The sequence below is a fragment of the Corvus kubaryi genome, unplaced genomic scaffold (genome assembly GCF_017639235.1).
Source record: "Corvus kubaryi isolate FWS band 111438036 unplaced genomic scaffold, C.kubaryi_AGA036_p1.0 split3-73, whole genome shotgun sequence".
Taxonomy (NCBI): domain Eukaryota; kingdom Metazoa; phylum Chordata; class Aves; order Passeriformes; family Corvidae; genus Corvus; species Corvus kubaryi.
The window spans coordinates 36,123,782-36,412,139 of record NW_024582091.1 but is presented as its reverse complement, the minus strand read 5'-3'; the positions used below and the strand labels follow the sequence as shown (position 1 = coordinate 36,412,139).

Below are 288,358 nucleotides of genomic sequence, written 5' to 3'. Positions count from 1 at the left end.
GCCGCGGGCATAGACGCGGCGCGGCTAGAGCGGCCGCCGGAAGTCACGGCGGCGGGAGGGAGGGAGGGGAGGAGGGGAGGGAGGGGGCCGCGCTTGCAGGGCTTCCGCTGTCGTCCGCCGCCCCCGGAGGCCCGGGTACAGCCCGGGACGGGCCCGCGGTGCGCGGCTTCTCACGGAATCACGGAGCGGGTCATGTCGGAAGGGACCGCAGTGGGTCATCTGGTCCAACCTCACTGCTCAAGCAGGGTCGTCCCAGAGCGCATGGCACAGGATTGCGTGCAGACGGTTCTTGAGTATCTCCAGTGAGGGAGATTCCACAACCTCTTTGGATAACCTGTTCCAGTGCCTCGTCACCCGCACAGTAAAGAAGTTCTTCCTCATGTTCATCTGGAACTTCCTGTGCATCAGTTGCTGCCATTGTCTCGTGTCCTAAAGCTTGTAAAACTGATAACAGGCTTCAGCTCGACCACGTCACCTCTTTAGCTTGCTACAGCCCCCTTGGTCTCTGGCTTGGCCGCTCCACACGTATTCTGACTAAACCGAGTGGTCAGCGTTGGTCTGACAGAAGCCAGCAGGCATTAGAGCTCACAGCAAGAGCACGCTGCCAGTATTGCTGCTCCATACATGCCTGTTGTACTGCAGCAGGACTCTGGTCACTGCCTCCTGTCTTAAAAATTACTTGAATTTTTTTTTTTTTTTTAATTTAAAGTGACTTTATTTGGTATTGAAGGGATAGTCCACAGCAGTAAACCGTGGGAGTTTGGTGTGTGAGCAGGCTGCTCACTCCAAGTGAAAAAAAGATTTGAGCAAGTGACTGAGAAGTCTCAAATATGCCCAAGTCCCTTGAGTTCTGTGAGGCCCTCAGTACTTTTTTTTTGTGATTCTAGTGTTAAAACAACTAAAGTAAGACTGCTGTTTTGCACTCTTTCGATATGCAGATTGTTTCATCCTTGCAAAGTGAGCACATGGTGCACACTTAGACAAGAGACAGAAGGGGACATGTGGACACTGGGAGTGCCTGGGATGGCACTGGTTCTCTCTGTCCAGGACAGTCATCCAAATTTGGCACTGTCCCGCCTGTCTGTCTGTAGGGAGTAGAGCCCATGATGAACTACCTTTCAGCTACACTTATATTTTCTCTTGGAAAAGCTGTTGTGCTTCACTTGGGAGCCCAGGAATGTGCCTGCAATGTGGCCCATTAAGGACTCACTGCCCAGACTGACAAATGAAATATATGTCAAGTTGACTTCAGATTTATAAAGAACATTGTTCTGTATATGAAAATTATGTATATATATTTATATGGGTGCACTGCAGTGTATTCACTGTATTGACAATTTTCTGAAACTGAGGTTCTGTAATTATGTACTTTGGTTATGTGACGTGGTAGCAGAATAGCTTTAATTAGGATAGAAAGAACAGTATGAAATTTAGATTTTGAATTCTTCAGAGTTGGCATGTTTTCTTCTGCTAGATTCAGTTTAATCTTTGAAATGCGTGACTAGGTTCACTTGTCAAGAATAAGTATTTCAAGTTCTCACTTCAAATCAGCTGCGAGTAGACGGTTTCTCTCTCCTATTCGCAGGCTGGCTGCACACCGGCGTGTGACAGCGCTGCCACCCTGTGGCTTCCTACAGACACGGATCCAAGCGGAACCCACCGCCTTCGGGTGAATACAGGCAAGCGAGGCAAGCTTTTGGAAACCAGGATTCTGAATTTACCATAGTTCAGTAACTATGCACGGTATATCCAGCATTTTTACAGAGTGCCTTAAGGCTGGTTTTGTTCTTTATGGGCTTCAGGCTCTGAGTCATTACAATTACACAGCTAAAGTGGGGTAGAGTGTTGTGATGTCTTCACTCTGACAGTTCTTTCAGGTTCTGGATGGCTGTATCACAACAGATGCTGATTTGTTTTTTTCTGAATAGCTGGTCACATCTGCAAGTTATGAAGAAAATCTTTATAAACCCTGATTTTGCTTGAATTTTGACTAAGCTTTTGTTTTTTCAGCGTAACCTTAAAGGTTTACAGAAATTCAAAACAAAGTGTCTGCAAGCACACATTACCACTGTCTGTCTCCACATGCTTGCTCTTTTCAGGGTAAAACTTTTTCTAGCACATATTCCTCAGAATTGTGCAGTCATTCCTGGATGTTAAGAAAATTATTTTTGCTGATGAAGAGATGAATACTTACCATTTCAAAGTTTTGACTGCTTTGTCAGCCTGAGCTTTTCCTGTTTAGACTAGAATGTTCTGAAGATTGCATCTTTAGATATATATTTGGAAAATGTGCAAATGTAAGCAAGTAGCTACGATCACATTAATGTGGAATGCAAATAAGGTGATTGGGCACCTACCTAATTTGACTTGTAAGTTTATCAGTTGTGCTGCAATTTTATTCTATACCTATATAGTTTACAAAACTGGTTGTCCTGTCCTTGCCTTCTCCCCTTCCTGGTCTCCATTCCTCCATGCAACTCTACATTGGCTGCATGGCTTCCTCTGCTAATATGACTGAGATGCCAAAGATCTGGATCTTCATGAGGTTCTAACTTACCAGGTGGCTGTATGGCATCTGACAGAGAAGGCACAGAGGCCATTTCTGACGCTGTCACTTCCTTACTACATGATTACATTTTTCTATGCCTTTATTTCACAATCCCTTGTTTGGGAAGTAAAGAGGAGATGAAGATGTGGGGAGGGTGTTTCCTGTGCTTGGACATTCTGCAGCATGGAATCGTGGGCTGCTTGGGAGTATCAGTAATAGTGCAGTAAAAACAAGGTAACTGAACTTTAGGACACTGCACATGTTTTTTGTTCAGTAATTACAGCAGTGAGATTGAATGAAGATGCAATTTCGTTGTGTTGTTATTCAGCAGTAACTGCAGGTTTCTGCAAAAGGAAATTTCTCATCAGACTGAAGCAAATGCTTGGTTATCTGGAGTTTTCTGTTTTTACAGGATTAACTTTCAATCAGATAAGATCCTGTGCAAGGTAGACTTCGGGAAGTGTAGGGGGGAGAGAAGAAAGCTGGATGGCCCCCTGAGGCAGCCCACAATGAAGGCTAGCTGGAGAGTTTTATGCAGCTGTGTTGTAAATACTGTGATGTCTGAGTGGAAGACTGCATTGAAGGATTCGTGTTTGAAGAGGAAGTACCTAGGACCAACCAGTGGTTGTGGATCTTCCATGGAAATGACCTTGTGTGAAATGGTCATCAGCTGCAAACATGATACAGCAGGTTAATTATGAGACATCTCTCATGCTGGCAGCCATCAGGGAATGAGCAAGAAGTCTGTCAGGAAAGGAATCCTTTGCTCCAGGGCTTAGTTTATCAGGTGAAACAGTAAACTCATCTGTACCTTCTCACACCTCTCTGATGATGTACAGTATGATATCTCATGCCAACACTGTTAAACAGTTATCTCCCTGCTGTAAGTGGCACTTATACCAGCTCCACAGAATTCAAACATTCTGTTTAATTTTATAATATATATTGTTTTATATGTTTGTTTATAGAAAAGATAAATATAGTTACTACATAGTATGTAAATATTTATGTCACATTTTTATAGTGTGTGTATATATATATTGTATAGTGTGTATATCTATATATTGCATAATATATATTGCTAGGTACACTATTTAATATAAAATAAGCATATTAAGAAAATGGTGGTGAAGTATCCACCATAAAAGTCAAACTATCAGAATGAGCCTTTTCTTTAGTAAACTTTACAATAATTTAATACATATCTGTAGTTTCAGCCTCTGTGACTGACTGGTATTTACAGATTATGCATACTGACTCCTGTTGGCAGTAAGAGAGAAGCATGGTGAAAGTACAAGCAGAAGACTGAGTGTGAGGGAAATGAGGAGAAGAGATTTGTGGGAAGATAACATTGGTTCCTCTGCAGCTTCCCTGCAGTGCTGTATCTGTAGCCAAACTGGGGGTGCTGGCCTCAACTCCTCCTGTCCACCTTGCTTCCTACCCCAGCAGAAGGATGTTAAGCATGTACAGACAGCACCTACTGGCTGTCTGAATTCTTCCCATGGACTTAAGAAGAGGAATATCTCAATTCCACATCTTGGGATGAGGTTAACTTAAATATTAATTGGCAATGGTGAGAAAGAGATACTATGAGGGCATATGTCAAATGTTGGTGTCAAGGAGCTCACAAGTCAGGTAGAAAAGGTACTGCAGAGCTAGGTAGCAAATGAACAGAGGTTTTCAATGTCATAATTTAGGGTATAATATTGTTTAAATCTCATGTTATGTTTGTTCTTGAACTTGGCCTCTTGCTTCTAATGATCTTTAGTCTTCATATATATTAGTTATGAGATACAAATAGCAAACAGGGTCCCTGCTAAGATTTTTTGGCCCATAAAAGAAGAAACCAGCTTGATCTAGAAAACAGGTGAGAAGAGCATGAGACTGAGGTGAGACAAAGGCATCAAGTATCTCAATTGCTGTAGCTTCTAAGGCTTCAGTGACACTGATAAATAAAACAAGACTGAGGCTTCTCTTTCTTTGTGCTTGGGTTTTAGCAGGATCCTTGCTATGCCTTTGGCCTCACTTTTCCCCAGAAAGTATCCAAGCATGGTTTTGGAGTAGCATATGCTAGTGCATATGTTAGTGGGATAAAACTTAGGTATGTGTGGATGTGACCCCAGCCACAGCACTGACGGTCGGAGCCAGAGCATGGTCCATAGCCTGGTTTATCTATTTTAGTAAGTGTACATGTAGATATAGATGTACAGCCTGAGAGGATCACTCCCTACACCTTACTGATTCCTATCTTTGTACTGAGTTCAAAGAGCAAACATCCCTGGTGATTTCAGTGTGCCTAGGAGAACAGCCCACAGGTTTATGCACCAGAAGAGCGGGTGCCCTAAACCTACTCCAAACTTACGTGTGAACCTTCAGCCAGTCATTTGTCATCTCTTTTTCTTCCCATCTGTATAATGATAGCGGCCTCCTGTAGAAAAACATTTGGTCATGAGGGGACAGCCAAATGCTGCAACTCCTGTCTTCTATATACTTTGTGTATTGGCTCTGAGATGCCAAGAGTGTAAAAGTCCCTATGTAAGAAAAAAACCAACATGTTATCAAGCGAGGAAGAACTGTTCCCATTCTGGTCAGCTCGGCCATCAAAAAGCATCACAGGAAACAGGATGCTGAACTGAGAGGCCGTGCTGACACTTCGATTGCTTGTGCCACATGATGGTCTTTGCCTCATCCCTGACAGGGGAGGGAAGTGCTGCTGCAGCAGCCTGGGAAACCATCCAGGGACAGTTATCTGTATGAGCACATCCCTGGGAACGCTCTCTGCCTGTGCCCACTCCTCCTCCCCTGCTGCTGCTGTGCAGGCTTTCACAGATGTTCCGCCCAGAAAAGGCAGCTGCAGCTCTCAACCTCCTGGTTTCCATCTCCCCGGTGGTCTGGCTCCACCCGTCTGTGATGGAGCTGCTGATAGTTCCTCCCTTCCCTAACCCATCCTGCCGCAAGGACTGAGCTGCAGTAATCAGAGGAATTATTCTATGCCTTTTTCTCCCTTTCCTCTTGTCTCCTGGCTGTGTAGCGATACCCTTGATTTCTTTCCCTAGTGTTTCTGATCCTTGTTTCTTAAACAACTTGTAAACAACCAAGAGAAAACTCAAGACTGTAGATAATCCATATTTACAGTTGGATATAGTCTTATAGTTTACATGGCAGCCTGAAGTCTAAATAAGGATTGGGGTTTTTTTCTTTGCTCAAGGAAAAGGAGCGCTTAAAATTTAAAGTGAAGGAAGTATTTGCACTGGTTTTTATTTTCTTGCTTTTGTTATGATCTTTTTTTTCTTGCAAGGAGGTTTTGAGGGTGGTGTAACTGAGCACACGCACGCGCATTGGCTTGAAAACGCATTTCATCTGTTTACAAGTTTCAGTTTAAGGGCAAAACCCTAAGGCAAGAAAATGCGTCATCCCTGCACTGTTGTGACCCTAGGATATGTCCGTGCTGCATTTGGGAAATGGGATGACTGCGTGCGTGGGCCTACTCAAAGTCAGTTTTATACTCGGAGACACCAGTGTCTGAAGTGAACTGAAGAAAAATCAGTTACTTGCAGAACTTTTCTGGGTTTGCAGTCTGCTGGCAACCGTCCTCTCAGAGGTAACACGTGGCTTTTCCCCATCCTTCCCGGAGCACAGCTTTTAAGTCAGACCTATGACATCTTCTCAGGATTGCAGAAATTCCCCAAGCCATAATACATCAGTAACTTTGCAGCACTAGCGACAAAAAAGTGCCATTATTACTGGTTGTGCCACTTCCCATCCATGAAGTATGCTGGGCTGAAGAGCATGAAGCAATCTGTGGTTGAATAGTGAGCACAAGATGGTGGGCCTGCATTTGATAGCACAGCCTTAATATGGGAATGGTCAGTGCTACATGAGCCAGCAACAGACATGAACATTTTGAATCTGGCTGCTGGGAGAAATTCTGTATGGAGGTTTTTCCAGGTGTGTATATATATGGAAATTACAGGATGCTTGGTTGTTTGCTGCTACAAATTTCAATTTAATTGAAATTAAAATTCATGTCAATGTAATTGAAATTTCTTTTGTAATCCTGTCGCTTTTGGGAGACTGTGAGTGCTAATCTGCATTCAGATATCCAGACAAAAATGAAAACATTCTGCAATTTCATCAGATTATACCCTCCACTTGTACACCAGATATCTGTAAGTTTTGTTCTCTTTTAGAAAGTTTATTACCTGCAATTAATTAATGTGTTTTGCATATTCTAATTTTTTTTACTACAAAATACAATGGGAGATAATGACAGCAGGGTTTTGGCACAAATTGTCTTCTAAAAAGTATATGTAGCTTGTTAACAAGGAAGCAAGTTTTTTTCAGGCAGACACAACTGAGGGGTCATAAATACAAATACTTCAAGCAAAACTGTGCTTGTGATCTTATCACTATGTTCAGGATTCAAACCAGCTTCCCTACAGAAGAAACCACACAGATTTTCTGTGTCTTTTATTTTCTGGGGTGAGTTGGGAATTTTGACCTTGGAGGCACTTTGAAGAATAAGCTATCTTGCACATGTTCTCCTTATGCACCTTGAAGTTTGAGGGCACGACCAGCACTGTGGCCTTGCCGCCCCAGTCAGCGCCCAGAGCAGCACGGCGTTTTGCAGGTGTCTGCAATGTGGTTTCTTGCTATGCTGATGCTTCAGGCTGGCAGATTTCCATCCCAGTGAGAGGATAAGATAAGCCTAAAAGGTATTTTCTGTAAGACCTTACAGACTGTGAATGCTTCTGCGAAGCGGTACAATGTCAGCACCAAATCCAGGAGCCTGAGCACTGAGTCAGCACTGCAAATTAAGGGTTTGCTAGTCTCTAGCTGAATTGAAAAATGGTAATGAAGTAGCTGGGTGAAACTGGTTTCTTTACAAAGAAACAAACAAAAAAGAATACTAGTATTAAAATCAAATGGAACTAAACTACTTTTATAGAGTTCTTATCTTAAAACACGTAGGTCCATAAGCAAGTTTTCTATGAACTTGTATGCTGTGACTGAAGCAGCATTTGGAGCTTCATCTACAGCTGACATTCTGCTCTATATGCTCTGCTATCTAATAAAGGCTGAGCTCATATTGAAACCCTTCCTTCTGCTGCAAAATTTATAGACTTTTTCTTTACTCAGCTGCCTGTTTTCACACATGGAAAAAAAAATTAAAAATTATAGTAACTTAGTTGTCTTTGAGACCTCTGTCAAATCTAGCTGAAATCAGGCAATGAATTCAAACAGTACTAGGAGGGAATGTATACAGACACTCACACAGCTGCATCTACGTCCATGTAGATACAGAAAGATAAACCAAGTCAACTTTTTTTCCACATGAAAAAGGGGTATAAGTATATTTTGGTAAATATTAAAATGCATCACTTTGTACAGAAAAGCAAGAAAGCAAACAAAATACTTTCTTTAAAGTCATTGACATCAATATTTAAACCTGTTCCCTCTTTTTCTTAGCACATTTGTGAGTTCCTTTCAAAATCATCAATTGCTTCAGTCAGACTAAACATACATTTTCTGTTTGCAAATATTTTGCAGTAAAATTGCACTCAGCAGCAGGGTAGAATACTTTCATTCATTGTTCTCCTGAAGTGTGCGGTAGAACTCTTAATTCATGTAAGAAACTTGGGCTGTTGAAGCCAGCTGCCATCACTGTCAGGTCTGTGCCCTTACACAAGAGGTCAGTGGACCAGGAGGTCCCAGCCACATAAATGCCTCTGGAAAATATGTTCATTGTGTTCAAAATTGAAATAAAGCCACTACTTGTTTTACAGTCAGAGTAAAGTTGTTATTTACCTTTCTGTGTACTGCTGGTTGCTTTTATTTTTTTATTGTTGCTTTTTTGTTTGTTTGTTTGCTGCTGAACTGTTGCTCAGAGGCAAGGACTGAGGAAGGTGCAGGATGCTTGAGGAATAGTTTAGTCCTCAGGAGGCTTGCAATGTAGACTGCTAGATAAAGTGAACAGCAGTACGAGAAGCAATGGTGTCTACTGCCAGTGTGTACACAGTAAGCATCTTCAACACTTAGTGTTCCTGCAGCTTTTGGCACATGGCTACTGCTGTGTTCCTCATGTTTTATGGGGTACCACTGTATTTCCCCCTTCCCTTTCTTCAATGCTGTATTTCAGGTGGCGATTGAAAACTGCATATGGTTCTTTAGGTGGGAAGATGCTGAGTGCAGTTAGCAAGCATTGCAAGGCAGGGTGGCAAAGAAGCATGTGTTAGAATATTCAAAATTTGACTCAATTTTATGCATATCTCAGATGCATATCAATTTCTGCTTTCTAGAAGGAAATTAGCACCTCGCTATGAATTTTGACCAGGCATTAATTAATATGGATTTAAGTTGAGATTTTGAGTGGTTAAATACAATGGTTAGTTTCAATTCAGTGAGTAAATCTAGAGGTTAAAACGTACGTTTGCTGTATCAGTCATCTGCCCTTAGCTTAAAGCCGGGGACCTCTATTCTGTCTCCCTTTAACAGACCAGCAATTCCCAGTGAATTTACCAGTGCCTGTGGCAAAGAAATCAGCAAATCAGCCTGTTCAGCTGTGGTTACCAGACTCGTTCGTCTCTTCAGCAAAAGCTGTGTCTGTTCAGGGTCTGTGTGTAGCCGCAAAGTCAGTCAAGCCCCGGTGTGTAACTGCGCGTCTCACCTGGCGCAGTCCCGTCCACAGCAGTGAAGTTGCACATGGTTAGGCCAGGCGCAGAGGTCTGTTTTTAATTGTGTGGGATGGAGATAAAGCTGCGCAAAAGTGAAATTAAACAGCTCTCCCTTTCAAAACCATTAGGATGATACAGCAGGCCCTGGCCCTTTTCATAATGAGGGCTGAGATGTTTGCACAGCCCTCGGTTCACAGCGAGCTACTTTAATTAAACCTAACCTAGCCCACGCATGAACCCGACTGGCGAATTTGGGTCGCCTGGAGGACGCGCCACCTCGTCCAGTTATCTCGGGGGAAAGTGGGGGATGAGAATAAACACAATCCAGGCTGCACGGATGCCCGGGGCAGCTCAACACCGGCCTGTGGGGTATATCCGGGGGAAGAAGCCCCCGGGAGGGTCTGTGGCCCCCGCGCTGCCTGTGACCGCGCCCCGGGCCCTGCCGCCGGCCCCCGCAACTAGCGGGGACGGAGGGCTTGGCCTGGGGGACGGCCCTGCAGCCCCTGCTGCCCCTCTCCTGCTTTCGGCAAGAAAGTACCCAGGTATCAAACGGAATCGAGGGATGGTATTGAAAGAGCAAGTGAGGCGGAAATTTAAAGCCCCTCTGCTAATAATAACAGTATAAATAACCGAAGACATCTTGTAAACAGTGCGGTCATAACCCTGAAACATTAAACAGCGCGGTGGGATCTGGCGCATCAGCTGCCGGCGGCCGCTGCCAGTGCAGGGGGAGCGCCCCGCACTCCTGTTTATCTCAGCCTCATCTCCCACGGGCGCGCTGATCGATAGAGAGGAGATGTTTAAGTTAAAAATTCTCGGCGCTGAGGACCGACTGTACTTCATCAATAGATCACTGCTCCTGTCCCCGCGGAGCGGAGCGGCCGGAGCGGCGGGGGCGACTCCCGCAGCGCCCGGGCGCCGGGCTGCGGAGCCGGGCCGGGCTCCCGCGGCGAGCTGCGGAGCCAGTCACCCCCTCCCCCAAGGGTTCGCTCCAGGTCTTTAGCTCCGGGGAAGCAGACCTCCCGTGGCCCGGGGTGGAGAGGCGGGATCCCCGCAGCGCGGCCGCTTCGCGGAGCGGCGGAGGCTCTGTCCTTTCCCCGCCGAGCCCGAGTCTCAAACGAACACTTAACACCGCTCTGTGTTCAGTAGAAAGGAAGGTTTATTCACAGAAATAGAGCAGAATCTGCTTGAAGAAAATATATCTATATATCTTTAAGGTGAATTACTTCATAGAGATGACTGTCAAAGTCAGTTTTTCTAGGCATCTACATATTTCACAGGTCTCAGACAAAAGATACACGCGTGGTAGGTTTTGTTTGATCGCTGTCTTTTCTCTAGTAGCTCTTGAACCAGCAAGGCTGTGGTTGCAGGACACTCGACTGTACACGCATTTAATAAAGTTAAATAGAGTCAGAATCTCTCGGGGTGGATGGAGTCTTTGCTAGGGCACATTTGGTCTCCTCTGCGCCGGGAGAGCGGCTCTCCCCGTGGCTCTGCCCGGGGCCCGGGGCAGCGGCGGAGCCGCGGCGGGTCCCTGCCCGCCCCGCCGCCCGCTCCACGGCCACGCCGGGACGGACGCTGCTGGCCCGGCCGCGGGGCTCAGGATGCTGTCGGGCCGCACAAGCGGTTTGTGTTCACCACTTCTTTCAGGTCACTCTCGGGTTTGCCGGCTACCATAAAAGGCCAAGTCTGTAGCCAGGAAAAGACACGAGTGGGAAGGGGGTTACATATGGAGAAATGCACATTGCAACGCTCATATCACCAGCGGGTCCGGCTCGGGAGCGTCCGGGGGGACTGAGCCCGGCATCCACCACCTGAGTCCACTTCGGGCAGCGCCCAGCGGGGCTCAGGCTCAGTTGCCGCTGCCTTCGGCAAGGACCCTTCTGCCTTTCGCCGGCGGCTGATGCCGCTCCGCCTCACAGCCCCGGCGGGCCCCACCGGGCGACCTCGGGGCGGCGGAGCCCGTCTGATACGCGGCAGAAAGAAGGGAGAAAGCAGCCGCCTGGCTCCGGCACATTCACATCCCTCCGGCACAATCTCCACGGGCACCCCGCCGCAGCCGCGCCTCCCCCCGCGTTTGGTCGTGACCGGCGTGGGGACTCCGACCCGCGGGAGTCGCCTCACGTCCCGCCGCGCTACCCGGGCACAGGAGCTGCTCAGGACCCGGCAGCCCCCGGCCACTCTCCCTGGTCTCCCGCGGCTCGGGGAGCATGTTTTGGTGTGCCTCTGTGCAGAAGAGGAGGGAGGTTATGTCTATATTGGGTGCTGGTTTTGTTTTACTTTTTTCCCCCCCACCCATATTGTTGCTCTGAGGATTTTGTTTTTAATCAAAAATTATCTCCCAGGCCCTTATCAGCTGACACAGCGGGTAATGTACTGTCCCCCAGAGTCCAGAGCTCAAAAGGCAGAGCCTGACCTCAGTGAAACGTCCCCAGCTCCTCTCTGTGATCCATTTATGCGTCAGGGTCTGCACGTGTGGGCAGTGTAAAGGCTGTATGTCTAAAAAGAGCCCAGGCAGATCTTGCTTACTCCCGGTTTACATCATTTGTACATATTTTTAGAGCTGGAAACTGGATATTTCTGGCGGCCGGGTATGGTTGGGAGATTCAGGGCTGCTTAGGAAAACTTTATGTGGTGGGAGCAGAAGGAGGGACACTGCAGAGCCCAGGAAGAGGCATTGTGGAGTGTGCCTGGGGCAGACACCTCCCCTGGGGAGTCTGCACTGGTATTTATTTCTCCTGTGCCAATTTAGAGGGATAGGAGAAATGTCCTGGACCCAGAAGACCTGAGTGGTTGAGCACAGAACCCCAAGAGTCCTGCCTTTGAAAAGCTAGGGCTTGGGGACACTGTTGTGGCAGGAGACATTAGGGTAGAGACACAGGGTAAGAATAAATCCTGGGTCCTTCCTCAAACATACCCTTTTCTACCCAAATTCCTATACCTGCAGGTAGAAAGCTGGCATCAACCCTTTGTGGTTTCTCAATCGTTTCTGGGGCAGTAAAGAGTAAAGCCTGCCCCTGCTTTTTTGTGGCCAGCGTGGCTGCCTGTCTTCTGGAAGGGTTTGCTAGGAACAGCAGAGAGGGCCTAGGAGGCTTGGTGCTCAGGGCACAGGGCAACAGAGTAGCCGGGAGCCTGTCCCCTTGTACAGTACCGCTTTCCACCCCACTGGCACCAGACGCTGTGAGAAGCACAGCAAAGTTTTCTCCCCGCACATGCCCCATGCCAGCTCCTCGCCCACCTCTCCCCAGGCACACGCACAGAGCTCCTGGCCCCGGTGGACTCTGACTTACCAAGTTGACTGGGTGGATGTAGCCGTTCTCATACTTGTCATTGGCCAGGATCTGCCTCAGGTGAGCAATGTAGCTGGAGGCCAACCTCAAGGTGTCCAGTTTGGAAAGTTTGGTGTCTGGGGGCACCCAGGGTAGGGTGGTCTTAAGCCTGGAGAAGGCTTTGCTAAGGACCCTCATCCTTGCCCTCTCCCTGGCGTTGGCAGCGTTTCTCTGTACCTGCTTTCCCTCCTGGCTCACTCCATTTAAAGGGCTCTTCTTGGGGGGAGCCTTTTTCCTCTTGCCCGAGGCCCCTCTCCCCTTCTGAGGGGAGCCATTCTCGCCATTGGATCCCTCCTCGTTGCTCTCGGTGGACGCCCCAAACTCTTTGTTAGTATCCATTTTCAGCCCATCGCACTCCAGCATCTCCACCTCCTGCAGATCTTCCACATCACTGAGGGACCCAGTGGACATGGTCTGGAAGATGCCAAACGACCAGCGGGAAAGGGGGGAGGGGGGGGAAGAAGGGCAGCTCCTCAAATCTATTTCAAGGCAGCGTAGGAGAGAAGGGGCGCCAGTACTTTCCTCCCCTTCCCTCCCCGCCCAGGACTAAGTCACAATACCAGTCCAGAGAGGATCCCCGCCCTCCCGCCCCCCAACCCCGCTTTGCCTGTGTTTGAGGGAGGGAGCGAGATTTTGTGAGAGAGGGAGGGAGAGAGGGAGAGAGAAAGCTGAGGAATTTAGTGAGGACACTAGTAATTTATCTGGGGGATAAGAGAGGCGGATCCAGCCCAGGGGAGGGGCCCTGCCCACTGAGCACACCACATCCCCAATCACAGACCTTTGCACAGGACAGGGAATGAGGTATCCCAGCAAGCCTTTGCCGAGAGCTCGGAACTGGGATTCAAATCTTCACAACTGGACTAAAACAACTCTCTTACTCTCTCTCCCCCTGCTCTGTCTTTCTATCCTCCCCCTTCGTCCTCCTCCTTCTCCTCCTCTTCTCCTTCCCCACTTCCCTTTACAGCCCAGGGTTGCTCTCCCCCTCTCTGCCTCCTAGATGACCCAGGCAGCTGGTGTCACAATTCTTGATGAAAGCCAAAATGGGTCATGAGCAGAGAGAGCAGCAGATCCACCAGCCAAGCCTTCCAGGGAGCTTTGTAATGCGTGCCGTCGAAATGCTGTCCTGTAACCTAATCTGGGGGAGATTTGTGGATGATTATATTTGCGAATGCATCCTGTCCAGCTAGTAGCATATTCCAGGAAGGGAGTGCTCCGCTGCCTGGCCAGCAGTGTGGACCTTGCCGTCACAGCCCAGGGGCTGGAGGCAGGAGGATCTGACTTCTTCCAGCCTTCCGGGGTGACGTCCGACAAGTCCCGGTCCCTTCTCAGTCTTTGAGTCCTCCCAGCTGTGAATGTTGCGGAGGCTTCCTGGTCCACAGGTGTGCCAAGTGGCCAAGATCCCAGCAGTCTGTGAGCCCCACTGAGCCGAGGGAGAATGTTGTTCTGCTGGGGAGAGTCTGTATGGCTGTGGATGGGGCAGCAAGGGTATGCATGAAATGAAGGAAACGGGGTGGGGGCCCGCGCGTTTATTGGATGGTAGAGTTCCCACAGAAGAGAAACTTTTACTTGGTGTGCAGAGCAGATGTCAGTGGTTCTTTCTGCTGTACCCGTGGAGTGTTTTGTCGGCTGATTCATGCATGCTCAAAAGTCAGAGGTTTTGCCTGAATAAAGAGGCAAGATAAGGGATAAGGCCCCTTCTGTGAGAGCGGTGGGACTGAGAGCATTAGGCCAGGCTCTGCAACCACTGAAGCCAAACATTCTCAGTGGTTTTACCACAAGTGGGAATGAGCGAGTTGCTGCATAGTTTGAATGAACTGACTTACGCTGCTGTTACAAACTTATGCACGCGTGTATTCAGTCTCAGCAGAGCAGGCTTTTGAAAGCAGTTAACCTTGTCCTATCACTTCTTCCTCTTCATGTAAAATAGTTCCCTAAATCCACATTTGGAGTCCAAAGAGGCCAGTGAAACAGGAACTTGCTCCCATAGCTCCTTCCCTACTCATGTCTTCCTGAAACCTCACAGGTTGCCCCACAGCCTGGGTTTTGAACACAAGGGTCTAAAGATCTGCATGCAGGGACTGTTCTTACTGCAGGAACAATTTCACTTATTCAGCTGCTTATCTGAGGATTCTCGTAGCTCTGGACAAAAATGTGCAGCCTCAGATATCAGTGGCTTCGTAGTTAATCCAAAGTCACTGGAGCCACAGGAAAAGTCTCTTGCTGACTTGTGTGAGCATCGCATAGGGTTTTCTGCATGCGCTGAAAAACCCAACAAAAACTGTGGAGGGCCAAACTGGTATGTCTGCCGAATGCTATGTACTGTACTGCAGATTAAAGTAGGAGGCAGAGTGTCATTTTTGATAGCCAGCAAGGAACTCTTGCCTATCTCTTGATCCATCTTTCTTCCTTGGCTCATATAAGCTAGAAGAAAAAACAGTAGATCTAAACTTTTAACCACCTCTTTATCATTTGTCTGGAAGATAACACCTTCCCCCTTACAATAGGATAAGTACATTAAGATATCATATCTCCAAGCCCTGGCCTCTGGGCAATTCACTAACTCCTAAATTCGTGTTGTGCTAACTGTGCCCTTGTTTGTGTTTTCTCTGTATATAAACTAAACTAAACAGATTGTCAGCATATCAGTCCTAATTAATGAATTATTTTTTTTCCAATAACATTGCTCTTGCAGATCCAAAATATTAATGATCACCAGTGTTAAGATTTATGAGTCACCTTATTTTCTAGGCCTTATTGTTGTTTGTGCAGGTGGAGATTTAAATGGCTGTATCCATTGCAGAGGTTTATAGTTCAAGTGATTGATGTCACAGTTGAGCTAAAAGACTCTTACTGGAGCAAGGATGACAGAAAACCAAGTTGAAGTTGCTTGTGTCTCTAAGCATGAATGACCAGAGAGGACAAAATCCCATCAAAATTTCAGCATCAGAAATTCCCAGAAGAACAAAACAACTAAACCAGTATATACTTATAGCCTTTCCATCACTTATTTTTAACTTCACTTAATTATTTTCTAAACTTTTGTTGTAAAAAGCAGAAGGAATGATCTGGCTTTTAAAAAATGCCTTTAGTATGCTGCTACATATGCATTCTGAGTATCAAGATATGCATACACGTTTGTGAGCCTTTAGAATTTCCAGACATTTGTAGTTTTTACTTTATATTTTTAAATAGTCAGGGTCATTAAAATTGACCTAATACAGGCCACACTCATTTGAGGAGACACAGGACACATTTTTGTATTCGTTTTGTGGAGATTACTGCATTCATGTGATGTATACTCACGTACATATTATACATACGTGAATATTATATAAGTTCTTTATTGAGTTCTTTATGCATATAAACTATTATACGCTTTTAAAACAACACATTTATCCATTATTCCCTCTCCAAGGCAGGCAGCATGGGCAGACTTAAAAAAAACAACATATCCTCTAATGTCCAGGTAACTCCTACTTTCTTATTTGTTTGTTACATGACTTGAACTTCCGTGTTTCCAAACTTCCTGCTCCTTATGTCTCTCCTGGCAAGCCCAGGGTTTGTACCCCTAATCTGACTCCAGGTTTCAATCCTTTTTTACTCACCTTTTGCCCAGTCGTCCTGACTCTCTGAACAGCACCTGATTTGGAGTAGAGAGTGACAGAGTGGAAATCAACCCAGCCCTGTGGGAAGGGTAAAACTGGGGTGGCTGCAGCCACCCAGATAAGGGTGGGACCACTTGCTTCTCCACTTAGATGACTGGGACTACGGACTGGCCACTGGGTTAATAACTGGCTGGGAAAGACAGATGGAGCTAAAGTCCTTTTGGCCTTTCCAGTTCATTTGCTTCTTCATTCATGTTTTAAAAAGGAAGTTGAAATGCTGGCATGAGGAATATCTGTGAAAATCTGTGGATTTACCCTGTAAATTACTTTCCCCTCTGCATTGCTCTGGTTACGCAGGACCACACATCTCTCTCTTACTCCTAAGTAAGAGACCCACTAAGACAGGCCATTTAGGACATGCCAAGGGTGCTGGGGACAGAGATTCGGGATGCCTGGTCTCAAGGGTGTCAGATGAGGGACACATCACTCACAGGCTCATGCTGGTCTAGGTCATGTTACAAATTTCCCTCTAGAAAAGAAGTTGCACTTTTTATGCCTCCAGCCTTCCCTTCCCTGTGCAGGAATACCATGGTAATTTGAGAACAGCTTTGGAACTTGAGGCCAAGCTTTCTACAAGTATCTCATGGTTTTGCATGGCACAGCTTGGTTTATTTTCTGATGTTCTGTGTCTTTTATCATGGCACTGTATTTTCACTACACACTAAACAGACACCCAGGAAGAAACTCAGATCACCCAGAGCTGAGGAAAATTATTTCCCCAAGCCTAATACAGGTGTTTTCTTGTATTTGGAGAATAACCAAGGAAGTCACCCACAGGCAGACAGCTGATCATGAATTGTGTTCAGGCAGGTTTGAGAATAATCGGTAGGAAAACTACAACTGAATTAGTGTTTTCAAGTTGCAGCTTTAAAAAAAAATCTGGTTGCACTGAGATTTCTCCTGGTTACTCTTGGTCTCGCCTGGAAACCAAGTAAAATGGTAGAAGGACTTTAGAAACATACTTTAGCACACCTTACATTAAATAATGCCAATAATATAATATAAACAAATAACTAACACTAATAGTATTAATAACGTAAGATATTGTAGAGTATGGACTATGCTGGGGAAATTGATCAAAATTGTTTGTAAGAGTGGAGTAGCTCTTTGGAAGGGTCTGAAACCCTTCCACATCTCATTTCCAGTGCTGTGTGTATGTTTCTGGTCACAGTTTTAGTTTGAAAGGTAAAAGACATTGTGAAAAATAACATAAAACAATACACAAGGAAAAAAAGTAATATTGTTGCCAAGAGAGTAAAAGAGCTGTCCTGGAGGACTGGCCCAAGGGGCACATATTTGTATGTGATATTAGCATCACTGTCCCTTCCCAGGAAATCCCAATCTCTTACTTTGGAGCCCTGAAAAATCAGAGCTGCTTGAGAAACTCTTTTCTGGCATAGTTTATTGTGGGGGGAAAAACCCCAACCCAACCGTATTTCTTTCTATTTTCATTTTAAACTATCTGAAGGTTTTGTGGATACCTAGAATGGCAAAATTTCAGTATTATTGATTAGAAAATTTTAAAGGGAATAAACTGTAGTTTCAAGAAAATTTATGTAGAAAATTATGCAGGAGCCATAATTCCATTTCATGTGATGCTTTAAACCTTGAAATATCACAAACCCATGGAAACCCTGGGAAGTGAAGTTCGAGAAAAATTTCTTTAGTGGATATTGAAAAAGATACTTTCTGAAACTCAAAATACTTAATTCCAGGTTTAATATTTTAATCTTTTTTGTCACATTGATGACAAAATCTGTGGCAAATGTAAGTAGAGCTTTTGTTTACCACAAGGAGTACCTGTACATGTAATAACTGGGTGACTTTTACCTCCCAGACTTATGCCACCTGGTACCTTTTCCTTGAGTGGTTCCACAAAAATCAGCAGGGCTGCTCACAGGGTAAACCAGCCTGTAAGAACAAGAATAGCAAAAACTGCCTCTGTAGAAGAAAAGTCACGTTTAAATATCCTAGTGCTTAAGAGAGATACTGACAACAAGGCCAGTGTCTTAATTAGGAATTAAGACAGGTCTTAATCATCGATTCCAGAAACAAGAAGCATGTAAGATATAGAAGTTATTGAAGGAGAAACAAGACAGTTAATCCTTGACATGGGAGCTCAGTCCAAGCTTTCAATGAACTATTCACAGGTGTGCTAGTGAATCTCCTTTGGCAGGATGTTTGTAGGAAGCAAACCTAGGAGAAATTAGCTCAGTTAGTAATAGCATGGGGCTAATCCCATGGGTTTGATCCCTGTATGGGCCATTCACTGAAGAGTTGGACTCAGTGATCCTCGTGGGTCCCTTCCAACTCAGAAAATTCTGTGAAACCTAAGTGGCTGTGTCATGTTTGTTTTGTTTATTCCTATACAAATTTATTCCTGTATTGTTTATTCCTCACAGACAGTGAGGAGAGGTATCCTCCTCCATCTCTACTGCAGAGACCATTACTATGCATTGCTTCCAGAATGCATCTCTGAAATATTTTTACATCATAAACTGCAGACTATTTTGTGAAGTGGTCAAAAGAGAAATATGCAAAAACCCCAATATATTTTATGCAAAATAGTCATTGAAGAATTAAAATGCAGGCATAACTGTTTTGTTTTGAATATCTCTTTCTGTGATGCTTCTTTATTGGCTAATCCTTTGGATTTTTGTGAATTTAAGACATGATAAAATTTTTCGATAAGAAATAAGTTCTCTTTGCCTTTCAGTAATTAGCACATCGGATAAAGTTTTGGAAAATAAAAGATCTTTTTTTCAGAGGGAAGTTTGGAAAAGAAGAACACTTTGTAGGGGAGTGGCAGGAAGAATGTCAGCTATTCTGGTGAGATTTTATTACTCACATTGTTTATGGCATGATGTGTGTATGTGTAGACACAGATTTTCTAAAATTCCTGTTCACTTGAAGTGCTCACAGTTTCTGAAAGTCGGGTTCCCACAGCATCCATCATTAAACACAGTAGGTTGGGCTATGTTCTCTGTTCCCATCCAAGTGAAACATCACATTCTGGAACCTGCTCTTTGTGGGCTGCTTCACTCTATGAGAGATTGAATTGGCCACAATTTGTGCTGCTGGACTCCCTTGAGTTCCATTTGTCACAGGGGCTTTGCATTTTACCATAGGTGGCCACACTAAGCCTTTAAAAACACATGCTGAACTGCAGTGACATAGCTGCAAAAATATTTTGGCTAAAAATACTGATATAACAAAGCAGCAAACTGGTGATATTCAGCTATCCACATGTGTGATCGTACATAGGGGTTCAACAAACTCAGTAGTCAGCTGAAGAGCGTATGTGTGGTGGACGAGGTCTGAAATGGGAATGTTAGCTGGCAAGACAAAGGAGAAAGCAGATTACACATCCTACTCAAGTGACATGGAAAGACCACAGTCAGTGTGCATTTCTTTTGACTCTGATAGGCCTTATACATGCCTCACAAACTGTGACTCTCGGAGCTCCTGGAACATCCCCAAAGTGGGGTCATGGCACTTTGCCACAGTGCAGTCCTCTGATTTTATGGTGCATATCGTAGTTCATAATACATACAGAAAATGGTGTTGTTTTAGAAAGTGGTATTGCAAAAGCACATAATAAAAGTCCATTTAAGTAATTTGGAGGGGAAAAAAATAGTTTTTGAAATGAACCAGGGGATAGCATACAAAGAGGACCATAAACGTGTGTTTCAGTGGAGTCCCACAAGGCTGAGAAAGGCCCAAAGCACTGAAAGTACAGAAGCAAGGGAGGAAAAAGCCTCAAGTACAGACTGTGAAGGTAGGCTGGCTCTCTTTCTCCTCCCTGCTTTTCTTTTTTTCTTTTGTGTGTACAGATCTGGGGTGATGCTCAAACTTCCTAGTATGCAGTTCTTAACTGGGGGTGTGACTAACTGAGAAGGAAAGCTGGTTAAAGGGAAACAGAGAGATGAGTCATCAGACCTTCTGTTAGCCAGGTCCAGCACACTTGTGCAGTTCAGTAAGGGGAAATACAAAACAATGTCTAAGAGCTTCTCTGAGTCTATCGAAAGCAGAAAAGGCAAGTTTTTTTAAAACTGCCAGGAAGTTAAGGCATCTGTTCCAAGTGATTCAAGCAGCCCTGGCTTTTTTAGAAAGAATGGAATGGGACTCAGATATGTATCTGCTAATGTTTTAAAGTCAGATGAGATGATGGTTGAGGCTAGTGTGGAGAGGTATTTTATCCAGAACCTCCCAATTTTTAACAGTAAGGAAGGATTTTGATGCCTTATTTCAATCTCCATATCATTTCAGCTTGTTCCAACCTGAACAATAGACATCCGTTTGCCAAACTTTGAACCAAAATAAGGCAGGTCTCTCTTTCTCATGCAGGCCTTTTGGATTACATAGCAAATTTACCAGAGATCATACACAGTTCCATTTAACAAATACCAAAATTTGTTGGCAGAAGTATCTTTATGTGTATTCTGTGAGGCCTGAACAAAGATGTCCTTGTGATCACTATGAGATTGATTGACTGAAATTTCCACCGAGTGGAAAAGATATGTAACATCGCACACACAAGTTTTCTCTTAACACTGTGAATGAATTCCTCAAAAAGGTTTTCCATGTATGCAAAACCCTCACTGGGGAACTGCTCAGCCAGGTTGAGCATAGGGCCTTTAAGGGGAGTCACAATGCAAACTTCCACAGGGTGCCAATGCACACTGGATGTCTGGGGCCAGCTTGGGCTCTCCCAGGTGGGAGCTGTGTTCTGTCCTGAAGAAATAGTAATGCCAGGGAAAGCCTCTGTGCCTGGTGCAGCACCCATAGCAATACAACACATCATCTTTCTATTTCTCTTCCTCCCATGCCCTAACTCACTGAAGTCTCTCATCTCTCGTTGGTAGTGTGTAGCCAGCACCCTTTTTGAGATGCAAGCCCAGGATTGTTCCTGCATTTCTAAGTGTTGGTGGAATTAGTCTTATAGCTAATGGCTCAGTGACGTGTAACACAACATTGCTTCTACAATTTATGATCCAAATTAACCAAGTGCAAACTTGGGCTAATTTAAAAGAGACAAACTCTTCTTTAAGACTCTAGCCAGAGACCTGGCATATGTGCATTGATTTTCTCCTATGTTACAGGCTTTCTAAGTGGCCACAAAAGTAGGATCCTTTCTACTCCAATCTCTCAGTGGTAAAAAAGGGATGAGAACACTTCCCTGCCCTACAGAAACATTATGAGTGGCTTAGGCACTATGGTAATGGATACAGAGGGTAGCTAAGATAAATAACCTGATAGATGCAAGAAAATGATTGATGTTAGAATACTACAAATATGTTGAAAGCCTAAAATATCTTTGTGATGTCTCCTCATTTCTTGAAATGCCAATTAACATTTTTCACTCAGATACCTGATGTTTACATTGGCACATTTTTATGCTCACATGTCTTACAAAATGGATACTTGTCTGACTTTGATTTTAGATGAAAGCACTCATCTCTCAACCTCATAGTAATTCTGAAAGATAGAAAAGTTGCCTTCATAGGAAGAAAAACAATGGATTTTGATCCTGCTAGTGATGAGTGACAAGCCAAAAGTTTAATAAACAGACCAGGAGTACCATCATTGGTAACACTATAGCACAAGTAGCAAATCACCATTGACTAAATTACTCCAAAGTCCCCCAGCTCTCTGTGAAGAAAAATAAAGTGTTACTTTGGTTTCCTGTAATCCTTCCCCAGTAAAAACACAGGATTCCCTTAGGAGAGTTAAAATCCATTACTGGGCTTCTTTATGCCTTTTTGTAACTAATTGTCTCTTCCATGAAGGGTCTCACTTCCTTGAACCATGAGCTAATGCAGACTCTCAGGGTACAGTGAGGCTGTAGAGAACTCAGCTTTTATGTTCATCTTCTTTCTGAGTCATTTATTTTAGTTTCCCCATTCCACCTCACAGCTTTCTAGGACTTTCCTGGTACCACCTGTGCAGCAGCCGTGTTGTGTGCAGGATAATGTGCTCTGAAGCATCTCTTCACAGGGCTGTGGGAAGCAGCCAGGCAGGCATGGCACCCGAAGCAGAGCACTTTGTACCACAAGCAGAATGAAGCTGGATTTGTTAGAAGGAGAAGTAGAGCTTCCTTTGCTTCCCTGATAGCTGAGCATACACTCAGCTCATCAGAGCAAGCAAACTGTTTCTTCTCCCCCAAGGTACTGCTTTTTTCCTACAACCATCTATCATGACTACTTTTGTTTCTCATCATTTTTTGCCACCCTCCCCCTTTTCAGACTGCTTGTCTCACAGCAAATTTATAAATTTTGTGGCTTATTCTCTCCAGGTTTGTTTCTCAGCAACTTAAAAAACTCATCTAACTAAAGTTGCTAAAGAAACTTCTCAAATAATATTCTCCAGTTTCCACAGCTGGATGGTCAAAGCACACATTCATAACTCCATAAACTACATCTGAGCTGAGTTTGAGCTCCTCAGTATACAAAAATGAATGCAAATTTTTATGAATAGGTAAATGTATATATGAGCACAACTGTAGAGGCTGGGCCCTGCAATACATCAGGAGGCCCTTTGATACGAATCTTACTTGAACATGTGGCTTGTAATGATACAAGTGACATGATGCGCAAGCAACTATAACAATAGTCAAGTGATTTCTTTATTGATCTGTCCCTTTCAATTCTGAACCATTGTTATTACAGGAAAGTTGTAAAATACATATCTTGCTACTTGATTTTTTTTGTTTTCTTTTGAAGAAATGGACGAGGAAAGCTAAACAGCTCCAGAATATACAACCCTATACAAGGTGTCGGAGAGGGGGGAGGGTGGCTCAGTGATGAATGACCAGTCGTTCAATTGTTTTCTTTCTTGCAGAAATCAGAGACAGAGTACAGTTTATCTTACCCTGACTTTTAGCAAGACAGATTGCCAGGCAAAACCCCTGGGTTGAAGTCATCCAGCCACCAAGTAGGGTAAAGAGACCATTGCTGTTACCTTTACAAGACTGACCCCCACCTTCAGTGCCTTTTAAATGTCTATGGTGTTTCTTTCTGAGGTTCTAATATGAACTTTAGCTATTTTCACACCATTTTTTATGCTGAACATGATCTGGAATGGTTTATTTGGGGCCCAAATCCTCCACTGTTATACAGGTTTAGACTAACTCATCTGTGTGCATTCCTTGCAAATGACAGTCCCTGGTGCAGAATTCCCCAACACACTGTGTTTAATTCCCCCCCATACTTTATTTCAGATGCCACTTGTTTAGCTCTAGTTTGAATGTTTCAGGCCTGCACTACTACACTGACATCAGTCAAACCTCTCTTTCACCTCATGGGTGTGAACGGGGAGGAGAACTGTTTGCTGAGAGGTGAAAATCCCTAAGTAATGGCAAGCTAACTCCAAGACAGGCTGTCATTGTCCCAGATTGTTTCCTGCACTTCCCTTTAGTTGTGTTTTTCTTACCCACTCCATTCCAGTAATTTGGAACAATACTTCTGGATGTGGCATCCTGAATTTATTTCACCTACATCTGAGAGGCAGCATAGATCTTAAGTGGCCTTAATCATGTCCTGAAGGTGCATATTTCTGTGACCACTATAAAATGAATCAGTAGCTTAAGTCAGCTGAAAAGAAACTGTGCCAATGTGCGCTTGATCTAACAGTTTCCTAAAATTCAGAGGTTCACAAAAGGCAGGACAGACAGAAAGAGTTAAAAGGGAAAGATGGTTACACTTGCAGTATCTGTTTCTTGCAAGCGACCGTAACATGTTTATACAGCTCTCAGCCAGGCTAGCGGATAATTAAAGGGAAGGACTGACACTAGACACTACTCCACCTTATACACTATGGTGTGGGGAAAGTCACACAAGTGGGATCATAAGAAAACAGCAGCAAATTCTCTTCTCTCTTTTTGACAAGCTCCATCTCTTCCATTTTGCAGTTAGAAGGATGCCTGACTTAATCCACCTTGGTGGGAGGGTGTTAAAATATACTGATAAATTTACCGTCCAAGTTGATCTTTCAGCATTACGATCAAGTATTTTATAAATTCTGACCACAGCAGGACAAACACCTTTGCTATGGTCCAGTTCAGCAGCATATACCCTCATCAGCATAAATCCATCCAATTATCTGCCTATTCCTACAGCTATAGGTTATACTTTGATCTCAGATGTGTCTTTCAGTGAGATCAAGTACAGATCTGAGTCCTTGTCCAAGCTCACATAACCAGATTCTGGGTGGGGAGAGAAGTCTTGGCAACAATGTGATTTCGGTGCATGTTTGTGATCAGGGGAGTAATTACCTGTTCTCTGGCCATGTGAGGGGTCAAAGAAGACCATCCTCCCTCTGGACTGCCCAGACCACTTGGCCAATTTGTCAAGAATCCCATAGGATAAATATCTGTCTCCAGAGACCTTTATAGTGACAAATCCAAATAAATCAGAGTCACTTTTACTGAGCACTTCAGCAGACAGCTCAGATTTAATGAATCAGCTTTCAGACCCCCAAGGAAGATTTTCTTTCCCAAGCCGAACAAATATTCGACAAAATTTGCTTTCAGGATAAAATTCTATCAATCCATTTAGCAATATTTTGTGATTGTAGTTGGCAATACCACTAACAGTGTTTTAAAAAGCATTGGGAATGCAGCAAAGAGCTCTCAGGATCAGCTGTAAGATCAGGGTGTCCTGTGCAGAGAAAAGGAGGCTGCGATGGATCAGATGATTTTCTTCATCACTGATTGAGGGTGGACTTTGCATTCCTTTACTGGTTCCCTTCTGCAGTCTTGGCTGGAATTCCCCACCAACATGAGAGAAAAAAAAAAAAAACAAGGAAAAAAGAAATCAACCTTAACCCCCCACATCACCAAAGTCATCACCCAGACAAAACCTTGCAGGTTAGTTGTTGTGGGTCATTCAAACAGTTTTAAGGTTTAACATCTTGATCCCCTCTAAAAACTTCCATCTCTATTTCCTTCCCCCCTTTGGGATCCATCCAGATGCCTGCTCAAATGCTTGCTGGCGCCAGAGGAAATTCTCTGTAACGGATACCCTGCGATGTAAAACCAATATTTTGTTTCCAGGGTCATCCCTTTCACACTCTCACAGATCCTCTTGCTTCACCAACCTGCCTCTTGGTCAAGCCAAAACATGAATCCAAAGGGTGGGATTTCGAAGCAGTTTAATAGGCTTGGTGATTGCTAACCCACACATTTCCTCAGCTTCCTCCTCCTGTTGTGGTAGCCTTTCTGATAATTTATGTCAGGTTAACAGTCTGCTGGGCAGATACCTCTGCTCACAGTTCAGCAGAGAAGGAGAAAGAGAGTAATTTAACCTGACCCAAAGTGCTCATGATGACCAGAATGGCAACACCTCTTCAGATAGGCTTGTACGTATTACAAAGACCTAATAAGAAGCATCTTTCAGTTTTAGGATGTAAGTGAGTGCATCAGGATCCAGTGCCAGGTAAAACAGTTAAACAAAAAACATTTTTCAGTGTCATTCATACACAAACAAAAAACCAGAAACATTTCATTTGTAATGGTTCCCCATCTCCTGTTTAGGGGATCAGGCTGGCTATAAGAAGTGGATCAGTGTTTGGAATTTGGTCGGGAACTTCTTGATTTGACACTATCCCATTCTACTTGTGGTTTTTATTTGTGCTTTCTGGATTTTTACATGATAATTAGCAAATTGATTTATATTAATGTGTTTCAATATAATGAGCCTCGTTAATAGTCATATGGGATACGTGAGAAGGAGTTTTTCAGAAAGGACCAAAAAAAGCACTTTTAAAGTGACATTTCAGGTCCTCATTTCCTCATTTAGTCTTATAATAAATAATATGGTCAATACCTCCAGGATGACAATTGAAGAAAACATTTAAAGTTATTTAGTTATATAAAATAGATAATCCTACTTTTTATGTAATTTTAATGAAGAAAACGTACAATGATACAATAACAAGGATGAATTTCAGGCCCTATAATTGGATTGAAAATGAATATTATTTAAAAAACTTTGCCTTTTTAATTTTTTCTCATTAAAGAAACAAGCAGAATAGATGACTTTTTTCCTAACTTCCATCTTTTAAATAGAACATAATATACAGAGAATGTCAGGAAACAAATATTCTTTTGCCCATGACTGAAAAGAAGAGAACACATAAAATAAACTTTTGCAAAATGGCTGCATATAAGAATTCGCCATGGAGTGAGCAATTTATTACACTAAAAATTTGTCATCCAGAATCCTGTGGAATATGCCAGAATGATTGTTCATTCCTTAAAAGAAGTATCTTCCATTTCTATATAATGCATAAAGTGCAGAAGAACAAGAGTAAAAATGTGGTTTTTTAATGATTATGATAATGACTGATCTTGTTCCAATTTGAGTCAATGACAAAACTCCATGGAATTGAGCTGAATATATGTGTGTAGGTAAGATGTTGTTTACTGTGCTTTTGCTTTTTCTGAGAGCAAAATGTAAATGAAATATATTCCTTGCACAAATTAGATTATCCCAAGTCATCTGCTGACTCCTACTTAAAACAGAGTACGGGGATCTCTCGACGTTCTCCAGGAGCTGCAAACCTGAGTATCTATGCAGTCTTAAAGACACTCTTGCCACTGTGTGAATTGGCTGCTGCATCAAAAAAGGAATGAACACAGTCATGGAACAAGAGTTCATGAGATTTTGCTCGTGTGTATAAATGAATGTAACATTAATAAGTTCTCCCAGCCCTCTTTCAGCTGCAGTTAGAATTTTTTTTAAAAGCATCACATATCTTTGTGCAGAGTCTTGCCTAATTTTAGTACAGCCATGAACGGGGAGAGAGTAAATTGTTCCTCCATGTGCCACATTTGAACTGAGCAGAGGGAGCACAAACTGCATGACTGATTCCGCAGCAACTGAGTGGGCACAGGCCAAAAAAAAGAGGGAGAAGTAAAAACAACCTTAAGTTATGTTCTACCAACATCAGCCAGGTAACACATGTGGTAGAAATGGACAGAGATTATGCCAGTAGAGGAAATTATCCTTACAAGAGAGGAAACAGGAACAGAGAAAGCACTCTGCTAGTTTTGATTTTCCTGAACCACTTATTTGGAATGTAAAACTACCGGTTTACATGTCTTTAAGCTGAGACTCGACCAGTCTCTTGTAAGATGAAAAAGAACTATGTGCCTAGAGTGCTCTCATTTTTGTTAACAAAACCTTTGGAAGACAAACAATCTGACAAACTCTACCCAATTTCTTCAGTGGCACAAATCACTTGTCAGCTTGTGTAATGCCTTAGCAGCAGAGATGGAGCTGCATGAAAAAAAACAACTCCCTCTGGAACAGGAGGTAGGGAAGAGTGCTGGAAATGCTACAGAGTAATGTTATTAGGAAGTGTGAAGGAGGAGAAGGGAGTTGTTTACAATAAACTGACCTAATGATTCCTAAGTCATTGGCTGTAAAATTCATCTGTCCTCAGGTAAAAGGTGCAAGGCAAAATGGATCAATATAGTTACCCCCTTCCTTCTCTGGCCCATCCTCGTGGGTGATAGAGCATAACAGTGTTGGTTTTGACATTATTAGGTTATCCTGAAAATAAATCACTTCTGAAAAGGTGAATAATTGGACAGAGCTTAGTGCTGACAAGCTGAAGGTTGGAGGCTGGGGGGAGGGCGGTGGTGAGGGGGAGAGGGAAGGCGGGCTGTGGTGTTGCAAAGGCAAACTCATTACAGGAAGCCACCAGCATGTTAGGAGCTGTAAGTCTCATTCTGGTTTGCACTTTGGCAAATGAGTGCAGTTTCTGGTCTGATAAATATCATATTGTATTTATGGTTTCTGAAACTATTTTTGATCCAGCAGAGAAATGAGACATACCTTTTCATGTAATTGAAACTCTGAGAGGTATACCCCTGTCCAGTAAAATTAAAAGGTAGTAAATTTTGTCCCTATAAAAGGAAATTCCCACTTTTCCCAACATCTAGCTAATCTGTAGAGTTCACTGCCGTAAGTGGTCATCAAGATAATATATTGTGGCTGGCCTCTAAAAGAGCTAGATAAGCTTATGACCATCCACAACATCTGTAACTATGCAAGTGAAGATCATGATAATGGCAGTCCAACCTCATATTTTACAGCATAAAATAAACCCCCTTGGGGACGCAGAAAAGACTGGATAATTGACTATTTATCCAATAGGTTGTTCTAATCCTTATTCTGACACCTAAGAGGCAGAGCAACATTAGGCAGAGGGTACCAGATTATTTGCTTGCATCTACTCCCACCAAAGATTGCAGCAGTATTTCGAGTGTTTGCTGTGAACTTGGACTTCGTGTAGAAGTCTCTGAAAGTTTGGTGCTGATAGTGGGCTGTAATTCGTCATTGAGATGAAAATTAATGAGGTCAATCTACCATTCCTGGAAAGTTTTCTGAATGTGAGTGCTGTGGTTCTGGAACAATGTTGGCATTTAAGGAATATAGGTTCACATCCTAATGCCCAAACATTTGCAATGTGATCATGAGTATATCATGCATAGCTGCATTACACATTAGCTTACTCACTCCAGATGAGTGATTTTCTTTCATTCAATTTTTTTCTGTCTCATCTGTTCCATATTAGGCTGTCTAGATGAGGACTCTTAGATCAATTTTATGCAGTATCTGACACAAAGATACAGTTTGCATCCTGAATGGGGTTTGCTGAGGCAAAACCATCTGTTCCAAACAATGGATTTAATTTTGATCTTTACAAAACTTTCAGAGGTACACCTGTTTGTGGCACCTATCTATTAAACGTCGTCATTGCTTGAGGAATATACTCTCTTTTGGGATTGAAATAATGAAAAAGATCCTGAAAATGCAGTTCCAAGTAGCATACAATTTCATATTCTTCTTCCTTCTTCTTATCTCCTAGCAGGTACTTAAGGACTTTCAGAAATCTGTCTTCCAAGAACTTCCCTTCCCAAACTTCCCTTCCCAAACATCCCTGTAAATGTCACAGTTCCTTGCAGTGCCTGCTGGTGGTGTGGAGATAGGAACACAAGGGGCACAATAACAAGTTGTCAGGGAGCTGGGTGAAATTTTCCATGTCTTCTCCCAGACTTTTTAATATTTTTGAGAAACTCCTTTTCATTCAGAAAATGCTTTATGAGAAATTTATGACAGGAAGACACCAACACATGAAATGGGCCACAAGTCACCAGCTTTTAGGGTTCCACAAAAGTCCAAAATCAGCCCTGCTCTGAGGGAAGCCTTATAAAGCAGTGCATTTTGCAATCCCAGACATGGTTCTTCTACAGGCCAAACCCTGCAGTTGCAGACCCACTTGAAGAGATTCTCACCACCCTCTTCGCCTTTGCTGCTTCTTCCTGTCCTCCTCCCCATGGTGCTGGAGTTCATGGTCTGCTCTGCTGTGATGAGTCAACTGTTTGGCTGGCTATGCTCCCAAGCACACTTGTCATAGTGCCTGCTTTCAAAACAGATAACTATTTTTTACCTTTTTCTTTTAAAACCAGACCATTCCCCAGGTCTGGTTTGGAGTTCAGCCATCAAATTGTCACATCCAAGAGGAGGTAACTCCTATCAAGCAAGGAAGGAATCTCTTAACACTTCTCTGCTTTTAAAGTATTTGTGCCCTGGAAAAACACTCTGTTGTTAGATAAGAGGCAACCCAGAAAAGTCCATGAAAAGAGGAGGGATCTTTCAGGCCACACTGCTGTTCTAATAAAGCTATTCAAATTCATTATCACTACATGATACAATCAGTCCTATATAGTTATCAGGTTCTGGGGCTGTTTTCTTTTTCTGCCACTGACAAATAGGCCAAAGTAAACCAGGTCACTGATAAGACAGACCCCTGGGAAGATGTTCTGCCATGCTTGATGCATGGATAGGGCTTTTTGTTCATCACTCACATGATTTTGTCTTGCAGCATCTGTTTATTTTCCTTCTCCTTTCATTGCCAAAGTTTGAAAGCAGCCTGAAATAGAATAGGATTTATGCTACAATCTGCAAACCCTGAACTCTTTATTTAGGAGAGTCAAAGACTATAAGGCAGAGAAAGGCCTTTGGTATCCCCTTGTCTGACCCCTGCTACAACTGAGGCCATTAGCTTTCTCTGACTTAATTCTTGTTTGGTCTATCTACTGGAAAAACATCCAGTCCTGATTTAGGAATTGTGAGTGGTGGAGAGAATTCATCACAACTCTCCACGAACTGTTCTTATGGTCAATTACCCCATCTGTTAAAAAATTTCCATCGTACTTCACTTTAGATTTGCTGAGCTTCAATTCCCAGATGTTGGCTCTTGTCCTTGCTGTGCCTCTAACCCTAGATTTCTACCCAGAGTGAGCTCAGAGAATGGGATGGTAATTAGGCACATACATATACATCACTTAGAGACATTTTCAGTCATTATTGCCTCCTGAGCAGAAATGAGGTCTGAACAGAGTCACAAGGTTTTCTGAGAAACAGATTAAAATTTGTTATCACTCTAAATATTTACATTTGTGGCATTTGAATTACAGGCATATGATTTTCCAGTACCTGTGGAAATGTAACTCCCACTAGACACTTTTTAAGGATGACTGGGTACATTTTAAAAGAGAAATGACCTGTTATCCAGAATTGCAGAGGATCCACTTTTGCCATTGCTGTCAGCTGAATGACATCAACGCATTTTATTTGCAAAGCAAATTCAGCACATATAAGAGGCCAAAGTAAATTCAGATATCATAGTTGTGATGCTACAAACTTATGAATTAGAGCTGATAAATGGACTTGACATCTGTTTCTGAAAGGTGCTGTCATGTTATTACAAGATGTTTCTATTATGTGATGACCCCTTCCCTTCCCTGAGGATGCTGACAAATGCTGTCCAGACCAAGATGGCAGAGCTAGATTGGAATGATAAGGCACAGCCAAGGCCCTACAATTTGCCTTTCAAATTGTTCTTTCTACCAGTATTATGTAACTTTACCCTTTCTAGGGGAACATCCATGGAACCACATTTACTTCAGATGATGCCTTCTGATCTGGTTACATGTAGCATTTTCGTGAGAGCCGTCAGGGACCAGTTGCCTTGCACTGGGCTCTAGACTCTACGGGACCTGTGGTGCAGGGTGGAGAGGATGTTTCCTAACAAATGTGGGAGTAGGCATTTGGACCGCTTTAACTCTGTGCATAATTGTCCCCAGGCAGGAAGAGCTGCTTTCTGCTTTGCTCTCTTGTGTTGCTTAGTTCTGCAAGCTCATAAGGCAGGGACAGATTGTGATTTCGATTGGGGACATTTTCCCCAATGTATTATGCCACCAACCAGTGAAGAACTGCCAAAGGCATGAGAAAATGCCTTGTGCCATGTGTCCACGCCCACACAGAGGAAGGAGAGTCCTTGGCCTAGGAGGGAGCTGTGGTGGGTTGATGCCAGCTGGGAGTTTTCCTTTGCGGGTGATGACTCTCGGTAGCTGTTTAAAATTAGCCCACACAGGGGGCAGTAAGGGGAGAACCTGGCCCACAGGTGGAGTCATGCTGACACTTCCATGAGGTCGAACTGGCTGCACCAGAGCCAATTCATCAGCACAGATGAGCAGACAGGCTGGTGAAAAGAACTGAATCCACATCTAAGTGAGGACAGCAGTAAACGTCTGTTGTCACTTTTGGTACTCAAGTATGCTCCCCCCACTCTAACTGCTATCACAGTTTTTTTTCTTTCAATGCTATTTGGCAACTGTTTGATACTGTGGAAGGAGAGCATTTTAATAACAAGCAAATTGAAATTTAATTAATTTGCAAGGGAACCTTCTAGTTGTTCCAATAAATGATGCTAGATTGTTCATTGAGAGAAGATCTCAATGCCATATATGTGATGAGTATGTAGGGACAACTTATCTTTTGAAGCTGCAGTTGGTTGATTTGTGGGTTTTTTTGTCCATAGTAGAAATTAATACTACATATGAATGAACAAGAATAATAATTATGCTCTGCAGTTAGAAGTTCTAGTGTTTTTTGTTTATTTAATAATTTTCTGGAAAAGCTCACAGACATTGGCTCTCATTGTCCAAATACTTCATTTAGATTCCACTTTATAGCTGTCCTGAAATGTAACTGGTCATCTGGCCGAAACCAGAAGGCAGCCAATTAAATTCACAGGAAAACATTAATCTGAGCTGAAGAATTCATAGCACATGTGTGCAATCATTCCTCCTTTTACGTATGCTTTCTGTTCTTCCTCTGCTCCTGCTCCCCCAGCTCCCACCCCCCCGCTTCTTATTTCACCGGTCAAACGAGAACGTGCCAACTCTAACAGCACTGTCCGAGGGAAAGGAAAATTAACACCAGTTTTGCTTTTATGTGTTCAGGACTCAGTCCAACAGGGCCACTAGAGTGAATGTTGAGTTTTTCTCCTGCTTTTACCAAGCCTGGGACCTGGCCCAAGCATTGTGTTGCCAGCATGTATCAGCACACAGGGTGTGAGGACAGAGAACGCAGGAGCCAGGACGTGGGTGGCAATGAACAAGCCGCGGGCTGGAAGGGAAGAATGAGATGGAGAGGGAGGGCTTGCAGGAACTGAGGAGGAGGAATGGGGAAGTTGGGCATGCTGAGAGCAGGAACAGAGGTCTGGGATTACCAGGACATGCTCTCCCTGGGCCTGGGAGCTGAGCCTGGTCTCCTAACTTCTCTCCTGTCAGTAAACATCTGTGAACAACTGCTGGAGATGTAGGTTTATTGTCTCCTTCTCCTTTCTGTGTCATTTTGCAGGAAGTCACACAGCTCTACTGTGCACTTCAGCAGGGGAGAGGTATGCTGTGGCTGCAGGGAGTTCATGCTCTTCCAGCAAGCCAAGCTGGGGTCACCTTGATTGCACCTCCATCTCAGGACAAAAAGGGAGGTGAGGTTTTTCCAAGGAAAGGATTGCATCACAAAACAAACAGTTAAGCATTTACCATCTGGGAAATAAGGGAAAGGATGGTACTTGTACTCTCTCACTGGATGATAGTTTTGTTGCACGAGAGGGAGATAATCTCCAGAACTACTTTCATAGGTGTGGTGGAAGGTGGTAAATGGGTGGTAAAGAAAGTGGAAGAAGACTGGGGTTAAGGTGCCTAGTTAAACTGGCTAAAATTATTCTATTTATTGTCTATGCCACAATGCTTCTAAACAATGCTGAGTCCTGGGTTTCCAAAATCGAGAATCTAGCAGTTAAATAGATAATTGTGTATTCCCTTGTTAGCTGGAGTGCCTCACATGGTTCCTAGCCTGGACTTTTACAGGCACACAGGTGTTATCAAGAGACATGATTTGAGCTTAAGAGGCATTGTAAAAATGCTCCACACACTGGAGAATCAGATCCTGGCTGTTGTGGGGCCTCCGTTCTCTGGGCATTCAGATTCTCCTGTTTAACTGTGAAGAGTTACACTGCTTACAGGTAAAGAGTTTCACAGTAAGGCATTGCAGTTTGTCTCACGTAAGAAGTGATCTGTACATGCATGGAAATCTGTCTCACTGTAATAAAGTGCACAGATATATAGATACATATATATGTATATGCCTCATACATTATTCATGAACACTGGATGAGAGATAGTAGAAAAGCTATACTATCCTATACCATCCATAAGGATCTATGTGAATAAGGAACTCTGCCATAATAAAACCACATTACATTTAGCACTTTTTAACACTCCAAACCACTACACACTCTCATTGACGGACAAAAGGAAATAAGGTTGAATGGGGAAATATGTTATCTTCTCAACACCAGAGGGAGCCCACCTGGGATATAATCCACTTACTGGCATAGGGAGTGTGTTCTTTCCTGAATATATGCTCCAAATACGTTTTTTGTCTCTGTCTTGCATTCGTGCACACACACACAAGAACACCGAGGTTATATCCATTCACAACAGATCCATGCCACTTACATGCATGTGTATATGTGTGTGTATAACCAAGATGCGCGATGTAGTGTGCTGTATGCTTTTTGTTTTGATTTGGTTATTTAATTCATAATTCAGTTGAGATCTGAGATACAAATGCTAAGTAGTTTTTTGGCTTGATGTCATACAAAGTTTTAACACAATGCTTTTGCTCATGGCCTCTGGCCAATGTGTATGCCTTGCACGTCATTTGTGGATGCTCTCAGGAAAGAATGTGCAGAATTGCATTTATTTTTTGGCATTATGTGTTGCATGAAAGCTACTTTAATGCTTATTCTAGGCCAGCTATTCAAAAAAATGTAATACTACTTGAATTTTATAAACAAGAGTTTAAACAGGGCTGGTTTATGTTATTGTTACTTACATTTTACAATGAAGAGGCAAACATATGGATCATCAGAAGTCAAACTCGTCTTTTGCTTCCTAACGAATGTGTAAGTTACAGGTATGATGAAAACTTTTCTTACTGTTGTGCCCAATTGTTTCTGACAGAAAGCACACAAATTGCAAACAGATTGCCACTCTCATTTAGCTAGAAGTTTTGGTGCTGGTTTCAAAGGAAGCAGGAGGAAATGGAAATGTGAAGGATATGTGTTCATAGGACAAGATCTACCTGGACTGTAAGAAAGTATTAGGCAGGCATGGACATAATTTTCACTCTATAGACGTGAAATGCGTGTCAGTAAAAACTTTCTGACTGGTGCTCTCTGCAGTATTCCACGAAAAAAAAATGGGCTTAGCCATTGTTCTTTCTACACACAAAATTCAATGTTACAGCAGTTCCAAAGGGAGATGGCTGGAGAGGTAAATGCCTTGGCTGCCTGGTTTGTTAAACAAAGTGTGTCCATGGTCAACACCAGAAAACTAGTGTTTAGGAGCTGAGATGTGCACCTCAGTCTGGACATACTTTCTCCATTTCAGAAGCATTTCCCAAACTCCATCTCAGCTGCTGACCTGTTCCTGCAGTCCTAGGTCCTGTCACAACTGGTGGCATCATGACTGCAATAATTTTGGAGAAATATCTCAGCAGATGCTAGAAACAGGAAGTTACCAGGTGAAACGTGCATATTCATTGATTTGTTCCTCACAGCTTTATCCTGGCAATCTCTTGTCTAGAATGAAGGAAAAAAATAATTGCTGAGGATCTTTGGGTTTAAGGCCTACGATGCCCCTCTACTCACAACCCAAAGTGAGCAGCACCTTCTCATCTTCAGGTTTTGGCTTGCTCAGAGGAACACTGCTGTAAAATATAACAGAGGCTGCTCTAATTTACAGCTGTCTGCACTCTTCTTAGCAACCAACAGGCAGGACTGCTAGCTTTCCCATATGTTTTTCTTCCTCCTTGCAGTCCAGCCCTTGGAAGAAACAAAGGCTTGAAGGAAAGAAAGGGAATGGCTTGGAGTGATCCTATTCAGAGTCATTTTGTTCCCCCTCAAGCCAGCCAAGAGCTCAAAGCAGAAAGGAAGGCTAATAACAGTACCAACTTGGTCTGGTGACGTTGGAGTGATAAATACCTGCAAAATTGCAGTAAATGCTGAGAGTTGAGAAATATTGTGAGGGATGTATGAAATGAGGAGTCCTTTGAACACAGGGAGTGATGGAAACACAGGAGGCTGTGGACCATTTGTTTGGAGAGGAACAGATCATGTACTAAATTATCTACTAGACATAAACTCTAGCAACAGTTGTAAAATGCCAGCTTTTAAATTGATTTTGTAGTGATTTTCAAGTGTGAGTATAATTAGTTCTGTAAGAAGAGAAAATGATATAAGGAAACATTGTGCTGAAGTACAGCCTTCAGTGACTGGGGCTGGATACCTCTGCTAACTCAAGATTATTGGTTTAGAAACAAATACTTCTTTAGATTTTCCTCTGAACAGGTGAAAAAAATCAGCTAGAAATGATTGGAATATTTTTTGTGTAGTGTGAAAAGGACAAAGAACTCATTTTTTTCACATTAAAACATCCCTGACTTCAGGAACTTTAGTCGTGATTACTTCAGGTGAAGTTTATTTTATTATAGTTGAATGTGAAGATTGCTGAAAGAAATCTCATGGGAATGCTCATTACTGTCTGATCATCTAAGTACTTTTAATCCAAGCAGTTTGGAGTCAAATGAACAGCTAAACATTTATGTGCTTCTTCTGAATTTCCAAGTTGAGTATGCCTGACATTTTGTAGAATATTATTACATTGATTTTTTTTTTTTTGATGTTTAATGGTTTTACAGTTTCCCAGCTTCCTGTACTCCAGACTTCTTTTCTAAGCAGCTATTGCTGCTCTCTCTCTACCTCCACACAGAATTCTAGGAGCAAATGGCTTAAAATCTCTCTAACAAATGCAAAGCCAAACACTGTAATTGATTTCAAGAAAAGGAGAGAATTCCATCAGGAGATCCTCATCAGTGATTGGTTTTAAGGACCATGTTGAACAAGCAAGTGTCTGGAATGAAACAGATGTAAATTAACCTGTACTTAGGCAAGGGAGCATTGCAGATGATCTCCGGAGAACCCTTTGATTCTTGAAATATATTTTACCATTCTAAAATATAAATAGAGAGTAAAATTGTAAGATTTTTTTAAAGTATCATAATTTCTAGGGTTTGGTGGCATAGCTAAAAATCTGTTTGGAGACACGTCACGCTGCTATATTGAATGCGTTTTTTGATTTTTTGGAATAACTGCTGAAAAGAATTTTTCACTTGATGTTTTTATATAATGATGCTGTTGACACCTCCATTAAGTCCTCTGGCACTTTTCCAAAGAAAAAGAACCTTTTCAATTTCCAAAGAACCTTTGGTAATCAAGCACAAAACAGCAGAGGTCTTCCTCTCACTCAGGCTTTGCTGGTGCTTACCAGGTGCTTGCACAATGAACAGAGTTACAACACAGTCTGAGAAGGTCTGAAAGCCTCTCAATTCTGGATACAGAAGCTGTGCTAAAACACAGCTTCAGAGCTTTATATATGCCAGAACAGCAAATGAACAGCCTTCAGCATTTTTTGCGTGAGGTTCAAGTCATATCAAATCAGAGGGGGCCATCAAGAGAGGATGCACTGGCTATTAGCAAAAGGGAGTTAACAAGTGATGAAGTCAGGAATGTGCTGATGTCTTTAAGCTGAACGAGGGGGATAAAGTGTGGGAAGTCACAGCTTTCTAGAGACAAAGCCACTGTTGGGTTAATTAATTGGGGTGGGATGTCTGCACACTGAGGGGAGGAAAGGAGCTTCATTTGGTACACGTCTAAGTTTTGAGCAGCAGTTAAAAAAGACTGGAGCTAGGGGAAGGACAGAAGTGTTTGGTACAGCTCAAACTGGCAGGAAGCCAAAAAAACTTGTCAGATATTTGTGAAAATAGGTTGCAGCTGCTAGGGCTAGGAGTGCTTCACGGTATAAGCAGCACTCTGGGACTTAGCGAGAGCCCACACTGTCCCCACAATTTCTGACAAAGCTTGTCTGCCACAGGTCAGGTTTCATAAGTGAGGACTGGGTTTGATAAAATGAAATGCCACACAGCAGGCTTGCACAGTGTGACATCTCCTTCTGGCCTGACAGTGCCAGGTGAAGAACTCTGAGATTTCTTTTGAAGACAAACCGTATGTGCCTCCTCCTCTGTGCTTGCAGAATATGTATCTTCTCCCTGACATTTAACTCTACAGCAACATCCAAGCAAGCAGTTTCCCATTTATGGCAAATCAAGAGTTGATGTCACTGCAAGCAATGTGCCATGATACCAGGAAGGAGTAGAGATGACTGCTTTGTTTGAACAAGAAGTAGTGGCCATTCAACTTAAGAAATTTTAAAAGGCTTGGTGCTTGTTTTTCTTCCAGTGCCATACTCTTTCTCATTCCTCCTCTTCCCTTGTTCCTTTGTAAACTTTACACGGATTAACTTTATCTCAGAGCTTAATTTTCCTGCTAAGTTTGGGGGAGGAAAAGATAGTATTTCCAAAACTAATTTCTCTGACTGCCTAAATACATATTTAAAAACTTACCTGTCCGCAGGATTGATTTGATTAACCATCCTAAATATATTAGATACTCTCTACCTCCAGAAAGAATATTCTTATGTTTTGGGGAAAAGGATAATTTTGGGAGACAAGACAAAAAGTCACCAATATTTGGAGGTGTTTTTTTGTGTTCATCTTGCATAATAATATCTGTTAGGCAAAAGATTTACAAATGGCATGACTTTGACTTTTAACAATTTAATATAGTAATACTTATAACTTTTAATGTCCCCCTTTTTTTTTTTTTAATTTTTAGGTGCATTAAGATGAAAATATTATTTTGTGGAAGTTTCAGTGTGTTGTCCTGGACTCAGGTAAGCACCACTATAGCACAGGTTTTATCCTTCCTCCTCTCAAAAATGCCTGTTCATTTTTAAGAGGAAAAAGGAGAAGAAAGGAAGAGTGATAGTTTGCTATTGTTGTTTTGCCCTCATCTTAGTCCACAATATTAACATAAAGCAGTGTCGTGCTTATATAAATACTGGTATCTATACGCAACTTTCATAGATTGTGCAAGGCTGGAGTCGGCAAATGTTTATCATGAATGGCTATGTCCATCCTAAGGGTTTCCATCATCCTGTGAAATTAGAACAAAGTGTGCTGAAGGTAAAGGAAAGGATCCTGTTTTAAAATACAAAATGAGAACAAAATAAATCAAAGGGACAGTTGCATTTTACTGTTTTTCAGTGCTCACATATTGCAACTATTTATTAACATTTTATAATATCCTAAATATAAGTCAGGAACTTTACAGGCTGTGGAAATGAGTCCTTGTACTTGTGCCTCAGCTGGAATGTATCACAATACCTGATTCACACCAGCTGAAGGTCCCCAGTTTTGGATGAGGCTCAGATGTTTCACCTCACCCCTCTGTTTGGCCCTGAGAGCTACTTTGTACATTTATAAACTTATCTAAATGTGACTAATGACATTTCCACATGCCCATCAATGAGTGTTTTCCTTCTCTCTTTCAAACCTGCTTAAAGTGGAAGAGACAAAAGTCCGGGAGAAGGGCTGCCTGCCTTTTTTATCTAGCCTGCCAAGGGGCACAGACAGGAGAATGTAGATGGAGCTTCTCCTCCCACTTTCAGGACAGAAAATCAAAGCAGATCTAGATGGAGAAGCAGAAGAAGGTGAAAAAACTTCTTTTCCTTTCCTCCTTTCTTTATTCCTCTTCCCTTTTTTAAACATCTAGTCTCCTTGAACTGAAGAACTGATGTTTTTATCTCCATTTTTTTCTCCACTCCATCATGCAAAGAGTTATTCCAAAATCACTTGGCAGCTGTAAGACAAGCTATTTCCTAACCCTCAAAATAACTTTTGTTTTGAATAGTTCCCAACTCCTTAAAAATGCATCCACATGTATGCATATTTTGCATGGGAAAGAAAACTTACAGAAGTAAATTTCATGGTTAATGACTATTAAAATCCTGCTACAATCATTATTAAATTTGGGCTCATTCTGTGTGGAAAGCCGTATGTATTAATCAGTATGTATTTGTGATGTAAACTGTGCAAACACTAAGGAAAGAAGCAATCCTAACCCCAAATTTCTACCATCTAGACAGAAAGGGTGAGTCTGTTAGACCCCCAGGTTCAAAATAGGGAAGGGAATATTTTTCCTTGCTACAGTCTGAAAAGGCCTTTTAAATACTTTTTGGCTACCAGCCACATAAACAGAAACACCAAGGCTGGCATACACAATACAAAATAAAACCTTGGGGGTGCAATTTGCCCAGTTTTGTTTGACAGCCTCATTTCACTAACCAGCTGAGGGTCAGTGTATGTTGTTGAACACTTCTATTACCTTTCATCTGCTCATAGGCTGCTTGAGCACAGACTTGCCAGGGGCTTTCTTCCTAGCACTGGTCCGTAGTAAGTTCAGTAACTTCCTTTACACTGTGGTTGTAACCAATCCTTGCCACTCTCATAAAAACAGAGACAACTTTGGTATTCACCTCTGAAAATTCACTAGAGGGATTACAGCAGGAGAAATGATACCAGTAAAATAGACCTTGGAAAACAAAAGACGTCCATACTTGGTGAAAACCAGGCAGTAGCAAATAAGGCTGGCCTTTTTTTGCATCTTGACATAGCATTTCTTTTTTTTCCCAAAGCATGAAAAAGTATGGATAATTCTACCAACATTTCCATAGTAGAAAGTGTCTCTCCTCTTCAGGGCATTAAGTGGAGAGATTTCTTGCTGGACAATGAATGATGCAATGATAAAAAATATTTGGAAATTGCTTATTTCTCAACAGTTATCTTTTTCTTCTTAAACTAACTCTTCCTGCCTAAAGAGACCTTGGGGATTCCCAGCCTTCCTTCCCCTTTGAAATGGAGCTGTGAAAAGCTGTTGTTTCTCTCCTTCCCCTGGGTTTCTTAATGTCTAAGTCCTATCACCCTCTTCCCCTTCGTGAAAACTGAAGAATTTGAAAAACTCCACACTACTCAAGGGAAGAGAGAGGCTTCCACGTGTGTCAGGGTCCTCTTCACAAACATATTAAAAAAATTACCTTTATTGCTGATTTCAGCAGATCTCCAGCCTACAGAGTGTTTGTTTCTAACTAGCTCTTCCCAATTCACTAATAAATAAAATGTACTCCTGTAATGCAAATGCTACTGAGTCAATAAGGCCAGTTCAAAGTACAAAGCAATAGACAGTAGAGGTAACTAAGAAAACACAAGGCCAGGAAAAGGAGTAAAGTGATCAGCAAGTATTTGACTGCGATGCATCACTAGACTGGAAAAGTTAAACTATTTGACCTCTGGAGGACTTTTCCAACGTGAATTTATCCCATGACCCTAAAAATATTCAGTTTTCTCATCCTGCAAGATTGCCCCCAAAATAAAATGCCCATTTAATGTCTTCTTTTTCCTGTAGTTCTCAGAAGTCAGCACCTCTGCTTGCTCTCTTCTTGTCTTTCCAGCGCTGAAAATACAGCAGTAAAACCATTCCCCTCTCTGCACATAACTTGGGCAAGGACTGGATGCTTAAGGAAGATAACAGATTTGATGAAGAAATTCAGAAACACAAAACTGACAAATGAAATAAACAAGTTTATCGTATTTCCTGTATGAAAGCATAAAGAGGAAAGTTTCAAAGGAAACAACTTTCAAGTGACAGAACATGTAAGAACATGTGATTTAAACGAGTTTACGAAGTAAGATTTAAATACAGGCTTTTAAGTTGGCTGGATGATCTCTACTCAGTTCTTTAAAGATTCTGAACTGTTTTGTTCAATGACAGAAATGATTTAACTTTATTAATAACTTTATTATGTTAGTTAAACAAACTGAAACATAATGAAATAGATAAAAAGAAGAAAAAGAAAACCTCAACAACTTAAATCCATCAACACCCAGCAAAGAAGCCCCAAATTATCACTCAATCTGGGTCATTAAAACTAACATCAAAATAAATTAGGAATTAAGCAATACAGCTATCAAATTAAGACCGGGCCTATTATCAGTCTCCCTTCTTTGAACTGTCTTTTGGTTATGATGATTTTGTCTCCTGGAACTGCATCAAGCAGTGGGATTACACAACAGACACCAGGAGAGCAGTCTTGACAAGCCAATTGTGGTAACTTGTCTTTCGCAGAAGCTGTCTTTTCAGAGCTCCATGGACTACTAACACAAACCACAAAACTGGTCTATTTCAGTACTTCTTAACTTGTGAAATCTATCTTACAGAGAGAGGACATGAGAAGATGAGGCATGAGAAGATGAGGCATGAGAAGACAACAGCACGCTGTGAGGGACAGGCTGACCTTTCCCTGTCTTGTGACTGTTTAGGATTATTTCAAATGGGAAGATGTTTTGGCAGATGTTGGGAGGATGTCATAGGTCCTTTCCAGTGCTGGCTATGTAAAGGCAGATGGGATCTGCCCTTGCTGTTCTCCAGCTGGAATCACCATTCTCCTGCTGGTAGGCAGGCTTCTTTCAGGAGTTCTGGTGGCTCATCCTGTGTGAGCACTTGCCATGAAATGGGCTAAATAAGCAATCACACAGATGTGAAACTGCCCATCTTATTTTGGCTGTCCTAAGTAGTTATGGGTGAGGAGAGGGCCCTGGACTGTTTGCCATCCCTTGTGTAGGACTGAGCACTGGTAGCAGTGGGGGGATGGCCAGGATTTGGGACTAGGCTGGAACTGTCATCTCTGTACAGAACAGCTGAAGCTGTTCTGAGGCTGAAGGAGGAGTGTCTGCAGTATTATCAGTTGTGATGGGGAATTTGACTGACCCTCATACAGACCTGTTGCAATTCCAAAACAAAAATTTAAGTATTTCAAAAGACTGGGAGATTTCCCAGCTAGAGATAAATCAACAGCTAAAAAGAAATCCAGAAGACAAAACAAAAAGGAAGGAAAAGTATGCAGTTCATGAACTCTAGCTTTCACAGCCATTGAAATTCTCTTAGAATATATCTTGGATCTCTGTTCAAAAAAAAAAGACAGTGCTGGCAAATTCTTTCTACTAGTGGATCTACCATGAGCTACGAAATCTTCGGCAGATGTGGGCACAGTCTCTTTAGTGACACCTTGAACTTCTTTTTCCCAGGAGGCCCATGGGGAGATTGAGTGACAACAGAACTCCTGACTCTGGGTCTCCTTGGTCTCTCCCTAGTCTCTTGCAAACAGCTCTCAGTGTCCTTGGTCATATCTGCCTCCAGACCTACGAACAGTGTGCAAGCTATGCAGCTTTCTCTAGTTGGCTTCAAATGTGGTTTCCTTGGTTATTGCCTATTTTGGGAAAATTTCTTCTAAACCAAAACTTTGGAAGATGTTCTGTTTTTATATTAGAGCATATATGTCTGGGATCTTCTCCTCCAAACAGCAGAATGTCGACACTGAACACCCGCATTCCTGTAGGAGCCAAGATGGTTTTATCTGAGTGACAAGGTCCAGGGATGATGGTATGTTGCCAGGTTATGTAAGGTCCAGTTCACATATCCAATTAAAAAGAGGGCTTTTGTCAACAACTGACCACTCAATGTTCATTTATCAGTGAAGATAAAAACTAACGAACCAGAGAGCTGACAATCATCTTTTCATTTGGAAGGCACATTGCACTGGACAGCCATTCTTCTGGAATCTCTCTCAGTACAGAAATGCTACTCTAAAATCTCTAAGATGAATGCAGTTAAGCGGTAAATTTATATCACCCTGGTGTATCATTCCTCTCAACATGTGTAATGTTCATTTCCTCTCCTGGAACCTTGATGTGCAGCAGCAGGTTACACAGCCCTGGCTTCTGTGAACCCATTGGCTTCACTTAGGATACATGTCTTCATTTTCAACAATGTTGTCATGTTTCTTCCTAATCCAGGCCACTGTGTCTGCTTATTAACTAATAGGAGGTATTTCCTTAGGACAGTTCTTGTCTTCATTAGTATGTTTGCTGGTTTATCTCAGACCTGCCAAAATAAAGAATGCATAATAAATTTCAGAATAAAAGCCCTGGACTTTTTAAAACTTCATTTTTTAATGAAAAAGTAATATCTAAGTTTTTGACCTTGTCCGTTCCCTCTTGGAGGCACAGTATGAGCATGCCAAGAACTGGAACAAAAACAGTCATTAACTAATTAAGACTTAGTAACTACAGTCCGTGAATGAACTCAGAATAGACACCTCTTGTGTCTATCTTCCCCTCCAGGTGCTACACTTCTGTTCTGAGCCCAAAAACTGAATGGGTCAGGGCAAAATTTAGCCCTCAGCAATCTCCATAAAGGGGCACGTGCTAAGACCCATGTGAGTAACATGACAGATGGCATTTAATCTTTCAAATGCTCAAGCTATTACAGACACATCATGTCATAAAAAAGCACTGATAAAATAAACTAAAAACCATCAATGGGAAAACACAGTAACTGGGACATAGAGGGTTTTAAGGAGAAATTTTTTAAAAAAGCTGTGGCAGTTCAGTCCTGTAGTCCTTTTCTAAAAGGCACTCATAGCCAACGGAAATGTCACCTGATGGAGGACTGTACACTCCCGTCTGACATCAGCAGTGTTCTTGATATTTATAGTCCTGTAAATTATGGATACGCAGCCATTTATCTATCCTGGAGTAGATTCCAACCTGGCGTGAGCTCCCTGGGATTGCAGCTGGGTAGACTTGGCCCTTTTTCTCTTATACAGATCTTACTCCAGAAAAGCACTTAACTCTTAGGGCGAGAATAATCTGATTATTTGTGCTGGAACCTTCATGTTTGAATTTAGGCATGTATTAGACTTAAAGGGACCTCAGCAGGGATATGATTGTTCAGCTCACTTTTATTGATGAATAAAAATACATTTTTTCCTAATTACATCTGAAACTTTCAGCTTTGTATGCAACCCCTTTCCTTCTGCTTTATACTGATACTAGCATGTAAGGGCAGCTAGATGTCTCACTAGAACAAACTCTGAAAAACTTTTCCTTTCCCAACAAAGGTCAGCTAGAATCTCTTTGTTACTAGCTGTATTTTTCCCCCAATTCACATCTTCAAGCTTCAGAACACATTAAAAAAAGTCACAGAGAGACCCTCTTGAACAGGATCACGAATAAGTAGAACTGCTCCACATGCATGTAGCTTGTTCTGAAAAAATACACATAGGGAAAAATCACCTATTATTATTTGCATTGTTTGATTGTTTCAGTCCATTTTGTACAGCATTTACCACAAGAAAGAGAAAATCTCTCGGAACAGAGAGCAGTCACTATTTTAAGTGAAGCTGTGTGCGCTCATGATTTTTTCTCAGAATATCTTCACTGAAAAAGGACCAGCATTTTCCATCTTTCTATTTACTAAAATCGATATTGCATCAGGTTTTAGCAGTGGGTGCAATTATGTTACTTCTTTACAAGCCAGCCAGCATGATCCTTATTGACCTTAAGACATAAATATGTGGGCATTAAACAACCTAACAGCCTTGAGAAGTGGTTTCACCCCCAGAGAGTCACACTCTAGGATGGATAATGAATAAAGAGCTTATCAGAATCTTTGTAACATATTAGAAACATTCTCCAGATTACCTATAAAATTCATTAGAGACTAGTGACCTGCACTGAAGCCTGATAAGACAGAAGCTCAGGAAAGAGTTGAGAAAAACATGATCCATCAGAGTCATGGAAATCAAGGGTTTGGAGTAGAAGCATATAAGTCTAAGTATATAGATAGGGAACACTGCTGTTTGGAAAAGATAATGAAAGGGCAAAAAAAAGGAACAGAAAAAAGTCTTAGTTCTTAATTCTGCAAATATCCAAAGTGAGAGCTTCAGCACTGAATTGTATAGTTTGTAGGCCATATCTTTGTTGATAAGTAAAAGAGGGTCAGGAATCCAAACATTATGTACAGACTTGTGTCTGCCCTGCCCAGGGCTCGCACAGAACATGACAATTCTGTGGATCCCCTATGGCACTAAAATACAAATGTCCTTTTGTACATGCTTTTTCATTTCAGGCATCCAAAATACTGTAATGGACACCTAACTGGTGCTTTAGAGCATGAAAGGGAGGGTGGGCATGGTACAACCTGAGGTGTTTGGGAGCGGTCCCTGGAGTGAAGAGCTGACAAAACGTACCAGCCTACAGCCTAGGAGAAAGATCTCGGGGGCAGTTTAAAACCTAAATGAGGGAATGAGAAAGCAATTAGTCAGTATGTCTGATCAAAGGCCTGTCTTGGCCTTGTGTCCAGCTGTTGCTAGTTCATAATATGGTCATTCTTTCAGAGACCTCTCATATTTGAGTGGCCTGCAATAAACTATTAGTTTAGATCTCTAACTAAGAAAGAAGCCAAGTGGGGTTTTGTTTCTGTAGCGTAACTTTGCCACCACAGAAGGGGAACATTTGCATTCATCAGCCATCATATACATGAGTGGGACTGCCCTGGGATCAATGGGAATACAGCATTTTTGCACAGATTAGGTGTGGACCTAAATGTTAGGCAGATGGTCAAGGCAGATGGCAAGACTGCCCTCTTAAAGTAAAGAAAGAGAGGGGTTTCATAGGTCTTGGGCTGGCCCTCTTTAAAGAAATTCAGTACCTCTCTGTGATGTCAATGGAAGGTGAAAAATTCATTAGCGTTGGTTATAGAAGTGTATGTCTGGAAGCAGATGGAAATGCCAAGAAAGAAAGCTTGCAATTGTAAAATGAATGAAAATTAGAAGCTGCAAAGAGATCATTAAAAGCACAAAATGGTACTGTTTATATGTAACTGTAAAATAAACATAAAAGTGCCTAATTAATAAGATTTAAAATTATAAACTGCAAAACAAAGAATAATTTTTCTGCTTCGCATTTAAGTAAGAAGAAAATCCATCTTGGAATCATTAGTGGTGCTTAGAGTTCCTGTATTTCATAGTGAATTTTCAGCTATGATGATTAGATGGCATTGCCTCATGTGCTTTGAGGCCTCTGAGCCTGAAAAATACATTTGACTTACAAATTAATCTTTGTCACTGTAAGAATAATTTTGATTATCATTAATGAAAGCTGTTCTTATTACAAGCTACCTCTAGAAATGGGCTTTTGATAACAATACCAAACTTCACAATACAGGTAGCGAAAATAGATGCTTGGCACCATTAAGAAGAAATAAAATTAAACAGAACTGAGATCCAAAAGCAATTTTAAAACCAAGTGGGATCATGATTTTGGAAAACTGAAACTACAAGAACCCCTGAGCTGACCAAAACTTTAATTACAGCCAGTTTCCCCTGCTTTTTACTATGTTTCTACCAGTGGTGCTGACTAAACATAGAGGGGCAGTGGCTTTCCTCTGAAATTCCTGTCCTTCAGCAGTGTTGCTAATGTCAGTCCAAATGACAAAATTTTATTTCTGTTTCCCACTTTCCTTGCAGAGACTGAGTGAGCCTTTCAGGTATTAATGAATTTCTTAATCTCTAGAGTTAATTTCTTTTCTGCTCTAAGTAGAACTTCTTCCACAGAAAGTATCATTTTTGAGAAGCAGGAAATAGGAGGGGGTCATTACCAGCATATGCAGCATATAAGAGTACCCTGCAGGCACTGTGACATCAGGAGAATTCAGGCTGGTGTAAGTGAGGCTCTAACTGCATGTACACCAAACCAAAACAAGCCAGAACTACCACAGAAACCTCAGTCCTGAATTGTCCTGTCCCTGCTGCTTGATTAAAAAAATAATAATTTTTTTTAGCTTTCTGTTGCGTCTGTGGAACAAAAGGTGGAGATGTTCTTGGGGCATGAAAAAGTAGAACAGGACTTTCTGTTTTATTTTCAGCTGCGACCTCAGCTAATGTTGGCTCAAAATGTTTAAGTGAATATAAAATAAAGGCCTTGGTTTTAGCCTGCTCTGTTAGAAGCCAAATTCGTATCTGCCTGAGTATATGGAAGTTCAAAACATTCACTTGAGGCAGCTTTACCCTGTTTTTTTCATCCTTCCCTGTCACAAATACACTCACTAAATGAAAAGGCACACTTTTGCTGCCAGTTTTCACAGTTATGATTCAATTTTCACACAGCTTCCAGTGGAAATCCAGGACCCATTTCCAAAGACATGAAGTAAACAATGTTTGCCTCAGTGTGTTGCAAACCTAAGTGGTTAATGCATTTAAGCAATGACTTTGGGATCTGAATTAATTCTCACCTTCTCCACAAACAAATATCTGTAATACAGCACAGGCACTGCCACTAAGTGGAGGGAAGCGTTGGTGAGTTCTGTGATGCCATGGCATTCTTTTAAGGGAAAAATAGGAAATTAATAGGAATTCTTGACAAGCAACATGACAACTATTTCAGTGCTATTTCATTTATTTTATAGAATCATAGAATCATAGAATGTTAGGGGTTGTGAGGGACCTTAAAGACCATCTAGTCCCAACCCCCCTATCATGGGCAGGGACACTAGACCACTAGACCAATTTGCTCAAGGCTTTTTCCAGCCTGGCTTTGAACACTGCCAGGGTTGGGGCATCCACAACTTCCCTGGGCAACCTGCTCCAGTGTCTCACGACCCTCACATAAAGAACTTCATCCTAATACCTAACCTAAATTTCCCCTCCTTCAATTTGTACCTGTTACTCCTTGCCCTATTGCTACAGGTCCTGACGAGGAGTCCCTCTCCGGCTTCCCTGTAGGACCCTTCAGATACTGGAAGGTTGCTGTTAGGTTTCCAGGCAGCCTTTTCTTCTTCAGGCTGAACAGCCCACACTTTCTCAGCCTATCTTTGTAGAAGAGGTGCTCCAGTCCTTTTACCAACTTTGTGTCCCTCCTCTGGACTAACTTAAACAGTTCTATGACCTTCTTATGCTGGGGACATCAGAACTGTATGCAGTACACCAGGTATATCAGCTTGAGGTTTATCAGAGAGAAATTTATCAGCTTCTGAGAGAAATCAGGGATATTTATCACCTTAAGAAAAGCTAAATTTGGCTAAATTTGTATCTCTAAACTAAATTCAGGCTGAGACATCAGGAAAGATACTGGCTCATTGATTTTATATTCCTTACGGTGCTCAGGTTTTCGTTTGCAAAATATGGTTTTCTGATGTTGAAAGAAACAAAGTGCATAATTTTCAGTTCGTAATTGTCTGATTCTTGTTTTGGCATAAACAACACTAAGAAAAAGTATTATATAAAACAGTATTATATACAATAAAAATATACTGGCCAAGCCACATGTGGCTTTCTTACAATGAAGTTCCTTATGTGAATCCCTATCTGCTAACAGAAATGGGAGGAATCTTCTGACTAGAAGAAAGACAGAACTTATTCCTGGTGTTCTTAAATTATTCCTATGAGCAGATGAAATGTGACCTTTAACATGTTTTAATTATCAGGATATTGATACTGCAGTTTTTGAATCTGCTTTGCGTCCAAAGTCCTGAAAGAGCCTGAATCCTGCTAAAATTTCACGGCATGCAGATAGCAAACAGCCAGGACCCAGCCCCTGGGTTCAATCTCTATAGCAGGTTATCCCACACACAGCTGCACCGACGCAGCAGTAAGAGTTCCAAATCCTAATCCAAATGACATTTCTGGATATTTTATGGGCATTAACTAATTTGATCCTCACATTTCTTTCATTGTTTTCAAATTTAAATAATTACCATTGCGCTCATTTCACTCTTAAAATCTGTGTTCTGGAAACTGTGTTTTTTGAGCTCTTGTAGAGTTTTTTAAGTCTTTCAAAAAACTGCCAGAACCGTAAACCTTACTTCCCCCATGCCACAGCTGTGTACCGTGACTTCATGGCAATCCAGCCTGTTTCCAGGCCTAGAGCGTAACGCTGACATATATTTTACAAGAAGTTAAACCCTCTTTCCCCAGTACCTCTGCCATTCATTCCAGATGACAGACAGATGCAAAACAGCTTCAAACTTGTTTTATTCTCAGTCATTGGAGCACACTTCTCAGGATTTGCACAGATGATCTGTCTTGGGTTAAGAACATCTGAGGCCCAAACCCACTGCAGTAGCCAAGGACATGCTTTTGGCCATTGCTGAAGACTACTGAGTACTTTTCAGAACACCTTTTTACACCAGGTGCTGTAGACCCTCCAGCTGGCTACAAGAGAACTGCTGCATTACCCAGAGTAGTACAGGTGCTGTACAGTAACCACTCCAGGTGAGGTCCCTGAAGAGTATGTTCAGCTCCAATGGCATGATCTATTTAGAGACTTAAAAGATGCAGCTGTGCATCTTGCAGTTCTAGAACTAGTACGAGTAAGCCCTAGGGCATCTCTGTATTGACTGCATGGGGAGGAGAGATCCTTAACTTTTTTCTTTTAGTAAGTATAAAGCAAATTATAAACAGTAAAGGGATATTGAGGTAGTTTCATAAGTAAGAAATTAAGTAGACTCAAGGGTAGAGCAAGATGAGTCACTGAGTCCTGATACAAATGTCCATCACTCCCTGCAATCTGCTGCCCCTGCAGCACAGCTGCTTGATCTAGCCCATCACAAACATATGCCTAACACTGAGAAACAGTGAAGTTTGCATATCGTTTCGGTGCTTGTTGCAGAAGTTGCAAGATAATGATTTAAGACAATAACTGATATTTGTGGTCTCTAAAAGGCCATTTCCTAGCCTCTGTCCCTTGAAGGGCATGACCATACCTGAGTCTAATGTCATGCATGCCCTGTTGTGTGAGAACACACTGGTGAACTCAGTTCAAAATTCAGATAATAAGTGTCATTCTTTTTTGAAAAATTTACCTCTATTTTGGTCTAGAGATTTTTTAGTAACCTGTTTTTTGGGGCAATAGCAAGCATAAGATTGGTAGCAGAGGTTTGACTGAGGTCCCAGCCACTTGTAAAGTTTTCTGGCGGTTCTTTCCAATATGCCATGAACTATCCTTTTTTCTGTCACATATACTCAGCCACATTTACATTTGGGTACAGCACAGGCCAGTATACTAACATAAGTAATTTCAAATTAAGTCTCTCAGTCTTTTCTGGCTCTATAGTATAAGTTCCAACGCAAAATGTACAGAACACCCACGTAACCCATGGCTTTTAGATCTCAAAGTAAATGTTTTCACATAATCATGGATTGCATCCAAGCAAATGTCTGTAAGATGACATTTCTGGAAGCTTTTGCATCTTTACATTATATTTAGTTTACACAATATACTGTACAACTGGAAAAAGTGGCCATATGAGCCAGACCAACATTTGACCTCTTGCAGAGTGCCTTTGAGAACAGGCTATTTCTCTACCCTCCTCTACGCTAACACCTTTTACATCAGACAATTTCCAAATCAGGAATTTCTTTGAAGTTTCTGGTCTTTCTTCCATAGTTTACTTTTCAAAACATCACAAGGCTAGTGGAATTCATGTATTCATACGCTGGGGGCCCCCATGCAACCCAGTCTGGATCTGAGTTACCCTCTCTTCTTTACATCCACCTTCTTTTCCTCTCTCTGTGAAGCACTCCTGTTTCAGTCTGAGTCACAGAGAGTCCTCAGAGTTTCTGGGTGGAGTTGAAATTTGGTTCTCCTGTCCCTACCATCATGCAGCCTTTGTCCTTGAGGCACCATCCACCCTGTTTCTCAACAGAGCTCAGCATGGCCTTCATGCTGGAGCACCTTTGGTGTGAAGGGAGAGGTGATGCTTGTCCCTGTAAAGGCCCACAAATCTACACAAAATTGATCTAAAAACATTTAGGGGAAGGTAACCAAGACATTTCTACTGGAAATGTACCAAAGGACAAACTCCAGTGCCTTCTATCATCTGGCTTTCTAATACTATACATGCTGTTTCCAGGGCTTCTGTGAAAATAGTGAGTGAGCTGTGCTCTCTGTGGGAATGGCTGCAAGGAGGGCATAACAGGGGAAAATAATTTCCTTTGGAAATTTGCTTTCGAGTATCCCACGGAGCCTGATCCAAAACCCACTGCAGGCATTGGCAGGCCGGCCAGAGAGACTTTAATACTCTTTGTATCAGGCTTCAGCCTATTCACACATCAGCAAAATTTTTTTTTTCATGTTGCTAGTTTTACAGAAAATGCTGTGGTGCCATCTGGGAACAAGAAGAGGGAATGTTTTCATTTCGTGAGCATAGGTGAGTGGATTTTTTTTGTTTGTTCATTTTAAAATGCTGTGAAATCCAAAGATGCAATAAGGACCATTTTTCTCTGGGCACAGATGACTGAAAACACAGCTTAAGTTTTTAACTTTTATCTTTTGTTTTTAATTTTTCCTGTATTTCTCAAATACATCATTTAGTGAGAATAATCAAAGAGATGGGGCAGAGATCTCTGTCATTTTCAGTTTGGGCTGTTTTCAGTGCAGTACTCCCTGGCTTGCACAAAACAAAATGTCTTTCTGATGGGAAATGTGACTTCTTTTGGTCAAAGGGAGGAGAAACATAAAAAATGGATGAGACAGCAAATAGCAGATATGAGAAGGTGAGTGACAAACAAAGAAGTTAGCTTTCTAAGGAATAAACAGACTATAGTGCTTCTCAGAAGAAGATTGTGAGGGCAGCATGCAAAACATGACCTTTTTTTTACTTGGTTTCTATATCAGATATTCATGCAGGTCACATTTCTTTCTTCATGCTTGCAAACTGATTCTTCTTGAAATGAATGTTACCTTCCTGTGTCAGTCATTATTTTGTCCTCTGTCTTTTCATTGCCAGACTCAGCTGCTCCCTACACAGTAGCTTGTGGGACAAGGTCCCAGGTAGCAAGGTGTCAGTTGTTCCAGGAATGGCTCAGAGAAGGAAGATTTGTGCTATGAAGTGTGTTCTTCAATGTCCCATAAAGATAAGGCCAGGCATCATCCTCCTCCTCAGAAACAGCACAATACAATTTATTTTCTCAACCCACTCAACTATTTCCATGAAAGATGAATTTTTGTGAGTATATGAGGATGCTGCTTGTTCAGTATTTAGTCGTTACAGTTGATCAAGAGGTTCAGCAGCTAAGGGCATCAGCAGAGACACACCCACATGCATCCCCAGAGGTGTTTAAGGCCAGTCTGGGCAAAGCTTTGAGCAACCTGGTCTGGTGGAAGGTGTCCCTGTCCATGCCAGGAGGGTTGGAACTGGATAATCTTTAAGGTCCCTTCCAACCCAAACCATTCTATGATAGTATGATACGCAGAAAAGCAATATGTGGTGTGATGTTGTAAACGTTTTTCTTAGAAAAACTGGCAAAAAATGGACTTTGTTGCCTCCAGCTAGAGACCTAGTACAGCTTACATCAAATAACTTCACCCTAGCAAGAAGGGTAGATTAAGGCAATAATTATGCTGTGTTTCTTCTTCAGTAAACATGCAAATTTAAAAATTGTACAAAATTTTTAGATACCCAAACCCAGAAACTCTTTCAAAGAGAGCACCACTAAGCAATGTCTTAGTCAGGACAGGGCTTATAAGGAGATGGAGTATTTATAAACTGCCCTATATACTGATAAGGCTGTATGATTTTAGGCACAACTACTCTTTGCTACATCACAGGTACCAGAGTGGGGGATGTGGAGCTTCTCATCAAATCATTTTGTGTAATTGTACATTTAACTTTAAAACAGGCTTATGTTAAAGTAATGTGTGTCTTTAAAAACTTCAGGAGTGGGTTCTTTATGGGAAACTCAGAATTTAAAAAAATGTTTGGAGTAAAGTCAAAATATTATGAGCAGTGCTCTGCACTAATGACACATATCAGCAGTATTTGTAACCAGAAGAACAATGTGATAAATTTTAATCGCTAGGGACCAGGCTTTGTGGGAAGTGCCTAACACACAGACATCCTTTATAGGTTTCCAGCTATGACCTATGTCTGAAAGACATTTTAATGATAACTACGGAAAGTAGATGGATTGTCTTCCCAGAGTGTTGAAGGTCCTGTTTGTTGTCATCCGCAGCTTCTATAAAGACCAGAGATTTTCAAAGGTACTCTTCTGTCCTGCTATCAGCACGCAATACCACAAGGATGGGACTATCTAAGATAAAACATGCCAGAGACATGTAGTCCTCAGGATTTCCTGTGGGAGTCTGACCAAAAGAAGGCAATATTAATAAATGTAAATTCTGGAACATTATTATCACCAGAGCTGTGTCATGTAGTTTACCCTTGAATTCTTATAACCCCTCTAGTTTTCTCAGGCAGTTCAAGTATTTAACTGCAACTGGTCAGAGTGTTAGACCTCCCCACTGGGACAATTGTTTTCAATTACATTAAAGGCTCAAAGTCTTTGATAGACATGCCAAAGCAAGGAGTTTAGCTTGCTGAATGTTTTAACTCTTTGAACTAATGTGGGATCTGGGAGTCCCCATACTCCTGAACCTTGAAAATGCTTAAAAAATAGATGCAATCTGGAAGAAGATTGGTGCCAAAAATCTGTAATAGTCCTCCCTTTGAGGATGCTGTTGCCTCTTTTTATATTCATTTTCTTGGAAGTGGTAGTTAGAGGGAGAATAACAAACAAATAGCTTTTCTTGAGGAGGATGAATTACACCAGCGAAGTCCCAGTCAACCAAAACCTTCTCTAAAAATCTAAAGTGATTTCACCTATTTTTTAAATTTTCAGAACTATTCTTTGTTCCTGTGCTCCTCATTGGGGCATTTCTTAGCAGAGAAGTGAAGATACTAGTGCTTAGTGGCTAGCTTCTTGCTCCAAGAAGGAAAAAAAACCAAAGCAAGGAGCAAAGCAAAAAATGCTTAAAATATGCTGATCTTGTGGGATTTTTTTGTAAAATCCTAGTGCACAATTCAGCATAAATTATAATACCATTTTTCTTACAGGACCCCCAGAACACCTTCTTTTCAAGTTTTACTTTTCAGAAATTTCTCTCAATCATGCAGATTACAGAACACTTTGGGCATCTCTGCCTCTATAGATTAACACTCAGGTTTGTCTTAGTTATTTTGGAAACTCAGGCAAACATTAGCTCTGTTACAGTCCTGCCTTGTATACTGAGTTCTTATTAACATATGGGCAGTGGCAGTATTTTGACCTCGAGTGCTTCAGGGTGGTTTCCACTGATTACCACTGTCTCCACTTCCCTTCCAATGCAGAACAAATCAGGAAAGGCAAGAAACAAAAGGTAGTCCACATCAAGTCACGCTACCTCAGTGGAACAGTAGCTTCTGAATAGGAAACATGGCTTAAAAGACAGCTGTGAGTGGGTGGATCACACTCTAATATCATATCTCAGCTTTGTTGAGAATATCTTTCTCCATAACTTTCTAGAAAAGAGCTGATTAAATCTCTGCACAAGTATGTTTGCAACAGACTTTGTCCTACTCGTTACAAATAGAAAGCCAGATCCTTCCTTTCAGGCAGTGTGATATTTTTGCTGTTCAAATCAGAATATGCTGTTCTTTTTGATGAAAAGAGCTGTGGAAAGCAACTAAAAGCTTAGCTCTAAATAAATACAATACACATCAATGCTTTCAGAAATGAGCTTTCATGATTTTTGCTTTGACAAAGATCCTATGAACTCTACAAAACATAAACAATACCTCATAATGAAAGCCTGTTTTTTCAAAGTTGACATCACATCTGACTCAAAGTGTGACTTTTTGATTGGGATTAAATTCAGTTTATTTAAAGGTTTTAGAATAACTCCTTAGTTATCTAGAACACAAGATAAACATAACAAACATAACATTTATCTCATGAATAAAAATGCTGATAAATATAACTTAGATAGTTAAGAAATATCTTTCTTTCTTTCTTAAATTCTTTGTGTTTTACATTTGGGAGCATTTTGTGTATGGAATTTTCACTATTATGCATGTTAGGATGATCAGATCTCACTTGTTTATATGGGGTTTTGCACAGAGAGGGAAAAATATTGTAGAAGAATATAATCACACCCATATGTCTAAAAAAGCATCAAGTTCTGACCTATACATGAGGAACATTTTGGCATTGACTAGCTTTCAGAATAGCTCAAGAAGGTTCATTTTAGATTCCTTAGAGCAACGCTGGAGTCTTGTGAAAATACCACCTCTCTTTAGGTACCCTGATGGTTAAAAATGTGCAAATCACCAAACAGCAATCCTTGGTTAGAGCTCAGTCCAGCCAGTAGCTCTGGCTATCTTATTAGAGTCCTGCTTACATTCACACCTGGATTTACCCTGCGTTAGGAGAAGCGTTGTGGTGGGCAAAAAGGACCCTTCATAGCCCACATGTTGAGCAAATGAGAGAATCTTTGTAGAATGAGGAGCAAAAGCAACCACCTCCAGGACTAGGAATGTATTTCTGGATTTGTTCAAGGTTTCTTAATCTGTGCTATGGAATCCTAGCTCTGTCAAAATACAAAAATCAAGGTACAATCTGAGATGATAAGACTCAGAAAATTTGCTCCCTGAATTGAGATAATATGAACACTGCACTCAAAAATTAATCACTTCCAGGTGTGGTGTGACTTGGAGGTAAATATTTCCAAATTACATAACTAGCATACCCCAGGAATCCTCACATCTCACCTCATCTAATTAGTCAATTGCTACGTTGATCAACTATCAAATGTGTTTGCTGTAATCTCTGAGTTACTAATAACATCCTTAGCATAAAGCAAGAATGATATGAGGTCAATGCTTTATAGCCCTACATGAAATGTTTACTTCCCTGTTAGTCTGGACAAATAAAAGTTGTTAAATCCCAGGCTGCCTCAAAGAACCATTCTAATAGTTCCTTCCAGGAAAGAGTCTAACTGGACTTAAATTGTCTAGTGAATCCTCAGAAGAGATCTAAATTCTAAGTGTATTCTAATGACTGCTTATTTTCTACTTGGTAAATTGGTAGCCAAGAGAAAGAAGGGAAGAAATTTTAAGGAATGTAAGCAGCATATTGAGACCAACACATTGAATTAATGATAATCTCCAGCAGCCAAATCTGAGGTTAAGTTCCCCTGGTTTTGAGAACATCACCAGCCTGTGAGTAAACTCTGGCTAATTTAGCACCCAACTCTTATGCTCATGATTCAGATCTAAGTTGATTTTTATCCATGCCAAAATATACTGGTTGTTTTTTCTTTCTATAAATACTAAAAATTGGGTTAAAAGAGTCTATACTTCTAGGGTATTTAAAAAAGATTATAATTCAGATAAGACTAGTTATGGCAACCCATAGGTCTTTAGATTTCTCCTCTTTGCTGTACATACTGAAGTATGGAACCAGACAATGAGGGGTTAAATAGTAGTGGTGCAGATGCAGCTGGGCTATGTTACACTAAAAGGACCAGCTAATGGGCATAAAGGAGGATTAGAAAAAGGAAATAGATGAAACTGCATTGAGTGCTGGCAGGGAGAGTCTGGATTTTTGTTTAGGGGCAGGGACTCTTGTTTAGGCTTTTGTATGAACATCAGATAATAAAGGGAGTTTGCATTTGTTTGTTGACTGCTCTCTGTGCTCATTTTTTTTCAAATATTTTTAAATTCCAGAAGTCTATAAGAGCTAGAGTTGTGAAGGTTATTGACAAATGAATACTGAAGTGTTTAAATATGAAGATGCATCTTTATATGTAGGGTTTCCTGGGTCATAGGGGTTAGTTTGATGGAGTATTATAGTAGCCTGGGGTTGACATATCCTTCACCAGAAAAATGGTGGAGAAAGAAAATGGAAGATATCAAGAGTAGAATTATGCTCCCTGTAGGAGGTTCAAGCTCTTCCTCTTTCTTCTGTGTGCTTTCTTGCACTACTGAGAACCTGGCAGGGTTTTAACAGCATATAGGTAACCATCTACCCTCTCAGATGCCTATCTGCGCCCTGAACTTTCAGGGGGGAAACTCAGAGGGCAGCTGAATTAAAGAATCCCTGGGTCACCTTCTCCTTTTCCATGTGAAGGAAGAAGCTTGATGGGAACATGTATCTTTGTCAGTGTACAGAATTGCATAATCACAGAATTGTCTGATTTGGAAGGGACCCAGAAGGATCATTTGGTCCAACTCTTGAGTGAATTCAGTTTTTGTTTGTATGGGGGGAGAAACAGGAGAAAGCTAATATTTGGATATATAAACATTATTTCAGGACTCTGCTCATCCAAAGTGTACCTATAATCACTCTTATAAGTATTAACTGGTTTGAAGAAACCCAGAGCTGTTGAAGCATATCAGTACTACAGTATAATGGAGATGCTCTTAACCTATTTTGATCCAGGCTAGCTCGGGCCTGTTGGGGCCCTCCCCCCTGCCATGTGGTCCTGAGAGAGGGGCCCTGGGGGGGAGACACGGGGTTTTCCTGCCCCTGGTCAGCCTTGTTCCCCATTGGTTGTTTTGTGTTTCCCTGCATGGGCAAGGACCCTTGGGTCCCCTGATTGAGCAGTTCCTTGGCAGAGCTCCGGCCATGCGGCTGGAGAAATAAACATCTCTCTGAAACATCTAGCAAGAATTGGTCCATATCTATTTCTTTCCATGGGCCTCATTGATTGATATGCGTGTTGCAGTATCCACACTGTAACACAGGCCCTGCTAGCTGCTCACAAGGGGACTAGTCACAGCTTCTGTGTATGTGCTTCTACTCAGCTTGGCTTTACAGCTCATTTGTTTTTTGTGGATATAACTAGACTTGGTGGCTGGAGGAAGCTAGACTTGCTGTCCATCTAAAAGTGGTAACAGTGGTACCTAGTTATGGTGTTCTTGCCCATCCTGCTATCCCTCAGCTTTAAAGTAATGCTGTGTTGCTGGCTTTTTTTTTTTTTTTCCAAAAATAGTCATGTATCAGAGTTTTACCATCACGAAATATTTGCAGGTGTTTCAATGTCCTTGAAAAACAAACAAAAACCCTCAAAAACAAACAAACAAAGAAACCGCACCAAACTCGCAAACTCCAAGTGAAGTTTTTTCTCTCGGCCTATGTCTTTCATCACAGAGAGGAGTAATTTCTCCATTCTTGTTGAGGTTAATTATCACCTTCAGACCAGGATTCATAATGCCTTATCTCCTAGGGAGTTTCTGACTGTGCATGTGCAGGTAGATAATAGGTGTGCAAAGCCAGTCCTTGGGAATGGATCCCACAAGGACTTGAACTTTGTGCACCACCACCATCCCCTCCAGGGTGGCTGGGAGTGCTCTCCAACATAATGGCTTTCCAGTAATACCCAAGGTGAGAGAAAAGGGGTAACATCTGGGTCAGACCCCTGCAAATGGCCAGGGACAGACAACAGACCAGACTTGTGTCTGTAGGAATGGTCCCTGACACAGATACGGCCACACAACTGGAGGACACAGACTACAGAGTCCTCATGCCCTTTGTCTGTATAGGTCTGGTATTGGGGCAAGCAAGTTCAGTGTAAATGAGGCTGACTTGCCTTAGCCTCTCCCTTGCAGCAGAAACAGCATCTGCCATTGCACTATGCTTTAAAATTCTGGATTTATAGATGCTGTCTTTGGCAAGGTCCCTGAGATTGAAGGGACTGAGACAGACCAAGCATCTGCAGACACTACCTGCTTGTGGCAAGCTAACACAAAGAGTTACAGCTGACTAATGTCCAGGACTCATGTGCATTGGCTTATTGCACGTTTTTGTGAGAGGTGAGAGTAATGAGTCTATGCTTTAAATCCATCTGGAGTTTATATCCAAATTCCCTCTTACTCTGATAACTCAGTATTTATTACAGTCTTAACAGACCTCCTGTTCTGTGGCTTCTTCCTGAAAGATCATGAGTCTACATAATGTTGCTGTCAGGGGGATGTTCTCCTCCTCTACCTCTGTTACTCTCAGCCCTTTCCTAGCTCACTCTTTGGGACTGCACTTATCGTTTTCCCATAGGACAGCATTTAATTGCTCCTTGATTGACCTTTTGCCTTGTCCCAACAACTTTGCCCCTGAGGTCATTTTACCAATTCATTATTCTTGGTGGTGGAGAAAAAACGTCCTTCTTAATGTCTAAGTTTCTCTCCCTATTATTGCAGAGTTAATCACAGGAGAATGATTTAGAGTTATTTATCACCACCTTTTAAATACTGGGTAGCAAAGTGTTCCCTGAAAATAATGGCTTGAGAATCCCTTCACTACTTTCTGCTTAGAAACTCTATCTTTCATATCCAGAAATAGGTTGAACATGATTTTTGAACAGAGACTTGAATATTGTGCTGGATCATTCACACTTTCCATCATCCCTATTTGCACCGTTTGCTGTAAAAGCAACAGGGTAGTAGAACCAATTCTAATCTGTGATCTTTGCATAAAAAATAATTGTGCTTTGCGGGACAACACATTTTAAAAGGTTCAGAAAACCTGCTAATCAATCACACAGAGGACTAATGCTTATAAGCACTCTGCTGAAATCAGGTGATGCTGATAAACATACTCTAAGAATGTTTATTAACAAGCCATTAAGGAAAAAAATAGTCCTGGCTATGGAAATCATTTAATCATTTCCACATGAGTTATTCTCCATAAAGCCAGAGTCACCTATCTTCCCTTTTCATACACTCCGATCCTGTCCCCTAGCTTTGGGGTTTGGGGGGGAATTACACTGGTTTGCTGTTCCAGTGGTCCACTAATCCTTCAATGAGACATTCATAAAAGAAGCATGGAACATTAAGTGTGGTCAGAGCAAACTACCGGCAATGTTTATGAATTTTATGTGCAGTCTGTTTTGTCCAGCGCTAATGTTCATTTGTCTGGTGGGTTGGCATCAGGTCTTTCATTTGAGGGAGTTTCTTCTAACTTGGCTCATTTGTGCAGCTTTCCTTTTACAAATAGTCACTTGTCGGAAGTTTCAAGGCAGTATTTGTAAAAGATCTTCAAAATAATGACAAATGGTTAAAATGAGCATTAAAAAATAAATAAATTCAGTAACTATTTATCAAGATTACAAACTAGAAGTGCATTTCCTCCAGCTAATATGTGGAACACTTCACCCTGGCATAGATAAATCATGAATCAGCCAAGGGGTTAGTTAGGGCTTCCAGTTTCTATTAGGTCATCTTACTAAAGTCTGGATTTCTGAAGAAGTAAGGGTTCAGGGGTTATTTCTTTTTTAAGTTTTAATAATTAACTCTGGGGATGCATAAAGCAGCAGGAAAAAGTGTATTTTAACTTGTATCCCAGCAAAACAGAATCTGAAACTGTTCTTACAGACTATTTTCTCTCTTATGTTGAGAAAAATAGAAGACCCAGAAAAAGAAAGGAAGAAGCATTTCTCTCAAGTGCAGGGCTACAATCTGTAAGAAAAAGCCTTTCCTGTGAGCAAGTGAAGGGGGTGGAGATTTGCACTAAAATAAACAACAAAGTCGGGTCTTGTGTTGGATGTACTGACAAGGTTGCAGTTTAAAATGTTTCATCCCGAGTATCCAGTGTCTCCCTGAAGGACGTGCAGTAGGAGGAAGTGTGAGGTTAAGAATTCAGGGAGATTGGATAGATAGTCGAAAGACTTGGGTAGACAATCTGAAATTCATTACGAGAGTGTATCCAGGGGGTCACCACAAACGTCCTATAAACATCAGTGAACTTTTCTGCAATCCAGAGCTCCAGGAGCAAGTGTGGTGAGCCATGAGATAGCTCCTCCTGTGCACATATATACCCAGGGGGACAAAGAAGGAGATAATGATAGGTGCTCTCTGAAGGGATTAGAAATATAGGTTTCTAATCTATTTTTAAATGTCTCCAAACTGACCAGCAAATATGATCTTTCCAAATGTTGAGCGCATTCTTTAAATTATGCCTCTACTTGGTCAGCCTCATGAATACCCCTCAAGATGAATAATCAACACTGAAATGTCTACACATTTCCTGGTAATCCAGCAGAAATGCACATCTATGCACACTGATACCCTTTTAATGATTAGGAGTGAGGGAAAACACATGAATTCAAAGAAATAGAAAACCTGGAGTGAAAGAAGGGTCATAGTAAAAAGTCAAAGCGAAATGATTTTGCACTTCAGTAAATGCTTTGATTACCGTGTCCTATCCTATTCAGAAGGATTTGCAGAGTGTCTCAGTGAAAAATGAATTAAGTGCCTTAAGATCTTACAGTGAGGCTACCCAGTGGTATAAGCAGACATCCTCTCAAGTAACAGAGTTTATGTGCAAATCCTGGATTGAGCATATGTGACATCTTTGATTCTGAACACCTGCCTCAGCTTCCTTTCAAAGAGTTTTGGGTGGTTCAACTTTCTCTGGCCATTTTTTGTAACATTTTTCATTTGCATAAGCATGCTTCAAGTTTAAAAAACCAGTTATGACTCAGTGTTGTAGTGGCAAAGGAAATATAAATGGAAGAAATATATATTAAAAATGTTCTGTAGTCCACGTTGCACATAAGCCTCAAACCACTGAGCTTTAACCTTGAAGAACTTTGCATAAAATTAATTCTGCCAAGTGCAGTGGGACAACTTAATCTCTGAATATGGTGTAAAATGTTTAGCACGTGTGTAAGTGATTGTGGGGTTTGGGTCTAATATCAGAAACCTTTTCTGCACCAACAAACCTGAAAAACTGTAATGGAAAATAAGTTCACATTGCATTTCCTCAGGTCTGAATTGCATGCCACTTTGATTGTTCCTCTTGCAATAGTCTGCCAATTTGTTGTAATCTTGTACAGACTTTTCATCTGAAAGTTCGGTTTTGCAAGTACAAGATGTGGGAGCTAAGATGATATATTGAAGCATATAAGTAATCAGGAAAAAATGCAGTTCAGCCCATGTATTCTTTGGAAATATGTATAAATATTTACAAATTATGGCGTTAAATCCAGCTCATTTTGTAAATGAAGGGATATTCTGCTTTTTTATGGGAAACATCAAAATCCAGGAAGCATGGGAGAATAAGACATAAAGTCTTTTCCAAGGGACATTCATAAACTCTCATAAAATCAAACATCATGCAGACTGCAACCTTTCTCCTATTTTCATTGTGTGCACGCCTACGCATCCGTGCATTTGTGGAAGCAACTTTCATACAAGAACTTTTTTTTCTTTTTTGCATGTACCAATTACTTTGTAAACAACTTAAAGAGATTGGTGAGGGACTGCTCTGTAAAAATGATAGCACATCTGCAGCACAGGCAGTTAAAGTCAACAATTAATTAATTGTTAAGGGCTCTGTTCATCCAAACGTTTGGCTCTGTATTTACTGGATGATTCATGGCTTGTGATCCCTAGTTTCCAGAGAACTCAGCCTGATCCTCCACTTCAACCCTTCCCCTGCTCCCCGTTTCACCCTTCCCTGCCCACACCCAACTGCAGAGAGGCACAAACACGTTCCTTACAGAGTAACAGCACTTTATGGCAAGCAGCTCACCCAGAACTCCACCCACCAAGTGTGTTCAGCAACCACAGGCACTGCTCTGCTGAAGCCTATGAGACAGAGAGCCCTCCTTGCCTGGTGTCAGTAATTCACTGATAGACGGGTATTTACAAAACAAGGCATCCACAGAAGCACATGCAGTCATCTTTTGTGTAGCTGGTTTTTGGTAGGTCACACTTTAATCCCTCAGTGTAATGCATTGTCTGCCGATTGTAGCAAACAGATTTTATATCAGCCTGAATGAAGTTGTGCAGTGCTGTGGTCAAGAGAGTCTCTGGCAGTCTGGGGGGCACTTTATGTCCCAGCTTGGTTCTGAGCCTCCAGATAAGAGATGTCATAGTGATTTGCTTGAGTTACCTCCCAGGGAAAGATCTACTATCTTCTAGTGTATGTAGGACAAACAGAGAGCATTATGTTTATGGTGAACCAAATACATAATAGTCAGGGTCCAAAATCTGTAGTTCCTAGGTAAATTCTTAGGGGAAGATGTTCCTTAAGTAAGGAGTGCCAAAAAATTGCAGTAAGAATAGATAAAACATTATTTGTTCATTAATATTTTTATTATTACTAACTTGCAAAGCTCCCCTGGAGTATAACAGCAGAACATTAAACATGTCTAGCAAAATAACAAGTACCTATCACTGAATAATCAAAATTGTCACTGAAGAAACAAAATGTAAAACCATAAACAAGCCTTGAACAAACAAGAAATAATCAATGCATGATGATAAAGGGAACCAAAACATCTGGCATCTTTACCAGAAAGCATCTACAGATGTGTTCTGATGTATGATAAGAAGAAATAACATTTCAGAGTCACAGGCCCTCAGTGAGGCTCCTGCCTTCCAGTGTGGTTAAGTCACAGGGAGGTGTAGCCAGTTTTGCTCCCGCTGTGGGTCTCAACAGACCTCCTGGTGAATTGTTCAGATTTCTGAGAGCTATTTCTGGTGTGTGGGACAGAATCTGATCCAATTTCACAAATGAAGTGACAAAAGGAAAGCTGTGCTGTTTGCTGCTTCCTTGAGGCACTCCCTTCGTTCTCAGATCCAGGCTGCTTCTAAAAGCAGCCATATGACAGAGCCCAAACTTCACCTGAGTAATCCAGTTTAGACATCACTGATGGGCAGGGACTCATTGTTTTGGTATATCTTTTAATCTTGAATTCCTGAAAGGGACAGGGAGTCTAGTGAAAAGACAGATTAGTACTATTTTGTACTTTCTTACCCTTTCTTCAGATATAGTCTTTCAGGCTCATCTTGCAATGTACAGCTGGTTTACAGATAACCTGAACATCCCCAGGTAATGGCCAGCTGCCGTTAATCCAGGCATTTTACTGGAAGATTCCGTAACTTAGCAATAGTCACTTCATAAGGCATGACCTAAATTCATAATCTAATTGCTTCAGAATCAGATAACAGGTTGGTAGGTGAGAATTCACTGCAATTATATTAAAAAAAAACTCAGGAAAAAAAAAAAGGTAAGACATCTTGTTTAATTCATGAGACACTGCTAGAGCTGACTGTGGTTGTTCTACCTTTTCCACTGTATCTGCACAGTTTTCCTTATGGCAGGACACACAAGAAGTCACTTTAAAATAAAAAAATACCTGGCTGACTGCTGAAAAGATCATTTGTCAAGAGAAGAATGCTGTGGCGGGAAACTCTGACCTCTAAACCTGCAACAACAACAAAAGCCAGTGTTTTAAAAAGTTATTTTGAAGCCTAAATAAACCTTGACAGACTCCCCTTAAACTTCTTTTACAGTGATTAATTTCCAGCTAGGGAAATATTGACTCTAAGAGAAAATGAAAATATTTCCATCTTCTTTCTAACACTGCATTATAAGATCATTTGACCTACTAGATAGAGTGGAAAATCACTATCTGTCTTAATGTTATTAGATGGATCAGGTTTCACATCTCTCTCCCTCTGTTTTCCTTTGGTTCCCCTGTATCAGCATGTTGTCTTCCCATCTCCATCCCCTTCAGTCTGGCTTCAGGAGGCAGAGCCCTTGGTGCTTATGGGCAGGGTGGCTGCCTTTTTTGTGGGATGATTGTAAACATACAGGGGGCAGTCAAAGGCTCATGGAAGGCCATGAGGAAAAAACCCACCTTGCCCAAAATATTAAATGTACATGGTTACTCACTTTTGTTCTGATTATATTTCCTCTCCCTGTGTGGAGGAGTTGTCCTTTTCAAGAATCAGAGCCATTTGTTACATCACCCACACACCCTCCCCATTTCCACACAGACACAGAACTCCTCTTATGGGTTTGGCTAGATGCTGTAAATGCCATAGGAATCTTCCAGAGGGCTTTTGATCATAATGCCTATGCATGTATGTATACTGCAGCCTCAAATTTATTAGAAGGGTAAATAAGTTGTAGTAACAAGCTCCAAAAAAATTCCTTTTTAACTGCCACTGATACCTTTAGATGTGACATGCACCCAAAGAATTGCATGGCAATACTGCCTCCATCCTATTCAGCTGGGCTCTAAAGTGCATTTGCTGTCCTCTAAAAAAGTGAGGGCAGAGGGAGCAGGGTGCACCAGCTGGAGAGCGATAGGAGTTGTGGCAGAAAATCTCCATTGTTTGTTGTATGTCCCACTGAAAGTTTTCTTCATGAGTGAACTTACACTATATTTCCTACAGTGGCTAAAGTCACTGCTCCAAAAACTTTGGCAGCCTTTGTGCATATCCTATTACTTGCTTGGCTTCAGGGACAGCAGGACATAGAACACCTTCTAGAAGAAAAAAAAAAATGTTTGATCCTAGTTGTTTCTAACAGAATTAGCCAATTCAAACAAGATGAATAATAATAATAATAAAAAAAATCTAGCTCAGATCTCTGTGTCAAAAGAGACATAGAGGAAACATCAGTCAACCCCATGGAATATCCTTCAAAGTGTCCTTGGAAGGATATGAGTTGCCCGTAGTTCATTACTTTAGGAAAAGTGGCTGTAAACTACTGTGTGCCACGGCCCTGAGGATTTGCCTTGCCATGCTTCCTTCCTGCAGCAAACTTCTGATGGAAAGAATTATTTGGTTTTGTATGAATCAGGAGAAAAACTGAACTTAGAGATCTTGTTGAGGTAGAAGATTGTAGTGCTCAGTAGAAAGTACTTGCATAATACATTCACCCCCTCCACAGCACCCAAAATTAGCACCCAATTGAATTCATGTGTAGGTAAGTTCAAAGAAAAATAAATATTCTTCTGGTAGAGAATCCTTACACAGGGTGAGGTGCTGAGTCCTTTTCACAGCAAGGCTTCTCGATGCTCACTTCTTCACGGATTCAGGTCATTAAGATAGGTCCTAATTTATGAGATCTTTCCTTTGCAGGACTTTTTTATTGGGCTCCAATGTAACAGCCTGTTCCTAGGCACTCTCACCCAAAATAAGTGATTAAATTGCATGATTCTGGCTCTTTTAAAATATTTTCCTGTGATTTTCTGTGGATTATAATGGCACATTTGCTGTATTTCTGTCATGACTTAAAATGCTTAGCCAAAGGAACAATCTTTGCAATCTGAAGTATTTGAATTTAAAGTTGCAACTATCAGCCAAAAGGTGAACAGCCAAAGCCTGCATTACTGAGAACTTCTTGGTCCATTGATTGCAGTGCTCCTGTGCCAATTTACAGACAATAGTCCATAGGTGCCAAATCAGTTAAGGAAAAGCTGAATGAAATTAAAAGTTTACACGTTCCTGACATATAAATATACTTTAAAAATCAGCCAACAGCTTCTGATGATTTGGCTGTACTCTGCATAAGGATATGTACATGAAGAGTTAATGCACTTGTCAAGACTGAGTAAATATTTGTTTATAATTGCACATAGGCCCCAAGCCAAGTATTTTTTAGGTCCATTAGCCAGACTAAGTCTACAGCAGAAATGTTGAGTAGGACCGTGCTTCTTGTCTTATCCCTCCACTTCCACAGTGCTCATTTCCCTCACTTTGAGGTTCCCCAAAGGTTGTTTCAGGAGAAGATTCTCTTCTCTTCTCTTGAATTCTTATAAGTTTCAGGTGGCAGCTGCCATCATTTTCCTTTGAAGACAGAAGTAGTCAAGCCCCAAAGAAAGCACTGTTAGTGCTAGAATCTGGCCTGACCTCCGTAAGTGGCAGTAGACAAAATCTCTTCTGCCACCAGCTGTCACTCCACCAGCTTTCAGTATTTGAAGCCTTGCATGAATGTGAACTTCTAATACCTTTCATGAACCAGACACTGCAAGAGCCTTTCAGATCTCATCTTGACTCACTTTAAATATTTCCCATTCACTTTTACAAGAATAAATATGGGTTCTTTTCTTAGTGAGTTTTCCTCTTTTCTCTGGAAGGGACCAGAGACTTCTACAGGAGATTGGGCTAGCACCTACTGCTCTGCAATGGATTGTCCCAGTACACCTCATGTTTGCCCTAACATGGATTAGCTAGGGGCAGAAATGTTTTACCCAGAACCAATTACCACAGAGTCATCTGTTTTCTGGGGTAGGGTTTCCCCGTAAGATGTAAAACTCCCTGGCAATACTGTGCCTTAGTGCTTCTTTCAAGATGAGACAGAGATGAATAAGGGCAGGGAGGTCTTGCCAAATTGTACAGGCAATCTGAAAGGAAAAGGAGTTTCATTTGTGATAAGGAAATTAGGGCATGTCTGCTACAACTTAGCACTCTGCCTAGTTAGAGAGGGGAGCAAGGACTGGTTAAACCAGAAGGAAAAATGAGTATGAGGAAATACTCAGAGCCGGATGCTGAGCTGGCAGAAACCAGCAGAGGTTCACTGGAAGAAACTGGTTGATTTATATCAAGCTTGGATGCACAATTAGGATGGAGTTTTCAGAGCTGAGATTTACTATTGAAAACTGTCAGTTTTGTGGGGGCAGGGGGAAGAAGGCCTGCCAAATAATTCGCCGAAGAAGATGGGATAACTTGTGCTCTGAGCAGAGCCAAACTACGCACATGTTCAGCAGTTTCAGATGAGCCACATTCTGGAGCTCTACATCTCCCACTTGCAAACATCAAAATGCAGAAATGATGCTTTTCATTATATTTCCACCTCAAAATCTGAGTTTTTTGTAAAAAAGGGAATTACCTGATAGAACCACTCAGAAAGACAGATATTCTTGTTTGGCAGCGGGATGCTTCTGCTTCTGGCCCCAGTGTGAGACCCAGACCATTTCTTTAGTGAAGATGTCACACTCCTTCATAAGCCTGTGTGTTCATATATTGTTAACACAACTGTATAGCTGCAGTAAGCACCTGATGGAGAAAAGTAATAGACATCTCTCATGTGTGTGCATTGCCATTATGTGAATATTGAAATAATCTTTTATTTTTATTCATCTTTTGTTGGGAGTAGTAGTAAGTATTTTTGATTTGATAGAAAAGGAGCTCCTATAGCTGGAGACAAAAGATTGTCTTCAGCAGTACTGAAGGTGTATTTCGAAGGCAGACACAGAAGACTCCAAGCTACACGCAGGCCAGGATTCACTGTCCTGTCTTAAAAACTTGCTGCCTTCTTTCCCTTTTCTCTCCATATCTTCCTTCATTCTTCTTCTGTCTTTACATCTTTTCCACTTCCTGTTCTTCACAGCCAGCTGGCCTTCCTCGGCCACCTTAGTTTCCTGTACGTAGAACTGTCACACTAAAAAAGGTGTGATTTCCCTTAAGGTACCCAAAACCCATACTCCAATGTTTGCTGCCTACAGAACATATTCTTTCCAAGAGCAGAGTGTAGTTTCAATTCCTTTCCTCTTTCATAGGCAGCTTGGGTTTCAGAGAGAAACTATTGCACCTTCAAATCTGCACCTGTAGAAGATGGTATCAGAATTCCTTTTGCCAGCCGGTTTATCACAAACCCCTTACAAGCACATGTGCATTCTGTGTGCTGTGTTTTTTGGAAAACTTCTCTATGTTTTGTTGTATTTTTACTCCTATTGGCACTAGCGCAGGGATTATACAGTGCAGCCAAAGGCTCCAAACAGAAATACAGAAATAAGGGCGCTTTTTTTCAGTAGACATTGCGTAGATAAAAATCAAAATGCAAAATACTGTAACTCTTCATCTGCTCAATAACAAGAGGAATATCATGAAGAAGTAACAAAGCAAATAAGTTTTTCATAAATTATAATAATTGCCCTTCTTTTCTGATCACTCCTGTTGGGATATGTAAGCATTCTGGCATGAGTGAGAGTGAAAAAGGATTTAATGAAGAAAACCTCAAGCTGCTAAAAGTGATGCTGGATATGTAGCAGGAAAGGTGAGGAACAGTGCAGCCAACTTCATATGCCTCTGGTGCTACTAAAGTTGCTTAAAGAGACTGTGTTGGCAATAATCATCATCATCATCATCATCATCATCATCATCTTATTTTCTCCCATTTCCTTATAGTGTAAAATGAGACCTAGTAGTGGTGGAAGGGTTGAATTCCCAACAGTGACATCATGTACTATCAAGGGCCCATTTCCATTCTGGAGCTGAGGATATCCATTGGCACAGCAACAGGTCCTCCCAGGCAGGACAGCAAGAGGCCTGAACGACAAGACAAAACAGAAGGAGAAAGTGTAGCATTGTGGTGCTCCTTGACAACTTGCTCTGCTTAGGAAAGGAGGATGCTTGCCAAGGGGAAAGACAAAGGGAGGCTGAGTAGAGAAGAGGAAGATGAGATTCTCTTTCTCCCACTAGTAGAGATAGAGCAGGGGAAAGTAGAAGGGGCATACGTAGAAGAGGAAGAATAAAAAAGATAGGGAATATCACAGAGGAGGCATAAAGTAAAGAGTGGGGCAGATTTTTAAAAAAGGGAAACTGTGACCCTGGAAGTCAACCAGGCTTAAGACCATTACCCTGACTGCTCTCTTCTGCCCATGGGCATGAGCCCACAGTCATCAGCACTTTCTTCTCCTCTGAAGCAGGTCCTCTGGCAAGGCCTCTATTTACTACCTTCTAAAACCATAAGGAACCTGAACTATGTCATTTCTACTTGCTAATTTAACCACACTAAGTTCACAGAAAGCATTTTGTAAGAGGGACATGACCTAGCTTGTTAGCACCACATGTTGTAAGATACAGAAAAAGATCTTTCATACTTCAGAAGTCTTGTTTCTCAATTGCTGGTCTCTTACTTTTTAACTCCTTTGCCGTTTTGAATGGATTTCAAAACAAATCAACAGACACATAGAGTCTTTGGTTATTTTTGGCCAGAGTTGGATAAATGAATAGTCCAGAAAGTTTCTGACATCGTGCCAAATGTCTATGTGCCTAAAGTTTAAGAGTCATGTTTTCCAGGAAACCTTGAAGTTTGCCGAGATTTATGCTTTTGATATTGTCATCCATTACTGTATTCAAAGGAGTTGTCTGCATAAAGGTTGATAGAGGGCAGTCAAACCTTTTGCACTGAACAAATTATATCATTAGGTGTCTGCCTGTGGGTCAACTTGTTCTCAAGCCCCAAAAACTAAACACAGCTGAGTTCTAAATCCCCTGACAAATGAAGGCTGTGAGCAAGGATCATGAATAACATATGGCAAATGGAATTTCCAAACACCACGCTGCCATACAATATACACCTGATAAATGGTTGTCTACAGTGATGCTGTTGAAAAAGGCACTTGATGCAAGCCTCATGCATGGCAGAGAAACATTAACAGGATTCTGCAAGATATTTCAAAGCTGGCAGGGTGCTCATAGGAATGTGTTGTCTGGTCCTCCCTTCCCCGAGCAAGGACAACATCCTTGTTTTCTTGTACATGAGAACAAAGAGCAGTAGTAATTTGACTTGTCATGACTGAAGTCTGTGGGGCAAGAAGTGTTCAAATAAGAACAAAGACAGAATTATGATGGGGAGAAGAAAGAAAAAGAGAAGATCAAGAAAAGGACAGCAAAATATTACTCAAGATTAACTTTTAGGTGCATTTGTAGCCACAACATCTAGAAGATTGCATGGCATTGTCCTAGATGAACGGCAAACAATTTTGTCCAACTAAATAAAAATGTGAACATGAGAACCACTTTCCCCGATCTTGTAAAATACAACCAACTTTGGGGCAGACCTGAATTTAGACAGCACATAAAACCACTGGCTTTGTAAATGAAGTGTGGGATGCTGCATCTAGACACCCCCTGGCCAGCATCACAGCCCCAAAATCAAAATGTGACCCAAGAATTTGGCCAGGACCCCAGAGCAGTGCACAGAAAGTGATAAGGTAGTCTACTGACCACAGGCAGGCAGTTAAAATGGGGAGCTTGTTACATTTCTAGTTGTTTTGGGATTTTTTAGGGGGAGGGGGGGAATTTGGTTTGGAGTTTGTTTCTTTGATTTTGTTTTGGTATTAATTCCTGGAGTTGTTTGCAAAACAGGTATCCTTTGAAAATTTGTCTTTTTATATTTATATATATATGCATATGCAAAAATAGATGTGTTTGTTACTGCTGGCTAGCCTCTTGAGGTGCTACTTACCCTTAATGAAGTTTAGAAAATAATAGTAATAATAATAGTATAAATGTTTCAAATGTGTTATTTTCAGAAAAGGTGTAAAAAAATTATTAATTTTTCATTGAATTAGACTGATTTGTTTTTAGCTAAAAAAAGAAATAGCAGGATAATTGGGATGTTCCATTTTCAAGTGTTCTCTGCACTTTCTTTGGAGTTTCATTTCAAACATGAAAAAACTATAATAATTAGAAAGTGATTAAATAGTGCCAGGGACTGAAAGTGGTGGGTAAATGCATTCAAATTATTTTTTTTTTAGATGCAAATAATTTTCAGTTTTTCATTATAGTGATAAAATCAGAAAACCTGAATTCATTTTGCATTGACTCTAAATTATCTTTTTTTTTGTTTAAATCTGTCTATGTCTCTTGACAGAAATCTCTCACCTTATTAATAGCACAGGGAAATACATGGATTTATTTCTAAGCTTCATCCAGTTTTTTTCACATAAACATTTGCATAAGTACAAATGAGAAAGTCGCATAAGCCAAAAGTGTTAGGGAAGGGGAAGAGAATAGCTTTTCGTTTAGCCATAATTGCCACCAAGAAAGCAGGGAAAGGCCATGCACCCATGGATCACCCGTGTCAGTTACAACTGGACACTTAACTGATGTTAATGGGTTAAACCAGCGGTCATGTAGCAAGAGTCACTGTGAGACCAAAGTTACCACTATTCTGGCTGTTAGGTGTCAAGTTCAACTCTCACAGATTGCCCAGTGTGGTCTCAGAGCCAAATTTTCAGATGTTCATCCATGCACAGAATAATGCACATGTCACTCAGGGCCTGTGCTTGCTCAGACAACACCTCCATTAAGACTTCAGAAGAGAGATTTTCCTGCCTAGAGGTCATGTGGAGTCTGTAGGCAGACTGATGTGTAGTTCAGGGCATGGCTAAGTGCTGCACCATTCACAAAAGGCGATGTGTTAAGGTAACAGTTGAAGAATCACTAATTCATGAATCTAAGTCTGATAATTATTTTTATTGCCACTGCTAACTTTTACAGTTTGAACTAAAATGTATGGATGTGCAAGTCAGAATTGCTTGGGGAAATCATACACTAGTCTACATTACGTAGGAAGTCAGATTAGATGATTGTAACACTTCCTTCATGACAGAAAAATTCATGACACTATTAGATGTTTTGTTAAATTGGAGTCTAAGCGATAAGCAAAATTAATAGATTTCTGTATTTCCTTGGGTGGTCTGTCAACAACATGGGAATATTTGTGTTTCTCTGCTCTGATCTGCTTGTACATGCAATATATATGTGTGTGTATGGATCTATTGCTGATAAATAAATAATCTGATTCTCAGGCTGATTGCTTAAAAGCCCCATAGAAGATTGAAGAAATATGCTTTACACACTAATTTTGTGCATAAAGTAACTCTTAATCAAATTAGCCATTCTAGAGAACAAAACAGACCCTTGCATTTCAGCGGGACCGTCCCCATGAGTAAACCTTTGCAAGATTGGTCTCTAGATGTTGCTTAGAGTTGCAAAGAAGCTTAAGTGCTGAACATGTCTTCTGTGCATGTTTCCTTTTAGCCTGTTTCTGGCTCTATACCATCATGATTTTGTCGCAGGAAACATCTATGCTAAACATCACTGTCAATTCCAAGACAAGAGACACATTCAAAAGCACATGGAAGCTTTTTTTGTTACCATAAGTTGCCCGCAGAGGGTCCATTCATTCTGTTTGCTTGTTCCACTGTGTAATAGCTCAACTCAAGTATCAACAAGATAAGCTTTTAAAAGCAGAATATTCCCAGCTGTTGCGGTCAGGCAGCAGCAGCAGGTTCCTATCTGAGGACAGCAGAACAATCCAGTGCACTCGCAGCGATGGCAGTGTCGAGGGGAAGCATGTGTTCTCTGTACACAGTAGCGAAGGGTCCAATAGACAGCAATTAGCACCAGCAGAATGAAGATGAACGGTCATATACATAACCTTAATAAAAATGTCACAGAAGAGAAATCTCACACCATATGGATCCATGCTGAACTTTTTTTTTCCTTTTTTTTTTTTTTTAGGAGCAAGACAGCTCCATTTCTTTATGGTCTTTTGCATTAGTTTTTCTCCCTAATTTTTTGCAGCCGTGTTCCTCCCTAAGCATTATGCAGATGCCAATTCATCCAATAACAAAGAAAAATTATATTTTCACTTCTGTATTTTTAAATACACACTCAGTCTCAGATCTTCATCAAAAGTATCTTCCACTCAACCTTATCAACCTGAGTAGGTTACTTGAATGTCATTAGATCCCATTTCCACTCACATTTGAAAAGAAAGTTGCAAGGTTTTATTCCTGCCAAATTATTGTAGCTTGACAGTGTGTATTGCTTGTTCTCAGGTCTTCTACTTGTGTTTTGGACATAGAAAAGACTATAAGTTTTATCATTATAAAGATTACTGTTACAAATAATATTTTGTAAATAATTTTGGCAAAAAGCGTTTTGAGGTATGAAGCTGCCTTAATGCCATCTTGGACGTGTCATTTCCATTTTCCACCTTGAGATTAAAACCAAAAACCAGGAGAAAAAGTGATTTAGGGATGCTGAAGTAGGAAGAAAATATTTTCCAAGAAGGTCGTGTTAGAGTTTTGTGCTTATTCTTTTCAAGTCATGTCTTTGTATTTCCCTGATCAAAAGAGCATTTTTGATGCTTTAAAAACTCAGTTTGAGGTCTGACAGCAATGTTTTGATGCTTTATACCTTTTCTCTACACCCAGTAATAAGACTCCTGCCTTTAGTATGTAGCTGTGAATTTTGTTGATTATGTTAACAGAAGATAGGGCTGGATGTGGCCTCCTGAGGTCTTCTAACCATCCCCTTGCCAATGCGTGGGATTGACTATTCATAGCTGGAGATGTTTGTCTGAAGGCCTTCTGTGAAGAAGATTCCACTGTCTCCATCTTTCTTCTCCAGGCAAAAAAAGCTGACTGGTATCCTATTTCTAAAACTAGAAGATTATTAAAATACTAAGGGTTATCAATCTCCCATTTTGAAAGTGAGCCTCATCTCTTTTTGTTATGTCTACATGGAAATCAGGTTAAGTCTTTCCTCTCTGTGACATCCCCTTGCATGCTTGCAGATGTCTCCCTCTGTTTTCACTAGATTAAGCAAATTCCTTTCATGCCACATCCTCTGCATCCACAGTAGTGTCTTCGAGGCTTCTGATTATCTGATTTGCTCACCTCTAGATTCTCTCTTTATTTGATTTGTAGTCTTCTTGAAGTATGATGCCCAGAATTATGGGCTTCAGCTGAAACTGACTGCTGAGGTGCGATAGGAGGGTAATTTTACATCTTGCAGATTTCATTTCTGCAGGAACATCCCATCTTTTTTCAATAGGCAAGAACAAACTTGCAGTCTCCTAGCTCCATTGGTTCTCCAAGGAAAAGATTGACATGACAATAGAATGACAGATCATGACTTGAAAACATGCAAAAAGACAGAATTTGTGGAAAATGTCACCATTGTACACAGGTTTCAGTCCTTCCAATACTTAAGTTATATGAACTCTTTTACCAGTGGGAGCGTTCCCATGGAAATGAATGACCACGCTCATGTGTAAAAAATTTGGTTGCATGATAGTGATTGAAGGATTGGGACCAAGATATTACAGAGAAAACACAATGGGAAACTCCAAATGGGAGTCTGGATTTCTCTTGCCTCTTGTGCCACTGCTTTTCTGTTAATCCACTGTAGTATTTCTAAGGACAGGGTGGCCCTTCTCCAGTCCCTGGGAGGTTTCTTGCAGGAAAGAAAATCTAGCAAATCTTTACTTAGAGAATGAAAACATTATTATCTCAAGGAACAAAGCAAAACTCAGAAATACCCACAGGACTACAAGTGTAGAAAAATGCTAGTATGAAATCTCATCTTCCCCCTAGTGCCCCTAGTTTAGCCTTAGTGATGACAGCAATCCACTTACAGCACACACTAAGACATGTCTATCTTCATTTAACTGTGCTCACTTGTGGTCACACTGCCATATAACTCTCTATGCAGATGGGAAACGGATGCATGCTTACAAAAAATGTCTTTAACAATTTTAAATGGAGTGAGTAATGAATCAGTTCAGGCTCAAAATCCATAGAAGTTTCTCTCCCTTCTCCAACTCCTTACTACACATTCCCCCTATGATCTGAACATTAACTCTTGGGGACTATTGACTTGACATGATTCAGAGGTGGCTGGTTTGCATCAATATTTCTAAAATCCCTCTTATTATCTTGCATATGTCAAAGTGTGATAAGAAGGAAGAAGAATGAAGCTATTTATAATTCAGAATGACTGATACCAAAAGGTATTTAAAATCAGATCACAATATGTCAGAATTTACTTTTAAATAAGCTTAAACAAAAGACACAGTTTGAAAATAATTAGTAAATCTGACAAAATTAACTTTGACCTTACAATCTTATAAATACCAGCACAGCTTTTTTTCCAGTGTCAGTATGCGTGTGTGTCTGCATGTGTATTTTCAGCAGTGCAGTAATTTCACAGCAAAGAGCCATACTGAGACTTAGCCCTCAGGCAAGAATTATGCTTCCCTGCTCAGGAGCTCCCCTTGGGGGAATGTGCTATTTCACTGTTCCCTTATGCTGGAATTCCATCTGTACAGACAAGTCAGATTAGTGCTTCATTATTTTCATTATTTCTTATAAGCAGACATCTTCTTCCAGCCCAGCCTTTCAGTCATCTCCACTGCTCAGCTCACAGGGGAGGGTCTATTTAGGTTTTTTCTTAATTTCTCTTAGTCTTCCTCAAAAGAACCCCAAAACAACCAGGTGAAAATGTAAATTCTCTACCTTCCACCCAGCCTGAGAATGGAGATTGTAAAGACACAAAAAATGTGCTGGTGAGCTTGTCACTGTGCTAAGCCAGGAGAGAATTCCCTTTTACCCTGAATTTACCAGTCCAGCCATCAGGACCCCAATGCCAGCTGGTGCCTATATTTTCTTCTCCTTGTCCAGACTATCTGCAGACTTCCCTGAACTGTTTGCCTGTCCTCCCTCTAGAAGGAGACAGTCCTTTCTGTAAACTGAGAAGACCTAGAAGCCCGTTCTTTATCTTGGCTGACCTTCATAGTTTTTTCTTATTGAGTTAATTCCTTGTCCAGCCACCAGCAAAATCCAATATCTTCCTGGAATTTTAGGGGTCTCAGTTATTTGGGATCTGGACTACTGGATTATGCATGTTTTTGCTTTCTGTGGTTCTATGCAGCTGTTTGTGTGTTACTGGGTCATTTCTAGGCCCAAGGACTGGGTTTGTACACCTGACAGCTTGTTTTAGTCCCATCTTCCATCTGCGTGCCAGCTGCACAAAGATGTGTGGTGACAAGCCAGAGGGTCACCAAAGTGAACTCCTGAGTGGAGGAGATGGAGCCCAGATCCCTGCCCCTAAAGTGGCACATTTCAGCACCCAGGGCCATAGGTGAAATTCTACATGGTCTGTGGAGCATCATGGCTTCACTGGGGGTAAATAGTGCTTGACCAATCTGGTGGCCTTCTATGATGGAGTGACTGCAAGAGTCGATAAGGGAAGACAACTGGTGTTATTTACCTGGACTTCTGTAAGGCCTTTGACATGGTCACACACAACAACCATAGCTCCAAATTGGACAGACATGGATCTGAAGGATGAACTATTCTGTGGGTAAGAAATTGTCTAGATGGATGCAGCCAATGGCTCTGTTTCCAGATGGAGGCTGGTGGTGTTGCTCAGGGCTCTGCCTTGGAACTGGTGCTCTTTAATATCATTACCAATGACACAGACAGTGAGACTGAGTGGACCCTCAGCAAGTTTGCAGGTGATACAAAGCTGAGCAGTGCAGCTGATGTAATAGAAGAATGGGATGCCATCCAGGGGAACCTGGACAACCTTGAGAAGTGGGCCCATGAGAACCTCATGAAGTTCAACAAATCCAAGTGCAAGGTGCTGCACTTAGGTCAGGGCAATTCCAGATGTGGGCTCAGAATGGGAAAAGGAACCATTGAGAGAAGCCCTGTAGAGAAGGACTTGGGAGTTCTAGTGGATGAAAAAATGGACAGGGAGGTTTCCTTAACCTCAGATGCTAGGAAGAAATTCTTGGCTATGAAGGCGGTAAGGCACTGAAGCAGGTTGTCCAGAGAAGTTGTGGATGCCCCATTCCTTCAAAGCCACATTGGACAAGGTCCTGAGCAACCTGATCTAGTGGATGGCATCCCTATCCATGGCAGGGGGATTGGAACTAGGTGATCTTTAAGGTCCCTTCCAAGCCAAACTGTTCTATGATTCTGTGATTATAATCCCCTTATGTTCTTTCAGCCAGAGCTAAAAGACATGACATTCTTTCAGTATTTTTTTTCTGAGGTAACACAAACTTAAAATAACTTTTTCCTTTACAGAGGAATCTGCAACCCATCTTTCTAGACTCTTATATATATATTCCCTCTTTCCACACTGGAGGATACCAAGCATCTGCCCATTGAACTGTCTGCCAACTGCCCACAGACGTCTTTTTCAGCATCCTCCTAATATTTTGAAGTGTATTCCTTTATTGTTAACCCTTCCTGGAGATGCTAGTGAGATTACAGAAGATGTCTGGACATAATTTGTCCAATCCTGGCAAGCAAAATTTAAAGGATCCCACTTCAGTAGTCTGAGAACTGAGTTTTTGAATACAGCATGCAATTCGTGCAATCCATAAGAATGAATTGCCAATTTTGATTTGCAATTGCTCAAAAACCTACCCTTTTATAAATTTTTCTTTAGTCCTGCTGGCAGTTGAATTCCTGATCTCTTTAGATAGAAAGTAGGCTTCTATGCAAGTTTAGAAAAATTCAATGTACAGACTGTCTTTTAAAAAATTATTAATCAAATTAAAGATTGACCTATTAATTTAAAATGAATTATACTTTGCTTTCAGTCCAAAACTACATTTGCACATGTAGTGACAGTCACTTACTAATACTTTTGTTGAAAGTGCTATCCCTCCTGGCTCTATTTATTTTTAGAAGACACCTCCAGAGTATGGGCTTTCATTTAAAAGCAAAAAAAGTCACCCTTTATGGCACTAAAAATGATTTTGAGAATGTAAACCAAAGTCTGATGGGTTGCCTGCCATAGCCTGGAGACAACATAGAACTACAGCTGTGCTGTATGAATCACTTCATTCATCTCCATCTTTGCTTTGACTTGCTCATTGTTATTTATTTACAAACTATGGGCCAGACTCTCTCCTGTGCCAGAGCTCCACTCAGTGCAGTTTGGAGATGGGTCATAAGGAAGTCTTTACAACTCTCTCCAGTTTTGTGAGTGCTCGCTCCTGGTCTGCACCATTTCTCCTGTTTGCCAGGCAGTCCTATGTTACATCTCAAGTGAGGCCCTTAATGGTGCATTAACTTCAATGAGACTTACAGATATGCCAAATCCGTGGCACATGCTTAGGCTCCTGGCTTACACAGTTGTAAATAAAAGTGACCTGACTTTGTAAAGATCTTTACAGGTAAGTTTTCTGAAACTTCACAGTGCTTGATGTGGTAAAATTTAGGCCATTTATGATGAAGCTACTTAATCCAAATAAACATACAGAATTATATGCAGCCATCAGTGATGGAAAATAAGTCCCAACTCAATTTTTTCAATGCCTGGTGCAATTGATCTGGAGGCTTTCAGGAAGTTCTGTATAATACAAAAATCACGTGGAAAGAGGAGACTTTGGAAGGTCCTTCCCAAGTGAAAAGGTTAAAAATAATGGCAAGACAGATGGGAAACCATTTTTGCTTCCCTCTCACTTGGCATGAAGTACCACTGCCCAGACTTTTCCCATACATCTGTGAGATGTTTGAAGAAGAGCCTGGAAAGCTGCTGCTGCATTCTGAGCTCATCCCACCCACTTCAGGCACTCCAGAGAGGTGTCTGGTCACCATAGCCTCTCTCTGTAATTGGAGGAGAAACTTATCTCCAGAGGGTGTCTGGGCACTTGATATCATCACCTACTTTAAAGAGAGATGAAAACAACTTGGATCCTAGCATATGGATTACTGTGAAGTGTCTAAGGTTAAGTGAACGGGCTTTCTAACTATTTATCTTCACGTATGAATAGTCTTATGGAAAGATAATGATGAATTTCCCTCTATGCATTCCTTTGTGAATTAACTTGGACATTTATTGACTTGATTGTTTATTGTCCCACAAATACTAAATTATTCTTGCAACACTCCTGTTCAGTGACAGGATCTAATGGACAGATAGGGAACCGAGGCCCCAGGAGTGGAAACATAAGTCTCCATGCATCTTCAGGGCCTAGTGTGAAATTAATGAGTCCCAATCTTTCTTCCTCTTTTTTTCCTTTTTCCTTTCTGTCACACCAGAGCTCCCTCTGACTGAAATTGCTCAGTGCACCTGTAGCTATACCTGCAGTATCTCCTCAAGCATCTCTGTGCTAGAGACTGGGGCAGAAACCATTCACTACCAGCAACTGTGTGTGAAACTCAGACGTACAGTCATATACAGCTCAAGTAAAGCAAGGGACTGCTTGCTGGGTAATGGAACCTGCATAGAGATCCCCATGTACTCACATATGGATGTGTACCCACCCATGCACTTGCTGACCAGTCTCATTTACTCAGAGAGTCTTGCTAAAACACTACCATGTATTCAGCAACCTGCTAGAAGGTACAAGCACAGGGTACCCTAGCTGGAGTTTCCTGGACCACTGTACTGCTAGCATTTTCTACTTTATGACTACTTGACACAGGAACAGTTTTAGAAGTCTTTTTATAAAGTTCAATTAGGGAAGTACTCCTGCTTCAGATTTCAAAACTTCTGAAATGACACACTGAGGCCAATGCAGTTTGATGTGTAACTGCTTTTGGAGACTTCCTTCACTGTGTGTATTTAAGCTGTTTGTGTTAACAGAGGGACAGACAGAACTTGTTTTTATTTTCCTTGTGGACTACTATTGGCAGAAGATGAGACAGGTGCTTTGCCAGTGGGATCTAAGGCATTAGGATAGTAAAACTCAGTTTGCTTAGGTTCTACTTTGCCTGCTGAACTATTCTGCTCTTCTCTGCTGCTTCCCTCCTTCCAGGCACTCTTCTTTCTCCTGCACTGCTTGCATCCACCATTCAGTTTTATTCTGCACATCTGCCCAATCCAGAACTCTCAGACCTTCCTAATCTCTTCCCAGTTTCTTTGCCTAAGTAGTCCCTGTGCATTGTGTCCACCCCTGACTCCCCTCCCCCCCATCCCAAAACAATTTTCTGTTCATTGAATCTCATACTACCCTTCCAAGATCCTTGTCCAGTCTTCCTGTGACAGTGAGAGGGACTGAGTTCCACCCTACAAATATGGATCCCACCTGCAGCTCAGATCATACCAGTCATGGAGCAGCATTGCTGGGCAAGGTCCTGATATTACTGGGTAACGTGAAGGGATCCCCTGGCCTGTATCAGACCATTTTTCTGTGAAGAGGTCATAGAATCATGGAAACATAGAATCACTTAGGTTGGAAAAGACCCCCAAGATCATTAAGTCCTGCCTTCAACCAGACCTAATTAGTGAGAATGGATTTCTGAGGAAATTTTAGCTGCTAAAATCAAACTCTATATTCAGTACGCTTAGTCTGATTTTTCAAGGCAGTAGAATCTTGTTAGAAAATGATTCACACCTGATCAGCATAAAGGACCCCTTCCCTACCAAATCTGAAGTGCCTCCTGGAAAGCATGGGGGCATTTGGAGAAGTAATTCACTAAGAAAAATGCATTCAGTCCTAGGATGAAACTGGAAGCCATGTGAGGAAATGTCCATAAATTGTCTTGGAACTTCACATTAGATCAGTAATGCAGAACTTATGTTCAGGTGCTTCACCTTATTTTAGCCATGTCACCCAGATGCCCATTTCTGTGGCCAAAGAAGAGGAGTGGACTCCTCCAGAGAGTCATTAATTCCAGCTCAGGCAAGCAAACAAGCTAAATCCCTCAGCCCAGCACAGGCCGTCCTGCCTTACCTCCCACAGAAGCCTGAGCCAGGTACATTTGTTTTTGTGGTAACACTTAGAAACTTCAGTAAAGAGAAATGAATGTGAAAGTGTTTCTCAGGCTTACTCTTCCTGAAGGAAGCAACTGCATCTAGCAGAGCTCCTGCCACAGGAGGCGTGTCAGTCTCTACCAGCACTGTGCCTCCGTTTGTGCAAGGCACACATGGCTGCGTGATCTTGCAGGTATCATTAATATTTTTGAAGAACTGTTTCCTAAGCTGGGAGAGAAACACATTTGTTGCCTGGGGTGGCTCCTAGACTGTAAATCATATGGTAAGCCCACGTAAATGCCTTATAGAGCTTTTAATGAACTGTATCCCATAGGTGAAAGCCAACAGCAATATTAGAAATGGTGTTTATTTTATAGCCTAGAAACTGCATTTTAAATGGTAGTCTAGGTTTATATGACAGTTCTATTAAATATAAAATAGACCCATTACAAAGAAAGTCCTTTACATCTGCTTTTATCTGTGTCTAAATGGCATGCCCAGCTCTGCAATTCCTCAAATGAGACATTTTTAGAACTTTATTTATGTTACAGCCATAACAAACTAGCAACTAGAAAACTATAATGGGCACAAACGGCTAATAAAAATGAGATTGTTGAAAAATACTTCTTAATAGCAATTTACAAAGGGTCCTGATAAAACAGAACTGAGGCTGCGTTTCCCTGGAAATTTGCCACCGCTGTAATCACAGCCATTTGGCATCAGGTACTCCCCTTCTTCCATCTTCTGTGACCATTTCCCTCTGAGAATGCTGAAAGCCAGGTACCCTGAGGTTATTCCCCCGCCCTGCCATTTGTCAGTTGGTGCCTATGGATCCAGAGATACCCTCGGGGAGCTCCCTTTTCTCCCCTCCCACCGTGCACCGGCTCACCTGGAGGAGGAGACATCGTACGGGCTTTGTCACTTGCTCAGTGGGGAGCAGGGCAGCAAGGCATGATCTGTCCCAGGTGCGCAGAGAGTGCCCTGTTTCCTCCTGAAACCTGCAGCACTTCTCTGATGAACTGAGCTGTTTATACAAGCTGGCTAAGATGAGCAGGTCAAACTTTTTGTTTACAGACTGAAAACTATTTTGCCCGGAGCTCACTAACAGCTCCCCAGGCAAAAGATTGGGAGTTGAACTCACTTCTTCTGCAGGGCAAGTTTTGTGGGATTTTGACAATATCCATGTGGCCATTTGTGTGATGTTAGGAGGAAACTTCCTACCACCCAAGGAAAAGAGGTCTTCTTCCAGATGTGCACTTGTCTGCAGCAGACCTTCTCATTAGGCAAGGGAGGCAAGGGCAAGACAGAATGTTCAAGTAAAGGTCAAAGTCCTTGGTCCGATCTAATTGCAGGTAGTGATGAATATCCTTGAATACAAATTGATGTCTTAACCAGTTTGGCTTTGTATCTACGTAAGGAGGAAAAGTTCCTCCTAATGAGATTTTATAACACACAGAAAAGAAGAAAATTTAGAAAAAATTCAAAAGGTTTTGAATCATCAGGGGCTGAAAACACTGCATTAGAAAGAGAATGGTGATATTGAGGTAAAAAAATTACATCATAACTTCACTTAAGACATACACTGGAAATTGGGTGTTCATGACATCTACCTCAGGCTTACAGAGCGAGAGGTTGTTCAAACTCCATGCAAAATAAGATTTAAAACAATGTGGGGAGCCACTTACCCAGTCTCTTCAGCCTTCCTACCAGAAGCACTAGAAATAACACCCATGTACCAGGAATCTCAACCCAGCTCCCCCTTGACCGGACTCACATCTTTCTTCAGTCTTGCACTCTTAACTCATCCATCATGCTTGCTCCTAGTTTACTTTGCAATGAAGGCTGTACATTATGTCCTTACAAATTCTTTTTTTACCCCAAAGAGATGCAGCAGAATAGCCTGAACTATCTGAGACTAGTGTTATGTGCAAAATAGAGCATACAGAGGTACAAAAGGAGCTTTGAAAATACACGTACAGGTAGGCATGCAATATACACACAGGTTCAGGTATAAATGTAAGTGATAGATATTTGGTACACTGTGAGGCTGTATCATTGCTGGAATTTACAAAAGCTCAATTTATTACAGCTCTGTGGCTGTCAACATGCAGAGTTAGCCTTCACATAGACCACCTTTGGCTTTTGCAGTGAAAATGAAGAATCTGACCAAAGACTAAACAAAGAGAGAAAAATAGCTATTAAACTCCAAACAAAATTATGGCAGCAAAAGTGGCAGGAACTGCAGAGGCAGCATCTGTTTAAGGCTGGGCTAGACACAGTGTGAGGTTAAGCCTCAACTGTGGGTAGCAGGGATTCCACTCCAAGTGCAGATAAACATTTCTTCTTTTCTTGTTGTTTTTGTTGTTTTGTTTTGTTTTATTCTGAGAGAACCAAGGAAATTAGGACACATATTTCCCCTAAAAATTCCTAGCTAACGTGAGCACTAGTGTAGTTGCACAGTCTGTTAACTGAACCAGTAACATAGACCCCAGTTTATTTGAACTGATTCTAAGAGAATTAGCAAAATAGAAAGAGTAAGCAAAATTTTTATTGCTTTATTCTCAGGGGTAGCCAATAAGAATACTTCTGTGAGCGAGATAAGTAAGATCTGACCCAAAGAAATACATTTGGCAAATTCATGAAAACCGGAAAGTCAGTAGTAGCTATTGAGAAATCATAGTCATATTTTTAAGTTGTCCTGCTGGGGATTGCCTTTAACCACATCTCCCCTCCCCTTTCTGTCTCCCCCTTCTCCCAGACTTTTGTCCCAAGTACTTAATTGTGAGTAAAATATTTGTACTGGGAAGACATCAAAGGCACCGATTTTCGAAATTCAATTTTATATAACGCAAGACCCCTGAACTTCAGAAAAAGTTCATTTCATCAACTATCACTAATCATCAGTGAACCTGGTGCTCTACCAACTAAAACACAATACTATGAATAATGGATTTTCCCCACATCTGAAGTGTAAGAGTAATTACAAATATGAATACATGCAATGATCATGCTTTGCATGATTCTATTTTCTGCTTTGGCAAAAAAGTGAAGAAATGAACTGATACCTTTGCTTTAGAAAACGGGTAGCCTGCAAAGTCAAAAACTGTAAAGGAAATACTCAATGAAAGTTTGGGGTTTTGGGTTCTTTTGTGCATCTGTTCTAGCTGTTATTTTTTTGAATCTTCCTCCTCCACTGCTCTTCATCTTCAAAGCCTCACTCAAATTATGACATTAAAAGGTGCCAGGTCCCTGCTAGCAGAGAAGAAAGGCCATTCTCTTCTATTTCTCTGGCAAAAAGGGTGCTAACACTTTAGGGAATGAGCCCATGGTATTATTAGAATATTTTCACCTTTACTTGAAGCAGTGTGATTAGAAGATGGGAGGTTGACCCTGAGCTGGGTACTGCTGCATTCCTGCTGCCTTCAGCGATGCAGAACAGACACTTGGTGACGGGGAAACAAGATGCATTTGGAAACATCCACCCCTGTCTGAGAAGGGCTTTTCTCCTCCTTTTCCAGCAGAAGAAACACTTCTTCAGATTCCATGGGTACATACAAAGCATGAGCTTTCACTAGCTCATATAATTGCATTTAGGACAAAAGTAGCCAGATCCAGCATCTCAAAATCGTTAGAATGGGAACCAAAAAAAGCAATTTAAAATTAATAGCACCATACACATTAATTAGTGAAAGGACCATTGTACAAGACTTCTGAAAAAGGAACAGTAGTTACTTAAAATAAAAATTTAATTAGGTTTTGGTGTCATATTTTCTATGTGTAAAGATTAATTTCTTTCTTGGATGACAGAAATAAGAAAAATCAGTAGTGCAAGAAGGAAAATAAGTCAGTACTGCAGAAAAGAACATATTGCTCTGTTCTTATCTCTGACAAGCTGGTTTTCAAAATAAATCCAAACAAAAACTGCTTCCAGAGAGGCAAAGGCATAATTCACAGTAAAACCAAAGGAAAATTCATGTATCTCCTGGAGAGATACCCCATGCTCATCAGGAATAAATGGAAAAATTAGGTACTTGGCATGCTGTGTGAGAATGGCAAACTTCTCTCTGCAAGAATTGGAATTTTATTGGTAATCAGTTGCATTTATTCTGTCATATACTGTTGTGGATCTCTCTATTTCCATGTATATCAGTGTTTTAACATTAATATCAGCCAGAACACATCTCCTGAGAATGTGTAGCTACATGAAGAAAATTACACTCTTCATTCTTTTCCCAAGTCAGAATTTTGTTTATATTGCTTTCCTGATCAGCTCTGAAGTGGGTGCTTGGTTATTTTCTACAAATTCAGATATCTATGTTATAGCATTCCAGTTCAAAGCAAGAGACTGGAGTAAGAGATTTTTGGTTAACATTTGTTTCTTTTGTTTTGTGATGTTTTTCCATTCTGAAAGTATTCATGTGGAATGTACATCAATATTTTCAGTGTTTTCCAGTTTCTGGACCCCTGAAATTTCTCTCATAGAAATATGGATACTTGCATAGAGAGCTTAAGCTGTTCTGTTTCACTATAGACTTGGTTTTCATAGCTGCAGTAACCTTCTTCCCTACAATTCTTCAAGAATTTTCTAATTTCATATTAAAACTCAGTCTTACACTGGTAATAAAAAAATCTCAAAAGATTCAGATTGCATTTATTTAAGCTTGAATATATACCAGAACCTTTTGCGTCTAAAGTTCTTGAGGAAAAAATAGGTTGTCTCTTATTAATTGGCTAAAAAACAGTGAGGGAAATTGAATCAGTCTTTTTTTTCTTTACTAAAAAATGCAGAAAAAAATATTTCTGTGTCACTTGAAGATCACGAAAGGTTGCAGAGACTGGGTTATCCTACCCTGCACTTCAGAATGGCTTCCAGTCATCTTATTTTTAGAAACTAGAACTAGAATAAGAAGAATATTTTCATGCATATGCAGCAATTTAGACAAAATCTTCTCACAAATTCAAACTTTTAGAAAAGAGTTAAACATGTAGATCTTAGGTTGACCATTAAAAGCATTAGGGATTAATTCAAGACATTATCAGACCACATTACCAAAAAAAGCAAATGAGCAGATTGGGATGATTTTTATTCTAAACTCTTTAGGAGGATACAAGTCTTAACCAGTGCAAGTGATACAGAATGAAGATGGTCTCTAAGTTCTTCCTTCTTCTGAAACTGCGCTTGTATTGAATATGTATAGACGTATATTTTGTTTATAATATGTACCAACTTCTCTCCTTGGAGATCATGGCTTATTTAAGATAAGGAAAAAGTCATTAGGGGAGATAAAAAATGCAGCCTAGAAAGAGCAAATCCCTTCACCCACATTTTTGCAGTTGAAATTAGGTTTCATGTCTTCTGATTTTTCTAACTCCATTCTAATGACTGGGTGCACTGGTCACAGTGAGGCACCATAACGTGATGCAATCACAAAAACTGTCCTGTGAGCTTGGTCCTGCTGTGCACTTCAGGGGTGCGTCTTTAGGGCTGCATGGTTAAATCCTAAACCCAACCTTTTTGAAAGATCTGGCTTTTTCACACAAGCACAAATAAGATTTCTCAGAGGTGTCTGGTAGCAGTTGTCCTTTCCTGGATGCCCAAATGATGTTCTTTCAAATTCCAGCTTAAGTTTTCTGCTGGCTTAGCTGAAAGCCATAAAGTAGGATTGTTTGGCTGACTATGATTTGAGGGCCAACGGTGTACTTGTTGGCTCTTGCTTCCACACTCTTTACCTCTGTCAAACCTCTCACAACTATTTGCTTTTATGCAATCCAGCCATATGCTACATGGCCATCCATGCAGGGCAACTGTGTCACCGGCTGAGGATCACAGCCTGACTGACTTCATGGGCATTGTCAGATTGTCAGCATCTCTTGCTTCTCACCATTTCGCTTTTTCACTAATGGTTAAAAAAACCACAAATGTAAAAACAAAAAAAGGTCTTGGTGACCAGCTGGGTAGCTGGGGAAGATAATAAAGACATGAACTCTTACCTCTCCTCCCAAAAGATGCAAACTAAACCACCCATTGATCTGGGAGGAACTCATTAGAAAGCCAAAACCAAGTGCAACAAATCATGTAAAACATCTGCGAGTGACTTCAGCCATAATACATGATGGGAGGGTTTTCTGTGTCCCAGATAGCCCCGAGTTCAACTTTCACCAAAAGCCAAGCATTGCTCCTCGGTGAGAACCACCACCGCTGCTTGAGTAACTTGAGGCATCAGGGGTTCAGGACTCACGAGCTGAGGTGTTGTTCTCTGCTTGTGCAAAAAGATCTTGCTATCCTCTGTGTCACTGAGGAATATTCTCTCAAGTGGTGCCCTTCCCCAGGAGTATTTTTGAGTTTCAGAAAATAATGTCGAAACTAAGATGGCTGGGTACAGAGAAAGATTATATTCCAATAATCACTTCAAAGAGAATGGGGGGGGGGGGGCGCAAGGCATGTTCCTAATTTCTATACAAAAACAAAGGAAGTAATTTCTTTCAAGGTTTTTTATTTGTTTTTTCAAATTGCACAGTGCTCAACTTTTAAAATAATAATCATTCTTGACAGACATTTAATAATTGTTAGTGATCTATAGCTTTATTATAAAGTACTCATCTAATGATGTATTTCCTTTACCCTAAGGGCCAAGTACAAAGCAGGGAAATTATCTTGGTGATACTTTTAATAACTTCCTGTGGGATTGCAAACTCTGGCTGAAGCTGTCTCTGCAAAAGAGTTAATCATGTAATTTCACAGATTAGACAACACAGGGTTACTAATGAGAAACTTCAGTTCAGTGATAAACTCTTTTTTTTTTCCAAGAATATTTTGAGAGGCCTGTAACCTTTGGCTGACACCCAACAAGGCTATTAGTTTAACCATGGGATGCACTACCAAATGTACAAGAGTCAGCAGAACTTTTCCTTCTGAAAATTGCTCGTAACTTTCTGCAAAGAAGCCTTTGAAAACCCAGAAAGAATAGACGGAAGGGAAAAATCAGGCAACAAGGGGGCTGACTTATTGGCTTCCGATAACTGGCATGGCTTCAGCTTCCAGTTTCTTTTCAACAATGTCCGCTCACTATAGCAACCCCAGATCCCATTTAAATGTCATGCTGCCCTCTGTTCTATAAACATGTATCATCCATCACTAAATATTTAGATCTGAATTGTTGGAGCTGAGTTCTGTGCCAGGGGTAAGGGGATTAATTCCTTTCAAGGCCCTCACATGATGGATTTTTCACTGAAGTAAACATCCGAGAAGAGCTCACACTACGGCCATAAAATATATAAATAAAGTTTAAAGTTTAATTAAGTCAACATTATTTAAAGTGGTTGTCATATTTTATGGTGAACTCTCTGTGTTTATTTTGTATGACTCCTCATAAATAGTCTCTCCCTTTCAGACAAAAGGCACGGCTGGGTTAAAGTTAAGGGTCCCATGCATGGTACGGGAAGGAGGATCTACTGGGCTGGGGGGATCCAAAACGCTCCCTATCGGGTCCTCTGCTATCTCGTGTCTTCCTAATGAGCTGAGATGTTGTGCAGACACAGGAAAAGCATGGTGGAGTTTACAACAGACGTGACACAGGGAAGTCTTTTGAGTGGCTATCTGGGCTTGGCGGAGGGAGAGTCTCGACCAGCCCAGTCCAAGGGCTGCTGGTGTTGGGCAGGCAGGCATCAGGGAAGGAAATGGGGCTAGGATGGGGCAGGTCAAGAGGGGCAATCCCCCTCACCTCCACCAGCAAGGGGATTGTACCATGTGCTGGGAGAAAGCTGGCATTGCTCCCCTCCCTAAAAAAGTCTGTCAACCCAACAAGGTATATGTTCAAGAGAAAAATTATGTTATGTTATTATGTGGCCTAATACTTTGGAACAGAAAAAGTAATTTTAAAGGTGAAAGAAAACACATGGAAAAATTCATCGAAGTGGTGGTTAATTGATGCTGTCCTGTAGGGAGGTCTTGTAATGCCCTGATAAGGATTCCTAGATAATTAGCTAAGCACCCAGTGAGAAAGGATGAACCAATTACTAGAGCTCCAGGTCAAACCTGAGGAAAACTTGCATTTAACTTCTGCATTTCCTCAACTGCCATGGGCTGCTCCTGCCCACAGTCTCTGCTTCTGCTGTACATCTCTATGTCAGCCATGCCTTACATCCCAGTTAAGGGGCTCTTGTTATCAGAACAAACACAAAACTGTTGTGAGATGCTCATGTTCTTGAGGGATGTATGCTGTAAGTCTGAGACCTCTTTTTTTCTCTTCTTCTCAGGATTTTCTCTATCTGTGAAAGGGACTGTGTCTGTGTCTGAAAGAGGACTACAAACATTGCCAGGACAGCAGACTTCGAAGACAGAACTAGTAGCAGAGGCATTAGCTGTGACAGGAGTTTGTAGCTGTTTTTCTATGAGACTGAGAATAAGGCATTTGGTATTTCTGATTCTTACTAATAAAACTGGAATAACAGTATTTTATCTTGTTTAACCTGCATCAACTATAAAGTTTCTGTGGCGGGGCTTGTCTTTTGCACTGTGTATGCAGTGCTCCCACCAAAATGTCCAGTCTGGAAACAGTCACCTATAGCTGCTATTATGCTGCAAACACTGAAGCAGGAGAAGAGTCTATTCCCCTTTTTGATTTCAGTTATTTCTCTCTGAACAGTTTTTTTTTTTTTGTGAACATGTGAGAAGAGCCAGAAAAAAATGTAGGTGAATGTTATTCCTGTCCCTATGTATGCTCACTCATCTGGTACCTATTTATAAGGTGCATGTGTATGTATATCTGCATATGTACATGCACACACACACTTTATTAATTCTCAAATACCCATGTTTTACCTATGAACATGGACATGTTCACTCAAACTCAGAAGCACAGGTCATGCAATGTTTGTGAGGGGGAATGCAAGGCATACTTTGTCCAGACAGAACACATGCAGAAACACAGACTAGACTGAACTGAATTTACCAGACAGTAAATTCTCTTTCTAGCAAATGATGCCACATGATGAAAGATCCCTCTTCTTTCATCCTGTATCAGTACTCATTATGTTGCCCCAAAATCTTTAGCATTAGGTAACACAATCATGCTGAAGGTAGTAGAAATTTAATGAGGTCTTAATCTGCATGACAGGTTAAAAGCTATGAGAATTTCTAAGGCTCTATGTGGTATCAATGGAGTGCAAACTAATATTATTTGATAAGATAGGAAGAGGCCCAGCTGAAGGGAAAGCATTTCCCTACAAGCTTTGGACTTTGGTTAGAAGTGAGATTGTTAAAACTGAAGAAATGCAGAAAGGAAGAGACAGAGAGAGAGAGAGAGAAAGAAAGAAAGAAAGAGAGAAAGAACAAAAGAAAGAGAGAAAAAGAGAGAAAGAGAAAGAAAGAAAGAAAGGAAATTCAAAGTACAAAAAAGTGTTTTCATCATTCCAGAGCAAGAAGTATAGAGAGGGAAAAATGTTTAATTTGAACTTCATTTACAAGCAGTAAGGATTTGTTTAAAAACTGTTAAGGAGTGGTAACTAAAAAGGTTAATAATGGCTAAAAGTCGCTATTGCTACTTTTAATGTCATGGAGGGAAATTCAGCCTGTGCAAAGAACTAGCACTAAATTTGTTCATCTTCTAAGTCCTGTCCCCTGTGTTTGGCAGGCAGTAAAAGCAGCTCACAGGGCCTGAGACTTCCTTTCTGAGCTGCCAGAACTGGGAAATGGGAGGCATATTTGATTGCACCAGCAGTTGTCACACAAAAAAAGTGTTGCAATATGCAATGATATTCATATCTTGTAACGTCTGCTACACTTCCCTTGAGGAGGTTCCCATCTGTGGGAGCATGAAATCACCGCCCTGGGGCTCACATACTGGAAAAGTCCTACAGAAAGGACTAACCCGGACTGGCATGCAGGCGTTGTTTTAACCTCACTCCCTGACGTCAGGATGGATTTAGATCCTAACATACTGGCTGCACTCCTGACAAGTTGCGTTTTAATACATCACTCTGCCTTCCAAAGGTCAGCCAGATAAGCCATCCATAAAATGCACTATTAGCGTTAAATTCCTCTCTTCCCAACTTGTCCCCCCACCTATGGTGTTAGCTGCTTTGGCAAATAGCACAGCAAAGGCATGGTGTCTCTCCTGCCGTTGGTCTTACACTTATGAACGTAAAACGTCTGTCACTTGTTTTGTATCCCCAAGCACCTAGAAAGCTGAGAGCGCAGTGAAGTATTCATTTCATTTCTGAAATACTAGAGGTGGGAAGCAAATATATTTCTATTGATATAGACAAATATATACATTTTCAAAATAAAACAAAAATCAAGTACTATTTTGCTAGTATTTTTAAGGGGGTGAGGGGAATTTACAGGAAAACAAACATTTCATCTCATGACCATTTCTGATGAGTCAGAAGTTTTCTGACTTCTCCTTTTGTGGCAGATATTAGATATGCCAATGCCTTGTTCAATTAAGGACAAGTATCTGTTAAGAGAAGAATCCCCTGGAAGCGAGGAAGAGTTCAGGCAGTTGTTCTTAATAACAGGAGCACAGAGATATGAGATGGGGAAGTGGTGATTAGGCAGACTCTTTGTCCAATTAATATTGATTTTATAAAGCTGTGTGAAATAGCTCCAGTGAGGAAGACTGATGACAACTTGTTCTGGTCAAAGGATTCATCATGGACTGGAAGAGAAGGGAGTATGTCTGGGAGAGCTTATATATGGACATTAGCTCTCAATTTGGCATAAGTGCTTGTTGGCTGTGCTGTGGATATAAGCTTTCTCTTTTTCCTTGACCACAAATGTGCTCATTGTAAAACAGGCTATATATATTTGTGCAGAAATGTTTATTTTTGACAAATCAACAGTTTTTGACAGCAAAATAAAACAAAAATGCATTTTTACTGGTGAATTCTTGGGCAGCCCTCACAGTCAATGCTCCGAGAATTGCCTATACATGCCAAATCATTCCCACAAGCACAAATATGCTGTTCCAGCTACTTGATGGAATTTATATGTGTATATCAAGGGGCAAAATTTGGCTCTTGGTCTAAAACACGTGGAACACTTTTTAAAGAGAAAGTCATTTAGCAGTGATGTAAGTCTTTCAGTTCCCCTGTTTTGTCTATGCAATATTCCAGTTTTATAAAATGGGATGAATATATGAAATGTATTTATATTTGGCTTTTATAGCAATAAGCTACTGTCTAATGAGCCAGTTGAGAACATCTCAGTTAGTTGATGTTTACCAAAAATGTTATCCCTCAATTGTAATCCTTTAATTCCAGTAAAAATTATTGTCATTCTCTGTACTCAGATTTTTTTCCGATTTCACTGCTTTCACGCTGAGGGAATTCCAGTGATTTCAGCAAAGCTACCCTGGCATACAACTCATGCAGTGAAGTAGTAAACTAGACTCTGGAAGGAATCCTAGTCCACTGAACTCATTCAGAATTTTGTCATTGATTTACAAGGAACAACATTTCCTATAAAATAAGAACACCTCTTTGTGTAGATGTAAAATAATAATGTCAGATATGCACTGTGTAACTAGTGCTTTATTTTTCTCTATATAGAAGCAACAGAAAACTTTTAATCTTGATTTTTATTTTAATTCTCACCAGTAAGTGTACTTTGGGCTACAAATATATCTGGAAAAATCATCCAAAAAGGTGTTAACAAGATAGTCTGAGCATAAGTCTTATACAAGGCATGCTGAAGTCAAAGCTTTGTGTAGCTGACCTGGATATTTCTTCAAGAGGAGTGTGAAAATAAACAGTGACATGAAGTGTTTGAGTTTTACTTGTTTTTTGGCAAACAACCTGGCCCTGATCCACCTCTCACTTAATTGTATAAGTGCTATAAACGATAAAGTCAGATCTCATCATCTGGAAATAATAGAAGAATGAAAATATACTGTGGAAATTGTAAAGAATTCTTGACCATGAGAAGGCAAACTTGTAGTTTATCAGTTTCTGGTAGGGACTGGCCTTCTCCAAGGTAGTGTGAGTAGATCCTCTGGTATACTTTGAACCTATCTTTTTTTTTACTGTCTGTGACCAGACCCACATGCAGGGAGTAAGAGCAGAGAAGAGCTCATGGAGTGATTAAGAGCTCATTGAACAACCTTAGCAAAGGGCCCACTGGGAATCCTACCTTAGGAGACCAGAAGAGCTTGGCATAGGTCAGAAACACAGTGAAACCTAAGGGAGGACAAGGTTACTTTCCACAAATACACTAAGAAGGAAGAGAAGGAGAAATATTAGGAAGAGGAGAAGTTTACACAGAGGAAAATTTTGTCACACGCAGAAATAGTTATAAACAGTCCAGGAATTAATTTAGGCTTCAAAGAGGAAGGTGGCTTCTGGGTCAGGTTTACATTAAGGCAGCAGATAAAATGGGAAGGTTCAAGGTGAAGCTGGTAAGTGTGTGTGCTGACTGTAGAAGATGGGGCTTGTGAGAATGAAGAGTCACTCTGTCATACAGGGCAAACCTTTTAGTCTCAAGTTTCCTCTCTAAATCAGGAGTAGTTCTCCTGTTTCAAAAAGCTGGTAATAAGGAAGCGTTATCATCTCCTCCCTATGAAAAATCACTTTAGTGACTTTGCTCTGATATCTGTGTTGCCTCAGAAAACCTATCTGCCACCAGAGAGGTGAGGGATTCCTAAGGAAACAGGTATGTCCCACCCACATACATGCTCCACTCCTCTCTGTATCTGGGATGCCTCATTTAAAAAGTGTTGACAGCTGCAGTAGGGATTTTACAAGAGATTGCCATTCATATTCCACAAGGACCAAAAGAGCCACATGGGAATATTTAATATAAACAGTAATAGTTTCCCACATCTTTGTTTAGAGAATAGCCTGAGGATTTCTAAACTTTAGAATCATATTTATTCCAGAAGAATGGTTTCACTTATAGCTGTATAAATCTTTCCTTAACTTAAATGTAAAGGAAAGACTGTTGCTTTTGTCTGAATATTTAAATACAATATTACAATATGTAATCATACTGCCATACTACTGCCACGTAGTACAGGTAACTATCACCTCGTATAGTTTTACTTTACAGTGCAAGAACTGACCTGCAGGGACATTATCTGTCTACAATTACAGTGTGAGTCCTGCCAGACTTTCAGGAAACACAGGGGGGTTGTTTAATTTTCTTAATAAAACAAATAATTGGAAAATATTTCCCTGAGATTTCAGTATTGGACTTGCAAAGAAATCTAGGGCTGAAAAATGAAAATCCTGCTTCTAGCTGGGCAGGGCTCCTAATCCTATGATCAGGCTGTGGAGCTTAGTGCTCTGTAAAGCCCAGCCTTGCTTTAAGTGCCTAAGGAGCTGTTAAATACTGAGGTCTCTGGAGTATCTGCTCTGAAGCGTCCAAAAAGCCGTTTCTCTTAGCCTGCCTTTGGAATATTTTAAATGCATTTTTGGCCTACTTAGCACTTTTAAACATTCCTAACTTCCTTAATAAAGCCTACTGCTATATCATTCTTGTCATTACTAGCCACAATCTGATATAGCACATGCAACCTCTCTTGGAATTAGCAAATGTAGGGGAGGGGAGCAAAAGCTATCTTTTGGTTATGAGATAGCAGTACAGTATTGCTGGCTTCCAGCACTCATATGTCAGGCTCACAAATAGCTATGAGACTGGAGTACCTTTATTTCCTTCTGTTTGCCTGCTGATTTCTGAGATTTAATTAGTTGTATGTATCAGCTCTTCTCCACAGCCATGTGGGCTAGAGTGCACCAGAAATTATAAGTTACTGGATAACACAGTGCTGTGTATTACGTATTCTTGAATCATTTCCCTACACTCACATATTTGTATTTTGACTTTCTATTTTCATATCTATACCCTCTGAGTAAGTTTAAAAGTGCTGATGCTCTTTCCTAGCACATTGGTTGAACATTTGTGTCCTATCGTGTTCCCGGAAACAAAAAGGATGGATGGAAAACAGAGGTCATAAACTGCTGCAAAAAGCGGTGCCTGTCCTTTCACACTATTCTGCTTCAGAAAATAACTGATACCTGAGTTAACACTTGGAAATTTTGCTAAAATTTGCAGCCCATGAATTCTGAACAGTGTATGAAGCCATGGAAAATTTCAAGCAAAATTAATACATCATAACCCTAACAGCTGTATGGGCCTGGCAGGTTTTTTTAACACATAGTGTTCCGCACATTCATTTATCACTGTTTCAAGAAATGATTGGTGACATAGATTGTGCTACAACAAATTTTTCCAGAGTGGCAAGTGGGAATGGTATCATGCAGTTTAAGGGAGAAATATAGAAGCAGAAGAGCCAGACACTCTTCTGTTTGTAGCTCATGAGACCATTACAAAAATAGAGGCATCACTTGTTTGAAGTGAGAGAGAAGGTTCTTTGGTATGCTTGCTGACTGCTGGGTTTTCTTTCCGGGAGTTAATAGAAATATACTGCTCTGGGCTCAATTCTTTGATGTCAGGAGGAAGGGAACAGAGGCATTAAGACATAAAGAACCTCTTCCACTCTAGAGAACCTAGAACTACTTTCTTCCTTTCTGCACAAATGATATGCTATGTTCTCTTCAGATAGACACACGAAGGGAAAGCAGCTTAGGACAGTAGGCGTCTTCCCTCACCAGTGCAGTCATTAAAGACAATTAAATATAAGTAGGTTACCTCTACTTAATGTTAAACAGTAGTTCATTCTTTGCAAACAAAGCCTCAGTTTTTGTAAAAAGGATGTTTTATATGAAGAGGATCAGAAATTTTTTTCTTGAGCTTTCATACAAAGGATGCATTGATCTGATTTATCCATTTCCTGGAATACATGAAAGACAGAATAATGCAGCTTTGTGGTATTTTCTAAGAGCTAGGAAAAAACCCCCCAAAACAACAAGTAATCTAAGTCTATTCAGTTAGATGTTTAGATTCATTACATAATGTTGGAGTTTGGAGAAAAGAGTTAACTTCCAATCCATTAATATTTACTTTTTCAGTAATCAAGTGTATTATTGATGCCAAAAGCAAAAAGCCAAAATATAAGGAAACATTCACTGAAGGGGCTACTTTTTAAGACTTTGTCAGTATTGGAAACAACTGGTGTTAAACTTTTATTTGTGAAGTGATTCACAGCAAATATATTCTCTTGTTCTACTTGTTTCATCATCTGAAATTGTGATTTAACCGCAGTTTGCAGTGGGTAAAGTATCTATGTATTTGAGACTACTTTTTCTTGATCATGTGCTTGACAAAAGTTTTCATAACTGAGCTTAGCTACTTTGATTGATTTTATGTTTCCCTTTTGCAGCCTCTACCCTTATTCTGCTCTCTGGACTCTTTTCTTCCAAGCACACCAATATTTATGGCATGCCCTAAAGTACAGTGCCCCTTAAAAACATATTCATAAAAGTTAGTACAATCCTAAAGTACAACAAGTTCAAAAGAAAAACAATCTGGAAATGAGCTTTAAGATGAATACTTTAGAGTCGTTATCTGAGGTACACTGGCAGTCTCTAATGAGACATTTGTAATTTAATTGTGTCATGGAGAAACTATAAATTCCCCCAGAGCCCACATCCAAGTTGTTTTTATAATGAAGATAAAGTGACGCACATACCAAAAATCTTTTAAATACACTATAACTTCTTCCAAAAAGATAAAGAGGGCCTATATCCTATTTATGTCACTACACTCAATTGCATAACAGAGCTTACAACAAGTAGGATAGAGGGCAAGAGTCAGTCTGTAATGATTTAATACTCTATGATTCTTTACATTTCTCTTTTAATCACATAATAATTTGGGGGAGTTCATATCAATATGGGAAAGAAGAAAAACAACAGCATTGCAAATGGTCTTTCTAAAGAATCTTTATGACAGATTATATTGTGTTTGATACTTTCTTCAGGGAAAAAAATGTTCTAATACTGCATGACTAAGCCACTCCTACATCAGATTTCTGTGGCTTTGGATAGACAGTTGTAAAGATTGTTATGCCTCAATTAATACCAAAGTGCTGCCTACTCACTCCAAGTTCCTAAATAAATTAGGGCAAGCTCAACTTTCAGATATGGAAATAGCTTGTGCAATTCACCCGTTTGATCACAACAATGAGCCCTCTGGGTCCCTCAGCTGGAATGGTGTATTTCCTTCTCTTGCAGATTTAAGCAATTTTTTTTTTTTTGTGCCATGGTTTTGTCTATTAAATTGTGCAGGAGATAATCTCCAAAGTTCCAACTTGTTGGGACAACTTTCTCAAGCATTGAAAATGATACGAAATGGAAGCAGCTTCTAAAATCAAACTTAAAATTTAACTGATATCTAAGCATTCAAGTTTTAGGCAAAGTAGGAAATAAAACGCAGGAGTGGGAGATAGAGGATGATGAAGAATATTTTGTGTTCTAATTCTCCAACAAGTATTGCAAAATACCAAATTCTACAAGAACCTGCTTTTGACTGTTCACCTCATTTCTCACACTCAGGGCAGATACTTGAGAACTGTGATCTAAATACAGGACAGGGAGTGATTGTTCTTGTATTTCTATTCTGTCTTCAAAATAAACTGTCTCTGCTTTTTAGGAAAAGATATCTCACAGTGAGGTAGCTTTTCAAAAGCCAGTCTGAAATTTGTCATGAGGTCTGTAATGTCAGCCCAAGAATCTGAGGCTGCCACCCTCGCAGATGCTGTCCACAGTGCAAGGTCTCAGATGAAAGATATCAAACTCCTCTCCAAAAGCAACTCCAATATATATATATTTTTGGGACCATTTTAAATTTTTTTTCGCTCCCAATAGATGAATCTTCTAATATACTTTCTGCCATCTGAAGCTGAGTATTTTCATCAATAAAGAGCAATAATAACCAAACAATCAGAAAAATAAACTCCATCTACAATAATTTTTTATTAAAAATAGGTTTAGCAAGATCCCTTCCAAACTCCATAAACAAACAGTATGATAATATGATTTCTCATTAATCTATTTAATTTTCTATTTCAGAGAGTACATACAGAGTGCAGTAAAACTGTACTGAAACCTGAAACAAGAGAAAATGAAAACATTATGTATAGAATCACAGAAACATAGAATCATTTAGGTTGGAAAAGACCTTTAAGATCATCAAGCCCATCTGTTTACACAGCACTGCCAAGCCCATCACTAAACCATGTCCCGAACTGCCACATCTGCAAGTCTCTTAAATACCTTTGAGGTTGGTGACTCAACCACTTCCCTGGGCAGCCTGTTCCAATGCTTTCAGTGAAGGAATTTTTCATTGTATCTGATCTAAACCTTCCTTGGTGCAACTTGAGGCCGTTTCTTCTTGTCCTGTAGATCATTATTTGGGAGAACAGACCTGAGGTCACCCCAAGGCACCCCCACATCACTACTACCTCCTGTCCAGCAATTGTAGAGAACAATATGATCTTCCCAGAGCCTCCTTTATCTAAGCTAAACACTCCAGCCGCCTCAGCCACTCCTTGTAAGACTTGTGCTCCAGACCCTTCCCCAGCTCTGTTGCCTTTCTCTGGACACCCTCCAGCACCTCCGTGTCTTGTAGTGAGGGGCTCAGAACTGGGCACAGCACTCGAGGTGTGGCCTCATCAGTGCCGAGTACAGGGGGACCGTCCCTGCCCTGGTCCTGCTGGCCACACTCTTCTGATACAGGCCAAGATGGCACTAGCCTTCTTGGCCACCTGGGCACACCAATGGCTCATGTTCAGCCACGTGTTGACCAACACCCCCAGGTCCCTTTCTGCCAAGCAGCTTCCTGACCACTCCGTCCCAGACTGTAGCGTTGCAATAGGTTGTTGTGATCCTCTAGGGATACATGAAAACTGGTCAGGAAAGATTGCAACAATTTGACTGTTTTGATGTGATTCTTCAATGCCTTGTGGAGTCATTTACAGGCCTGTATAAGGAATATGGAAGCTGGGGAATGCAATCATAACTGTATTTCATATTAACTTTTAGTGAAAATAGAAGAATATGCATTCTAGTCAGTGCAGTGTATTAGGCCTCAAATTGCAAAGAGCTAAATGAAATTTTAACACCTTAATTTTACAGGAAGTTAGGCTAGACAATGCAATTGCTTCTTCAGGCTTTAAAAACGTAGGATCTGTAGAGTAAATGTCTGCACTGAGTTCAAATGAATGGAGACAAGTTCTACTGCAGCTGGAATGGATAGGAATTTGCAGGAAATACAGTCCGGTATACACCAGAAAAGGAATGGGTTGTTTCAAATAAAAGTTTGTGTGACTTGTTGCTAATTCCAAAGAAAGAGGTTACAGCTTGCAGATGAGGCACAGGCTGCAAACTATTCAGGATGACTTTCATTGCTCAGAGGGTATAATTAAAAGTATGAAGCAAACTGCCAAAATCTACAATAGAAGTGAATAGTGTACACCAGGTTAAAAGGGATCTGGAGTCATTTCTGGAAGAAGAGACAGTGCACAGCTGTTAGTTTGAGTTTTTAAGGGTGAAAATGATCAGTTACTGTATGAATTGATTGGTATTTCCTGGCCATGTTCTGTTAGAATTAAAAGTCTTCTCTTGGAGCTTCATGTGTCATTGTTTGTTTCTGGCAGCTGCATCCATCCAGGAGCAAATGTCTTCCATTGACTGGATGCATATATTGATGAGTAAAATTTCTGTAGTTATCAGAAAAAATACCTTGGTGCAAAAGAATTTTCCTGATTTTTCTAGGACATAATTCAGATCAGGTGAGAAAAGGATGCGTACTAACTCCACCACTGGAAGTCTTGCCTCCCCTCTAACTGCCATGACAGTGCCTATTTCTGGGGGCATGGATCTAACCAATTGCATACACATGTACATGCAAATAATATCCAAATGATTGCATGCACCTTTTAAGTCCCACTGGCTCTACAGTCTCTGTAGTGTAATGTACCTCACGAAAACCAGAACAGGAGACAAATAGACAGGGCTGCAGAAAATCTCATCATTGGATACTGCAACTGTACATGAGTCCCATCTCAGTAATTCATCCAGCCAAACTTAAAAACACTGTCATCTGAAATAGATAGAGGGGGGCATAGGTAAAACCGAAGGGCTTTAGAAAATCTGAGGCTTACAAACTTGAATGTTGTAATCCTCCCAATAGTACAGTGTCACTCAGATGGTTCATCATCTGTAAGAGAGGGGATTACCACTTCTGTGACAATTATGAAATCATCAGAACAACAGATGTGACTTCAAAAAGTGTATTTCCATACTGCTGGCACAGAAGAAGACATGCTCTCAAGGAGGAGGTACTAGGGTGAAAAGAGCTTGCAAGCATTTGGATTTATTGGAATAATTCTTGGAGCCCTCTGTATTAACTGAAACACTGAGGGCTAAGAAGCCCTGCCTGCTCCTTAGCATACCCTGAGCTCCCATTTATCTGGAGCTGCAAATAACTGCTGCACCTCTTGAGCAAGGCTTTCTTCAGGAGACATGAGCAGCAGGCATGGGGGAATTTGTAAGCCTGGATTACACCCACTCTTTCCACTCTCTTTAACCAGGAGCAGCAACCCACTTTCACAGTACCAAACCAGGGTGGCCAAGTGTGAAAGCTGAAGTTTTTCTGAATACTGAACAAGTTACCTGGGACACAACTGCAGTGCAACATGAAATCTGCTCACACCAGAGCAGCAGCAGCCCCAAGAAGGTCTTAGGCTTCTGTTCTCACTGGCACTGTCTATCCAGTGCAAAGAGGCAACAACTACTTCTGGTGTAGTCCCAAATTTACAGGGCCTTGGGAAAAAAAAGTATCATGCAGAAACAGCTTCTGTGGATAATCCTGGTACCATGCAGCCACTCTATTTTATACCTCTTTACTCAGAGGGGTTTATAAAACTTAAGTCATATTAGTATCCTACCTATATATGGAAAAGGCCCATGAATAACCAATTTTGCTCCTAGGCTTTTTTTTCAGTCTAATTGAGTCACCCTCTTCAGATGTAGAAACAGCAGAAATAGAAACAGAAATTCTCACTGGAATAGACCCAGGGAAGTTGCCTCCACTCCCTCACAGGTTTTCCTAGGCTCTCCATAAATACAGCAGGAGATTGTCCATACCTCAAAGGGGTTTTAATCTAAATATTATCAGATTTAACAGAGGTACAAATGTTTCAAAATTTTCCAGCTTCATATACCACATGGATTACTAGTGGTGCAGGTCTTCTTGGAGTAACTTGAACTGCACTTGAACTGCACAGGAACTCCTAAGGGGCTGGGTCATGTGTAAAACCATTGAACACTCTTGGGGATTGATTTTAAAGGACTTTATGATTTGTGCAAAGTGCTTCTGTCTCTATTTTCTGTCTACCAGCTCTTCAAATATACTATTACTGACTGCAAGAAGGCATCTCAGAGGGGTAAACAACACAAATTACAAATTGTGTTGTCCATTATCAGCTGGGTAGACAGACTCATGACTGTTACTGCTGAGCCTAACACTGGCTTTTAGTGATCACAGTTGGCTTGAACCAACAAGCCTTCCCATTCTTGTCCTATTTCCAGAATAACACTTGTAAACATGACACCAAACTGTGTACGGATTTCCCTTTTTTTTCATTTGTCATTCCTCATGCCCAGAGGTTTAGTTAATTGTCTTTTGTCTGACTAATTTATCTGACTCATTATGAGACAGATGAAATCTAGATTTCCCTGGAAACATATGGCAAACTAACCACTAGCTTGAATAGAGCTGGGAACAGTTTCCCATTACTGGGATTTTGTGGATTTTTTGTTTGTATATATATTATTTGTGTTCAATATTTCCTGTTCATGGTATATCTATGGAACATTTTCTATTAAGAAAATAATACCTTGGTATGAATCTTTTAATAAGCTTTGGTACTTACTTTAAGCTCCTGTTCCTTGTTTTGGGAAAAGTGTTCAATGTAAAACATGCAGGTTTCTCTTCTGCACTGAATTTACCAAATCAAAAAATGACAACAACAACAACAACAACAACAAGAGAAAACTTGTAGAAGAGACACTAAACTACTGCAAAGAGATCGAATGTTTCTCTGGTCTTGCTTCCATTTCAGCTCTAAGCACTCTGGCAAATCTTGCATCTTAAACATTTGGCCCACTGCCTTGGCTGAAGAGATGTTTTTGAGTGTTAGGCCTCCATGTAAGAAAAGATGTTTGTGTCAACACCAGGTGTCTTTGGTTGTTCATTGATCTCACAAAGAAGAGATCCTACCAAGTCCTCTAATACTTTAGAAACCTTTGCAGTGAGAGATTTTTCCAGATGTGGTTAAAGCTCCTAAATTGTCACAGGGAACATCAGTACTATTTTATGGAGCTGGTATTATGTCATGGTAAAACTTTACTTACAAAGATTAAATTAATCTTCATTTGAAGTGCTTGATTTTGATACTCCAATAACCAAGATTGTTAAGTGGTTTTTGTTTTGTTTTGTTTTTAAATCTTCCTTGGTTACTTTGTCCCATAGTACAGAGAAATTGAATAATTCTGAAGAAACAGTCTGGGACAACAGTCCAACTTGACAGGGCATCGAGATTGAAAGATCTACAGGAATACTCTTATTCTGAAAGGCTGATGCCACTCCTCTTTCAATTCACAGCAGTTATTTAGTTGTCCATTTTAACCATAGTCAGGGCATCTATATTCCTACATGGGGTTTCCTGGTCTAGAAACCAAGTACAAAAGAACGTGTTTCTCTCAGGAGATGTCTGATCTGAAGGTAGACTGCACACATGCATTAAATCTGAGGCTTTCAAAGTACACCAGATTTTGTGCCTGAGTATAAATGATCTGTATAGATCAAGTGCAATTAAACTGATACTGCCGAGGGTGGTTGGAGTCACTGGGAGGACTGGTACAGCCAATTTGGTCTTTCACGGCCAAGGAGGCCTGGGCTCTGAAGCACGAAGCACTTAGGTAGGAGGGAGCACAGATCTCATTCCCCTGGCCTGAGAAATGCCCAGGAATCCTGAACAAGTCCAACATTCACTACTATTTTTCCTAGGCAACACCTCCGAGTGAATTTTCATGGTGGCCTTGCTGCAGTGCTCAGAGTCTCCTTGCTGGGCTGATGTTTCTGGGGACCTGTGAGGCTGTGCCTCATCTCCTAAACTGCATCTGAGTGAGTGCAGTTCACAGATTTCTGATCCTGTGAGACAATGTCTGCTGAAGCTCATGGTCACTCCCCAGTTGCTTCTCTGGAGTGGAGATTAGGCTTGTTGTCTTCAGCATGGGAGCTTGTCTATTTGTCAAGAGCCCAGGAGGTGCTGCGGGAGAAAAAGAGTGGAGCTAATGTATGCTGCTCGTTTTCTGTATTTCTTCCACATGATTGCTGGCAGATGTGACCCGTGACAAATCCTTGAAATATGGCTGTGCAGACAGAGATGGGACAGATCCAAGGGTAAAAAGCCTGTGCTTGGGAGATGCTGTGCTGTGACAGATTGCATGAGTTCAGATGTATCTCTCTCCCGTCTCATGTTTGCCATTGCTTATTTAGAGGAAAGCAGAACTACCAAAGAGGACGGCTGGGCAGGATTCATTTCCTTACTCCCAAAACCTATGGAGAGGCGAAACACATGCTACTCCAAACACTAAAGCTCTCCTAACAATATGGATCATTTGAGACTGAGGAGTGGAGCTGAAATGACAGAGATAGTTTGTGCCAGAAGTGCATTTTTCGTGAATGCTGAAATCCTGACATTCCTGGCTAGCCCAGTATAAATATGGCCACCCAAGTGCTGTGCCATTACTTGAGTTCATCTGTGGAATAGCTGTTATGTGGTTTCTTTGGCAGTCCAGTGATTCCTTGAACTGAAAGAAAACCGTGGCCTCATTCTCTGTGACTGCTGTGTGGGGGCCAGCATTATGAAAATACCCAAACACGCCATGACCCTATGAGAGCACATGGGCCTGAACATCCCTGTCAGTGTGCGGCAATATCAGTGCTTGAAGATTTCCTGCCCTGGAGCTGGCCTCTGTTCTCCCTGCCTGCAGGGCTATAGCAAGACCTGACCTGGGAACTGATTTCCCTGTCCCTCCTCTTAAAACACAAACAATTTCTCACAAGTGTAACGAGAGGAAAAGGCTGCACTTTTATATTAAGCTTGCACTTGGCTGGGTGTGTTTATGCTTTGTTTCTGAAGACTGGACTGGGCACATTAGTAACTAGGGCAGGACAAAGTTCAGTTTGTATGATGCCAAGAGGGCTGTGGGGGAAGATGACCTGGAGGTTGATACTGAGGCTCCTCCCTGGGAATTTTATTTTTTTTAATATTTGCTGTTTGTTGTAATCTCGTCCCTCCCAAGGGAAATAATTTGCTCCATTCAAGACATTTCATAAGACCCAAAGAGAAGTTCTTGCTATGCTGAGAGACAACAGAGAGGAGTAAACACAATATCCCATAACAGTAAAGTAAACGTCATAAATTTCCGTTCAGATCCAAGGTAGGATTTTTTCAAGAGAAAGAGGAAGCCTCCTCTCTATTAAACTCTGGCAAAAGAAAATGCCAACACCCTTCTTTGAACTGTAAAGAAAAAATCAGCAGAAATACAGTGGAGGCTGTGTACTGAGAACCTGAGAACTCACAGGCTCCAGACCTCCTTCAGGTGCTTGCCTAAGCTTTTCACACTGCTCAAGAGTATTTTAGTCTCTTTAGCCATGATATAGGAGTCAAATATCAGCCCACACTGTTTTTATGGTTAATGGATTGCACTGCTGCACTGTCAAACCTCAGGGGTTTATTAAACCTAAGGCAGTGTGGGAACAGGGGAGTGAAGGGAGTTTCACTGTCTCAGCCTCGTGAAAAGGCAGAATTTCAAGATTATCAAAAGTATTTAGAAATGTAACCTTCATTTATTTAGGGCCAAGTTCATTAACCTGAAAGGATCGCTATGTCCTTGACACTAAGCCACTATAGGGATAAAAAAAAAAAAAAAATTAACAGTAGTTTGGGTGTCAGGACTGCAGCATGACATTCAGAGGCACAAATCACTCTTTGCGATTAGGGCTGACACTTCTGAGCTGCTTGGGCACAAATTAAGTCTGTTACTCAGCCAGCACGTAGTTGGGGTGGAGAACAGATGACACCTCACGTTAAAGCCTCCACAGGCAAGATGGGATGCTAGCCAAGGCTTCTGTCCATTCTCACGACTTCCCTGGCTGGAGGAGGGCCAGCCTTTCTAACCTTGGACTACCTTCTTCAGTCCAATCACACGGCACTTTCTGTTTGTTTAATGCTGTGCAGCAGCCTTGAGACAGTGGGGATGTTGCCAGGGAGAGCAGGGGCAGCTCAGGGCCTACTTTGTGGTTCTCCAGCACCAAAAATTCACTACTCAGGGGTCCTTCAAACATTGCTCTCCAAGTGGGCCATGTTGTCCAATGCCAGGGTGTCAGGACTCAACTGCAGGTTGCTTTTGGAGCTCTGAGACTCCTGCTTGCCACCTAGTCATCAGCAAAGTCTGGCCTAATCTGACCACCGCAGTGATGTTCTCACCTCTGAGATCCCAGTCAGTGTAGAAAATGCTTTTGTCCCAAAAAGAAATGAACACAAGCATGTAAAAAAATATCACATCTATGCAAGGAGGCATACATGTATGTAATGATATGTATAAAATTTCCCTTTGAGAGCTGTTTTGGGGATGGAAAAGTTTGCAGGCCCTGCAAAGGAGCAGTGCCGTCAGGCAAGAGGAAAATAGGAAAGTACGGCAGCTGCAAATCCTCATACAACATCTCACTTAAAATGTCATGTGTGCTACTTGGTTTAAATTGTCACCCCTCCAGCAACCACAAACAATGCAGAAACAGCAGATGTGTTTTCTATTTAGAATTAAACAGTTTATTTCAACCACTGTCATTGTTACAGAGGGAAAATAAATAAATATCCATGTTAATGTAAACTTCAAAAGGTACTTTCTGGCATGAATGGCTATTCTGAATCAAGATTTCACTGAGAAAACTAGGATTTGACCATAGATTTATATTGAATTTTTTTTTTTTTTTTATTTTTCTAATAGGGATGCTGGCAGCTCAGCACGCAGTAAAACTCAGACTGGTCAAAAAGATGTTTTGGCCAGATATAGCATCCAATAAGTCATGTCATTTGGACTTAGTGGTCCAGAAAATTTAAGTAAACATCATAAATGTCTTTTGTTATTAAACTTTCCATTGAAACATTTTGTTTAACTCTTTCTTAATGGAGAGTAAAGATGACATTTGGAGCATATATTTACCTACATGATAATCCTAGAGTCACCTAATTGAAATTTAAATATTGGCCATATTCTCAACCTAGTCAAGAACTCAGCAATTAAAATGATAGCTGGTGTGAGCATGTTTTCCAGAGAAGTTAAACTAATGATGAATTTGACCTTTAGAGGTCAAGGTCAATGTAGCATACAACTCTTAGTTTTATAGGTCTATCACTTTGTACTTTGTAGGGGCAAGAAGCATCTGAAGCAAGAGTGACCATATGAATATTATTAGATCCTTTTTTATTTTTAAGAGGAGACACTCTTTGTAAGGGCTGTTGTTGAGTAACGTGGTTGGGATAGGCCTTAGGAAAATACAGTCATTTTGTACAACAAGCAAAGGTACAGTTTCATTTAGTCAAAATGCCCTCTTACTTCGATGCTTACATTTAAGATACAAAAACAAAGCAGAACTCTGTCTAGTTGTGAATATATTTTGTCTAAAGGAAGCTTGATTTTTTTCCACAGCCCAAGGAAGGTTCCAAACCTGAGTATCAGTGTGTTCCTCTGTGTGTGACATGGCCTTCACCAATACCTTTCTTGTGTTTGATTTGCAGCCAATATTTTAAGACCTCACCAGCCAGCTTGTTTCCAGATTTTATATTTTCACAAAGAGTTTTTTGTCTTTAGGCAATCAAAACCATGAACTGGAACCAGTGGAGTGTTGCAAGAGGATTCTCTCCTCACGTCTCAGAGCAATTGCCCTTAAAATTGAGATTAAATTGCATCTCTTGATTACTTTAATATAATAGTCAATAGAATTTCTGTGTGTGAGAGACAAGACTTTGCCTTCTCATCTGCCTCTTTTAGCTATCCTGAGGAGAGGTAACATGCAAGTAGGCAAGGGCAGAGCGGGTTTCAAGGAAGCATGGTTCTGATGTCATCACTGGTACATGTTCACTGAAGTAAATCTGCAAAAATGAGTGAAATCCTTTGGTATCAAAGCATCAAGGCTTGACTGTGCTTTGGGCATCTCTGTTAGTGATTTTCTGTCAGCCCAGCCAGTCTGCCTGTCTTGAGTCCTTTTCTGGTTTATGTGACCTGAATATAGATCAGAAGGACTTTTCTGAATGTGATATTGCACCTAAACAGTTCTTCTGAAGGAAAAGATCTGGATCAAGATTCCTGAATAATCCATAGGCAGACAATCTCAATGTACGATAACAGTATCTACAGGCGGAATTACACAGAAATAGGTAATGTTTAGTTTCTTGCCTGCATTTGTGCCAAGCTAATTTTCAAGTGTAAATGATCACTAAGAGGTTACATATTTACCCAGGGCAGGAAATGCACTCCTTTATTATAAGACTGAATTGCACAATTGAAGAAACATGTAATGCAAATGGAATGGACAGAAATCTGTTACTAAGTGGAACTGAGGAACTTAATTAAGTGCATCATTGAACAACTAAGGTCTTTAGTTCTTAATATCAGCTTAACTGTTCACGCTCGTGAGCATCCATAAAGTCTTCTAGGAGTTGGACTGTATGTTTGCATATATATCCTGCTTGTCTCTGTGTTAATATTAGTCTGCCTTCCAGCATTTGGTTGGCTAAAGTTTGAGCGAAGGTTGGTGGGGAAAATTGCAGCCAAAGAGGCAATGTATTTTTTATATGCTTCTGCACAATTTAAAATTGATTTGCAGCAACCTAGAAACTTGAGCAGATAAATCTGAAGCCAGTATAATTTTCTTATTGTTATCTTTCCTTTTCATTAAGCCTTATTTGAAATAATTTTAGGCCATCACTCTTCAGGGATCTTGAGGTCAGACCAAGGAACCTTCCAAAGCAATATGAAGTTCATACTGAAACAATGCTATCAGACAGAAAAGCCAAATGCTAATGTTATCTACATGTCAGAGAGTATGGATAAGTTCTTACAGCATTTCTTTGGCAAAAAGGGTTTGCTTCCTTACTACGGAAGTCATGCTATTGCTATTGGTCTCAACAGAAAAAAAACCCAGATTCTGACTCAACTATTTCTGTTTCATAAAATGAAAAAAGCCTTTTAAGAGCTAGAGAATAAGTAAATGCAAATATCTGATTTCGTTCTTTTCCTTTTTGTGAGCTGCCTAGGAAAACAAATGATTTGCTGAGGCTATTCTATTTTCTTAGCTTGTTTGCTACATTGAATTACACAATTATTTATGCCTCTTCTGGAGATGCTGTGGCATATTTAACTGTGCAATAACATTTCTTCTAACAGAGATCATGCCAAAGTTTGGCTGTCTTGATTCAACGAATAACTCTGAGACTCCTGTTTCCAAGATCGACACAATTAAATATGTAGTGTAGTTGATTATTTCATGATATCAAATAAAACATCTAATATTACCTTTACATCCTTTTCTCAGTGAACATGGATGGTGGCAAACTTATTCAGCAGAAAAAGAATTATGACCATAAAATTGGCCAAACAATCACAAATTTATTCTTTTTTTTTTTTTTTAAGTGTGTAGCAAAGCAAAATAATTGGTAGTAAGTCTGTAGCTTCAGGTAGTACTCTCTCTGTCTCAACACAGGGCACTTGCATCTATGCAGGTCAATCATAGTTTTTTGAAATCATGCCAAATAGATAAAGATATCTGTGCAACCTTTAGGGATAAGACTAATTAATTCAATGTAATCTTTTTTTTTAAATTTTATTTTAATAATTTTATCACTATTTTAAGACAGATAGAAGTATTAGGATTACCCAAATGCCTTCTCCAAGGTGGTTTTCTTTGTGATGAGTGACTGTCTTAAAATAAGGGCAAGAACTGCTTCACCTCTGCAGTGTTATTTCTCAGGAATCAGAGGATGAAACCTTTGCTTTCCACCTGGGAAGGCAGGCTCTTCAGCCTCAAACCAATACTGAAATAACTGCTTAAAATTCTGGTTTCTTCTGAACTCTGAATCCTTACTCATCTTGCAGCCTCATTCCCAGTATCAGCCTTCTGTATCTTCCTTTTAGGGACTACGAGCATCCCTCCCTGGCAGGGCTGACAACAGCCATTGCACTCCTCACTTGCTTCTCATATCCACAGGAACTCTGCTCAAGGATAGAAATTTCCCTTACATTGAAATGAGTGCCCAGACAAGCCAGAGAGAGTGGAGCCCTATGCACCTCCTGGGAGTGAGGCAGGATAGCAGGTGTTCGGAAATAACGGTCACAACTTATAATGTACTGAATATCTACTCCCTCCTCAAGAAAAGAAATAGAGAACATAATTTGGTTCTGATTTCCTTTACAGACAATTTTAAGTAAATTAATCCATATATCTTAAGATATCTTTTTCCTCAGCTGATGATGGGAAACAAAAGTTTCTTGACCATTTCTGTCTAACCACATGACCTTACTACAGTAAAATTACTGGGTTTGCAATGGAGGAAAATGTTCTTTGTGAGAAAAGAGAAGATGAAGCTGGAGGAGATGAAAGTAGGAACAAGGAGGAAAGAATGAAAAGACTTCAAAAACTAACATTTAAAAAGTGTTCAGTGTAGGAGGTGAAAACAAAGGATGATGTATATTATGATATTACTTGTCACCCTATAAATTATGTATGGTTATAAAATGGTTTTGTTATCAAATGATCAAATTAATTAAATTCTAGTGAGACACAATAATACTACTGGAATGGTTGTGTTCTGTGACTTTGGCAGCTCAGGGTCATTAAGAACCCCAAGGCAACACCTATATTTTCCCTAGAGGGCAAACTCTATTTTGGCTGCTTAAATTGAAAATAAAAGAATTGTCGTCAAGACTGAACTATCACGTCTTTCAGAATGCCTTTCAAAATATGCTTGAATGTCTTTCAAAATATGGATGGAAAGGGAAGGAAGCTCTAGGTGTGAAAAGTACAAAAAGGAGCTGCGTCTGATCTCGTTCAAGAAAGAAAAGAGTTGCCCTCTCTGCCCGCCTTCTTGGTGGCTGCTGTGGGTGACTGGGGGTTTGTTTGACATTAACGGCTCATAGTTTGCCATGGGGGCTGCTCATTGATTTGTTACTCCCAAGCTTTTTAATGTTATATATATATATATATGTATATATATATATATATATATATACACATATATATACATATGTAAGTACTGCAGCAGGAGACTTCTGTTTATGCAGCTTACTCTATGGTCTGACTATGCTTTTGTTTCTCAGCATCTGGCAAGCCACTGTCACTCCAGGAAACATTAGCAACACCCACAACACCCACACCAGCCATGACAGATTAGGCACGGTGTTAGGATGGTGTTCATTGCATCTCGTTTGTCGGGAAAGTTGGCTTCAAATTGGGCTTAGAAATACATGCAACTAACGAGCATGACAGTGCAATGAAGCATTTAGTCTGGCTGGCCTGACTGGAAATTTTCCTTAATGCAATGAATATTTTGGGTTTTGTGCCATTTTCACCTGTTCCATTCAGGGTATGACCATGTCACTTACTGTGTTTTTGATTGGCATTGTGCAACAGACCCTGGGGTCTCAGTTATCTCTGAACCAAGTCAAAGTAGGCATCTTTGCAGTGACTTCTCTTGGACATTGTTCTGGTCTGAAAAATACTTTTCTTGTTTTTAACATAAAGATGCTTTCATTGGAGCTAGTAAAATCTTGGAAGAGTGAAAAAAGTGTTAATTCCCAACTTGATTACCTCTTCAGCTTTAAGGTGGAGCACTCTATCTGCCTGTTCAGTGTCCTGTGTTCAGAGCTTACTGGAACCTGTACAGTTTTTTAAAAGCTCAGGGAAAAATACTGTTTCATTTGCAAAGTAGACCACTGAGGGACACAAAAATTATAAGATGAACTTCTAACTTTAACTGAACTTGGAATACTGATCTCCCACACCTCTATTAATTTCCATATGTTATTTTTCATTTCACCATTTCTTTATATACATAATGTTGAACACTAAGTAGAATCATTAATTAAAAACTAATGAAACCAATTACATTTTGTACTTTACACACAGTTATTTGTGCAAGAATGACTTGTTATTTCTTTGAGCATATGAAATACAAATAATTTTTCCATCTGGGTAAAACAGTCAGGGACAAGAGATCCTTGAATTGGCTTGTAAAATGAAAAGGAAGGGGAGAGAAGCCAGAGGAAGTAGTCCGGTATTATTTAGTCACAGAGGCAGCAGCCATCCCACAGGAAGCATCTCTAGCCAAAAGGGAGAGGGGTGGTCCCCCTTCCAGTGCTCTGACCCTTGCAGTGCTGCAGAGCTGTCTGCAAGGTGTTGGAGCCAAGGAATATGCTGCTCAGGAAATCCTGAGACAATGGAGCAAAGCAGCGAACCGCAAACTGTGACTGCATTTTGCACAGGGTAGCAAAATCCTGCAGGCTTGGTGCTGTCTTTGAGGGGACTGACACAATGCAGGTGGGCAGTAAGCAAAGAGCTTTCAAAAGCCTGATGGCAGCCAGCACTGAAAACTTCACTGCTTCTTCAGTTCATCAGGATTTCTTCACTGCAGCTTCCTTTTGATTCACTCAGATACCATATGCCAATCAAACAAAGAATTTCCGCTTATCGATTACTAACACAGACGATGTTAGACACAACAGTGAGCCAGATACACGTCTGCTTCCAACTAAACTAGACCATGGGCTTTGCCCCACACTTAGAAGGAGGAGGATTCTTCAGTAATGTAACAGGGCCAAACTGACTCTGTGTTTGGTTTTTAAAAAGAAAGCAAAATTATGCAGATGTAGAATTTTGTGAGACCAGATGGATTGTATCTGGAAGTGTTTATCATTTTTAATATTTTGAAACCAGATGTTGATGCACAGACATTGCTGGTTGCAGCCATAGGAAGCTGTGTTAGAAGGACACTCTCTAACCTTTGTTAAGAAATTACAATGTTTTGATCCAGTTAAGATCAACTATTAGTACAGAATTGGACAACCACTGCTGTAAACTGTTAAAAAAATAGGAAACAGATGCTCAATAGAAAGAAAGCTATCAGCCAGAGCATTCCTGATCTTTTTATAAAACATAAACTTAAATACTTTATGTGCGCTTTAATGAACTGCTATAAAACAACTTTAGTAGTCAAAACATTTCACAAGATTACACAAATGCAATTTGTCATTTTTTAATATTTCCACAGAAGTGGTGTCCCTGGGAAAAAGGGCACAGAGGTGGCACATGCCAGGTGATAAATGTAAAATGTTTCTGTGACTAGAGCTCTACGCAGATCTGATACTCATAAGACTGATGGCATTTTGATTGTAGGAAAGCAGCAGCTTTTATCACTCAAATAGACTGGGTCTGTGTCTGCGGGGGAAGGAGCAGCCATATCTACATTATGTGGCAACATCTACAAATGTTAACAAGTATATGTTAATTGATCATATTTGCAGGAAGGATGACTGCAGCAGTACTCAGAAACCATGAATGGAGTAGAGATTTTTCTGTGGAAGCCCACTCTGCTGCTACATTGAAGCATTGACTCTGCTTTTCAGATTTTTTTCGCTGATCACAAAACTCAGTGATCTGGTCCTGCCCCGTTTTCCTAGTTGAGAATGGTAATGAGTGGCAGGCCTATGCTAGTGCAATGCCTGCTGCCCTCCTCAGAGCTGTGACTTCTGCATCAGAGAAAGAATTGAGCTGGATGAAGACCCTGGAGTAAGAAAATTGTCTGAGTTCCCCAGGTCTTCCTTTCTTTCTCTAAAACGGGGATAATAATGCTGTTTATCTCCTGCCTCTTTTTAAATGTAATATAAACCAATAATGATAATTACTGTCTAGTTGTTTTGAAATTTAGTCTAGTCAGAATCCTTTTCTTCAAACCACTTTATGCAGATTGACTTGATACTTTGAGCAACGTGAACAGCTGGGTCCTACCTTCACGGGAAAAACACAAGCAAGTTAAAAATGGAAAAACATCTTGAAGGTTTTTCTTAATGTGTTCTGGAAACCAAGTCAGAAGGATCCTTCCTTACAGCAGGGCTCCTTTGCAAAACATTTCTGGAGAGGCATTCAAATTTCTGCCTCTCTTGCCCGTGTACTTGCACAGCTCTTGTACTGGAGCGAAGCAGCGAATCACAATCTGTGCCTCATTTGCACTGGGTAGCAATCCTGCAGACTCGGTGCTGTCTTTGAGAGGACTGACAGTGTTCTCATCATGCTCTTGCAGACTGGGGAACAGCTGCAAGCAGGCAATGGAATGGACAAGGCAATCTGATCTACATAGTGCTCCTAGGTTTCCCTCATCATCTAAATGGCTCAAGGAGAAAGGTAAACTCAAGTCATAGACATGACTGCACAAAGTATAAAGTGCTTTGAGATAGGTTTAGATTAAATACCCATAGAAGGAAGTTCAGAATAAGATTATTTGTTCTCTTTCTTGGCACATAGGCTGGACTCAGTTACCGTAGTCCTTGGTAATTTGTACCTTAGGTAACTAGTCCTAAGGTAACTTGAGCCCTCCATCCCACAGCATAATCATGGAAGGGACTGACCATCCATGTACCACATACTTCATGGAGGGGCTCTCAGAACTGCTCTCTTGTTGTGGATTGTCCCAGTTGATTCACATTTTAAAAATGCAGTTTCTCAAACACAGCAGCAGTAGTTTGTTAAAAACATCAGACTCAATTGCTGCCCAACAAAAATAACACTCTCCAAGCTCTCCTCCCCATTTAGTGTAGTCTCCAGTGTTTATCAAATGAATTTAGCACAACCACAAACTGGATTTTTTTTCCCTTTGTCTTTTTCCCAGATTAGATGTGATTTGCACATGGGGCAAAGGGAAGGGATACCTCCTTTGCGTATATTTTAGCAACCAAATAGTTTAGTCTTTTGTTCACAAACAAGCTGCTGCTTCTCTTCTCCCTGTCCTTGCTTTTGGAGGCTATCCCAGATCTCAGCTCATGCTAACCAGAGCTATATTACATCTGGCACTGTCCCTGTGATTGCTCAGACAGCTGAAACAAGTTAGATTGCATTGTTTCCTACGACTTCCCTTTGCATATCAGTTGCCATTTCTCCACCTCTGCTGGAGCACTTTTCCATCTATGTTCTCTCCTTCTGTTCTGTTCAAACTGCCAGAAGTTTTCACAGTTTCTTCATTTCCACTGTGAAGAACGGAGAGGACCAAACACCCAAAAGCAGATGCTAAGGAAAATGTAGTATAGGCTTTTGACCATAGCAATGCAGATTACAACAAATGCTGCATTTTGGCCTGTCCTTGTTCAATAAGGGGACTTCTCTTTCCTGAGGGAGGACAATTTGAGATGCTTTTCAATCACTTTTATTTAGTTTACAATTTTGGACACCTCCCAGGTCATGTAAACCCCAGGTCATGTAAAACAGCAGTGATGTTAGCAGGAAGATTTTGGCAGGTGATATTTGTAAGGGGAAGCTCCGTGAGACTGTTACATATACAAAGTCCTCATTCTCTTGAGTGTGCTGATGTGAACCTGTATCCATGTAAATCCAGCCTGGATAAGCCACCAGAATTCTCTGTCCTCCCTGAGACCTGGGACTGAATCAGACATGGATTAATTTCCATGATAAGACGCAGTCACTAATTCATATTTCCCTTGTGCCATTATTTACAGCTTGCTCCTTCCCAGCTATGTGTGGCTGCTGGTCAGAGACTTGGCCTTTTCCCAGGTGAGCTTTGTAGCAGGTGCTGCCATGGTTCAAGTTATTGTTTCGCTGCGACAATGCCATTGTCTAAAAACCATTTCATCACTCTGAATCACACCTCTGGATTATCCTTCACACCACATGAAGGATGTTGTTTTTCCCTAGCCACCCCATGAGCTGTGGGTTGGATTTTATATTTTCTAATTGCAATTGTGCATTGTTACAAAAGAAAGAAGGCATTGCACTTGACGTAGCATGGGTAATGTGGAAGATGTATACATTTTTTATAAAGTACAGATACAGTCTCGCCATTAATTTCTGGTCCAGCTTTGGATTACTATTGTTTATTTGTTAAGTGCCAACTATGTGCTCAGAGCTGTGGAAGACTCAAAATGAAGACAATCCCAGCCCTTAAAAACTTGGATCTAAAATTCTCCAAAAGTCAAAAGAGGGTTTAGATCAGGTGTTCCAGTTCAGGCTCATCCTCATTATGAAGTGGTGCTGAAAAAATCCAGATGCTTAATAAAGAATTGCTGCATTTTCTTGTAAAAATGTAACATTTATTGTAAATGACTAATTTTTCTAATGAATATTTTGGAAGTGACGTTCACATAGAGAAACTATAAACTGCAATAAATTGCATAGGGGTTGCCTGATGTTTCTGGAGATTAAAGAGAATGGAAACTCTTGGCCAAGATGATGAAAAACTTTCAGACAAGCCAGGGAGTGAGTGCCGACATAGTGTAATCTTAGGCATCCATTAAGGACTTGAGGCTATATTATCTGTGTAAGTGCTGGACAGACATGGACTGAGGTACCAGAGGCTGTTGTAGCAAATAAATGTTAAGGCTGTGAGAACAGCAAAACTCATATGTTGATATGCACTGGGAAACTAAGTGCATATCTCTTTTTCTTGCCTTCCTCCCTGGGGGAAAAAGTAGTCTATGAGCAGAGTGACCTACCTTTTCTTAGAGTGGGGAGGTGGAGTACAGAGGAAGGTCAGGAAGGAAGGGGTTAACTTTCTGGTGGGTATGGCTGGGTTAGCGCTCTTTGCCCAAAGCACATCAGTCCTTGTATTGCATTGTTCTGGTATGAGATGAAATACTAAGCCATAGAAAAGTGGCACAAAATGTGTTTATGTGTGTGCGTGTGTAACTTTTACCTTCCCCTAAACCTGCACCTCTGTTCCTGTGGGACTGTGGGCCTTAAACACCTTGCATTTAACATGGAAAACACTCACAGTAGTTGACAGGAGGTACACATTTTTCACATGTGCAACCTGCTTTAACTAGAAGCAAAGCCCTGGGTATTCTAGCCTCAAACAATCTATATTCCTCATTACTACTCACATGACAAATAAATCCAGCTGACACGTGGGACATGATCTAAAGCCTAGGGAAAGTTCCCATTAATTATCAGGCCTTTTGGATCAAACTATCACCAGCTAAAGAAATACTTAAATTTTTAAAAATAATTATTAGTAAAAAAAAATCACTTTTTTATTTTGCATGTCAGGGAAGAAAGCAAACACCTGTTCTTCATAATTTTATTCCACGTTTGGGTGAACATTTTGTTCAGATTATTTTTCCTCCTGTATTCCCTTCTCATCTCTCCAAACCAGTCACCTCTGATGTTGCATTAACATAACTTAACTCTGTGTGGAAAAATTCCATTCCATTGCAGATGTCTCTAGCCTGAAGCAGGGTGAGTGACACACCTGTGTGCTAGACCTACTGCGTTGTTTAGCACGATAATGAATGAGTGGATGTGATTTGTTCAAGGAATGTGTACAATCACAGGCAAATACTGTAAACCATTCAAAAGCCTTTCCACCGGGATAGATCCTCCTGTCTTTACTCAGACAATATTCCCACCACTTTCCTGTCTAAACACAACCTTATTTGCAGTTCAGGTTTATCGTAGGCAGTCGGAAGGGAGAGGGAAAGGGGAGAGGCCTTTGCTAGTGCTTGTGCGATGAGAAGCTGGTTTAAGGTGGAGATAAAGAGTGGAATGACCCCTGGTGCTTTTGCTGGGAATTACTGGCCTTCAGTTTTGCACGGAGCTGGACTTCCAGCGGCGTCCCACAGGCGGTCCGGTGCGCTGGAGCAGCGACAGGCACGGCAGCTGGACGCGTTTTCCCAGCTCTGTCTCCCAAGCTTTCGTTTTCTTCAGTGGGGATGGTATTTGTAATAGCTAAACATAAAGGTGCATGAATTTCTTCTGATTTCAAGCACATATCAGTGTCTTTTTTTGGAGCGTGAAATTACGCTCTTGCTTCCTTTAAATGCATTCTCCTTCGGGAAGGTGGATCAGGTTCACCGAGAGGGTGGGCAGGCAGAGGCGCACGCAATTTACTTATTCCTGCCTACCCTGCTGCTAATGATGGTGCCAGGTATGGCCTGTGACAGCCCGCTCAGTTTTCAGCTCCCTGCACTTCTGTGTGCCTCCCGAGCTCCTGCTGCATCCGCGCTTGTCTCTCTGTGCCATCTCCGCCTCGGTGTGCTCCTCCAGCACCACTCCGACGTCGCGGCCCGGAGCGTGACCTCCTACTGCTGTTTGCTGTTTGCGGACAGCTCTCCAAACCCGCCCTGAAACCAGAACATGAGTGAACCAGCCCCGGGCCCCCAGGCACCTCATCCCGCGCTGCTTTCCCCGCAGCATCCCTAGGCGAGGCGGGTGCAGAGCGCTCCATGAGCAGGAGCCCTGCGTCGGGAGATGGCAGTGTCTCCCCGCCGACGAACAGCCGGCAGCACAAACCACAACCACAGCGTTTGTGCAGCTCCTTAGATAAGATGGCTCTGAAGGAGAAACTTGATAGATGGAGGCTGGGGAGCAGCAATGGAACCAGCCTGTGGCATCAGCTAAGTCGTGGTGAGCATCTCTCCCGCTTCTCCAGCCGTCAGACTGCCTGCCCACCCTGCTGCCACTCCCTGCTCCTCACACTTTGGGGTCTGGACCTACACAGGCCACAAAAAAGGCTGAAATTACTCCTTCTGAGGTTTGTGCTGGTGACACAGAGGAATGAAAAACTGTCTCAAAGCAGCACTATCTGTTTGGGATCAACCTATACGAAAAAAATAGGGGAAATAGACTGCAAACATTCATAGGCTTCACTATTCCAGGCAGGAACAATTACATCTCTGTTCACCTGTCACCCATGGTGGTTCACCCCTGCTACCAGGGGCTGAGTGACAGGAGAAATAACTCATGTTTTTCTGGGGGGGGTTCAGTGTGAAGCAGAAAGCGAGGGTGACATTATCCATCTCAGCACCAGCCCATGGCTGAAGAAGACAACTGCTTTCAAGCATCACAGAGGTTCAGGAACTCATACCCCAATTATGTTAAGCTCAACTCCAATGGCTGCTGCAAAAAATGGCTACATGGATCTCAAGCCCTGATCTGTACCAACCCCCAGCCCTGTCCCAGGTCCACTCTGTGCTTTTTCCATCCCAGTTTCATCCCCATAGCTCTTTGTGCACCTCATTCAATTTGGCAGTAAGGAGGGGCCACACTTCCCAAACTCTTCTCCATTAGCTGGTCCCATGTCACATCTCCTCCCCTGCACACCCCCAAGTCCCAGAAACTCACAGGGTGAAAGTGGGTGGGTGCCTGGGACCCTCTAGTTTGTCTTTTCTTGAAGAACAATAACAACAGGTTTTTGCAAAGGTTTTCCTTCCTTCCTGAAATTATGTTTCAAAAGCAAGAAATTAATCTCTGGATTTGTCTTCTTTAATCAGTTCCTTTACTCCACTTAGACATCTCTGGACTCTTAGTTCAGCTGGTCAGAGCATGGTGCTGATAATGCCAAAGTTGTAGGTTTGATCCTTGTATGGGCCATTCACTGAAGAGCTGGACTCAGTGATCCTTCTGGGTCCCTTCCAACTCAGAATATTCTGTGATTCCACAGATAGTACAAGTCACCTTTGAGAAACAGAACTGGCATTTTCCTGACCAGTATCAGTAATGTGTCTATCTGAGGCTACTAGTCTGCCCAGAAAGTGAACAGCTGCATTAGTCTGTGCTTTCACTATTATTTGTTTTATGTCTAAGCTGGCAAAGCATTTTGCAAAATTCTGTGCTTGAGCATCATGATATTAAGGACAATTCTCCTTCCACAATGGAAAGTTGTAATCTGTTTTCCATCTGTGTCAGTGTGTTTGTGTCATAGACTGCACAGTGGTGAGGCCAGACGATCTAGGGGCTTATAAAACATTCATCCAAAACTTGTATGGATGTCTTACATTGAGAAAGTTGCTCAAAAAATCCTACAAGTACAAATTTCATTCACTGTTTCAGAACACCTTGGTGTCTGCTACTACCAGTAATTTTCAGTCAGCTTCCAAAATAAAATGGGAAATGGAAAAGCATGGCAGAAATTGTGAATTTTGTAAAGTAACCCCAGAAGGATTGCCATTGAGACACTGCAGCTCACATCAGTTTGCTGTTCTTTCCACCATTTTTCCAAAATGCTGAGTAGTAGAGAAGACCTCAAGAAGCCACTATAGCTAGAAAACTTTGGAGAAGGGAGGCAGTCGGTAGTATCCTATTTTTCAGGAAACACCTGAATGGCCTCCCATCTCTCCTCAGCCCAACAGATGCTCTTAATCAATCGAACTGAAGTTTGCTGAAAGATGTACTGGCACTGGCAAAGTCTTTTGGAGACCATCAACTGCTGTAAATAATGCTATGAAAATGCCTATTTAAATGGTGGAGGTCCAAGGAATTCGAGGGTACCAGATACCTATGAGATTATCCCACCAGCTCCATTTCACTTGTTTCTTCTAGAAAGAATCAATACAGAGAAAATTTGTGACCCAAACAGGTGTATAGAAAAAGACAGGGCTACAGCTTGCTTAAGGTTGCTGGCAGTCTGTTTTGCACAAAGTCTCTCTGCAGGAAGAGCATGGGAATGCTGGCTCTTTTTATTAAGCCAGGGAGAGTGCAGGGACATTTTGCAGATAGCTGAATTACCCACTCTCAATATGCTATGACCTCAGTAGAAAGGAAACTCATTCATGGAAAATACTGTGTTTTAATCTTGGCTTCTTTGAAAATCCGGTCCTGGCTCCAGGGAGCTTATGGAATGTCTCCTGGCATTGTCTCTATGGCCAACTCATTGCCTTGTTAAGCACAGGGTGGTAAAGTTGCAGAGATCCCAATCTGTCCATTTATCTCTGCCTGTTCTAATGCTGAGAGCTGGAAAAGCCACACACACTGCACTGCAAACCCTTTGGCCCACACTCCTGCCATCTCTGAAGGCTCTCCTCTGTAGGCAACAATAGGTCTTGTCTGGTTTGCTGATAAATTATGCAGTTTGTCTGAGACATAAATTTGGCTTGCAGTGGAAGCATTTGCCTGGCCGAGAGGCGTACTGTATCAACAAATGTACTTATTGGATTGTCTGCCATCACTGAAGTCATCGTCTTGCAGCCGAGGCCAAATGTTACAGTGCATGTCTTCCCTCATCTCTCAAACAAATCACAAGACTGCTTATACAACTCTGAGAAACTTTCACTGCAGACAGCATGCTATGGAGCTGACACTTGGGTAATGTTACACACGTGTAATCTCAGTTTATTGGATGACCATCAGCTGTAGAGATAGCAATTCCAGGAGGTTTTCTCGAGTAACTCTTAGACACTTGCTACCTCTCAGTTAAGGGGTCAAGCAGCATAATCTTCTTTTCAAATGGCCTCCAAAACATCATTGCCACATCCTAGGGTGATGTCTGAGTAGTCCTAAAGGTGGACTAATCCTGAGACAAAATGGATCTTTACTCCCTTGTCATGGTGTAACCCCAGCCAGCAACCAAGCCCCACACAACCACACACTCATTCCCCCACCAGCTGGATTGGAGAGAGAATCAGAAGGGTAAAAGCTGGAGAACCCGTGGGTTGAAATAAAGACAGGTTAATAGGGAAAGCAAAAGCTGTGCACGCAAGCAAAACAAAACAAGGCACTAATCCCCTGTTTCCCATGGGCAGGCAGGTGTTCAGCCATCTCCAGGAGAGCAGGGCCCCATCACGTGCAATGGTTACTTGGGAAGAAAAACGCCATCACTCCAAATGTCCCCTCCTTCCTCCTTCTTCCCCCCACTTTAATCCTGAGCATGATATCATATGGTCCGGAATATCCCTTTGGTCAGTTTGGGTCACCTGTCCCGGCTGTGTCTACTCCCAATTTCCCATAAACCCCCAGCCTCCTTGCCAGTGTGGCAGTACAAAAGGAGAAAGAAAAGGCCTTGGCTCTGAGTGAGCCCTGCTCAGCAATAACGAAAACATCTTTGTTATCAGCCCTGTGTTCAGCACAAATCCAAAACACAGCCCCATACCAGCCACTGTGAAAAAAATTAACTACCTCAGCCAAAACCAGAGCATCTCTTGACAACTAAACTTGCCGAATCATTATGAAAAGGTTATTCTTTGACATCCCTCAAACTCAGACTGCAAGGACTATCATGAGATAGCTGAAAATGTGTCTGAATACCTGGACCCAATGTTCTCTGTTGACTGGAAGCAGCTAGCGCACTCATCAATAGAATGAAATGTTTAACGTTGGTTTTAAAAGAAAAACAATAATCCTGAAATAATGCAAATGCTTGATTATAATGAAGATAATTTTAAATGCAAAATAGTTACAAAGCAGACTAGGAAGTGCATTAGGAACTAGTCTGAAAATAAATTGTAAAAATGTGGTATGAACAGAGATACTCCATCTGCAAATGGCAAGAAAGGGTGAAATATCTAAACGTTTATTTCATCTATCCCAGGCATCTTTGCTGAATGTGCAGCTATGCACTACAGAATATTCAAGATAATTAATCTCATGAAAGGTGGGAGTAGGAAGAAGGGACCAGGAAAAATACACTGTCATTGCCAAGTACAATTACCCTTTTCTGACATGCCACTTGATATAGTAGACAGGCTAGATCTCCTGGACAGTTGATCTAATCAGATCTGATAAGGACAATTGCAGGGGAGATAGGATTATCTGAAGAAATGATTGCAAGCAGGCAAGTGGAGAGTAACCTTTCCCACAGCTACGACTTTGGAGCTCCTGACGGTGCTCCAAGCATCTGCTTACATCTGTAGAAAATGAGACAGTCATCTTTTCTTTGGTCAGCCTTTTTACATGGAAGAAACCGAACATAAATGACTGCATATGGCTTTTCTAAACCAGGCATTATTGTTACATAGTACTAAGCTGCTGTGAAAGGGGAAGTAGCTATCAGCCATGGAATTGTAAGCTGGACCATGAGAAAAGCTGTGCACTGAGGGGTCATCTATGCACTGAAAACCACTGAGGAACTCTGGAGTAAATACAAAGGTGGAGAAACTTGAAAGAAACATATCAGCCAGGATTACACTACAGAGTCTTCTGTGTTATTCACTTTGCTGCTTTCAACAAAGAAAATATCAACACATTTGTTTTGTACTTTATTGTTCTAATAAATCCAACACTGTGACAAGAGTTCTGGCTTCTTCTATTCCTTTTGTTATCCTGAAATCCACAATGATAAAAACTCTGAAAACATCACCTCTCCAGATGACAAAACATTGTGGAGACAGATTGTCAGTTTACTGCTGTGGCAGTCAAGAAAGACTTCCAGTTACAAGGCTAGGAGTATAAAGTGATGATTATTTATAACAATATTTTTCTTGTAATACATCCCAATATTGAAATCCATGGTTACCAGAGATAAAGAGTTTCACCCTCTTTTAATTCAGAATTATGCCAAAACAATGTCATCCACTTCTTTGCGCGCCTCATCTTAAAACCGTTTAAAAGGAGCTACTGTTCCAGAGCCCAGTGGCTGCTTTCTATGCCAGATGTTTTGTTCTGTGGTGCTATTGTATTACCACAGAGATCACTGCTATTGCATCACTGCAGAGATCACTACCACAAAGTCATCATAGCAGAGACAAGATTCCTTTACTAACCCCAGTTAGGTTAGTTTGAAGGTTGAGTGCCAAGTGTCTGTAGATTTGCATACTTGAATGAAGGACCTGCTGGCTCTGAGATCTACAGGTGCAAGAAAAGATATTTAAGCTCACAACTACCACTGGAATTACAAGGAAGATTGAAATTCAGTAAAGAAAGCCAGTTCCTTGAAGAAAGCAAGGAACCACATGTTCTCCAGATGTTTTCTAGCATAAAACCACGGAGTAGAGTCTGATTGTCGTTCAATGGGGGTGGGGACAAGAGATAGCTACCAATTAATTATATGTTCTACCCACCTCTAAGAAAGTGGTTGAAATACTAGATAGAAATTCAGTATCTCCCTCAGCTTATATGTAAAGGGTGTTATTTCCTCTTAAAATCCAGATCCTTTTCATTATAAACTTACACCAATCTCTGCACATGGAACAGAATGGAAAATTTTAACAAGGATTAAAGAAGTCTTATGGGGGCCTGGCCAGAGACGAATAGATACTGGATTTATCAACAGGTAAGGGCAAAGGGTTTAGATTAATTTCAGCTGTGTGATTCATATCCTGCCATGATGTGTCAACAAAAATCGCTTAGTGCCTCAGTTACCTGCATGTTAGAACAAAGTAACAGCATCTTTCCACTCAATAGGGAAGAAGGAAATTGTGCCTGTCTCCCCAAAAACTCTCACCTAGGCTTGCTCTGTGGTAGAACATTACAGCTCTTGATGGGGGGTAGTGGGACAAGTAGCATGAATGCAATTTGCCTGAGAAGCAGAAGGGGGATGGTAGCAGCAGTACCCACCTGCCGCTGTGTTTCCTCTGCTCCATCCTCCCTGCCACATGCCTGGGCTATGGCTCTTTCCCTACATGTGCCCCACTGCAGCAGTTGCCAGCAGCAAAGGGGGAGGCCGCTGCAATACAGGATTTATGGTGAATTTGCACTTACTGTTGCATGGCATTGAAGCACACAGAGTCCACAGCATTTTGTGAGGAGATTGTTGGGTGATGAATAGGCTGAGAAAGGCCAGGCAAACAGTGTTATTGTAACACTACATAAATATGTTTTTTTTCGCTTAACATTAAAACACCTGATTTCCTTTAGCATTGTAAACATGTCACTTTATTAGGTCTGGGAGAGCTGATGAATTTAAAGTCATTTTTAGCAAACAAGTGGCAGCCTTTCTGCTTTCTGGATGGAGGTGAAGGAAAGAAATGTTTATCGTGAAAACATATGAAGCAACAAAAGGGACAGGAGAAAGCTGTTGCCTGCACTGAAGTTTCTTGTAGAGAAGAGCCACCCAGGTGGTATTAGTGGAAAACTGTTAGAAAACAGAGGAAAGACAGAACATAATCTCCTTGAAACAGCTGGCACAGTCTCGATGTTTTGTAGCTAATAAATTTAGCTTTCAGGAGGAAGTTCAAATAAGCTGCATTTACTAGTTTTAAGAATGAAAATGAATACATTAATTATGTACAATATTACCGTCTGCTAAATGCAACAATTTTGGCCAGGGCTTGGAAATTTCTTTGCAGACACAAAGTTTAACCCAAGACTTTTCAACCATAAAATTACTGCCTTGTAAAAGGGCAGATAAATGTCTAAGCAAGTGCCTCATTACTGTCAGAGCAATGATTTGTTGTTTCATTTTACTGTTGTGTTTTCCTGGTTATTAGAGGGAAGGTTGAGTCAGCCTTTCCATTATAAGTAAGCTTTCTTTAAGGAACTGCAGTTCAACCAGAGAAGAAAACTCACTGTACACATTTAGGTAAAGAGGAAAAATAAAAACACTGGCAAGTGCTTGGATACCCTTTGGGGTGAGCAGTTCTTGACCTCTTGAGGCCCCAAATTAGCTGTTTCTTTTCCTCTGTGAATAGATACCTACCAGTTAGGACACCTGCTTCACTGAGAACCAACTTGGTTTAAGGAGGATATAAAAACAACTTGGAGAGAATCAGCAAAGCACTGGGAGCTGCACCCCTTGCTCCCTGGGGGCTGCACCCAGAGGTGATGCTGCCTGGGTCATTGCCCTCTCTCGACTGGAATGGTGGCAGGCAAGGTTGTGGTGGCAAGGTGAGGGGCCAGGTGAGTGGGGTGAGTGGCCCCCTTGAGAAGGGACCCGTGCAGAATTGGCTCTTTCCCCTTTCAACTGGTCATGGGGGTCAGGTGGCTACACTGCATCTCTTTTGGCCACCAGGGAGTTCCATGTTGAATATGACTATGTTCCTCATCAAGACTACTCAGAGCTTGTAATAAATTCCTCATTTTAGCTCCCAGTGAGTAACTGGAGAAGCTGGGCTTTGCTAATTACCCTACCTCCATCAGCTGCCATGATCAGCGGCCCGTGGTGATTATTGAGGATAGGACTTTCATAAATCAGTATGTATATGCCATTGGACTGGAGCAGCCCTCCACATTTGGCTCCATTATTCTCCCTCCCCCATTTTTTTCCTCGTTATTTTGTTTTGTTTTTAAACATGAGTGATCATGAGGCACAGATCTCATTAAGGGTTTCTGGTTTGCACGAGCTGCAGAAGTATAACACATTCTCCAGTCATGGCTTGTACCATAAAACCAAATCAAACTAAAAGCTTTCTGTGTGAGAAGGATAGCATTTGAGGCTGATGCATCCTTATAAAAATAACGTTATAGGCTGCTCATGGGATACAGGCAGAGGTCTCCCCTGGCACCAGAGCTCCCCAGCACAGAGCAGTCCCTAAGAGAATGGCTGGGTGGGAGTCTGGCTGCCAGCCACAGCTACCCCAACACCACTCCCAAAAAACACCTGCAAAGAAGTCCTACTGCTAAGTGCCAAGAGTTTGCTCCACTACCCAGGATGTTCACAATACTAGACATGATCGTCTTATGCTTATTTTTTTTCTTTTCTTCTTCCCTTCCCTTATCTTTCCCTCACTTTTTTTTTCTTTTCTTTCTTTTTTTCTGATCTTGGAAACATTACTCTTCCCAATTGGACAAAATTAGAACCTTTTCAAGTCAGAAAGCTCAAAATCAAGACCCTAATCCAGACAAGTTGAAAGCAAAGAACAGGGGCTTGATATGTCAGCTGAGAGCCACAGTCACCAGACTCCTGCAGTGGCTCAGACTGTTCTTCTGGCTGATGTGGTGAGCCCCTGATCTCAATTTCTGAGACTTTCTGGTGTTTTCTTCTTTTCTATCTTTACTTCCCAACCAGAAAAAAATTCTTAGTGTTTTTAACTTAAAGTAAATTCTTACTTTATCTAAGTAAGATATTCAGTTATTTGAAAATCAGGCCTTGAAATTTGTAGAGAAACTAACGTGGAAAAACAAACTGTTGTGATGTTTTGACTTTCTCAGCATTCCTGCTACTGCCTGGGCTTTTGGAAAATGCAAAAAATTCTCCCAAATTTATAAACATTTCCAAAATGTTTCAGAATCCATTATATGTTTGAAAAAAAAAAGAAGATTAATCAAACAAGTCAACCCTAAAGTGCATTTTTCTCAAGGAGTCTTAGAGGTAACGGATAATGACAAAGAAGTAATTTTGCACCCAAATGAGGAAGAGTCCACCCATAAATGCTCTCAGTATATTTTTGCTTTAGTTCATCACTGTGAACATCATGTGCAGGGCACAATGACAGCCATTTAGAACCGTGAGTTTCCAGCAATGAGAAATGAAGGTAATGTTGTGCTATCACCCATTTTTTGCCTACCTCACTCTTCTGAAACCATACTGAATGGCTCTTCTCTGGAGTCACATGCAAACCCATTTGGGAGTCACACTGTAAAATTACTGTCTGCTATGGGTCTCTCTGCTCAGTAGATGGGATTTCTTTGTATTTTGTCCACTTGATTTTTGATAGATCTTCCTTTTGTTCTGAAAACTCAGAAGGGGGCAGATGTACCTACAGAACAGCTGTGTTTGTAAGAGACATGCTTTAATCTAACCCCTCAGAAAGAAGTCCACTACTTACAAGCTGCTTCTTGTGGCTGAATCACTGTGGCTGCATCACTGTGGCTGCCAAGGCTCTGCCACTTGCCATGTAGCTCCCAAGATCAAAATGTCACATCTAAGTGTGCTGACAATTCTGTGATCCCACTTTGGCCTCTGCTAGCAGACTGTAGAGGGACTGCTTCCTTCAAACGAAATTCAGTTCCTCACTAAAAAAAATGAGCTACTGCTCCCGAAACCATTTAGAGTTTCATGAGGGTGATCTTCAACTGGGAAGGCTACTCGCCCCTCAGTAGCCCAGTCTGTCTCCTGAACAACCCATGACCATAAAGGTATTAGCAAAGCATTAGTGAGTGAACTGGCACAGGGATTTAAATGCATACACTGTGTGTCTACATCATCAAATTGGTTAGTTGTGTATTTTGTCTCAAGGAGACTGCAACAGAGCTGCTAATTGTCTGTCAGGCTGCATCTGGAGCAAGACACCTGGTGTTCTTGGCAAGGAAGCCTTGGTGCAGAGCAGGGGGAGGTTCTCTCTACAGGCTGCACCCCGCACACAATCCACAGGTGAGCCAGTCTCTGCCAGACTCCATACATGGGCTCAGGACTACTCCAGGCATGAACAACAAGGGCAGCATGGATGTCAGAATCCCAGCTCACACTCAGATCTTGTAAGAGACACTGTGTCTTTCAACCACAAACCAAACAACTTACAACATTGTATAGTGCAGAAAATGACACTTCCAAGTGTATTTATTGAGAAACAGTAAAGATGTACATAATTTTACAAGCTTTAAATTTTAATTTACATTTTTCTTAAATTAGGTAGGCCCTAATAAACTATTATCTGCTAATACATGACAGAGACCCTTGGCTTCAAATCTCCAAAATGCTGATATTTCTGGGATTTTGGCTTATGTCACTTCAGCTCCTCTTCAGAGATACTAAATAGCATATTCATTTACAGCCTATGCCTGGTGTCAATCCTATAAAGCAGAGATGACTTTTGAACTGAAACCCTGGGTCTGGATACAACTTCACCAGTAAAACCTAGTCTTCCTATCGTGGGTCAAGTCTGTATTCTCCATGAACTCTGCAGTTCTGATGGGATGCAAGATTTCATCTGGCCCAAGATGAAGTGTGCTTGTAAAGAGGACTTTCATTTGGCCTCATCTCCCTTGTCAATGCTTACACTGGAACACACTCTGCATCTGCTTCAGACGCAAGCACTGCTGCTCACACTGGATTCTAATGGAAACAGATCTGGGAGCTTACTGCTACCTATATCTTTGTGCCCAATCTCCACAGGCATCTAAAACAAGCATATATTTTAGGTTTTTTCTGCCCTCTTTTACTGAACTGCGCAGAGTTATGTCTAAGATACTATCCCGTGACTGAAATCACACAATATTTGTATTTTGCAAGCTGAGCACTCATGAATGTTCAGGTTCTGTACTGAGAACAGCTAGAGTATCAGCAAAAGGCATTTTATTCCCTATTTCATTTCTCCAAAATACTTGCAAATGTGACCTTGTGCTCAATCTTGGTTGTTGAGGAGAGGCTGAAGGGAAGGTAGTTTCTGATTAATATGCTTCTGAATTAAAATGCATTCAATGTCAAAGTGACCAACCTTGAGTTTAATCTTCTTAGGCCCATCTGGAACAGTCTGGCGTGACTGTCTCTTGCCTTGGTTATTTTCTCCTCTGTATTGTTCATGCAGGAAAATATACCAGACTAATTTCTCTCTAAAAGGCAGGCATTTACTACACACTTTTATTTAAAGATATACAGCAATTTTTGCTTAGCAAGAGAGTATTCATGCTCTGAAATTTTATTTTAGAGTTTTAGTATTGCAAAGGCTTTTGAGCTGCATCCTTGAATTTTCTTTGGATGCATGTTTTTGTGGATTACTTGTTTTAACAATTAACTTCCACTATGGTAGCACACAGAACCTTGTCGTGCTCTGTAAAACTTCCCTCCTTTTGCCTCCACCTCCTCTCTAGAAGTCCATATATTAATTGAGCCATATCTGCCACAGAAAGCTAAGCACAACTCCAATGAAGGCACTTCAAACCTTTAGTAAGAACCAACAGTTGTTGCTGGGCTACTTTTTGTTCTTACATCGGATTAGGAAAAGAACACTGAAAAGCTGAACAAATAACTTGAGAAATAATATTGCTTCATGCATTTAAATAACACTATGACATGTCAAAAAGAAAAAAAAAAAGAAGAGAAAAAAAATCTGGTTAACCATACAAATTTTTTGTTTTACCATGTCTTTTACATTGAGATTTTTATGCCATGCTGGAACTTGAGAAGGGCTTCAAAGTTCTTTCCCATTCCAGTAGAAGCACTTTTTTTCCCACCTGAAAAACTACAAAAAGCTGTACTACAACTTTTTATGACATATATTTCCAGGTACTGAAAATATAAAGAAGGTATGCATAATTTTTACTTTTTGGACACACAAATCTGTCACCCAAATATCTATCTAGTCTACAGTGATTTCATGTGTGGCAAGTCTCATGTGATGGCTTTAAACTGCCCAGTGATAAAAATTATTGTTAGTTTGTTGTGTGGTGACTTGTATATCCAATTCCAACACAGCAAAGAAATCCATTTTTATGAATTTATAGAGGAGTTTCACCTTGGACTTGTAGTGGCTCCAGGCTTTCACCTACCAAGTAACTTTATTAAAACCTCAGCAAAGTTTAAATGAACAAAGTTACTGCCTGGTAACTATGACATATGATGGCTTCAGAGCACAGAGAGGGAAGATTTTCACCTCAGTGCTGACTACTGTGCTTGTGCAGACATTCTGGAGTTTGCCTTTAACATCTCTTGCAAACACCTCTTCACACAATCAGTGCACACGCAACCTCACATGTCTCCACATACAGTGTTAAAAATTGAAAAAGTAGTTTCCATCTTTTGCCATGAGAGACAAACCACTTGCTGTTGTTTCAGAGTGCTCAAGCTGCACATGGAGCATTAAGGGCTCTGTGTGCAATATGGATCTTGCTCATTTTCCATAGCTGAAAGGTAGCATGTTCAAATCTTGCAAGATAATTATTGCTGTATGGACCATAACTTTTAATAGAAATTATGAAAGTTTAGGTGATATATTTCTCAGTGTTTCTTCATGAAAATCACCTCCTTATCCTCTCCATAGATGCCTGACTTGCTAGTGTTGTCCCTGTGTAATATTGTTGAGCAATCAAAAATGGATGAGAAAAATCATGCTGACCCAGACCAAAATATACAAAAACGTGGAACAGAATGGAAAATCTACCGAAATGTTGTTTTCTTTGCCAAAGTGGACTATTCTCCTGAAACAGCCAATGCTATCAAGCCAGCAATTTCAACAGCCTCTGTTGATCCTGAATATGCTAAATGTAGCATCATTTCCACATCTGACTGATGACAGCTTCTTTAGCAATCTTTAATTCCTAATGAACTTGTGTTTTATTCCCCATCTGGGATTAACTCCACATTTTCACCTTCTAGTAATGCCACCTGAAGACTTTGTCTGCTGGGTGGGACTCTGTTCTTTTATACACAGCAGATGCACTCACTGTATGGCTTTCAGTGGACTCAGTAATTAATGAATATGGCTCTTAGTTCTCTTGTTGGAGAATCAAGAAATGATGCTGAAGGTGTTAAACACTATTGTTTCTTTTACCTTTCAAGGTAGCGGTCCCCAGTATCAACCTCCCAATACATTCTTAACTTTTCTCAAAAAATCAGTGGAATTAATCAGAATCCAAATAAAAACACAAACTTTCCTTTATTATTTTTTCTTACTGCAACAAATACTTAAATTCTTTGGTGCAGCCCTGTTCTTTGATTTCTTTGAATTTCAAATTTGGTCATGTCAAAAATTATCACAAAGGTTTTTTTGTTTATCTACATAGTTTTTAACCAAAATTACATTATAACACACAAACACAGTCTTCTCCTTAAGGCACAACACATCATTATGCACATTCTGTTTGCCAAACTTATAAAAGAGACAATATTATATAACCCTTTCCCTCCCCTGCCCCCCCCCCCCCACAAAAAGAAAGAAAAATTGCATCCACTTCCAAAATCAGCTGCTAATAAAGTCACAGTAAATTATTTTCATCAATAATTTACACAAATTACAGGTCTAGACAGGATTGTCATTATACAGTCTGAGTGCATTCCAATTCAGATTTTCTGGGTTAGGTAGGCTAAAGTCTGGTTCAAACCTCAGTGCTGAGAATATATCCCATTTTGAGGAATGTTGTTGAACACCACCTTGTTGGCTGGAAAATGTGTTTTGGTGCTTTGCCAGTTCGAGTCCTTTGTTCACTCCTGTCAGGGCTCACTTGGTGTGTACCAGCAACCTCCACAGTTTAAATTCATTTAAAAACGTTGCATATATAAGACCATAGAGCTTCCTTACGTAGCACTAATGTTTTAACTTCATTCAGCAATCTGAATTCTTCAATTTGGAATTTTTAATTCCAAATATTTCTTCCCTTCTTAAGACAATTCATATGTGTAAAGCCAGAGGCATTGAATCACACATAAAAATTCAGTGTACTTGAAATATATATATATAAAAAAAAAAGGATTGCCAGCTTTAGAACACAGTTACAAATACTCTAGTTCCAGTGCTTGATGCAGAGCCAAGAGGTCCGAATGACTGGATATCCTCCAGAAAGGCATGTTGTGCTGTGTTTGTTAGAGGAGGGAAAAGGTCAGGAAAGATGAACACCGTGACACAGGGCGGTATATGACACACGAGGATAGTTAGAGATTACCAGCACCTATTTTACACCACCGTGCTTCTGGATTGATTTTTGCTATTAAAGTACTGACAAAAATCAGACCAAAATAGATCTGAGCTTAGTAGCTCAACTGAAGTTAAAATAATTAGATGATAGCCTTTCTTAATAGCTTCTTTGGAAAATGCCTGTTACTTAGGAAGAGCTACTTGCTTATTTTTAGCATGCAAGCCCATACAAAGGAGCAATAGGAAATCCTTTGCTGCTCCACTTATTTGACTGCAAAACACTGAATATCATTTAAAGGGCTATAACATTTCCATGAAAAGACACTTCTCACTCAACACTTCTAAACAGAGTTGAACTACATTTTTTCTCCATCCAGGGGGAAAAAGAAATCTCCTTGGATAAGTAAATAACACATTTCTAGTTTAGGAATAGATAATTTGTGTTGCAGAAAGCATCAGTGTCTGTGAGAGATGCAGGTATATGCACTATTCACCTTCAATAATTCATCAGAATAGAAAAAACTTCACACTTCCATGTTGTGTTTAGATACTTGTAATGTGCTATATTCATCTATCTCTCTGAATTCTACATCTATCCATGCAACATAGCCAATGTTAAGGAAAAAGCATGCCAAACCAGAAAGCACACAATCCAACCACCATTGTTTAGCAAAAATTATAAAGGACCCATCACCAGTACTGTACCTATATTAAGGAACCATTTGGAATGAGCATTTTGGTTATTTTCATTTTGTTTCCACTCCAACTAGAATGCTAAGAGAGTGCTTTGTTTTGCTACTCCTAGAACAACAACGTTTACATAACTTGTCCTGTGCAGACACTGTGAAGCAAAAAAATTCAATTTCTGCACACTTCCAGGGGTTTTACTGGGAAGTATGGCACAAATTACTAATTTGATCTCTGAACATTAAAAAACCTTTCAGCTGAAATTAGACTTGAATTATCATAATGAAGAAACTAGGAAACAGTTCTTTTTTGGAAACACAGATTTGGTGCACAATCTCTATGTTGTGTTCTTTTTCCTTTAGCAAATATGCCTTTCCTGAAGAAAATTATATTTTTATCATAATTGCTCCAGTAAACTATGGATCTTCATCTAGCTTTGCAAAAAAATTTGCACAGTCCTTTGGATGTTTTCCACATTCTCTGTAACACGTCTCTTGAAGCATCCTCAATTTCACCATTTAAAGAAAAACACCACCCAACCATCATATCATAGCCCTTTCTATCTCTTCCGTTTAACTTTTAATTTACTTGAAGTTTGTCGGACATTTTTGCTAAATTATTTTTCCATCTGTTTTAAAAATAATTTTGTGCTTTTTTTTTTTTCCCAAGTGAAGTGAAGCAAATGCTAGAATCCAAATGGTTCATTTTACTCTAAGTATTGATCTCATCATGCTCTTGTTGTCTTGCATCTGTGGACTGAAATTATTTGTCATTTTGTGCAACACTGACAGAAATGCAAACAAAAAAGCTTGCATTAGTAGCTATGTATCACACCAACATTTCAGAAGACAGGTTACCTTTTTTGCTGCCTGTTCTTCTTCTACACCATCCCCAATTACAACATATACTACTTTTCTGCCAAACCTTTGCATTATTCGTTCAAAGCAACTTTCTTTTCCTGGAAGATAAATGAGATAAGAGTTCAGAGTGAAGTTACCTGATTAGCTGCATGTTCCTCATCTCGGCCATCTCCAATCACAACATAAGTTATGTTAGTGCCAAATCTGGACACTATACGCTCAAAACAGCTCTCTTTGCCTGAAAAACAACGCACTATTTATTCAAGCTATCAAGTGAGTTATGGTGAAGCCTTACAAAGGATTTTTGCAGTGGTAAGACATTACTACTACTACTTTTAAAAAGTTCCCAGCCTTGAGATTTAGCGCCAAATCTGGTAAGAAGCAATAGATTCCCTTAGTGACACTAAGATGTTTCAGGTAAAACTAGATCTCTTAATCATTGCAGGAAAGCCACTGAGATAAAGGAATTTGCAGCACTGCAAAAACGAATAGGTTAGTGAATGAATAATTGAATTTAAATATTTCCTTATGATTGTAATCATATTCTTATAAGGAAAGTAGAAATTTTAATTCTAATGTATCTGCAACAACGAGTGATGTAGAAATGAAAAAAATTAATTAAATGATGACTGAGGTAACAGTTTTTCCTGACACTGCTAAAATATGCACTGCTTTTTCCCTTGTGAAAATAATTTAGGAAACATATTGCAGTGCTTTTGTCAATGAAGTGACACATTCCATGCTAAAAATGTTGTCATAAGTATAGAAATGAAACATTCCTGAGTTGATGATTGGTAAAATCTGCAAACTTATCAGTCATTGTATTGTCACTTTTCACAGGAGTGGCAGCTTCTCTTGGTTTAGAGTTTTGGGTGCAACTTCCAGAAATACATTTCCATACATTTCCAAACCATAACACACGAAATGCACACAGTTATGAACAGAGTGGGGAAGTGCCCTTTTGTTATGCAGCACCACAGGTTCTGTTAGTAACACTTGTCATTCTCATCACTGACATACTATGCCTTGGGAAAAGGTTTGTGAAGCTGTGGCCTGGATTGCATAGAGATGAAGGTCAGAGCAGAGGCTAATTAAACAGAAATTCTGCTCAGGTTTGAATCACAAAACACTTTTCTTTATTCTGTTCTGCAAGTTTTTATTTTCTACACCATACTGGTGAGTTTCTGAGGCTTTCAATCAGCATCTTTATTCCTTTAGTCACCATCAAAAATAAGGTGAATTTGGAATTCTTTGACATAAACACTTCTGAACACATGCAATGCCTAAATCTTATAACTAAAACTGCTAAGTGTCAGGGAAGTGTTTTGGAATCCATCCATTACTGGCAAAAAAAAAAAAAAAAGTAATGCAGTGTAGTCAGAATGGATGAAAGAATAATTTTCTTACCTATTTTGGTTGCACTGTAAATATTTTCAATAGGAAAAGCTCCTCCTAAACTGTATAGCAGAACTTTTGCAAGTGCTGGGATAAGCTGGGTTGTTGTTACCAACACATTTACACAATTACTCCTGAAATGAGAGAAACAGTTTAAGTTTAAATAGTTTTAAAACAGTACCCAAATGCTGATGAGGTGAACCAGCTGTGGACAGCATATTAAGGATTCCTCAACATTTACTTTCACTCACACAGTGAGCTGCTCAGCATCATCACTTACAGAAAATGTACATAAAACCTCTGGCAAAAACCTTTAAAAATATGTAGGTCTGATTTGTAGGAAATATTCCACCCTGGTTTATACAAACTAGGTCTTTGAAGATGGGTCTACGAAAATACAGACATTTAAGACCACTAACTACCTCCGAAACACGGCATCTGAATCCTTTGAAAGCATAATTTTCATGCTGGTCATTAATTGTCAGTAGCTACTGGCCAAATAAAAGAGTTAAGAGAATATGAAGACATAATTTGTTTCTCTTTTATCTAGGGGAAATAGACAGCCAGTACACATTTCTCTACAATGGCATCACTTTCTTCATGTTTCAGGAGTAAGAATATTTCTGAAAAGAGGGATGTCAATAAGCTAGCGTCGAATGGTGAGGATGAAAAGTTGAATGGAGAAGGTGTGCAGGCCGGAGAACTCGGAGCTGAGCTACCTTAGGCGCTGACAGGCTGGAACATGAGCATGAGCATGACCATGATGTGAACATGGAGTTGAGAGCAAACAGTTGTGACTTTTCCTTCTGGAAGAGACCCTAGGCTACGTTTTCAGCTTAATATATCCTGATTTCCTGACAGTAACATAACAGTAATATTTAGCTGACTCACAGGTAGCTTCTGAGTTGTACAGTTGTACAGTTCTTTGAAGATATTACAAAAGACTATCATTTAACAGTCCTGAGTGAATGATATCAGTTTTCCAGACTCATCCACCAATGCTCAACGGGCCTTCATTGCTAAAAGTCTCTTTGGTGACTAACAATTCAGAAAGAAATGCAGAGCTAAACACAACAGTTTACACAAATTTGTTACTTTTTTTTTTCCTGAAGTGCTTCACACACTGTTAAATAAACAATAATTAGGAGATAAGCATATTGCAAAAGTTGTTATGTTGAAATTAAGGTTTTCATGTCTTTCCAAGCTTGTTCTTTTCACTTGACACTGGGTCTTTTCCCAGACATGTTCAGAAAGCAAGATGACTTAATGTTGTTCTTTTTTGTGGTTTAAAACCAGGATTTTTTAGAATTACTGGTAATATATATGTTACATGGCTGACTAAGTAGCAGCATCATTCACAGTTTTGTTGTTTCTAAGGAACAATACATTTTATGTCTCAATATTGGGAACCCAGACTTTTAACTTCGTTGAAAGAGATTTTTGCTCTTCTGAAAGATTAAGATATATATACTAAGATATACTGGTTTGCTTGGAAGGACAGAAGCAAAATGTCCTTTTGTTCTGCTATCTATACAGTATTTAGGTAGCACTGTGAATAGGCAGAAACATTGAAGGACAGAACAGAGAGCTGTGGAGTTCAGAGAATGCTGTCCACAAGACAAGAAATTAGAGGCTGTCTCAGAATTCTACAATACCCCTTCAATGTACACACATCTGAGAAGACATTTCATACTATCTTTACTAAATGCTGGAATCACTGAAAACAAAACCACTTTCCACTTTTCCTGTGTCCTATTCAAAAGTCATATTAGACCTGTTCTGTTCTTTAAAGGCACTAATTTATTGTAACCTAAAATGTAAAAAAATATCCAATACATGGCCAAAGCTAGAAACTTTTTTTTACAGCAGACTCAGATACATACCTTGTGCTGATAATTGATAATGATTTAAGTGCATTTGTTAGCCAGGAGTCTGTCAGAGCTTCAATCTCTGCTCTTAATTGCAACCATGCATCTCTTTTAGCAGGACCCAGGAGTCCTTTTATGTAAAAAAAGTGAGAAAAATACAATTAAATTCTGTATCAGATGGAATGTGATAGAGTTTATAGTCATTGTTTCTATTTTAAATTCCACTACAACTTGAAAAAATATCGAAGAGAAAATCTATTGTCTTCAGCGCTCAGTATATCTTTGGTTTTATTTGTACTTCACTATATCAAGCAACGACAGGTATTATTTAAGACTAATTAGAATTTTTTACATATTCAGGCTGCTTTACTGCATTTCAAAGTATACCTTTCAGAAACACATATTTTTTAAACCAGCTCCTCCCAAATATGTTGCTCTCAAATTATCAGAGGCAGTGACAGGGAGATCCATGCCATTAGGATCACAGGTGAAGATGGTCACGAAAGAAGATACTTTAGAATAAACTGGCCTTTGCAGTACCTGCTTATGTTTCAAACTGACCTCCTTATGACTCTGTACATAGGTGTGAGCCTTAGGTTACACATACAGAAATATATTTGCTGATGGCTTGCTCTTCATGTCCTGTTGTTGGTTCCTTTTATAGCATTTGCAGCCTTGAAACAGCTGCACATCTTATGTTCTCATATCTCAGTTAGTCCTTAAAAGTTAGCCCTCAAAATCTCTTTTTGGGTATAAATTGACAGATATTTAAAAATACCCAGCCTATTAAATGTTGAGACATGAATTTGTTGGAACCAAGGTATTTTAAATGCAGATTTGGTCCTGGAAGAGAAGGGAAATAGGCTTCCTGACCTTTAGTATCCCTCTTCTCTTTCACACCCTATCTCCCAACAAATGATGATGACTGTCTTCAAAAAGCAGAAGTGAAGTAACTAAAAATATATGGATTAATCTTGCCTTCTGATGCCTTCTAGCAGATATTTTGAAATAAACAGACACATTATGTGCTAAGAAGATTATTTAAAAGGCTAAGAAGTGGAGGATAAATGAAGAAACTTGCCCCACTAAGGATGGCTTCTATTTCAGATGCAGGATGAGTGGGAGACAATAAAAACCTTAATCCAGTGCACCACATATCTGCACTCTGCCTTTGCAATGCTTTGTTCCTCTAGTGTGTTTCCCTATGCTGTGCTCTCGGACCTGTGCTCTTACCAGTGCTAAGGGTTTTGTGAAATGCAGCAGCTTTAGAATCTTAGATGCATTAGGAGATACAAGAAAACCCAGTAAGCTTTTGGTTAATACTGTTTCAAAAATTAAAAAAGTATATAAAATTTATATAAATACATAAAAATTCTATTCACAACACCAGTGAAGGGCAAGGCAGGGCAAGTGAAAGTCAGCCCTCTACTACCACCCTTTGGTCCTATTGCTTCATCCTGTGGTAAGGAAAGACTGAACTATTAACAGTGAAAATACGTGACTGTAGCAATTATTGAAGACTTCTAAGTATTCCCTGTCCTCACAGTCTATTGTTGGGGGGGTCAGTTGACACATTCACCTCCTCAGAAGAGGGCTGGCTGTCTCTGCAAGTCACACAGGACTTTCCAGAACAGATTCTTTCAGCTCTGCTGCTTGATTACCTACAACCTACTGGTGCAGACATGAGTGAGCCCATGAATTAAAACAGTACCAGCAAAGCTCTTGTCCCAATGAGATTTGGACTTTTTGGAGACAAAACTGTGTAAGTTACAGAGCCAACAAAAGAGGCTGTTGGGATAGCAGTGATAGAATTTTCTTGCATCCACTGATGAAAACAGACTAGCAGGTATGGAGCAGAGAGTTTAGGAGACAGTGTTGTTACCAACCAGATCATTAAAATGTAGGATGGAAATGCCCATCCACAACCAATTTGTGCTATGGAAACTATACAATATCTTTCCCAGAGCAACAGCAGATCTGAAGTAGAATGAGTGGTTCAACCACTCAGTAAGGTAAGAATAGCTGGGTCTGAAGGAGGAAAATGGGCTCTGTGGAAGCTAAATGGAAGCTTGCTTGGTGCTCCCAATTGTGTTTCTCCAGCACAACAGTGTGTGGCCTTGCCATTACAGTCACCAGCTTTCAATAGCTCATGGTCCAGTCACATCACTCTCCATTCCCTCTGTGGCTTCCCAGGCTCCTTCCCTGGGTGGGAGCTCATCACCATGCAGCTTAGACTGACCAGCATTTGAAGTTGTTTTTGACAACTGAACTCACCTCCTATGTTGTTCTTGTAAGTATTATACAACTCTTTTACTCTTCTGTAACGGAATGCCAGCTTCCTCATCCAGTCAACCCCTCCTCTTACACCTGTTGGCAGACAAAGGTTTGCACTACTTGCAGCTGCATGGAAGCCATCAGTTGCAAAACTGTAGGTACTGCAAACACCCAAAATACAGTAAAAATAAATACAATGTATTCCTGTAAATTCTCAAATTATTTAATCTTAAAAAAAAAAAAAAAAAGAAAAAATGCTGTATCTTACCTTAGGTCTTGTCCATTATCATCAGAAGAAACATCATCTATATGAACTTGATCGCATTCCTGTTAGAAAGAAAAGAAAGCAAACCCAAATGACAAATTTATCTTGTAAGAGAGTGCAATTGCCATTCCTGGAAGCATCCAAAAGGCGTGTGGATGTAGCAGTTGGGGATATGGTTTAGTGGTGAGCACGGTGGGCTGGGCTAATGGTTGGACTAGGTGATGTTAGGGGTCTTTTCCAACCCGAATTATTGATTCTGTGCTCACCACAGGCTTAGTACAGAAGAAGAAATGACCGGTGCAGGCCACTGACTGCACCAGAAGATGGCAGCCTGTGTACACCCACAGCTTTCTATCGCCATCAACCTTCAACTCCTACACAGTCGAAATTACTAGTTAAAATAGACCTTTAGAAAATCAAAATGCAATTTTGGTGTGATTTTTGGAGGAAATTATTTTAATTGTAAAGCCTCAAAAATTGCAGGTCTCATTTAGAGTCTCCCTTGTATACCAATATAAACCTTATATTCCCACTCCCTAAAAGCAATTGATGGTGAACCTCAACAGGCATAAAACTTATGTTAAGTGGTTTGGACACTTATCAGGTTCTTCTAATAAATTATGTGAGTGCCTTTGGCTAGAAAATCACATATCATCAGCAGTCCTACAGAACTTAATTATTTCCTGGCTTTGGAAGGGATGGAAGAAACTCAAGGGAACAGAGGTACACAGGAAAAATGAATTCCCCTCCAAGATGGTTTTGTAATGAGACAGCTATCAAATATCGTTATCTGCACAGTGGTTACAGCACAAAGATAAGAAATTGTGGGGAAAGCAAAAGTAAATATATAAGCAAGCCATCATGCATCATATAACTATTTTCTGTAGTTGCTTGAACTAACACCTTAATCCAAAGACACACCTGAATTCAGTGTCTACTTCAGTCAGCACTTAATTCAGGCCCTCTGTGATATGCAGGAGCATGCAGTTCTAAGTTTCCAATCTTTCTCTTATAACAGTGCTAAATTGTACAGATAAAGAATAAATCTGAGCAGAAGAGTGATTTCCAAATGTGTAAGCCACAAGTTCCTAGAGCGTGAATTTGGGGAATTGTTATTTTATCTTTCTGCTGTATTTGCTTTGCAATGAAAAAAAAACTTAACAGACTTTTACTCACATAAAGTAAGTTGTTAAAAACAAGGCAATTTTGTATTAAAAAACCCCATACAATTTAATTTTCAAATACATAATTTTGTTGCACCATACAAGCAATGATAATTTAAAATATTGGGTCAAAGCTAAAATAATGAGTTGCCAAGCTCTGCTCATGTGGTTTAATCCATTAAGACAGGATAATAGGGCTGTGTTCAAGGGACAGAAATGAAGCATTTTCCCCCTCACTAGAGAAATAAAATTTTTTAGTTCTGTCTGAGGAGATTATCTTGAGCTGTAGAATATTTTAATGAAGCTACTTTTGGATGTAAATAGCAGATGAAGAGAGAAAGTAAAGGGGGAGGGGCAGCTAATATAAAATATTAATTTCTTTATCCCTATTTGTTATTTACACTCCAGAAAAAACGCAACTATGCTTCACCCAGTGTAGGACAGGAACTCAAAAATCAGACAAAAAGCCCTTCTGGGAAAAATTCTGACTCTATATTTTGCAATATCTGGGCAATATGTGGCTTCCTAATCACCTTCACAGATTTCCCTGGAACTGGTAGAAGTGTTAAGTTTAAAAATTCAGTAGTCATTCCTGTGGATTCGAAGGTGTACTAATTAAATGGAGGGCACACAAAAGCCTTGATGGATAAGGAGTGTCTGCTGCTGTTTGGGTTTTGTTAAGCCTTTCAGCTACATTGTTCCAGCCTTGAAAATTCTAGGTAACTGTTCTGCTGATAATTTCATTATTAAGTTAAATGTGAGTGGGTGGCAAAGGCTCAGCTGTTTACTTTTATTTTTTTTGTCTCACAGTTGGTTCATTGTGATTCTGTGATTGACTCCAGGAAAAGGATGAGGGGACCAGGCAGTTTTCTGATTACTCACCCCCTTGTCCCTGCAAGAAGGTTGTTAATATAGGAGTTATTACACATGTTATATAGGAGATCAAACCCAGCAGCACTCTCCAGCTTCCTCATTTTCCCCCTTCCTGTTCTCCTCTGGATCTATGGGTCACCTCCTCTCTACATGCTGGCAATACGTATTTGCTGACCAACAAACAAGCTCATGTGCCCATCACTTCTTGTTTTCTTTCACTTTGTTTTCTTGTTTACTTATCTATTTTAACTAAAACGTTTACCTTTTGCAAATTCACTTACGTGGCATGGAAAAAACTTGCCATAAAAAAAGAAAAAACCCCAGTTTGAGCGGATTTGAGATAGTTCTCTACTTTTCTCAAAAGAAACAGGAAACTGATGGCACAACACTACGTCTGAGTTTGCTTTTAAATGACACCAAACAAATATGGGAAAGAAGGAAAGAGAGCAAGCTCTGTGTCACTTTAAATATTAAGGTAAAATACTCTCCACATCAGCTATAGTACTGGTTAAGCTCAAGACACAGTGACTCACTGTCAGTGCAATGTCAAAACTAAGAAACATAAAAATACATTTCCTATTAGAGCAAATACAGGAAAGGAGTCTAGGTGTAATATCTAGCTTTTGTTTGAAGCTATACTAATTTAAATTACATCTGAGTGCAGTCAATTCTTTGCAGCAATTTTTAGAGCCTGAAAATTTGAGAGTACAGAATCAACAAATCATCCATAAAACTTATTATCCTGGAATGGACACTGATGTCATTATTCAGTAAAAACACTGCCTTATCATGCTGAACACAAAACTGTTATTAATGAGGAGATATTCAGCACTTGTGCTTTCTTAGGCTTTACAGCAAACCTTTTTTTAATATATATGCTTCGGTCTCTGTTAAAACTAGTTTTACCTGCATCCCAAATTCTGAGACTTAAATCCTATTTTTTATCTCTCATTTCTATTTATAATGAGAAAAAATAAAACACAAAATCTCCTTTAAAATATGGAGGGATAATGATAAAAATAGAAATATAATTCAGTTTGTTTGAAATGGATGCTTTTTTTTTCTTCATTGACCTGAGAGTGGAGTGGAATAATGGAGTTGGAAGATTCATGTCTGAATTACTACTTGCAATTTGCAGAAATTGTTTTTTTTTGGTGTGCCTAATAGGTCTTACCAACATTTCTAAATGCTGTCTTAAAATTAATACTGAGAAATGAAGAAAAACTTAATTTTATTCTTTACCTGGTTGAAAACAGAATGCCTTAGTTTGGCTATTATTACAAAGCTGAGTCCCATCTCTAAGTGTTTAGGCACATGAACTTTCTAGAGCACCAGACTCCTATTTTTGTGGCAAAACACCAACCACCCTCCCAAGTGATACTTCTCAAGCTAACTAAAATTCATACCCTGAGAATGCAACAGCTGGAGAGCAGCCTAGCCTGAAGTGCAGCTTGGCTGATTAGAACATGGGTTACTGGGTCAGCAGGGAATGTCTTAGCAGATCGGAATTTCTGCATCAGCAGCCATTGCAGTGAGACAGATTTGCATAGAGGAAGGAAAACTTTATTTTTGTGTGTGATAACTTCTGTAACTTGGTTATTATTATGAGAACCTGCTATGTGGTGTTTGTAACCAAGAGAGACAGGAAAAAAGAAGGTTTAGAGGATGTAGTGACTGGAGTAAATATTACAGGAATACAGGTTCCTTAGTACACTGCAGTTGTCACATCCAGAGCCATGAGGTTTCCTGTGGGCTGAAGATGAAAGCAAAACAGAAGGTATGGGACCTGAGGGCTGACCATTAAAACAGTGACATGATGAAAGGATAAGCAATCTATCTGCCTAGTGAATAAAGGCCTATCTCACTTCCTCCAGGGAGAATTGAAGTTCTCGTGTCTTGATGGTCATGATCATTGGCAGCTCAGCACTCATTTCTGCTCCCCTGGGGGAGGACAGAGAGAGAAAAACAGAGAAAGAGACACGGGGAGGAGAGGAGAAATGAGGAAGAGACCCCAAGTCAGACTCGGGGAATTCTCAGAATTCATTATACATTCATCATGCAGATGAACTGTAATATTCAGTAATAGTCACGTGCTCTGCAAACAGATTTAAACAGACAGGTTTACTCATCAGCATATGAAAGGGTGTCACTACATACTTTGGCACTTTATCTTATTTGCTAAGAAGATAGAAAATTCCTGGTCTTCTTGCACATGCTGGAATGTATGCACACAACTCATTTCAGTATGTGAACTTCGGAATTTTGGTAATTTTGTAAGAGAGTTGGTTTTGAGACCAAGATGAATTCTGGGCCATAAAATACTTAGCTTCTTATAGAAATTGTGATGACTAAATACATATATTAATTGCTTTTAATTGAATCAAACTGATTGATTTCCGAGACTCTCTAAGACCCCTAAGTAGTATTTTTTGATTTATCTAAACCTGGGAACGGTTCAGGCTCTGGAATGAGCTGGTGTATGAGTTTTCGGACAAGGTATTAAAACCATCCTATGAAGATTAGCCAAAATATAATGATCCACCTATGACAGCTGAACTTGTGATCTACAGAGGAAATAAAAAATGAGAGAAAGGAATGAAGTTTCAATGGCCATAAGCAAGAGTGAAGAGGTACGGAAAGAGGGCAAAGCTCCATTTTGCTGAACTCTTCCACATGAACTCACTACAACACTGAAGAACAGATTCCACAGAATGGCTTAAAGTTCATTCATGCCACATAAAATCTGAACATGCAGGGGCAAAGGTCTGCTAAAAAAAAATTAAGAAATGCTTTGAAAAATTTATTTGGAATCTCTCCCCAGTACAGGGTACCACAAGGAGACATTCACTGAATGTACTTGTCAAGAGATGACTCACTAGGACTGCAATAAAACACACACTGGGACAGGTGTGTCCAGGGCTTTACTTTCTTAGGTTTCTGCTGCTGCAAGGAGGAAGTGCAGTTCAGGTGTGGGGTGAAGTAGATTCCAGTTTCCTGACTTTAAAAGAGCTAAGAATATCTCTGGAGGTCTGCAAGGGATGACAAAGACAACTGCAGACTGGTACCTTCTGCTTTTCTTACTGCCTACTTGATGAAGGAACAAAAGAAAAAATCAACATCCCAGTGGATGGAAAAATTTCACTTATCTTTATTTTTTCTATTCACTCACCAGAGACCTTTCTCTGGGATTCTAAACAAAACCTCAAAGTCTTCCAGCTCCCATTCATGGCAAGTATCTATCCATGGAGGGAAGTCGGGGATCTACTCTGAATAGGAAAGCAACTGTTTTAGACCAGAAGAAGGTCTGAAAAACCCCTGTGTTAATTTAAAAACTGCTTTTGAGTCCATCTCTTGACACACATGGTTGTAGGCTGTCACCATCCATGTTAAGAGATCCAGACTCTCAGAGTGAATTAAAAGCCTGTGAAGCCCAGCTGACCAGCCTGCTTCCCAGACCACTGTCCCTGAGAGAGTCCATGCCTGTGCTTCTGACAGGTGAGCTGCCCACAGAGGGCACTCCCTAGGAAGAGGTCTCTCCCTTTTCTGACCAATTTCCAAATTATACTCCCTGGGTATATTGTGACAATACATGTGGTTGCCTGGTTGCCTTGGGAAGAGACATTCACCGACCAGAACATCTATCACAGTTCCAGCTCTATGAAGCTGCATTCTTTCAGGTAAATGAAGAATATTCTTCATTTGAACAAGTAACAGGGGCCTGTGGCCAAAAGGCTACTCAGGTATCTCAAGAGAACAGTCTCTTCTGGTCAGTTGAGGGCACCCACTGAAGGTGAATGAATATAGAGAACTTCAAGTGAAGAATGTGAAGCATGTATGTTCCTGTTGTGGAGATGACAGCAGACAGCTTTATATAGGTGGAAACCAAAAAGATGGCTACAGGACAAAGAACAGAATAGGTAGTTTGCAGTTCTCTCTCTCACTGAGTTTCACGGAAGGACTCTGGTGCCACAGGAAGTCAGTGCCACCTGGCTAACCTCTCTCTGATTAAAGCATGACTAACCCAAAGACCACATAGGCAGAAAATATCACACACAATAAACACTAATGCACAGCAAAGCCACTAAGTTAAAAACCAGGAATACCAGTGCTAACATTCCTTTGATTCTTACCTCTAAATCATTAAAAAATAAATGTGTGTCAGCAAGATTAAAAATCATTTCTTCCATTCGCAGTCCAAGGGTCACTGCCATGGGTGGATCCTTAAAAAACAAAAAACAAGGTTAACTAATTACATACCTCTAAGTTATATTAGAATTACTTTTAAAATTGCTGTATACAGGGGTTTTGAAACATTAACACTGTAAGAAATTTCTCTGAAATCCTTTCAGTATTAAGCTATTTTAATATAATGCTTATTAAGAAGACACTGCTGAACTTCTGTTTGTGAGAAAATTCAGGGAGCTGTGGATGTTGAAAAATCAAATATTTTGAAAGTCAAGCAATTTGCAACCTGTCTGAACTGGCAGGAAAAAAACAGGTGGCCATAAATATATATATATATGTATATATACATATATAAACATAAACAAGTATAGAGAAGATTGGAAACAGGGAAGGCACTTTTAATAAAAGATGTATATAGGAACATACACTCCTGTGGAAAGCTTATGTAAGTTGTCTTTTGCTACAGATCATCCCTTCATTGCTGATGAAACACAGGAATACTGTCCCTGGATAAGAGTCATTCAAAATGCTGCATTTGTTCATAGGTCATCTTTCACACTATCAAATTGCTCCACCTCAGCAAGACACCACAAATCTACCGATCTGCAACAACACTGTCTGAGAGCATTAAGTGTACAGAAAGGCAAGGTAATTAATTTAACTTCTCTAAGTTTGCTAGGAGAGAGGTAAAGCAGATTTGTGTTGCCTTACATTTAGTTTAAAATAATGGTCCCTGATGCTTTGCTGACACCTGGTACCTGGTTTGATTATTGCCATAATTATCTGCCTGATCTTGAGGGGTTCTAACGTTTTAATGCTTAACGTACTGCAGTGGACTTTCAATACACATGCGATCTTCTTCTCATCAAAATATGGAAAAAATATATATTTCATCATTTAAACTCTGACACCAGCAAGTTTTCAGAAATCCCTTCTTAAATACCTTGAGATTTAAAGTCTAAAAGTTTACCAGCATGTAGCAACAAAATCTTACAAAAACTCAAATGATCATTTGTTAGCATTAGGATCAAAGGCTTCCCAACCAGGATCAGGCAGTCACTACTCCAGGGCTTTGCAATGACAGAATAAAAGACGGCTTCTGCACTCAAGCACTTAATAACTAATGGTAAAATCTGAAACACTAACATTTTGACTCTTGCTCATGAAAAAGTCATACTTGAAGGGGAGAATAGTGTTCAAGAAGTTGTAATGATCCAAAGTTAGACCCAATTCTCTGGCCGTGAAAAGAAATATTTTTATGTTGACCCTTGAACTGGTCTAGGCTACCTTTCAGAAGCAAAAAAAAAATGCAGTGCCCAGGCAAAGAACTTCATCCATTCTGTCTTCTGTAGTAATGTTCACTGGATTTGAAAGTCACATGGCTGAAGGCAGCACCAAGTGCAAAGGTCAGTTTTCCGGGAGGGTGATTAAGGAGCACCATTAACAGATTAGCAAAACTCATGTTAGGCACTTAGAACACAAATCACAAAAATACCCTTGACTCAGGAGATTCCTCATCAAGCCATAATGCTTTTATCAAAACACCATCATATATAAACATGTGTTTGTCTCTTCTTTCTTTTGCATTTCTTTTCTGTGCACAGTAAAATTTATAAAAAATTGTAAGTTTTTTCACCGTAGATATGATATAACAGAGAGTATTTGTAATATGCTTTTTTACCTCAATCCTATGAACACTAAGGCATGTGCATAATTTTATGCACAGGTGGTAACTCATTATTATTTAAGTCATTCACTGGAGTTCTTCCAAAACTGGAATCTCTGACTTTTAATTCTCAGCCTCTTTTTACCCCTTCCTGGGTAGAAGCAGACTTGAATGTGGAAGTTTCCTATAATGTTTTCTGTTATAATCCAGTTCATTTTTACAGAAACTACGAACTATGAATGACAATTTTCTGCCTTGCCTAGTATAGTTGAAAGATGTAAATGTGAAAAAGCTCTTATGATTTTCTTATTAGTAGTAGTTTTGTAACCAATTATGCCTGATTATTACTATTAAAATTATATTTCCTATATTCCTGCTTTGGCAAAGTCATGAGAAGGATATTGCTAGGTACTGTATGTAAAATAAAATAAAGCAAAGCAAAGCAAAGCAAAGGGAATTAATTCCAACTTAGTATAAAATCAGTATGGGATCTCCCCATAACTTCTGCTAGGGAGAGTTGCTGGAATTGAATTCTCAAGATATTAACTTCCCTTCTTCCCTTAATAAATTGGCCAAAACTTTGCACTGCAACTGTTTAACAAGAATTAAATATCATGTTCCATCCAGCTCTTGCCATGTTAAGTTCTTTCCTTCACATACAAAAATAGTCAAGAAAGCAGATTTGTCAGGGTCTTGTGACTTTATAGTGTTTGCACAATATGGAGGAACATGACAATTATCATTTCAATGTCTTTCAGCCTGAAGCAGAAGTTACAGATTCAAGCGGCACAAAGAACTGAGTGTTGAAAAGAAAGCAAGAAACTTGCAGTTGATACAGATTTTAGCATAGCAAATTGAAAAACTTAGTAAGAGGTAGACTGAACTTCTGGAAAAATTGTATTTTGTGCTACTCTGCATAAGCGCACACAATAGAGTAAAAAATTATTTAAAAAAGAATCTGGACGTTTTCCCCAGATAATTCACAGAACAAAGAACAACTCTTTGGCCCACAGAGGTATGATGTTAGCCAGATATCATTAGTGTGCAGAAGAATCAAGACCAGCTACAACACTTCTGTACACCTAAATACAAATTACTTTAGTTATGTTAGGATGAAGGCACTAAACTGGAGCCAGACTGTCTGTCTGTGGACTTCTGTACCAGACTGGTCCATCCATCGGAATGCCTCCTGGCAGACTAGATAAAAATATCCTGGGAGGACCAATACTTCAATGTTTTGATCAAGAGAGATCAACTGGAATAAAGCCCCAAAAGCTCAGTGTCCATTAGTGGGAGAAATCTATTTAATACTCTCTTGGTATGTCAGGTTTCAGCACATGTTCGAAATCATTTCATTTCTTGGGAAAAAACTGCAAACACCAAAGTGACTTTAACAAAACCTCAGAAAACAAAGAGATGAATAGACTGTCAGGTAGATTCATTGTGACAGGAATTTGCATGCATGAAGCCTTAAAAATAAGCAAGAAAACAAGCAAAAATTTAAGAAGTGATTTTCAACGGGTGGCTGTCCTGAACAGACTTAAAACAAAACTGACCTCAGGAAAAAGTGGAAATGCTCAAATTAAATACCAATATTTTAACCTGAAGACACTTCCCTAAATTACGTATGTGGGATTCTCAGACTTAAGTTCAGCACTCACGCTCTCAAAGGGGACACTGTCCCAGGAGAGATTCATGTGGGTGGCAATGGAGGAAGAGAACACATCTCTTCTTAATAACCGTAGCTGGTGGCTGATGAAGGAAAACTCACGTACTCCATAGGGAGTCTCTGTTCCACGCTCTCTAGAAGGCAGTAGGAAAATCAACTCAGAGGTCTCAGACAAGGAGGGAGTGAATGGAGAGGACAACTGGAGGTGATGAGAGATACACTATTAACACAGGCGGACAAGAGAATATTTCTGCGTGAATTTGGGAATGTCATCATGGATGTTAATGGTGACAAAGTTTTTCTGTTTAATGACCAGACAAGCAGACAGCGAGCAGTAAAAAGCTTCTGAGCCCTTTCCAAAGAAGTGCACAAGGTTAATGAGGCTTCCCTGACAACTTTCTGTCATTCTCAGTGCTATAAAAAATGGCAAAATATGATCATCAAGTGTGGATTTGTTTTGATTTTTCCACTTGGAAATCAAATTCTCCCTCTTCTAAGCTCACAGAGGAATTGTATTCTTTTTTTAAACAGTTGCACTGTGAGTCACAGCATTTATCTGGGAATCCTTGCCCTCTGGATTGACCTGGGAGAAATGAATGAAATATAAATGCTTGGAGCTAGAGAAAACTCCAGCTTAATCATCCTTTAACCAGCAAGAATAACTGGAATGCAATGGAATAAAGAATACACACTGTTCACAGGGAATAAGAATGTATCTCATAAACTTTTAAGAGATGATGACATCTGCTAACATGTGTCCTGTCACATCAACAAATGGTCTCTTAAGAGCTCAGCATTGTAGAAAACCGTATCTGTCAACTGGTGCTCAGCTGCAAAAACTGTCATCATCCACACAAGTCACAGTATCACAGCTCCAATGCCAATGTTCGCGATTGGCTACTGCCGTAAGTAATTAAAAATAGAAGTGTACTGGTTTTATGAAGTACAAAGCAGATGAGTAAATGAGCTGAAAAATGAGAGGTGATCTTACTGCTGGGAGGCAGCACGGCTTCCCTGAGACAGTTGTACTGTAGTTTTTATTCTCTTTCATTGTTAGCCCAATAAAATAACCAATACACCAAAAGCCAGAGGGAAACAGTCACAGGTAGAAAACAGCAAGGCATGGAATATTCTTCTGTGAAAGCTTTGTATTTTAAATGTAGAAGTGATACTCTGGCCAACCTCTGGCCAAATCTCTCCCAGTTCAGTCGGGCTTAAAGCTATACTCTACTGGTGCCCAGATAAGCAGCAGCAATTTGCCCCCTTTTTAAATGAGATACTTACAGCTGCGTCCTTCAGCAAAACACTAATTTTAACATGGTTATTATAAAATTTTGACATCAAATAATTATCATACCATGAAAAGTGCTGAACAAGTATATACCAAATAGAGTGTCCATTCTCAACTTCATAAATCCTCAGGCATAACTCAGAAATCTGCTCTTCGCTTGACAAATACACAACCTGAAACTTGCCTACTGGATCCCGGCCTGCCAAATAATCTCTGCCAATGAAAGCCCTAATTGCCTAAGGAGATGCTGGTTTGACTTTCCTTTTTCTCTTCTACTCCAACCACTTGTTAAACTGTAGAAATCTTTTGCAAGTGTTTATTTCTGGATACAACAGCAGCTCTCAAGTGCTCCTGCAGTCACATGTGGATCCCTATGCCAGGCTATGGATCTATATATGCTATATATATGGAGCTATATATGCTGCACCTCCTCTCACGGCATCCCTGTGCAGCCTGAACTACAGCAGAATAGAGAGATTAAAAGACTAATTTATGATTTTTTTTTCACCTCGTACTGAAATAAACAGCAAAAAGAGCTGGTGAAAATGAGGAATGAAAGTTTGCATGTCAATGAGTAGATGGGAATATCCTTGCCTGTCTGTATATTCCCACTAGCTCTGATCTCAGCATCTCACTCTTTCTAAGTATGAAATGAGGACACTTGGTATAAGAAGTTGCCTTCCCTTAAAGCAATGTTTGCATTAAAAACACACTATTCTCACTTAGAAAATTTAAATACGCGAGAAGGGAAAAATTCTGCTTGTCCTGAAAGGGTTTTTTTTGGTGTGAATTCTTTTCTTTGTGAGTTACCTGATTATGTTATACAAAATGAGCTCATGAAATATATATGGAAGAACATGCTGTGCACAGCTGAGCATCTTGTGACATTAGACGCCTTTACTTTTCAAAATCAGGTAGCCAATCACCACAGATAAATAATTTAGTATTGCCACTCTTTTACACCAGCCTGTTTCCTTTTCCATTGTTAGGCAACAATTTTATATCACCTTTCCAGGATAAACAGCTCTCTCAATAATTTTGAAAGACCTATGTGCTAACAAGACTTCTGCTGACAACCTCACAATTCTTGGAGTATTTACTCTCATAGCAACCCAATTCTGGTAAAAATCCAATCTTCAGTCTGGATTAAGACCTTCTATACAGATGGAAATCATACACAGAAAAGATAAGGATCATATGTACTGAACATGTCATGTATCAGAGACTGAGTGAAGTCTATCTGTGGGACATTTCTCTTCTCCCATTTCTAACCTCTTAGGCACTTAGGCTCAGACATATCCCACCTTAAATTTAGACAACACTGCAATTACATGCAAAAGATAAAATTCTATGTAAATATGGCAATGGCAGCCACTGCAACAAGGAAAAAGTCTACTATTTTTATTCTACAGGGTCTGGAAATGAACACCTTTCCCTACTTGTGTGAATGCCGCCTATCAGTACCAAAAAAATAAAAACAAAAAAAAACCCCAAGAAAAACCTAACCAACCAACCAAACAAAACCCCCCCCAAAAACCCCAACCCCCCCCAAAACAAAACAAAACAAAAAAAGAACAAAAAAAGGATTTTACTTTCAGAATTCCACAACTCCGCATCTTTTGCACCATAGATATCCATGACATTAGTTTGCTGATGTTGATCTCAGCAGTGTAACTACATTAATTTCACTAAACCTTGAGATACTTTTGGTTTATATAAGACTTTATCTGCTGTCAGTACTACTGTTTGTTAATATGCCATTACTAATATACCAAGAGGAATTAAATTTCTGTTGCTGTTTACAAGACATTTTTCAAAGTTATCCACAGATGTTTTGTGAGCTACAAATGAGCTCTGATTTTTAAAACTATGTGTTACAGTTGGTTTAGGAAACATCCTAAGGGCACAAACAAAAAAGGATGAAAGGAATGACTTTATCACTGTGACAATTCAGCAAGTCCTGTGGTTGTCTGTGGGCTCAAAGTGATGCAAAAGTTTGTGTGCAGTTAGGTTTCTCCCTTGTTTTGATAACTATTAGTTGGAAAGGGTTCTGGCAAAGTCACTGTTGTTGCAATGTCTGAAAAACAGCAGAAGAGGATTTTTTGACAGAGAACTGAAATGTGCACAGATCTGGCACTGTGAAGCTGCAAAGCAAAGAAGGCTTTACAAGACATGAGTAACTATCCTTATCTTAGCATTCCAGAAATTCAGATTTGCACTTGGCCTGTGACTTTTCCCATTAACTTTCTTTATTAGTAGCCACAAAAGGTTGATCACATGGAAGACTGGCCGTTTCTGGTTGTAATCCACAGGTTCTGGCTTCGGACATTTCTAACCCACTGGTAGGGGAGGGGGTTGTGAAAAGCATTTCTGTGATGTATTGTTTCTCGCATCCTTTTCTCAAGCATCTGATTCTGGCTGGAATAATGATGCTGAAAACATGCTAAACAAGCCCCTTATCTGACACAGTATGGACATGACTATGTTCTTAAAAAGAAATACCCTTGCATTAATTTCACTTGAATAGAACAAACAGCACAGAGAAAAGTATATATGTACATACTAACATCTCCCTTGTCCATTTTCCTCCTTCCACATATTTGCTTTGATTTTTTGTTTTATCCAGGCCTTAACTCTACCTCTCCCATCAGTCTGCTCCTGTTGTTACACACCAGACCCTTCTCACCTTGTCCAAGCAGCCATTCCCCAGACTCCCAATACCAGCCTGGCAGGCTCCCAGAGTTCCTGCTCCTGCTCCTCCAGTCTGCCACTGCCTCTCTTTGCCTCCCTCACTCTTCTTCCTGCTCTCCCACTCATTGCTCTGTGACCTGAACTCCTTTTGGACTCACCGGAGGGGAGAGGATGCTTAAAACTACTTGGGAGAGGGTTTCACTCCCCAGCATTACTCAGCCCAGAGCCAGCCAAGGGAATCAAAAATTCAGTGAAAAAGGTGGGGAGTCAAAGAACAACATCTGCAGCTGGCATTGAAATAAGTCAGACTCTTACTCATCCTATTCATAAATTTCCCGGTAAATTCACCCACCAGCCCAGTTTCTTATTTCTTCCTTTACTCTTCCAGATACTGTCAGTTATTTCCATTTGTGCACTTCATCTATTATCTCCCTGCAATGTCTCTTCCAACTCACGTCAGGAACCTCATCCTTGTTCCTCTATAAATTCTCCTCTCATTTGCAGCATCTGCTTCAGCCCTGCCTCATCTACTGTGCTTAGGGTCTGTGTCTCATTTCTCTCCTTGACTTCTTCATATTAACCCTCTGAAAATGGGGTTTACTGTACACTTTAACTTCACCCAAGCCATAAAGAAAACAGAGGTGAAAAACTTGTACATAGTCAGGCCAGATAGCTGTGGTGAATTGACACAAAATTCACAGCTCACATACCTTGCCATACTTCTGTGCATACGATCCTGTAAGCAGCGAATGAAAAACTATGATTGTTTCATCCAAATCCCAAACAAATACACGCTGAAAACAGAATTGGGGAAAATATTATTGAACAAATAACATCACAGTCCCACCACCACACCACCCAGGGAGGTTAAAAGTAAACTGAGTCTTAAAAGGTTAGCCAAGTACTTATTAACTGAGCAGGTTTTTTCTGAAATCATCAATAAGAGTGTATCATGCACCGTTAAAAGTCAAAAGGCAGTAACTTTTTAACTCTTCAATGATTTCTTACTTGTTCTCTAAAAAGCTTTTCACAAAAGCTCTGTAACGCAGATTTCAGAAACATGATGGGGGTCAGACATAATTGTTAAGGATAAACTACTTTCAGATGCTTCTCTGTGAGTCTTATTGATTCAAGATTCTTCTTTATTTCTACTGATTAACTAAAATCTAGAATTCAGATAATACTGTAGGATGAAACAGATTATTTTAATTCAGTTTCATACATTCGATTTCACTCATTTTCATTTTCACTGGTAAATAATAAACTGGACTGTTCAGTGACGGCAGAGCAGTGGGGCACGCCAGGGCTGCTGGCTCGCCGCGTTGCTCTGGTGGCAGCAGGGGACACACGGCACTGGCAGGCAGCACAGCACGTCCCTGGTGCCAGAGCTGGAGGGTCACACACACGCACAGGCACTCTGCTTCCTCCTCCTGCTCCTGCCGCCGCAAGGCGCTGCACGGCTGACATGGGAGCGACACCACTATAACTACTGTGTTGCTAAGAGGTCACCTGTGCTTGAAATTGTCATCCCATAGGTTAGGCAGATGTATTTCTTCGCTAAGGGACTGATCTTGCACATACTTAAGCACAGCCACAACTTCACAGAGGTAAGCTGCCTCATTTATATCCACTGATATAACATACAAGCACAAGCACAAATAGGTGCCTAAATATTCAAAAGGCTATGGCCAGAGGATCCTGCATATTTACACTGCATCCATAAATACATGCAATTAAGCTGAGCGATCTACTTGAGGTTTCCTATTCAAAAAACTACAAGAAAATGTGACAATTTTGAATACAGATTTGTGGTTCTATTGCATGAGAAACTGTCAGGCACATAATCTAAGAGCTAAAAAACACAAGACTGAATTTCTACCTTTCTGCCTAATTTTGTCATGCAGAACAGTAAAGTCTCATTGTACATCTATATTAAAACAGCTACTACTCTCTGTTACATTCAGTTAGTGACACTGAGTCCATGATGTCTTCTAAAGTGCTTTAAGCTATTTTCACAGCTGCAGCATTCAGAATTTACACTTCCTTAGAAGAAACCTCCACGTTGATGTTCATCAATTACCGCAGACATACCTCCAAGTCACTGTCCGGAGGGGGTGATGGATTGTTCTTCCGCCCTCTACCCCGAGACTTTGACCCAGAACTCCTACATGTTCTCTCATCAAGATCTTTGATTGGCGTGGAGGGGCTCTGCACTGTGTCAAACTCCCCTGTAAAGTCAATCATTCATGTCAAAATTAGTGCTGGATTTCTAAATAATTAACTTTTTTTTCTCAAAGTTCAACACATCTGTATGCAAACTCGATGGCAAGAGACATGTACAAAACTTGTATAAAAAGAATGATAATGTGGCTTGTCTTATCTAGATGGAATCAGCAGATGCCATGTGCACTTTTGACTTTACCAACGAAACACTATAAACCTTACCAGAGTAAGTGAAAGATTCAAATGACACATATGCATGTGCATATACACAAAAACACACAAGCCCAGGCAAAATATCCGTATCTCCAAGGAAGATATATTTTAGAGGTCATGCTAATGGTTTCTCAAAACACGAAGTGCTGTTTAATTAAAGTAGTTAATTTCCCATGTTTTCAGTTCAGCTAGACTTATTTCCAAGGCCTGCTTTACGTTTACCAGAACACACTTTGGCACTCGTCCATGCCCCAGAACATCTAGGCAGCTCCCAGCTTCATCTCCTCCACCCATGCCACCTGCACTTTAGCAAAGTTCACTTTTTTTCTTCACCTTACCTCAGCCCATAAATTGCCAGAGGAAAGCCTTAATATTAAACGCAATATTCCAGTTAGTACCTAAAAGAGGATGAAGTTGTATTTACTGTGTTCTGATCATCTTTCTCCAAGTGTGAAGATTGTGGGCTGTCACAGAGATGTGCCGGAAGGGTCTTTGATCTGGTATGGCATAGCTGGTCTTAGCCACACTCCAGCCTATCCCTGACTTAGCCATTTAACTTGTTTTCCCTCTGGTCATATCAAAGGGCTTTAGAGGTGACCATAAACCAGTAGCTGTGTACTTCCGTGACTGAGAGAAGTAAGTATCTCCTGGGGGGATGGTGTGGAACTTCTCTTTACAAATTACTTTAATGCAACAGCTCAATATATGGAAAATATAACTTTCTTCACAACACAGTGCCCTTTCAAAACTTCTAGCAGCAAATGCAGTTTGGCTAGGTTCCCAAGTGCTAAATGACAAAAAACGCTCCTTCATCATTTATCCTGTTAATAATGATTAGATTTTTCTCCACTAAAGGAGGAAAGGGTACAGCTTTGATCTGACATCTACTACAGATTTTGATTCAAGGGAGTCCTTGAGCTGCCTGTAATTGAGCATTTCTGGGCCACTGGTAATATTTGTTAAAAGTGCTTATGATGGCACATCTACAGAATAAATTAACATTTGGTACAAACGTTTCCCAAAAGTCATCTGTGATGCATCTGATTTTGAGCTGAAATCTGACTTTTTTTTCCATTTTTATTAAAAAGCATCACTGAGTGTCCAGCAGATGAAGGAGTTCAATTTTTCTGCTCTGTTCTGAATTTGCAAGACCACATCTGGAAAAATGCGTAGTTTTGGGTCCCCAAGTAGAAGGGAGATATTGTCAAACTGGAGTCAGTCCAGGTGAGGGTCACCATGACAGTTAAGGGGACTGAGCATGTAGTAAAAGAGGTTAAGTGACTTTTCACAGAGGTATGCAGAGAAAGGACAAGCCACACAGACAGAAATCCCTACAGAATGGAGAGAGAGAGAGTTCTTGTTGACTAATCATTTCTATTCCCAGCATGGTGTTGATCTCAGCAAGGTCACTGCAAGCAGTGAAGCAATCAATAAGGATCACATTATCTTAGCTCCTTCCTCATAAGAACAGGAAAATGTACTTTGGTAATGTGTAACTGTACAAGAAGCATCCAAATCAGAACCCTTGTGCAGCAAAAACATACAACGGCTTTCAAAGAAGTTCTGAGTGGGCAAGAGTTCTGTACAAAAACACAGTCTCCTAGATTTTTCTGACTGAGTGGAAAAAAATGTCCCAAACCAAACCCCCAGAAACAAAAAGGCAAAAACTAAGTAAGTGAAGATGAATGCTTACATTCTTACCATAAAAGTCTTCTTATTTATAGCATTTTAACACATTACAACAAAATCAAAACTCATTTCTGCAATAATATACTAAAACATCTGCTCTCAATGACTGTGTTTATTCTAATCTACCAAAAATAAAATTAAAAAAAAAAAAAACCTGGTCTAAATCTGCTCTGAAAGTACCCAACAACTTGAAGTAAATAACTCAGATTTTCATTTAGCATTAGCCATGACCTGGTGCTCCAGTCTTCTGCTTGGGTCAATGCTGTTCACAATTGCATAATTATCTATTAATCAGTACTGTAACTAATCACTGTTCCTTGTAAAATCTAGATATTTAAAGCCAACTTTATTTCATTACGTTAATCTCTAAATCCGAATGAGCAGCTGTCTCTTGCTTGAAAGCAAGGTATGCATCTATTTTAGAACTGCAGAAGTCCGTAGTGCTTGTTTTTTTAAACAACTGTAGGCCTAATTGCTTGATTTGCTTTTTACTAACAACAGTCTAAAGGAGAAACTACACTTTTCTTATCCTCTGTTTGCTTTAGAAATGAGGTGAATGCTGATTAAATGAAAATTGATTAAAAATTCAGCCCTGTAACATAAAAGGATGTGAGAAATTCTAGTACCAAAGAGTATTGAAAACATTAACATCATGAAGAACTCCTACTGCAGCCCATATTAGACAGAAATTTTTATTACAATGTTTGAATTTTTTTAGCTTGTTCAATATTCAACACATGCCTAATAAATATACCTCATAGCCTTATCCCACCGGGACCATGAGCAGCACCAGTGATCCAAGAAAACAGTAAGAAAATGTTAAAACCAGAATATGGAATGACAGCTTTATCACAGATGTTCTTACACATACTCATACATTTGTCCAATATGAAAACTTTCACGCTGTGGAGACCTTGCTGCAGCTCCAGTTAGAGGACAGGGAATTACAGCACCATGTTACAAAGGGAATTACAGCACTCTGTTACAAATGGAGGTGGTCTTTCATATCCAGGACATTGTTTCCCACCTCTAGTTCGATGATGTGAACATCCTCTCCTCCTTGTTAAAACACAGTTCTACGACTTAAGCAGGAGAAAAGAGTTTATGCAGTCTGAATATAAACCTAATGCCATCTCCCAGAGAAGCTACAAAGGGTGACCTCTTTGTGGGTACCAAATTAAACTTTGCTGCATCCCAGTAACGGAATGGGAGCTAATATCCTATGGCAATTCACCTCCCCTAACCCTGGATATATGATAGCAAGGTGCCTTCACATGAAGTTTTATCCAGGCCCATATCCTCTGCTAGAGTTTTATTTGCCCTAAATTAAATGTACTCATGTATTCAACAAATACACTCAAGTGTACTTTTCTCCTGAGACCTCATCTCCCAGTCCATCTGAGTTATCCCTATTTGAGATGAAGTGCTCTAGGAGATACCTTTTTGTCTCAGAAATACTCTGTGGTAACAAGTGCATTTTGAAAAATCTTAATATAAGGCAGGCACAATGCAAGCTCAGAAGAGAAGTCCCTGGTTTAAGGAACTGAGCATTACACAGATGTGGAATGGACGAATTTTTGAGCCCCTTCATAATTTCCTTATGGATTGACTTTTGTTACACATTCTTACCAGAGAAGCCAGAAGACATCTTCAACATTACAAACCTGCTTTTTTTCCTGACTTCTAGTGTGTTATTGTTTGCCGTGACTAGCAGAAAGAGTAAAGTCTATTTCAGTTTTCATCTCATTTTTTTCATACAGTCAATAAATAAAACTGTAGCTGGTATTAGCTCTTGATGTGATGGGGCTTTATTATGAAAATGAGAAATCCTATATATATGAGGAGTACTAGAGGCTTTGATTACATATTTGAATTAAGAGCTAGTGGAGATGGTAGAAGAATGAAGTGCCTTGTTGTGCTTAGTCTTAAGGTTTTGTTGGAGTAAGTCTTGTAAGAACTTGTTTGACAGCAAGTGAACACAGTGAGTGCTAAAGATCTGCAGTATGATCTATGATATCTGAAATGATCTCCAAGACACTGCCCCTCACCAGTGGAAATTTATTTTTACAGTGACACAGAAGGGCACAGGCATGTCACGTATTCACAAAGTGGGTGTTTCACTCTCAGCAGAGGGTCGCATGATCACTGCAACACTTCACAGAAATAAGGAGCAGATGAGGGCGGATTTGTTAAGTTCAGATGCACAACCTACTTAACAAGAGAACAAGTTCATATGCTTAAACAATCCACAACCAAGAAAAATCTTTACCGTTCCACAGATGTGAAGCCTTCAATACTTTCTCTACCTGTTCAAACTACTTAAGATTCCTTTTCTTTTGCCAGTTCTATTCAATACTAATGGTACTTGTAATACATGATACATTTACACAGCATTTCTAGGAAACACAGATACCTAGGGGAGAGACAACATGGAAACTGTCTGATTTTCTCAAATAAGAATATGAAGGAATAACAAAGCAGCAAGGAAAAGTACACAGGACATACACAGTTATCAAAACATAACTTGTAACTTGAGTACACTCCATACTCTTCTAAAAATTCTTTATGTATGATTCGTGTCTGTTATAGATATCCTCCACCTGATGAAATTTCACCTGATTTCACATTACCTGTAGGTTCTTCTTCCTAAATTTACATTCTGAGACTACTGAATAATGTTACACTTTTCATCAAAAATCAAAGCAATATGTATCTCCCCATCGCCATTCCATATCATATCCATATCCATATCCATACCACATCATACCCCACCCCAAACACACACAACACAGCACACTGTTACACTTTAAAAATCAGCCTGAGGAAAACATTTATGTAGGAAAAATTTCAACCAATTTAATTAAAATTCCAGTGTTTTTTAGCAAATTTAAGCAGTTTATATTATGTATGAGTCCTTGCTTATACTTTTCTACACAGTTACTTTTCCTTTGTACAAATTCATTACAATAATACCTTAGTCTTTCTACTGTATTTTTCAGTAAGATGGTGCAGTTGTTAGGAAGATTTATGCAATAAGCTAATTTTGTGACTAAAGCATAAATTCCTCCCCTATTCAGAGCCTAATCCAAAAGCCAGTTTGTTAGTCTTTTAAGAAATGCTCACGGTCTGCGGGCAAGGCAGACACTGCCCATGCTGGCTGAGTGAAGCCAGTGCCCCTGAAAGAGACTGCTCTAAGGGTGCTAAAGAAAAGTGAAGAACTGCCACTACCCTCCAGAGGGGTCCTAGGAATACAAGTAACAGGCTGCTGTGCTGTGGTGGCTGTGCACAAGAGGGCAGGGCTGGGCAGGCAAAGGGAGCCTCCTCATGTGTCTTAATAATGCTCTTGCAAATTCGACTACTTCAACACAATTTTTTTTTTTGGTGCTAATAACCAATTTGTCTATTCTTGGTTACTTAAATTAGTGAATTAGCAAGCATGGCTTGTACATATTGGAATAAAGCCCATGTGCTCTTGCTAGCATGGCTGGGGTATAATGAAATTAAAAATGCTATTTTGTTTTAAATTCTTTACAGCAATACTTCAGAATTCGTAGGTGGAAACAGGAATGCTCCACTGCCAGTGATACTGACAACCATCTCAGTCTGCAAAAAGCTTTATTTAATTAGCAAATAAACTGGACAGGTTTCCTAACTAAACAGTAAAAAAGCTTATTTTGGGTGGTTTACATGATAAAATTTTCTGAAAGGCACGAGATTAAAATATCAATATTCAAACAAGCCATTCAATCAATGCAAGTTGGATATGGAAATCCTGTCTTTATACAAGTAGAGAATAAAGTACAAAAATTGTTTTCACCTGAATGTAGATCTGTACCTGGTTGACTAGTCAAGCCAGGGAGAGAGTCCTGTAACTGGTAGGTTGATGATGATGAAGTGCCATCAGCCGTGTTGTTTGAGGTCATATATGCACCATATGTTGATGCTGAGTAATACTGTGCATACTGATTTTGGCCAAAAGCTGTGTATGATGGATAATCCTGAAACAGCAGATGCAGCAGAGCACTCAATTAAACACAGTAATGAGTGAATTTTTTCCCATTAAATATTTCTACATATACAATCATACAATTTTTACCAGTGTTTTGAAGTCTTGGTTTAGCTTTTTTTTTACTTTAATAATACTCAGTGTTTTTTATTTTAAAGATATTTACTAAAAGACTACAGGGAAGCTGCTGAATTATTTAAGTGCTAAAATATGTAACTAGGGTTCCAGTAGGATTTTGATCATTTTCCACAGAAAATAGCATTGAACCACAGTGAGTCTCATTCAACATAACAGATCTAAATTAAAAAAACATGCTATCACTGGAGCTATAGAAGTCCTTTTGTAACTGGCAAATAGATATGGTAATATTCATACCTGTTGTGAACTACTGAAGCTTGTAGAATTTGAAACAGAATTGTTTGAATAAATAGTGGATGATGGTGTAAAACTAGAACCTAAAATTAAAAAATACAATTAACTGTGAGAACTTGTTTGTGAATCAAAATAAAATTCTAATTAGAATATTCCATTTTAAGATCAGACAAATCAGAAAAAAACCCCAACTTTTATTTTCTGTTAGAAGTATGAAATAGTGTAATGAAACTTTAAAAGAAATGAAATGCTACTTCCATGCATACAGGCATACATTCCTCTTCACACCATGCAAGGAAGAGATCAGCAGTAAGTCATCTCACCAATTTAGATAACATTTTTCAGTCTATTGCAGTCTCACCCCTCCTCAAGTACTGTTTTTCTCTTTTGCCTTCATTTCTAACACTTTAGTGTTACATTTGAGAAACAAAAACCTTTTCAAAAGACTGCATCTGTGTGTTTTCAATCAATCTGTAATGAGGCATGTCCTTGTTTGCAACATAAATCGGATGATTCATATTGCAGTTTGTAATATGCAGAAGATTAAACATTGTATAAGAAGCCTAAAAATTATCCAAATACAACAGGTTATGGATGACCAGAGGGTAATAAATGAATTATTAACAAATGGTAAATGAAAGAATAAATATCAATTAAGGAGAAGTTCTAAAAAATTATGTTGATCCAAAGAGAAAGAAGTATCAAATTATGTCATACTCAGAAACATGAAAACAAGGAAAAGAGACTTGTATATGTTAGTAAAGACAATGAATGCTTCCACTCCTGCCATGTGATTTCACTCCACTACAAAATCCAAAGGAAGGTGCAAATAGGGACTGCATTCCATGACCAGATCTAAAATAACAGATGATCAAGATGAATACACATAAGCTTATCAGTACTGGAAAGAAATACTTAGCTTTGAATTTTAGAGGTGGCTACTCACCTGGCATCTGGTAAGAGTAGGGTGTTTGGCCTGGCTGTGGGGTGGAAAACCCTGGGCTGTAACTGAGGCACCCGCTCTGCAGGGGAGATTGGGTCTGTGAGAGCCCACTTTCTGTCTTGATGCCTGGCAACACTACACCCAAATCTGTATAAGAAATTAATTTTCAACTGATTCTTTAAAATATTTTGTTACAGTTGGGAAAACAAAAGAGAAAGCAAAAAAAAAAAAAAACATTCCAGTCAGCATTGCTTTTAGTTCTACATAAAGTGAAGTAATAAGTGGTCAAATACCGTAAGTGGGTAAGCTGTAGGGCTGTCCTGTCTGTGAGTAGGCTGTATAGACCGCTGGTTGTTGCATTCCTGAATACTGGGTTTGTCCGGCATAGGCAGACATTGTTTGAGCTGCTGGTGTAGAAAGAATGTGTGGATAGGGCCTAAATATCAGGAAAAATAGCATTACTGTGGCAACAAATACTTTGTATGTTGATTCAAGCAATAAAGTAAAGAAAAAGGTTTAAAGATGTCCAAAGGCAGTTCATTATTCTGCCAACTGCTCCTCTTCTGGGATTTGTTCCATCCCCCACTGAAATAAGCTGAAAAACACTCTGTCCCACATTCCCCAAGGCACAGTGAATATCTTATGCTGTCCCACCATTATTTAATTCTTAATCTACTGTGTCCACTTTTAGGTGGGCTGTGCCACTGCTGCGTGTCTCTATACGATCTCTTTCAGCCGAGATCAGCCATTAGAAAAGCCTCCATGCTTTTTTAATCCAGTGGAGGGAAACTTGGATTACAAGGATAAAGGAAACACAGAGGTGAATGTTGAAGCTAGTACATTATGTCATCTGTATAGGTTCTGCTTCAACAGACATGCAGCCTCTAGCTTCAATGGGAGATGGATCCTACCCATTGAGAGCAGCACAAAAAAATACAACAGTACTTTGGTAACCAGATGGGCTTTAAATGTTCGGAAAATATGGGCTAGGGAAATAGAATGGAAATAAAAATGGTCTTTTATTTATGAATACTGAGGTTTTATAGAGAGATTGAATAAAATCAAATTTAAAATTTTTGCCCTCCAGAGTTGCAAAAATATACAAAGAAACATTTTTCTTGGATTGTTTTGTAAGTCAAATAAGACTTTATGGACCAAGAGTTGAATAAACACATTCTGCAGAATTACGCTAAATGAAACCTGGCCATTAAAAGCCATGACAAAATTTCAGGTTCTAATTTTTTTTAAATTTTTTTTCTTTCTAATTAATTCAGTACAGTTGGCAGCATTTACTATCAGAAAAGGATTACTCATTAATTTAGATGCCAAAAAATTGTAAGAGTAGATTAAAAATTCTATTAAACCTTGTAATGTATTTGGCCAAAAGTATCTAATTTAGTTTGCCAAAACCTGGTTTAAGTGGAAAGAGAGCTCTTACTTCAAGCGCCTACTTTCTGTATTAATAAATTTTGGCTACCATTATATGAATGCAAATTTGCTAAAAAAACTTGAAAGAGCGTAATTGGCTCTTGAATCTTTAGATTTAATATTTTCTCTGTATCAAAGTCACACCAATAGCTGTATCAAATACACAGAAACAAGCAGGTGGCATACTGGAATCAAGAACTCTTGTGCACAACACTGATCATAGGACAAACAAATTGATAGGCTGCCAACTGCAGCAGTTTCATACAACACCTTTGGTGTTCCTTCCTAAAGTTCCCACTCCTGGATTCATGTGATTGCCCAAGAGTCAGTCCCCCCCCCTGCCTCCCCCCCCCCAAAAAAAAAAAAGAAATGTGAAGAAGTTTTCTATTCCTAACAAAAACCGTTGGCTTAAAAATAATAAGATTAAAAGCTAATCCAATTTATTTGATTTTTAAACCTTATGATATTGGAGAGGGACAAGGAAAGGGTGGTTCACGATTGTGGAATGTTTGGAAGCATTTGGCAATGCTGGCTGTGGAAGGGTCAGGGGCAGGGTTACCCCCCAGTATGCAACTTGTGCATGCAATTGTGATTTCTATATATAAACTGACTTCTTCGAAATATATCTGTATGTATTCCCTGCGTATGCTGTTAACATTCTGATGTCTGAGAACACAATAGTCTGATTATTTTACTTCTGTTGTGTGCTGATATTCAAGGGTATTTCTTGTGCAGCAATATTGCACAAAGCAGGATCTTACTCTGCAGACACATGATGAAAAAAAGTTGGAGAGAGAGTCAGTACCAGAGTCAGTACTGCGGCTTAAGAATTTTCCTTTTTCTCTGTTTCTCCTGCTGAACACTTGTTTGCAACATACCACAAAACTGCCCACAGCCAAGGTCTATAAAAGACTAGAAGAGGTGCAGACACTAACTTGGAGGGATATATCTGTGGAGAGTACTGGTGCGCTGATCTGGGACTGTAGCCACTACTTGTTATTACTGCAAAACAGAAAACAAGAGTACAGCAGTTAGAAACACCATGAGACCTACACAGCCAAACAGTGTGAACTACTGCAGCAACACTAACAGAGAAGCCTACTGAAATGGACAACTTTTCAAGGAAGCAGATGTCACCTGAACTGCAACATCTTAATACAAAAATTTAAAATTTTAAAAACTCCCAAATCATTCATGGTTGTGCAGAACTCTTTAGTTAGCATGGGTGTGTCATGCTTTCTCAACATGACTAACACATTTTTGAGTATACTGTAGAGGCATGTGTTTCATGCATCAGCTGTGATCCACACACTGTCGATCTTTCAAATTTGCAAGTTGTTTTAAAAGGGGTAGTTAAAAAGAATCTTGTGATTTAACATACGGTATTTCATGGAATTGAAATAACATACACATACCTTTATAGTCTCACATTAACAAGTTCAATTTTAATACTGGATTGCAAAAACATGTTTTATATGGTTGTGACTAAATTTAGTTAGCTTAGGTGATGGAAGATACTGGATTGAGCACTAGAAAGCAACTACCATTCTTTATAAACAGGCCAATTAGCACATATCCCCTAACAACAGCATTTTTATTTTATAGGATGCATAAACAGTCCTGTTCAGTAGCCATCCAAATTGTGTATATCTATACTATTCACAGCTGCATTCTTCCAAGAAAGCTAACAGAACAATAGTCATAACCCATTAAAATTTCATCCAGAAGCAGTGCTCACACTGGATTAATTCCAAGTGTTTGGAAGTTTCCCTTTCCTTTAGCCATCTGTCTTGACTAAGACAGATGTATTCCAAATATATGTACTCTAAAGTGTTGAACCAATCCCTTCAGAGCAAATCCATACTGGGCAAACATACAGAGTGTCTTTATTAGGCCATCTGCTGTTCATTCACTTTTCAAAAGATTAAAGTAGTACACAATGAAGCACTGGAATTTCTTTAGTCTAATCAATCATAGTTGTACTTCAAAGTGTACCCTCTTCCTGAGTTATTCGTAATGGTAGTAGAAATGAACATTCAGGATTTTATAAGTGACAAATAGGTTTAGGTTCCTAACTATTTTATGAAACATGATATATTTCTACATCCAGCCCTAATTAACGTCTCTCAGATCTATTGCTTTGAACATATGCAGAACTTCATATTTTTAAAGCTAGTTTAAATGCATTTAGAATGTGTAGGACTTAAAAGGAAAATACAGTAGAGGAAAAACAATTAACTTCTTTTTAAAATGTGCAGTTAAGTATGGCTTGAAAGTAAAGAAGAATTGGATAACAACTTTTAAAACATGTGCCATTAGATTTAATAAAAGAGTTGCTGTTTGAAAAGATATTGAGGGTTTGCCTATGATGGAAATCTGCTAAATTTCATTTTGTGTGGATATTGTTTTTGAGGGTTTTTTTGAGAATGCCTTTCTGTGGTTTGAGCTCAACCCACAGAGCAATCTGGTATGTGTGCAGGCAGCTATTCCCAGAGTCAGACAAACCTATAGCTGTTTCTATCAGCATAACTGGTCCATAGAACTCTAAAGAATGCTCTTGGTTATTTAAGGCTCGGTGAGTAATTAGTCTTCCCTGTTGTAGCTCTGTGACCTTTCTAAAGACAAGCAATAGCAGCAGAGTGACCTTGGTGGTTCTCAGGGAAAGGAACTTTTGTCATCCATTATCGGCTTATTGGATCATTTTTGCCATACTGCTTCACTTTTTGTCTGATCATTTGCTGGATGAGAGCTCACTTAATTAATCAGTTTGGTTAAAGCACGTTTACCATGCCACCCCACCTTATGGAAACTACAAAAAAACTAATTCCTATTCATTTAAATTACTTTAAATTATCAAAATTCATTTTAAATCAAAATAACTTATCAAAACCTAATAATTTTCAGCAAAAACTCTCCTGACTGCTTTATTATTCTTTCCGCATATACCTTATTTTTAAAATTCAGACAAGAAAATACAATGTTTTTGGAATGTGTCTGGTTTTAAATTTCCTTGCTTTTTTCCCCAATTTTCCCTGATGATACTATCAGTTGTAAGGAAGAGAAAGAGGAAAGACTAAAAAATCTGTTCTTTTCACTGTTTCTCTGTAGCTTGTCCCTGCAATTTGTGCACTACATTGTAGACTGTGAGATGTTTGAGAAACACAGGGTGTAAGGCCTACCATAAGAGTATGACCACACCTGTATCTCATAGATGAGACTGCTCATTCTAGGGGTTATAGAGCTTTAACAGCTTTGGCTGCTGGATAGCCTCCTAACTTCTCCCTTCTCTGAGGACTGTTGGCAGTGAGGGAGATGGTGGAGACAGGTTGCTATGGGTTTTATAACTGCAGCACTTTATATACCCATTTCAATGAATGGGGCTAAATGCTCTTTTGTGTTGCTTACGTTAAAAAAAATCAAATTTGTTTATTCTCAAAAAAACTCAAATATTCCTAAGGCTTCTCTACTTGAATTTACCAGAGGAATGCCCTTCAGGGCAGGTATAAGACCCTTGATCTCTTCAGTCCCCATTAACATTGTTTCAGAGAAGGGACAAGCCGACAGCGAGCTCTTCCCAGTTACTCTCCTAGTTCAACTGGCCAAGGTGGTTGTGGAGGGTTTAAATGACCATTAACTGTTTTAATAGCATGTGTTGGGTTCAGTATACTAATATGGGCTGGAGTTTTGTAATTTTTCATTACACATCTGGAAAATTCTGTGCAAAAAGGTTAGGTTAAAAGGACCTCATTTAAGTAACATCAAAATCTCTATGCACAAGGGAACCAAATGTAGGTTAAGCAGCAGTGACATTCCCTAACGTCACCTTTATAGCCTTCAGAAATTGTTTTCTTTATCTATAAACTGTATTCTATATCCTGTGTGTAATAAATACTAAGTAAAAACAATGAGAACATGAAATACCTCTCGCACTACTCCATTCAAATGATAAAATAGTTCTCAAATTAATCCACTATTGTAAGCAATATATACACAGTATTACAGCACATCAGCTGCAACAAATTCACAGTGGATAAAAATCTCAGTTCAGGGCTGCGCACCTCTTCCAATCCTGTGAATGCCCACCCCAGTGGGAGTGCGCTGCAGAATCACAGAGCTGCAAACTGAGTACACCGATACTAATTACCAACTATTCTTCTTTAAAGAAAAAGGAGGAGGAAGGGGGGTGCAAACATGACTCCTCACCCGGCTAACCCATGCCCAGAGGCACAGGGTCTCCCAGGGGCAGCTCTGCAGCACAGGGGAACCGGAGCCCTGAGCATGAGCTATAACACATGGGCTGCAGCCCTGAACAGGATCCTGCCTGATCGCAGCAGCCAGGGAACTGCCACTCTAAATTCAAGAGATCTACGTGCTTTATCTTTTCAGGTTTTCAATCAACAGTTCACAGAATCACAGTTTTCTGTGAAGTCTAATCTGTCTCTCCTGCCCTATATCTCACACAATCTGTTTGACCATCACTTACAGATGGTCATTAGGGACAAAGATGACTACTTTACACCCCACAGGGCTTGTTGAGCCTTCTGCTCAGCTCCAGGACAGGTCATGTGTTTTGACTGCCCTTAGAGCATGGAAATCAATTTTAATGGGTAGAGTGTTTGAAGGAGAGGATTTCTGCATTGCAGTCTCTCAAATGTGTCTCAGCACCAGGAATTATCTTTTCATCCATGTCTCATTTCATAAAATAAAGGGAAGTGCTGGCATCATGACGTTGTCCTAGTTGGGAGTAACACACATATGTACCTCATTTTCAGGAAAACACAGACTGTTCAGTGTTGGGCTTTGTTATGCATTTTTTCAGTTGCAGGTGGCTCATTTGAAATGACATCTGTCTACTGCTGAGCATTTACTGTCTTTGGCAACCCACTAAACTTCCCAGCTAACCAATTAGGTTAAAAATCTCAGAGAAGTCCCACTTTTGTTGAGTTTTTACTGCGCTTTAGTACTTCTCCCACAAAACTAGACTTAACCAAATTGCCTGATTTGGGAGTACGAGTAAAAGGCAAACGTGGAAGTAATGTATTCAATCTTTAAGAAAGGCTGAGTGCTTTATCAGGGCAGCTCTGCGTCTCGCTCTGGTGATGAAGACTGCACATCACCCAGACAGGCAGACTATTGATTTCCCGCTGAGAATGACTGTACTCATTTAATGCTTGAGTTTCTGCACTAAACTGAGAATCAGGTTCATATTTCTTTTGAGCATGCAGGTGGCTAACAGGCAAAAAAGGATTATGCAAGGCTCAAATTCCTGCTTTTTCTTTCTTTTTTTTTTTTTTGAGGCACCAACTTTCCAAATATCCAAAGTGTAGAGATCTCAAGACTTCTTTTGAAGTCAGTGGAAGCTGACGGGTGAGTGGCACCTGGGGAAATCAAGCTGTTACTTATTTATCTAAACCTGAGCTGAAGGCTGCAGTTCCCGGCGCTCCAATGTTGCTTCAGCCATAGAGTACAACTCAGTTGCCTTAAATACATTGCAGAAGTGGATAAAATTTGACCAAAAATCAAAAAATAATATATAGATTTGGATATTTTATGATTTGCAACCGTTACTAATAAAATTTTAGCATTGAGTAAAAACAGAGTGAAAAAGAAAAGCTAAATTTTAGCCCAGACTATTTAACTTTTTATGGAATTTTTTAGCCTTTAAGTTGATGGGGTTCCTTTCAGTATAATTATAATGAGGACAATGTTTTCATTTTTTCTAATCAGAAATAGCAAATGCTTGCTTTAAATCTCACAAAATACCTTTCCTTCAGGCATTAAATTAGTTATAAATACTCTTCTGAATAATCAGCTCTTGGGTTTAACTGATGGCTAAAAGACAATTGCAAAAAACATATACCTGATTAAAAAAAAAAATTGCACAGAAACATTGTGATTTCCAAAATATTTTAAATAGGGCTTGACTACCTAAGTCTACCAAAGTAGTAGGAGCATTGGTGTGGAGTGGTGATTCATGGCTTTGGTGACATTTCTGTCAGGTCGTTACTGAACTGATATTTCCAGATCCAAAACTTATTCTCCCTCCTCTCCTTGTTAATATTATTATTAGCAGGATTCAACTTAATGATTAGAAGGCAGATTATCTGTGTTTTTCCACAGTTCATCACATTTCAATAATTTATAGGGATCTACTTAAACCACTGTTTGTTTGAATTTTTTAAGAAATAATTGAAGCCTACAATTATTTAAAGTAAAACTACTTTCTTGGAAAGAAAGTAGCTCATCGCAGTGGAAAGAAAGTAACGTGGCAATCTGGTCAGTGTTTAACACACTGCTAACAGGAGCAAAAGGATTAGCACTGAGGTATAACCCTTAAGATCTAAAACTGTTCAAATTAGAATTGCTGTTACAAATAAAATCCCCTTATTTTTTCTGATATCATATGACACTAACACTGAGAAAAAGATCTACAGTACCATAATAACAGTATTATTTTGAGACTTTTGCATACAGCAGTGGTCTTAGGCATCATTAAATCTTCTTTAAGATCACACCTCATGTAAATTGCTGAGTTGCATTTACAAAAATGAAAAAGCTATTATTATTTCTATTATTATTATTATTAGGTATAAAATACTATAATATTTTATAGTAGCTTTTTAAAGATGGCTTCCATGCAAATATTCATTAGTGAAGGTTATTAAAAGTTGCACTAATGTGAATCTAACAAAATGTCATCTTATTATGGCTTTACCTGACCCAGTAAAAGTGTCAAGCGATCCATCTCCAGTTGTTGTTGTTGTTTCACTGTTGTTCATGGGTTCTGTTTTGACTGCAAGAAGAGACACTACATAGAAGAATAAGTAGATATGAGATTTTACTTCTAGATTTGTACTGGAGTCCTCATGCCAGCCTCACTAGTGGTAGTCCAGCTCGAACAAGCACACGTGCAACAGCTTCAACCTTCACTCTAGCACCATACTGAGACAATCGGCAGGAATCTGACAGGAATGCGCATTTATCTGCACATCTGTGCATTCACCTAGCTATTGGTTTTAGCAACTGGACGATCTTCTGGGGAGATTTCAACTTAAATCTAATGGATTCTAGCAATTCCCTAAGAGTAGCACAGAGGAAGGAAATGCTAGCTGTCAAGGGATGTAGCACATAACAAAAATACTTTTTCCTGACAAGTAAAACAATTATAATATGGTTTCATGCTCATACAGAACCAAATTACTTTCACAGTGCCAGCATGTTGCCTTTCCCTTTCCCCTTTTACAGAGTCTGTGGGGGCCTTTTTGAGCTAGGTCATAGCAAGCAATTTTCCATAAATGAAGAGAGAAGTTTGAAAGAAAAAAAAGCCAAAGAACTAGAGTAGGTCAGAAATAACAGCCATGACAAATCAGCTTCTTACTCAGAGGTTACAAAACAGTTTGATCTACTCCGAACTCATATTATTTCTTAGGGATTATCATGCAGTCTTACCGTCCAAGCTGTAGCTGAAAGCACAAAAAGCACCACAGAGGCAATAAATATTTTATAGTTTAATTTGTTACCTGGACAGAACATTTGGCATGGGCTTTTGTAATGGAATTTGGGAACCACCCGTCCAATTGATGTGGTCAGAAACAGCAGTAGAGAATACCCTGCAGCTCCTATTAGCTGTCTGACTGGCAAATGTGGAAGCCTCAATATATTAACACAATTTCTTCATGAAGGTCAGTAAAGGCTGGGCATGGACATTCATCACATGCTTATGGATATCACAGGAGTGGTCAGTGTCCATGGGCACAGAGTGAATAGGCAATGACGACCTGCACACGCAGCTACCACAGTTGCATGCCAGGTATCCAAATTCTGAGGGCACAGCCCGGGATTTGTGAAGAAGCCTTTGCTGTGACAGCCAGCCTGGCAGAGCCCCCCAGCAGGTCTAACATATGCCAAGGAAAAGTGTTCTCTGCCAGCTGGTTACTTGATGCCTCTGAGGGGCATCAGCTAAGCTGACCAAAGCTCTCATCTGTCAACATCACTGCATCCACGTTTGACTTCACTGGCAGCAGTATGGGAAAGGGGGGAATTTCATGTTCTGAGCTGGCAAGGTATCTAAAAACTGTGGCTCAGATTCAAGTCACCTAAATCAAACATATAAAAGGTGCCTACTAATCTCCCTTTATGTTTATCTGAGACAGAGAGGTACTTCCAAAGGTCGATTCAGTCCGAGTACGGCCTGAGCTGCCTTCAAGTTCACCGTCCCTCATACAGTCTGCAGAGGAAAAGGCAGTGCATGAGCTAAATAAAGTTCATGGGGAAAATGTCCAGAACAACACCTACAGACGCATTCTGCTATTCATCCCTGTGTCTGTGAGCGCAGTGAGCTGTTCATTGGGAATTGCACAGCTACCAGTAAAGCTGCCTCTGATGAGCCCCGTGTGAGTTACCTCTCCTACAAAATCACATCCCATTTCCGGTCACACTGCCTAATGTGTGCCTTCCTTACTTCAGGAAGCCACATGGGATGCTGCTGATATCTACAACTGTACAAGTGACCTGTGCTGAATTCAGAGGGACACCTGTTTAGATCAAGCAGGAGAAATTGGGATGCATTTGCCTCTGTGACTTGTAGAGTTCCCTGCAGCATTACCAGTGCACCAGTGCCAACCAAACCAAGTAGCACCTTCTGGTTTCAGTTATACAGTTGTATCTTTCCATTTACTGGCTGAGATTAAAAAATTTTTGAATGTGTGTCTTTTGAATGTAAACTTCTTTTCATCATTGTTTCTCTTTCATAAAACTACCATGCCAAATAGTCTCCCTGTAAGCAGCAGGATATTAATTCAGTATGGAATCGTTAAGAAAGAATTTTAGCCACATTTTTTCAAGCTTTTGTGCACTCCTTCTCATTTTGCTGGCTATTATATTTCCATAAAAAAAGAAAAAAAAAGCTGTGACAAAAATTACCCAAAATGAAAAAAAGTAATTCGTAAGAGTAATCAGTCATTGCCATTTCTATAATTATTTGAGAAGGATGTGATTTTATTTTCATCAGATCAATAGAACACATATCAAGAACAAGTTCAAGGGTCGTTTGTCACAAAATGATGGCCTTCACTAAACCTCTCAGTCATGAGGAACATATAAAGTATCTAAATTAATTTATTTGCTGATTACTACATATGGATGCCTCTATGTACTCCTGCAAAGTCTGGGCTTCTACCTACATGAAAAAAAGTACTTTTTTATCTCTTTCTGTTTAAGAAAGTATTTCACTATTGTCCATAGCAAGATACAAATATTCAGTATTGCATCCAGGATGATGGTATGTGCTTAACTGTTATATTGAACAAAAACTTCAGTCATGAATTGAAATGTTTACTTTAGAATTGTATCTAGTTCTGGTTAATGCCAGCTGCAGTGCACTGCCATCAGCACAAATAGACACCATCTTTTTTCTTTCCCTGGAAAGCAAAGAATCAAAACCAAAAGGAACTCTCCTGTACTTAACTTGAGGAAAAACATTATATTGGCACTGAGTTTTGTTGAAAAATACATATAGAAAGTGTTTTTAAATGTGCTTGATTTTAAACAGTTCTACTTTTTTGCATTCAGATTTTACTACAGTAAGGAATTCCTCAGGGTCCTTCCTCAGTGTAGCTAGAGATTTTGACTATTACCTATTTTTCTTTAGGTTGTATGTCATTGAACAAAGAAGGGAAAAAGCACAAAGCTACCTTAGGAGAAAAAATTCTAACATTGGTTCAAGAGAACTACTGTTCTGTTTACATATCGAAAGAGTGAAAATAAAATCAAATGCAATCTCTAACTGGAAATACATTTGAGTTGCAGCCGGGATAGGGTGAGCAGCTGTGTGCTGCTTAGTTGCCAGATGGGCTTAGACCATAGCAACACACAAACAAAGTAGAGCTACCAACATCATCAGGTGCTGGAGCACATGATGTGCAAGGAGACACAAAAAACTGGGCTTGTTCTGTCCTAGGAAAAGGAGGCTGAGGGGACACCTAATTGCTGCCTGCAGCTATCTAATGGGAAGGTGCAAAGAAGACAAAGAACAAAGGCACACTCATCTCAAAAGGTGCCCTGGGAAACAACAGGTGGGAACAGATACAGGCTGCACTAAGGGAAAAATCCAATTAGATGTAGGAGGAAAAGTCAGTGCTGCCTTGAGCGACATGATCTAACAGCAAAGTTGGCTCTGCTCTGAGCAGTGCTTGGCCCAAATGACCTCCAGGGATCTCGTCCAAACTTCATTATTTTAAGGCTAACTCAGAATACAGCTCCCAGCAAGCAACAGCTTCTACAAAATACCTTCTTTACTTGATGAAAGGATGTAGCAGACCAAAATGACTGCTACTCTGCTGCCCTGTTTTGTTCTTTTTTTCTCTAAAGCATCCCTCTATGTTAAGGACTGAAAATGAATGCAGAGTTTTAGGGGCAAGCAGTGCTAATATCATGCATGAAGGAGGACAAGCAAGTGCAACAGATGTTATAGCAAACAAATCTGATTTTAAAAGCTCATGTAAAACAATAAACCACACAGCTTGTCACAGAGTTTTCCTGGGAATATATTCAACTAGAAGCACAATTCTAAACATTCTACTGCCTATGGAAAATCAGACTTAATTCAAGTAACACACTGTATTTCCTCACTACTAATAATGAGGACTTAAATTGTTACCTTCCATATTTACCTCAACATGCTGAACAGTTAAACGAGGTGACAGACTAAGTTATCTCAGTCCTTCCTTAAATTCTTGTAACTGAGCACGAGCATTCACATGGAACGAGTTATTCTAGTGCAAATGATCTTTTGTGCTCAAGTTTTGGGTTTTTTGTAAATTTTCTTTGCATATGTGTTTTACAAATGGCAAGCTAATTCTGAGGCATTTTTTAAAAAGGCAAGCTTTTGAAATCTTCCTAACTTTAGTCCAAACCTGCACAACTTAAGCACCCATATAACGACTTGTAGAGAAACATGGTTGTGCATGTTTACACTTATGATTAATCCCATAAGGGTTACACTTATGATTAATCTGTAACAATGTCACATATAGAGTTATTATTGATCCTTACAACTTATGAAAATTCATAATACATGTCAGAAAACCCAAAAATGAAAACAACAGCTTGGAAAATTTGACCAAAATTTTGTAAAGTGGCAAGTTACATGTGGCAGCAAATCAGACATAAGCTTTGATTAATAGTGAAAGTCATAGTAGGAGTAAGAACAATACTGACATCCTTGACTTGTGCTCAAGTAATCAAGAAATGCTCTGCTTAAAAATAAAAGAAAAGCAAATGGGCATTCTGTGAAAATTCCATTGGTCTGATTTCCACCAATGCTGACTACTGGCAATTCCCAGCAATGCTGAACACCATGAGACAATCCCAGCCACTCAAAGCATGTAGACAGCTAAGCTAATTATAAGCGAGTTAAATTCTCCTTGCTCATCAAATGACTTTCAAAGCATTGTAAGATAACTACTTGTTGCAACTTCCTAACAGTTTTCTGGCTGTGGGAAAAGCCTTTGAGAGAGGATAGGGAAAAAAGGCGCAGGGGTCGGGGGGAACCCCATGAGAACATTCAAACTGCATAACAGAAGACCAGAGCAAACACAGAGAACGTCACACAGCAGTCATGGAGACACACCACACGCATGCACTGTACCAGGGTCTCTCATACTTGTTGCAGAGGAGGGAGTACTGCAACTCAGCAACCAGTCTGCAGTATTTAACACAGTCATGTTGTCTCCTGAGAACAGGAATGGTACAACAGTTCATTCTCCCAATGTCTGTTCAGCGTAAATGAACAGTCTTCATTTATCAAAATCGGTGTTTCAACACTTTAGGTCGAGTCTTTTAACGGAACTGTATTGTTTTTATGGGTATTATTTTAACTGGTTTATTTATGCACATTGTATAATATAGAGGCACCTATTGAAGAACAGTTACTACTGCTCTTCAATAGCATGCTTGAAGTTTTCTCTTTGTGGAGTAAGGATTCTATTTAAAAATAGGGTTCAGCCCTTCTTTGTGAGCTCAGTTACCCTCACAGGCACATCTAATTTTTATTGACATTGATAGACTTTTATTTAAACAGAGTAAGTGATTAAATGCTCTACCTTGTGGCCAGAAAGAACAAAGAAAAAAAATTTTCTTAGTGCCAACTGCTAAAATAGACAGCAATGTATAAACTCTAAAAAAGAAACTCTAATTTGACTCATATCCACGGTGTCACTCTCATGGACTGCACCTCAGAATGTGGCACCCTGTCTCCCACTGCTCCAATTCAGCTACGGCTGAACAGATTTTCTGAAAGCATTGGAATATCTGTGTTGTAGCTGCATGGCAGTGCTGTCCCTGCAGTATCACCTACAGCAGTAATGACCAGCTACTGCTGAGGGAAATCCAAAGATCCCTTTATTATGAACTTTCGTTGCCTCCCAAGAAATGGAACTGATCAGCAAAAAAAAGTTACATAAGTGTAATTTTGATGTACTTCTCTTGACAGTGATTTTAATTTAACCTAAATGCATGTAGCTCAGGGTGTAAGTGTAAATCACTACTCATCAAGGAAGTATGACACAGAAAATTCAATTTATTTCATAAGCTACCAACAGGCATGAGAAAACATTTAACACTGTGTTGAAAGCAACCATTCAAAAATTTTCCTTATTTCATCTATGAACCTTGTTTCAGTTCTGCCTCTTATTTCAGTTGGTGCAAATCAAAGAAGTGATGTAGGAATTAGAAATTTACACTTGTATGACTGCCAATGTTTCATAATTCCTGCTGGATTTATAAATGGGTATATGGTAATTCTGGAAATTATGGTAAAAATGCATATGACTAAAAACTAGCCAAACTTTCTACGTGCCAGCTGTGTCTTATACTTACCTCCTGTTCCATTTGTTGTGACTGATGTGCTACTGAGATTAGATTTATCCAGTTTGGAACTACCTGGTGCATCACTACTTCCAACAAGATTATGAGGACTTGCTAGATCCTGCATTTCCATAGACCTGTTAAAAACCAAGGTGACAGTATTAATGCATTGTGATACTATCGAAAATAAACTGCTTTTTCTGTAATAATTTTTTTTTTTTGTTTTAATATGGAGAGTGTGAAAGGCAGCCAGATTAACAAATAAGTACAGGTTCCTTTGACATCTTTGTTTTTCACCAAACCTAGGAAAGTAGGTAACAGCAACAGTGCCACTATTTTTCACTTCTCGTTTAGGTATTATGAAGTGACACAGGCTTATGAAACTGCCACTGAAACACACTACAGAAACTCTGCATGAGGTAGCGTACATATGTGGGTGGACAGATGGAGAGATAAATGAACAAATTCAGGTATACAGGTATTTCTTAGAAGAAAATACAGAAATTAGGTGAAAAGTCAGGCGTTACATAGAAAGCCGAAACAGGAACTTCTGCCTCTCATTATCTGTATTCCAACCACCAGCAGTCACTGCATCCACACTAAATCACAGGAACAGACCATACGAGTGAACAAACAGAACTTTCATGTACATCTGGAATATTCTTTACTCCTAAAAATGTGTATATTCTTCTTGGATCACTTGATATTTATTTTCTTCTGCATAATTTCTGGGAAGCTTGCAAAATGTCAAGCGGATTTAGACTGCAATGAATTCCAGCATCACAGTTACACTGCGGGCCTGTAGATGTCTTTCATGCAGTGACAACAGATCTGCCTTTCTCAGACAAAGACAGAGCAGACAAGGAGCATTTCTTAGACCGGTAATTGCAATCCAATTTGCAGTGCGTGCTCGCCTATTCCTTGCTTCATTTATATATTAATGACACAGGAATTTTTTTTCCCCAGAGAAACAATTTTGCTGTATATAAGCAAAGTTGCCAGCCCATCTGTAACAGGAGAACGATTTACCATATGTATAGTCCAAAGGCCAACAGAAAGATAGTCTTACAGGGCTGTAAAAGCCCCATTAGATTGTAGAAGGCTGAGATGGTGAGGAAAGAGATGAACAGTTGGAATGGTTCAGTTAAGACGACAGCTCCCAGGTATTCATATTATGACCAGGAAAATCAATGACAAATTGTTAAGGTGACACCCAACATCTTAAGTATTTATTTCAAGTTTCACTTTGAAACTGCCTATCTTCTGTGCTCCACACATCCTCCTCTGTGGAAAAGCAAACAAACAAAACTACATTACCTTTCCATCAAATATGGGTCTGCTGTCTGAATCTGGTTTTTTTTCCCCTCCAGAAAATGAAATTATCTGGCATTTTGTGCTCCTAATTCTGCTGGTCTCCTGGATGCTTTATTCCCTCACATAACATTCATTTAACCCAAGATACAGATTCAGACCTTTCATGTCTTGAATATATACAAGGAAATGTAGAAGATACTACATCTCAACTGAGGAAATTAATGAAGGCCTTACCCGAAGCCACAGGAAGCAAAGAATATCATTTACTCAAGTAAATACCTGAGTCAACCATGAGATGCACTGCTAAGTCACTGGAAGAGCCTCCCCAGCAGCACTCTGGATGAGCAGGAAAAACCTGATGTTGCTGGAGGCCATGCATCAGCAGGTAAGAATTTTACAGCCATATTCAAGGAAATGCAAAGGCATAAATTGCGACTTGAACTGTGTTGAACAAAATTTCTTCATCTAATTGTATATACATTTCTGCACATCTGTCAGCAGCGCGTTATATTTATTGTCTACTGGAAATATGATCAGTGTTAGATGAAATGAACTCAAGTTGTTTACAAGTCTGCCAGGTTTTGTTTAGCAGTTTCTGTCCAAGGATAGCAGCTAAAGGTTAAAAAAAGTCTATGAGTTTCCATCTTGTATGTATTTAAGGGAGCAGAAGAATGCTACACAAAATAAACAATGCGTGTTTCATTGCATACACAGCGTAATGCTCCCCACGTGTTCACTTGGCAGTTTTAAATATCATGATTTCCTGTTGAAGTATGATGAGCACACAGATGCCTAATGGGCAGTTCCAGGTTAGAAAGTTTACACGTGTTCTTTTTTCCCTTGGTTAGCATGAAAGTTGCAATAATTTCTTTTCAGACAAGCATATATCATTCCCAAAGATGCAAATTTCATAAGCAAAATCACTGGCTCACCTACCTAGTGTATTTAAGAAGTGTCCATTTTAAACACTTTTCACAGTCAAATGAATCAGGTTTTCTTAATCAAATCAGATTTTTTTAATCAGAAAATGAGGTCCACTAAGTCTCATTTTCTTGGCAAAGAATATAAACAATCAAATGTTGTAAAAGGAATATTCTTTGTTTCAAACTAGCATGAAACATTCTGTGCAGAGAAGTATTTTTATCGCCCTAATTTATTTTGTATAACAAACGGCATCTCAGTTCACAGACATGGCAAGTTAATTAACTAAAATTATTTTAAAAGTAGTGCATTCACAAATAGATAGCTTTTCTGCACAAGTAAAAAACATCTTGCACTTATTGGTAGTCTATTAAGAATAAAAAGGATATCCAAACCAATAAAAAGTTTCACAAAACCATGTGCATGCATTGTGTTATCCTGGGTGCTCCATCCTGTGTGAACAAGTACAGGGATTACTTTTACATATCCCTGTGTGATTTATTTACAGAAGTGCGCGTTACATTCCGTGTGACACATATTATTCAATTAACTTTTCTGGATGCATTTAGTTTACCTCTAGCCTAAAAAAATCTCAGGAAGATGCTACAGGCTTACTAAAATCTTATCTTTCAGTGAATGGAGGATTCAAGAAAAATGCTTAGTAAAATGGATGAAATAATTCCAACATCTTGAATTCATTTCGTCAAACTAAATGTTTATCAGAGTCCTGCTTTCACTGACTTAATCAGAAGCAGGTTCAGGTTCAGTATGTGCTTTCCTCCACTAAAAAAATTTTAAAAGAAATCTCTGAAGGAGTAATTAATACTTCTACGTTCACGCAGCTATTTATTAAAAACTGCTTTCTAGTAAATGCGGTGCGTTCCAATTTAGATGGAATAAAGTTTATTGTTAAAGGTGCTTAAAAAACTACACTGTACAATTTTATTTTACATATTTTGTTTCTCTGCCAGGCACATAACTGAGCTTTAGTTTTCCCCCTCCTGTGACGTCTCAGACTGCTTTTTAGAATAATTAAGTAAAATTCTACATTGTATAAAAAGATACATTTTGACAGAAAATTGATTGCTTGGTAAGAAGATGTTTTAATTATATCTTGATTGTTTGAAGAAGGTTTGCGTTATTCCCAGCTTCTGAGCAAAAACCTGAAACCTGGCAAGCCAGATTTGTCCTTTATTCTGCTTTGGTTGTGCTTAAAGTCTTTGAAAGTTGGTATTTGCATGTGCTTAGTGGATCATTTCAGAGGCTTACTAGAAAACTCTCTAAAATATCCCATTTCACAGAACAGTCTCCCAGATCTCAGTGGGCTTTAACTCCAACCTGTGGACAGCCCTACCCAACTGAGGACGGTTTGAATCAAAAATATATCTGTGTGGGAATTCTGAGCCTTCCCCATTAGAGCATATCCTGTTGCCTGGCTTGGAGTTATATCTTTTCAAGGGTTAGCCTATGCTCAGAAGTGGATTAAGGAACAGCATCCAAAGAGGCAAATTCCACCCTCTTCTGTCCCATCTTTACAAGTGTGGATGAACAGAACTTGTGCCCTACCCCAGACCACCAGAGTGCACAGCCCAACACCATAACCCAACCTTGCACAGGAAGGTGTAACTAGGACTAATGATTGCCCCACTTGACAACTGCATCTCTGTACTTCTGTATAGCTTTCACTTGTGTTGTTTTAAAGGTAAAAAGCTTAAGCCTTGCTTCTATGATTGTGTTTTTAAAATTCCTCTTCTATTTTCCCCCTTCGTTACAATCACATATCCATTTGTCCACTGCATTTTTTCAGCAGAGATAAAATTTATTTTCAAAAAATCTGGGTTGTTATAACTCTGTTATCCATCTGAATTTCCAGTTTAACTATTATGAAGGTGGCCTAAGAGCTGGGTCCTTCCACAGCTTGTAACTAGCTTGATTATTTACTAATTCTACAAGTAGAACATATTTACATAATTTTCTTGAAAGACATGATGTTTTAAAATGTAACCTTTTTGCTACATAATCCAGTTCAAACTTTTTTACCAACAAGACCAAAAGTATGAAATAATTTATCAAAGATTTATAAAGGAATAAATATTCTAACATGAAAACAAAGTACTTCAAATGCCAGCCTAACTGGACATTTTACAAATACCAATTCTGTGCAGAATTTGAAGCAAATCCAAATTACAGCAGAACTGAAAGAAGGACTAGATGGAGGCTACTTAAAATTGAATAATTTAATTTAGTTTATAAATAATCATAACAAAAATTTTTGAAGTATTTTAAAGTATTTGATAGGAAATTTGCCACATACGTTTCTTTAGCAGAATCTCACTAAACTTCATTGTGGCAAAAATGTACATTATTATTTTTATTGCTGCTGTTATTATTATTACTTCTATTATTATTATTGTTGTTAGGTTAGTTTCCCCCTGCTTTTCTTGTATCCCTCCCATCATAACCCCAGTTCTTAAACAGTCCATACTTTCTCACAGAAACCTGGGGTCTTGTCCAGTTAAATAGCAGCTACCTTGTTCTGAAATGAAACAAACATGGAATTTCTCTTTGTTTAAAATCAACTTCTAGTGCAATAGGAAAGTTGGATAAGAGAACTGTTCAAACTCAGCTAACTCTGCTTCCTACTTGTATCAGCTCAGCTCTCAGACCTACTGCACTGTTTTGAAGACAAGTGGAGTAATTTCTTTTTCCATTTCCCACATAAATTTTTTTAGGCAGATCTTTCAGCCATGTCCTGAACAGGACTAGTGAGCTCACCTCTCTTTCATACACAGTCTGAACTAGCTTACACAAGCCTTTATTCTGATGAAAACAATCAAAATGGATGCGCAAACACAAATGTCATTTGTTCGATCTACATAAAATCTGCGACAAAGTTTAAAACAATCAATAATTTAGAGAACACCATATTTATAAAGGGCTTTCTTCTGTTTTGGATTTTTGTCTTGTTTGTTTTTTTTAAAACTGCATTTATACATTACATTCATAATTAAGCCAGATGTTTTTCATGTTTACTCTTGCGTGCAAGGACTGTAAATAATGCAATTAAAAAGAAGTTACACCAACCCTTTCAAAGACTACAGTGGGCACTAAGAAAGGTGAAGAGAGAGGGATTCTGGATGATGAACAAGTTTCCAAGGAATATACAGTTGTATACAAATACAGGTACACCAACACACAGATACATCCAGTCTTATAATAATTCTTTGGTCCTCAATATACACATGGACATGTGTCTAAATGTATGCACAAGAGAAAACTTCCCAACACCTTTCCACGGAAGATCTCTGACATAGTACAACACAACACAGAGCTGAAGAAAATTCCTCAAAGGAGTAACATTTCCAGTCATTTCACCAACCCCAAAATACAAGCTAGTATTTTCTTTTCCAGGTGCTTTTACACTGTATTTGACAGCCTTTGTAATTTTTTATTTTGTCACTGTAAAAGGTAAGGAAGGAAGTGCAAAACCAATGAGGTAAGTTTGTTCCATTGAGATGACTACCTCTCTTGTTTTCCCTGGCTCATCAAGCCCACCTATAGATCTTCTTAAGCTTTGTAGACGGCCAAAAAACAGAACTTTTGCTATTCTAGGCACAATATCGCAAAAGCTGCCCCTCCAACACACAATTTCTGGGAGCTTGCCAGAGTTAAAAACAAATAATAGTACTGGACACTAGCAAGACCTCCTTCCCACTCTCCTTGAGGCCTCCTTTCTTAACTTGTAAAGCGATACAGTGCTAAGAAACAGTAAAATAATGTCATGTTATATTGATAAAACCAGCAAATGCTCCTCAGAGTTTTATTTTATTACTTTTTATTTTTTAACAGTAGAGAAAACAAGTGCTAAACTTTTTGCAACCGTTTGGGGATAGGAAGTAGATTACAGCTGTATAATTTCTGTTTCTTGTGTGTTTGCAAGTACAGTGTCAGCATTCATATCAAAAAAGTAGTGGAAAGAGGCAAAAGCAAAGTCACATTGGTATTCCAAAAATAAAAATACTTCCGTCAATCTACAACCAAAGTCCGACAGAGGGTATCGAAGAGAGGCAACCTTAGTGAAACAAATAATTAGAACATCCAAGTTTTTCTACCATGTTAAGGAATACCACATAGGTAATAAAAGTATCACAAGGTAGAACTTTGCAAAACTGTAAGTATAAAGTAAGGACTGTAGTAGACTCTCTATGGACTATTTAATACAATGGATATGGAATATCACCATGCAGCTTCCCAGCACATGAGTTCAAGCTCACAGGGAAAGAACCCATACCCAGATATTGCAATAACTGCACCATGGAGAGGGTCCTTCTAGTACAAAGGAACAATCATTTGAGGAAAATTCAAAAGTGCCTGATTTTGTTTAACAGCTTTTTCGATCCCAAATAAACTGCTTGTCTTACAGAGGATGGGACTCCTTAGATAATTCTTCGGGGCATAAAGGGGCACAGGTTGTGGTTGCTTCTCAGTTTTTCTTTCCTGCCTATTGTCCTCTTGACTATTCAAGCTCTAATACCAGGAGAAAAAACCCTCCTGCAGACAGAGCTGTCTGACAGGCAGACAGTGTTAGTGCCTGGGATGCACTTGAGGCAGAGGGCTCAGCCGAGAACGTGGGCAAGCAGGTTTGGTGACAAAGGCCGTCACTGTAGCTTGCCCCCTCACACCATTCACAGCTAGAAAAAAGGACATCTATTTTAACAGTGCTGCAACTTCTTCCTCTCCCCCCATGCCCATTTCCCCAGTTAAGCTTTTGCTATCACCCTCCCTTTTTTGACCCTGTGTCACCTTGAGCTTCTCTGTGCTTCCTGACAATTAGGTGTAGATATTTTTTGTCTTTATTAAATCTATGCTTCTCTCTTTTCTCACTGCATGAACAACTGCCAAAGGCTGAAGCTTTTGTTAATCTAGTATATGGCTACTGCTATAATAATAAGATATTATTTTTTTACTGAAAGGGATATATGTATTTGTTCTTTGTGACTCAGATGAGAAGATATGAATAAATACTGTGAAAGATAATTGCTTACAAATTCAAGTTTATTTTTGCCAGAAAGAAAAACTGGTGTTCTTGTGCCTGGAAGTGAAAAGTTTAGGTTTGCTCTCATGATGATTAAACACACCAATGAGTTTAGACAGGCTAGATTGTTGTGCTATATAATTGCTGAAAACTATTCTTTGCTTAAAGGTCAGTAACTGCATGGTTTTCCTTCTTTCTGATTGACTGACACATTTTATTTCAGTTTAATGTCATTTCATGTGGTTTCCAGAAAACCACAGAAAACAGTCTATTGTAGTGCAGTTCAGTCAGCCACAAATCCACATTACATTAATTTATCACTGCTTTCACTTTTATTGGGAATGAATGTCATTTCCCTGTCACAATTAAAAGACAATGTAAAATTAATTTGGATTTCCACACTTTTGGATAAAACATAGAATAATATCTAGGAGCCATTTCTGGATTTTCCTGTTGGACATGTAGCTGACTTGTCCAAAGCCAACAAGGATTAAAATAAATAAATAAAAATCAAGACAAATCAGTGGAACATACTAAGTTATTTGCCCCAGCATAAACTTCCAGGCCACCCTCTCTATTCTAAGGAGGTTGTTCAATTACAAAACACAGATTCAGAGTAGGGAAATAAGCAGGCTGACACTGAAAAGGTAAGTAATGGGAGGCACTTTTTGTCCATATGCTTCTCTTCCACCTTTTCTCTCCACTCTGAAGTTTAAGATTGGTTTGAGTTGATGAAGGCAAATGATAGTTTTATATGGGAAACTGTTACACTGTGATATAATAAACTGATGCACACACAAAAAGCAAAGCTGTGCAGAGCAATACCTTTCGGCCAGCTGGATCCCAGCCTTTGATCTCTTTTCTGGACTATGTGACAGCCACAGTTTTGATGGGATGCAATTTTAGCTCGTGGTTTACACTCCAGTCACTGGAGGAAGTATCTGGAAAGAAGTAATGTGGTGTCTGAATAGATAATTCCCATCTTCTTGTGGAAAAAGGCAGCTGGTTGGAGAAAACCAGTCCAGGAGCCAGAGAGACAGCATCTAAACTATAAGTGTCAAGGACCAGGGACTGAAGGAATGGCAGACAGAAGGGCTGGGTGGTCAATTCTCTTACTACATATACAGGCTGAGGCTGGCCCATCCCAAGCCTGGACATGTGAACAGAAAACACATAAAGGTACACAGGCACCTGCTACTTAAAAAAAAGAAAAAAAAAAATACTAAAGTGGGTTTTGAAGTCCTTATGTGAGTATTTAAATAAACCAAAAATGAATATGACACCACTGTTCCATGGGGAGCTTGTCAAGTATCCAAATTACATGAAATATAAACTACCAGTTTACAGATACATAAGATCTAAATGCAAGTCTTTGGACCACAGGGCCGCATTTTCAAAGAGTAGTTCACCCAACAGCTTCTGATCACTTCCAGATGTGACGGGCACTTGCAAATGATGTGGTTCTGACAACATGATGTGCTGTGTCATAAACAAATAACAAACACTTCTGTGGAGATGGTTGGAATGCAAACAGCAAGCCTGTGGCCTTCCCCCCACTTCTGCCACCACTTCTGCAGAACAACTGCTCAGAGTCACATCTGAAAAATCTGCTGGAAATTTCAGCATCCCTTCTACATCTGTGACAGATGATCTGGCCGGACCTAAGGTAACAAACCCAGTGACTGAAGAATCTCACAGTCTTTGGTGGTTTTGAGTTTGATTTGAGCAACAAAACCTGTTTCTCATATATAGAGAGGAATGTGGAGATGACCAGCTCTGCCAATTACTAGCCTGTTGCTAATATATCCATTGTAAAACACAGCCTTCAAAATGACACTGCTTACTGCAGTGAAATTATTATGAATTTAAATATAATAATGTCAACTCTATTCATGTCAGGCAATATTTAAGCAAATCTAAAATTGGGAAATCAGGGATGAAGGGCTGGGAATTTTGCTGTTGGCTTCAGCGTAGCCTGGACTGCATGATGTAAGTGTGAGCTCATATTTTCATTAAAAAAAGAGCAAGGGGAAGGTTGTGTCTGACTCACCCTAAATTGAGATGTCTGTTGTATTTCAAACTAGTTATTGTAACATGGGTCTTCTTCAGCAGGAAATGTCCAAAGGGAAAGAAGCTCTTTCAGGTGTGCTGTATTAAGAGTGACCATACCTCATTTCAATGTAATTTCTTTAGTCACCAGTACAGGGGCGTTGCAAGAACTTCATCAGCTTCCAGAAAGGACGAGTTATGATGACAGACTAAGCAGAATACAGGAGTTGCCAAAAGCTTGTATTTTCATTCTCTATTCATATTTTAATGCAAACATTCTGAATCTTCTCTTGGTAAATATAAAATGCAGAGAGTTACTGGCAAGCAGTCCTAACGTGGGAAACATTAACACATCTCACTTTTAACAGTGAAGTTCCCCTTGTAAGTTAAACCCGATCTGAATCTTGGCTCCCAAGACAAATATTCTGTAGTTTACCTCATGTGGAGCACATTATGTTTGGCTCCAAAAGAGTTTGTGTCAAAAGCAATTATTTCTGTTCTCTAATCGCAGTCCCAACAATGAGTTTGGTTTAGAATATAAAACAAATATATGCAACTTGCTGACTGCCTGATGCCTTAACTGCTTCAGCATCTGATCACTGCTGTAAGGTATAGCTGAGCACATCCATTCTGGATGGCAAGGTACACTAGGTGTGTTGCACAAATCCCTTGTCATTTTGCCCAGGGTGACCTTATTGCCTGGAAGAATCTGAAAGAACTTTCCATAACTAATTACACTCAAAACAAATTCTGGTATTCTGAGCAAGAAAAGGATGATGCTCTGATAAATGCACCAATGCTGGCTGTTCTTTACAATTGATATAAAATGACTACACTTCATTTTGCTTTACTGTTTGATTTCCCCAAGTTATTTTATAATTTGAAACTTAAAGCATACACACACCTTTTTCATCTGGGGTGAAGTAGGTGACTTTTCTAAGACTTAATAAATACGTGTCGCTGAGAGCTCTGGGGCACAGTTCCCCTTCCCTGAATTATCCCCTGGGGCCACAAGAAGGGGCAGGTAGCAGCTGCAAATCTGTAACACCTCCAGTTCCAGCTCAGCCTGCATGCAGATAACCCAGCCACCAGGCCAGGGCATGCCTGCCTGCCTGGCCAGAGTCATAGGAGTGGGGTGCCAGCAGAGCCACCGCTCCCGCCCTCACTGCCTCAGCACACACAGAGCAGCCCTGGGAACCAGCCTGTCTGCTGGTAACCCTCATTTATATCTCCCTCTGATTAAAACACGGTTTACACCAAATGATTGGATCCCAACAAGACTTCTGACATAACGCTTAGCCTTTTAAAATCATTAAATATCCACTTCTGTCCAAGTACTGAGAGAAAAACAAGGTGGCAGGAAACAAGCCCTGCAGTGCTGTTGGTTTTTAAGTCCACCCACGTCCACGGTGCAGATGTAAGACCGCAACTTTACTGCATTTAGCACAGGTTCCCCACTGGTTCCCCAAGAACCTGGTTTGCGAGACAGGGCAGGGTGCGAGGTGTTCATAACAATATGATTGCTTTTTATGATACAATTATTCTTGTTTCTCAGCAAATGCTAAAGTATTGCTGTTGGGAAACATGGTATAATAATGAAATGCTAAGAGGGATGAATGTTCTTCTCTGGTACTATTTTGAGAAAGTCATGAAAAGCACTACATCTTTGAGAGCACAGGGGTTTATTTTCTATTTAATTTAATCTACATAATTAGAAGGAAAATAAGACATAAGCCTGAAATAACATAGGAATAAAGCATGATCTTATGTCTAGTCACCTGCCAATTACTTCTACACTGAAAAGCAAATAAAATCCCAAAACCCTTAAAAATTAAAGTGACAGAGATTTAGTTGTAAATTGAAACAGAACTTAAATGGAATTCATCAAACAGGATGTTCTCCCTCTCTGCCCTCTTCTGCACTTGCGCCATACAATAAATAATTCTGTTAAAAAGTTGATCTGTGGAATTGCTTTATTTATTTGGGCACTGCATATGCCTTTCTCCATAGCTCTGCCAAACATACCTTCCCACAGACTTGCTGCTTCAGTCCTGGGCCTCTCTTAAATGGCAGACACAAATCCCCTATGAATTAGATTGAGACCATCTTGCTAATTTTCACATTTAACCAAATCCAGATTTGAACTTATATTTTCAAAGGTGGATGGCTAGTGGAAGGCAAGTATATTTCATGCTTCAAGGGGAGGTAAAGTTACTTCTGCTCTACAAGTGACATTAAGAAATTCCCAGAGAAATTTGACAATAATATGAACTCAGATCACAGTAAATTACATCACTTGGAAGCTAAACTGGAGAACTAAGTCCAGAATTGCCAACAAAACTCAAGACACACATTAGAATATATGGAAAGCTTTGCAATGACTAACAGAAAGGAGCCTGCACAGGCATCTTGTGAGACTCATAAAGAACCTTATCAGTTTGGGTTTTTTAATAAAAGTATTCAAAAGGAGAAGATAGAACAGACAGACCATCTGCAATGTAACCACATAAAAGACCCCTGGGCAAATCCAAACCCATTAGCAGAAGTGCTTGACAAATCTGCCAAAGAGCCAGATGCTGCTTATGGAGCAGCCTCTTTCCCTCCTTGTCATATGGATCCTTTGACTTCTGTTCCCAGAGGAGAACAACACTGACTGCTGCTCAGACTAAGCTGCGTGTGGAGGGAGCTCAGGTACAGAACTGCTCTCTGATAAGGCTGTCTTAACATAAGGAGGGGAGGCAAAGCCTAAAATATTACAACAGGTTTAACACACATTTGTGTAATGTGTGGAAGATGCAGATGTTAGAAAAAAAGAAAGCAAACTTGCAATTACCTTATTTGCATGTGGTCTCTTTATCCGGATTTTTTTTTGTTCATTCTTGTCCTTAGCTGAGATAGAGTTAATTTCTTCTCAGTAGCTGTTGCAGTGCTGTTTTGGATTCAGCATGAGAATGTTTTGGTTTTGGTAAGTCGTGTTTATCCCAAGTCAGGGACTTTTTCCTTTTACATCTCATGCTCTGCCAGTGAGGAGGTATGCAAAAAAGGCTGGGAGGGACCATAACGGGGACAAGTGACCTGAATGGGCCAAAGGGATATTCCACACCATAGAATATCATGCCCAGTGTATAAACTGGAGGAGTTATCTGGAAGTGGGAATTATCTGAGTTCTGGGAAAGGGTCTGGCATTAGTCAGCAGACAGTGAGGAACTCTACTCTGCATCACTTTTTTGTAGTGTTTAGGGTTTGGGGTTTTTTTTATTATCATTTATTATTATTATTTACTGTGATTACATATTCTACTTTTTTCAATTATTAAATTGTTTTATCTCAAGCTACAAGCTTTACTTTTGATTCTTGTCACCATTCCACTGGGGTGGGTGTGTGGGGGATGAGGTGAGAGAGAGGTTGCATGGTGCTTGGTTGCTAGCTGGGCATAAACCATGACAATTCTATTTTTATTTCCTACTTATTTTTTCTCTAATGACTGATGAAGGCCTCGCAGGAAGGCAAAGAGGTGAATTGTGATATGTTAAATATGAGCACAGCATACTAACTGCATGGTGTTAGTTAAATGCTTACTGAGTACATAAGACTGACTGATGGCATTTAAAACATGAAACATCTAGCCAAGAAATTACACTTAAAAATATTTGAGGAAAAATGTGATTCATATAAAAATCAACCTGCACCAATCGCTGAACAAGTGATTTGGATCTCAACAGCCATTTTCTTTTCATTGTCTACATTCTTCTCAGAATTTTTCCAGTGCAAAGTAGGTGGAATCAAATATTTTTACTATTCAGGCTCACCAATGGTAAAATATATTTAGAGTATACAAGAGGTCAAAGAAGCTGGAACAGAGTCTGAATTAGTTCTCCTGTGTACTGCTGTAATGTGATATGACAGAGAAGAAAATAGACCACAGGAGAAAGAAACAGAGCTCCTTCTCCTTGTGATTACTTGTGCTGCACATGTAAGAAGAACAAACACTGTCATTTTATGGCTCAAAATCCAGCTAAATTTTAGGATAAGACTTTAAAACACTACTGGATTAAGCAAAAACATTTGCAGGCGTAATCTTAGGTTATCTTCTTTCACTCAAAACCAGTATTTATCCTATCGAAGATATTCCCGAAGATTCAACAATTATAAAATTTTGATGGATATATTAATTAATACAGAAATCCTGCTCTCTTTAACAAACTCAAAAATCACAAGGCACTTTGATCTCCAAAATCTCCAAATTACTTCCACTAACACTTCTGTTAAAATCTTGGTTATCAATTTTTTTTTCCTATGTGGTGATATAAATTATAAAAAAAAAATGTCTCAAAACTTGGGTTTTGTTGTTTTCATTTACTCCAAAGTCTGACCCACCATTGACTCAGGTTAATGGAAGTCTTATCACTGACATGATCTGGCTTGGGATCACAGGGATAAATTATTATTAATATCATAGAAAGTATGTTATGCCCAGTATTAACCAAAAACCCGAGGAATTTTTAACAGACATGAAATATAAAAAATACATTACTTTTGTTATTATAAGCCACAGGGATCCGTTAATATAAACTATTAAAATACTTCCCTGTGATGTCATCAGTTACCATCTATTTGCACTCTAAATAGATTATTGTAATTTCTGTAAACACATCATATATATTTTTAGAACTCCTTGGGGGCTTCATCCGGAGCCAACAAAAACTGATGGGCAGACAGTGACCAGCTTCAATAGGCCTTGGGTAATCAGTAGACTGAGTTTCTAAAGTTAAGGAATGAGCACTCAGAAGGCTGAGAGGTAACCACACAGACTATTCCAAAAATAGGAGAGACTTGTGTTGCCTGAAAACTACATGCCTGAAAATAAAATTTTCACACAGCAAAGCAACTACTCCTGGTAGGAACTGTAGTGCAATTGTCGTGGTTCCTGTATGCCATTCAGCCACACGTATGTGAAGAGTGATCTCCCCAACCATGTTACTTTGATTGATTCCAACTGCCTAAGTGGCATGCAGACTAAATGAGTGCACCAAAACTTTAATAAGTAACAGATTTGTATAAAACATCCTCTGCAAGCTAAGCCTGTGTGTCCCAGAATGTAGTCTTTGTGAGAAATCTTATTCCACAATGTAGTTATTTTAAAATTGGAAAATTGTCGTATGATTTTTGCCAGTCACTGTCTTGACTGAGAAGTCTGGGCTTGATCCTGCCAAACATTTCTCTTAGGTGAAGTGTTTATAATTGTAGTGGCCTCATTGACAGGAATTCTATACTCTGGCATATACCATCCCCTTCCAGTCCCCAAAATTACTTGTGGCAATATTTCAATTTAATTATTCTGTCTTTTCACAGAAAATTTGTTTTGCTGCGTCTGTTCTTCCTTATAGTTTACCCCAAGCTCAAGAAATACCAAAAGCTAGTAAAAAAGACATTTTTCCTGGCTAAAGAATAATCTTATTTTTGCAGGTGTTCCCTGCTGGAATTGACCGGTTTTGCAGAAACACTGTATCTATAAAATTGAAAGAAATGCTTTCATTGCCTTGGTTCATATTGTGTATCTAGCTGGTCTTACAATAAATCAGCAGAGCAACAGGTGATTGCTGGTGGAGTCTGCATGTTTGCTCAGGAGCAGAGGGACACAGTAAGCTGTCAATTGAAAGAAGCTCAAATAAATGGCATTTCAGAAGTGCCTACCTTACATGTCCACTTCAGGATGAGATGAATCTCACCATCAAAGTCTAAATCAGAGCCCTCTCAGTAACTCATTTCCTCAAATGAAGCCCATTTATTACATCATTATGATCTACAGACTATTCACTATGGAATACAATGGAGCTACACTTCCACTGACTCAGAAAAGCATTATCCTCTGGCCAAGATAAGCTACATATGGTTCACAAGGCAACAAACCCTCACTTTCTAAAAAAATTCTAAGATATGTATGAGAAGAAAATTAGGGAGCCTAATGCATTTAAACAATACATATGAAAGCTAGGTAGACTGGTTTGCTCATTTTTACTGCACAACCAGTGCTATTTATTTTTTCTATTATAACTGCTGAAACTTTAATCACAATTTCCATATCTATTACTGGATTTTCTTGCTCAGCAGCTCAATTGCAAGCTCCTCTTAACTATGTAGCAATAACACTGTTCATCTCTTGTACTGCAAATGAATGGGAAGATACTGTTGGTCCCACTCTACCAGGAACTGGTACACAGAGGGTCAACGGTTTTCAGAATCATGGGAAAAGCATGAAATCCTCATCACAGAATCTTTCAGATGCCTGTAAAGCTTGGATTCGGGCTGAGGAGTCTACAGGGTTAGATCTGGTAAACATGGGCCAGCCAATGCCTGACTGAAAGAACGAACAATCACTGCAATCATTCTGAGACAACTGTTCAGGTCTTGTTGAGGGAATTAGTAGGTGAAAGAAATCTCAGGTGTATTTTAGTTGAAACTGCTGAGAATGAAGTTCTGGTGATCTGGTTGTCAGGAATAGGATGCAGAAGATACATGTCACTTTTCTTTTTTTAAGTGTATGAATGGTCATGGAAACACTGTTTGGTAATGCACACATGCAGCATTAACATAGTTCAGATACAGTAAACATAGTGAGCTTTGCATCCACAACAGTGTGCCCAAACTGCAGAGGAAACAAACTGGTCAAGTGAACTGAATGAGAAAAGTGTGGTAGCTCTCACTGACATTCAGTACCATCTATTTGTTCGTGAATGCATTAATGACAATAATGTCTCTGGACATGTATGTGCACTCATATCCTTACCAATGAAAAATCATGCATGGGTATCAAAGTGAGACCACTGAGAAAATGTGAAAGCCTATTTCTCATGCAAAAGCTTTAAGAGAGAGACTTTTAAGATGAAACAGAAACATGAATTCGTATCTTTTAACTCTTACTATGTGATGCACATAGAAGCATGGATGTTGAAGAACAGGACAGCAATCATCTGATTAACAGCTGCAATCTATGCTAATAACCTCACTGAAACCCATATTAAATTGAAATATTAGAGACCTTTTTTAAACACATAAAAAAAATCCCTGTGCTCTTTTTTGGATAACTGCTTTATCTGGCAACTGGGCCTGTGTGTATGATTCAATATTTACCAGTGATCATCACTGGTGAATTTGTAGTTTGGTAACACATGGGGACGAACCTTATCTAGCTGGTGTTAGTCCAGTAACTATAGTGCCTCTGATTGTCACTGTTCTTACAGCATCTGATAAAGTTTTAAATGTGAGGATTTGCTTAAGACTGGCTTCATTTCCTTTTCCTTTGCTTATAGAATTTTTTTAAAAAGTCTGTAAAGGAAAAGCCAGGAAGAATGGGTATTACTGGAAATATTTGATCCACAGGTTTGTAGTAAAAATCCTGCAATAAAATGGAGGGCTTCTTGCTCTACAGGGCTTAGTTTTAACTCACTAATACAAAGATGCATTGCCCTTCTGCAAATACACAAGTAATGTATTTTTGACACCACTATGTATTTTCCTAAGTTGATTTGTCAGCTAACTTTTATCCCAAACTTACAAAAATACTCAAAAATCTTCAAGTTTTCTCTTTCTTCCTATAGATATCTTCATCACAATATAAATATCATAGTTTAAAGAGGGAAAGTATGTGAACTATTCCTCTGTCCTCCTTTACCTTTCCAGGAAAAAAAGAAACTGTATTTAAACGGTCAGAAAAATCTCTTCTTTCTTCTACAGAGTCTCCATCCTCTCCAGATGGTAAAATACCATGATTTTTTTTCCTATAATCAGTGAACTTTGAGGAAGCAGTAGAAGATCCTGCTGAATATCCATTTGCAGTAACATCCTCTCCCTCCTTTCTTTTCTCTCCTCGCTGTCTCATTTTATAGCCCAGAAAAACCAATACTTGCTCTCATTTCTCAGTTACTGACATGACTTTGGTGTTACAGTGGAATCTCTGGCAGGTCTGGTGGTATGGAAAGGAGGATTTGGGGGTAGCAGAGATGCATTCATGAAGCAGACTACTGTCTCAAAGAAAGATGCTGTTCGAGGAGGTGTGGCCAAATAGAACATGCTGTTGCTGAGTGTGAGCAGGAATTTAAGACTTTGTATTTATCATTTTATCAGACTTCAGAATCACATATTCTATCATTTCCTCAGGTCACATGGTATGAGGCTTTAAGTGTAGCTTACAGGTTTTAGGGCAACAATGCTTCCTTATTAGAATCAAAATGGCTTTTTTAATTATCTAAGTAAAAAGGAATGTCATTGATAACTGCAAACGAGTTAACTTTCAAGGACTGCTCTAGACTTCAGCAATTCTTGTATGACATTATATTTCATGTAGCAGCTGTTCAGCACACTCAGGATTGATACCATTTTAAAGTTACCCATCACATAAGAAAATTAAGAGCAATGCATATTTGTAGGCTCTGAACACAGGAACTTCTCTCCCTAGCCTTGCTAGTGAACTTGATACAGGGCCAGCATGTCAGAGTTGTCCATCATGATACTCCTGCCTGCTCCAGACTTGTGGTAGAACGGTTGGCAGGTCCCGAGTATTCACTGCCTCTGTGTCACACACCAATATCCCCAGAAAGCATTTTGCGTGACTGGACGACTAACCAGGGTTAGTTTGCAGGGTGAGTTTGATTTTTACTACATAACTATGAAGAAAGAATGCCATAATAGTGATACAGCCATAATAACACCACTATAAGGTATAATGTCACCACTTAGGTGAAGTATTCACAACCCCTTCATAGGGATTTGATAAAAATAACTCCCATGAAACTCTGACAGAATTTGTAAGACAAAGCTGTTTGTGAATCAAAATGCCCGTCAGTGACACTGAAGAGTCATATGTTTCCTTTTGTCTTTACAACTCGCCTATCCACCATAACTTCAATTCTTAACTACACTTCCCTCTCCCTCTGTGCACTTTACCTGTTTGTTAAGAAAACAGCCACTTTCTATAAATAAATGCTGGCGAGATTGATTTTTACTGCATGTATAACTGGTTACTTCTGAAAAGCATTTTTTGATATGCTGTATGGGTTAGTACATCCCTTAAAAAAATTTAGTAGTCACATCTGCAGTATGAATGTTTCTTTCTAAAAGACAAACCCAGGCCAAGCAAGACAAAGAATCTGCTGATACACACATGTCACTCCAAGAATTCTCCTGACAAAGTTCCCACACCCAATTTAATTACTTCCCTACTGTAAAAACACTTTCCATCTGCATTTATTGTAATAGTTTCAAATCCAAAACTAACAGACTATAAAGCTAGCTAAATAAATGAATGATATTGGCCTTAGGTCCCAAGCCAGGAGCTATTCTGTAAGGCTGTGTGTCTCTTCATTTTTATGCTGATGTTTCATTTTATGTGCAGTGTTTTCACTTAAGCCTTGTTTAGAGAAGAATTACCTTGCTCCAGGCTCTAGAGCGTGATGCGCCACACAGAGCCCTCTAGTGATGCTCCAGCCCGAGGTCTGTCAGAGATTCCCCTCCAAGACCAAACTTACATTGTGACCAAAAAATCCCACTTCAGGCTGTATATGCAGCAGAGCACATGCTCAGGCTAGGAACACTAATTTCAACTCTATCTGATATATCCTCAAACTGAGGCTGCAGAGCTCAAAATGAAAAGTGTTTCTGTTTGAAAATGCACTTTAAAACTACCAGATTTAGCCTTCTGACTGACTATTTGTAACATGGGTTCTCTTGCACATTTGGGAGAAAAAAGTATCTTATTTCTCAGACTTATTATGAAGATTTTAACTACACCTTGTAAGAAGTTTCCTGATGTGCAGAGATAGTAACAGTACGTTGCACTCTGAGTCCCCAGGTTTGTTGCAGTTTGTTTTCATCACACTTTGATGAAATTACATCAGACTGGAATTCATAGTTTTTCAGGGCTTGAGACACAATAGTCTTGTTTGGGCAATCAGGACCCTTAAAACTTCGCACTTATATATGAGCGTTATGCTAAGCTGGGATTCTCGGTGTCAAAATACTCAGAAAAAACTTGACCTTTGTAATAAATTTTAGTCCAAAACAGCAGCACAGCAGATATGTTTTGTCATTTAGAAGGTACAAGTACTGAAGGGCAAAACGTGTTTCCACTGAAGTCCTGGTCAAAACTGCTGCTTACTACACTGAAAGCATATTTGGACTTTTAACTATCTCTTCCCTTTTCAGTTCTTACCAAACTAAATGAAAAGCCATATTAATAACAGCCATGAGCTAATCAAAGAAATTCAGATGGTGCACAGTGCAGCTCAAGACACAGATACTATAATGGCCTTGGATATTTCAGGTGACCCCCAGAGGATCCTGCTGCAATAATTACGGAACATAGTTAAGACATAGTTAAGGATGGGTTTGGGAGGAAACCCTGAATTATTTAACTTTTTTGAGTTTTAGTGACAATGTTAATGAAACGTCAGGTTTTTTTTCGTCTTTCCCCTCACAATGAAAGTTTCTGAGTTTTTATGACACTGAAATAGTCTTCTATACGGAAGCAAGACAAAGACAAAAAGCACTCACTAAAAATTGAAGAAAACTATCCACCGGTTTACTAATCACCAGGAAGATGCACATGTAAAACAACTACTACTTCACTTGCTCAAAATTATCCATACACATACATACATGCAAGAAGCATGTAAGTTAAACCCATTTCCTTTTTCCCATGTATGTGAAATTAGAAATGACTAGGCCGGAAAGAAATGTATGGCTTCTTCCCAGCTTATGAACACAGCATGTTTTTCACATGTGAAAACAAAAGAAGTTTTGGCAAAGACAAATTTTCCCAAATAAAAAATCAATTTTCCACTCTGGAAATGAACCATATTTTCAATAAACTTCAGGACTGAGGTACGCAGAAAAGGAATAACTGAAGAAAGTGACATTTGATCACACAGATTTCCCTACACTATTTAATAGTTGGGTTTTTTTCTTGATTGAAGGTGACTGTTCAGTGTTAGGGCATCATCTAAACTCAACAACCCAGACGCTAGGCTGCATCTTTGACTGGGAAAAGGAAAAAACCGCTTTTAGAGTAAAAACCATTAAAACTGATCCAACCACTCGTTCTTTGCAAAAGGGGCTCTGATGCTACAAGTCCGCAGCACAGCTCAGCCTCGCGCTCCGCCACCGCAGCGCAGTCAGTTGGCGTCGGCCCTCCAGTACTGTACCTGGGATTCTGCAGCTCTGAACCATCGGACTCTGGACACGGCTTCTTCACCTGCAAAAGCAAAGCAGTGCTGGTTACTCTCACTCGAAACACAACTTCCTTGCTCTCCGTTCATGCACTTACAGCAGAACTTAAAGCGGATCCTGCTCTGCTCACCATGATCTCTATAAAATACTTCCCGCACTTTACAGCAGCAGTTTGCAGTACTAAACAGTGTGTTTCATTATTATCCCATGAACAGCTGCCAACTGCACTTCCCCAGGCTCCATTAGTATGTAAAGCGTTCTGCTAAAATAGCTTGGGGAGTAGTCTTAACTAGGAACAAAGAAACCAAAGAACCAGGTTCCCCTCTTTGAAACGAGAAAGCCATACTGTTCTCAGCTTGGCCAAGAAATGTTTTCCCAACTGATACTGCTTCTGTTTCCTGCTAAAGCTCACAATAATAAACACCAGGTTCTGGGGCAAAGCGCACTGTTAGTTAAATAATTCATATGGTATTTTTCATTTTGTGAATCTGCTAACTGTATGTTAACTATATTTTCCTATTGCATCAATGAACACACACGCTGTTTTCACTCATATTTACAATATATAAGTACATAAAAGGAATTTCAGCTTCCAGCTTGATCTCCACAACACACTGCTGTAGGCTGATTGGAGGTGATAAAATCCATCATTGCCAAATAGAAAACTGCTCTCTTGCAGAGTAGGTATCTCCTTGGGATCTTCATGATTTCCAGTAAAAATTTAATTTTACCTTCTGGTAATCTAAATTACTTGTGTTTTCAGCAGCGGAAAAAATATTTTGCTCAGTAGCTTGCTAATGCAGAATCCAGAAACCTCCTCTGTGGGCGGTTTCAAAGTTCCAGTTTTAAAGCCACCTAGAAGTATCACTCACTGGGACTCACTTGGTGTGAGAGATACAATACAAAAAACATTCCCTTTAAAACCATGCAAGTTTCAGGATACCTTGCATCAAGAAACACTTCTATACTTTTTTGCTACTATAAAAGTATTTAAGAGAAAGAAAATGTGACTGTGAGTCACTTCTACTGAAGTTACTGACAAATGACAAAACACTCACCCACTCCAACAGAAAAAAGGATTAAACGAATGCTAAATATTTTCCCTAAATCCCTCAGCTGAATGCCATGCAGCAGCAGTCATAGAGGAGCCACTGGCAGAGCATGAGACACAGTCAGCGCTCACATAAACCCAAACTTGACAGGCACTATTTCATAAACATTCAGGTGCAAACATCATTGCTATAGTTTTATGTTAACCCCACTGTTATTAAAGTAGTGAAGATCTGAAATACAATAAAATACTTCAGATACATAAACAGACGACCACCTACAATGAAAAAATGCCTTCAATGTGCGTTATACACAAACATGGGAAATATTTATTCAGGTTGCTATACTGAGTGTCTCCTGATTGTCAATATCATAGGGAACTGTTCAAAAAATATATTTAAAATCATTTAAAGTCACTGAAATTACAACAGCCTCTCCTTGACAGGAAGTGTGTACTTCCAGGATCAGATTGTCTCAACTGAATTAGAGGGTTTGACCAGAAAAATAATATTTTCATTTTGAATATAAAATATAATTTAAAATTATTGAAAACATAATGTATTTAGAACTATAACATAAAATAACCTAACATAATTAAAATTAATTAAAAAAATAAGTATATTCCTAGTAGCTATTTAAACATAAATCCTAGTAGAGCTTCTTTTTCCATATCCCTTTACCATACACTCACTTCCAGCATACTTTTGCTATCTACTTGCTCTCAAATTTACTGGCATTTACTTATTCCTTTCCCATTTCTTTGCTGTTTTGTGGTTGCCACCAGTAGCACTGTCTGTCACATTTGCACTGGGGCTCAGACCTCACTCCCCAGGTCAGGACAGTTCAACCACTGACTTTAATCGGCTGCTGAAGAGTCTGACAGTCACCCAGAAATCCCAACACCCAGGATTTGCAAAGTGATTGCATGTCGGGTGGTGGGCAACTACCACAGAAGTCCAAAGAGAGTACAAACATATATTAACATTATCTGAGCACTTTTAACATACAGAATATATTAAGACCCCTGGTTTTCCTGGGCAGGGATGAGAGATGCAGTAATTGGGTACTCACAGATGAGTTGTCCTACCACAGCTCACACTACTACTGCATTTTGCTTTGACTAACATTACAAAGCAATTGAAAGATTATGCTTTATCTGCTTGGTAAACAGTAAAAAAAAAAAGAACCTAAAAACCAACAACAAAAAACTCAACTGATAAAGTTTGGTAAAAGTGGAAAGGTCACAGCAAAAAAGCCACTGACCAAATGTATCAAAACGACTCACCTGTGTGATGCAATAAACTTGGGGAGAAAAAAAGTGGGCATTTTTTTATTTAAGAATATTGCAATGAAAGTAAAATACTTCAAAAAGTGAGAATGTCTCAGGTTTGCAGCTTGGCAAATAGATGATGCAGTTCATCTATGATCACTACCTGAAGAAATGTGCAGAACCACAGAGTACAGATTTGGCTTTTCCTCTGAGACTAAATGTAAACTTCATTGCATATCTTTAGGGTCCCTCTTTGAGAGAAAAGATTTAATAAATAAAAATGTTATTTCTTAAAGGAGGAACAGGCATGGGATTTTCTTTCAAGTGGCCATATGGAATGAACACCATTTCTCTTCAAGGCTACTCAAGTAGCAAAACAGATTCTGTTATTCATAAAATTATGCCACCCTTGAAGGTGAACAGAAAATCACTGTGAAAACTTCTGATCAAAGACTAAATATTGTTTCCTTTGTCTTCAGCTACACTGTTTTACCTCTTAATCTGCCTTGCTGACTGTTTTCAAAATAATTAACTTTCACTAACACCACATTTATTTACATTCTCATGTGTAAATGCGATAAAAAGAACCTTTTTCTTTACTCCTGCTGTTTTCCTTCCCCCCCTCTCTGTTTACACAGGTTTTCTCACCATTTTAGTTAAATGAATGTTGAGAGTCATTCACAAGAGTAAGTTTCAGTTTGAATTTTGTCAAGCTGCACTGAACTCTCCTGCTCTGGTTGCCTGCTACAAAATTTTTGAAGAGTTTAAGCTAAAAAATCCTTAAATACAAATATTTGTGAGAACAGACTGTTGTGTTCATGTTTTAAAAGTCACGTCATTATGCTGCCCATTGGCTTCAGCTCCTGAAAGTTGGAGGCAAAATCCCAAAACTGAAAGGGGAGGGGCAGAGTTTGAGGTGTACAGATACCCAGGAATTATAATTTCTGTGAGATTTTGCCCACATTTATTTTAGTTTGTAAGATTCTAAAAGCCCTATTGTCACACTGTTAGTGAAGTCCTACAGTGTGGGCCCTGAATTTCTGAAGATCCTTTCTGCATTGAATAGTCTCCATCTCAAAGATGCTGGTGCTGAACGAGCCTTGGAATTACTTCTGAGTGCCAGGAGAACCCCATGCCATGAGGAAATTTGACATTATCAAAACTGTCCCTCTTTGCTTTGTACTGTGCAGTACCCTGGGTACACGGTACCCAGGCAGTACCCTGAAAGAAAAAAATCCTGTAGACTCAAATTAAGGTAGGAAAAAATGGAAAAAAAAAGAACAGGGAGAGGGAACAGAAATCAGGGGACAAAAGAAGAATGAGCTCTTGATGGTGGCAAAACTAAAGGAGAGAAGAAGCCAAGGGAAAAAAAATGTGACAGATGTAGGGACAGGGTGTGGACAGCAGAAGAATATGGGGACTGGTTGAAGTGGGACACCACAGTTTGCTCTCCTCTCTTCTAGATTTGGGACTAACAACACAAACACAGGCCTAAGCACTTGTCAGAGACCTGCGAAACTCATTACAAAAGTCATTAGTGACCAGTCTGCCCAGAGCAATAGACTAGTTCTGCCTCTGCAGCTGTATGAAGAACTAATTAATGATCCAAGCTGGGAAAATACACTTTCAACTTAGAAGACTGTGTATAAATGTTACACTTATGCAGAAAAATGAAGGTCTCACTTGGCTTAAACTGGGGAAAAAATAATCAATGTTTTATACAATATCTACCTTCACCTCTGACTTGGTTCAACAGATTTCAAATATGAACACTGTTAAAAGTGCCTGATTCTATGAAGGGACTGTGAAAAAGAGATGCGTTTATTAGACACCAAAGAACTGCAATAAATATTTGATATGATTTTTATATGATAAATATTTATATGATGAAGGATTTTTTATTAAGTATGGGCTTTGGCTGCTTCATGTTTAACAAAGATAGACTGAGGAACATTTAAAGAAAAATCTAACTATGCATTCACTGAAAAAAAAAGACACCCCCTGGAAAGCCTAGTATGTCAGGTAATAAGATCTGCACCATAATGCATAGGAGGCTGAATTTCCACAGGCCATATTAATTCTGGCATTTCCTTGCTTCTGATGTTTTTCTTTGCAACATTAACATCTTTTAACATGATTTTATTGGACCCCATTACACTAAATGTTAAACCATGAAATGGTCCTGCTCTATGAGGTGTTCTGACACACACACACTGGAGGTATTAAACTTGTAATGCAACACAGGTGAGAAATCCCTTCTAACACCTACAGCTGAAAAATCTTGCCACATCAGCACTAAATTATTCTGGCAATGAATCTGCTGCGTTCCCTCATATACTGCATCAATCATGGCCTTGAGGATCCCTCCTAAATCAGTAGGTGTGCAACAGCGCTGAGCAGAGCCTGCAATGCTTTGGGCCTGGAGGAAGCAGCTAGGCATGGGGGAGCTGTGGAGGCTCTAACACCAAGGAGACAAGAATGAAGAAAGGAAAGTACTTTTTGCAGACCCAAGGACATCTAAAAGCACATCTTTGTGCTTACTCAGCCTGTGTGATTGCTCTGGAGTATAGGCAGAAGAAGTGCACTTCTACTGCCTGGATGAGTCCCCTCAGCAAATTACTCTGGAAAAAGTTGACCCACCTCTACTTGCTGTCCAGGTAAGGGACTATGTCTGTAGAGCAACTCCACGAGAGGATGGCACAGGCAGGGGAACAATTTGATGGAAATATATGAGAAGAATACAACTCAGGGTATTTGTAGCACTGTGATGAGAATAAATAAAGAATAGTTCTCCTCAAATGTTTCTTAGATGCTGACTTTGACAGTGTTTATATGGAGTTTTATAACCACCTTGACAACAAAAACCTTATCAGAGACTGTCTTTACAATGCCTTTGTGTACATAATTTGCCAAAGATTTCCTTTGCTGCCATGACATCACTGCTATCACAAAACTAATAATGTCATTTGCTTGACCAACCAAAGCAGGGCAAGGGCTTGCTCACAGATACAGTGCTGAGATTTAGCCACAAATTGTAGCCATGCAGAAAATATATATGCTTTTGATTTAATTAAAAAAACCCCACAATGAAAGAACAAATATTATTGAGAATGAAGCAGTTTTTTGACGACTAAATTCAAATAATACTCCAGCTACACATGTCCTGTGAAGACAAAATCTCAGTGACACTTGTGCAAAATCAAAAAAATGCTGAGTAGACCTAGAGAAACATATGAAAAGAATTCTAAATAATCCCAAATTCTGAACTGATTTTTTCACAGTAATTCACTATTCTGCCACACTTCCATAAATCTCATAAGGATTTCACTTACTTAAACCTAGTGATAATAATAAAATTATATAAAGTTTTTTATTAAAATGCAATATTAAATGAAATTAAAATGTATATGAAAAAGTAAGGCTACATACTTATGCACAATCAAATTTTAATTACATTTCTGATGGAGTTAAAAACCCATACACTGATGCTACTGTTGAGTGAAAGAGCTTGAAGCAATAGAAAATTGATTTTTTCCCCTATTTTTCACAATGCAAAGACTGTACATAGCTGTATTTTAACTGAATCACATCCCGAAGTAAATTTGTCATATTTCAGCGGGTCTGAAAACAAGAGTTCTGATTGCAGTGGAAGAATGAGGAAAAATACGCTACATTAATTAATTTAAAGTTCACTATTAAAGGAGTTTTTTGGTTGTTGGTTTGTTTTTTCTTAATGCAAGTCTGTATGAGCTAGTCCTCTAGTGGAAACATTTCTGCTCATCACCTAAACTGGGTTTAGCTAATCAATGGTCTCTTCTATTCTCATAGTCATGAGATCAGTATGCCATCAGCTAAAATTGACAACTCTAATCACAACAAGATTGAGGTTTGAATATGCAAATTCTTTTTTTATGAAAGTAAAGTGCAAATTATTTAAAAGTTTTGAGTATGAAAGCACACTGCTGATGCTGACCTTTGCATTTTATGTAGCGCAGTAGAGGAGACTTCACATTCAAAGACATCAGATATGTTTCCGTGTCTCTAGGGTGTGAGAGCCAGGGATGGGAACAAGGAAAGTCACTGCTGTTCCACCACCACTTCTCTTTTCCCATCCTAAGATGGATTTGTTCTCAATGAAATGTATCATTGCTACCCTCCTGCCTTTGCCTCCTCTTTCCAGAGCAGTACAGTAGTAACTCTGGTCTGCATGACTATGTATACAAGTTAGGCATGCATACTAAGATGTATGCCTAACTTGCAAGGAAAACTAATCCAGAAGGAATATATTTAGTATTAAATACCTACAGTTCAGGAATCTAAATAGGTCTAGGCTTGTCATGTAAGGCTACCTTTACATCCAACAGAAAGATACAGATGTATTTCAGCTGACTTAGAGTAGTTATCTATTTCAGACAGAGAGGAATGACACCAAATTAATTGTGACTAAAGGTTTCAACTCTCCACTTACCTGATGAAATGCAGGTAGTTGGGAAACACTGAGGAATTGGAATGGTGCTGCCAAAGAGAGAGACACACAACCTGTGTGTCTCATTACATCCTCCATGAAATCCTCTTTGCCAGAAACACTGATTGTAACAGTGGAGAGAGATAGCTCCCATGAAGTTTCATGTTTCAGAGCCTCAGCTCCTTTGAACCAGTCACCGATCCTAATAATTTTAAGAAGGAGCTATGCCTTACAAAGCATACAATAGTCTTAAATGCTTCCACTTTTTGGGACAATCTTCATGACTCTCACAACGTTTTGGATTTTCTGTACAAACTGCTGCCAAGAACAGTGTGGACGAACGAGACACCAGTCCACGGACAGCCCAAAAAGCTGCAAAGAAGCACTCCATTTCCTTTTGATCTTATTTCACCAGACTGGAGTGATGAGCAGTGACACACTAGAGCTCTTGCTGGAGAGCACATTACATACACATTGAAGTTAATGGGAATTTAATCAATTCAGGTAAATGCCTTTTTCATACTTCCAGTGAGACTATAATGACAGTTTCTTTTGGGCACACTGCACAGTCTTACCATTGGCATAAGCCTTTGTAAAACATAAATCATAAAGCTTTATCCAGTATGAAACTGTGTTTCTACTGAGAAGTTTTAGAGAATGAAGGTGTCATTAAGGTGACATGAATTGATAAAATCTGAGAGAACTTTAATGCCTCAATTTTCTTATTCATATTCTATCGTTGGGGACTAAACATTCCTTCCTTGGTAATTTCTTGTTAGTGGAAGGGTTTCCTATGTGTTCGTTTTTGCAACATGACTAATGGGTTCACACAGTTCAGACCTCTAAGCGTCTTTAAAATCTTTTATACCTGCAAACATTTTTAAAACACATTTTGAATTGCCTTTGGCACAAGCACACTAAAAATATCAGAGGGTGTAACAGCCAAGTCATAATTTAAGTGATTGGAACCTGTAAAGTACTAACTTCTACATTTTGGAAAGCATTTATGCATGCACTGTGGGAAAAATTGGCATCCTTTTTTTCTTTTTGTTTGTTTGTGTACAATGAAAGAAGGAAATATGCCTTCCCTTAACTGGTGGGTCAGGCAGGGCAAATGCCACACTACAATGGCACTTTTTGTTTCAGCCTGGGTTACCTAATAGCTCAGAGCTCACAGAACACTTTTTTCCTGCAGTTGGGAGGATGGGCCTGGCTCCCTTTGAAAAAAGAAAGAAGAAAAGAGAAGAGAAGAGGGAAGGCATTACCTCCCCATTTATAAGTTCCAAAGGCCAAAGGTTTGGAAACTCTACCAGCCTGGAGCTCATTTATCAACAAATTCAGATTCAGGAAAAAATACTAAAGTACTAACTCTGATTTTCTCTCATTCTCGTTTCCTTTTCTTTCTCTCACATTATTTTCCTAGCTCGCTCCCTCCTCCCCACCCCTACCACCTCTTAAAAGATGCCACACCAACCTAAACACAAACCTTCGGCCTTTTTTTGCCTTTTCAAGTCAGCAGTATATCTCAGTCAAGCTGACTCCGCAAGTATACCCTTGGTGTCTTCCTGTTGTCTTCCTGGTACCTCCAAACTGGAAATCAGCTAGAAGATACCATTCTTAATCCAGACATGGAAAAATGCTTACTGTTTTTACTCCAGTTATATCCCCATGATCTCTTCCAGTTTTGTTGCAGTCACACCATTTTTTTTTTTTGTGTTTGCTTTTTAAATATCAGCATTCCCAGATACCATTGATCTCTTTTCAGGAAAAAACATACTGAAATGCAGGAAAACAGCTATGCTGTGCAATGCTTTCTAGATTTCATCTTGTGATTCCTCAATTTCACAGAAATATTGTAAACAAACTAGGTGTATCAAAACTGCTTTGGAGATTTCATTCAATATTCAAAGGAATATCAAGTCATCTCCTGTTATATGCATAAAATTCAGAGCCTCCTCAGAAAACCTGAACTTATTTTCTTTCCTCCTGCTTTTCAAAACCAGCCAGGGCCAACAAATGCAAAGAAAAAAAGGATAAACTTTGAAGCTGAAATTTAAAGCAATGAAAGTCAGGAAGTTCAAAAGTTAATGTTCCTATGGCTGTGTTAACTTGGCCATGTTGCAAATAGAGCATGCAAATACTTCAAGCTATTTTATTAAAGGCCTGTAGTACCGTGCCATAAAGCTGTTTTCTTTTCATGTGGAAACCAACTTGTATGGGGAACAGTACAGTGTATTTCTACTGCTAATGCTGACTTCTCCACTGCAAGTCAAGTATCCCCGCCTCAAGGCACTTCTCTGTTCTGACATTGCTGGTGTCTCACTGGAATCCAACTTTCCCTAAGTTCACCCAAGAGCTTACATACTGACCACTGCAGGAACAAAGGACAACTTCTCTCCTGACTTATTTGCCTCATCAGAAAATAATCTGTCTTTCCCCTTGAGACCAAAGAACATTTGTCACAACTTTTCCATCCCTCACTTAGATGAAATTTAAACAAATGGCCTTGTCGATCATCTCCTCCTTTCTGCTCTTTGCTATCCTGGTTTTTACCAAAGAGTATATTGATACCCCAGTGCAGTAAAAAACATGATCTCACATCTATCAAATACTCATCCTCACCACAGATTATGAAATACATACATGTAAAATACCCTGATTTAGCAAAGAATTTATTTTACTCCCCTTGTACTTTTCTGCTTGTCTTCTGTGTTTTTAGTATACATATTGCCATATGCTAAGGTTAAAAGAGATCAGCCCCCAGAAAATCTGCCTTATTCTTGGTCAAAAATGTTATGTCTCTTAGCTCCACTGAGAGCTCACCCACCAATGCTGGGTCAGTGTTAAGTAAGCAATGTCTGAAAAACCATCAGTTTCATTATCCTCTCAGTCTTGAAGAAGCATACTCATCATCTGCATTCTTCATGCCAGAATTAAGGGACTTTAAAGACAAGGACTGTGGTTTTCAGCTATATTCAAAAAGCTCAGGAAAAGAAAAACAGCTCTAATGTGTTCACAGTACCCTCACTTGATGTGGGTAGTTTTTGCACAAACTCTGTACTAATTAGTTTTCAAGCACTAAAGTCTTCATAGAAGTACAACCTGTTTAACAATGAATGAATACCTGACTCGGGTCACAGTCTGACAGAATGGGATGGAAAAGTTTGGGTACACTGAAAGCATTGTATATGGATTCAGCTACATGACAACTTGATTTATTGGCAATCCAAGGAAAGTTCCTAGGCTGAGGTTTGAATTACTCCAGACAACGTGGTAAGCTCTTCCTACAGGCTCTTCCAAGTTTAGCTACTTGTTCACTGCTGCCAATTTTGCTCACATACTTTTTGGCCAACTTTTCTTCACTGTTGGTCTTACCCAAGCTGTAAGAGCCAGATGTAATGGTAGGAGACCAGTTATTACCTTCAGTGTCTGCCAAGATAATGCATTCTGTGTGACCTGTCCATCACACATATGTCATAAAGAGTAAGAGGTAACATTCTACATTTCCTTCAGAAAAGGAGAAGAACTACTTCAGCTTTTAAGTATGCTTAGTGTGCAGCTAGTAAGAAGGACTCAATTCACTTCCGTGTTTTTTGGATCCTTCTTCATCTCTCAGGAGAGACAACCATATTCAATTGACAAAGTTGTAAGTGACACAGAGTACCAGAAAGATGAGACAATATAACTGAGCATTATTCACAGAAAATTAAGAGCATCTGAGTTCTTTATTACCTAAATGTTGGTGGTTTTTATCAGAAAAAATACCCGTCATTCACTGTGCTCCTTCACAACCCTGAAAGGCAGGAGTGCGTGTACGCTGAATACATGTGTGGAGACCTGGGAATGCAAACAGGCTCTTTGTGACCAACTGCAATGACTGTGGAGTGTGATCCAGTTCCTCCAAGTTCTGCATGGGCTTCCGCAAGAGTAACAGGAACAGCTGCCTGAGCTGATACTGTATTGGCTCCTCCAGCAAAAGGCATTCTCTGAGCCGAGCGGTTGTCAAGCCTGGGACAAGCCCACAAAGATTTAAGCTTAGTCCTAAATTGGATCATGGTGGCCTGTTACTGTCAATGAAACAATTCAGAATAATGAAGGTAAGTCTCAATATGCCTTTGTAGGACAGGAGGCTCAATTAATGCCAAGAAGCAACAGGTGGACAGAGAAATAAGACAGGTTGGAGGGAGGATGAACAAGGTAATATGAGCAGGTAATATGAACACGATTTTAGCCCAGCACCTGCCTACCTATTAACAGCTGGCAGAGTTCTGTAGGCATTGTGGAAGATAGGAATTACGTTAAAACAGTGCTAAAATAAAATAAAACTAAAAAGAACCAGGCACAAAGCCCCAACAATAAAAACTGTTCTGCTCTTCTGTGGTAGCTTTTCTCCTGGTAGTAGATCAAAGGTATTCAGCTATAAATATCTGACTTTAACACAGATAGTATTTATGAATCTGATCATGAACAAACAAATTGGTCTTTGAAAACAGCCCAAGATGAAGTCATTAACTAATTGTACAACACTAGTATGTTTTGCACAAGCGCTGAGGCCATTCCAATCAAAACCACCTGCTTAAAGCATATGCAAATTATTATGCTACAAATAATTTAAAAAGTGTATTCAAAACTGGGAAAAAAGTGGAAGGAGAAGGTAATAAACAAGTGCACATCATACTCTACTTAGAAAATTACCGAGTAAATCGCCTGTATATTTACAGTGAACAGCTGTGCTTTTTCCTAGCTTCATACATTTCTGTTTTCCCACATTACTGAAGCTAATTTGTTTAGGATTTTAGCAACAATTTCTAGCAGCTGTTGTAACATTAATAAACTACTTCAGATAACTAAGAACTTCAGCAACCTATTTCTCTCATAGTAAGGATGCAAAAAGTTATTTGTAGTTCAAACTACTTGATGGTGAAAATGAAATGATCAGTGTTTTGTGGCCCAGATGTTATCCAACTGGTGAAAAAATAATTTGTTAGAGGTAAGATAAAAGGACACACAATGCTGCAGTGTAAAATCTCACAAACACTGGGTATAAAGTAAAGACCTATTCACATGCATTTGGATCATCAGGGAGCCAAATTTACTTTGTTTCGGGTTACTTTAATTTTCAGTACCTTTGGAATGTATCAGTAAAAGTCAAGAAAATGCTGCTAAGAAATGAGTCTTTTTTTTCTGGGTTTTTTTGGTGGTTTTTTTGTTTGTTCTTTTGGTATTTTTTTAAGGGTATAAGAAAAAGAATAACAATTTAGCAAAGGCAAATGGATAAAATACTTTCTAATAAATACATAGGAAAATACACTACACATAATGTGTGCTATAGTTACTATATGCTAGTAAGCACCACAGAAGCAATATCCTGTGTGGTGAGACTACTTTTCATAGATTTAGATTTGATTATTCGAATATTAATGAACATTTACAACACAACATTCGTTAAAAACCCTATTAATATGGTAGGGTTAAAACATCATTCAGGGAAATTAATCATAAAAGAATAAATGATTAATTGTATCTGTACACAGGAATACAGCATACATTTGGTTGTATACTAGTAACAACAGCCACAATTAGAAAGTACGTAATTTTGGTTTTGTCACTTGTGTTATGCTGTAGTTCTTAGCACTACTCAGAATAGCTATATTTATAGCATAAAGTGTGTAAATAAATCCCAAACTATCAGCTAATAATATACTTTTCGTTATTAGCCAAGGGGGACAACATCAGAGGCAATATAGCTCTTAAAACACTGCCGCAAGAAGGAACCACTTGACAGATCATATTTCAGCTCACATGTAGGCCAATTTTGTCTCTTTTTTCAGGTTTGAAAATTTGACTGGCAATATCTCACTATGGATCTTTAGTATATCCAAAGAGATTTTCATTTTGTAGTATTAATACTGCTATATTAAAATGCATAATTTTAAAATATTTGAAAGTATGTTTTAATTTTAAAGTTGTTTTATAAACAAAATAGTTGAACTAGCTTTCCAGAAGCAATTAATTAACTTTGTCAGGGTTTTTTTTCCAAATTCATACCATTTTGTTTATATTTGCTGTCTTCCAGTAAATTCTTTAACCAGCAGACAGTTACTTGGAATAAGGAATTCTTCCAATTTATTTTGGATGGTTTTATATACCCATCTCAAGTAATAAAGAAAAAAAACCTCTTTAGTTTAGGGAAATATAATAACCAAGATTCCCTAAACTCTCAAAGCATTCAAAACAAAAATAAAGAGACTTCTTAATAGTGACGGATGAATTTCATGTACCCAGGGCAGTGTCCAGGAGTTGCAATAAAGTGTATTTGCAACGCATCTGCAGCCATTTCTCCCACAAGAGTCTGCACATTCTCCCCTAGTCCAGACAAGTGAGCAAGTGTCCTTCGTCTCCAGCTCAACATGCCAAATCTCCTGCATCTTTCGACCCTCCTCCCTTCTCTTCTGTCTCCCCAGCCCGACCCTGGAATGTTTTGGCCACGAGGTTAAGAAAGATTCCCCCATTTATCACAACCTGCCAAGCACAACAGGGTCACAGTCCCAGCCCCGGCGCTATCACTTAGCTAATCCAGCCTCGGCACAGGCATGAAACTTCAAAGATATTTTGCCACGGGCAAAAATTAGTCCTTATTTGCTTTAAAATCCAAGTATCAATCAAGTTAAACTGCGCTTCAGTGGAGCTAACATTTTGAATGTTCAGAGCAACATGGACATTTGGTTCTTAGCTGTGACTCTAATTGAATGCAGAGCTCACCTTGAATAGGATTACAAATACTTCAAGTACATCAAAATTCTCATCATGAGACAATTCATTTTATCCATGAGAAAGCCCTTGATAAAAAGAACTGTTCAATAGTTGATGTAAACACACAAAAGCACCTTTTGGTGCATGTGTGCAAATAAATACAGACAATACACACAGAATCTCTGTTTATGTTAAATCACTTCAGATTATTTTAGGCTCCAAAGGTTTTACTATGAGTTATAGAAGATGAGCAGCCGAACTTACATGATTGTAGAGGTCTGTTAATGACTTTTAAATATCCCTGAAATTAATGTGAAGAACAATTACAGATTCACTATAAGAATGAGCAAAGGACTTTTCTTCAATATCTAGGAAGCAAATCATAAATTGTACCTAGGTAAAATCATATGGAAATTTTACTGTCCTGGGTGTCTGCCTACCACTTTTTGTTCAACCCAATGAAAGCAATACGATAATTATGTTTTTTAAATCAATCCAGGTTCTTCTTCAATGTCTATTTTTAACTTCATCCTTATGGGCTAAAATGGGATCCATATTAAAATCATATTTTTAAAAAAAACTTCACCTTTTCTTCAGGTATTTATTTATAATTGAATACTGTTTAATTATGTATTAATTCAGAGTAATGACTGAATATTGCAAAGAGAAATAAACCACATAGATAATATCTTTCCTGTAAAGCTATTGCTGAAATAGATATCATTTATTTTTTTCCAGCAATATGATTGAAAATATTTTTAAGAAAATAAAATATAAAAAGGAAATAAGTAGCATATTAGCTACAGCATTAAATTCTGCAAACTGCTCACGTGCCTTTTGTACATAAATTTAATACAGCCATGCTCTCCTTTCATTTAAAAATACTGAAACATGTTAAATTTTAATCCCTTGTGAATAACATTTACTAAATAAGTTTTACAATTCAAAGCTTAAAACTGAATAAAGTGCTTAAAGTGCTAATTATTTCCTCTATTCTCCCAAAGTAAATGTAAATTCAATAAAATTTATGTATAGCTATTTGCAAAGAAAACAACAGAAAACAAAATATAAAAATGATAGGTAAGCATGTGAACGAGACAGTATGTAGAGTGTTTTTTCATCTGCTTCTTCTATTTAACAGTAAGTTCAGACATTTTCTCCGACCATTTTAGAAAATAGCCTTGACTTCTAATTCCTGTGGCAGATGAATTAGCTTCCCTGTATGGCTACTCTAACATGCATATGTATGTGCAAGCATGAGCACACAAATGTACAAACATACAGATATTTTCTAAAGCCAAATTCAAGTTACTTTGCTTGATATTATCCACATTCACACAAGATTGCTGCTATTTGATTTGCTGTACCATTTAATAAGGTATACTAAGTACTTTTATAAATCTCAAATTATTTTGGAAAAATGCTTCGGTAAGAACTATTTTTTAATTTAGGAATTTAAAATATTAATTGGTTTACATACCCTTTTCAAATTTACATTTGATTTACTTAAGAAGAAATTGTAACAGCACAAAAGGTACTAAGACAGTCAAAACCTGTTTAGCTGAAATGTATTTCAGAAAATAGTGAACAGACCAAGAAAAGAAACATGTAACTGGATCCTGCTGCTTGCTGCTTACCAGATCACAGGCACAAAATCAAAGAACTTACTGGCTGCAAGAATTTATCATACCTTTCTTCCAAAGAGGTTCCCTACCTATTACAGATCCCTATGGCTGTAAATGCTTGCTTACAGCTGGACCAAATCCCCTTGCTCTTTCTTTCCTGGGACTTTGCTTGCTGCTCTAGGTTAATAAAACAGCACTCCCAGAGTGAACCCCTCCTGAGTTTCCCTGAATGAAACAGACTTTTAAGGAGCAGTAATCCCCATGCCAGCTCCCACCGCAGCCTTTGCACTGCTGCTCTTGCTGCTGCGCGGACCCCACGGCAGGGAACAGCATTTGACTACAACAGCAGTACATGCACATGAGTTCCCTGAAAAAAGCTTTAATCACAATTTATTCTCAAAAAAATGGTCTGTTCAATTGCAAAGTGCATGAAAAAAAATAGATAATGTTACAGAGACAGAGCGGACTTTGGAGAAGGTAGGACCGATGCTTTAGCGTATTTACACTTCAGCATTATTTGTTCCAAATGTATGTCTAATCAACTTAGAAATTAACTAAATGGATTTGAATGAAGTATTAGGAAAAATATTATTCTATTGTATCCACAGTTTTTGCAGTTTAGGGCTAATTAATTTGAACTCAACTTATGTCTAGACACCTGTCTCAGCATACTGGCCCTTAAGTGTCTCTTATAAATATGTTATTGAATAACACACCAAGAAACTGCTCACAGATTTGACAAAATGTGACATTTGCAGCATGTTATAGAACCACACACTTTATTTCTTATAGTACTTAACAAGTAAGCTCCTGTGTTAAAAAAATGCTGCTCCTGAAAGAACCTGATGAATCCAGTCCTGTCTAAACTCCTGTACTCTAGAGCCACCATGAACAAATACCTTGTTCCAAAACCAGTTTGAAACTGCTACTACAGAAACTAAAATCAAATCTCCTTTTCAGAACAGAATCTGAATGGGAATTAATACCCATTTATATTTTCCATTTTACCACTAAAAATCACTTGCATCAATATCACAAATTAAAATCCATCATAACCTTACCTCAGTAGTCTCTGAAGAACAGAAACCAATTCCCCAGATATGCAAAGTCAGTTTCCAGGACAAAAAAAAAAGAAGAGAATATCTGTTACGTTTCACACTAATTAACTTCCCCTGTAGAGCAGCTAAGGTGTTCAGGCAGACTTTCAGGACCAAAAAGCTTTTGCATCAGTCAGCTAGGACTTTTTAAACTCAGGAATACTGAAGACACTTTGTTCTTCCTTGAACTGTCATGCCGAGCCGAGCACAGTCCGGTTACTTAAGTTAACTAGGAGGAGATCTGGATAGTAAACAAGCTTGGCTCTGTCCAATGGCTTTCCACACCCTCCTGTTTATAGTAAGATGACTTGCATTCAGAGGTCACCCCATCAACAGCTCCTGTCTTTCAGTGGGTATCTAATGTGCTGCATTTATCCCAAGGCTCTTTTAATGAAACCACCTTCCTGGTCCCTGCTCGCCTGCTGTCGCTATGACACATCTGCTCCTTTTTGTGCAAAGCCCTATTAAGTGTTAAAATATACAGAAAATATACCTGGGCATATATTCTGCAAGTAATTCAGGTATTTATACGTGCTTACCTTGACTGAATATTAGCAACAGAAAGTCTTTTTAAAGATCAAAGAATTTTGCCAGCAACATTCATCTTGTGAATAAAAGAAATTCAAGAGGAAGGAAGATGGATGTCATTGTTTGATCTGGATTTAAAACTTCTACAAATACTCCCCAGAAGGATAATGCATGTGCCTGTGCCAGATAATATTTACTTGAATATGTTAACATGCTGGAAACAAGAGATGAGGAGTGTCCTCAAGCTCTGCTGTAAAATGATACAGAGCCAAGAAAAACAAGGGTCAAGTGCCAGGACCCCAGTGAAAACACTAAGTCCGTTCTGGGCTGAAAGAATACATGGAATTTATGGTTCTTACAAAACACAGTACATCTGCAGCAGTGTAGAGCCTCCTAGCTCTCATTTTTTAGGCATACAAGTGCTACTGGTTACAAGAGGTTTGTGATCCAACTGGCAATTGTTGTTTTCTACATACAGCACTGCAAACCAAAAGAATAAAGCTCCAGAAAGTTGCTTATCACAACAGATAGATCTAAATTAATTGTATCTTAAAATGAGAACAAGAAAATTGCGTTTAGTATTTTCCTTCAGAAGTCTTATAAAAATAGGAATTCTAAATTTCTACCAGTACTTTTCCTCACTTCTTAGCCATCGGGCAGTACTAGGAAGTTCAGCCTTGTTTCAGTGGGGATGTGAAACTGAAGATGGCACTCTCTCCCCATGCAAACACGAGCCTGACTACTGCTGAGAAATGCTCTTTGAGTGAAAGTTACACCTGTAGCACATTTTCGGCACTATTTTTTGTCACCACTACAGCATCAAAATGACAGATAGCAGCTTGACTCTGCTGAAGCTAATAAAACATGATTGATGAACTGGGCTAGAAAGCCATGGCTATTCAGATTAGGATATTTGTGCCATCATTTGACAGGTTCCACGCCTTGTTATTAGAATGGACTGTCAGGACTCTAAGGGCCACTAATAAATACATCCATCCAGATTCCCTGATGATGTTTTTTGTACTTAAACCTACTAATGAAGTTTAAATATGAAACTTTTTTTCATGTGAAATCTTGCTCAATTTTTCTAAAATACTTGTGCTTGGAAATACAATATACTTCCTTAAACAGGTGCCTGTCAGCTGCTATAATCTCATGCACTGAAATCCAAGTAATCCTCATTTTACTGCATTATGTGGCATAATGAAGACCCACCTCTCTGACAATGAAAACCCACTGAAGCATATATAAAGTACTGGGGAGAACATAATCAGCTTTCAGATGTTGTTTTTGACATTAGCTTTGGGCATAACCTCATTCTTAACTACTGAAACAACACATCAGATGTGGAAGGTGGCTAGTCAAGATTAGTTGGGGTTTCCACCACCAAAAGAAGGGAAACAAAGGAAAAAGCTGTTGCAGTAAATGCTGCCAAAGAAGACTGAAAGCAGCAGGATGTACATGAACAGGGGGCTCCAAGGCTCGAATCCTACTCAATTAATTACAGAGAGTCTTCACAGTAGTGGAGAGTCCTCACAGTAGCAGATAAGGAACAAAATTTTTCTCTTCTTCTACCAGGCATCGGGCAGAGGAAAATCTGCCTGGGCTGGGACTCCATTAACAGTTAAGGAGCACACCAACACTTCCTCTGAATACCTCTGTGTGCAGGAGGTCCTCACTTGGCAGCTTCAAAGCCAAGCAGATTGTTTGCCACTCCCTGCCACCACCTCACCTCTGTATTCCCATCTTCTGTCACTAACAAGAATGAAAGGACCAAAGAAACAACCATCAGCCTTCCTCCTTTTCCCAGTTAAACAAGACAATTTTATTGTTTCTCAAGTCTGGATGCCTGGAGGCAAAGTACAGTCCCACACACTTGTAAAAGTAGTTTATCGCATAGTGGTGATAAAAAATTTCTATGCCATAGTCTGGTGCACACTGGTACCGTCAAAAGATGACCAGAGAAAAATATTGCATCTACAGCATGTGCTCCTTTCTCAGACTGACGGACAGGGAAACCTGTCCCAACATCCCTGCGATGGATTAACTTCTCTGCAAACTGAGATTACTAAAGGGAAGATGTATTTTATTGACACATAAATCAGAAGCATCTTCATGCCCTTTATTTACAACATCATTCTAAGGACACAAATGTAACAAAAAGGAAAACAGCAGATATTAGCAAAGAAACATTGCAGTCATTCCAGAAAATATGAAAGCATGAAATGTTAAGTATTTTGAATTTCTCAATTAGTGCTGCAACCAAAAGTGCTTGGTTTAGAGTCACAGTAGTGAAAATTACTTCCGATACTATTTTTTCCTGTTCTAAACTTTGTGTTAGATGCTGTTGTTCACTGTTTGTCTGCAATACAGAGAACACCAAACCAAAAAGAAAAGCCAGCCTTTGCATTTTAAGAAATGTCACAAACTGACATTGCCAAGTTGCAAGTGACTTCTTTTTTTACTATTCCTTCAGATTTCATCATAGGACGTGAAGTGCTTCTCAAGGCACACTGCAGGGAAAAACACAGCAACAGCAGCACATTTTGTTGCTGTTGAGCAACCTTCTCTAATATATCCTGGGAACCACCACAACCACTTCACATTTTGAGTCAGGGTATTTTTCAAACAATAGAATGATAAAAATCACAAAAAGGAGAATGCAACTAGAGGTACTTTTGGAGAAAGGGATGCCTGTGAGATTGTGGGTTGGTCAACAGTTTTGTAACTGAAGATCAAATTCACTGACAAGTAAGTATGTTCCTGAATTCTTTGTTGGATCTTGCATTCAGTGGGGTTTGAAGAGGCTTTGATCAAGTGGGCTGCACCACTCTCTGATTCTTCCCTCTTTGGGGTCTGTCGACCTTTCCCTGCTGGCTGGCTCTGGAAAATCACCACAGGCCCTGGGGGATGGCAAATTTTAGCCATAGAATGGATGACGGTATAACAGTGCCTCCAACATGCCTAGCTTTTTTTAAAAAAAATAACTGAACTGCTTTTACCTTTTCTTCTTTGTTTGTTTGCTTAGTTCAAAGATAAATGATATAATTCCCAGTTCCAAACTACCGTGCTTTTTAAAGAAATTTAAATTAGGTTTAAATGTACAACCCCCTCCAAGATGGCTTTGTTGACTTGTAAGTTCTCTTTTGTTTGTTTTCTCTGAGCTGTATTTGTGGCAATTCATCAGACTTTACGGAAAGAAAAACTACCATTTGAATTTCATTTCATGAGTGCCTCCTGCCTGCTCCAGGACTTGTCTGTAAAATCAAGGGATCAAAACAAAGTCATTCCTATTCTACTACTTCTGTTTATACATGACACTATTTATTAGACTCTCCAGCCACCACTAAAGCTGTGTTACATTCTGCCTGGGCACTGACCAGCCTGAGGCTTCTTAGAGCAAAGTCTGTGGTTCCATCACAGTCCACTCCACTTTCCCTCTCCTCGTTCTCCTCAGCCTTGCAGAGAGACTCTGCTTGGATACAGAGAACAATAATAAAACAGTGGATACTAGATGGATTTAAGAACATGCACTTTTTTCACAATTGAAACTGCTACCAAAAACTAAAAACTGCATAAATATCAGGAAAGAGATTGAAAACATGGAAAGGCAGATCTGTGATTCTGTGATTCTAAATCTCAATAAAATAATTGAAAAACTGATGGAAGCCAGCTAAATTCTAAGCTCAAAGAAAAAACAGACCTCTGAGCATATCAGATTTTCAGTGGTAACTGAAAAAGTTTGTAAACATAAATAAGAATTACACAGAGTAAACAAAAATTTAGAAGAGCAACAAATGGCATATATTTACAAATAACATTCCTGAAAGAGCTTTAAAACACCACTTTTTAAATAAAAGTTTAGAGGTCTTTCTATTTTGTTTTCTGTTTTCTCAGCACCCGAAATTTCCAATTTATTTCTGTAGTCTTACAGTTCAGCCTTTAAACTGAAATATCAAGCCTTTAACTCAAAGCGTTAATGACCAACACAATAAAGTGGTGGAAACTGGCCACAAAGTACTTTGTCTCCATCTCAATTACTTCCACTGGTTTCACTGAATCTTTTTGTAAAAATTACTCATTTACCTCTCACTTATGCCTGCCATTTTAAGTATCTGTGATATTAATTCTGACTTGAAATAAACAAATAAATCAAATCTGAGCTTTACAAAATGTATGTCAAGTTCAAGGTGCAAACTTTGTGAAAAGATTTTTCATATAATTTCTCCTAAGGGAAAGTTCATATATGACAGCCTATCTCTCAAAGGCATCCAAGGGAAAAAAAAAATGGTAAGAGTATTCATTCAAACCCCTGCTAATTATTATGCGTTTTTATCACCATATTTTCTGGAGTTACATTCAAGATGGGTAATGTCTTTAGTGATCAGTGCTGGGCACAAATACGATCTCAGCCCTGAAATCTTAAAGTTAGTTTTATTAATGGCTCTAGTATAACCTTCCAAGTTTTTTTTATGACCAAATAAAAAGTTTATTTAAGTAAGTACAGGAGAGACTGTACGTAAAAGCTCAGAAGGAGTTGCAATTTTTGAAGTGAATCTCAAAAGCTGCAAGAAAAGGAAGAGGTTGAACCATTTAGAGTTTTTGACTTGAGCTCCTTATCATCAGGCCCCATTTTCTATCCCTGTAACAGTTATGTGTTCCAAGACACTCAGTAAGAATGTCTGCGTATCTGACTGCTCTTAGTCAAGCCTCCCATTCTAGGTAACATCCAGTTTGAGTACACAAAATGCAATCCATTTTTATCTCTAATTTTTTTGGATGTGTACAATGCTCTTCACTGCCTGTATTCAGCACTTCTTTCAGCTTCTGTTCTGCTTCTGTGACAGGACCAGCTCTCCTCCCTCATTCCTCCTCCCTCCGTGCACACATGACTACTACAGTGTACACAGCCAGAAGTGATGGTCTGAAGAATGGCATGATAGAATTTTCATATAAAACAGGGGTTGTATCCTTGCTTTAGCTTACTGTTTATTTTGATGGCTGATTGGCACCTCCATAATTACCATGGACCTTCTCAACAGAAAGTTGGAGCAATATCAGTTTGGAGACAACCAAAGCAGGGATTCCTACACTGCGGTATGCAAACCACTTCAAGGCAGCGCTTTTGTGCTGGGGCAGGGAAAAGTGGGAGCAGCAGCAATAGATCCTGACCTTTCTGGGCACAGTGCTAGGACTCATACTGTTTATTTGTGCCTGGAGCAAAATCTAGTGTGGTAGGGGAAGTGCTTTGTGCATGATGGAAAAGATGGTGTTTAGGTTCTGACCTGGGAGGCATGGGAATTAAGGAATGGCTGACTTACTCTGAAAAAGATCTGCTATATGACTCTTTCCTAGCAAATAAACTCTTTTAGGCCTTCTTCGGTTTAAAGGATTAATAAAGTCAGCAGTTTTTACTGAGGACACTTCCCTTGATACATAAGTATGTAAGAAAAATTCCATTTTCCTTTTTTAAAAAATATAAACTTTCAAAGAAACATGATAAAATTTATGCATGCACTAAAACTAAACCCATAAAAATAATTAATTAAAAAAAAGAAGAAAAGAAAGAAAAAAAGAAAATTTTGCCTGTAGAGTAACTCCCTTAAACACAACCAGACAAAAGCTCTGGTTGTGAGTCAATGAAGCTTATCTTTCATAAATTTAGGGAAGCTAGTCAGCTTATATAAAGAAATTATTTTCCCTGTATAAAAACTTGGAAGGGAGCCGTAAGTAAAAAGTAACACAAACATGAGTTACATGGTGAAAATTCTTGGTTTTCTCCATCGCTATGTAAGGACATTCCAGGGAGATATCTAGCTTGCTGGTCAGTTAACTCATCTTTACTGGAAACAGCTTTTCTCAGGCACTTAGGAAACACTGTCCTACCAATGTCTTTTAGCATTTTGAACAAAAGATATATCAAAAATAAGTAAAATAAATTTAATAAATTAAATAAATTTTTTTTTGGTACAATGTTTTTATAGATTTTATTCAAAATGTTACAAATGTTTTAATAAAGAATCCATACTCTGAAAGTCCTGCTGAGCCATGCTAACTATTGAGGTCTCTGCCTTTTCATATAAAGAGACTAACAGCTAGTTAAAAGAAAAAGTCCTCTTGTGTGACAAAGCCATGTTTCTCCCAAAGTTACAGATGACACTGTAACTGTTAGACAAGTCAGTACTCTACATTTTTAGGCATACCTCTGATACTATATTAATTTCTTAAAAACATAATTCTAACAATCTTTCACCATAATTAATTGATAAATTATCTATATTCTTTCTTGATTTGGGTAAGATGGTGCTGACAAATTTGTTCCCTTGAATGTTTATGTCTTTTTACTCATCAAAGGAGGACTTGGACAGAAGTTTCCATTTTTGCCTTTGTTTGTGTTGGCAGCTTTACCAATGGGAATTACAAAGAATTTCACAGCCTGGCAAAGGGAGGAAGTGACATCTCTATATCCCCAAATTATCCAAGCTTTCAGCAGCTTGCTCCTTCTTCTGCTGTGCTAAACTATAGCCTTTTATTCCTTTCTTCTCCAGTGGCAGCATACTGCAAAATACAATCCTCCCTCTCTGCAATTTTATTAAATTCACCCTTTGCTTTAAGCTATTCCATGCTGAAGCCTCAGTTAATTTTTTTATTCCTAGGAAACACAAAAACACAGGGGCATATTCTGTTCTTTAGAGGCATTGATAATTTCTTTGGTGGAATGCGCCCCAGTAATCAGGAGCAGAATGTGGATAGTTTTGCCAAAATATCATTGCATTGAACTGATCACTACAGTGTAGTGAGTAACTAACTTAGTGTTACTAAACACTAAAAGTGTTTTAAGTTTGTAGAACACCTAAAAACTCTACACTCCCTCAGTATTTTTCAAACATATAGATTTACAATTGGAAATACAATGGTATTAATGTCCTCTTCTGACAACACTCTCCTTGAGTAAAATATCTATCTAAATCTATCCATTATACAGTAGCAAAATTTGGCCTTTGTTGTGGTTTTCTTTACCTAGTATTTCTATGTATAAATAATTAAATTTCTATGTATGAAGTTTTATTTCACTGCATCCGGTTTCCTTCTCATCACACTTGCAATTCTGCTACAGTCAATGGGGTTGCACTGTTTTGAGAACAAAATCTGGATCAGGATACAGATTTCAACACCACCCTACTCAAAAATATAATGTTTCAGAATTTTTACCGCAACTTCAAAGGTGGATCATCTTACAAGTGACTAGTGCTGGAGAGCAAACCTCCTCCATCATCATAACAGATCTCTCAGCAAAGCACAAGCATTTGGAAGTAGTACTTGTTTTACATCGTCATCTCTATTTCTGGACACAAGTGCAGAAATGCAGATAAGTTGTTTTTATCTACTAGTTAGAATCTGTATATATAAATAAAGAATAAAATATCACAAATCATAGTATTTTGCAACATGATTCAGCAGCTTTAAGAAAATCAGGTTTCTGTCACTGCTACTTACATGGTGCTTCTGTAACTGCCACTGTCACTGCTACTTACATGGTGCTTCAAATTAAAAAAAAATTAAAATCCCACAATGAGGGGTTTTTATTGCATGCTTTAAAATTTATATTTTACTAAAATGGATTTCTAAAAATTTTCATTAAGGTCTAAATGGGTACTTTGAATTCTGCTTCTCCAACTGGACTTTTCGTCATTCCCATCAATCAAACAACACCTTTTAAAGACTGAGAATGAAATATAGAGACTTTAATTTTTTTATTCTGCAGAGAAAGAAGTGAACTGAAATGAAGGAATGAACACACAATATGAAACAATAAATCCTAGTAAATTTTGCATGTAAACAAATCTTCTGTCCAAACTGGGAGACAAGCACTAAACCCAAATGGAATACAGGTAAAATCTATTAATGGTATTTCCTCATAGTACGTGAAAGCAATTTCTCTTTAACTTTGAATGTAATGCGGTGATTCTTGTCATGGGCCCCATAAAGAGAGTACAGATAAACCTTTTTCTTCTCTCTGACAGCTATAACTGTATTTTGACAATTTTTAAGATACAAGAAAGTGGTTTGGAGATACACATTTAAGCAAATGACTTCTTTCAAAATATTGGTTTCTATGCCAATACAAGTATTCAGCATAACCTATTAAAAAGCATATGCATGTGATTATTTCGTCACATGTGAGTTGTCTCACTGGCTTTAGTAAGTGTTTAATTCACAGTGTGCAGCTAGGCATATGTGTAAATCACCACAAGAATGGAATCTGAATTGAAAAAGTGTTAAGTTTCTACCAGGGATTTAAGTCTATTCTCCTTTCCAGATTTGTAACACTTGTTTTCAACAAAAAAGACATGACACTGTAGTATGTGCAATTAGAAATGAGACTTAACTGCTCACACTCATTTCTAGAGATGTACAAACACCTTGAGATATTATTAAAAAAAGTATATAGTGCATGAAAATATTACTTCAGAGATTTGAAACATTTTAAGCACACATATTAATTCAAAATGAATCAGTTATAAATATCTTCAGTTTTAGCAAGAGTTCAAGGGAATATTAGAAAATACCAAGGAGTATTTTAAATCACTTAAGGTGCACAGCAGAGAGAGAAAATATGCAACTTGGCAATGAAAATATGTAGCTAAAATGAAGCAGAACTCTTTCACTACAAGAAAAATGGCATCACCTATTCAGAGTGGCTGACTGGGAAAAACATGTATGCAAGGTTTATGGTGATTTGGCCCAAAATTGTTGCATCTGGACAGAGCAGGGCACAACCCTAACCCGTTCCCTGTTACTGGGTGTAACTGCAGTTCTGCTTTCTGCCCCTGCTGTGAATGAACAAATGCTGTATTAAAAGAACTGAGGGATAAAAGGAAATTTGAAACAACCTCCCAAGTGCATTTAAAAAAATTAAATAAATGCCTGGATATGCCTGCACAGAAGGGCAGGGTAGGAAAAAACAGTCCCAAGTGAAGTCCTTCTGCTGAGAATTCCTGTGTGAGAGCAGAGCAGGAACCCATGCCAACAGAAAAGGAATAGACTTATTTTTTTCTTCAGTGAGTGCTGCACTCCAGAGCTGGCTGAGATCTCAGTTTAGAAGATATCAACTGTGATATCTCTGCCTTCAGTCTCTACCACGAATTAGATTACCAGATTAGATCTTTGGGTAATACAGGATACAGTGACGTATTTATGAAAGTGGACATTACTGACGATTTTTAAAGTAGATCCAAGGGTCAGCCCCTGGTCTGGTGAAGTTATGGAACAATCTGCCAGGACAAGGAGTTCAAACTTACCTCTATACTATATGGATTTGTTGTTGTGAAACACAAATATTTCTATCTGACCAAGAAAATACTATTTAATATGTGAATGTTTTATTTTTCATGAAATAATTTCAGTCATAGAGACATTCATGTTCTCTAGTGGCAGTGAATCCTAAATCTTTATTATGAGTTGGTAGAAAAATATCCCTTTTTATTAGGTTGAAATATATTTCAGTTTCCCGTAATACTCCCTATATTGCATCACTTGCCCTAGTGCCTCTATTGTATTCATTATTGCACACACATTACTGCACTCGTCTGTCAACTATATCTGTCACAGTCCATAAAGGAGGGTTGGGGGGTTGAATATCTTTATTAATTTCCATTTCCCATATCTGAATTCTTTAATTCTTCCAAATCCTTAGCAAGCTGAGCAAATAGAATTGAACATGAGGCAGGGATTTCTCTCCCTCCCTCTGTCTCTCTGCACTTTCCTGTGTCAGCACAGAAAGACTGCGAGAGACTCAGAACTCCCCCCTGGGTAACCCTTCTTATGTTTTGTGTGAGGTCACCTCTGCTGTCACCTTGGGTACCAACACTCCTACCTATCTCAGCAGTATCAGGGAAGGAGGGTGGCAGGGCGCAGGGGTCTACTCACGTTTTAGGGAGCTACAACACAACTCTATTCCACTGCTTTTTCTGAATAGCACACTTCTCAGTCCTGTACTGAGACTCCCTGGGACTCTGTCTCCATGACACTCAGGAAAACAAAATCCAATGCACCACTGTGGCAGAAGCCACATCTCTTCCTCAGCTGACTTCTAACCTGGGTTCCTCAATGAGAAGTTACAACTAGGTTGCATTAACCTTAATTTTTATTTGCTAAATATCTACACAAAGTCAGACGGCTGAAGCAGTTATATGAACTCTTCTTTTATTAGATTTTAAAAGCTGAGCATTTTTGTACTGTTACCAAATTTTTTCTTTACTGAAAAAGAAACCCTGTGAACCTTGAGGCTGATACTTTAGTTTTCAGTTAAACAAAACCTAAATTTCTGGTTTCTATAATAAGGTTTACCATATAGACAGAAAGGGAGTGAAAACCACAGATTATTATGTTAGCTTTTCAAGCTCAGAAGGACACATTATCTCAGAGCTGGTTTTTGAGAAAGGAATACAAACAGGACCTGGAGGTGCACCAAGTTTAAGAATAACCTGAGCAGCCGCTCAAAGAGGAATTCTGGAGGCGGAAGAGTAGCTTGAAACAGCTACCACCTCGACAAAATGTAGGGAATCAAACAGAAATAAGAGCTGAAGGACTGTTTCAAAGAACATATGTGTGAATGAACAATCAACCTTGAGCATTTCGAAAACACTAACTCCTGCCTTCCATTTGACACTATGTGAAAGGATCATACAGCTTCTTACTGCATGATAAAACTGTGTCTTGCTTTCTCTAGATCTTTATCATATGTACCTCCTCAGCACAGATAAAGATGAAATCAGGGGTCCTTAGAAGTTGAAGATGGAAAACTGAGATTTTCATTACATCTCTGTTTTTCTAATAAAATATTACAGATTTTTAATTTCAGAATTTAATAAATAAATCAGCTGAGGAGTTCTTTATCAAAATTAAGCTAAACAGAAGCCATTTTCTGAAGGCCAGAGAGAAAATTCAGATGGCTAAATCAACTCAAATGAAATAAAAAGAGAATGAATATAAACAGGACCTGTGCTAACAGTAAAAAAGAGAGAAAATGGTTACTACAAAAATGTTACAGTCTGCAAGATTGTTAAAATTTAGGTAGGAATTTTGGGCACGAAATCACAGTTTTTTTTAAATTTCAGTCAGTAAACCAGAGTTTTCATAGTAACTTCTTGACTAAATGAAAGGACATACAAATAATTTAATCTACACAAAAGAAATAGAGAGGAAGAGTGACTTAAAAACCCCAAAGATGTCATATTTTGATAAAATACAACTAAAATTCACTAACTTTGAGCATAAATCAGGATAACCATTATCAAAGAATGGCAGGGACCCTAACAACCCCCCAGCCCCTACCCCACTGCCATTGGTGATTGGTATATTATGATACACAACACGTTACAGAGAGGCACCTTCCAGATTTTGTCTTGATGTTTAAATTTTACAAGGTTGGAAGGTTACTAGGTTATGAAAAGCTGATTCATGAGCTGATTCACGTGCCCCTCCAACTTTAAGTTTTAGTTTAAAACTATCCAAAGGTGTGGTGACTATGGCTATCTTTCTACAAGTCTGTCTTGCTAAAGTGATGGCCAGTATCTTCAAAGGGCTATTAAAGTACCTGGAAAGGTAGAGGAAATAATGAAAGGTATCAAAACATTCTAAAAGACTTGTATCTACCATATACAAAACTGTCAGAGAAGCCACACTTTGAAGCACAGGTATTTTCTACCATTTAAATATTTTGTATTTGCTTTCAAGTATTTTAAATTATATTTGTAATTACACAGTTCTGTACCAACACGAAAACTTGCTACAATTACTGAGTGAATAGGATTTAAAAAAAAAAATAGTGTTAATGAGACATTATTAAATATATAAACAAGAACTTCCGTTTTTAATCTCAGACACAAATAGGAAGAAAAATGTCTCAGTATACCCCAAGACTAAGAAGGAAACTACAAATCTAACTATACCCAATAGGTAATTGTTTTACAATTCATAATGGATGAAGCCTTGCAATTATATGTTTTTCAGAAAAATATTTTGTCACCTCCACAGAAATGAGTTTTCCTAGACACTTTTAATTTCAATTAAGACAACTGGCAGGAAAGCAAAGGAAATCAAATTCTTCTACCTCTAATGTAAAGGAATTGAATTAAGATATTCAAAACCAGGAATTTTTTTTCCTTTTCTAATCCATATAATGAACAAAAAATTAGAAGCTGAGTTGAGCTTTACTACTCAAACTAATTTTTTAAAGGTTTCTGGTACATAGAACTTCAAAGGCATCTAAGTAGGAAAAAAATTAATTGTCAATTCAAACTCATTCTTTCAGGTCAGCAATTAATTTAATTTGTAACATATGAAAATCCTTCTGTATATCTTTCAACATGTTTATGTATCCAGATGGGCTTTGAAAATCTGTCTAAATATGATGATTAGTTCACTTAGTATCTGCCATTAATAATTCCCTTGTCTAATAAATCCTTTAGTCTTGCATGAAAATATTTTTTTCTTATATATTCAAATTATTTAAGACTTCCATATTTTAACAAAAGAAATTTAATATTGTTTTCCTGCATTTGTCTGGAACTCTGATTTGCATCCTAACTGCAGGTTGATCTAAATAATTAGTTCAAATTTAGATTTCTACCAAATAACAAATGTAGTATCCCTTAACAATATTTAAACTGAAAATCAGAGGTTTAATAAGACCAGAAAATTACTTCTTTTTCAGGAGTCATGTGAGACAGGTACACATTTCATGAATATGTTGTCAAGGAGAAGTTTTCTAGGAAAAATCCAATTTTAAAATACTCATAAAAAGCAAGAGAAACTCTTGGGCTTTTTTTTCTGATGGGTAGTTCAAACTGAAGTTAGAATTCTGGTTTAAAACACTTTGACGGAAACCAGGCAACCCTGGGAACCTGAATGACTCAATTCTACAAAGTCTTTTACAAGGACAAAAAGACTAAAATTTTTAACATCTGGTCTTCCACCACCAAAATCAAGAGCAGATCGACCATGGATGTCATAGGCCAGATCCTGTCTTGACTCTTGGGATGGCAGAACAGGCCTTAAGATGTGTATAAGTGACTCTAGAAGCATCACATAGGCAAAGTTATATCCATACTCATTCACGGATTGTAGATTACATCTTTATACATATCATTTCTGAATTCAAGTTACTAAATATGTTTCAGCTTATCAAAGTGTTTCTGACACAGTGTAGGGTGAGGAGAAAGGATAAGCAGGTAATGCAACTAAAAGGAGCATACATTAATAAGTTAGTTATCCATTCCTATAGTAACTTACACCTCCTTCTGGCTCTTTGGTATGTAAATTAAAGTGACTGAAACCAATTTACATATACATGTATACAGCAGAAACTGGGTGGAAATCTAGATTGGCTGAACTAACAAATTCCAATTTCTTGGCAAGTTAGATATCTCACCTAAAATCTCCTTATCCATTTATACATTAGGAAATGTGGACAAACCAATTATGGAACAGACACAGACCCCATGAGATCAAAAGCAGATCAGTATGCAAGGGTGATAAGCCTAATGAAAGCATGGTTTCAAATGGCATATTTTATACTCAGTAGGAGCCAACTGGGACTTCAGAACATGGAAAAAAAGGTAAAGAGGGACAAGTCCAAATGCAGAGGGTTTACATCTGCGTACAAACTGTGGAAAGCAGGCACTTCTCAGCAGCTAAGGGAAGGCTAAGTTAACAGCATGGGGATTGTTTTGACTTTGAGCCAAGGCAATTAGGGGATTGCACAGCATTACGGCTGTCCTGCCCAAGAAGAGCACCAGAATGTTCTACAGAGCTGCACTCTTCCAAGTAGAAGATGTCCCACTGGCCAAGGTTTAATTTTGCAACTTAACAATGATATTAAACATTTGTCCAGATCTCAGTATGTGCCTGATGAAAGAATGGGATAGAGTGTTAAATATATAAAGACTAGCCAGTATTACCCTCAAATCTGTCATCTATTGAATGCATCTGGGAGAAGCTGGACAGAAAACTACAACCTTTAAAATAAATCCACAGATCACTGAAATCTTGCAATAGTAGCTCTCCCTGGACGCTGCAAATGAATTGGATCAGCAGATAACTTTGCAAACACAGACACACTGGGTGTGGGTGCATACCCACCCTCCAAACCAGATATTGCCAAGCCACCATGCCAGAAGTGAGTTTTCTCTCTTCTGACTGGATAGTATTATTTTTATGTGCAGTTTGTTGAACAAAATAGTCTCCATAGCCTTTGGATAGTGAATCCTTCAAACAAATCTAAGTTTGTGTGTGTGTGTGCATGTGCGAAATGGTGAGTTTTCTTTGAATGTTCCCAGCCTATATTATAATATTCGACTTGTTCCAAACCCTACAGCAGTTACTTAGAAGACTCCTCTAAGCATCAGTGAGCTTTGGATCAGCTCCTGGAAAACAAAGCCAACTTAAAGTTTGACTGCAATGCACACATGTATGCAGGAATCCACCAAATGCGGAATAATAAACCTGTCTGCTGACACACAGTGGTACATCCTGCATTTGAACAGAACACAGTGACACAAGGGCCAACTGGCCACTGAGCTCAGTGGCTCAGAACCAAGCAAAATGGGCCCCTCTAATGAGGCACAAGGTATTCTTTTTGAAGGCACATGCAGATCCCAAATGGATACACACTGTTCTAGCAGAGTGAGTCACATTGCATTCCTAGAATGTGTGATCTCCCTGCAGTCTGCTTGGGAGACCATGCTATTGCATTTTGCTCCATGAGCTTCTCAAACATGATCCAAATTAACATAAATTTTTCTGCAGTCAACTCTCTGTTTAAGAACCTAAGGAGATCTGTTCAAATACCAAAAAAATATGCAGTGAGCTGAACATCCTGCCTTCAGCAGACGCTGAAAATGTGTAACAAGGAAATCACATGATGATGTTTGTCTAAAATATTCTCTAACCCTCTCATCTTCAAGTTAATTATTTAAACTGACACTTAAAAAGAGTAATTCTTTCCATTATGTCACCCAATCTCTTTTGATCATTTCACTTGTTTCTTAATCTTCAAATTAAAACTTTATCCATTTGAGAACCTACTCTCTCCTCCCAAGCCTGTCAAATATCCTCAAAAAATAGTTCCATGCAGAACACTTCTGCATGCCTTTTGAAATTGCATGAAAAACTGATCAGCCAGATCTCCTTCTCCTGAGAGAATTCTAAGACAACAGTGAGGCATGCAAACCCTTGAACTCTCTTCCATACAATTCCATAAAAGAGGAATTGGAGGATGAGGAGAGACCTAAAATTCTTACTGGATGAAAAGTTCATTTTGAATTATGCATATGAAGTATATGCTATATGTCACATATACTGAGAAATTTGTAAGATTTTTAGTACAAAAAAAAAATCAATCTTCCGCTTTTAGTAAAAAAATAAATAAAAATTGTGTCAAGAGTTTGACATGCTTCAAGTTTTGATGGTTTTTCCTCAGAATTTTTAGGATTTACCTTTAAATGAGACGAAGAACTCCTCTAGGCTGAGATATGTTTCTTTCTTTAATGCACATCTTACAAAATTTTACTGAATCATATCGCATACTGTACTTATTTAAAGCATAATATAATTATCCTGTATAATATTTTTAATTACTTCAATCATATTGCATAGACTCTACAGAACAAACAATCCAGACATAACTGTATTAGGTAAACAATTATGTCCCCTAAGAATCTGTGGAGAGTTGACAAAAAAGTGAAAACTAGCCTTTCCAAAATCCTTGGCACTTGAGAATTATATGGGACACAGACAAGAAGATCTCTGGAATGCAAAGAATTCCTGTTACTAATAATTTTCAACAGTCCTACAATGAGTGGAAGTAATTTCAGTCTATTATTTCTAGCTATTTCTGCCCTTTCCACTGTTTGATGCAAGTGATAAGTCATCATAAGGTCCAGCTGCTGTAATGGTATGTTTATGTGTGTTCGGGAGGGATGAAGAAACAAAGCCACTTTCTGTCACATACCTAGCAGTGTAAAGAACTTGATTACAAATCCCTTTACCCTTTCTAAAAAGCCATATAGTTAACATGTGACTGTGCAGTTTTCTAGGAAGGAAAGGTTACATAAAGGTGATACTAGAATTCGCTACCTTCTCCAGTCACCACTGCTGACAAAGCTGTGAAATTCTTTGGGGACAAGTGCTGTGTGCCACTGAAGAATATGATAGTTACCTCAGCCTAGGACTTGATGATCCTTGCAGGTCTCTTCCAGCTGAGAACATTCTGGGATTATGTATTTGCTCCTTCTCTCATCCAATGAGGCCCAAACGTGGGTTGTGCTATCAGGCTGATGGTAGCATACAAAAATTGCATTCAGGAGCTGCTCTGTGGCAGGTTGTTACTGACACTCCTCAGCATCAACAGCCCTTGTTCTAACTTTAGTCTTTTGATTATTTCTGAAGCAAAATGATTTTTCAACAAGAGACAATGAAGGGAAACCAAATATTCATGAAATGCTGGAACTAAAACAAATGGCACTTCCTTCAAAACAAATGCAGATGGCAGGTGAGCCCAGCCCAGGACAGCAAAGAAAAAAACCCTCTGTGAGCAGCAAATAATCAGCTCTGGATTTGTGGAACCAGTTTGCATTTGGCAAGTGAGTGCACAGTGTTGTTCTGCTTGTTAATGGAGATAAAGGCAAAAAGATTCACTCCTCATGTAAGACTTGTAGAGCATTTGTGGCTGGTACCCTTAAGGATCATTTCTCATGCCATCCATGCTTCCTTGATAAACTTCTGTTATGGCCAGGCACAAGAGTCCTTATAAACAGCATTCATAATGCAAACACTAACGTAATCCACAGGAGGATGGACGTTACAGCAGAAGGTGGGAGAAGCTGCACAGGTGTGAGCATATGAATGTATATAAACATAGGTGTGACAGCACAGACTAGCCCAAAATCTCACACATTTTGGGCAGAGCCTCAATAAACCATACCTACATTGCTTACCTCTAAAATATACTTCTGATAATTAACTACAGAAATAAGAATTTATTTCTGGAAGAATGAAGGTGACTGGTTATATGTGGTTTGAATCAAATGAAATATTAAAAGAACAGTTACTCAACAGAAAGAGGACTAATATTCTGCCTTAAAATTTGAAACAGAAATTAAAGTCAACAAAATAAACATCATGATAGCACAAAAAAACCCCTAACAGAGCTTCATGAAAAGCACTGCTCTTCTAAAGTAGGTCTTTTCTTAGAAACAGACCAGACACAGCTCCCATTTATTATTTATGGTGCCTTGTGTCCATGTCAGCTCCTGATTAATAATTAAAATTAATCTCATTAAGGCAGATTTCATTACAGGATAATTTAATTAAATGATGAATTGGCTCCCAGATGTCACCATTTGCGCCTTCTTTTAAAAGATGCTGCTGATGACACAGATTTATAAGGGTTTAGTCCTAACCTGAAAAACTACATTATTTAACAGATTTATAGCAATTTTCATAAGCAAAGCACACAACATGAAATATAATTCAGATAAGGTGAGACAGGCACTTCCAAGTATAAACAAAAGTATATGGCTGACTCTGTATGGCATGAGGAAGTACAAGAAGGTTGGCTTCAAGTTTGTTAAAAAGAACTCTAACCTCAGTACTTGTGAAGATCGTACATACCAATATTGTAAGTAACTTCATTGCCGCACAAAGCAGCTGAGACAGCTGCAAAAAAAATTATTTCAGATAGTTTAACAGAAAATTTCTCTAAATTTCCAAATTCAGTGTCTCAAGAACCAAAGCAGATGAGTGAAAATGAGAATTGTCACTGGTAGCAGAGGACGATGAATCTGGCTGTACCATACTTCCTACTACCCTTTTCATAATGCTATGCAGGTTTCTCTTGATAATTAACTCAAAAAAGAAAAAATAATCTGGTGGAGTAGCAGCCACTAGTGAATCAGCACTATCAGAACAGGCCTGATAATGAGGGTGTTTCATAAGCTAAAGAGAAAACAAAACAAAGAGCAGAGACAAGGCCAAGTGGTGACATAAAATGCTGCGACATGAAGGTTCAAAACAGTGGAAAGGTGTTTTCTTTAGTATTTCTCCAGTTTCCTATATTTCAAAGTGACAGTTTACATTTCAGAAAACCTCACAGAACTTTTTAAAAACTCTAATTGTAAGGAAAAATGAGAAAATATGAAGCTGAATTATTAGAGTGCACCACTCCAATGTGTGTGTTTGCGGGCTAGCAGTGCTTTTAGGCAACTACATTTGCCTAAGGCATGACCAGCAGCCAGCTCTCAATCTGCTACATATTACTACTCTACCAAAACACAGTTTAGAATATGAAAAGCACCACATATGTTTAAGTTCATGATCCAAAGAATCTTTGAATACATCAGACACAGAGAATAAGGCACAGAGAAGGCACAGTCAAAGTCTCCGCTTCAAGCAGTATTCTGTTCACATCAGAGTGCTCCAAATAAAGGTGCCAGTTATCCTTCAGAATTGAAGCATTTTGGTACTGATACAAAACCACCCAAAATACTTTAAATGTGGAAGCTGTACTTCCCTTGGGTGTCCCTGACACATTCAAACCATCTGAACTCTGCCACAGGACTGCTGTTAAAACCCTCAGTGGACAGAACATCACTGCTCCTGTTTCTTTCTGGGAGTAAGTAAGGCAGCACTCACTCAGAGGTGATAGATCTGGTAGCTGTTTTGATCACCAGACAATCTTACTGAACTGCCTGCTGGTTATTGCCAAAACTGTAACCAAGAGCTAAATCTAGACTATCAGTTTTAGATATTTAGAATTAAGTAGAGCCCTAATTTACTTTTTGGACTCCGTCTACTATCCACAGATATAGAAAGAAAATGACAAGGCGGTCAACATGCTGCAATCATCTACCTGGTGGGAAATACTGATCAGGTGAAATGGGCTTGATTGTTAACCTGCTAATTACCAATTAAATCAGTGATCCACTGTTTTGTGGCTTGGCTTCTCAGCTATAAGCCAGCTGGCCCACTTAGGTGCCTAGGGAAGACTGGCCTTCTCATTTTTTTTTTTATGAATAGGATAGTGTACTCCAATAAAATAGTGGTGCTTTGCAATAGGTATAAACATATTTAAGTTCTAAGTCTGACTGATATGCGGCAAGATATTTGTCATAAAGGGTGTTCAATTTTCATATCCCAGAGGAACGAAAAAAATCTCACAGATGGACACACATACAGATATATCCCCCAAGGGCCTTAACGTCTTATGCCCCATGAAGCCATAGAATCATAGAATATCCTGAGTTGAAAGAGACCACCAAGGATCATCGAGTCCAACTCCTGGCCTTGCACAGAACCACATCAAGAGTCACACCATGTGCTTGAGAGCGTTGTCCAAATGCTTCTTGAACTCTGTCAGGCTGCTGCTGTGACCACTTCCCTGGGGAGCCTGGTCCAGTGCCCAACCAACCTCCAGGAATAAAACCTTTTCCTGATACCCAACCTAAACCTCCCCTGACACAACCCCAGCCATTCCCTCGGGTCCTGTCACTGGGAACACAGAGAGAAGAGATCAGTGTCCGCCCCTCCCGTTCCCCTCACAAGGAAGTTGTGACTGCAATGAGGTCTCCCCTCAGTTTCCTCTTCTCCAGACTGAACAGACCAAGTGACCTCAGCAGCTCCTCATATAGTTTCCCCTCAAGGCCCTTCACTGTCTTTGTTGCCCTCCTTTTTAGCCTTCTGATGGCTTTTATGCAAAAGTGAGACAGGTAGTGAGCAGAGTAGTACCTGCCAACATCTAAAATTGTGCTGCTCAAAACCCCTGCTTAATAGGTGTTATTTTGCTTGATGTTGTATCTCTTATTCTGCACAAAGCCAGAAATGTCTTAAATTGAAAAACAGTTAAAACTCTCATGGTTCATCTCCATGGAGCATCACAGAATGGTGCATCTTTAGCACTCTTACAAATATCACAGATTTTGCTTTGTTCCTTATCAAAACTGTAGAGAACATTTTACTGCTGTGCTTCTCCTTATTAAAAAAAAAAGTAAAAGGGAAATGACAGTACTACTGTGCAGCTTTGGAAACTGCTTATATGTATAGATGTATATGTATATATAATATCTTCTAAATAATTTAATATCCATATGAATTTTTAAAGCAGTCATACAAAATGTTTATTCAAAGATTACAGAAACAAATTCCTATGTTCTCCAAATCTGTTCTATCACTCTCTTACCATTTGCAAAATCAATATGTCAGTCCTTCAAAACCTTTTGACTGGGTTCTCACAACAAACTACTACCTAAAATGGGAAAGACAGAAAGTTGCTGTTTATTTTTGTCAGTCCCATGGCTCCGCTGCATGTTGTACCATTTTCTTTTCCTAGACCTACATTCTAGTTATTCTGAAGCACTGGTTTCACTTACATTTTCATTTAATAGCTCATCAAAAATTATCATCCCCATCAAATTTTGAGCATTATAATATGAATCTCTTTTTCAAAATTACAATTTTTCTGCTGAAAATACTGCCCGCAAAAAAAAAAAAAAATAGGGGAGACGGGAGGCAGATATGTCTTTATTTTCTGAAATTCCATGGCTCTACTCATCTGAAAAATGAGAGGGGGAAAAAAAATCCCACTTAATTTTTCTTCTGGTTTCTATATGTTTATTGAGAATTTTATTAGTAGCTATTACAAGTTTTATAGAAAAAACATAACATAGCATTTCTGGGATTTCACCACAATTAAAGTCATTAAAGCAGTTAAAGCTGCTTCTTCATGTCTCCAGTTTCACACTCTCTCTACCTTTCCACACATTCTACCAGGAAGGGCTCAGCACACTGCTTCCAGTCTTTTAACTACCACAGACACCACCATGTACTCCTGCTTTGTACCACTGCGTGGTGCAGGCATGCCCAGCTCTTTCAGGAGATAACTCTTTGGAAAAAGTGTCATTACAAAGGAGAAAAATAAAGGCAAAAAAAACCTGACATCAAACCCAGTCGAAAAATCTATTACAGAGCATTTGCAAATAAAGGTAATGCACAGGGAGAAGTGGTTTTCTACATCTTATTGTGCTTTTAAGATAAGGTAGTAGTGAGCAGATAAAATTATATTCTCTCTTCTCTTTCTTAAAGAAGCCTTTGGCAAAGTGCTTTTGTACTCGCCAGACTACACACCTTCTGGCTGTCCTCTGGCACAGCAGGAAAAAGAAATGAAAATGTGATGTATAGTTGCGTGCTCAGAGCTACGCCGTCCTATTTTCTAGAAGAATTATAGAGTGCTCCCTGTGGTAACCTTACACTAAACTAAGAAAACATTTTGAGGCATTATCATGGAGTTTTAAAGACAATGATACTTAAACACCAACTTAACTGCTATACAGTTAGGGGAAAGTGCATTAATCCCATTTATTTGAGTCTGCATGAATCAGTGGTTGCCCACCATCTCCAGAAGTCTGTACTGGTGGTTTAAGAGAGCAGCAACTATTAATTCAGTCAATTCCATATTAGCATAGATCAAAATGGGTGGATATCATTAATATAATGGTGTATCAGAAATTACACTCTGTAAGGTAGAGTAGAGCTGAATTTGTTTTCTCCCTTACATACCTTGTTCACTCTTGATTCTATCTATACTTGTGTTTTTCTGATGGAAAAGCCTTTACACCAGCAAGGAATGAACGCAACCGAACATAAGCAGAAAGCATGCAAGGACACAGGGAGAAGAACTACAGACCCCACACCCTGACTTCAAATAGGTAATTGCAGCTACTGCTGTCTCTTGCACAGAAACCATTCTATACTATTAATAGGAAAATTCAAAGGAAGAGAGATGCCACATTTTAGACAACACACCTGAGTGAATTCTTGGACCAGTCAGACAAGGACAACAGCAGCTGATGCTTGGTTGCTTCACTTGAAAATTTGGGGTTTGTTAGGCATTTCCTGTCTTTATTCCCTTTAGAATCATAGAATTACAGAATGGTTTGGGTTGGAAGGGACCTTAAAGAACATCTAGTTCTAATCTCCCTGCCACAGGACCTCCCACTAGCCCTTTGAGGCAAGAGAGCAATGCTCACCAGTAACAGGAAACAGTGCTCTCACAGAAATGAGATATATAATTATTTTCCACCAATATACTGCCAGAGTCATGAATTAGAAAGAACAGAGGTGGAAGAGGAAGAGCAAAAAACCTGGAAAAGGAAGGGGATGAATTTGCTTCTGTAATTCCGCTCATTCTCTCAAAGCTCTGTTTTAAAAAAAAGGAAAGCTTATTTCACCTCTTGGGAGCTTTCCATGCCCTATGAATATTGATTATGATTCCTTTTGATTTTGTGTCCCTGGGAATAATTTTATTTTATACTGTATATAGTTATGTGACCACAGCTAAAAATAGACTGCCTTCTTACCGGTTTTTCTTTGACTTTCCTGAAGTCTAGCAACTCAGCAAATAAGTTAAGTTATTTTAGCACAAATTATATCTTCATAGAATTGTTCAAATTACCTCAATTCATCAGCAGGCCAAGAAATTAGTAGATATTTGTTTTGACATTCAGTGTTACAGACAGAACACAGCTCTGTGTCCACTGGATACAAAGTGAAACAATAATTCATTTACATTTTGATAAAAATATTTTCCCCTCAGAGTATTTTTTCTTGCATCCATTGAATAGTAAAACCAGCATTTTCATTAACAGTCTTTCTATTACTTACTTAACAATGTTCTGTGAAGATTCAAAAAATTTAATTATTAATGAAGAGCTGAAAGTATATTAGGGTGACACTGATGACCCAAATCTTGAAAAAGTAAGGACTGATATTTTTATTTTAGGATTTTCTAGTAAAATATACGCTGCCAAAAATATGTCCTGCTTTCTAAGGATGAGCTCACAGAGGAGTGAACATGAAAATTTAATTCAAGAAACACTGTTCTGATTTTTTTTTTCCTAAAACTGTGGTTTTGAGTCAGGTTCTTTCCATTAATCCCTTGCCAGTTTTACAGGAGTTAGGTGAATAAGTAAGGCTTTTCCCCATTTTCTGCTCAGCTGGGAGCTTAGGCAATGCTTCTCCATTACCACAGCCTCATTCTGAAGCTACGTTAATTCTTAATGCCTTAATCACTTGTGCTTATTAAATTATTTAAAATGTGCTCTGAACAACAAAGGAAAGAAGGACCTTCCTTTGCAGCTACTGAAGCAAAGGAAAGTTCTGGTTTCGCAAAACCTGTAGGGTTGAATAGGCAGCTGAGGAAAGATGCCCTTGAAAGGTTATTTTTTGCCTTTTACCTTATTTTTTCTATTTCCAGAAGAGGGAAATAAGAAAAATGGGTGAAACAGAAGCCACAGAGGTCTCATCTTCCTGAGAGGACGTCATTATTTTTCCTGGTTATGTTGACTTATAATGTCTCATGATCATCTTCATATTTAGTAACTCTTGTACCTCAAGGGTTACAAAAATGAGGCTACTGCTCCAGTGTTACCACAGCATCACATGCTCTAAAGGTTGTATAAAGAAACTGTATCTTCTCTACAAATACCTCCTCCTAAAAAGCTGTAAAACAGGTAGCAGGTAGAAATACCGCGGAAATGGAGGAATCCAAAGCTCTTTCTTTGCTACCAGGTACATGAGCTACAAACAGGAGTCTGTAGAAGGGGACAGGTTTAAATATGCAAAAAAAGGCCAGTGACCACATAGGGGTGGCACATGGGCATGGCAGGAGGACCAGTGACTGTGTCAAGCATTCGAACAACCTGTTTTCCACAGGGCTGCAAAGCAGTGTCCAAACCCGTACATTAACAACTGCTTACTAGGGGAAGCACATAACCCATTTTATCTGCCAAAAACTTTCTTTAATGAGACTAAACACAGAGGTGGTAACATTCAACCAGCAAGGACTACCAGCCTTCATGGAGAAAGTCCCACATTACCACAGGGGACACTGGGACCTGGGAGGGGTGGTTTGGTCACTTGCCCTTTTGTAGTCTTCCCCTCTGCTCCCAGGCTAAGTTTCCCTCCTAAGACAATCCCTTTAGCAAAGTTTATAAAGTGTTAAGCATTCTCCCAGGAAAAAGGAAAAACAAGCTTACAATATTAAGATGTGTCTGTCTGAGCAATGCAATAGGTTGTTAATTATGCAACAGAAAGGCAATTTGGAAGAAATGGTACAACTATGAAATGAACATAACCTCACCAAGACCACAGAATAGCTCTACCAAAAAAAAAAAAAAAAAGAAAAAAAAAGTTAAATTACTTACCAAAATAAAAAGCCAACTCTTTTCCCCACTCTAAGGGAAGATAAGGATTCTAAAGATCCTTTTTGATATATGTACTTTGTAATATTCTACTACATTGCCAAGTATAAAGAATATTTTGTGTTTCATGAATATAGAGACAAATCTTCTTGATTATTTTGCATTTTTTCTATTAAGTGCTCAACAGAGACCTCAAAGGAAACAGTGGAACCTACTAGAACTCTCAGAAGTAACAAGTAACATGCAAACTGCAGAGTTTATGTTATTTGAATAACCTCCCAAAACTAGATACCAAACAAATCTTGAAGCATATTTGAATTTCATGTATATACAACTATTTAAGTGTGGTAAATATAATAACATTTGCAATTTTGTGATTTGTGAACTTTTTTTCCTTAGTAGAAAGGCAACAACACTAAATCAGCAATACATTATTACTACACATTTTAGAAATTATCAAGGGCGAAATCAAATTTATTGCAGCTGTAACACTTCCAAAACAGAACAAGAATCTGGATCTCTGCCAAAGAACACACTTTGGGCAGTCGATCACATGATCTTCAAAATAACTAAATTAATTTTGTTGTAAAAAACCCTAAACCGTACTAAATACCAAAACCAAGCCTATGAAAGTGATTTCCAGATTGAAAAGAAAGCTTTCTTTAATTTCTTTTAAGAGTATCCATGGCATCTAGCTTTCTAACATGAAAGGCAAATATACTTTCTATCAATTACAACCCCTATTTATTCAAAACAAAAGGATTTAAATGATGAATATGATAAATATAAAGCCTGGTTCAGCTTACAGATGAATGCACTTTATCAAAAACTGAAGTCATCTAGAGCAGGAGACTTCCAGAAAGCAGGAAAAGCAGAAAAAAACTGGTTTGTCTTCTAATATCCACCCCCAGAATGTCCCAGGTGGGAGATTACAGCCCACATGCCAGTTACTCATGGGCTCCAATTCAGAAAAGCATACCTATTCAGGAAAGCACTTAATTAAGCACATGCTTATATACTTTTCTGAATCAGGTCCACAGTACCATAGGAAATGGGTATAACAGACATAAAATGCATGAGTAAAAGTAACTGAGAACTTAGCTCCACAGCATAAGCTTTCATTTATGTACCTTTATGTTTTTAAGATATGATGCACTGCTTAAAACATAGAACAGCTGAGCATACTATTCTGTAAAATGCAGCGTGGCCAAAAGGAGACCTGAGTATAATCAGATCCCAGGACCCATTTGGTATCTCACATGCCTAATCCACTGCAGAAAGTGCTGAAAAAGATGCAGAGCACCTTTTGCTCACATTACTTAATTTTCCATCAGATGGACATCTTTTGGCATATTGCTATAATGGGGATAAATGGCTGGTAGCCAAAGAGCTGTTTGTCACATATTTTGGATCTACTGATGCACACCCAGTTAGAGCCAGCACAAACAGGGAGGCAAGAAAGGAAAGAGCTCTGAATGTGTTGATCAAGCAATAGGAAAGATAACTTCAAGAAGGTAATTTGTTTTTCACTAGCAGCAGTACAGAGCAAAAATTTTGCATTTTCCCCTCCTTTCAACGGTGCTTTCTGAGAAATCCAAAGCTGGAAAAGAAGGTGGCCACCAGCAAGTGAAGTTGCTGAGCAGCTGCTTTGGGCAAAGCACGAAGCGGACAGAGGACACACAAGGGATGGATTAAGAGCCACTGGCAAGGTCTGAAAAATGCCAAGTTTAGATATGCTATCATATCTGCATGTGATTATAAGCCAGCAGGAACACCCTGCGGTCTGCCCTGGGAAACCCAAGTCTTAGAATGGTAATTATGCCAATGTATGGGAATACCAGACCCCCCATTTAGTTTCAAACAACTGTCTTCATAAAAAGGGATACCTTTTTCACCTAGCTCATACTGACTTTCTATCACTAAAAAATAATTTTAAGCTGAGTAAAAGTATGTAACAGCAGAACCATTCAAAACTTGACACCGAGAGCCGCAAAATTTAAAAATATGCTGCTGCCCAGAAAAGCTTTGATCAAAGAGATAAAGGATAGATTTGGAATCTCTTTCAATGCAAGAGAAATATGGTTTTAATCTATGTTGCAGTTTCATTTCTTGGCAATTTTTATTAACACTGAAAAACAGCAGAAATTTTATTAAGTACTGGATACTCTAAACTTTGTAATTAACAAACCAGAAGCTACACAAACTCTCACAACATTACTAATATATTTTTTGCAATCAGTCCATCTATTAAAATGCAGAGGGTTTTGTGCAATTCAATTGCAGTGTTATTAAGCATACTTCAAATTAATCTTGAAAGATTGAAAGCACCATAATGAGATATTATTTTCTAGTTACACTTATCAAATCACGACATCATGCAACTAAACCAACAGAACAGTCTTTGAACAGGCAGCCTTCATGAACAGAGATCCTGACAGCCAATCCAACTCTACGTAGTGGAAAGATGTATACAACCTGAGCATAATTCCAGGGCTGCAGATGTACTTCAGGGAGAGAAGCAAGGTTCTTTTCAAGTCACAGCAACATGACAAGTAGGTAGGACAAAAATAGCAGAGGGCTGCAAGTTCTGCGTACCAATTAATGCATTGCTACCATAGTCTGACTTAAGAGTTTCCGAAGGCTTTACTTATCATGCAACAATCACTGAAGGATCTCTAAAGGATCACGTATCAAGTCACAAACCCATGCAATCATGCAGCAGTTTCTTTACTGTGTGCTTTTAGAATGGCAAATAAGAATGCAGAAGTCCCTCTTTATTTCCACTGTCGATATTACCATGTCTGGCAGCCGTAGGGAGGAGGAGAGAAGATCCAGCAGGCAGGAATTGTGCAGCAAGATTGATTAATTTAATTATTTTACAAACTCTTTTATAGACTTTTTCTTCATAGTATAATTGGACAAAGGATTTTGTCCTTGGGGGTGATTGGCTAAAATCCTAAAACCTCCATTGTCAAAATATTTTTCTACTGTACCGTAAACATAGTTCTACAAGGTCGCAGGTGTTCTTAGTTTACAGAACTTCTGCTATTATCTTCCATAAGAGAGAAAAGTATCCCATGGTTTAGAAGAAGCAGGAAAATTCCTTGTTAACAACATTTTTGAATCCACACCTCTTCTCTGAGTATGAAGACTACAGTTACTCTATTAGAGATTGTTTCCTTCTGCAGTCTTCAAAGCCCATCACATCCTACAGCCATACTAATTATAAATATTCTGGCCTGGAGTTTTGTTTTTCCTCATGATTCTCTCCAACTCATTCTTTGCACCAATTTCTCTTACTAGCCGAAATACAGACACAGCAAGAATTTACAGATACATGCTGGGCACACACATTATTGCAATTCAATTATGCTTGATTAAATCTCCAAAAATTTGCCAGATTTTCTCTCATCCTTGGGTTGAATTTGCTCAAATGACAAATATTTCCAGTATGAACTACAAAACATTGGCACATAAATTGCACACACTTGTTAATTCCACTGCATAATACAGCGAAGGATCTGTAGGGTTTGTTTTGGTTACCATGTATTTTGTTTCTGTGTTTACTGTTATTTTGGTAGGCAAGAATTTTCTACCAAATTGGTAGATGTTTAGTGGCTTATCAAAATTCAATATTTAAAATATTAACATACTTCAGTATTTAAACGGTGACTTTTTTTGTTGGAGATATAACAGATGTTAAAACCAATTCATAAAAAACAATCTTCAAACCATTTCCACTAAATTTTATACATTAAAATATTTACACTGACAGCAAGTGTGAAAAGTGTGGGTTTTTATATGTTACAGAGCTAGATGTGGATACAAAGATGGTTGGGTGGAGTAGACACATATTTTTCACGTTTTCTTCTTATAGCGCCTAAACCAGAGCCCTTTAATGCTAATTGTGTCACAATGATTTCTACTTCTGGGCACCAAAAAGGCACATCTTTTTTGCTACACCTTCCATGTGTGGGTACTGAGTGGAGAAAGCACAGTGGTAATCTCTTGTGTTCTAGTGCATACTGTCATTAGAATAATGTGTATCAATAGCTTTCTTCAAGCAACTAAGAGAAGTACCAAAAGCAGAAAAAAGTTGAGGATGGTTGGAAGCCCACATGACATCTACCCAGTTATGAAACCTCAGTGCCAAATGCTACACACTGCACGATACCATTATTGCACTTTTTTATTCACTTTTTATTAATGCAAAATAGTCCTGTCTGTTCTGGGAATGCAAAAATTATTTATGCCGTCATTTGCTTTCCATGTGGAAGGCTGCTACAGCTTCTGGTAATTTTTAAGATGGATTTTTTCTCCGTTTCCCCCTTTAATCTGACATCATTAAGTCTCTGCCTTACAGGGCATTATAACTTCCCAGTATGTACCACATGATGTTAAATGGGAAGCTCTGGGAATAAAGCTAAGTAGCAGTGGAGTTCCTGTATTCAAACTCACAAGCATACCTTAGTCTGGACTTGGGTAAATCACTCATTGGGCTTTTCTAATTTGAATGGCGGCATTTTCTTCTGGAAAAGCAGAAAAATCTCATGTGCAAACTTACCAGGTGACATTACTAACATTTATAGATAAGAAGACAGTGCAGTCTTTTTCCCCAGCTGGAGAGAGGTTACTGTAGACCAAGAAGTAGAAGACAATGGCAGGAACTTTTTTGGTCTTCACATGACAGTAATCTCTCTATGTAGCCAAATGCAAAGGCCTCATCTCTGTAGCAGTATTTGTAACAGAGAAAAGATTACTGCAGAGATCATACCACCATAAAACCCCCTTACTTACACAAATTTACACACAAACCTTTGCTGCCTGCTCTGCACTGTGGCATCTGCTAAAGACTGTTTTCTAACCCCAAATATTTATGCTCCCCTGAGAGAGACACAAGGAAAGATATGAAAAAAAACCCCAACCAAAAATAAAGATGAAACAGTTGGAAATTTCCTCTGCATATGCTAACACATCTGTGCATCTAATGAGCTTCAAGACTTTTATAATGGTCTGAATGTCTGAGATACATTTTTTTTGTTAAGATTAAGCTCAAAAGCCCCCACCGAGCAGCAGCAGAATAGCAGGGACTGATTCTCCTATTTTATACCAGCAGTTAGTAGGAAAGGATAAGTGAATACTAGGAACCGACAAAGTTAGCTCCAAATATCAGATGATGCTCCATGAGCCTCCCCTGGATGACATTAATTTCATTTTTCAAGTATTACTCAGTCATGGCACTTTGATATCTTGCTGCATCAGAAGCACTGAAAAGTATAAAAAATGAAAAGCAAACACAGTGGCTTAGTGAAACCAACAGCAAGGAGCTCTGTCTCTATTATTCACCCCAGCAGGCAGCTTTGCTGCATTTCATTTTTCTACATTATCATATATACTTGGTCAAAGTATCCTCACAGTCATCATTTACACAGTTGGTTACTTTTTTCCCCATGGATGTTATTTTACATCTTTTGCTCTCTTTCAGCACTAAAATTTTGCAAGAAAATCACCCATAACCCACACCTTCCTATGTATACACTGCTAGTTTCTCCTGTGAAAATGTAAATTTTCCAAAAGAATGGAGGTAGGTATTACAGAGGTTGATACTTTTTCTTAACTTTTTCTGAAACCATGCTATCAGCAAGTATAATTTCTGACACCTGTGAAGCACTCAGCTGAAGATTTCAGATGTTTTGAGATGCTGCACTGTTCCTGGTTAGGCACTGCATCATGTATTCACTCAAGGCCTCAAGAATGTCTCTTGAGACTGCTGGAAATCAGAGGACAGCTAGCTGGTCAGCTCTTGCTCTTGGCATATGCCAGATGGATTTCTGCAACTGGTGATTTTAAAGAACCCTTTCACAACCATCTGGCATCCTTCCTCTTCAGTGCACATCATGTTAGGTGAAACCAGACAGCAAGGAATATAGCACTGCCCCTGGGATAAGTACAGTTATTTCTCAGCTCCATACTCTTACTTGTTGAATTTTGCTTGTTGAATTTTGCAGCATTATTTGCAGATCCACAATTGGGTCATATCTGCAGTACTGACTGAATATTATTGCAATACCAGTTACAAATGGAACTCAATGTACACCTAAAATTTTACAGAGATCTTTTTGACCTGCACAGTAGGCATGAGAAATTCATTCTTCTATTAAGGAGAATGTAGTACAAGCTTGCTGACCATTACAGTCCTTTTTTATCATTCTATATTTTAGCATGTTGACCACATCTGGATTTCCTTGTCTGAAAAAATACACAATTTCCCATACACCACAGAACATGAAAGTAGCAATTAGCACAATCTAAACATTCTTCTTTTTTTTTCCTCCTACTCTTTTTAAGTGCTGACATAAGCTTTTTGGACAGTAGCTCTGTTTGATACCCTACTGATAGACTTTCAACAATAGGTGAATTTTACAGCTGCATAACTATGTTGGAATCAGGGTCTAGATATGTATTCAATTCTTGTAGTCGTAAGTGGTTAACTACAGTTCCATTGCTACAAAATTTTTCAAATGCTAATATTCTAATTCTACGTCTTCTTTCATCAATACACAGGTATTTAGATAAAAATACAAAGCAGATCAGTAGACCATCAACTGGAAACAAGTCACTTCTTCAAACCCTATTATGTTTGATAGGATGTCTTGTTACGCATTTATTCAGTCTTATTTACCACAGCTCAACACCAGAACTCTTTATATGGTTAATGCCCAAAACAGAACATATCCAGCACCATCAGAAAAGCAGATGAAGTGTATCATTATTATTGCAACACATCTGCTTCCATAGACATATTATAAAATACAGTTTAAATTACATGAACTGAGAGATTTTCAGTAAATAGTTCAGTATAAGGTTCTCAAAATGCTAGCTAATTCTACCCTAATTCTACCTACCTAATAATTAGGTATTATTTCAGCCTGGGAAGTTCAGGTCAATTTTAATTCTTTATGTGTTTGCTTTTATCAAAACTGAGTACTACTGAACCCTAGTACTAAGAAGAAAGAACTGAAGAGTTTATGAACAATCACCCAATGAGGCATCACATAACTGCCCTTGATCCTACAGAGACTATTTCCTCTAATTCTACTTTCAATTTGCAGTTATCTTCAGACTAAATCTATTATCTTGCAAGGAAAATGTATAGTTTTCCTTCACTTAATTAAACTCTGGATTCCTTGACTTAAAAGCAAGTTATGCATGAAATGAAATATGGTATCAGCTTCTTGAAAGCCTATGATTTTCACTTGTGATGTCCCAAGGAGTATGGTTTAAATTATCATTTACTACAGTTATTAATAAACGTTCCATTTGAAATGACAAACTCACTCTTGCACCTTCAAAGCTATGGGATGAGCATAAAATTAGTTTCATTTTTATGAAACTTCTAGATGCAGGTGCCACATTACAGAGGCTACAGGTTAACCATTAGTTTTACATTGATGGGATAAAAAACCCATGAAAACTCACTATCAAAGCTGTTTGACCTGGGCAATGTATTTGAGAACATGACAGACAGCAGACAGATCACAGGATAAGCAGCAGGATATCTGCATGTCTGTAGCCCACCAAAGCTCCAGTACCACCACAACCACTATTACTACATGGAAGAAAAAGTACATACAGAAAGACATAAACAAATACAGCTCTAAAGATTATTTAGCATAAGCTGAACTTGAGCTTAGCCTGAGTAACTAATCTCTTGAAAAGTAGATAATAAATACGTAATGGAAGCTGATAACCAGTAGCTCAGTGTGTGTATTAGAAAATGATTAACTGTATATAAAGGGAAATTGTAGTTGGATTCAGGCTCCTGAACACTTATAACCCTGTATGCAGCATCTGACAGACTGTGCACAGCATTCAGTCTTCGTGTGTGCTGGACTTCCCTGAAAACAGAGGCTCCTGTGTCCAGTGCAGGGAAGGCTGAGTGAATCCAGTTCATGAAATTAAAAGCATCCTGGAACAGTCCATGGCAACCAGGGTAAGCAAGAATAAGCATGTGAACCTCGGATGCCCCAAATGCATCAGGGCCTCTCAGGGCCAGGCTGTTTATATAAATGCATTTAATAGTGGTTGAAGTAGGATACCAATATAACTAACCATTAACTATAGAACACATTACTCCCTCTGATGGTAAAACCCACTGAATGATAGAAATACTCCCCACATTTCATTATGGAATTATTTTAATTTCACTGTTTCAAAAATTGTCATACTATCAAGCTTATTTCACAACTGAAAGAAAACAAACTAAAAAGGAGGAAAGGAAATGACAGCCCATTCCACCCAAGCAAAGGCCTGAATTGCTGGGAAAGCAATGTGCTGCATTCAATGTGCTGCTGGAAGAATTTTAACAGAGTATGAATCTTTGAATCGGTGGAAAAAAGAGCAAGAAAAGGTTTTCCTAACTGCTCGAGAGCTACTATGAGGATCACTATTTAGTGATCAAGTTCTTTCTCACACTTGATCCTATCTGGGCTGGTAAATGCACAAATCCTATTTGCTCAGAGTCAGTAAAAAGAATCCCTGAAAAACAGTTAAAGCACTGATTACTGGTTTTTAAACTACAAGCATAATTTGACTTTTTAATGGATGGAATTTAGTATCTACACTGCCATGTCCAGCAACACAAGCTCCCAGGCTGTGGGCTTTTACTATGTAAATCCCCAAAGCGCTCAGGTGGCAGCCCAACACACTTTACTACAAGCCGTGAGCACTCCCACAGGGAAGGTGACTGCATGACAAACAAAAACTTGAAAACCTGTATAATTTTTTAACAGCATTGGTAACTGAAGAAAGAAAAACATTCTTTTTCATTTCAGAAATGTGACGTTTGCTTTAGTTCCTCCTCTTGTATACTTTGACTGGATCATACAAAAAAATTTCATGTGGCTCAGGACCGAAGACTAAAAATTTAAAGCCAAGTATGGTTTCACAAAAGCAGGAACCACTAAAGACCTGTGCTATAAAAGATGTGCTTTTTCATTACAGAAATCCCTTTAGTCACTGCTCCTAGTACCAAAACCAAACCAAAAAGTCAAAAAAATCATGGTCAGTTAACTTGCATTCCTCTGCTGTTACCATAACACAGAAAAAGAAAGGGAGAGATAAGATAAACTATATTTGCTGCCACATTTAAGAGAGGGTTTGTTCAGTCTTCACTTAAACACACTTAATTTCTTGGTTTCTCAGATAGAGCTTGCCTTTACAAGAGTAACACTCCAACACAAAACTCTGGATCTCTTAGATGCAAGCTGCTTCATATTTGGGTTGGTGACCTCTTTGACTAAAGCATGATCACTGAAGTCCAAGTGCTGACATGAAGCAAAGCATTCTACTGTGACAATATTCCCATAGAGCACTAGGTGTTGCTTTCAAGAGCATGGATGAAAACAATCTTAAAACTAATTATTTAACTAATTAATAAATAAAGAAATAAACAATATGAGTTTCACATTGTTATCCCAAGGGGATCCTCCGGGACAAATTCTGCCTTAAGTTATATTACGGCAAAACTCTCTCCATTTACTGCAGCCAAAATATTTCCATGTTTTTAACTTCTTCTTCACATTGCTAAAGATTTAACCTAATATAAAAGAGGACAAGGATGAGAGTGTGGTTTAATGGGTCTGCATATGCCCAATCTGTTTAAGACATGCTTTATAAAATATGAAATTAGATTCTTTGCCTAGTGTTATTTTATTATTTAAAAATTATTTAACATTCCTCCCTGCCATTCTTCTCTTTTAATACCAGTTTACTTGCAAGTCAACCAGTTGGATGCAGAGGCAGAGCTCAGATAAAAATTACTATAAGGAGAAGAAAGAAACCATGACTGTTACATGATGCTGAATAAATATTAGCCATAGCCACAAATCATTCAGATGTATTTGCCAGTGAAATATTTCTGAAATTATTGCTTTTATTTTGTACTGTATTTCCAAGCCTTTTGCAGAAAAGTACTTAAGCACTTGCCTAACTTAAAGCACATGAAAAATCCCATTGATTCAAGTGGGCTTAATCACATCCCCGAAGTCCCACACATTCTTCAGCACGCTGCTGCATCTGGACTTTTTACAATAATTAAATGAGTATAAACCAAATGTATGTTCGGTGTAATTCATGCTTTTCATGTGAAAATGTAGACTTAGTTATTTAATAGGCATGAAGGCACAGGGCTTTTACCCTTGCAAAATGAAAAAGCTAGAGAAGATTGATTTACTGTCATGTTGTTGAATATTTTGTGTGCATTACAAAACCCTGACCCCTTTTTACTGAAGAAGAAAGTATTTCTGAACACATTAGCTTCACCTGGACACTGTCAAAATCAGAAGCTTAAGCTGATGTACAATCCTTCTGCTAAGGAAACTTGTATTTTCATTTTGCATTCACAAATTGGACAGACATGAATGCTTTTGGAAATCTTGTGAGTAATTCAAAGTTAAAATTCAATACTGAAATCAATTAAAAGCATAGCATTTATAAATTTGGTATTTTAAATGCTTGAACAAGTGTCATATCATACAAGCAAAATTCATCTGCAGGGCTTGGAATGTGTCTGTCCGATTCTGATGATTTATTCTAAAAAAGCATAATTTATAGAGAGAGCTAATAGTTTTATTAGACTGACTCATATGTTCCAAATCTTATGATGCATGCATAGATACAAAGCTTTTCTTAGGTGAACAGGTCCTTGTGGAAGATTCAAAAAGGTCTAAGCTGGCCCAGTTTTTGGGCCTTGAAGACAATTTCTTCCACCTGCAAGTTTCTGCCACTATTTTTTCTAGTGGTGTTATCTGTTATAATACAATAGAAGTCACCTCTGATATTCATATAGCATCAGGGCTATAACATCACTAGTAATAGAAAATTTCATGCTCCAGGAACCTTGGAGACCCCTGTGCAGAAGATGAGGAAAGTTCATGTAGTTTATGGCAGTGGCAATTTTCCCGAGTAGTTCTACCCCTAAAATTCTGGTCTGGGGCCTCTCTGGAGCCAGAAATACCAGCCATAACAAACTATATAGTAGCTATGTGTCAGTCCTTGTCAACCGTCCAAGGACAGTATGTGACAGCAAAACATTTTCTTTTATTGGTTTTCCTTGTTATTAAATAAAGCCCATACAGTGCCTTTCCATTTAAACCTGTGATACTGACGTGGTAACATCTTCCAGGAGACAGGCAGAGAGCTGAACCAGAGGAGACGTGCCAGTGACAATGACAGAAGCATTTCTGTTTCTGTGCCGTCTTCTCATCCCATCTTGCAAGTTTACAAGCCATGGATATTATGCTGTTGCATTCTCCTGGATACATTTTTAAGATAGTGCCTACTTAGCTTTTAAAGAAAAGTGCTTTCAAATCATAATTTTAATTAACTCAGAAAAAAATGCAAATTTCTATTGCATGCATGCCAACAGTGAACATTTGTGTTTTTGATGCCAAACTGTTTCTCCAGTGATATGCAATTCATACGACACACAAGTCAACTCAATTTATTCTGCATGTCAAAATGCGTTAATTGCTTCTGAGTGTTGTCTCATTTGGTCTGTCCCATTTGCTAAATGAGAGAAATAAAATATATATAAAACTACTAATGTAGTTTGAAAAGAGTGCCTTCAAATTTAACACTGGTGGATTATTGTACAGAAATGACAGAATGCTGAAGTGGTAGAGGGCAAAAGAAAGAGAAAAAAAAGAGTATGTGTTCATAGAAGTTGTCATGTCACATGAAAAAGTCTTGCAGCTGAGAGATAAAAACAGCGATGTTTCTACCTCAAATTCCTATTAGATGACAGAGAAGAAATTATGGTATTACACTTTATTCTTGATCTACTGTAACTCAAAATGGGTGATAACTTTAGATCCTCTACAGCAAGCCACCTCTCTGTGCCAGTCGCTGTGTCTGTGAAAAGGAGGCACTAAAATATCTAAGCAACTCTCAAAAATACTCTGAAATAAACCTTCCAAAAGACAGGCTGGTTTTTCATTACTTTCTATTACAGCTGACTTGAAGTTATGGCATTTTTCTTCAATGACTGATTTTAATTAAAAGCATGTAATCACTCATTAAGGAAACTTTTTTTTCTTACTAAATCCATAATTTCTTCACTTACTGATTTAACTGTTCTTTGCTTTCATAACTGAAGTACTTGTGCATGCTGCCAGCATTTCATGACCAGAAGCTAGACCAGGTAACTTCCAGACACCTCTTTCAAGCAACACCCCTAACCTGAGAGGATGAATTGCCTGTAATATTCCAAGTCCTACAAATCCTGATATAACAGAGGTAAGAACCACAGCATGCTATGCTGCAATGCAGAGCAGTGAAATAGAACATTTTAAAACTCAGTTAAAAGTTCAAACTAATTTTCATTTCTTTGCAATAAGCTCCAGCCAAAGTTCCTAGGGTGCTAGCAGGCTGCCCACCCCAGAGGTGGGGAACATTAAAGGCTGCAGGTACAGGGCTCGTGCAACAAAGAAGTAGCTGCAGCTGAAAACTGATCTGCAAAGGGATCACATCTGACAGCTTCACACATTAAAACAAAACAAAACCAGGCAAAAAAACACTGTCCAAAAAAGGTTGCCAAGGATTGTCCAGCTGCAAGTGGGCCATAAATGCAAGTAACAGATAAAACAGTCTGTACAATCTGATAAAAAACAAATAACTTACCCAGGGTTCAAGGGGGGTGATTGTCCAAATGTCACAAAAATAAAAACCTGTTCGTTCAGGTTTAGCTTCGCATCTGCTAGTGTCCTGTCCTACAGCACTGCAATCTATTGTCTAATTCTAGGTTAAAATGAAGTAATCTAAATATGCACACTGTTATATAAAAGGGCCAGGGGATGAAATTACACCAGTTTACAATAAGGCCCTTTGAAACCCTAAACTAGCAAGTTAGCAGCCAAATTGTTCTTCTACTAATACAGACTGAGCAGAAAGTGATGACTAAAAGAGAGAAAATAAAGAGTGTAAACCTGTAGTTCTCAAAATCCGAAGTGTGTTTGCTGTATCAAGGCACACCAGAGGACACTTCAGGTGCTAAAAAATTACTGTTTTTTAAACCATCTCCGAGTTCAGTCTTAAAAAACTTTTGTTTTCCTATTGCTAGATTCTTCATAAATACAAGATCTGTAAAGTTTCCTCTTCTTCCATTTCAAAACAAATAGAAATGTTAACACGCATCTTTTGGAAAAAAAAAAACAACAAAAAATTCTAGTTAGTATTCAGTAAAAAAGTAAAAATCGGCTTCTTTTTTTTGAAGGAGAGCAGTAATTGTAAAATAAAAATCTAATGTGCTTTATTATACCTTCTAATTTTTTTTTACTTGGCCTACATGAAGTCTATGGCAAACATAGTTATTAAAACTAGGGTTTTACCTAGCTTCATCTGTCCATGTAAGACTAATTCATGTGGTTTTAAGTATTCTTTTGCTTGGTAAGTAGCAGCCTGCTCATGGTAACAGACCTCACACCAGAACATGAAAAGGACCATTTGGTTATTTTCTTCTGTCTGTGAAATACAAGTCTTATTATTTTCCTCTTTTTCACTCAAAATACTATTAAATGGAGCCTTCCTATAAATGAAAAGAAAATTTCCTTCCTGTGCATGGATGTACAAATATATTCTGCATCTGAACTGGAAATAAAAAGAGGGTCATGAGCTTTTTTGGACACACCCACCCTAGAAGTACAGTGTTATGATAGGCCTCATCCCTGCTCCATGCCAGCTGCAGGGATCCACTGGATCTCAGCTGCACCTGATGGATCCCAGCTCACCTCTGCATCAGCTAGTAACTTGCATCATTTTCCTGCTGCTCTTCAAAATAGAGCTATTTACCTATTCAGTTGTGAGTAAAGACAGGAAAGCCAAAGTGTAATAAACCCTCTTGTGATTCTTACTCTTTTTCTCGCTCAATGACCTTGATTAAGACTTGATTCCCCCACCTCTGACACACAGGAGAAGGCAAAAGAAAGGGGTCACAACATGTTTCTCAGTACAGAGGCTCTGCAGTACAACAATTAGGCAAGTAGACTGACTCCTGGTCAAAAATAGGAAAAACAAATAAATTACTGACATAATGCAATAAATAGTATATATATTACATATAATCAAGCTGGCATCTCAGAAAACAGCAGCTGCTCAATTCAGTCAAACAGCTCTTTAGAGGCTCTGAGAACAGGGGAGCACTTAGATTTCTGAAGCAGTGTGTGGTCATTGCTCTGAGACAAATGGGGAAGAATTTATTTCTCATATGGCAACACGGACGTTGTGGAATTGCTCATATAAGTTTCACCTAACTGATGTACTTTCAGGATAGGAATCACAAAATCAATAATTTCTTGTTAGTGTATTTTTTTGAGTTAAAATAATAATAGTGATCTCAAACTTATGGAGAAGATTCAGAATAAAACCTACACCACGGTATATCATGCTTCAGGAGGATGATCTACTGGCAAAAATTAGAATGATTTCCTTTCTTTAAATAAAAACTTGAAAATTAATCTTGTTCACTGTACCAAGGAACGGTGCCTGGCTTCTTTTCCCAAGGATGAAAGATTCTTTAACAGAATGCCCAGGGAAATTAATCCAATAAAGGAATCTTTCTCTTCAGAAAACTCAACTGTCCATCAAACATTCTACCCAACAGCAAACACCTTCTAATGCATCTCAGCTGCAGAGAAAGGCAGTCTTCAAAGTAACCAAGGACTAAACTATTCAAAGCCAAGGTGCCAGCACAAGTTTGAGCACAGGTCTTGCACTCATGCTTAGTCACACAATCTAATATACTTGCAACAGAGGATATTATTCTCCATGAATTTTCATGATGTTATGCCTTTAGTTCCCAAAGAGAAATCTTGAGGCTGGAATGAAGTACTTATGCATCCCGAACTTGTCAAGAACGAGAAATCCTGCCTGATGAGCAGAAACTGCCCAGAACTAACCAGTATAAAACACATTAACCAGTACAAAATACCACAACTATACTAAAAGCAGATACATCTGATACCTTCTTAGAGTTTAAACCACCGAAGCCTCCTGCTTCCTGGGATGTCTAGCCCACAGACATGCCCTGTGGCTTTTAAGGAACCAAGCCATAGATGCTGTATTTTTTTTTTTTTTTTTTTATTGGCTGAGAGAGGAGTTTAACCAAGATATAACAGTGAAATGGCTTTTCAAGTTGGGAGATGAAGGCTTAGTGCCTGCTCTAGGCAGACAGGCCTCACACAATTCCTTTTCCCAGGACAGTGCCCAATATCTTGGTGAGATTTTAGTCTCAGTGCCCACCTGGATGAAGGGAGTGATGAAATGGCTCTCCCACCCGTTACCTTCAAGTTCTGACACTGTTACTGAAGAGTAAGAAGAATAAACTTGTTTTGAATCACGATTTTCTGTGACATTTCTTAAGGACATCAAATCCTATCTCTGTATGCAACACAGCACAGATTTCACCTCAATTTGCAATCTGCAGACTGTTTTCACATATCAACATAAAGCTATGTAGCACTTATGAGAAGTACCACAGAGATTATAGTATGATAGGGTAGTAAAATACCTTCTGAAATAGGCATTTATCAGGCATCCAGTGCTGCAAAAACATTTTAACTACTATGAAAAGGTGCTTTTGCACTAAGCTAAACTGGCTCATCTACTTCCTATTAATAACCACACCATGAATAGTCAACAGAAAAATTGTTTCTCAGACTGCAAGAGATGAACTTCTGCCTAATCTTTTATAACCTTTATAAAACTTTATTAAATTACGAAGCCATGTAGCTTTTACAGGCTCTAAAGTTTTGGTTGGGAACACTTTAAATACATAAATACGTGCAGCTGTCCCAAGTAGTACCACCATGGGGACTTAAGACACTGTTAAGACTTTCCAGTCCTGTACCATTTAAAATCAGTAATAAAACTCTAGTCCAAGATAAAGTCTCAGATAGGAGCTACCCAGCCAGGAGAAAAGTACTCCTTATTAAAGAAAATTACTGACATTTTAGAAATACATGCAACTTTTCCCACTTCCTTTCACCTGTGTTACCCATAAAAGTCTCTAAAAATATATGTATTCAAACTAGTTTATAGCATGGATAACCTCTTTCAGCAAGTCAGAAAGACAAAATCCCTTTGTTCATCTTTAGTACACTGTGCCCAAACTGAGAATCGTAGGGATCACGGTACTGGCAAAATGTGTCCCTATTGTGACCAGTAAGAAACAGTAGAAAATTAAAATGCTAAAAACAAGGCCAATACACTGGCTGGCAAGCCCAGATAGCTTTGAATTTGCTTGGAGCTGTCTCCTCAGAAGTCTGGTGCAGTCTGATGCTAAGGAGGTCTGGAGATGACATCCTTAAAGGAAAGGAAAAATAAGAAAGGAAAAAGGAGAAGAAATATCCACCCCATTTTTCCCAGAAATTCCATCAGCAACAAGAAGAATCTCCCTCTGACATGGGACAGGGAGATAGATTGCCATTCTCACAAACCCCTTGAAAGCCAAGAGAAAGCTGAAAAACTTTATGTATGTCATCTGCCACAGTCCGACCATCTGAAATATTTTGTTCATGTTTTGAAAATTAAACAAAGCATGTTTTGTCATGCTTTGCCAAAACTGACAGACCACCACGGATATACATTTTAATGCAATTATTTGAAAAAGGCATACCACTGTGCACATTTCTAAAATTTTATTCTTCCAATGTAGCTTAATTGTATCCCTCCAGCAATTGTAGTTCTGCAAAAACTTATATAACAAAGATCTTCTTCATTTCAACAAGGAAAAAATACTAAAACCACTCATTTAACATACAAACTAAAAGGCTTAAAACTAGGAGCTCAGAAGATTTCCCCAGATCTTACTACAATTTTCAAATCCACAGTAAAATCCTTTCACACAACTTGGTTGAAAGAGTTCAATTTATTCAATTCAATTTAGCAACATTTGTACTTACTGATTGTTCACTTAGATCCTGAGAGTCTTCCATTGAGGTTTTTCACCTTTATTTTCCTCCACAAGCAGAAATTATCTTCCTTTCAATTTACAGCTCAGTAGTCTAAATTAAAAAAGAAGATAAAAAATGACATGTTAGTCTATGGTCCTCACTTCAAAACCAAATCTTCAATAAACAAATAGCCTAACTGAGGTTGTGGTTTGCTAAAACCTGAAGCCAAGTTCCCATGCGAAGACTAATTTCATTTAAAGTGCTTCAACACCTTCGGTATTATTTTAGGAACTATCTAAAATACATCACCAGAAACAGGAACTTGTCTTTGACTCCTGCCAGAAAAAAAAAAGCTATGAAAACAAACCAATAAAGAAGCTAAAATGTTGAATACAGGCAGCTGTTTAAGTAGTCAACAAACGAAAACCCTTGAGAGGACATATTATAAAGACAGTTATAGAAGAGAACTGCTTAATACACATTTAATGATAACCTCTTAGCCATTAAGTGTCTGGCAGAAAAATAGGTTATTATGCAATTATCAGCATGGAGTCCCCTCTCTCAGGTTCATTAAATTCCTGTAGGATTAAATTAAATTCACAAAGTGGTTTATAAAATGCAGGTCCCTACAAAGTGCTAAATGACAGACATTATCCTAATTATCTACGATGTCTACCCCTTCTCTAATAGAGTGAATCATTCTTATCAAATATTGAGATCTTCAACAGGAAAACTCTATTCTCTAAGAGTTCTACCTGTGAATGATCATGGTAACCTTAACTATAAAGCCACATGATTATATTACAATCTCCTTTCTCAGAAAAGATCAGTTTTGGAGTTATGCAAATTTGCATAATTTAGAACAAAAAAAAAAAGACGGGAATATTTCATATATGCAATAACCATATAATTAATCAAAGCTCATGTTACATTAAAAAAAAATCAATATGTAAACACATACATTAAGGAACCTAAACATCCTGGACTTGCTTAACAACATTACCTAGATTTGTTTATCAAGAAGGCACAACAAGGAACTACCTGGGACTATGCCCAGTATCTTAAACATATTATGGATCTCTGTTTTAAATTCTGACCAGCAAGCACTAATAAATGCAAACAATGTACAGCTGTATTGGCATTTGCAGAATATTTGAAAGGAGCCAGAGCCATGGAACCTACATGGAACAAACCACGGCTCCTACATATTCTCACCCACTGCCCTGCATTGCCTTGTGAACACTGCCTCTCTTAATCTCAAGTGCAACTTACTTGCCATACCTCCACTTACTCCCCAAAACGTAACTTCCAAAAATTTTGTTTTGCATTAGATATTTTCTGGAACACACACACAAATGCACAGCCCCAGTCTACCTTGCTTTCAGTTTCACCCCGGTTTTTCCTGCCACCTCCTGTCTTTCTTCCCTGTTGCTGAAGTTTCAAAATTATTCACATTTCATTAATTTTTGCCATGATGTTAGACAAGGAAAAGACAAATTGCAAGAAAATCATGTTACATGTATTTCACCACAGCTGAAAAGAATTCCTTTTTCAAAATGGTTTTAGTGTCCTCTCAATTTCAGAGGGATCCAAGACATCAATGTCTTCCCCCACAACACCTTCACCAAAACTGTAATCATTTCCCGTGATTTTTTGGCCAATGTGGAGCCCACACTCTTGTGTTTGTAAATATCTCCTCCAGTCTTTGTTCAATGAAGCTAAAAGGAGAATTGAAAGGCTTCTTTGAAACACCCATTATAGGCAAATTTCAGAAAGAAGACTGCCATGATCAATAGGTATTTTAAGAGAAAGCAGCTCTACATGGCATTGCCTGCAGCAGTCCCAATCAAAGGAAGCAATTGCAAACACAGAGTTGAATTTTTACAACCAATACTAAAATATTCCATTAGTAACTTGAAATAAAATCTGCTTTGATTTAATTAAAAGTTTGTAGTGTGTTCACTTTATTGCATTGGTAAGATTGTCTGTGGAAATAAATGGTCAAAATACAAAATATGTAACAAATTATTTGACTAGTTTCTAAGTATAGTGACTGAAAAGTCAGTACCTGGCTTGCATTCAAACAGTAAATGCTGTAATTCTGTCAGTAGGTCACCAAGGTGACAGATACCCCACTTTCTGTATAAAACTCAACTATAACTCAACTACAGAGCAATACCATAACAGATAGACCCATGTTTCTTTCCTTATTGATGGGTGCTTAATCAAAGCACTCTGAGATCAACAGATGGATGTCACATTTTTCCTAAAACAACAGTGTATCAATATTTTAAATACATCCTGGTGACACAAATCCAACAGGAGTTTTATTAGTAAGACCTGCCAATGATTTACTCGCAGCAGGTGTTGTGTCCCAAAATTCAGATGGGTGCATTCACTGGATTGCATCATTAAATATCCCACATGTATTAGTCACTTCCTAAAAAAGACTAAGTTTTCCTGAATTTTCGAAGTTACTTTACTGAATTGCAAGACAAAGACAAGCTTTTTTTAATCTTTGCAGAGATACACAATATGTTAAATATATTGTTTGCATGAACGTGCTAAATTATAAGTTTCCATGAAGTTCATCTTCATACTCTCTCAAAATTCAGAATTCTCACTGGAAATGGCACTTTTTAAAATGAAATTCAGAAATAATATTTTATCAGTTTTATTCTACCTATCAACAGCTGAAACTTGCTGCATTCTGAGCCCAGTTAAAGCAGTTGATTATAACCAACTGCTAACACAAAGATTTTTATAATGGCACTTATGCCAATTGCACTTAGACCGAATCCTTTAGGGTTTAGTTTTATACATTTGTAAAAGAGGAGAAAAACCATTAGAGAAGTCAGTGATTTAAATAAGACCAACATTACTCCCTAGTAAAGATATAAAATTAAAGGATAATAGTAACCTCGTGCTGTTTTATGAGGCAATAATCCAGTTACCAATTCAACCTTGTAGTTTATTCCATCAAGAGAACCAGATTAAAAACAGAGGGAGGGAGGGCACTCTTATCCCTATTATATTGCAAGTGTTTCTAACTGGGTTTAAATATTTTTAAAACTGTTGTTAAAAGTCTTAAACTCACAGACAAGCCAGAATGAAGAAAAATGCCTGTTTCTCCTCTTTATCCACTCCTTGCAGATGTGTCTTTAAAACTGATGAAGTGTTTTATGCTCCCAGATAAAAATTTTACCTTTCTAAGAAATGTCTTAATTAGGAGGATTCCTGACTTTCCTCATCAGCAAATGCATTTAAATCTAATTTTTTATTTATTTATTTTTATCTGAGGGAATAAAACACTTCATCAAATTTAAACTGCAACTTCCAGGACTTGACCATGAGGAGAAACATGTGTTTCCTTCCAGAGATACACACATAAGTTAAAGAAAATAAACTACTTGAGGATCTGCTGCACACTGCTTTATAAATGACTGAAAATGTAATACAATTTCATTTTCTATGGGATGTCTACTATGATCCTGTGTTGCAACTTCCACCAGCTCAAGATAGAATGTGAAGTTTGGGGACCCACAGGTGAAAACCAGTCTTAAAAATCTACATGTTTCCCAAGAGTATTTCAGAGACTGCTTCAGGCCCTCCTGTCGGCCAGACAGGGATATGGATCTCCAAGAAGAATCCATCATCCAGAAGAGGGTTAAATATGGCTGTCTTTGGACCAGTTTGATTGCAGACCACTTTTAACTTGCTGAGGATGAGAATTTTAGTCTCAGAGAAGTCTTAGAGCATTCTGGAATCCTTTGTAGCACATCCAGGACCCACTTCTATATTAGTGACATCCGAAAATCTGAGCTCCGTCCTCATCAGAGCCCTTGGCATGCAGTGGAGAGGACAGCAATACCGTCATGTACCACCAATTTTAGCTTCAGGCATTTCCAGCAAGCCCTGATGGAAGGAAATCATCTTCCCTGGGTTTTGTGTTCTGCTGAGCACCTGCCTACATCGATTTTCATTTGCAGATGCATTGCTTAAATAGAGAAGATAGATTATTCCTTATTCTGAATAATCTTAATTATGCTGGGATTTCACAGAAAAACTCATGCAACTTTACACAGATGAATACCCTGCCTGTTTTAACCACACACACTGTTGCAAACAGGGAAGGAATACGGGAGGAATTTCCATGATGTCCCGAAAAGTGAGCAGAACCACCCATCTGCTTTCTCTACAAACAGCCCTCATTTTCACAGTAAATACTTGGGTGACAGCATACTGGCTACTTGGAGGGGGCTGCACAGGACACCTTTTAAGACCCATACAGTGTTCTCATTCCAGCATGTATCCAGCGTGGATGTGCATAAGAACATGCATATGTCGAAACTGGGCATATGGTATATATTCTAATGTATATAGAAAATGTGCCTCTGAAGTTCATAAGCTTCAAGGTGCAATGTCAGACATTATTAGATTTAGAGTCTTACTACGATTCCTGCTGGAGATGAAGGAGTGTTTGTTTCTGCTGACACAAGATATTTTCAGTCATTTTCAGATCTTAGGTTAAGATGCATGTCAAGAGCAGGTATGGGATCTTCAACACCCACCACACATTTACAGTTCTGAGCTCATCTAGCTTCCCTCTACCTTCTCCCTCTCCTGAAAAATTACACATCTGTAACTGCGATATAAGTTGTTATTTCCATCTGCCTTTCTGAGCACATGAATTCATGCCAGACACTAAACACAGTAATCAAAACAGACACAATTCATGCCATCAAGCCGCAACACACTGAAAACTCCTCAAAGTTCAGATCAAATTATTGACTTTCATGCAAGTCACTATACACTTGTTAGACACAGTCTTGCAATTTCTGCATGGTCTTCAATGAATATTTGTATAATTGTCAGTTCTGCGTAATTTTCTTCCTTGAACTGAGTTTGCTGGAGGGTGGCATTGCTTGTGTAGCATTTGTGGACATTTTATTCAAGAAAAATTAAGATGGTATTCCCACTCTGCATCAGGTACTTCCAACTTAGAAACAAGTCACACCACCACAAAACCATTTGGTACCAATCAAAAACAGGCACCAAGACAAACAAAGCAGAGCAACACAGACCATGATGTCCCTGCATCAGTTAGGTACATAAACCAGGTAGGAAACTAAAAGTGTCCATGACAATAGATCTGCCTGCTGTCCCATTACCATTATGCAACACAAAAAAAATGGGGAAAACAGAAAGGCTTCCTGGCAAATGGCAAACACCTGTAAGCACTGGATCTCATTTACTTTAGGTAGAAGAACAGGGTGCAGCATTTATCTCTTGCAACTCTGGCTACCAACTTTATAGATACTCAAATGTGAACTAAAACTGATTCCCCTACTCTTCCTACCCCTCCCATCCCATACCTGTGCAATGAATAAGAAGGATTAAATTTAAGAATATAGAATTATAAACTCAGCAATACCTCCCTTATCCTAGCACTGTGAAATTGTCAAGATTGAGACCAGAGCTACAAATCCACTGACGCTTAGGGGCTTCCCAACTGTACAAGACCTCATCACTCATGCTTAGAGAAGGCATGCAGCTACACAGACTTCATCTATCTCATTCCAAATTAATCAGTTACAGAATTTTCCAGATAGAAATGAATAAAACAAATTCTGAGACTTCTGTCCTTGATTTATAAACAAGTCTGATCTAGAATCCCACTGTGTTCCCCTAAAAATAAAGAGAAAATAAAGGTGGTTTACAGGGAAAAGAAACAAAACCCAAACAAGTAACGCAAAGATGACACAGATAGAAGCATACTCTGCTAAGATTTTTTATTAAAATTTTGTTTTCCTACTAGCTGGCCATTTCAATGTTTTAAACAATTAGATTTTTTTTTAGGGGGAACAATTTTGGGTTTTACTACATGTGATTTGGTATTTTGGTTGACTTCTGAGACAATTATTCTCTCTTTTTTTGTAGAAATAGCTGTAAATAAAACAAATAAAACATTTCAATTCTTTATAAACATGCCACTGAAAACAGAAAGAAAAAGGCTATACTTTGTTAGCCAGAGTATTTAAAAACACACTGTCAACTTGAAAATATTATTTATTTTTCCCTCTCCCCAAAAAAGCATGTCAAATTTACCTTTTATACACAAAAAGCCCCCTCAAAAACCTTGTGACACAAAACTAGTATAAAATAACAAAAAAAAAGCTATTTCTAAAACAGAAACATTCTAGAATTTAGGAGAACCTAAAAATGAGCATATCCACAAGGTAAAAGAAAGCAGCAGTTTTACAAGGCTGAAAAACTTGATGCAAAGAACCCAGCCACATGGATTCATGAAAGCTGTGACAGCACAGTACCTTTGATCCTATTTGCTTTAAAAACCATGCCACAGTTTGAAGAGTGTATTCAACAGTATGAGGATGCCATGAGAGTTACTGTAGAAGTTCAGATACTCCCTAGGATTACTAGAAACATCCTGGTGAAGGAGGAAGTTCGCAGCATGCCCATCCTTTTTACGTGTGAGAGTCATTGTCCAGTAGCTGTTATTCCTGTTACTGCCAAATGTCTCACATGAAATTCTTGAATGGAACATTTTGAAATGTCAGAAAGAAACACAAAGTTAACCAACCCAAAAGAAGCCTGGGCACTTTGGTTCTGGTTTGGTAGAAGAAATGAAATGTTATTAACTAAATTTGACAGTAACCCCTAAATATTGCATTTGAGAAAGTGTTATTTTTTCATTCCATGAACAATGGGAAACAAAAAGTGTGAATGCAGAACTGTCCCAGAATATGGAACTCCTTCTGGTGCCAGCATGCAGCTTGGGTGGCTTCTGACAGAACAGAATGACAATTATTACTCACCAAACCTAACACTGCTGCACCCCAGCCATCAAGTCAAACTGAAACCATCAGAACACAATGACTGAAAAGTAGAAAATTTTCCATGTACCATCTTTGTCCAGCACAAATGCAAAACGCCATACCAGATGTCCTGTGTAATCTACATTTTTTATGCTGATCCTCACATGAGCTGTCTGCACTCATTTCAGCTCCTGGCCCACCAGCAGTCCTCATAGGTAACTGAAATGTTGTGACATCTGTGGAACAGCTCGCAATCCTACAGGCAAATCTCTTTTACTCTGAGCCCGCAGTAAGTGTGCCACACAAAGTAATTGTGAAAAACAGCTATTCTCAGATTTTAACTAAAACTACTGTTTTGACAGTGCATCCTTTACCACATTTCCCCATTTAGATATTTATTAGCTGTGCTCAAACTATGTTAGATTCTCCTTTGATCAACTAAAATTTGTTAATCCCCTGGAAGAAACATTTTCCAATTGTTTAATTACTCCTCTGGTCTTAAATATGAAACCTCCAATTTTTCAAACTACTTTTCTAAAGCTAAGAAAGGGTACAGCTTTACAGTAGTAGCTGCACCTGTACTACCTACACAGATAATGTAACCCCTCCTACTCTGCTGAGTACTTAGTTTAAGTTAGTACTCCTTTTTTTGGCTACAATACCATCATTATTATTCGCTATGGCCTCCATTTGTTTGGGGTTTTTTTAAATAAACTGCTGGCTTGTAGGGAAGTACATACTGTTTGCTTGCTTTCAGTTTGCTCAACGAGCCAGACTACTCTCATCAATCTGCACTCCTCATTATTTACCCACCCCTCAGTCTTTGTAGTAGCAGTACTTCAGGCATTACAGCCTAACAACAGAAGTATAAGGAAGTTTGTAAGAAGAAAAATATCTTTTATTGGGTCAGCAATTGTTCTAATCAAGGGTATTACTTCTTGTCGAACTTACTAATCTTGTGTCACCAGTAAAATAATAAATAGGTTTTGATTTGATGATTGCCCCATGAAAAATTCTTTGTAATAGCATGCTTTTTAAAGACTTGTTAACAAGTAACTATTTGTGAAATCTATGCTTTATTTTGCTGCTTAATCCATTTCATTTGTGCCAAGTTGATTTTGTATCCTTCAACTTTATTAATCAAAAAGTCATGTCAACTCAAGATAGACTTACAGAACTTTATTACATCACTACGCTTATCTTTGGAAATCAAACTTGTACTCACATCAAAAATAATATTGCTGGTTTGGCTTGCCTGAGTGTTCATAAACCCGTGATGCGGAATAGTGTGCATATTCCAGTGTTATATGGGAACAACATAAAAAAAGTCATTTGGAATGTGATAGCCTGTAAGTTAATACTTTGTGACAGTGGAGACTAATAAAAAATAGTTGCCATAAATTAAGCACTTGTCTACAGTGACAGCTATGTAATGGCCACTTCTGAGAAATTATTGCACTTCTTTCCCCGGGAATAGTGATAAAAGAATGCAGCCTGTCACGAGTGCTGCAGCCCTTGGCAGTGACGTCCTATTTCTACTGGGGTTATGCTCCTCCTGTTCCCTGCAAGCCCACATTTTGGACAGCAGTGCAAAGATCTGGAAAAGTTCTGTCATCTGGTATCATGTCTGAACTCCTGCCTTCCTTCAAGAAAATCACAGCTGTCCCCTCCAAAGGCCCCAGCACTTTCCCTATTGTTTTAACTTGCACATGTATCTGCAAATTATTTGCAGCTACTTCAGTTTTAGTCAAAAATCCCTGCATCAACACAACCTTTTGATTAAGATCAAGGGATCATTTTTGTAGGCAATGTTTTCATTCTGAAAAATTCCACCTATCCCGCAGACTTGAACCCTGCACTTCAGTTAATAGAGGTGGCAGATTAGGTAACGGAGACTGTGGTTCTGCAGCTATTTCTGCAGCACCGCTGCCAGGCTCAGCAGCACGGGTGCTGCCACTCATTCCGACCTTTGCCTCGTTGCCAGCACAGCTGTTTGTGAACCACAGCAGGAACAGATCCAACTTAAACGAGTGGCCGGCAGAGGCGGGTTAAGGGGCTGCTTTAGAAGCGCTGCCACCAAATGTGAAACCATGGCTTCACACTTTTCTGTCCTCTACCACAGGAAACAGACGGAGGTAGGACTGCAGATAGGGTTAGTCACACATGAGGTTACTTCTTGATGCTTATATGAACCAATATTGCTAGATAATGACGCAAAAAACAGCAAAATGATGGATCTCTTCCTACAGACCTATTATCAAAGTATTCCAGACTAAGTCCTGATTTGACAGCATCTCTCAAACTGCTGTTCCAATCCTGGACTTCCTTCAATGCAGATCTAAGCAAGATCTCAAAAAGCTGGGCGATTTCACAACTATCAGGGAGCAAACTCTTCTATTTCATTTGTTTTATGCCAAAAAAATTGACTGCTCATCTAGCCCTTGCAGAAATCAGACTATCATTTAATCAGAAAATTGGAAAACAAACTGAATCATAGATAACTAGCTACCAGAAGTGACTAGGAAACACATTATCTAGCCATTTCAGCTGAAAACCTCCTGTTGCAGGTGACTCCCAGACATATTGCTGCACAGTGAGCTCAGGATTCAGATGGTACTTTGAGTACAAAAATATTGCTTCTCTGAAGGAGCAATTAACTGAAAAAAGTTAATTTGAACATTATATTAGATCCTTCTACCATACCAGATTAGAATAAACATAAAAAATAGGTGTCTGAGTGGAAAAGTACTTTCATCTTCCCATTTGGAAAATCTGCCACAGTCCCAAATCTTGCCTTGGGGTAACAGGAAATGTTATTTTCAAGACCCTTTCCCAGAATATAATCTCTGCATTTGTGAAAACCTCTATACCATTCAGCCCTATTAGTTGTCAACTTCCCAGTTCTCTGTGTTAAGAAGACCAGAACAGAAATGCTAGGTTGAGTTTGGGTTGTGTTGCTAGAACTTGGTAGAGGAAATGTGCATAATCTCCTTGAGCTGTGCCTGGCTTTGTGAAACCATGTCTATGCTGGGACACTCGGGAGAGCTGGAAGAAGGACCTCACATACAGCGTGATGTCAGGATGCATAAACTGAAGTGTACAGAGGCTGGTGTAGCTGCTCTCTCTTCAGAGTAAGATAAACTTCATTTTCTGTGGAGTTCTGGGAATATACTACAGTAAATAAAAAGAAACATCCAGATGGGTTTTAATACGGTAAACGGACTTCATGCCTTTCTTTGAATAGATTTGGCATTCATGAAATGTCCCTGAATAAGCACAACCTGATTACTCATTTCTTTGAGCAACAAAGTTGCCTTAACAGAATTAAAACAATACAGACAATTAGCAATATTTCTAACTGCATCATTTTCAAGAATACAGTTACTGTAAAAGGCATTTTTGTGGTCATTTATAAAATGCTACAAAAAAAAAAGTTCTAACATATAAATGCCTTGTATGGAGTATAAAAATGCCTTGAAATGGAAGAAAAAAATATATAGTTTGGATGTTTATACTTAACTCCCATTTTTTTCCCTAAGTATTGCAGGATTACTTCTCTCTGCATGTGATCTCACACATATAATACATATTGCAATACCCCACCAAAAAAGCAGACTGAACTAAGAATAGAGGACTAGATACTCATCTGGCATAATGTGAGACCACTCCAGTAATTTCAGCATTCCTACTCCAATTTGCAACAGCTAAGGATCTGGCACAAAACATCAAGTTAAGTTTCCAATTACCTCATGCACCAGCATTGATTTCAACAGTTATATACACACAGTCATAGAGGAGAATTATTTGAAAAATTGCAAACTCAGCTCTGTATTTCTTTTACTTTTATGGTCTAAATCAGACTCTACATGGTATTTTAATTTAAGTTTTTGTGGTTTAATTATATATATTTCAAGAGCAGACTAGTTACTCGCTGATCTACCCAATTTAAAAAAAAAAGGCAGCAATAATTTTTTACGCTTCTGAGAATGTGAACTTGTACTGGGTCATATCACAATAGTAGTTAATTTTAATGCTGCCAAAAAATCTAGTGCATAGTAACTTAAATGCATAAATAAAAAGTTAACAACTATGCAAAAATCAGTCTTCTGTATGTGAATATTTTTCAGGTTGCCTTGGGAGGTCTTTTTTCTAATTTTCTGCTCCAAATTGGTCAAATTTTATAGTCCAGCACAACCCTAGTGCAAAGAGAGTATTCAGTCAGCCCAGACAGACAGAGGTCTTCAGAGACCGCATTTAAATTACATCCAACTGAACTGCCCTCCACTGTAGATCTACGAACATCTACTGAATGAAAAATCATCGTAACAGTGCTTATTTATTTAGGTCTAGGAAAAAGACATAGAGCTCCAAAGGAATTCATGCACAGAAATCCTCCAAACTTCTTTTCAAATCCATGATAATTGCAGCCTAGCTAAAATTCTAGTGTGTAGTACCCAAGCCTAACAGCCTAAGACCAAAAGAGTCTCACTGGTGTAAGGAGTGAGAAGTTCTGAAGATAATCACTAGTCATTATAATATTCCCTTAGAGAAATAAGGAAATTTTAAACATATTGAAAATAAAATGCTTAAACTTTAGTATTCCTCTGACAGCCATTAGCATCTGACATTTTGCTCAAAAGCCTGATAACTAGCCTATATGATCCTGTGACTGAGACTGCCCAGTGATACATTTCAATATAGGATAGTCAATCATCAAAGTAATTTTCACTGTTTAACATTAAAGCAAAAAGGCAGCCAGCTATTCGACACATTTCTCAGGCTTAGAGACAAAAATAAGAAACTGCTGTAAAAGAGTTTTTGCCTTTAAGGTCCCGTATTACAGGCATCCCAAAAGCAATCCTTCTGGCAGCATTGCAAACTACAATGTGGACTAAAAACGTGAGTTTTATTGCCTTTTCAAAAGGATTTTACTATTTATTTGACATATAAGCACTATTCTTATCTGAGCTTTTGCGCTGCAAAATGCATCCAAGTTCCTTTAACCACTTCTGATTTAATGACAGATTTAATAACATTGCAACACAGAAGTGTGGAATTGGCCAAAAAGTTATTTCACAAAAATCTGATTTCTGTACAGCAACATCTAAAATGTCACCTAATACATAGAAGTAAAGCAGAAAGTTTTTAATGTATATTGTAAATCCTGAGGCTTTGATAGGTAAGACATCTACTAGCTTTAAAAGACCATAATTTATTTTTAATAACCATTTTTATTTAATTTTTCAAAGAGTAGCAGTTTATGCCTTCAGTAGAACCATGCCCTGAAATCTCAGGGGTGATAAAAGGGCCATGCCAAAGCTGAAAGGTTTCGAATATCAAACTATACTATTATGTCAGGGTCAGCAAGATCAATTAGCACTTTTCAATGACAGAAAAAGGTTAAGTGGGACATACATTTGCACAATATTCAAATCCAAAAAAGAAAAATAGCACATATTAGGCGTACTTATAAACCTCTGGGTCAGTGACTGAATTTCAACACTCTTCTTCCAGTTGCATACCATAAATGCTGGGTTTTTTTAACACAAAATGTCAAGAAGATGACAGATATATTAGATAGCAGAAATACTATTGGATTCCCAAGTACAAAGGAAAAAACAAAGACATCTGAGTGTTGCTGCTACCAGACTTGGTTTAGCAGTGAACTTTCAAAAAGCTTTAAAAATACTTGACAAGCTCGACATATGTCTGTTAATTTGATGCCCCTGTGTTTGTATTTTTCCTGCAAACCCTGAGAGTACCAAAATGAAACCTAGTGAGCAAATAAACCTATTCCTATGCTTCAACTGAAAAACAAACCTAACCCCACCCCTCAATTTGAAAATAATAATCTGTAAATTAACTCATCCTAAATCTGGGAAAAAAGCAAGTGTACACCTTCTGCAACTAACAATTATCCAGAAACATGCACACAGGAAGTGAAGAAACTTATGTTTCAATTCTTAATGTCACAAGAATACTCACTAGAAGCACAGGTATGTTAGAAGTTAAGTCGACACCTGTTAATTCAAGCGTTGCAGTCATAAACATAGCCTGAACAAAGTAGCTGGTTATGATATCAAATAAAGCCAGCATAAAATCACAATAAAAATCCGAGAGATTAAGAAAACCTAAGGAAAAAGCACCCTGTGCTGAAATCAGTGATTTAGATTAGTATTGCACCGAGTAAGAGCAACGCAAGATTACTTTTCCTCAACGATATATTTCAAAATGTCTCTTTTTTAAGCCTGTTTTTCAAGGAGTGATTTGAAATATTTACTACCAGACAGTACCTAATTTTAGGTTTTAAGTGCTTTAACAGCTCTATGAAATATGATCAGCAGCTGCAATATAGAAGTATGCTGAATAAACGCTCCTTATAAAAAGGGAGACCTGCTCTACCCTGAGTTCATAAAATCCCTACTTTCAAGAAGGAAAAAGATAACACAGAAAAAAAATAATGGCTGTGTCCTAGAGTGTTTAACAGAAATTCCAGGATTTTCTTTTTTTCTTTCTGTGGTAACTTTTGTATTTAAGAGGGTAAAATGCTGTTTAAATTTTAGCACTAGTGGATTGCACACAACATCGTCCAATACTACCACTTCAACAAGGAAACAGACAGGTACCTTCCCTCACCAAATGCCAGTGATTAACATTAATTCTAGGACTTGCATAAGGTTTAAAAGAGTTGCATAAAGTTTAAAGAGTTAAACTTTAACACTTGCATCAGATGCTAAAAATATGCCACATGATACTATCTATAGCTGTATTTCTACAGTTGCCTTGTTTGAAATATTTTAACTGGAAACTTCAATTAACTGAGAACCCACTAGTGCCCTACCCAATACATTGCTTGTTTAGAATTTATTTATTCCATTGACATAATCCATACAGAACAAATTTATGCTGCAAAATGTTGTGAGGCCATTAATAAAGACAAATCCGGCAAGAGTAACCTTCAACTAAATTTATTATCAATACCATCATATACATGTAACAATTAATAACTGCATACAAATTATCTGAACAAAGGTACATAAAAGATGAATCAACCTACTCCACTTTCATTTCTATTAAATTTGGTTGAAGAACATTTGGTAACATAAATACCACAATTTTCAAAAAAAAAGCAAACAGAGCTGTTTCAGATACAGACCAGCTAATGTTAGACGTCAAACAGAGAAAGAATCACCGTGAAGAGAAATGTCAGTCTGTATTTCCACTTTACTCACAGTATGATATATATTGCAAGTATGCAGGCATTTGTTATTTGGCACCATTTTCAGAAATGTTAGGAGAAAAAGTCAGACCCGCAGCAATTTTGCGAAATTTTCCTTTCGAGTGTTAAGGAAATGAAACAAAAAGATATGGCCTGAGCTTTAATGCAAAGTACATGCTTCAAACATCCAACTCTGAGGTCAGACCAGAAAATCTATTTGCCAAACAGAAAAGATGCCGTCTTTGTATAATTCCCTCTAGATCTAAACTGCTGATTAGTTTATCTTAGATACGCTTTCTAGTCTCCGCAAATGCAACACGTAAAACAAAACTTAGAAAACTGTAAATACTGGTTCCTTACTGTTCTAGCATGACTTCATACTTAAACTGGAACCGGCCAAGGCGCTCCCTTGTCTGGTACAGCGTGCCTCCGGGATTTTTGTAAAATACCAGCTATTTCACACCGCCACGCGCGAGCCCAGCGTGTCCCTCCGTGTGCTCGGCTGCAAGCCCTGCCCGCGGGTACGGAGCCGGCAGCACCGCGCCTGCTTGGCTCGGAGCGGCAGTTTCATAAATGTAAATGAAACTTTAGATGCCAACTACCGATTGGCAGCGGCGATGCCGTGGGATCCCTCTCTCCCTTCCCGGCGGAAGGCGCCGCGGGGCTGCACCCCGGGCAGCCCTGTGTCCGGCCGGGTACGGCGCGGACACCCCGCGGCTCGGGGAGAACCGCCGTGTGAAACCCAGATGGCGTTTCTCCGCGGGTATCTGACTTTGGAAGTGTCTGTAATGACAGCAGGAGAAGGAAATTAATGGCTAAGAGCCCACTGGGTTTGAACACGGAGAATCCTGTTACCTCCTCGGGGATCAAGTACGCGCACACACCCGCACGCACGCACACACACAAGGCTTACCCACGTGGAAAAACTTTCTAACCAAAACACAAGTCCCCGCATTGCCGGTGGAAAAGGCGGCGGGACCCCCGCGCCGGGGCTTCCCCGTGCCCCGTCCGCCGGCGCAGCGGGGACCGCGGCGGGGGCGGGGGCGCCGTGGGACGACCCGAAAACGCAACGTTTTGTCTTTAAACCACAAGAAAAACAAGCCGGGGCGGGGGAAGGGAAAGGCAAGAGACATCCCTCAGGGAGAGGAAACGGAGAGGAACAAAAACAACGGGCAGCTCTGTCCCCGCTCCCTTCGGACGCTGGAAAAAGTGACCCCCGGAGCCCCCGCGGCGGCTGCCGGCCAGGAGGCAGTGGGAGGCAGCTTGCCCCGTCCGCCGGCACCCCGACCGCGGCACGGTGGCAGCGCTCCGCCCCGAGGCAGGCGGGCAGCGGAGACTCCCGAGCGCTGCCGGCGCTGGGGCAGCGCGGGGCCGAGGGCGGGCGGCGGAACTGACCGGCTCCTCCGCCGCTGCCGCCCGTGCCTGCGCGTCCCGGCCGGGCTGCCTCGCCCCCGCGCTGACCGGACCCTCGCTGGAGCAACGGGAGTTTCGGAAAGGGACTACCATCCCTGCGTGTTTTCATGCCGCTCTGTCCGGAGGGGACCCCCGCCGCCAGAAATGTTGTTTCCTCCCAGCCCCCGGTCAAGCCGCCGCTGGCCCCGCCGCCGGCCCTCGCAGGGGCAGGCTGTCGGCAGAGCGACCCGGCGGCTAGCAGAGCCCTCTCGCCCACCCCAGGCGGGCCGACAGCCCCCGGCTGCTCGCGGGGCACAGCCCGGGCCCCCCGTTTCCGCCGCACCGGGAGTGGGCGGGAGGCGCAAGCGGGGAACAATGAGACGGCAGCCGTCGCGGCTTGCTCCTGTCTTGGGGCTTACCCCAGCAGCCCCGGTAACACCCAGCCGAAGAGCAGTGAGGGCAAAACGGCAGGGAATGTCACCTGGAGAGAGGCAGAAAGTCTGGCTGGGCGTGGAAAAATCACCCCGTCCGCACGGGAGATCAGTTTGGTTTTTTGCAATTAAACTCGCGTGGAGCTGGCAGTGAAAGCTCATCTCTACCCCGCGATGGACGGCTCCAATGCTCCCTCCCATCATATTTGTTTTACAGCAACTTTGTTGTTGTTGTTGTTGTCATCGAACCGACGCGAAAACAGTCCTAAATAAACGCTAAATACAAGCACACGCACACACCCCCTCCACGAACACATGCACATGAAGCAGGGAACCCGTTTCCTCCACCTCCGAGCAGAAGGGGTGGGAGGGAGACGCAGGGACGGGGAAGTCAGAGACACTCACCTTCTCGCTGCCGGAATCTGCCGCTACCTTTATTTTAGGGCCGCTCCTTATTTATTTATTCTCGTACCTTCTCCGAGCCGAGGCTCCCCTTTTGCACTGTTCCTCTGGCAAAAACAGAACATCCCCTCTAAAAGTCGTCCCCCCCACCCCCCCCTTTTCTCCACACACAAATAAAGAGCAACTCGGAGCAAAACGGGAGGAGAAATTCGGGGCGGGGGGGGGTGGGGGGGAGGTAGATGGAGGAGGAGGCTGGTACGGGAGAAGCCAAACACTCCTCGCACTAGAGTGCAACTAGTTGCTTCTCACTCACAGGAACGTAAAAAGTTTCCCTGGCAAGGGACGGGACTTCCCTAAGAAAAGGTAACCCCCTCCCGCCCTCCCGCCCAAAAAGGCCGTCCCGGGAGCGCGGAGGTAAGGGGCGCGGAGCCGGGAGCCAGCGCAGCCCCGGGCGCCGCTCCGCACTTGTGCCTGGAGCTGCCGCCGGGGCTGCTCCCTGTGCCGGCCCCTCTCGGCACGGCAGCCCCGCTGCCCACCCGCCGCTGCCCCGCTCAGCTCACCGGCACAGCCGCTGCCCCGGGCTCGGAACACCGCGGCGGGCACGGACCGCCGGCTGACCCGGCCACCAGACAACTCCGAAGTGTCCCTCCCGCGGTCCCCGGCCACGCAGCCCGGGGCCTGAACCTTTTGCTCTCGGTACTCCCTGGCATCTGCAGTTAGTAGTGATGGGAGCAAAGGAGGGAGCCCTGAACGGCAGGGGTTGATTAGTGCCAGTCCACTGAGGTACAGGTAGTGAAGTCCACACTTCACTTTTTCCCCTTGCTTTTTTCTAGAAGAAACCAACACTATTATAAAGTAATCCTGAGTTTTAATGATCAAGTTCATACTTGATCAAGTGCTACACAGCAGGACTGGTTGGCGTACCCTCTTATAGGATATATTTGTCTCCTTTCTCTCAAACTGGTCATTGTGGATGAAGTCCTCTCCTGCTCTGAAACTGAACGCTCTTCTCTGCAAAGAAATTCAGCAGCTGCATTTGGTCCTCTTTGCTCCTTTGTGTGGGGAAGCGGAAGAAAATCCCTAATTGCTTAGTCACATTTCATACTCTTACCCTTCACCTTGTATTATCTTCTGACTATAGTTTCACTGAGTGGATTGAGTGGCTCTTGTTCAACCAGCTGCATCACCCTCTTTCTGTCAAGTTAACTTCACTCTCCAAAGGATCTATGTAAAAAAATTAAAAGAGGAGGCAAAAGTTAGGCCCTATATTTGGAGAGAGATGTGAGAGAAAAGTCCTGGCTTTCAGAAGTCATGAATGTTAGAAGTTTTTGAGGTCAGCAAATCACATGAAATGAGTGGGAAAAAAGTACTGATTTGTGAAGATTCTTTCCTAGTGAAGATTCTTTCCTACCTGCCTTCTCTTTTCTCATTTTGCATGTGGTAATACTATTTAAAACTATTTAACTTTACTCAAGCCTTTGCATTTCATAATTTGCATTGAATGAATTGTACTAACATGGTCATCTTTCTCCTAAATAATTTCAGGCTTCAGATGATTTAATCTTCATGAAAACAAGTCTACAAAAACCCTGTATTTGCTGTCTTGGAAGAGTTATCACTCAGAAAGAGGACAGACTTGGAAAATTCCTTTGACCTACAGAAATACAGCTAGAATAACTTTTATACTAAAAAAACCTCCCAAAGCCAGCCTTCAAATTGACATAGTGTAGGACAAGCCAGAAATAGGAAATTAATTTTCAAAATGAGAGTTTAGAGAGTAATTGGAAGGGGAGAAAACTCAGATTTGCAGAAGTAATCATGATTGACAACCCTGCCACAGACTAAGTTGTGACTAATGCCAGCACCCATCGTGCTAACAGACTCCTTCTGCGAGGAAACAACTCCTTCCTTTCGAGGGGACTTTTGTGCGTGGCAGCACGGTGGTCTAGCGTGAGGTACTTGAACATGGTAATGAAGGTTTTCTGGAGTCTGGTTTCCTTCCACTTCAATGAAGTGAATTCGTGTTGCAGGGAACAGTCCTGTAGTAACATTGTTTGCTTTAATAGACATATCACTTTAAAGCAAGCTCTTAACCATCTGTTGCACTCTCTCTTAAAATGTACAGCTGACTTGAAAAGATTATCTATATCTTTGTTCAGTGTAACTTGCTTCAAATTGAGGAGGTATGGGAGGCCTGCACTGCTGGTACATGGTATGGTCCAAAGGCAAATCTCCCCACAAGGGGCCTGATCTTGATGGTGCTGAACCATGCTGCTGTGTTGCTGTTGATTTTGGTGAGGGCAGGCAGGGTCATGCCAAAACTGATGAGTGTCGCATGTACTGAAGGGAGTCTGGCAGAAGCTGATCTGATAATCAGACAGTTTTTTGCAGAGATTTATTGTAATATGACTTTCACAGGCAGTAATTAAATGATGATTTTGGTTGAATCAATGTCTTTGGGCTGAAGTAAATTCCAATGAGCTCAGTGGAAGTGATTTCAGAAGGCAGCAAATCCAAAATGTAGTACAATGCACTGGTTCACATGAATAACTCTGTGTGACCATGGAGAAGGTCATGCTAGAAATAGTCCTAATAGAGCCCAAGGAAGGGCTGCAGGATCCACTTTTATACCAGAATAGAAGAATAATACCTTATCCATTTAAAGCAACATGGGAATGTAAGTAGGCAGGTTGTAATTATCTAGACTGGTATTTGGGCGGTCACTCCTACACTGGTAAAAATTACTATAGGGTGTTTAATGCCCACAAGTTCTCAGTATCCTTGGTTTTGCCTCTTAATTAGAGACAGCACCTGTGATCATATTCTTTCTGCTGGTTCAATACTGTGTCAGCAGAAGAATGTCACCCTGTGCAAATATAATTTCATAGAGTAACCTGGAATTTCCTTGCAAGTCTTCCAAGCAAATACTACAGACCCAACCCTACTTACCTTGTGAAATCTAGTGAGATTACAGCCATAAGCAGTACGGCTCCAGAGAATAATGTTTGCATATGTTGCTAAAAACAATATGGGATTTGGAATATTAATAAACAATTTTAAAATTAAGCCAATATTCTTTTTCATTGCATCTCAGTGAAAACAAGGGTTTGTTGTTGTTTAGACAAAGGGATTATGCTTAAATTATTCTGAGAAAAGCTAATGACAGAGAGTCATGATTTTGTCAATGTATCATTGTTATGATTTATTGACGTGCCTACCATATCCTGCTTCCAGCTTAGGTACCTGTTGCAAATTTTGTTTTGCAAAAGCAGGGCTTTGAAATATGGTTTCTTATTTTCAGGTTCAAGTATGAAATCCAAAAGCATGTTAATTAGGCAAAGACTGTTGATCCATATACTTGAGGTCGTTATTGGTGCTTCATGGATTTATAGTCATAAAAAAAAGAATGAATGGGGGTTCTTTTGACGTGGTTATCAGATTTCAGGTTTAAAAAGAAAGTGGCCCACCCTTTTCAGTAATTTGACATGCAGGGTTCAGCCGTGGGTACAAAAACAGGTTACAACTGGATAGTCATTGTGATCTTGAAATGCCAACTGTGCCTTTAAGTATGTTATATAACCTATTTTTTGGTTTCAATTTTCAAGTATGCCATCATTTCAGTGTTACTTAGATTTCCATATATTTTTTAATCCAAACAAATCTGACCTCAATCATAAGGTTCCATGGTTCCAAATAGCTGAGCTTTTCTAATATTTTATTTTGAGTGCCTACGTTCAACACTTCATCACAGAGATATGTGCTGCAGACAGTGCCAAATACGGTGCCAGGGATGTCCTCAATTATCTTCGGCGCTTACCAGGAGAGGGCTCTGTTCTGCATGCCGTACACATACAAAGGTCCCACTGAAATTAGTGCAAGTTTTGTCTCTAAGGCTTGCTTAAAATGAAGCTGGCTACGTCCTTTTTTTTCCAGCTGCCTGTGCAGACAGAATGAGGTGTGCTTGATAATCTTCATTTGTATCCTGCCTTTGCACCAGGACCTTTTTTCCTTCCTGGGAGAGACCCACTCTGCTTCCTGCAAGATACCTTTCCATCATGTTTCATGGAAGTTTCATTTAAGCAATCTACAGAGCTGACCCGGGGAAGATCTTGGGCCATACATTCTTGTTTGATGATCCATGTGTTCCCTGATCACCGTGGGATAAAAAAATCTATGTCTGCACTGATCAGAGCTAGCACACAGGTCTGCTAGCTTACTTCTTGTCATAATTTTGTTCTCACCACCTAGCATTCTCCTAAAAAATGCCCTGGTCCAGTTCAGATTGTATGGGTATGATTGTATGGTATGGGTCATCCCTGGTGCTTTGTCTAGTCCAGGCATCTATCCTATGCTGGAGAATGAGAGAGCTGATAATGAGAATTTTGGCCCTACAGAAACACTTCTCTGACAGATGGCCCTAGGTCAGAAGAGCACTCTTCAGAAAATTTCCGTGTGCAGATGTAGCCTGAAAGTCACTCTCAGACCTGTTCCAGAGACAACATTGGGTCAGGTTATTGGGGAGGCAGGAGAAACGTCAGGGCTGGCATTACCTCACCTCCAGAGCCTCTGGCACTGGGGGAGGACTGAGGGTGTGCCCCACATCCATCCATGTTTATTCTGGCTGCAGAACCTCGTTTCAGATTTCATTTCACTACAAATAAAATAAAGAGCAATCCTTGGATTATTTATAAAAATGTGAACATTTTAAGCTTTACCATTAAATGTTTGTGCTGCTGCTTAGTGTAATTCCCTTAAATTTGCTTTTTTAATCCGTTTTATGTTAGATGTACTTTCCTCACTTCTGATTACTTCTAGGAATTTTCACCATCTTTTAAAACTTCTCTCTGGTTATTTTTATCCATTTACAAGATTCTTCAGTGGAATAACTCTGAGATGGCCACCATAATTTTCCTAAAAATCTATTGAAAGCAGCTTCAAAATCTGTGAGACATAAAACTCAGCATTTTGAAAATGGTTTTTGGTTACATATACAGGTAGCATAAACCAGAGACTTAATTTTACTGTCATTGATCAGAAATGGTCTGCGTACGTCAGTATTTGTGCGTGTTAGTCAACTTTCAGGCATGTTGAGGTTTCCAGTGAAACCAATAGTAAAGCATTAATCAGTGTTGTTGTCAGCAGGATAGAACTTGTTATGCAAAAACTCAAATAAAGATTCATACCAAGAACTTTTTACTACACTGTAACATCATATTGTTGCTGTATTGCATTATAATGTAATAACATATAGTCACCAAGGAATGATTTGCCATAAGTTTTTTAACATGTTTTATAGGAGTAAAAATGTCATTGCCAAATGACGCTACAAATGACATTATATATTACCATTATCCTAAAAATAGCTCTGTTACTTCCAGAAGCATGATTGAATTCAGTTCTCTTAGTAGCATAAGATTAAATGAAGCTCAGGCAATTTCACTCATTTATTTGCAGGTGGTGTGCAACAGAGAAAGGAAACAGAGAAAAACTATAAAATGAAAAGCAGAGATTCAAAAAAATTATGTCAAAGAGTATTTTCAGAAAACCTGTTTTATTTCAAAGTACAAGTTCCTTTCTCCTGTTAAAATGTTCTGTTCAAAGTCTTTAGACATTTCTGAATGTGTAAGTTACAGCTTCAGTATGATCTATAAGTATTTATGGATTCAAACTGCTAGTTTATTTGCAGCACTGTCAGAATGGTAGTAGGCAGAAAGCCAGGCATAGCATTTAGGGGCAATTACCCTTCCTTTACAGCAAGTATTGCAATGTTGTCTTGCATTGGAATACTCCTGACCAGACTCTTTAGGTGTTGGTTTCTGTGAGGACCTCATCCTGAATCGCAGAGATATCAATTAGAAATAAAGTGGTTAGGTTGTTTTTAGGGCATTTAAACAACAGTTGTATAAATCTGTTTTGTATATATCTGTTAGTTAATCCTGAGGTTACACTTCTTATTAAATCATTCTTTATGATTTAATAATTTATGAAATCTTAAGATATCCAGCAAGAGGAAAGTTTGTTTCATCCTGGCTGTGAAGTAATAAATATACTCTGAATGAATCAGCAATGTTCATGGTTTCTGCATTCTTCCAGTGGGTCTAGTCTGTTTATGCAATATATTAGTAGTTATTAATGTAGTTATTACACTTACATTTGGTTACTTATTAACATTTACTCATAATTTTTACATTCTGTGGGGAGGTCCTTACTGCACTTGGTAAATGCAGAGGTAGACACAGTCCCTGCCCCAGGGATCTTACCAGCTAGTGCCATGCAAAGCACACGAAAGTTAATAAAATAATTTCCTCTGGCATGGTCATCCACTGATTGAGGCTGATGTGAAGCAGCACTTCAGTTCTAGTATTAACTGGAACATGCCTTGATGTATACATGTAGATTTTGTGAGGGCATTTTTACTGCAACTACACTGGACTGCACAGATGACAGAAGAGTCTTTCAGCAGAGAAGTAGCTAATTGTTGGATGTACTTTCTGAAACCAACAGCTCCGAGTTATAAGTAAGGTAAGAAGATACTTATGTGAAACTACTTGAGGCCATATAACTTTGTTTTGGCTAACATAACAATGTTGATACATCAAGAGCTATGAGAGTTACCTGAGCAGCACTCTGCTGATTTTCCCAAATCAGACAAGTAGAGATTATGTACCTTCTCAGTTTCGTTTTCAGGGTAGAAGAACTTGTCAGGCTGTGTGTGATTGAGTATTGATGCAACGGTATGTGCACGTCTTTCTCGCCATTAGTTTGCTTTTGGGCAACAGCTGTTCTGGGATGGGAAAAGGATGTTTTTGACAACAGTCTCCAAAGCAGTCCTGAGTAGTTTAAAACAGGAGGCAGACGTTCATCAAGGTAAATGTCTCTCTTGAGCCTTTATCCTCCCTCACCCTTCCCTTTATATTCTTCTTTTCCTAGTAACAAATACTTTGCTTTTTTTTTAGCAATTAAAACCAAATGGTGTAGGTTTTGCCACAGCTCCTAAGTTGTCTGAGACCCACAAGTGGCTACTTCAGCCCTGGTTTCAGAACATCTTTGCTACTACAGTGAAAAAGAGAGAGTGGGGGAAATGGGCACGAAGGAAGTCGACCTCAGATGAGAACAAAGCAGTTAGTGTAAATCTCCACTCCTTGCCCTATAGCACACCACTTCATTAAAAGGCATACAAAGTTCTCTTCCTCACCTTTTCCATTAGTTGACTACACTTGGGACTGACTGTGAATGTGAGTGCCTTATTAGCATTTGAATGGCCTGTACTGCTGTGTAAAGGCGACTAAAGATTGAACTTAATGGTAAAATAAAAAAAAAATCACATATCCTAAAAGGCCTGTCTTTCATTTTCACTGCCCCATATCCTGTTCTGGGAAAACTTTTCTCCACTTCTGACTTTGTAAAAGCATATATGCATCCTGAGATTTTTTTTAAATACACATTTACATTATTCACACTTCTGAAGCTCTGAGAGGGACCAGCATAAAGGACCTAAATTCTGGGGAAAGTTTTGTTCTGGAAACAATTATTTTTGTTGAGAATTATTGATGAGTTGATTACCTAAGAATTCAGTAGGAAATTGAAGAGGAGGCAATTTCTGTGTTTTGAAAGATCATCAATAACAAGTAAAACCAAGTCAGGTTTCTCCATGGATTGTTTGCACAAGAGTAGTTGTTGATAAATGAAATTCAGATTGATATTAGAGGTACATAATGTGCAAAGTGTAACAGCAGTTTTACTGCTCAGAGCTTGTGAAGACTGAATAATTTACAGGCAATTTACTCAACCTTAGTAGACAAATAGTAAAATTCTTATAGCAGTTCTCCTCATCATGTATCCTATTAATAATATTTTTCTTTTTTTTTAAGTATATATCAATTTTCCTTAAGTTTTGTTATTGAAAACAGGCAACAACTTTTAAAATAATTGCACTGTATTATGAATGGAATTTAATATTACCTACTTGGGGGTGGGAATTATTAAATAAATGCTTTCATATCTTAGGTAATATAAACCACAGTTATGATGTTCAGATGTATGGTATCATGGCTTTGCTCTTAGAGTGTAGGAGTTAAGACATGGCATTACCATAGCTGGCAGCAAGAGGAGATGCTGTTTCAGTCGTGTAAAACATACAGTTTTTTATGCAAAGTCAGAGATGAATTGACTTTGATGAATTGGTATGGAGGAGGGTGACTGGTGCTGGAGTTCTTTCTTCATCCACCAGGTTCCAGATAATGGGACAGAGATGTTTTCCCACATTCCTTCCTGGAACTTTCACTTCTGAAGATGAATGGCAACAGCATCTATATCAGAGTGCCAGGAGAAAATCAGGAATGTTCTTGTATCAGATTTGCTTTCACCTGTTCGAAAGTTTAAAAAAGTCTTGTGATGAAAGGCTTTCAGGAAGAGAGGGCAAGTGAGGTAGTAAGTTTGCTCAGGTATCCAGGATCCTTCTTACTTGTCCTATTTGGTATCATACATACTGCTCTAAATGAACCATAATGTGAAACAGGATTTCTAGAAGAGAGCAGAACTGCTGAAGTAATTAATACGTTCTTAAAGGAAGTATTTATTACAAAAAAAGGTTTGTTTCAGCAATTATTCTCAAGTAGAACAATCTGGAAAAGCAAAGCAATGTTGCCCCGACATACCTGCTAGTTCCCTAAAGAGGGGATCAATTTCCTCCATCAGAAAAAGAATTTTCTCAGTCTCTGTAAATAGAAATGTGGTGGGATTTTTTTCCCTGTTGTCACTAGTATTTGTATTTGGATGCAAGTTAGAGTAAGGAAAAGTGGTCTCCATGTTTTTAATTCTGGGAAGTACCTGGCAATTTACATTCTTGCAGATTTTAATGATGGAGAAACAGGCCTAAAGAACAACATTAAAAAACATCTTTGGTGGAAGAGAGTCCATGCCCTGAATTATACTGAGGTTCTGTAGTATTTGCAGCCCGTATTATTATCTGCAAGAAATGCCCATGGAAGAAGGAATTACTAAGTCTTGTAGCAGCTGAATTTGGTGAAATTTATAATGCTGACATAACAAGGTGTTGACGTTGGCCCATACTAATTCCCCTTGTAATCACCTTCTCTTTGAAGTGACTCAATATATATCATGTTTGTATTGCAAATATCACACCTGTAGTTTGTATACAAATGCTTGAGAGATTTATAGACCTTATTATATTTAATTCTCTAAATTATATTTGTATTTCATTTAAATTGGAACTTTGTGTCAGCTTAGCAAGATTATTAGATAGCTTAGTAATACTTCACATTAAGTAGAATTTCCTTTGAGATTAAGACACCATTCTTTATGTCCTAATTTAGTGTCTTGAGTACATTTCAGCCAGTTGATTTTCTGTCTTTTTTCTCTGATTTTTTTTCATTTTAATTTTTGCCATGTCCGCTCACATTGTAAAATAATTCCATTAGTATTGTCAGAATGTAGAAGCTGCATTTAATTAAAGGAGTACTTAACAGTTTTTTGATATTTCTCTGACAATTATACATCAGTGATGTAAAGTGTACCCCCTGTTATGTGCATAAATATTTCTATCATTATTTTATGGAAAACAAGGAAATAAGGCAAGAATGATTATTTTTGGGAAACTATAAAATCTGAGTTTGCAGTTCTTTGGCCGAGAGCTTTGGTTACCTAGGTACTGCATATCATAAGGCTGTAAACAAATCCTCTGTTTACAGAAGAGGCAGGTGGTGAATGCTGTCAACAAGACTTCTTACACCTCCATGGGAATCCTAAGTTAGCAATTGCCCTAGTTCTTGGGCAATATTAAGTATGTGAGAAAACACATATGTGAAAAGCCAAGAAAAGAGGAACAAGAAAATCACAGATATGTAAAAATAAATATTTCAGATATCAACAAGTTTAGTGGCTATTTCATTCTACATGTTTTTTATAGTTACAGTAAAATTACTGAAAGAGGGGAGTAAGTTTGCAGCATGAGAAATCCTAATTTGAAAAACCTTCCATCAGCTGTACTACTGGCTTCATGGCCTCAGGAGGTTATCTGCTGACAGCGTGATTCTGGAAACCAGAAATTGATTGCTGCCCTTCAGGTCCCACCTCATATGGCCAGTAGTAACTGGGATGGGGGAACCTGTGGGAAGGATATACTGCTGTCACTCAACAGTGATCTTTATGGCTAAGTAAAGAGAAGTACTGATGAACTCTGAAAAGAACCCTGTCATCCCCCATCAAATAGAACAATGTTACATATTACATAAGCCCTGAGGAAAGGCTTTTAAATGAAAGAAAGGAAAATCAAAGGTGGGCAAGTAAAGCCCCCACAGGGTTAATGGGATGATTCCAGCAGAGGCAGATAGAGGGATGCTAAACATGGCGCTGTTTTTCCCTAGCTCCCACATCAAAGTTTTCATATGTGTCACAGAGATTTATACAACTGAAATTAACACTGCGGTGGGATAACAATAGAGACTTACAGATTTATTCTTGCTTTGGGAAATAAAATATGTATCAGTCTCTAGGATGGGGCTCTTGTTATATTGGGTGTTAAATGACCATCTAATTAAAATGAAAGAACCTTCCTGCAGAACTTGAGATTTAAGGGTGCAGGAAAACAAACATAGAATAATTAAAGTACTTCCCCAGGGTGGAACAATTCTTCAGTACCATTAGCTGAAACAGAAACCATGCCTCCTGTCAAACTGTATTGCCCCTGTGGTATCATGCATTCTAAATATGGGAGGTATAAGTAGGAATTTTCATTCTCAAATTATTAGGCTTTTTTTTTCTAATTTTCAGAGTTATAGAATAAATTTTATTCCCCCCTCTTCGAAAATGCAGGATTATCTTCTGTTTTGGATTACCTATTGAAGTGTCGTGGCCCTCTAGGCTTCATTCCTGTTACAATTACCATTAACTATGAGCATGAATAGACTGGACAAGGCTACACTTAGTGTAGAAGAAAACAAGGACTGTTTGTGATATTAGCACTGCAGCTCTGTTAAAATTAGTAAACCGTCATCATGTTAGCGAGCAAAATGAATAGACAGTCACGTACCTTTTTGCTGTAAGTAGCCTTATAAATATGTGTTAACTGATTTTAAAAATCACAAGGCTAAAACAATAGTGATTTATGCATATGAACAAGCCAGCACCACATGGCTTGAGCCACATCTGCAGTATACTTCAGTGTTAAGAGAGCTGAATTGCTCCTACTATAGATCTCCATTTCTGCTCAAAGCATTTAACTGAAGGAAATACCACAAATCGTGAAAGGCCTCTTCCTTATTCTTCTCACGTACCTTCTTTGAGGTACCTACCATTTTTGAGTCAGAGTGAAGACCAATGGCACAACTCATAAAATGAGAAACTATCACTATCTAGGAGATTGAAAACTGGATAAAAGCTCATGAAACATAAAACTTAGGGCACTTGTCTCCATTCATCTTGCATTTCTACTTGAATGTTGGAGGAATGAGGGTAGAGGACTGAAGATAGTGGGAGTAAAAAAATTCTGCCCTGGGTTAATTTATGACTAGGGTTTGTACGTTTGCTAGTTTTTCAAACCACTGCCAACTTGCCCAAGTGGCTCGAATGGTCAAGACAGGTTGAGTCATAGAGTCATACAAACACAGAATGTGCTTACTTTGAAGGTACCCATCAGGATCATCGAGTCCTACTCCTGGCCCTGCACAGGACATCCCAAGAGTCACACCATGTGCCTGAGACTGTTGTCCAAACACTTTTTGAACTAAGACAGGCTTGGTGCTGTACAATCAGTAGTGAACAATAGACTTAAAGAATTGGTGAGATCTGGCTCCTCACCCTATATGACAAAATACCTATTTGCCTTACCTAACTTGAAGATTGTCTTCAGCATAATTGAAGCTCACACTTCTGGAATTACTGAAAAAATAACTTTTCCACCTGGCTTGTCTAAGTGCTGCGTCTACTAAAAATCTTTCCAGGAATCTTTAGTTACACTTTTTAGGACCTTCTTCCCCATTATTGCTGGTACCATATTATTTTGTTTTCTCTAATACGGATGTTTCTGTTTAAAAAAAAATCTTGTAAACCAGTCATCCTAGTTCTTAAAATCTACACTGCACTGTGAAAGGTTATATTTGATTTCCATATGTAGGATAGATATGTTCTGTACATCCTGTACTATTCTTATTGATGCTGAGCATTTTTCCTATTCCCCAGCCTTCAACAGACTCATTAAAAACCATCTTAAAACCAGTAACTGATAAATTTTGATGTGGAAAAAATATTTTGAAAACATACAATTCTAATTGTTAGTTTAATCTAATTTTTCATTTGGTAAAATAATAATTCATAATTTTATTAACACCAAAGGCCCAAGGTATTTTTTCAGCCTCCATGAAATTCCTTATTTTGTTTTTATGAAATATAGAAAAGTTGTTTTACTACTAAGGCTGTCCTGCCTTTTGTTTTCTTTCTATTTCCATCACCACAGCACCTCTATTTTGCCCTTCAACACAAAAAAAGCTGTTAATTTACATCCATGCACTGAAAAGTCCAACTGGAAAAGATTTTTATAAATTCTTGTGCTTAGCCTTTTTTTTTTCCCATCAATTTAAAGCCAGAGATTTTAAAAAGTACAACTAGTAAAGTCACCATGAATTGTTTAAATATGAATAAACCCCATTTTTCTCACATTTCACTTATATGTAGAAAGTATGTGCCATCTTTTTAAACAAATGAGAGCTCAAAAGTGTTGCTCATCACTGTCGAGGGTGTAAAGAGCTGTAAATGTACAGAAGTTTGAAGCCTGCAAAGAACTTCTGTGGAAGCCTACAGAGCATGCACTAGCCAAAGTCTTCTATTTAACAGCTTCTGGTATTGTTTTTATGCATATAAGCTCACTATTAACTTCATGTTTTGCCATTATTTCTCAGAAAAACAGATGAAAGATCAAGGCTCATGCAGACAAGGAGGTGATCTGAGACAACCAGCACAGCCTCACTTATGGACAAATCATCCCTATGCATAGGGGCTGGCGTTGGAACTAGATGGTCTTTAAGGTCCCTTCCAGCACATGCCATTCTATGATTCATGAAACTAAAGACAAATGGATTGTTTGATAAGGAAAAATGATGGAGGCAGGCTCTTTAAAGTAATAGTATATATAAATTATGCTGTGGCTCTGGAAGTGTTTTGATATGAAAATGTTTCTCAATCACTTCTGCAATGTAGAAGAGAGTGGCCCTTTTATTAGATTGAGTATGAATATCAACAAAAAGTGCATGGGATTAAGGGATGGGACTAGCCTAAGGACTTTTCTAAGGTATTTTTCTTCACCTATTAAGCAATTGGCTAAAAAGGCTGCATAAGCAGTGCCCTCAGTGTTCATTTGTCTTGAAATTAGACCACTTTTATCTCATATGGCAGAGGTCCTTGCATGAGAACCTGACATCATGCTTTCGGTCCCTGTCAACCGTCACCATCAGGTCCCAAGATTCAGGAGTATTTTTAGTAGAAGTGTCAGCAAAACCAGGAGATCTGGAAAGGTCTGATACCTCTTCTGTAGTGAGGTACAGAGCTACTGCCCTGACAGCTGTAACAAGATGATCAGTCATCTTTCGCCAGCTATTTGGACAAGAGGGTACTCGGGACTTAAAAAGCAACAGAGGACTATACAATTGGAAGATGAGCAAATGCTGATCAGTAAGGCAGCCTGATCTTCTACCAAAACTCAGGCCAGACAATTCAATAGCTTTAGTGACATTAGCTCTTTTCCTGTAAAAAAAAAAAATTTAAGTGGATCTCCTCAGACTGTCTTCCAGAAGCAAAGCAGAATCTGGCACAGGAGAGAATTTCTTTTAAATCTCCACTTTATTGCTAAATTCTTTTCTTCTTGGAGTGTGTTAACACCATAGGACCACATCTATATTAAAGGAAACTTTATGCCATGATGGAACTGTGAAAACAAACTTCAAAGGCATATCCTTAATGTTGAAAATGTTCACCATGGATGGACTGCTCTTTTCTCTTTCTAATAAACAAGTCTGAAACTGCTTTGAGTTGTGAAAGGAGATAGATTTCACATTGTAAAAAACACTGAAATTATGAAGACAACTGCTAGAGAAGTTTGGCAATTTCACTACCATGTGCTTGCAGAAGGAGAATAGAATATCCTGGCAGAGAATGGAACCTTAGAAACATTTCAAAAAATACTTATTTTTTAAGTTTTCCTAATACTGATGAAACCTGAGTTTATAGGAGAAACTAATACCTTAAACAGTGGGGTTTTTCCCCACTGTATATGATCCATAATACTTAGAAATTAAGCAACCAAAACAAGAACCACTTATCAGCAATCATCCAAGAAAAGGAATTAGCACAACACAGCAGCTCCAAAAAAAGAAATCAAAGCCTCACTGGAAACACAGGATAGGAAGTCCTGGACCACTTGGTAAAAATCAAAGGCAGAATTATGATTGACTTCTGCTGGATCAGAATTTCACTCAACATGAACTTAGAGTAAGCAAAACTAAATTATGTATATGATAGCTAGGCCAAGATACTGTAATTTACACTTGTGAAAGTGCCATGCCACTGATGCATCAGCATACTTACAGTGCAAATTCCATCTGTATTTTAGTTAACATAGATCCCTCCATAAATTACATGAATAGTGAAATAGAAGGCAAATGCAACCAAAGATAGAACTGCAGCAAAACATCTGCATGAATCATTTTTGCAGTCAAGGTTTGTTTCTGTAGGACACAAACAGGTTATGCTCACACAGATCTTAGCATAAATTCTGTGTTATCCAAAGAAGTGCAGAACTGCTGTACACATGTGGCATTTCCACAATGCTGAACTGAAGAGTTTCATCTTCCTTTGTTTGCATTTATAATCTAAATATGAAGAGACAACTCAAAGTCCATCACTATTATGGGCAATCTTTAGCACACTTGCATGCAGGAGAAGTGGAGGCAGACCACTTAGAAGCCCAATGCTCAGAAAAGAGGATGAAACTGCTCAGTTCTGTCATCCAAAAAAGAGATCTCCTCTTTGAGGAACATCTCCGTAATAAAAAGGATCTCCACCAGTCTTGAAAGCGTACCTAAGATAACCCACAAATTTACTAGTTTTGTAAGAAGAACAAGTGGTAAAAGTGGGTAACAGCTTAACCTAAGATCTCCACTGAGCCAACTGTGAGTTCTATCATTCCTATTCAAGAAAAAAATATTTTCACAGGGCTGGAAAAAATGTAAGGGTATAAAAAGCCTTAGGCATTAATAAAGTATTGTAACAAGGAAATATCTTAGCATTCATTAACACCAAATCTACAAAATCATAACATATATTTTCTATGTTGCACAGAAATACACCATCTATATAAAAATCCACTCCATATATAAAATGGGGCTTGAATATACTGCTGTATAAATAAACCTACAAATGGAACATGTTTGCTACAAGTTTATATACTATGACCAATAGGCAAGTGAAGAAGAATGGAACTAATAAAAATGTGCCAGCTGACTTCTTTTCACCTCCTACTTTTGCCAGTTTTACCTACATTTTATCTGCTTGCAGAGCTGTATGACAAATATTTTCTGTGTGAGTAGTTGCAAATTGTCAGGGTTTGCAGGTTAAGATGCTATGGCTAAGAACTGTTGGTAGGGGTAGGCTTGGCTTTGGATCTCATGAGCTATACCATGCAGGCTGCTGCTTTAGTGTATATCTTAAGCTGTGAGGCTTCCTCTTTGTTCCCCAGATCTGTCTATCCAGCTCTCTAACATTTACTTTTTTAGTGTAAATGCATCATATAAGCACATGCCGTGTTAGCCTGTGAATTTATTAACCACATTATGGAGCAAAAATCAGAAAGAGGGGGTTTTAAAAACAAAATCACCATGAAGTACTTACAATCTATTAGAGAGACACACATGGTGAACATTCCACTGTATTCCAATACGAGTGTTACATCTTGAAAACAATCACACTAATAGGAAACCCCATTAAAATATTTTCCCACCACACAACCCTGCAGCCGGAGACTGTTTCAGACAATGGTTTCACTTTTTAGTAATGATATTCTTAGCAGTGCCATTGTGCTAAAGTAGTCCCACAGATATCTAATTTTCAGTAGGATAACACACAGTATTATAACATATCAGAATTTTTAACCAGAAAATTTCCCTCCAACTTTACAGACTTTAGGGCGCTATGTCACCATATGTGGTTTCTTGCATATTTCTGACTACTGTATTCTAGAACTAAACAAACTTTGTCACACCAGCCCTATCCATGACAGATTTCCACTGCCTGGAGGTATCTATGGACAAGAAATAAGCAGTCTGTTTTAACTCATCAGAAACTGAACCTAATGAATAGGCTAAAGCCTCATCTCTTTACTAGTATTTTATTATTTGTTAGGCTGTCTCCTGGTCAGTGCCATTCTCACCACTGTACTTAGCTAATGGCCTATCAACATTTCCACTAGAAACTCTTTTTGAGAAGTCAGTGGCTTAGCTGGAAATTTACAATAGTCGTGCTGACCTAGAATACTAGTTCCCAGATGTGGTTTGAATATTTTATTAGAATTTTAATATCAATGCATGTATATCAATTCTAGTGAGGAATGTTAATGGTCTTATTTAAACCAGACAGTCATTGCACAAGTTTCAGCTCCCTATGATTTAGCCGGTGCACCTTGGGCTTCTGGGGCAACCTGTATTATTTCAGTTTCCATGTTCTTTGAAACAGTGAGGTCCCTTAAATCAAAAAGCGGGGTTCTGCTATCTGCTTGAAACTGGGCCCAAACATGCTCACAACATTCATGAGCACTGCAATGGGCCAGTTCAGACAGCACTGCAGAATTCACAGCCGTTGGGGACTTCCTGATGTTTGTTAGTCCTATTCCAGTGTCATGCGGTGTGCAATATGAGCTGCTTCTTGCTGAGTGCAAACTCCAAAGTGGCGTCATGAGCCCTCTGGGGAACACAGACCTCATCCTTTTTATTAAGGACCTGGCTGGGACCCATCACACATTCTGCCCACTTCTTATTTAAGAAGAAATATCTATGTGCTCTTTCCTTGCCTCTTTCTTTAAAAATTAAGTACTGTCATCACTTCTGAATACTTTCCTTCAACTACCAAAACCAGACCCTGGCAGGAAACTTCTTCAGCTTTTATAGGCGGAGAAATCTTTAGGAAAATAATGAACTGCAGCCACAGAGGTCCAGTCTGACTGG

General features: G+C 39.4%; 3 protein-coding genes and 1 long non-coding RNA gene across 14 annotated transcripts in view; 1 reads left to right on the top strand and 3 right to left on the bottom strand.

The window, feature by feature from the left end:
* Positions 1–55, bottom strand: part of TBPL1 (TATA-box binding protein like 1) — a 14,677-nt gene extending 14,622 nt beyond the window's left edge. The window contains exon 1 of the mRNA XM_042016410.1: positions 1–55. This exon is cut by the window's left edge and continues 136 nt beyond it. The gene's annotated coding sequence lies outside the window, so the exon portion shown is untranslated.
* Positions 56–10,363: 10,308 nt separating this feature from the next.
* Positions 10,364–13,172, bottom strand: TCF21 (transcription factor 21). The gene is made up of 2 exons (XM_042016411.1): positions 12,513–13,172; positions 10,364–10,911 (listed from the first exon to the last, which is right to left on the bottom strand). The coding sequence occupies exons 1-2, from the start codon at positions 12,960–12,962 to the stop codon at positions 10,822–10,824; spliced, it is 540 nt and encodes a 179-aa protein (XP_041872345.1). The 5' UTR covers positions 12,963–13,172; the 3' UTR covers positions 10,364–10,821.
* A 19,771-nt stretch (positions 13,173–32,943) lies between these two features.
* On the top strand, positions 32,944–39,255 carry LOC121659241. Its single transcript, XR_006014229.1, has 3 exons — positions 32,944–33,064; positions 38,375–38,432; positions 39,105–39,255. It is a non-coding gene; the product is annotated as an uncharacterized LOC121659241 (long non-coding RNA).
* Positions 39,256–130,698: 91,443 nt separating this feature from the next.
* Positions 130,699–271,471, bottom strand: EYA4 (EYA transcriptional coactivator and phosphatase 4). 11 transcript variants are annotated; one of them, XM_042017010.1, is made up of 20 exons: positions 271,137–271,471; positions 254,863–254,964; positions 196,835–196,884; positions 176,330–176,454; positions 175,116–175,184; positions 170,169–170,261; positions 164,389–164,455; positions 162,319–162,461; positions 162,029–162,172; positions 161,086–161,165; positions 160,540–160,702; positions 154,671–154,807; positions 153,290–153,373; positions 145,208–145,297; positions 139,045–139,103; positions 138,777–138,937; positions 136,518–136,632; positions 134,647–134,768; positions 133,377–133,477; positions 130,699–131,631 (listed from the first exon to the last, which is right to left on the bottom strand). In XM_042017010.1, exons 2-20 carry the CDS (start codon positions 254,893–254,895, stop codon positions 131,551–131,553), a joined length of 1,917 nt encoding a protein of 638 aa, XP_041872944.1. In that variant the 5' UTR covers positions 254,896–254,964; positions 271,137–271,471; the 3' UTR covers positions 130,699–131,550. The 11 variants fall into 11 exon arrangements, with proteins under 11 accessions (XP_041872944.1, XP_041872942.1, XP_041872940.1 ...); XM_042017008.1 differs by lacking the exon at positions 133,377–133,477 and adding an exon at positions 133,237–133,337; XM_042017006.1 differs by lacking the exon at positions 133,377–133,477 and adding an exon at positions 133,237–133,337 and having other exon boundaries at positions 160,522–160,702; positions 271,137–271,469.
* Positions 271,472–288,358: the final 16,887 nt, after the last annotated feature.

Coding starts and splice junctions, on each gene's coding strand:
- EYA4 (XM_042017006.1), bottom strand. CDS start 254,895: ATGGAAGACTCTCAGGATCTAAGTGAACAATCA. Junction 154,808..160,521: donor AGGTACAGATCTACATTCAG/GTGAAAACAATT, acceptor TTGACTTTACAG/GGGAGTTTGACACAGTGCAG. Junction 145,298..153,289: donor ATGCACAGAAGTATGGCAAG/GTATGTGAGCTG, acceptor TTGTTTTTTAAG/GATCCACCCATGGCAGTGAC.
- TCF21 (XM_042016411.1), bottom strand. CDS start 12,962: ATGTCCACTGGGTCCCTCAGTGATGTGGAAGATCTGCAGGAGGTGGAG. Junction 10,912..12,512: donor ACATCCACCCAGTCAACTTG/GTAAGTCAGAGT, acceptor TCCTGGCTACAG/ACTTGGCCTTTTATGGTAGC.